This window comes from Haemaphysalis longicornis, unplaced genomic scaffold (genome assembly GCF_048455015.1).
Source record: "Haemaphysalis longicornis isolate Haplotype H1 unplaced genomic scaffold, Haemaphysalis longicornis Haplotype H1 scaffold_1, whole genome shotgun sequence".
Taxonomy (NCBI): domain Eukaryota; kingdom Metazoa; phylum Arthropoda; class Arachnida; order Ixodida; family Ixodidae; genus Haemaphysalis; species Haemaphysalis longicornis.
The window spans coordinates 291,529,169-291,785,743 of record NW_027526203.1 but is presented as its reverse complement, the minus strand read 5'-3'; the positions used below and the strand labels follow the sequence as shown (position 1 = coordinate 291,785,743).

Genomic DNA, 256,575 nt, shown 5'->3' with positions numbered 1-256,575 from the left:
ACAGCGTAAAGCCAAGATGTGGGAAGCGCTTTTTGCGCTGGGTGAACTAGCACAGCGGTCAGCAGCACGACCACACATTTGCGAATAGTTTTCTGCACTCAGTATAGTTGAGATATTTGTGGGAATTTCGGGGACGCTGACTGCACAAGCGTTATTCAAAATATAGTCATCTGAGCCGCTTGAATTGCTAAAACTAAATAAAAATGTAAACAGGCTATACAATCTATACCTTATATCTACACTTCTCACAGCACTGGCCTATGACCGAATGGTCTGGAGCACTCGTGCATTGCTTTGGAATTCGCAAGTTCGAATCCCTGTAAGCGTATATTTTTTTGTTTTTTTCATGATGATGTTTTTTGGGTAATGTGTTCTATACTGAATTCACCCTTTTCCCGCTGTAACGTTCATTGCTCCATGACCGCGAGAACGCAGAACACGTGCAGACTGACACTAACGTGCTCGCGAGTTCTCGTTTGCGTGGTGTTGCCATAAGCACCGACTGCTTGCGGGTACAGTCCCGAATCAGCCGACCCTTGGCCTGGTACGAACACGCCTCTTACATACAGGCACGAGCCAGGCAAGCTACAAAGGTTGGAGAAAAGCACATCGCATTTGAGCGCCTCCGGTGGCGCGCAGGGCGTTCATCCACTGCGCACGCCTGCGCTAATGGTCGTTATGATTACAAACCGTGCTGGTAGGCTTATCTGACGCAAGGAGGTTGTATAAAACTTCTGGAGTGGAGGCCGCCCATAGCGGGCAACGCGGGGAGGTGAAGCCGGGCGAACCGGTCGGCGGCCATATTGCCGTGGGACGCTGAAGTGCGGTCGCGTTTTTTTGGCTTTACAAGGGAGAAAACGATGGTAAGCGAGCTTACCGATTACGATATTTGAGGGCAGACTGAATTTTGCCTTACGCGTAAGGTTTTGACGTAAGATATGGTTCAAGCAGCGAGTTCGCCCTTGTATATCTTACGGTGGTCAACAGAGCTGTCGATGCGGGAAAACGCGCAGCGCTATGCTAAAGGCACCACCCCTGATTTTATTTCAATAAACGTTTATTCGGTATAGCTAAGGCTATAGACCGCCCCCTTAACATTAAAATTACCTCATGTTGCGCGCCATGGCAAGAGATTCCGCGTTATAAGGTTACTATTAGCCGTTATTTCACGCTGGAAGTTCGGGACACGCGAAAGCGCGATGATTTGACGCTTGTTTCTTTTAGCGGCGTTGCTAGGATTAATGAATGCTTATTCAATAATGATTAATAAATAATAACGCAGTAGCGGTTCGAATGGTTTTTAAGCAGTACTGCAAGAATCATATCCATCAGGATATTGCAATCTTTATATGTAGTGCAAATGCACGTTTTCTGGTTTAAACAACATGCCCAGTTTTGCCCTTGCCGAAGAAGACGAAATTAAGCACGAGCTTTTGATTGATTGTTTGATTGGTTGATTGATTGATTCTTTGTCGGGTTTAACGCGCGGCTGCCGCGGCAGGGAATCGAACCCGCGTTCTAGGGATGAGCAGCACAGTGCATTAGCCACTGAGCCAACGCGGCGGGTCTATTTTCAGCTTTTCAATCGTATTTTGCGAAATGGATTTGGCACACACTGAAGCACATTAAAGCAGGTTTTTTTTTTATTTATTCCGTGTGCACTTTACAGAAGGCATGGGACTCGCATTGACTTTATTTTTCAAATCCAGATGGTTACTTAATTGGATGCACGACTACATTAACTGCGCACGTTGGCACGATAGTAGCGTGCTATTGATAAGAAAACTACTCGCAGGAGGTTACTCAATCACATTCACAACCTCGTTGACCGCGCAAGTTCGGACGCGAGCAGCATGCTATTGATAAGAAAATCATGTGAACGAAGAACGCGGAAGAGCATTGCGGTGCATCAAAAACTTCTACGAAACAGCGCTAACGAGAAACGTCAGTGTATTCACGTATGGCCGGATGTAAAGGAAATATATTAAACAAGAGTGTCTTGATTTTTGACGGCAACTGCCTTAGCAATACTCTGCATTTAAAGTAGTGTGGAAAAACAATTTGCGCCCCAAATATTTACAAACATGTGATTTCGCGCAGCCAAGCGACTACAGGACCACCGCAACTACGAGCTAAAACATTCGCATATCTGCGTAAACAAGCGCGTACGGTATGCTCAGTAAACGGACGGCAGGTGCTACGGAAAATTTTCCCTTTGCATCACGCACAAACGGCGGGCAAATGTGCACTCATTACGTTAACTCTAGTAATGCCCTCGAAACCCAAAACAAACAGATACCCTCAGTACTTACAGATGAAAGGTGATCCCCGACGCCTTCTTCGCGCGATTAGCGCAGCCGAACGCGACGCACGAGCAGACCATTTCTGCTTTCTACACCTTTGGAGTATCCATCCGCGAACGAGAATCGAACGAACACGAGTTCTGCTCTTTGGCAAGAGAGAACTCGGAAGAACGACACATGGGGCAGAAAAAAATGTCATTGTGTCTACTGTTTATTTTAGTTGTTAGCGCCCAAGAATGTAAATAATTACCAGATGTGTGCGCTCCCGGGCGCACGCACGGGCGACTTGCGAAGCGCTTAACTAGAAACACGGAGAGGGGAGCATAACCGAAACCACATGCGGCGAAATGAACGCGCGCAAGAAAAGCTCGGTGCACTTGAAGGTAGCCGCATGAGAGAATCAACTTGCAAAACAAAACAAAAGAAAACAAAAAAAGAACGGAAGCAAAAATATAACGTAACCCGCCGCAAAAACAAGTACATTATGCGACTAATGCAATGCGTCTGCTACCGCGGAACGAGTTTTCTACCCACGGCAAGATGGCGGCTGTCAGCGTCAGTTTTCGAGCACCATCTCCACTCCAGAAGTTCTATACAACTTCCTTGATCTGACGCATTTTACAGCCGACAACATGGCAGAAACGCGGTATACCGATTACTGAGGTATCGAAAATTCCCAGGGAAAGATAACGTCGGATGACAAGCATGTTTTTTTTCACAGAACCGAAACCGAAACTGGTCTGAATTCTAATCTTGGACACCGTCCAACCACAGTATACCCGTATCGTATGGACGTCACTGCTTTAGTTGGTGCGGCCGCCGCAGACCTCGCATGGTAGTCTTTCTTCCTTCGGCCTTTATAAAATAAATATCACCTCATCGACCGGATAAACGATGAAAAGTGTGTTTATTTGAGCCAGCCTAAGCAATGCAAGCAAAAACAGAAGTTTGATTGATTGATTGATAAATCTTTATTTGCGAGCATGAGGCGCAGATGTTAGGGCGCCCGCCCGGTGACAAATTAATTTCAGAGTCCCTTTAAGAGGGTGCTTAAACCTTGCTTATTTTTGAGGAACACAAAAACTGTGGCAAGTAGTTCCGGGCATGAAATAATACCATGAAGAAGTTTGTATAAGAAAAGAAGATAAACATTTCTCTGGAGAGGCTCATGTGGAAAACGAGGCATAAATATTGGTACAAATTTGGTTTGTACACGCTCTATACTTTGACAATTGAATCTACAGGTACCATTCCAAACGACAGAGGCATATTCAAGTTGAAAATACAAAGTACTCTGAATACTTTTTTTATAAATGAATGGGGCGACCGGAAGTTTAGGGTATAGCTGCATACAGCACCAAGAGAGCGAAGTGCCCGCCGATTATTATTATTAATCAATCAATCAATCAATCAATCAATCAATCAACCTTTATTTTCGGTGCCCAGGAACAACCCTAGGGTCTTGGTACTGGTACACCATATACAAAACATACATAAAAACAAACTAATATCAAGACAACACAACACCCAAAACCATATGCATGAAAGAAACAATAAAGTAAAGATAGTTACAGTAATCTCAGAAAGCAAAACAGCAAAAAAAAAAAAGAAAAGAAAAGAAACAGGAGACCTAGCGTTGCAAGCCATGACACTCGGACAGCGAAATGTTCAAGGCACGTGAAAAACAGGAAGTACTCACTGAACATGACAGAGATAAGTTATACGCATAAAACGAAGGTTTCATAACAAAATGTTCGGAAGTTTCAACTTTGAAAGAAGCTCAGCATAATAATAATAATAATAATAATAATAATAATAATAATAATAATAATAATAATAATAATAATAATAATAATAATAATAATAATAATAATAATAATAATAATAATAATCAATCGTTTATTAACGTGCCCAGGAACATCCGGGGGGCCTTTGTGCTGGCGCAGGAAGAAAAAAAAACAGGCAATGTAGGATGCCCACACCTCACAAGTAATACAATTAAAGGACAGCGTTACTGAAACACGCACACAAAAATTATACACTGTCGTACACCAGAATATACATGCAACCACAGAAAACACACACACATATACACAAAAACAAGCACAGTGCCTTGCAGTAAGGCATGTGACACCACGCCAGTGGTCGTCATACACAGATAATTTCAAATATATACATAAATGTTAACAAAGTTTAGTAGCACAGAAACGGAGTGAATCAAGGTAGCTTATATGTAAGAAAAGGAGCATGGAAGGAATGTACATGTAGAGAATACCAGGCATTGAATAAGGGGAATATATAAAAAAGAATGCCTTGAGTTGTCATCACTTCATGCTCAAGTGACCATTGTGAACAGAGGATAAAAAAGGTCACTTACATGACAAGCTCACAGACAGTTTGCGGAACTGTGTCGAGCAATTAATAAATATGTCTAAATATTCGTTGTAGTGATTGTACGTACACCGGAGGCGAAACATGGGGCACAAGCCACGCAGACAGCTCGAATTAAAAAATGTGTCGTGTCTTCCGGTGGATTTTTGCGGCACATGGAGTGTAACATGTTGCAGCATTTCACCACAAGACACTGTGCCGTGAATGATTTTGAACAGGAAAAGAAGGTCAGCCTTAATACGTCTGGAGTTTAAGCACTCTAGCATCGGTACAGAGAATGACCCAAAATTGTTATGGTTAGCAAAGCGATGATTGAAGATAGATATAAACTTTTTCTGGACACTTTCAATATGCATACAGAGTGTTTTGCATGTGCTATTCCATACCACAGAAGCATACTCGAGCTGCGGACGACAAATAGCCGTATACAGCTTGAGAAAAGAGCCCGGCTCCTTGAACTCCTTCGATAGACGACATATAACACCAAAAGATCGGAGGGCCCGCCGAGTGACCTCCCGGATGTGCGGGGAGAAGCTCAATTTACTGTCAAAATTAACACCAAGATCCTTAACCTCCACAACACATGGTAGTGCTTCACCGGTAATTTTATAGGAGAACAATAAGCTGTCAGTTTTTCTAGTGTAGGTCATTACCTTAGCTTTTGATGCATTAATAAGGAGTTTGTTGCGTGTGCACCAATCTGAAAAAGACGTGATCACTCGCTGGAGAGCGGAACAGCTTGCGGTGTTTGAAATAGCTTTAAATAGTTTGGCATCATCAGCATATAAGAGAAAGCGACAATCATGAATTACTGAGGAAACGTCATCTATAAAAATTGAAAAAAGAAGTGGCCCCAGAACAGATCCCTGAGGGACACCACTTGTGGCCTCGTAGGAGAGGGAAGACTGCCCGTTTGCATGCACGAAGCATGACCTATCCGATAAATAATTACATAAAAAAGATGTGATGGATGGTTGTAAATCGAGTTGACACAGCTTCCTAAATAATATATCATGGCAGACGACATCAAAAGCCTTGCTCAAATCGAAGTTAGCGACATCGAGTTGTCCTTATTCCCTGCACAGCTTCCGAAGCACGAATCATAAAATTTACAAGGTTAGTAGTGGTCGATCTCCCAGCGAGAAAGCCGTGTTGCTGAGGTAATAATATAGTTTTTACACTGAAAGTGAGTAGTGTATGTAGTACAGTATCAAAGAGTTTTGAAGCAGCGCAGAGAATAGAAATCGGGCGGCAGTTTGTGGGGTCTAGCTTTGACCCTGACTTAAATATACGAACAACCCGCGCAGTCTTCCAACGAGTGGGGAACTTACCGGTATTGAGTGACGTTCGAAATATACTCACCAAGACCGGAACAAGATCCCCAAACGCCTTCAGTACTGCCGAAGGAATTCCATCAGGGCCGCACGAAAATGACGGCTTAACTCGCTTTAGAGCTCTTGATACAAGACTTTCCGAAATAAAACATTCTGAGCTTTTATCATACCCCGGAAACACTTGAGGGGGGCAGGCTACACTTTTCTTGCCGAATACTGAACTGAATTGTTGAGCAAAGGCATTATGAACGTCAGGAATGCTGTCACCCCTCTTGTCAATGAGGTTAATATTTTCTGGGTTGTTTTTGGAAGTTTGTGCACGGGCATGACCCCAGAAAGCTTTAGCATTGCGTGGCGCATCAGCTTCAACCGCGACAATGTTACTGGACCTATCGCGCTTAAGCAGATATTTACAAAGCGACCTGAGTTGACGAAACTCGCTCTGCCACCTCTCTTGGCCAGTTTTATTTGCTTGTTTGTGAGCTCGATTCTTCCTTCCAAGGGCCTTTCTTAGTTTAGATGAAAACCAGTACGAATAATTGCTGCTTTCTTTAGTTTTTTTTTTTTTTTTTGAGGTACAACGCTGCTTAAGCCATCGTGAGGAACTTCAGTGCAAAAATCAGTCATTTCGTCAGCGTCATTGAGGGTGTCCAATGGGGACCAATCCGTCTCACCGAGGAAGTGAAACAAGCCAATATAGTCCCCACGAGAGAATTGTAACCACATACACCTGGTGTGTTGACGGGAGGACTGTGGTGGGCAAGGGATACGTTAGAAATTGAAATGAGTAAGGGGGGGGGGGTGAAACCTGTCAGGTTTTACGAGGTCAATATAACTACGCGACACCTCAATGTGTTCTATGTTAGTAAAAGACAAGTCCAAAACGTTTCCACGCAGATTCCTAATGAAATTGCATTGCTGTAACGAAGTGAAAGAAATAAAATCTAGCAAAATTAATAATAATAATAATAAAAATCAATCAATCAATCAATCAATCAACCTTTATTTTTGGTGCCCAGGAACAACCCTAGGGTCTTGGTACTGGTACACCATATACAAGCATTCATAAAAACAAACTAAAATCAAGACAACACAACACATAAAACCATATATATGAAAGAAACAATAAAGTAAAAATAGTTACAGAGATCCCAGAAAGCAAAACAGCAAAAAAAAAGGAAGCCTAGTGTTAGAAGCCATGACACCCGGCCAGCAAAACGTTGAGGGCACGTGAAAAATTGAAAATACACAAGCAAATACTCAATGAACATGACGGAGATAGATTATACACATAAAACAAAGGCTTTGTAACAAGATCTTAGGAAGTTTTCAAAATGGAAAAACGAAGTTCAGCGTTAATAATAATAATAATAATAATAATAATAATAACAATCAATCAATCAATCAATCAATCATGTTTATTTACGTGCCCAGAAACAGCCAGAGGCCTGAGTGCTGGCGCACGGATAGTTATATGAAAACAAAATACAAGAAACATATTGCAAGAAACAAACAAGCGACAAGACACACACATATTGAAGTAGCGAAAATTACAAAAATAAAGCACAGGCGGAGCCTGGGTACAGGTAAAAAAGAAAAAAGAAGATGCCTTTGTGGCTCAGCTTATTGTAATGAATACACAACAAGCAGAGAACAAAGTTTGACAGTAAATAATAATAATAATAATAATAATAATAATAATAATAATAATAATAATAATAATAATAATAATAATAATAATGCCTTATTATAACAAAATAAAAAATACATATGCGGGCCTGCCAAAGCCCGCGTATGTGGGCTTGTGGGGCAGTGCCCGGCAGCTGAAAAAACCGTACATTGGAGACCTTGCCGCTTTTCAAAGCTATTAGGCATACAATTCAAACAATGCAGGCTTTATTTGTTTACGTCTGTTAAAAAAAAGACTTCATCCGGTAAAAAGTTTAGAAGGCAGGGGAGATAGTACATGCGAAGACGTTCGCCATATCTAGTACGCACCCGAGGTACGTTAGAGCGGGACCGTGGGCGAAGTTCGCGCACAGGAGCATAAGTTGAACAAATCTCCTTTGTCCAAACATATTTAAGCACAACAGTCTGCTTGAAAAGGGTAGGGAAATAGGGCATACGGGAAAAGTGAGAAATGCTTAAACTCGTATCACGTTGCATGTCGTAAATTACAGACTTCAGTATAGATTTGAGGATTGTTTTAACCTCTCGTTGGTCGGAAAATTTCGTGTCGTAAACGAAAAGCCCAGGCAGGACCCAGCAGTTCTCGCCCAAGACGCCGAGCGCATGCGTCAGGCTAATACCCCAGTATTCGTCTAAAGAAAACAAAAACCACAAAACAAGCATCGAAACCGCATGATGGATGATAAGGCGCCGGTGAACAATGGGAACCTCCTCCCCCCTCCACATGTGTTCTGGTAAACATTAGATTTGCAGCTGCTCTCGAAAGGTTAGGGGTTTGACGTCATTCGAGGGTTAGCGCATGTGTCAGGCTAGGCAGGACCCAGCATTTGCCGCCAGAGAAGCCGCGTGCAAGCGACAAGCACGCAGAGACAACGAGGAACATTTCATACCCTTCTCCATCAGCATGTGTAGTGGTTTACAACAGCGTGGCTGGACACCCACTTTCGCAGGGCAGGATGGCGTCCATTTTTTTTTCTTTCCAAAACTAGTGTCACTAGATAAGGTATTACAGTACCGCCACTGAGGCCCGGAAGTCAGCAATGGCTGCCATTTTGGTGTTTATTAGTGTTGCGAGATTGCCGCTTCTACGACCTTGCCGCTAACTTCGACCCGGACGTTTGTTAACAACACTGCCGAAGATGCAACAAAACGGCATCTGCGGGTACACTTTTTCTGCTGCTGAAATGCTGCTACATGCGTAACGCGTTATCTTTGATCCGCATTCGGAACGACGTCAGTCGCGCGCAGCCGCAGAGCAGGGAGGTCAAGCTAATTCTACCAGAGTTGACAGATTTAAAACGCATAAACAACAAAATGGCGGTGCACATGAACCGTCGCAGTGTAAACAAATGTCACGTGACGCGAAATGACCAATGATCATGGTGGAGGCACAGAACAATAGGAGAAAACAGTGCCGATACTCTGTAACCTTATCTAGTGACACTACCCAAAACGATGAGCAAAAATAAAATCAACATATGCCATATCGCAGAACACTAAGCCAACGCGTGAACAATCTGTTCGCGTACATATACCGAGCAGAGGCATTTGACAGAGTATAACAAATAGGGAACTTCTCGAAGCTGTGCACAAACAAATACAGCATAACTGTTCTAGGACAGGTCACAGTCAAAATATACGCCGAAGTACTTCACAATTGATACAGGTGTTATGAGAGAGCAGGCACAGTCTACGCAGTTTGAGCCATGCAGGAAAACAGGGAAATCGTGCGGGATCAGTTTCAGCGGATTGTGAAAATAAACCAACTGTGTCTTTTTAAGATTGACCGCGATTTCATTGTTACTGAAACAATCCATAATTTGATCACTGTCATGCTGTAGCTTTGCGACTGCCGTTTTAAAATCAGAGTGTCGAACCAGTAACAGCGTATCATCTGCGTATTGAAATGCGCGACAATGAGAGGATGCATTTCACAAATCGTTGACATGAATATTAAAGAGAATGGGAGCCAAAATGTAACCCTGAGGGACACCGGTAGTTAAATACTGCGGATTGCTTTTGACTTTATCGATCACAACGACCCGCAAACAACAGTTAGACGGATAATAAGTTAACAAAGTAAAAAAAATTAGCAGTGGCTTAGCTCGGCTATGCCAGGATATACGTAGCGTGAGCTAAGGTTCAGCTGGTTATTCTTAGCTTTCCTGGTTGTCTAGGATTAGCTTGATTACCGTGCTTACTGCTGCTTCAATGACACGCACACGGTATACGCATTATGTGACACATGTATATTTATCAAGCGGCTCCAGCGCAGCGTCACCAATCGCCCCAGAGCTCAGCTGGTTCCACAGGCGCAAACCGGTGTTGCTGCGACGCACGAGCCATCAGTCCACACCCGGCCACCCCTCGCATGATCATCAAGTGGACCGGGCCGCCACGTGCGGAACGGAGGTCGGCGAAGACGCTGGGCGCGTGGGGTGCGTGAGAGACGCCGGGCAGCGAGCAACGTTCTGTGCACCGTGTGACGTCACTGCTCTTCGCGCATGCGCAGCACAGCTCTCCAGGAGCCACGCGAAACTGCCTAACCTCGGCTAGTGTAGCTCACGCTACAAAACGGCCCCTTAAATCCGTAATGAGGTAGTTTGTCGAATAATGCTTGATGATAAACGGAATAAAACGCTTTCGGTACATCCAAAATTCAGGCAAAGGCGAATTCATTTTGATCAATTGTAGAATTGATGAAATCACATAGTTCCCCCGGAGCTTGCTGGTTACCGCGAAATTAGTTGCCGGACTCCTATGTGAAAGGCAAATCCTCCAAATTGTCGTTTCCATGGTCGGTAAACTCTTGCTCTTGACTGCACCTCGTTTCTCTCTGCCAGCGTATAGGTGCGGATTCCTGGACTCGAAATGTACATCCGCCGAAGTTTTTAATAATATCGCGGGAGTGTCGACCGATGGGTGTGTCACGGTAGAAAGCGGCGAAACGAGCGAGAATAGAGCGCCCAGTTCGCATGCACAGAATGGTCGCGCCCAAGCAACTGCCGTCTGCTACCTAGGATATTCCCACAATCACTACACAACCCCTTTCCGCTGATTATCAACCAGCTATCGTAATTTCCGGGTGGTGACAGCGATTTATCGTGCGTTTTGTTCACGGCAATAAAGCAAGGAGGCTGATTACAAGCGGAAAGGGGTTGTGTCGCATTTGCGGGAACACCGTAGCAGACGACGGTTGCGCTGGCGGGACCATTCTGCGCATGCGAACCGTGCGATCTATTCTCGCTCGTTTCGCCGCTTTCTGCCGTGATAAGGAGTTGAGCCGACCCACCCGCCGGCTGACGCTCCCGCGATATTATTAAAAGATTCGGTGGCTGTACCTCCACTATCTGCGGTTTATACCCATTCACACTACTACGAGTGAAAAGCTGGCGACCTTTTCGTACATTTCAATATGTCTATGTCAACAAGTTTTTTTAGTGTTCCTTTTTTATTTTGCTTACTCGCTACCCCTTTTTTAGGGTACTTATTCTATCGAAGTAACACATTTTCCTCTTCTTTTGCAGTGATGTGCACCTATTTTATTTCATTTGGCGTGTGATATATAATTAAATTTCAACACTTTTCTGTTGTATGCACGTGCACCCTCGTGCCACTTTGTACTTCTTAATTGCCTTAACAAAGTCGGCTGCTACGGAAGCAAAAAGCGTGACCTCTCCTGAGCATTGGCAGTCCGCGCTGCGCTGCAGCCAGCTAGAACAGGAAGCCCTGATTCTCCGGGCGGAGACTGCAGCCACAGCCCGCCGTTTACCGGAATTGGATGGCCACCCATTGCCCCACTTTTTAATCCAACTCCCTTTCCCTCTTTTCTCAAAAAACGTTTTCAACAACAACAACTGCTGCCGAAACAAGATTGGCATAGTAGTGTAACTGATGAAAGTTCATGCGTACGAATTACTGCGTTTATGTGTACATTGTGATCCCTTTGTGAATTTGAGACCTATGCTTTGTATAATGCACAAGAAATGTAGTAATGACTTTGCTTTGTGCTATTTCTCTATTACGATTGTGCTATCATGCTTAAATTTGTGAACAGACGTGTTGTTATGCACGCTGTAAATCAGGTGGCTAAGGCCTCTGTCAGGCCACGTTCGCCTTTAGTCTCAGCCTCCCCTTGGTTTTTGCCAAGAAATAAAAAAAAATCAAATCAATTATTCTGGGTTCAATAAACACAGCGGCGTTGTCGCAGACATAACACGTTTGCAGGAAGATGTGTCGCACGAAGCCAATTAAATTCGCCCGGCAAAAAAAGAAAGAAGGTGCCTTCGCAACAGCAACATGCCGATTGTACCCGAGAAGGGCGACTCGCGGGCGTGCGCCGCAGATGGGCCGTTCGGTGCCCTCCTGCTGAGGTCATTCTAGCCGTGTATGTGCGAAGGCGGTGGAGAGAGAGTTGCGGGCGAAATACGCGCATCACCCCCGCGGAGAAAGCGAGACCTGCCCGGCGATGAGTGGCTGCCTGATCAATGGTGGAATAGGTGGGCCGCGGCGCAGCAGCGCGAGCATCTGGTGGGGAGCCAAAAGGGCGGCTGCCCGAGGGAAATTGCGCGTGACACAAGCGATGAGTCGGGCCTTCGCCGCTGACAGCGGCAGCGGCGGCTGCTGACTCGGCTGGCGCTGCGCAAACGTTTGCCCGCTCCTGCCAAAACGGTCCCGTCCGCGGCGCTGCCTCAGTGATGGATACGATGCAAGTGCTCCTCGTGCGAGCACCTGCCCACTTCAGGGGGGACACCGCACGTTCTTCGGGCTATTTTCGCTGTAATGCGCCTAAAAATATGGGGGAAACGGCGGCTTCAAAGTGTCCGAAATTGCACCTGAAGCACGAATACACCACGGCGGAGCGCGTGCGTCCAGCGTTATAAACAGACTGCCATGGTTGGCTTGCAGATGCATTTGTACCAAATCCAAAGGGCATAACCTTATTGCGAAATGTAGTTTCGGAAATAAGCGACCAAACAGCGCAAGCCTAAATATATTAACGCTCACTTAAAGAGCTTTATACCAGGCTGATCCAGAGTCATTGGGGGAAGAAACAGTACACTGGGGCGATCCTTTGAGTATGACGTGACGGAGAGGTGGGGAGAAGGAGCATGGCACGCGACGTAAGTTTGGTAGCGCTACCTTTTCCATACACTTTTCTGCCCGTGTCAACTACAAATAAACCTCCCGAAACTCCACGTGTCTTCGAAGCGCGAGGCGTTCCACAGCACCCGCCTAATCTTGGCAGTAGCGAAAGGTGGCCGTCACGCCAGTACCGTGACCGCAGAGAAGTAAGAAGGGGGGGAGGGGGGGGGGGGGAGAACGTAGCTAAGCGTGCAGCAAAATCCATCATCGTCATCAACCCACCTAATGCGTGGCGGCAGGAACGAGCAGCGTGAAATGCCCATAGCAGACAGACCGCAGCCATTCGAAAGCGTTAAGCAAACGCGGATCGCCAAGCAAATCTTGTCAAGCGGCAAGAGGACGAAGCCCTTCGAGAATGCGGGGTGGGAGCAAGGCTTCTCATGCGTTACATTAGAATTAATGATTGCGCATTCATAACTTTTAAAGGCCAACTGCAACCAAAATTTACCTGCCTAACTTCTGTTTCAACGTGTAGTATACACCACTGAAGTCCTCCACACACGCGCTTTATTTTTGTTAACAGTTCGAAAACACGCCATTTAAGCCGATGCAGCACCTAGCGGAATGTCGCCACAACTGCTTGCCACTGCGGCGAACTTCCGAACGTAACGTTCCAGTCAGGACTCCCGTGCGGCCGTCGCCTCTCTTCAGTAGCCCTTTTAATTGCGGCCTCACGTGAGTGAGCAGCGTAATTCGCGCCTCTTGCATGAATAATTGCTTTCGCGCGCTTCTGTAATGCGAGAAGCTGAAGAGGCTCTGGGTTGTCGAGACAAAAAGGACTAATTCGAAGGGTGCCGGGGCCGGTCGACGCGAGACGATACACTGACGGCGAGCGAGTACGACAGTTGCTCAACGGATGTCTTCGTGGCCGCGACGGCGGCAGTAGGCTCTCGGTCGACTCCACGAGCACGCGAGACGATACGCGGTTGACGCGGCTGGTCGGTACGTGGGCGCACGAACGGGTACGGCGGCTGTGCGGCGCACTGCAAACTCCCGGCCGGGCGTCTCTACGAGTGCGCAATATGCGAGGGCAGCCGACGGGAGACGATACGCTGATGTCGTGGTCGGTCGGGGCGCGAACGAGTACGGCAGCTAGCTGTGCGGCGCACTGCACGATCGCGGCCAGTCGACTCTTTGAGAGCGCGAGTACGGCCGATGCGAGGCGATACGGTGTTGTCACGGGATCGATTCAGTTCAAACAACTTCGTCAAAAAATAAAGAAAAAACTCGCCGCTGTTGGCAACATTTCGCTCACCGGTTATAAAAAGAAATTGTTCCCAATCCACGCTGGGAAGGTGGTTGGAAGGCAAAGCTTTGAACGACGCCCACAACAATTCCACATGATACGTCACTTGAATTCACACACGTGGCTCTAGAAAGAGTGAAACCAGATGTTCTCCCAGCCGTTACCAGGGATTCGCGGGGGCCGCGCACGAACGCAGCAGCGTCGGCCACGGCCGAGCTCGAGCGGCGGAGGCCGCCGCTGCAGCCCGGCCGTGCGTCGGAAGAAAGAAAACGGAGAGGAGCGTGGTTCGAAGGGTGAGACAGCGGAACCTAGCCATCCGGATGAGCTAGCTCGGGCTACCACCGCGCGACACAAGCGCAGACACCGGAACAATCCGGCATGGGAGCTTAGTGATTCCCATTTATACAGATCTAAACTAAATAGTTTCGTAAGTTTGAGAATTGCGAGAAAGCTGACGAAACTTTTATAATCGCTATTTATCAGTACCAGTTGCTCCATTCGTTTTTGTAATACCTGTTAAAACACAGATGAATTGGTATTCAGTAATTTAGAAAACGCAGTCCCATTCGAGATAAGCAGTGTGCAATAGGTAGCGTTTCTCTAGCGTCCAGATGTCTGTAAGTATTCTCTACATTTTGTTTTCCCGCCCTGCAAACTATTAACGTATCTTCGCCGTACGACCACTTAATTCTGTCGGGTCCGAATTACCCAGGAGGTGCTGTTGAACAAGTTAATCAAGACATGCGAAGTAATCACGCAATAGACGCGAAGCTGCGCCAAAACAGGCCCAGCACCATCGCTAAAGCAGACGACAAAGCCAACGGAAGAGTCCCGCCGACGCGCCCGGCGGGGCGAGCACGCGGAACGCTGGGTAATATCGCCCTATCGCCGCGCCATCTACACTGTGCTCCGTGAGTGAGTAGCGCCCTGCGCCTCCCCAGCCGCGTTAGGTGTTTCTTGTCCCGCACGCCACGAAAGAACCGTTGGCTGGTAGAGGTAGAAAGCTTTGCTTTAAAAAAAAAAGATTTACCAAGGGGTGCACATTTGGCAGCATTGAGTCTCGGGAAGGTCACTGCCTCACGACGCCAGCGAAGACACTGCAGTGCTTTTTACGTTGTTGCATGACATCATTATCCAAAGTTTTGGTGCGGGCACCCTGCTAACCGGAAAAAACTACCCGTGCAAACAAAAAATGCGCGCCAATACACCTTGTGAAGGTGTTTGGAAAGCGACGCTGTAAACGACACCCACAGACGATGGGCCCATCTAAGCGCGCTTTCTGAGCATGCGGTTAGCCTCAATCTGTTTGCAACTTGGCTGCGCCATATGGCGCTGACGCAAAGAAAAGTCACCGCTCGGACACTCTAGTTAAAGAGTTGGGCGACTGTACGTCCTGCCAGTTCACGTACGCACAAAATGGACTTTCATGACAAATGCTTTGTGGAATTAATTTTAACTGATTATTTTTATGTTCACATTTGTATAAAAAGGCAGGACACTGGCCAATGTAAAACAAAATTGACACTTCGGGATCAGTACGGGCCCTTCTTCACTTTGTGAACAAAGGATTGCGAACAATTTGCGAGTCAGTGTGAACAAGGATCCGTACGGATCCAAAAACATCAATTTTGTTTTACATTGGTCAGCGTCCTGCCTTTCAGGGGCGAAGCTCCTTAGCGGCTGGGCCTGTCGGCGTTTCATGTCGTCGTATCCGTCTTCTCATGTAGTCACGGTACTAAAACACCGGGACACTCGTTTACGCCTCGCGCTAGAACGCAACGCGTACTAAAAAAAACACCGGGACACTCGTCTGGGCCTTGCGCTGTAACCCTTCGTAACGCGTACTAAAAAAAAACACCGGGGCACTCACTTACGCCTCGCGCTAGAACGCTTCGTGCTACAAAGACACGAGACTTTTACAGCAAAGCTGTATACTTCTACCCCCCAACGATTTCATCTCCATTGGCAAAAACGCCAAGCCACCAAGAATACACTTATACACTGCACACTTCGCCCCTCCCCAGGTTTCTCTTAGTGGAGATCGCCCGGGATTTTTGTACAAATGCCTTTACCCAACCAGACGGTATTCCGTTGAACTATGCTTCCAACTATCCGTCGAATATAGTCGAACTCGACTATGCTTATATATGCAGTAAACTCCCGTTAAGACGAATTCGAAGGGACCGTGAAAATTTGTTCGTATTATCAGAAATTCGTCTTAAGCGGACGTTTTTTGCATTGTGTACGTTACAAGAGAGCAAAAGTGTTCGTCTTAATCATGAAATTCTTCATAACCGAGTTCGTCCTGACGACAGTCTACTGTAGTATTTTTTCGTCGAGGTGGGGACGTTTCGTGCTTTTTTAATTCATATGGCAAACTGTTTCACGACTATAAGCGGTACATTTTGCTCCCCGTACGTTATTAGTGGATTTGAGGTTTAAATTACCAGACACTACGTTTCGGGTGGACCGGGAATAGGTATATAAAAGAGGTAGAGGGAAAGGGGTCAGTGTGTCTTGCGATATTATTTTCGTAGCTCGCCGTCTTGTCGCAATGAATCGAATGGAAATATTTGCTGATTTAGCTGGTACGATTTTGCTTAGTAGGCATCGCTTTTAGGGATTGCTTCTGTAGTTTTTGAATGGGCTCTATCGTTAACACTTGAAAGTCACACACCAGGATTTTAAGCAGTATGTTAAGCATCGTGTATGAATGCGAAGTATAGCGTACGCAAATTGTTCATATCAAAGAAGTTACGGGCCTGTAGCTATATAAGCGCACTACCACCCGGACGCCAGCCTTGCACAGACATCTGTCACGTGGTTTTGCCACTGTATTTGTAAGTGGGTGTATGGAGAAGGAAGCAGTTGTCGACATTAATTTCACACTAAACTTTTTTACACCCTTTTAGCCAAAAATGGTGTAGTATAAGTGGAAAAAGGGTGTTTGGAGGCCTTTACACCCTTTTTCTTGAATCTCAACACCCTTATCCTAGCTCTACACCCTTTTTGTGTGAAAAAAGGGTGTTGATAAACTTCAACACCCTTGGTTTTTCTTAGGGTGTTGAAAGGGTGTGGAAAAGGTGTTCAGCTGTTCATTGAATAAGGCCATGCTTGAATGCATAATAGCACTGTAAAGAACAAGACATCCCCTCATATACTCCTCTACTCGCAAGAAGTTTTCAAACGCAAAACAAATAATTGCTCGTATGCAATGATCGCTCATTTCCATATGCGGTGCACCTCATGCCCCAAGTTTAGCTTTGGCACGTGAAACACCAATTTGCACCTTCAAAATTAAAAAGACTATAGTCGCGTGACGAAAAGGGTGTTTACCGACTGCAACACGCTTGGCTTTCTGTGGGGTGTTGAAACGGTGGGAAATAGGTGTTCAGTTGCCAAAAAAGAACAGCGGAGCTGGGGGTCGGCCTAGTTTCTTCCGGTGTTGCTCAGTTTTGTTATGACCCGCCGCGGTGGCTCAGTGGCTAAGGCGTTGCGCTGCTGAGCACGAGGTCGCGGGGGTTCGATTCCCGGCCGCGGCGGCCGCTTTTCTGATGGAGGCGAAAAGCAAAAACGCCCGTGTGTACGAGATTTCGGCGCACGTTAAAGATCCCCAGGTGGTCAAAATTAATCCGGAGCCCTCCACTACGGCGCGCCTCATCGCCTGCGTTGCGTCGGCGCGTTAAACCCCTCAATCAATCAATCAATCAATCAATCAGTTTTGTTATGTTTGCTAAGCTTTGCAATGTTCTTGCTAAGCTAGGATGACCGCTGAGCGGTGAGGACAAGTTTAACCGTATTTTACAAGGCTGTTCCAGTGTGCACGAGAATACCGAGCGCACGAGAGCGTGCGGCTCGTGAGGAGCGCCCGGCGTCGTCCCGTTCGACCTTTGAGAACACTCTGCCCAGCGTTCGCGGCGTGATCTCTCGCCTGTTGTCCTCCTCGCCAGTTCACTTGCGTTCGCGCCTGAAGCGGGGAGCACAGACGCCGAATTCGCGCTACAAACGCCGATTTCGCGAAGCCGGTTGCCGCGGGTGCTAGTGCGTGCTAACGCGGTCCACTTTGGGAGAGATGTGAAAGCCTGCGGAAAAAACGATCCGGGCCTGCCAGTCATGGAGAACTTTCAGCGGCAAGTTTGGAAATCTATGCGAGGTGCAACATCTGGGTCTCCGACGAAGGGAGAGGGGCTGCCAGCTCTGCTGTTTCTCCAGCCTTGCACCACTATAGTATAATTGCGCCATTTTTTTTTTGTCCGGAATGTCCGATGTCTTGGACACGTCTCTGATTCGCTCAGTGTAATCGACACAAGAGTGTTGTATACCTGTCGGGGTCGGCATGCGTTTGGGTGGGCTTCTCTGAGTTCCTGAAAGGGGCTGTGGACTCCTAAGTCCATATGACGTGCGCATCGGTAGCTTAGTTGAGCGCCACCTTGTACGCCTTTCTTATGATTACTTCTGCCTGTTACTCTTCGTAGAGGTTCATGCCCTGGTAGAATAGACTGTATGTCACCCGGCTCACTACAAAGCTGCGCATTACCTTCAAGGTGCACTATCTTCTCGCATTCGGAAACACCGGTTTGTGACTCACTTTATCATTCGAGTGGCTTGCGTCGTTGTAGTCTTGAGCACATGATTTCCGCAGCAGAATAGAATTACAGCAAGCAATAACAGCAACAGTAGGAATCTGTAATATCTGACGCATCACTTCTCTGTTTTTCTTTTCTTTCTTAATTTTTTCTTGAAGTTTTGGAGGGAGACGGTTGGCAAAACGGCCGGTCACGAGAAAGCCCATGTCTCGTGCCACGCCTTCACCGCCACCATCATCATCATCGTCGTGTTTGGGTTCACTGCAGGGCGAAGGCGTTTCTATCGCGAGTTTGACTATTTCATTATTTACCCCCAATTTTCTTAGTTTGCCCCTCGAGCCCTTCGCCTTCCGTAATGGTTCTGAATGGGTGCTTGGCAACTTTGTCTTGTCGAGTCCTTGGCAGGGTCGCGGGTTCGATTCCCGGCCGCGGCGGCCGCTTTTCTGATGGAGGCGAAAAGCAAAAACGCCCGTGTGTACGAGATTTCGGCGCACGTTAAAGATCCCCAGGTGGTCAAAATTAACCCGGAGCCCTCCACTACGGCGCGCCTCATCGCCTGCGTTGCGTCGGCGCGTTAAACCCTACAATCAATCAATCAATCAAGTCCTTGACAGCCATTTCGTTAAACGGATGACTCACCTCTTAAGTGTCCCTCATCCGCATTACATGACCTGCCCAACCCCATTTCCGCTTTCGCTTAATTTAGATAGAATATCTTATAATGGAGTTTTGGTCCCTAATCCAGGTTGCTGTTTTCTATCTCTGAGCGTTACACCTAGCATTTTTCGTTCCATGGCCTCGTTGTGCCGATCTAAATTTGCTTTCAAGGCACTCACTGAGACCCCAAGTTTCCGCCCCATAAGTCATCACCGGAAGTACACAGTGGTTCAATAACAGACGCGCATCTTACTGCCGAAAATTTGGGAATACTTAACGCATGCAGCTCAGCCCATGTTAATTCTGCCCCTAATTTTCTTCTTGTGATTCAGATCACTACTGAAATTTTCCCAGTATTGTTATAACCGCCTACTCGTTCTTGTATTTGGAAAGGGAGCCTCACTGCACGTCTGTTGAATATCATTTTCGATTTTTTGCGTTTATTTTTAATCCCGCAATTAAGCTACTGAGGTGCAATTGGCAAAGCCTTTTTGCGCATGTTCCAGCGGAACTGACTCAACAAGACAATAGAGAGTTTTAGCAGTACGTATGCTCCGTTCGTTACGTTGCTACCGGGTTTACCGGGACCCGATTGCGCATGCGCCAATTGTTCCGTACGCGGCCGGCGTCTCTCCCGGCGCTCTGCTTCCGTGTTACCGTATCCGGAGCCCGCAACCGGCTTGCTCGGGTGTTGGAAACTTTAGGCTTAGCGTCCTGGCGAATATTTGATCGCCGCTATCTGTGCAACTGCGAATAACACAACGTTTCACCTCACTATCATCCCCTTTCTCGCATGTGAAACTTTATTTGAGCTACAACTGCCGTGAGCGATCGGTGACCGAGACATCTGCGTAGCCTGTTTCGATGCTTCCGAGGCAGGTATCGCCATCTCTCGGCCGTTCGCCGCACCGCGCGCCGCGGCATCCACGGTCGGTCAGCATATTCTTGCATCGCGGCAGATATATCTGATCGCCGCTTTTAAAATAAGCCCTGAGAACAATCCCTAGCACAATTTTTCACCACTCTAACACCTACTTTGTCGCAGGTGGAACTTCGTTTTAGTGATCAGATTGATTCGGAAGAACAGCGACAAGCGGTTGCTACCGTGGTCTGCGCCGGTTCGAGCCGCTGAGTGTGCCGAGCTGGCAGGCGCGACCGGCGTGTGCGCGGACTGTTTCCGATGCAGAAAACGCTTCACGATTGCCTGCTTTATCCATTTCTTGCGTACAAACCCGCGGAATCTACAAATTCAGCTCAGCGATCGTCGTAGTTGACCATGGTGCAAAAACAGTGGGCGGAGCGGCGCCGACGAGGCATCGCACACCCGCATCGGGCCATGTGTCTCAAATTCACGCGTACGACTAGTCGTGGTGACAGCCGTAACGATCAGTCGCATACGAATCGCGTGTACCAATTGTACATGTGTCTAGCGCTTCAATCGGGCAAGGCCAAGGCCATTCCTCCACGTGAACGGCGCGCGACCATGTCGTCACCTGCGCTCGCTCTGGTGCCGTCGCCGCCACCGCAGCCCCTGCCTCACAATGCGTCCGGCCGAGCGCGATTTATTTTAGATTTGCAATGCTTTCGGGGAAACTGCGTTGTTTATTTACGTATTTTTAGCGTGCGGATTTTTGCAACTACTCGGCTAATCAGCCGTCACACGGAACGAACGGTACGACGCTACGGAGTGCTAAAACACGTTTTCCGTCTCACTCTACGGAAAGAACCCGGTACGTACGCGCGCATGCGCAGTCGGGTCCCGGTAAACCCGGTAGCAACGGAACGAACGTAACGAACGTAACGTCAAAGGATGCAGGTGTTCCCATTTAGGTTTTCTAAGTATCACCCTAGGCAGCTTCCAAAAGCGAGACACTTCAGACTGAGTGCCTTTTTTCAGTCAAACCTGTCTAGCTGGTCTTTGCATCAAATAACTTGAGCACTTGAAGCAAAACACGTCACGTGACAGAAAACTATTATATAGACCTCTCTAAGGCCGTTGCACTGTCCTGGGCCTGTGGCGCAACGGATAACGCGTCTGACTACGGATCAGAAGATTCCAGGTTCGAATCCTGGCAGGCTCTTGCTTTTTTGCTGGTAAGGTGGGCCCGTTTTTTTTTTTTTTTAACGGAAGGCTACTGCGTTAAACGCATGCATTGTTTCTTGAAACCAAGGAATTGCGCGGCATGATGTTCTACGCAAAATTGCCAAGTGGTTTTGCGCTTGACAATGCAGTATGACGAATTTGCCTGTTTGGTACTTTGAGCTATCAGGATGTCTTCCTCAGCTGCGCATGGCATATAATCATTGATAAGCACTTATGCTAAATAAAAACACGAAAAAAGCTACGAAAAATTATAAAAAATGCAATGATAACGCAGGAGTAGTCTTACTATTTTAGAGCAGTGTGATATGAATTGACGGTACCAAACACGAAAACTTGTTCATTACAGTTCAAGCTGTTACAGGAATGACGTACTTGGCTCCACAATGCGGCGCAGGAATTAATCCATCGTCTTCATTCAGCAGAGAGGCGTACAATGATTATATCAGAATAAAAACAACCTAGCGTCTCACTAAGCTGCCAATCAGCAGCAATAACGCGGAAGTGTAAATCCGTTTTTTTTTTTTTCTCGTACACCCCATTGGTACCAAGCAAGGTGTACGTTTACACACGAGAAAAACCAGAACAGAAAATACGCTAGGTCACGTTATATTCAATTTACGAGTGATTACCATGATAAATCGAAGATAAAAATCATTCGTACAGCTCGTGGCCGCACATCATAAACAAAGTTTATTATTCCTTTTTTACGGCGGCTCTGTATATGGCTAGGATCCAGCAGATCGTATTTGGCGACAGACCGTAGACCGACAATTTTCAGCGTACAGCGTATGGAAAAAAATTATAAAAAAATAACAGAGTTTCTAGGGCGTCCATATTTCTATATCAGACGGCTTACATTGCACCTAAAGAGATGTCTTCCCAGCAAGGAATTTGGGCTTAGAGGTGAAGCCAATTTTCAGGCAATCGGTGTAGGCTTGGTTTTTGGAGCCTGGCTTTCCCACATTGTTGTGTTGCGCAGTGAAGCATGGCCATCTAGGGAGGGAGTATGGTTACAGCCCCACATCTTCGAGGACTTACCCCTCAGCCGATCTCAAGAAATATTTATCAACAAAGTACTCGCCAACATGGCCACTACACCTCATACCATCCATAAATGGCAGACACTTGCTAACCGAGGGAAGGCCATTGATACCACTGCCCCCCGAGCAAGTACCTTTTGTAACACCGTGTGTGAAGCGACCATGGAGCATCTTATTCTGCACTGCTCCGCTTTCGATATGCATCGGCTGAACCATAGTGTTTTTCAAAATTCGTATATTGAAGCTGTGCATAGGGAACACCACCCAGTTAGGCGTTGCCAGCGGCCTGGCGAGCGTGATTTAACGGGCGCCTACCTCCTTCCCTATTCCCCCTCTTCCTGCATCCTTCGGTCCTCCTCTTCTTAATAAAAGAATTCATCATCATCATTCTCCTCTCCACCGCCGTCGCCTCTTTCCCGAGTCCTCCTCGGCCCGCGCAGCTTCTGCACCCTCCCTCCCCCTCCCCCCCCCCCCCCCCCCCCGCCCCTTCGGAATTGCGCAATGCTGCGCGGCCACCTGTGCGCCGCACTACAGCCTGCGCCGTGGCTGGCATAGCCGAGCTGTAATAAAACGTCATTGTCTCTACCCACCAATCGCCTGCGTCCTTAATCTTTGACTCACAGATCGCTTCACTGTCCTTTTAATTCAACATAGCACACCCCAAATATAGCTAAACACAAGCACAGCAAACTACATCAAAGTGCCAGCTTCGCTGGACTTCCCTCTCCACAGGGTGGAAGGGCGCTGATTTGTTTTGCGCTGACTTCAACATTTTTCAGCGTGAATTTCACTCATTTTTTGTAGTACACGCTTGTATGGTGTAAGTATGCTGTTGGCTAAGCCTGACTCGGTGGAGGAGTTTTTAAGTCGCACTGGCTCACTCTGCTGACCATGATTCTGATGTATAAGCTACCCGCCGCGGTGGCTCACTGGCTAAGGCGTTGCGCTGCTGAGCACGAGGTTGCGGGTTCGGTTCCCGGCCGCGGCGGCCGCTTTTCTGATGGAGGCGAAAAGCAAAAACGCCCGTGTGTATGAGATTTCGGCGCACGTTAAAGATCCCCAGGTGGTAAAATTAACCCGGAGCCCTCCACTACGGCGCGCCTCATCGCCAGCGTTGCGTCGGCGCGTTAAACCCTACAACCAATCAAATCAATGTATAAGCTCTGGATTCTGGTATTTTGGTGCCTTACTTTCTCGAAATTCCGTGTGGTTTGTCGGGTTGTTTTCCCTGCCTTCACTTACTCTATTTTTTGCTGTTGGATAATACAGATTTTCCCTCGTAACGGTGGGTCTGTCTGCATTAATTTCAATTGATGTCTTTCTTTGCCTCGTTTTCCGCGTCTCACTCAGCTCGATCTACGTGCATACTACATGCTAATGCGCGAAGTATGCCGCTTATGTTGCTGTGCTGCGTGACTTGCGCTGATGAAATTTAAAGGGACACTAAAGGGCAGCATATGATCATCACCACTGCAACGCCTGTCGTCATCAGCGCCTATGTTAGCCTCCGCGCTGGTCTCTGGAGAGGCCATGGGCCACGCACGAAGAATAAATCAGGCTTCCGTTGCGGCAACACGTGTATCTCTCTCTTGCCTCTACAGGAATATCACTCTCTCATCATTTCACGTGAAAAAAGCTGATGCCTTACGCCTGACCAACTATGTCACGCCGGCTGGTAGTTATCCATGTGCAAAGCGTTGGTCGTGATGTCTGCGCAGCACGCGTTGCTGCCACCTCGCGTTACGCAGCTCGTGTGAAATCATGTGTAATTGAATCAATTTTATTATGTGCGTTGCTTTCTCCCAGCGGGCGTGTGTGGCCCTGTTGCTCGTGGTGGAGCCATTAGTGAGGGCCTCCTGCTTGACTCGCTGTATCAGAGCACGCTGTTCCTGCAGCAACTGCTCCCACCGCGCCACACTTGTTGTATGTGGGGTGTTAGGGGGGATTTGGAGCATTCCCACGTGACGTAGTATAATGTGGGCGTGTTTACGCACCATGTACATATGTGCTAATACCTGGTTGGGTACTTTGTACTGAGGAGTTACAAATTGGTATGTACGTTCGTTTGGATTTGTCTCCATGCCATCGCCTCTTCTTTGTCGAGTTGTTTGTGCAGTTCCACGTCATGTCGGGTCAAACGCAGGGGCGAATTATTCATGGTTCAAAGCGTTCGAATGAACCGGGCCCACGGGCTTACCCCCCCCTCCCCTCCTTCCACCCCCCCCCCCCCCCCCTGTGGGCTAGAAAAGGATGGCAGACTTCGTGGTTTGGTTGCTGATTTCCCGTGATTTAAACTGAGATATTATCTATTTCAATAATAAATGACTCAAAAATGCTGTTCGTTGCATAATATGCATAACACTGAAGCCATCTCACAGTTCTTCAGTCTGTGGTAAAAACGTTTGTTGCACTCACACAAAACCATGCATCGCGTAGAGCGACGGAGCTGATACAGCTGATGGGTATACAGAGTGCAGCCGGACTGAGATTTGTTGAAGGGTCAATGTTTACGAACCCATCAACAAACTGCCCCAGCAAATACAAGGAAAACGCTTGTAGAAACGTACATATATTCCCTTCTTTTCTGAAAAGATGAATAAACTAAAACCGCTGGGTTCAGGAAGATAGATACTACAGGTCCCTAATGCACGTAATTGGACTGCATGGTTACATGTAGACTCGAAAACTTGTCGGCTTTGGGACTATTTGTGATTTTTGCACCCCTCTCTCCCTCTTGCTTTCCTACTTTCTTTTTCTTCCCATCTTAAAACGTCCTCTCATATGCCGCGTGGCAAGAACACGAAGCGAAAAAAAAAAGAAGAAAAAGAGTTCTGCCAATGCATAACCTATTTTCTACACTGTGATGAAGTGGAAAATTTTTGCAAAAAGATAGATATATTCTGCAATTTAATAGAAGAAAAAGCGTGTGCAATATGAATGTTCCTGCTCTTATATAAGTGGATATTGGCTGCAAGAATTTAAAGGTATTACCTGTTTAAAAGGGAACGATCTGTGCATAGAAGAAAATATGTATAATTGTTTATTCCAGAGTGTTATTAAAAACTTATTTTTGAAGGTCCGGTATCGATCTTGTTTTCTATAGGCCCCACCTTTTCTAGAAGATTTAGCTTCCCGCATGATGAAATCATTTGAATAATGAACCCTTTTCAATTATTTGTTGTGCTCAGTCGGCATATACAATGTTTGTATGGAAACGCTGCCTTAGAATAACTTAAAATTTCGGTTGCTGTATGAAATCGCAAAATAGCTAGACGATTGGTAGCGTATTTACTGTACGGATGCGCGAACAGTTTCTGAAAAAGGCCCGTCTGTCTGCTTCGGCAGTGCTCACACACAGGCGACCAAAGCGTGCGCTGCGAAATTAGTGAAACAGATAGAGGAAGCCATTTTTGACGAATGCGCTTTCTGATTTTTGAGGAAAGATGTCTATTGAAACAAGGGTAAATTGCGTTAAAGGTTAGGACGAATGGAAGAAACACATACGACACTTAGACTGCACTTCTAAGTGCCCTATGTACTAACTTCTCGCGCAGTTTACCGTTCTTTAAGTACGAACCAACTAGCCCGACAAATCTTATTGCTTCCTGCGTCTCTTCGTCTCCCATGGTATAGTTTAATTACGATGACAATCTCTCCACGTGCTCTCCAGAAAGCAGACGCCCACGTGGTGTTCATAAAAAACTTCGCATATTCTTCGAGTAAATATGGCATGTGTTCTTCGTAGTGAATTCGACAAAGCGACAAGTCTCAAGAATGCCAGGAGGGTAAGGTGGGAGGGGCCCCCAAATTGTTTTTTTCGAACCGCGCCCTCAGCACTGTTAATCCGGCCCTGGTCGAACGGGGCATGGCACTGCAGTACCATGCCCCGTTTGACCCGATGTGCCCCTTCTGCCCCGCTCCTGTTGAGCAAGCTACAGTACAGCACGTGGTGTGGAGCTGCCCTGCGAAGCCTATATGGCCGGTATTCAATGGCGTGTGTTACGAATCGGCCAGCGCCGCAGTACTTCTCCGCATCACTCCTCGGCTGTGCGGCGAAGCCACTGTGCGCCTTTGAAAACAGGCGCCACCATGTCAGTGACAAGTTGCGACAAGCTGCGCCAGACGCTTTGCTCTCGGCGCATTTCAAAACTTCGGCGGCTGGCGGCGAGGCTCGTCTCCACGCTCTTCAAGGACACAGAGGCCCCGTCGATCGCAACGGAGTCCTCTCTCCCCTCTCTCGGACTCAACGTGCGAGGAGGCTACCAACGGCTTACGAACTCTGGAAAGAGCGTTGTGTGTGTCTGTGACGTTCGCGGCGTGTTGCCGCTTGTTGCGTTTTGACCGTTACCGCTTCTGGGTATAAATAGACCCCCGCAAGCGTTGTAAACCATTCCTGTTAGAGCAGCGAATCGATGCTGTCGCTCTGCTCGAGTCCTGTATTGTAACCTCGCCCGTCGGGGCATTGTTCTTTGGCTTCGGCTCACCTCTCGCTATGAAGTAAACAGTTACGTTAGCCTACGGCTTCTGGACTTCTTCACGGCTGCAACAGCGGCTGGCCGTTCGCATCATACATGCTACCATTCGTATGTCGGAAGCCACGGAGATCGGATCGGGTGCCCCCACTCGGTCGCAACACGTGGAATGCATGCAGGCAACCATGCTAGTGCGCCGCCATATCTGTGGCCAAGCGTCTGTTGCTAGGCGACGTTGTGCGCACGGCCCCCAGATCAGGCACCCCTCTTCTCCTCCATGCAAGCGTGTGAGTGCGCCGTCACTCGTTACATCGGGCTCCGCGGGATGGCGGTACTTGTCCATGTCCGTGGTGCATCGGCCATGTCTGTGGCCGTTTCCAGTGTTGCCAAGCGAAGAAATTGACCGCTAAACTTTTCAACGAATGCCATCTATACGCCTCGTGCACATCGCCACCTGCGGCCCCCACCCTGGACGTTCGCCAGATTTCGTGGAGTAGATACAAGGTCCGCATCATGGTCCCCTGCTCCGATTTCTTCAGGAATCTGGTGTGTATTTGTACATATGCTGGATAGCAAACTTCCTTAGTTGTACCTTATGCTGGATAGCAAAGTTCCGCAATAAAAAAAATCCATGCTGGGGGCGCCACAGAGGCGGAGAAAAAAGCGGCCGTTGGAGGACGGCGCTGCTCGACCTGCGCCCCTAACAATATTAACGGACTCAAAGTTGACCTGCATAAACTACGTTAACGGTAGAATAGGAAAGTCAGCCGCTAGCTGAAGTTGTCGACAGCATCCCAAAAACGACATTCACAAAGAAACACGCGCTGGTGTAGAATCCAGGACACGCCGGAATAGAACCGAACTGCAGGGTCGACGAGGTGGCGCGAGGGTATACGCACAGAACCGCGCGACCTCGAATAAATGTGCACGTTTTTCTTCTACAAATTCCTGTATTTGTAGTGCGATTATTCTAATCAACATTTTTTTCCCTCCAAAATTTCGTCTCTAAAGCGGTCACATTAGCCCCAATATATCTCCCGATCCTGGCCAATCCCCCAAGTGGGTATGCTCCACGAAAAAAAAGGAACAACTACAACAACAACAAATACGCAAGGTAAATCAGGATCGTTGTCTGAAATGTCTAAAAAGAGATTGGTCACCCGTCGTGGTGGCCTAGTGGCTAAGGCGTTGCGCTGCTGAGCACGAGGTCGCGGGTTCGATTCCCGGCCGCGGCGGCCGCTTTTCTGATGGAAGCGAAAAGCAAAAACGCCCGTGTGTGCGAGATTTCGGCGCACGTTAAAGATCCCCAGGTGGTCAAAATTAATCCGGAGCCCTCCACTACGGCACGCCTCATCGCCTCCGTTGCGTCGGCGCGTTAAACCCTACAATCAATCAATCAATCAATCAAAAAGAGATTGGTCGCGCCAGACCGACGACCACACACATGACCCATATCTACATATGGGAGGCTGATCCCTATAATTGACCTATAAGGGCGCACCCGATATCTCTAAGGACATAGAACCACATCCACACATACATACAGTGAGCATGCCCACGCTCAAACGACATCACGACTGCAAAGCATCTAATTAGCAGCCGGTCAAACGACATCCTGGGAATGCCTAACTCGGGGCAAGAAAATGAGCTTTAGCAGGATATTCCCTCGTTCGTCGGGGTTTTTCGTAAGCCTCTGGGTGCAGGAAGGAGGTGAAAGCGACGAGAATGAACGCGACACCGCCGCTCACGCAAAAAGGGCCCATCTGCCCGCGAGGGGGACTCGAGTAAATGCGTCGCATAGGGGGTGGGTGTATTGCGTTAACGTTTAGTGTTTGGGGAGTTGGTGGTAGTGAATGCGTTGTATCAGCAGCTTCTTGACGTAGTTTGAATGAGTCAAGGATATAAGGCGCGTTCGTAGCCTTTCATTCTGTGTCGGTTTTGTGGCGCAGTGGGAAGAGCACTATGTACATCGCGTTCCGCCCACAGGTAGTGAATGCGTTGTATCAGCAGCTTCTTGACGCAGTTTGAATGAGTCAAGGATATAAGGCGCGTTCGTAGCCTTCCATTCTGTGTCGGCTTTGTGGCGCAGTGGGTAGAGCACCATGTACCTTGCGTTCCGCCCGCAGGGTCGTGGGATCGAAACCAGGCGGCGGTAAGTGTTATTTTTTTATATAGTGTAGGGGGAGGGGTGCGGACCTGTTGTTGAGAGCGAGGAGGGTAGCGTGATGCGGGAGAGGAGGAGTGGGGGAGAGGGCGCACCTGAAACGGCTGTTGCGGACGTCGAGGCACGCCGACAACGCCGGGTGACATCGTGAGTTAAAGAAATGCTCTGCATTTAAAAAACCTCCGTCGCATGCCCCCGCGCGAGGGACACGAGTAAATGCAGAGCATTGGGGGTGGTCACGTGGCGTAGGTTGTGGTAGTTGGCGGTGGTAGTTGTAGTTGTTGTTGTCGTAGGGGTTGGTTAGTTGGGTTGCGAGACGAGAGAGAGAGAGAGAGACGAGAGACGTAAGTTCGTAACGTGTTATTTATTGCCATCGTTTGCACCCCACCCTCTCTGCGGGGCAATCGGTTGGATCTTTATTATTATTCTTTTCTTTCTTATTATCCCTCTCGGGAGGGCAGTGCGCCATCGTCGAAGTTCATAAGCGATGGAAGCTACACCTTCAACCAGTACCGCGACGCGAGCCAACGTCAGCGTTGCAGTACCAGTTCAAGACATCGTGCCATCCTCTTCATCGACGGCGGCAGAAGACAAGGCGGCGAGACGGCGCGCTGCCGACGCCGAACGCAAGCGTCTGAAGCGCGCTGCCGACGCCGAACTTCGTGCACGAGAAGCCGCGGCCAAACGTCAACGCCGGGCCGCGGATCCTTCGCTCGGGTAGAGTGAACTAGAATCTCTAGCTCGGGCAACGAGTATATTCGTAGCGCGCGCAGTAGAGGGAGAGGAGGTAGCACTGGTAGCACCTGCTGCTGCAACGCCTCTTTCAGCGCCGGAGAACGCGCATGCGCGCCCGCACCTGTTGTTGAGAGCGAGGAGGAGCGGGGGAGGGGCGCACGTGCTGGCTGGCTGCCGACGCCGACTTACGGACGCATAACATCGTGAGTTAAAGAAATGCTCTGCATTTAGAAGAGCGAACGCGGCACAGCCACTCACGCGAAGCCTCCCCATTGGGCTGCCGGGAAATTGGGCTGCCGGGCTGCCGGGCTGCCGGGCTGCCCGGGAAATTGGGCTCCCCATTGGGCTGCCGGGCAGTGCCCAAAATTTACAAAGCACAGAGCTTCTTTGACACCACCACTCCCGTTGACCTTATCACTCTGGAAGAACACACTCTCGTTCAAACTGCACAATTCGGTATTAAAGGAGCCATGAAGAGAAAACACGTTTGGTGTTTTCTTATCTAACACTCCTTTAGATAAGAATCCTGAACTCTATTTTTCAAATGAAGGCATTAAATCTGTGAACCGTATCAAATTTCTTGGCGTATATTTTGATGAATTTCTTACGTGGAACGAGCATACTAATCAACTATTACTGAAGCTATCCAAGGTTACTGGCGCACTATGGAAACTCCGTGATAAAATTCCCAAGAGTTTCAGACTAACTGTGTATTATGCAATGTTCCAATCACAATTAAATTACTGCCTTTTAGTCTGGGGCTTAACAAATCGTTCTAATATTTTAAAGCTAACTATAACGCAGAAAAAAGCTATTCGGGCTCTAGAAAATCTAGGTTCCCGACACAGTACCAGACAGTTCAGAGAAGCACATGAAATACTGAATATACAACAGCTACATATGTACAACTTAGCATTATATGTCTACAAGGAAATGCGCATAAATCGTCATGAATTTCAGCAAACATATCTATCAATGAATGATAGTTTTCAATTCAGAAAAATAAACTACAGGTTACCCCGTATTAGAACAAACTATGGCTTAAAGACCGTGCACAATCTCATTCCTAAATTCCTAAATGATAATGCAGATATCGGTGAGATTATCGAAACATGTCCTCCAAATTCCTTTAAACGAATATTACGAGAATACTGTTTTGCAAGATCTCTATTTTGACTTATTTTATAAGTAAATTTAGCTATTGGCATCCTGTGTTGTATATGTACCTCTCTTTTTTTTTGTATAAATAATTCCCTTTGAAGTTCCGTTCTTCGTAAGTTTATATATATGTTATTTTGTGATGATATGTTGTGTTATGCTCACACTGTTACGCGAAGTGTTGCGAGTGCTTGAAAATTTGTTGTTTTTTTGTTTGCTCGGTTACCAGTTGTACTGAATTTTTATTTTTTTTTCTCTCGTCTTGTAACTTTGCGCTGCTGCTGATGTCTCAAAGGGAGCAGGGACCCAGTCAGGTACTTATGTGTACCTTTTGTCCCCGTACCCTTAGTCTTTGTTTATGAAAAATAAAGAGTTTTTACATTGAAAAAAAAAATATTGCCTCGTTAGAATCATACTTACATCACTTTTAAAGTAAACTTCACTCAAATAAGCTACATAATTAGGAAGAGCTGGAATGGCCATGCGACCCACTGGCTCATTACCAGCAACAGAACCTATACCAGCCAGCTCTGCGATTGGCGGAGGGCAGCAAAAGCAAACGCACATGACAGAGCTTATAAGCTTGTCGAAAAAGCTATTTGCGCTTAAATTTAGGGCATATTCTTTTTATATCAGTAAGAATGGTGGGACAAACATTGGAAGTTACGAAAGCACACGTAAACATAGAAGTACCGATGCGTGCTGCTGGTGGTACTGCGCGCACTATGGTTTTAGATGTACAGCGGGGCTTTGGGGTTGTCGCAGACGACACTGGCCGATTGACGCGAGCGACGGTGTCCTACGTGACCGTATTTGTCAAGCGAGAACGATCTTTCAAGAAACGATTGTTTTCTCCGTGAGCAGAAACAAGCCAGGTTTAAATACGGTCAAAAACAAACGAAAGGCCACGGAAAAAGAAACTGTTGATCCGTGCCAAAGGCAGAAAACGGCGTGCTACTTTGTGGTGGCGTCATCTAGGTTCACTAATGGCAAACAAGGACTCCCAATCGGCTGCAGAGCTATGGCCCCTAGAAATATCTTTCTAGGGCCCATAGCACAGCGGTCGGTTCCTGTGATGTCATTGCAGACCACGAAAACGCACGATTTAGCGGGAAAATCAAAATTTTAACTTAGATTCATTAATTTCTTTGTGAATAAAGCATCGTTTGCATTCGGACAAGGGCTGGGGGCACTATAAAACAAGAAATCTTTCAAATAACACAAACCTGTATTTTCTCTTCATGACTGCTGCTTCTACCACGAAGCGGATGCGCTCTTCAAATAAAGTCAAGACTCGCTTCACGGTGCTTAGTACTAAAGAACTCCAAACTTCAATCCCCTCCCTATACCTATCCACTAACCCTCGCAGGCCTGGTGCCTTCCTTTGGGAAATAAAAGGTCTACAACAACACCAACCTCTTTCTGAGACAAAACGTCAATGTGTACGCTGAGACGCCGGCTGACCTGTCCATACTCAATGCCGTCGGAGAGCGGCGAGTCACACCGCGACTTCCCTTCGTGAGCGTTCGCCTTTGCATACGCGGCGGTAGGATTTTTTTAATAAACAGGCGTGTCATTTACGTGCCCGTGAACATCCAAACCAGGGTGCAGACGTTGGCCGCAAAGTCATTCCCGTCCCAGTTAGGACGAAATGACATTCTTCCAATGTGCGTTTCTTTCTGCCAACCGATTTTATTGCTGGGAGATTGTGTACACCCAAAAAGCTTTGCTGGCCATTTACTTCGGTAAGGCAGGATGGCTCCTAGCGTCCTCGATAAACACGCACCGGGATTGCCCCCAGAACCGGTTCGGTGCACAGTGCCCCACGAAGGTGCGCATCGGCACGGAGCGTTGATAGAGGACAAACAGCAACTCATAAAAACGCTCACACGTGGCAATACAGAAGCGCATTGTGACACTTACTACAAAGTGATATTTATCGCAAGCCAATGATTATAAACACAACCCGTATCCGTCACACATGCGTGACAATGTACTTCCGCCGCTTCCGCTAAACAGCTACCTACAGACTGCTTCTCATATTCGTTCTGAGAGCCATAACGCAAGTGCCTGTTATGTTCCGCCCTTCTGCTACAGCAAAGCGTGTAGGTCTTCATGGTCTGGGCACTCCAGAAACTGTTCGTGTTATTCAATCGAACGAAACGAATGCAAATCTCCAACTGGCTGGCCATGCATGCAGCCTTCTTTGCAATACACGAAGTTCGCGTCTTCGGTGAATTCCCAAGCAACTAATCCTTGTCAGGAACAATATACAGCCCGTTCCGCCTTCACACGAGTGCGTCGATGCGCCGTCGCTGCAGCAGACGACGGAGAATAGAAAGCCGCTTTCCCGGCGTTGTTCGCAAAGCATCTTGGGATTTCACCCCGGCGCTCCGTCGACTCTCGGACCTCGGTGCGCGACGGGGCAACCAACCGCGACGGCGTCTCGACATGTAGGTGGCGATAGCGTCGCGCTGCTAGTGTGGATTATGCCAGGTCCTCCCGGGGCGTCTGAGCAGGGACGACCGCAGCCTGCAGCTCCGACTGCGGCTCAACTGCTGCGACGTGGCAGCCAGACTGCACCACCAAGGCCGCTGCTCCTCCCCCTCCTGTGCCCACTGTCCCGAGCCCGAGACGCTGGAGCACCTGCTATGCTCCTGCCCGGAGTTTGCAGCACACCGGGGAGTGCTGCAGACTTCGCTTCAGCGTCTTGGGCTGCCCTACCAGCAGCTCAAGAGTCTACTGTTCCCGACGGGCCCCGCCGGAACCCGCCGCGACGTCTTCCGCCACCTGCTCACCTACCTGGAGGCCGCCGGTCTCAACAAGCGCCTGTAGACGGCCGTCTGCTGTCCGCGCCATTGCTGCTGCTGCTTCGCTTAGCTTTAAGTAGAGGCTCCACGTTTTAATTTCCTAGCTTACCCATCTCTTTCATCACCCCTTTTCTCCTCTAATCTTTCATCCCCCCTCCTCCCCCTCCCCCCCGCACTGGGTTGTATGCAGGTGAGCCCCCAGCTGGGCTCAATAATATCCCCAGTGCATTTCCTTTCCTTTTCTCTTGAACCACTTAGTAGTAGTAGTTCACTCTAGTGTGGATGCTCCGCTGAGCGGCCCGTAAGAATGCACATTGTGGGCGCGCTTCGTGCCTTTTTCCCGCCGTATGTGCCCACGAAAGCCGCAAACAACAGTGGTATGCTGTAGTTCGGTTCTAAACGTTCAATGTATAGCATGTAAGCGGCACTAAGTTTTCATTACTACGCCAAAAAAGCGACGACCCATCGGGAATCTCAGAATGTCCATAATAGTGACAATGAACTTGTACGCCGTGGCTCGTGGCAAGCTCGATCTTTCCACACTATGGCTTTGAGCCTTCTATAAAAGCATAAGCAGAAACAAATCATGAAGCCTCGATCTCTGAAATTCAGTTTACAACGGCAATCTAAATCGCTTTCACTGGTAGCATGACGCATATATTCTTGCATTTGTGGGATGCCCTGAAATGGTAACACCACCCACCTGCCCCGACATTCTTACGATATTTTTTGTGGGTTACGATATTTTTTACGATATTTTTTGTGGGTTCGAAAGGCAACATAAAATTACTGAATTTTGATCAGCGCAGAGATATAAATGTAACCGCTCTAACGGGTCTTTTAAATGAAATTTTAGCGACTCTGAACGAAGGTACGATGAATAACGGTGTCGGATCACTTATTTACGGCTTTCGTCGCAAGTGATTCGTCAACGCACGCAGTACAAGCAACATCTCATGTTTAGCTAGGTTTTCGCAAAGTGACAAGCGGGTTTACAGTGTGCAAACCAAGCTTCTGGGACCTCACAGTGAGCACAAAGTTTCTGTTACGGCTGCTCTGTTGACCATTTGCGCTCCTTTTAAAATCTAACAGGTGCCTGGAACAGCGAGATGTGTTTGCATTCTTGCGTATAAGGTCGCTTACGAACCCTAAAGATGGCAAATGAAGTTGCGCTGTTGCAGATGTAGTAAAACGTTTCCTTTTTATTTCGCGTTGCGAATCAGCGCAACGGGTTCCCGGTAACTACTTTGTTTGTAAACTGAACATCGCGCCTTTGTCTTGGCATTTAATTCTTGAGGATTGGTTAAAAAGATGCAAGGATAAAGTTTTCTGTGCATTTCGTTTTTTTTTTTTTTTTTTTTTTCGGGAGGCGGGGGGGGGGGTCTGCCAACTTGCAAGAGCAGCGAGAAGAGAACGCATGTAACGCGAAAAGCCAAACGTTGGTTGGTTATCAGTATTACTTACAATCGAAAGTACGCTAGGCGTCGTGTTCTGTAGCGGTGAAAAAGCATTTCTTCAACACGTATTTCCAAAACTGATTAACCCCCTTTGGTCCGAGATTGTCCAGGAATTGTGGCTCGCCTTTTTCAAAATTGTATTGAAAGCAATCATTGTGGGAAAAAATTAAAAATAAAACAGCGAGCCATGCCACACACCCCTCACACATGTGGGCAACAACGTGCATTATATATTACGCGATTTTTCCTCTTTCTGACCATATTAGGCATTTGGTTATGCTGAGTGAGACACATTTCTGGACAAGGTGATTCATGTCGGGATTTGAAAATGTTATATATGAAAATGACACACGAAATGCCACATGACAGACGCAAACTCACAACTGCTTACTTTTACCGAGAAATCCCCCCTAAATACTCTTGCGCATCCATAGAAGCGTATTTTTATTTTTTTATTTTAAATACAGTCGAACACGGATATATCGAACTCCAAGGGGATCGCGAAATAGTTCGATATATGAAAAATTCGATATAAAAAATATGGGCTCTGAGACCTCACCTATGGCGGACGATCACTTACCGATCGTCGCATTCAAGAATGACAACTAATTCCGCACTCACGACGCAACAGGACGCTTTATTTCCGTGAAAAAAAATCGCTGATCTTGGCCTGCTTCTTCGGCGTGGAAATGAAATTGAAGACGCTGGTCTCGATCTTCTCGAGGCTGCACAACTAGAAAATTCCAGCAGTACGCCGCGCCTTCGCACACCATGCACTACACGCACGCAAAAGAAGAACAGCGCGCACGTACCACAAGAACTTTGAATGTAACAATTCCAAGGCTCTCTGAACGGACTCCAACAAAGCGCTCGCGATGGTCATCTCCGAGAGAAACAGTGATCTCCGAAAGGCGCGGGACAACTCGCCAAACAGCAGCAACAGCAGCATAATGCAAAAGAAGGAGGAGGCCGCCAGCGCCTTCGTTCCCTCTTCCCTTTCCCGAGACGACATCGGGGGAAGACAGACCCAGAGAGAGAGAAAAAAAACTCTTTTTCGGCAAGCCGGGGAACGTACGCAGCCGCAAAAAAAAGGACGTGCGCAGTCGGGGTATCCCTACCTCGCACTGTCACATTTTCCGAACGTTCGGACTTGTGTGTCTAGAGAGATTTAGCATACCGGGCTCCGTCCGCTAACACTACGGCGGCCGGTAGCGGGGCCCGACTGGGAAAGCGCAAATTCGTTCCGGTAGGGGGGATTAGTTCCGCGAGCCAGTCTTCGCCATGCCCGCGCATTCGTCCATATCCTCCTCAACCTCAATCGGGGGTGCAGCGACCGCCGAAGAGGACCTTCCAGCTCGCGCGGCGTTCGATATACCCAATGTCGGAAAAAATACGGTTCGATATAAACGTACGAATTCCTATACTTTTACACAGAATTTTCAAGGGGATAATTTATGAGTTCGATATAGACAATAATTCGATATACCCGTGTTCGATATATCCGTGTTCGACTGTAATACGTAAAATTAGCAACTCAGTATAAACAACGACTGCCCAAAAATGGTATCTATTTTGGAAAAGGTACGGGAAGAACACGATCACACAGGCGCTTGCGGGTGTAAAATACGTCCCCGGTAATGTATGGGCGATAGCGCACGGGTAGTGGGCAGTGTAATTGTTTTTGTTTGTTTCTTCTTTCTATAAGAAAACAGCGTAATGTTAGAAGAGAGTGGCAAATGCACGGGTATGCACAGGTCTTGTCGCTTCTTACCCGTTTCGCGTACTAAACTTTTATCCTTTAAATAATCACCACGCCACCTCCAAAAAGCACCCTCCGACGTTTCCGAAACGGCAGACGGCTGCACTCAACAATAAAAACAGTGCAATGTGTGGAAGCAATGTTTATAACACCTTTCACACTCAGGCGGTTACCACGGCGAAGATGTTTCGTGGAATTAAACCAGCGCGTTAACCCGCAACAGCCGCTGATTATTGCGTTTCTAGAGGAAATGCGCAAGCAGAGCTAACTATGTTTTATTTATTTATTTATTTCATATTACCCCTAAAGGCCCTCAATTAGGGTATTACATAGGGGGGGGGGGGGGCATACACGCACTGAAACCACATGTTCAAGCAGTATTAGACAAAAATAGAAAAAAGTAGAAAAGAACAAGAAAACCTGGGTTCAAAAAAAGAAGATAGAAATGAATGAGAAGAAAAAAAAGAAGAAAAAGAAAATGAAAATCAAATTTAATTCTACAAAATATGGCAGGAATACAATGTGTTAAAAATAATTTGAACGAATAAACGGATTGCGCTTGCGCAAGACGGTGACATGGAAATTGCTCTACGGAATTAGTTAAGTACAGTTGAATACAGAAAAGCGATGAAGGGCAAAAAAGAGAACAGCTGTGGGGGCACAATAATGCATATCAAAAAACAGTACAATTCAAATCATCACGGTTGGCGAAGCAGTTCTTGAAATTTAGTAATGTCAATTTGAGTTGCTATATGTGAGGGTAAATCGTTCCAGTCAGATATGGTGTGGGGCAGGAATGAGTGTGCATACAAGGACGAGTGACACAGTGGGCGCTTAACTTTGTTGGGATGATCCCTGCGTGGAAAAAATGGCTGATGGAGGCTGAAAGAAATCGCTGTGAAGTGTTAGGTGGAAGTAGATTTTATGGAAAATGGACAGACGAGCATGAGCGCGACGAACGCATAACTTATCAAGTTCAGCTCGCTGTTTTAATGTTGTGACGCTTGAAAATGTAGAATAATCAGAAAAGATGAAGCGAGCAGCATGGTTCTGTAATGACTCGAGGTTATTTGTAAGACATGATTGATGAGGATCCCAGATTGCAGAGGCATATTCTATTTTTGGACGAATAAGGGTGACATATGCAAGTCTTTTTACATGAGATGGGGCTTGTTTTAGATTACGCCTGAGTAGTCCTAAAGAGCGGTTTGCTGAGGCAAGGATAACGTTAATATGGTGGTGCCATGTTAAACCATTGCTGAAGTGAAGACCAAGATATTTATACGTGTTCGTTACTTCTATTGCATTTTGACTTATAGTATAAGAAGTTGCAAAATGGGGGTTCCACCTGAAAACGACATTTGCTTTGTTTTGGATAAATTAAGGGGCATCAACCATCTTAAGCACCAAGAGTTAATAGTATCTAGGTCAGATTGGAGACTGCAACGGTCGGAATCAGAAGAAATGGTACGGTAAATTACAAGGTCATCAGCAAATCGGCGAACACGGGATGATACACACGAGGGAAGGTCGTTAATGTAAACTAGAAACAGATGGGCCTAATACTCTACCTTGAGGGACCCCTGATGTTACATGAGCGAAAGCAGATGAGTGATTGTTGACAAATGTAAACTGAAGTCTAGAAGTGAGGAAATCTTTAATCCAAGCCAGAACGTCGGGATGTAGGTTAAATTTAGATAGCTTGAGGAGTAGTCTATGGTGAGGAACGCGATCAAAGGCTTTAGAAAAATCTAAGAAGACTGCATCGACTTGCAACCCGGAGTCTACTGAAGTATATAAATCGTTAGTAAATCCGGCCAATCCGCCTCTTTCACAACCTCACTGCGCATGCGCAATCCGGCCAAGTCCCTAAGCAGTCCGGTAGGGGCAGCAGACGACATTCCCCACAGCTCCCGCACAAGCGGGAAGGGGTCGTGGTTGTATTTACATCGTTTGATTTTTTGTGTGTGCTCGTTGTGCGCGGAACAATGCCCACAACTTGTGCTGCGTTCCGCTGTAACTCGGAGTGCCGAAACGGGAACGGTGTCGGCTTCTATCGCTTCCCGTCGGCCGCACGCGATCGGCTACGGCGGCTTGCGTCGCTCGCGTCGGCTCGGGTGATGGGAACTTTGGGCTTAGCATCCTGGCGGATATTTGATCGCCGCTATCTGTGCAACTGCGAATGACAATCCGCAACACAACTTTTCACTACACTATCATCCCCTTTCTCGCATGAGGAACTCTATTTAAGCTATAGCTGCCGTTTGAGCGATCGGTGACCGAGACATCTGCGTAGCCTGTTTCGATTATGATGATGATGATGATTAAAGGCCTCCCCTTTGAATCGGGGTGACGGCGTGCGCCATCTAGCCTATCTTAGTAGTTTGAATTTAAATTTAGTCCCTCAACTCGGATTTCTTTTTAATTCTGCTGCCGCTACCCCTGGCTGGGATGTTATTTTATCGACTTCCCTGCTTTTTTTCCACCAATACTCTAGCCGCTGCTTAGTAATACCTACTGCTGACCAGTTAATGCTTACATCAATTGCGAAGCCCAGTGCCCCAGGAAGTAGGACTTTCCCCCCAAATCTATCCGGCTGAATCTTTTGGCATCCTATTACTATGTGGTCGATTGTTTCTTTATCCCTGCCACATACAACACATGTCTCATCCTGGGACGAATATTTGCTCATGTAGGTTCGAGTTCTCAAGCAGCCAGCCCGCGCCTCAAAGAGCAACGCACTACCTTTATTGTTGTCATAAAAGTTCTCTTTCCGGATCTCTTTTTTGCTTGCTTTGTAGATTCCCAGCGATCCCTTCTTTTCCATCCTCTCTTTCCACATGAGCGTCTCTGTTTCCTTCACTTGCTTTTTAACTGCCCCCCCCCCCCCTTGTTTATTTGCCGCGGTCAAGGTATATTTAGTCGCCAGCTTTCGCGTCCTCTTCCGCCATTGGGTGTCCACACTTTTAAGGTACATGTACCTGTGCACTCTGGCTGCCCAGTTCTTCTCATCTAAATGTCTAAGCCGCTCCTCAAAACGTATCTTTGCGCTTCCCTCGCCTCAAATGAAGCCCAACCCATATCGCCTTGTACCGCCTCATTTGTAGTCTTACTGTGAGCTCCCAGTGCTAATCTGCCGACTGCCTTTTGGTTAACCTCCAGTCCCGACAGGATATCGGACTTTAAGCATAATACGGCATTAGAGAACGTGAGCGCCGGCACCATTACCCCTTTCCAGATGCCTCGCACTACCTCGTACTTATTGTATCCCCAAAGTGCTCTATGTTTCATTACTGCTGCATTTCGTCTCCCTTTCAGTTTGAGGTGTTCTTCATGGGCATTCAGGTAGCCTTTTCCTTCATTAAGCCAGATCCCCAAGTATTTGTACTTATTTACTAATGGTATGGCTTCCTGTTGAATTCTTATTGGTGCTGTATGAGCTTCCTCGTTGAACACCATGACTCCAGATTTCTGTGGGTTAAAATGTAGGCCTAGGTACGCTGCCTCATCCCCACAAATGTCGGCCAGTTTTTGAAGGTCTTCCGCATTATCTTGCCAGCAACACTATATCGTCCGCGTACATCAATCCCGGAATCCGTTGCTCCACCAACTCTCCATTGCTTCGGTACGACAAGTCAAAGCCTAATCCACTCTCCTCCAATCGTATTTCCATTCCTCTAATGTACAGTGTGAACAGCAATGGCGAAAGGGGGTACCCCTGTTTTAAACCTCTTCGAATGTACACGGGCTCTGTGCCTGTACGTCCTTCCCATGTAATATGCGCCTTGTTATCCTCATATATTGCCCTTAGCAGCCCCACAAATACTGACCCAATCCCCTCTTCTTCCAGTATATGCCACAGCAATCCCCTATCTACGTTGTCATAGGCTGCCTTTATGTCCAGAAACAGTAGCCATGTTGGTCTGCCCTGTGCTGCCGAAATTTCGATGGTCTGGGTTATTACAAAAATATTGTCTTCTAAGCGTCGACCCGGCCTAAATCCATTTTGCAGTTCCCCTAAAATACCGTTACTTTCCACCCACTTCAACAACTCGGCTTTTATGGCTTGTATAGCTAATCTATAGAGCACTGATCGACGTGACTGTAATCGGCTTGTAAGAGCTCGCCTTGTCCTTCTCTCCCTTGCCTTTATAAATCAAACTTATTCTGCTTTCGCGCCATTGCGTGGGAATCCTCTCGGATTTTATAGCGTGCTCGATGGCTCTATACAAGTGCGTCTTTCCGCTGGTCCCAAATGGTTGATAATCTCTATTGGGATACCATCCGGTCCTGTTGCCGTACTTTTGGGAACACTGTGTTCTGCCTTTTTCCAATCCAAAAATTCGATATTGAATTTTTTTTCTGTCGCTCTTCTATTGGCCACATGTGTCCGGGTAGCCGATATCTCGCGTGTTTGGCCGAAAGTATTTGCTATGACTCCATGTAGGTGCGCCTACATGACTCCATGTAGGCGCAGGTATCGCCATCTCTGGGCCGCTCGGCGCACCGCGCGCCGCTCCGACCGGTCAGCGTAGCTTGCATCGCGGCAGATGTCTGATCGCCGCTTTTAAAATAAGCCCTGACAACAATCCTTAGCACAATTTTTCACCACACTAACACCTACTTTCTCGCATGTGGAACTTGTTTTTAGCAATCAGATTGATTCAGAAGAGCAGCGACAAGCGCGGTTGCTACCGTGGTCTGCGCCGGTTCGAGCCGCTGAGTGTGCCGAGCTGGCAGGCGCGGCCGGCGTGCGCGCGGACTGTTTCCGAAGGCAGAAAACGCTTCACGATTGCTTGCTTTATCCATTTCTTGCGAACAAACGCGCAGAATCTACAAATTCAGCTCAGCGATCATCGTAGAATGGAGCAAAAGCAGTGGGCGGAGCGACGCCGACGACGCATCTCATGCCCGCATCGGGCCGTCTCAAATTCCCACGTACGACTAGTCGGGGCGACAGTCGTAACGATCAGTCGCATGCGAATCGCGTGTACCAATTGTACATGTGTCCAGCGCTTAAAGGCATTTTGCGAACTGCCGGCCTTTGTTGAGCTGGCGATCGCACTTCATGCCAGACGACTCCAAGTACTGCTCGCTCTGCTACTCGGATGGCACACGGATCTGTCCGAGATTTCTCTGCCAGCCCTCATTCAGTGATAAGAAGCCGCCTGGTATTATGTGATGACCAGGGGCTGTCATCTTAAGGCGTTATAACACCAACACAGAAGAAAAACTTCGGCTGCTCCTCGCCGTAATGTGGGATTGCCGTGCATACAACGAGAACGCAGCCGGAGGAAACGCCAGCAAACCCTACCGCCTCAACTTCCGCTAGGCACGCTAGGTGGCAGCACACCGCAATGAAAAAGGGTCTCGTACGAGTAACCTTTGCGGAAACCGTGTTGGAATTTAAAAATGGTGTTATGATCCTCCAGGTACTTAATAACTTGAGAATGTATGATATGCTCGATAATTTTACAAATGGTGCTAGTCAGAGAGATGGGTCGGTAGTTTAGTGGTGAAGAACGATCTCCGGATTTGAAGAAGGGTGCAACAGTCATACGGGACTGAACCCTCAGATAATAGAGAGTTTTAGCAGTACGTTCGTTACGTTCGTTACGTTCGTTCCGTTGCTACCGGGTTTACCGGGACCCGACTGCGCATGCGCGCGTACGTACCGGGTTCTTTCCGTAGAGTGAGACGGAAAACGTGTTTTAGCACTCCGTAGCGTCGTACCGTTCGTTCCGTGTGACGGCTGATTAGCCGAGTAGTTGCAAAAATCCGCACGCTAAAAATACGTAAATAAACAACGCAGTTTCCCCGAAAGCATTGCAAATCTAAAATAAATCGCGCTCGGCCGGACGCATTGTGAGGCAGGGGCTGCGGTGGCGGCGACGGCACCAGAGCGAGCGCAGGTGACGACATGGTCGCGCGCCGTTCACGTGGAGGAATGGCCTTGGCCTTGCCCGATTGAAGCGCTAGACACATGTACAATTGGTACACGCGATTCGTATGCGACTGATCGTTACGGCTGTCACCACGACTAGTCGTACGCGTGAATTTGAGACACATGGCCCGATGCGGGTGTGCGATGCCTCGTCGGCGCCGCTCCGCCCACTGTTTTTGCACCATGGTCAACTGCGACGATCGCTGAGCTGAATTTGTAGATTCCGCGGGTTTGTACGCAAGAAATGGATAAAGCAGGCAATCGTGAAGCGTTTTCTGCATCGGAAACAGTCCGCGCACACGCCGGTCGCGCCTGCCAGCTCGGCACACTCAGCGGCTCGAACCGGCGCAGACCACGGTAGCAACCGCTTGTCGCTGTTCTTCCGAATCAATCTGATCACTAAAACGAAGTTCCACCTGCGACAAAGTAGGTGTTAGAGTGGTGAAAAATTGTGCTAGGGATTGTTCTCAGGGCTTATTTTAAAAGCGGCGATCAGATATATCTGCCGCGATGCAAGAATATGCTGACCGACCGTGGATGCCGCGGCGCGCGGTGCGGCGAACGGCCGAGAGATGGCGATACCTGCCTCGGAAGCATCGAAACAGGCTACGCAGATGTCTCGGTCACCGATCGCTCACGGCAGTTGTAGCTCAAATAAAGTTTCACATGCGAGAAAGGGGATGATAGTGAGGTGAAACGTTGTGTTATTCGCAGTTGCACAGATAGCGGCGATCAAATATTCGCCAGGACGCTAAGCCTAAAGTTTCCAACACCCAAGCAAGCCGGTTGCGGGCTCCGGATACGGTAACACGGAAGCAGAGCGCCGGGAGAGACGCCGGCCGCGTACGGAACAATTGGCGCATGCGCAATCGGGTCCCGGTAAACCCGGTAGCAACGTAACGAACGTAACGAACGGAGCATACGTACTGCTAAAACTCTCTAATCACTGAGTGAAAAGTGCTGCTAGTACTGGAGCAATGCTTAAGGAAGTATTTTTAGTACTGTATTGTTAATGCCCATATGATCACATGTTGATGAAATTTTAAGTTTATTGAGTAAAGATAAGATTCCCCCCTCAGTAATGACGATTTCAGGCATCGTGACCTCCATGAAAGCAGTTGTGATCGGTAATGAAGTAACGTCTTCGCAAGTAAAAACCGACGAAAATGAGTTGTTGTGTATCTGCTTGCATTCAGATTCCGGAACCGTTTGGCCGTTATGATCTACAATTATTATGTCAGGGTAGCTTTTAGGATTAATTACGCGTCAGAATTTCCGAGGGTTGTTAGTTGTCATAGATGTTAGGTCGCGAGAGTAGAAATTGCGACGAGTAGATTTAAGAAGTGATTGGTACTGCTTGTCACACTCTTTATAGCGCAGCCAAGAACCCGAGTGTCTGTTTTTATCTGCTTGCCTGAAAGGGCGCTTTTTCTTATTGTTTAAGCGGCGCAGTGCGCGGGTGAACCAAGGCACTGCGCAACTGTTTTTAATGGTTAAGACCGGAATGCAGGACTCAGTCACATTGATAAATGTTTTTTTAAAAATGAGCCAATTTTCTTCAGTGGAGCGTGAGTGTTCAAGAACTGGTCGGAGAAATGAGACAGTTGAGTATTCGTGGCATCAAATTCGGCTCTGGCGTAGCACCTGATTTTTTTGCTGGTGGTTTTTCTGGAATTCAAGGGACGAGTAATGCTACCAGTTATAATGGAATGATCCGAGAGGCCGTCTAAGATAGTAATATTGGAACAAAGGTCGGGATGGTTGGTAAGTATTAAGTCAAGGATATTTGCAGACGTCGCTGTACAACGAGTTGGGGAGTGAATTAATTGAGTTAACGAGAAGTCAAGGCAGGTCTGAAGAAAAGTGTTTGCCTCGATTTCATTGGATGCTACGGATAGTGAAGGCCAGTTGATGCTCGGGAAATTGAAATCGCCAAAAATGAATAACACTGAATTAGGAAAACGCATGGCAGTTTCATCGAGAATTTTACGAAATTCAGCTGTGAATGAGGGTGACATATCAGGAGGGCGGTAAAAAACTGCAATTATTACACGAAACGCGTCACAATTCATGGAAACAAAAACACATTCAAGAAACGAATTGAATATGATAGGAGCAGCAAAGAATTCTCTTTTAACAGCTATAAGAACACCCCCTCCCCTTCGGTTTAGTCTGTCGCAGCTAAAAAAGCTGAAGTCCGATCCACTGACCAGAATGCTGCTATCAGGAATCGTGTCGTTCAACCAAGTTTCTGTTAATACCAGTATAGCTGCGCATCTGTCAAACGAGCACACATATCGGTTGTCTTGTCGTGTGCAGCACGCGTCTTGCGCCGCGCGCAACGTGAACACGCAGGCTAGGGCAACGTTTATAGAACCAAGGTCAGTTTTAAAACTCTCCGCCTCCGCCATACCAGCAATACGGCGCCCGAGCGACCCACAGCGCCAGGTGGCGTCGCCGTCGCAACCGGCTCCCTTCAGCCGCTGGGGAAGCACGAGCGAAAGCAGCGCGGGCCGCATCTAGCTGTACTGTCGTTGCGAGCGTTATCGCGAAATATGCCGATCACCGTGTTTATAACCTTTTATTTACGCTTGTAAGTGGTAAGTCTAGCCACATGTCACCGGAGCTACGGCGCTCAATCAGCGACAACCATTGCGCAGTAGCCGCTTGCATTTCAAAGGCCGCGCGGCTTTGTGGCTGCACTTCTGCGTTCGTTTAGAGCATCGTCTGCCATTTCACATTACATAATTTACGTTTCTTGTTGAGGCGGCTGAATATTCTAACCCTCTAGGCAGGAAATGTGGCTGGTGCGTTAAGCAGAGACATTAGTGAAGGCTGGCAAACATTGTCATCATTTCGTTAAAAAAGCTTTATCGGTTGAATAAAATAACCAAAAAGTGGATATTTTTTTTAGTTTCAAGGTAAGGAGATATTTTCACAGGATATCCCTCTTGGCGAAAAGAATAGGCTGTCAAGTATCCGCTTCGCGTGGTGATGGCCGAGGAGGGAATCAAGACGAAGACGACGATCGCAGTGCGCCCGGCACAAACCGTATCTCTGTGTCTCCGCTGCAGTGCCTAGTAGCTCTGTAAATAGTGCAAATACCGCTATTATAATCTCCTCTACTTCGTGTCATTCCTTCGTGCCGGTAAATGAGATCATAGTAACTGTATTTACGCTATTGACAGAGCTTCTAGGTACTGCAGCGGAGACAGCAGCTGACCGAAATAGTTACTTCTTCCCCGATTGAAACACTTTTAAACGAAAAGAAGCTATCCCTCCATTTTCTGAACAACAACAACAACAACAACAAAAAAAACAACGTAACTTCTATTGTAATCTCTTCCAACATTCTTTCGCCAGCTCGCCAATGGAAAACGAACTCCTTCAATGTCTCTCAACGAAGGTTTACTGCTCGCTGCCAGCACGTCTAAATTTGCGGCACTTTCTTCGGCTGCACCGTTAGCGCTAGTTTTGGCTTTCTGTGCAGACGATGCATGTTTCGGCGTGGAAATTTCTTTCTATTTGCCGGCGGTTTGGATAGGTAAGGAAGCAGGTTTGGAAATATTTTCGGGACGGCTCCTTCGACGAGGCTCCACTTTCCTCACTCAGTTTCTACTTTTTCACTGTTAATGAAGTGGGTGTAGCTCTTTGCTATGTCCTCAGGGTAAAAAAATCACGCCATATCCACGGAATGAATGAAGTGGGGCGAAGCTCGAGAGGGGGAGATCATCGGTAACCGCGTAACTCTCCCGTGAAAGTTCGCAGACTGTGTGCGTACATTGTACAAATCAACTTTTATTTTCGGAGTCAATGCTCCCAGGCCCAGACCTGGTGAAAGACCCCGCGCCATCGAGGACTACCCCGCACCTCCACCACAATTTGTCACGTAGGATGGGACACAACGGTAAAGAAAGAACTTTTATTTAGGGCGAACTTGTGCCCGAACAAGACGAGAGGAAACGAGCAAAGGTCCTTGCGTCTCGTTCGACCTCCGAGAACGACTGCCTGCGTTCGTGGCGTGATCTCTTGTGTGATCTCCCCCTCGCAGTGCACGTGCGCTCGCGCCTCCGTTGGCGAACACAGACAAGCTCGCGCTCCCGGTGCCGAGTTTGCGCTGCCGGTTGCAGCCGGTTCTTGCGCGTGCAACGCGGCCCACTTTGCGACATCTCCGAAAGCATGCGGCGGTCACGTACCACGAGACACTTGGATGGACAGACCCATGACTTAAGGAGCTTCGCCCCTAAAATTCACGCCACACGCGCGATTTGGCTGAGAGGTTTCGGTCGAGACACGCATTGGCACGGTACCATATATCTACACGAAGGCCGAAGTAACTTGAAGTGCGAGAAAAGCGCCTTGCCTTTGAGTTTGGTTTCCCCTGTAACAACCCATGCAACCGGGAACACAACAGGCCGGCATAGTGCTCGCCTAACCATCTACAACCGGAGTGCGCACGCACGCACGCGCACGCAAGCACGCACGCGCGGAGACGCTAGCCGCACAACGGCAGGTGTAACCCTCAGAACGTGCTGACCTCAGCCTGCCTCAGCCACCCGGTGCTCCGCGCGGGAGCCGGGTGCGACTGCAGCGCCATCAATGCGGCATGGTGCGGCGGCGCCGGGAAACACTTCGAAGTTTTACAACTGACCTTGGTTCTATAAACGTTGGGCTAGGGTGCCTTGATGCTCGCGCGCTCCGCTGAGGGTGAGGACAGCCGCGTCGTCTGCTACGGCATCCGCCATTACGCCTCCCGCCGCAGCTGGGTAGCATGCGAAGCGCGCGACCATTTGCGGTGCACGATACGTTCAGGAACAAGCGCACGTTCGCAAGCTTTTCTATTTTGCGAAGCTTAGCCAGCACTTAGTGCTGTTGTTGCCTAAATGCTAATAAAAGAAACGAAGTATGCCTTGTAAGCTAATGGCCTGTGCCTGTGTTAGGCGTCAGTGGTTGACGTAGACTTCGATGTATTAAAAACGAATCTTCTTCCTTAGGCGGGAAACAACAGACGTTCGAGAAGTATAAACCTTTACCTATTTTCTTTGTAAAAACGTTGATCCAAACACGCTACCCATCGTTTAAAGCACTTATATACATGCTGCCAGCAGCCGTACATGTACCTCAGCGTAAAAAATTCAGTATTGTCGAGCTAGCTAGTGTTTACAATGTTTAGAAACAATTTATTAATTTTCCAAAACTGGCATCATTGCATTGCACGCAGAAGAAGCACTCCCTCCCGTCCCCTCCCCCCTCCCCCTTCACCCAAGGAATAAGGTGCCGAGCGGCAGTACTGTGTAAATATGCTTGTAAGATGAAATGTGAACTACTTTATTAGTATTCTTGCGGAAATGATTTAAATATTTAATTTTTTTGCGGTATATAAACACCTGTTTTGCCCTTGTTATTGGAGAGTTTTAGCTGACCGTTTTTCGCGGTCCGCTCCGCTCCGATAGCAAGCCGGAGCCCCATAGCGCATGCGTGGCGCGCTTGGCTGCGAACGGCATTGGCTCCTGTTGTGCTGAGCGGGCCGCCGATACCGGAGCGGACCGTCGGAAACGGTCAGCTAAAACTCTCCATTATCTGACATTGATACCCATCCCCCGCCTCACTATTTACAGAAGATACTTTACGGGCATACTTGAACACATCACATCCGTACTGTCGCTCTACTTTTACGGAACCCGAAAATTTCAGTGAACACGTGATTTATTCCTGTACACAAATGCTGCGCCTACAGAAGCGATTTCACTAATAAAATCCTACATGGAGAACTTGCTGAGGACTGTCGCTAACTCGCTGTTATCTTCATGACTGCATTCGGTTTCAGCCTTTCCCAACCATCCCGCAGTTTCATTCATTGTATACAGTTTGGTTCAAAGTAAGCCTGCAAAGGAAATTACAATTGGATTTCAGCAGACTGGCAAAATAACGATGAATGTACGTCCTTCTCATTTAACCAAAACCTCATTTATGCACGCTGCATGATCCCCGGCAAGAACGAGCTGTGTGTGTGACAGATAGAAGTATTTATTAATTGGAGAGGTTAGCTCCACGGGAAAATTTTAATAATCTGATTTCACGTGCGTTTTCCCGTGAGCTGTTTCAATGAGCGTGACAATGGGCCTTGCCTGCTGTTAGGGTAATGCTTTAAACCTTTGGACTGAAAATTTATGCAAATAAAAACAATCAGCTGATGAAGAATCAGGTTTGTGGGGAGAGGTTTTATAAAGGGCGTTCCTTGCCTGCTGTTAGGGTAATACGTTAAACCTTTGCACTGAATATGTTTGCTAATAAAAAACAATCAGCTGACGACTGATAAGGCCGTTGGGGCGATACTTTATAGCAGGCATTAAAGATTTAGTTCTATGAAAAGTTTGTAGCCAAGTCGTGATTTCCTACTAGGGCAGAATTTAATTATCTTGTAAGAATGACACAACACTGCACAATAGGCCTGGGCTTGTTTTTACTTGTCATTTAAAAAGCACTGCTTCACAAGAACAAAGACGGCGGTAACCGGCCCGGCATCGTAACGCTGAACATTTTTCGCAGTAACAGGGTAAACTTTTGTGTCCAAACGTTCTCATTTCGGAAGAGGCATGCAAGTTTCGATGAAGTTGTGGAAAGCGTGCACGAATAAATATAAATTCTGAACCCAGGGTGAAACTTTCCCACGCAACGACACTACTCTGAAACCCTCGGTAGTACTTTAGAATGTATCAGAATACTCGGGGCCTGTTAAGCTGCGCCATATATTGCCCACACGGGTGCTTTTGTATTCAAGAAAATAAAAAAAATAGTGGTATGCTAAATATTTCTGGCAGATGAAATAGCTTCGCGCTCAAAAAAAAAATAAATGTTAACTTACGATACAAATAGGCTTTGGTGAAATGCCGCTTGTCGCGCTTGATTTTCGCTGTCCAAAGAAGCCTTCTTTTCGATCCCCTGGGCAAGCGCTAGAGTTTTCAGCCATTCCTAGAATAATTTTTGCCCTGCGGTCCGCAGCACAAGGGCATGGGGATGGAAACGATCGCATAAAACATGCGGGGAACGAGCATCGAGCGAGCAACAACATGCACACCAAGCGCCAGGGCCCGGCCGGAGGAGTCAAAATGGCGGCCACGCTGCCGCCAAGGCCGCCGAGGCGGCACCTGCCCTTTCAAAAGCTGACACCACTCTAAGCGGGGGCGCGCGCATCGAGGCACAGGCGACCCGAGTGCGCCATCCACACTAGGAGCGGTTCGTCCCGCAGCCGCCAGGGGCCGACTGTGTTCGCGTTCCATCGGGCAAGGGGGAAACGTACTCTCTCAAGGAGCGGTCGCGGGGCGCGGGCCGCCTTTCCCCTTCTCTGGAGCGTGCGCGCCGATCACGGCGGGCCTGGCGCGGCTGCTTCTTTGCCTTGACTACGCTTTGTAGGCATCGCGCGTGCGGGTTAACCACTAATTTACGCGTTACTTTATTAAAATGAGCCAGACTAGGAGCTTTTGAATTGCTTGTGTGCTTTAACACGCAAGATTTTAGGCAATTTTGTTCTGCTGACTCTGAGCTCTTTCTGTACACCTACTTTGGAGTAGTTGCAGAAAATTATTCTACATTCTTTCCAAACTAAAATGAGTCACTGAAACTCGCCTCTGCCGCAGATGGTATTAGTAACATCTCCACCGTTGCTACGGTCACATTGCGGTAAACCCAGCTCCAAGTTTTGCGTGAGCTGGCCTTGGCGATTTTCACAGTGACACCTCCCTATGTTGTCCCTTTCCCCAGAAAATCTGAGGGAAAGGGGGAATGGGGCTAGTGAAGGGGATTCTACCACCCTTCTTCCCCCATCCCCGATTCGGGCAAAATAAAGTTGTTCCCTCACTCACTCCAGCCAAGAGGTGCAGTCTGTTACCTAAATGTGATGTCTCTGTCGGCTACATCAAACTATAAGCAACACAAAAGCGAACGCTTGTCTGGTTGCCCAGCGGCGGACGCTTAATATGTCCTTATATGACGCGCTCCGGGAGCTGTGTTGTTTATTTTATTTATGTTGTACATTAGTTGCACGGCTAAATTGTGCTGCAGAGCAGCTCGCAATTCTATATCAAAGAGGAAGTTCTGTTTGCAGCAGTGCACGGTGGCTGAGGGTGAGGTGTTTATATATCGATAAGATTTAATACAAAGTATGTAATGTGCCAAATGCTTACGAAGTTCACCCAAACTACCTGTATTAACTTACCCTGCAGGGATATGTAGCCTGAAGTCTGTTACAATGGCACGCGCTTCTGCTTGTTGCCCATGGGCGCCGAGCGTATCACGGTTAGATAGTTTTATTACTAGTTCACTCTAGTTTTATGAAACGTCAGTTTTTGCAGTAAAGCGATCAAAATACCGCAAGATGGCGGCGCTGCGCACGCAAGATGGCAGCGCCCTCGTTGGAATGGAGTTTTTTGGGTCCGTGAACGACAACTCCCGAAGTTCCACGTGTTTTTGAAGCCCGTTCAAAACATGATTGCGACCTGTGTGCTGAAGAGCTTCGCTTGCCATCATCCACCTTCACAGTGGAATGGCTCATGTTGTTTTTATCGCTTTTAAATTGAAAAAAAAAACTTATTCAGGCAAGAAAAGTAAGAAAACGAAAAATTATGCAGAAATAGGCTATGAAAACAGCAATTCAATGTTTCAATAAACCTGGTGACTGCAATAAAAGGTCGCTGCAGTCGATTGGTTTGTAAAAGAATCACTTCGAGGGGCTGTTCATCCGATAGTTTTCATTGCTGCCGCAGTCAGCGACACACCGTTGTATGAAATTTAATATCGAATTTTTGGACTGGAAAAAGGCAGAACACAATGTTCCCAAAAATACGGCAACAGGACCGGATGGAATCCAAATAGAGATTATCAACCAGTTGGGACCAGCGGGAAAGGCGCACTTGTATAAAGCCATCGCGCGCGCTATAAAATCTGAGAGGATTACAACGCTATGGCGCGAAAGAAGAATGAGTTTGATCTATAAAGGCAAGGGAGAGAAGGACAAGGCGAGGTCATACAGGCTGATTACAGTCACGTTAGCTATTAGATTATGTCACGTTAGCTATTAGATCACGTTAGTTAGATAAGCTATACACGCCATCAAATCCGAGTTGTTGAAGTGAGTGGAAAGTAACGACCGGTATTTTAGGGGAACTGCAAAATGGATTTCGGCCGGATCGGCGCTTAGAAGACAATATTTTCGTGTTAACCCAGGCCATCGAAATTTCGAGACCAACAAGGCTGATGTTTCTGGACATAAAAGTAGCCTATGACAGCGTAGATAGGGGATTGTTGTGGCATGTACAAGAAGAAGAGGGGATTAAATCAGAATTTGTAGGTAGGCATGCTCAGGGCAATATATGAGGATAACAAGGCACACATGGGAAAGGCGTACGGGCACAGAGCCCGTGTACGTTCGAAGAGGTTTAAAAGAGGGGTACCCCATTTCGCCATTGCTGTTCACACTTTACATTAAAGGAATGGAAAGATGATTGGAGGAGAGTGGATATGACTTGTCGCACCGAAGCAATGGAGAGTTGGTGGAGCAACGGATACCGGGATTGATGTACGCGGACGATATAGTGTTGCTGGCAGATAATGCGGAAGACCTACAAAAACTGGCCGACATTAGCGGTGATGAGGCAACGTACTTAGGCCTACAATTTAACCCACAGAAATCTGGAGTCATGTTGTTTAACGAGGACGCTAATACAGCGCCAGTAAGGATTCAACAGGGATATACCATATTAGTAAATCAGTATAAATGGCTTAACGAAGGAAAAGGCTACCTGAATGCCCATGAAGAACACCTCAAACTGAAAGGGAGAAGGAACGCAGCAATAGCGCAATAGGCTTCGGACAGCGAAGTTTGCCGCGCGAGCGCAGCGCCAGCCCCGACAGACACGCGCAACTCCGGGTCGGTCCCGCCGCGCCGACCGCCTTCAGCGCCAGTGAACGCAACTTAGCAAAAAACGTTTGTTATAACGTTATGTGCGCGTATATGTACTACATAGTGCAACAAAGTCATGCAAAATGTTATGCAGTCGGGGGAAGCCTCCAAATAAAACGGGGCACTGATAAAATGCTGTCGCCTCGCTGCCGAGCCGTAGGCTAGCACAACTGGGAAGCATGTGTTCAAGGCTTTGCATTCTCCCGCGGATTCTTCTTCTCTGTTTGTTTGTTTTTTCGCAGATACCGAGCATGGTTACTGAATCTTGAAAGGCCCACATTAAGCGAGCGGATTACATGCTGCCGTGGTGTACGATCAGCTTGTTAGTAGGCTGGTTAGCAGGCGGTCAATACACATAATTGCGCTCTGAATTTGGTAACAAAGAGGGCCCCCAAGCACAGTTATAGCATTGTAGCTTTATCACCCAGCTGTTCTACTCTGCTTCATCTAATATTCCCGTGGTTATACCACCGAATTCAATACATATAACCACATATGGGGCACGGACACTTATAGGCGTTAATGTTCCCAAATGTTTCGCGAGCATTTGGATAGCATAAAATCACCCCCTCTTCTTGCAAAAAAAAAACAATGAAATTGTTGTCTAAGCCACTGAAAAGCAAAGAAAAATAGAGCTAAGACGTGCCGCAATCAAAGTTGGAACAATATGTACACAGGAAAAAAAATTCGCGTTCGGGAAGGAGGAGGAGGAGGACAAACTTTATTTATCCCATCCGTTGTGATTGCGGTCACTCTGGACCAGTGAGGGGTGTACTCAGGGAACTAAATTTTTTCTCCCGTGACTTTTGTTGCAAAAGTGTTGACGGTAATAAAAGCGCTACTATTCCTTCCTAACGGAGGTCTCCTGCCGAACCCGTTGCAGTGGAGAGAAAAAAAATGCCCGAATATGAATATTCCGTAATTTATTCCGATACGCCTATTAGATGTTCTGCTTACCCCTCCCCCATCCCATCCCTGCCCAAAGGAATTTCTTGTGATAGCCTTCTCGTGATGAGATTCTTTTTTGGGGGCGTGTTTACATATATGCAACTAACGTACTGGGCTACAACTGGAAGCCCAAAAGTTTCTCGGCGAAGCGGGCACTTATTAACGTCCGCACTTTCGCTATACCCCAACAAACGTGAATTTCGTACTGTTACATGTATGGAGCATCACATTCGGATCAAAGACCTATATGTAACTCCCGTGTGGTCCAGTTAGTAGTTCTGCAGTCGCATGCAAGTGCACTCACATGGATGGAATACCCCGCGCGGAAACACCGCGCAACGTCTGATATATTTGCAGGCAAAGCCTCCTCTTTTGTGGAGTGAACAATATAAATTACGTTTCTTTTTTTTTTTTTTTGTTTTTTGAAGGGAAACATGCTGATCTTGAGAAAGGTTTGCCCCGCAGGCAGGCTGTACAAGCATTTCTCTTCTGGGCATCACGGCTATGCGGCCTTTATATGCCCTCTCATACGCGAGTTCGACCAAATAAATCCTTCTCCATTCACATGCACTATGTGGCAGGATTACTTTACAATCTCTTACTTCGTTTTAAGCCCAAAAGGGGCGACTAATATGCTTAATCCGCGCTGCAAAAAGAAGAGCGCCCCCGAGCCAGCAGCGTACCGGCTTGCGGGGACCGACCCAGTGTTGCGCATACTGCCGAAGGGGGCGCTGGGTGTCGCGGGCTCCGTGTTGCCCTCTGGCCGCTGTCCGGAGCCTATAATGAAACATACAGAACTTTGGAGATACAAATTAAGTACGAGGTACGTAGTACGAGGCGTTTGGAAAGTGGCAATGGTGCCGGCGCTCACGTTCTCTAATGCCGTATTATGCTTAAAGTCAGATATCCTGCAGGGACTGGAGGTTAACCAAAATGCAGTCAGCCGATTAGCACTGGGAGCTAATAGAGAGCACTGTACGCACTAATACGATCGAATGAGGCGGTACAGGGAGATATGGGTTGGACTTCGTTTGAGGCGATGGAAGCGTAAAGTAAAATACGTTTTGAGAAGCGGCTTAGACATTTAGTTGAGAAGAAGTGGGCAACCAATGGTGGAAGAGGACGCGAAAGCTGGCGACTTGACCGCGGCAAATAAACAATGGGGGCAGTTGAAAAGCAGGCGAATGGACGCTCATGTGGGCGGAGAGGATGGAAAACATGGAACGAATCATTGGGAATTTATAAAGCAAGCAAACAAGAGATCCGGAAAGAGGACTTTTATGACAAAAATAAAACTAGTGCGTTGCATCTAGGCCCGGGCTTGAGAACTCGAACTTACGTGAGCAAATATTCGCCCCATGATGTACATGTGTGGGATGTAGCGAGGATAAAGAAACAATCGGCCACGTAGTAATAGAATGCCAAAATATTCAGCCAGCTAGAATTGTGAGGAAAGTCCTACTTAAACAGCGGCTAGAAAAAGCAGGGAAGAAGTCGATAAGTGTCATCCCAAGATGGGGTAGCGCGGCAGGGAAGAATTAAAAAGAAATACGAGTTGAGGGTTAACCATGGCCTCCGCGATCACCCCAGGCATACCCCAGGGGAATCTCGGAGGCCGTGGGTTCATAGAGTTTCATACAAATAACATGAAACTCTATGCATGGGTTAAACGACTAGGTTAGATGGCGCATGCCGTCACCCCGATTCAAAGAAGAGGCCATTAACATTGTCATCATCAGCATCAAAAAGTGGATTGGACTATTTTGGCGGCAGGCTGTTATTGTTTGATTTTCCACCTGACTTAATTTGCCTCAGTTGAAGAAGTTGCGCGGTTCTGTCGAGTGTCAGTCTGCCCGGCTAAGATGGTGCGTAGGCGATCGCTTCGGCTCGTTGATATTATTGATTATGTCGGCTCAGACAGAGATGTGCTTACGGCTGCTGAAGACTTGCTGAACGACGGACACATGATTTTCTGCTCTGTCAAACCATCTACTCACACAAGCCTTATAGCTCTCTGCAACTCGACCAGGGATCCTTACGGGAAGCCGCATGAAATGAACATCTACCTTCTCGAGTACTCTATTCAGGTGAGTGGTAATGAACGTGACACATCCGTTGTGCCACAGATTAGAACAGGTCACGAAACGACTGCTCAGTAGCAGCATTATTCGTGCTGTGTCATGAATGGAACGTGTCATTCTTCAACGTATCTGCACCGCAGGCGACGTGTTCATGCCAAGATGGATGTACTGCTGGCCGCTCCGCGCGTTGCAAGCATGTAGTGGCAGCATTGCTTCAGGCTAATAGGTAAGTCGGTTGGTTACGTGTCCGGGCTGCAAGCTTGTCTTTCTCTTTTTGTGTGTGTACGTGTTGAAAAGCGAAGGCCGGAGGCATACGCTTGAAATAGTCGGGAAAAAATGCGCGCAAATAGTTCACCCACAAAAAAAAAAAAAAAAAAAAAAACCTGGCAGACGTATTTACATGACCAACGTAGTAGCTACGCAATGCTGGAAGCTTTGCGAATGTTTATTAAATAGTTTGTATTGTCCTTGAAGGCTTCAGCATAGAAGCACATGAACTACATATTCTGTAGTGTTATTCTAGTTCACTGTAGTAGTGTTCAGATAATATTTCAACCATTATGCACTCATATGTGAAAGTCTCACTTTCCCCCATTAACAGGTTTCCCTTAAATCCGCTGGGCCGATCTGTTACAGGCGAGATCAACAAATCCTTGGTGATAGCATGCTTTCATCACTGTAACGCATACTTAATGACTGCATTCTGTCTGGTGAAGTGCGTGAATAACATGCTTAAATCTGGGGTTAGAAATCGGTTTTGCGTGACGCCTACGTGAAATTTCTTCTAACATCATATAGTTATTAAAACAGCCTTTCAAACAATGACAAACAGGCAAAAATCTGTTTTTGAGCTGCCAGTACTGGTGCCTAATAGTAATGTACTTATTGCCTCTATTAACAACTTTTATGTAGCCTTCATCTGCAGCGCTTGTCATTGTTAAACAAGCAGACAGATTAGAACCTTGTGCTTGTTGTGCTGTACAGTGTGAGGTTGCTTAAATGGTGATTCCCTGTCACACTGATAATTGATTCTGGAGCTTTAGACAGCTAGAAACGAACACTTTCTTCTGCAGTGAACCCTCTGTACTTAGGTTTAAATGCAAACATAGGGGACATGGTTTAGACAGGCTCAAAGCATTTATGGTAGCACTCTTGGAAAGTAGCCCCGGCGATGTGGAGTTATTGCTTATTTTTATCAATATCTTTATTTACTACTGCACCCTCTAGTGACTACTAAAGTAGGGTTACCACCTGCCCGGTTTTGGACCGGCCCGACTGGTTTTTTAGACAGTGGGCCGGTTTCTGGTCTGTACCTAAAACCGGCCGTCATTGGCCGGTTTTTTGGCCATTGTGTCACAATTCTTTTTTTTTTTTTGTGCTTTATAAGCATCAATTCAGCAACTACGACGATAAATATGTTGACAAGCTGCACAAAGACACGCGAGCAGAGAAGATGCGTGGGCGAGCGCGCTCCCTGAGATGGAGGGTGACCAAAGGGAGGAACAACAAGATGAAATGCCACCGGTGCAGTGAGCAAGTGCGGTTACTTTTCAGTGCAGCACAATCGGAGCAATAACCAAAATCTACAAACGTTACGTTTATTTCTCTCTACGAAAAGGCTACGGCAAGTGGCATCGCTTGAAACAGAAAGAGGGCACCAAGTAATGAAAAAGAAAAAACTTAAAAGACGTTTGGCTCCCGCACGGCAGCCTTGTTCACAATGAATTTATTGCAGACAAAAACGGCCTTAAGTGAGCTTTAAAACGTGACGTAGGCAGTGTGCATACATTGGGTGCAAGGTTCTGCTTTTGCGATTGAGGGTGTTAGGCGTCTGTATTATTAGATTGTAAACTTAATCTTGCGGCCAAATTCTGCTCCGTAGTGATGATGCGTGCATTTTTCCAGTCTATCTCGTGGCTCATCAGCTCTGCATGTTTGGCGAGGGCATTCGAAGCCACTTTTTTCGTTTTGGCATCATAACAGTGCTGTTTGAGGCACTTTTGAAAGCAGCCTGTTTCACCTATGTACACAGAGTTGCAGTTTGCACAGGGACCTCGTATATTACTCCGGGAAATCTTTCTTTGGGAAGGTTATCCTTCACGTGGGTCAGTGTGTGTCGCAGCTTCTTCGATGGCACGTGTGCCACGTGCTCATCATAGCTGCGCAGAACATGAGCCAGAGCTTCGCTTGTGCCAGGGACGCAAATAATGGCAGCCCATTTCTTTTTACCGGCACTGGGCCTAGTCTGCAGAGCCATCCTTCTTTCCACGGATGAAACAAAGGCAGGTAGCCACAGCGCGAGAGGTCCTGACAAACTCCCTTAATGTCGTTCGCCATGTCTTCTGGTCTTGTGCAAACAGTATGGCTTCGTCGAATCAGAGAAGACGCCACAGAGCACTTGTGTGAGGCAGGTGGAACGGATTTGAAGTGGAGATAATGACCAGTGTGGCTGCTCTTCCGATATACGTCAAATTCGAGGCCCGATCCAGCGCGTTTGACAAGTTCGTCTAAAAACGGCATTTGTCCATTTATCTCCTCTTCAGCAGTGAACTGTATGGCCGCATTCATGCAGTTGAGCTGTGTGGTAAACTGGGGTAGCACGTCTCTACGAATGCTACAAAAACAGTCATCTACATAACAAAGGAAAACCTCAGGCGCTGGAACAAAGGAGGCCAGTGCACAGCGTTCCAGTGATTCCATTGTCAGGTTCGCAGCCGTCACAGACACCGGCGCACCCATCGCTGTGCCGCGAACTTGGAGGTAGAGCACTTGTCTAAACGTAAAATAAGTGTTAGGCAGAACTGTAAAAGTCTGGCCAGGTTGGGCAATTTAATTGGGCACCTCTCTGATAGCAAAGGGTCTTGGCTAAGCGCATCTTGGCACACCTTCACAGCTAAGTCAGTGGGCATGCATGTAAACAAGGAAATTACGTCGAAGGAGACCATAGCGTCACAGTCATCGAGATTGATGGGGCGTACCTGGATCGGTGCCCTCTTTCTCTCTCTCTCAAATGTACCCTCCCGACCAGACGGGTGTCCGTCAAACCCTTGACTTCAAGTGGCATCGCATGTCAAAAAACGTGGTGTCTTTTTTTCAACAGAAATTCAACATTCTATATACCAGCCCCTCCCCTGAAGGGCCGTTTTTTTTTTTTTTTTTCGTGGAAAGGTGGCAACCCTGTACTAAAGTGATAATTTTTTACCTTCTGCCATTCCAGGGTATCCATTGACAAGCTTGAGAAGTTATCTTCGAAGCAGTTGAGTGACTGGGAAACCGCAAAGAAAAATCATAATTGGTACAAGCCTAAACGAATCTGTGACTTGTTTGTTCAAGAACAAGAACAACCACCACCACCGAAGGTGGTCCTTTCTGACGAGGAGAAGTCCGACATATTGGCTAAACTAGTAGCTGCAGCGCCTGACTCTGCTTTGGCAATGATGCTGAGAGCTACAAAGGAGGCAGCAGAGCAAAGCACAGCAACACATCAGGAGGCACAGCAAGACCCTCAGGAGAACGTGGGTGCCCACTGTCACGAGGGTGCAATCCCTCAGTGCGTCCAAAAGAAGGAATGAAAGAAGGAAAGAAAGGAATGAAAGGAAAGGCCCGCACAGATCGAGACGGCCGCAGTGGGCCAAATGCCAAAGCAACCAGCTTCTGCTCGTGCATATTTATTTGCCTGTAATGATAAAGATGTCCGGAGTTATCTGTACAATTATCGGGTGGACCGTACAAATTTTGCAGCTTGCACCAGGGTGCGGCTTGTCTGAGGAACTGTCCAGGACGAGGACAGTTTAGAGGTTGGTGCAACCTATAAAACGCTGAATTCACAGACTGGAAAATGCAGTGATGTGAAATTTTCTCTCTCTTTCCCTTGATTCCCAGGCTATTTTGTTGGGCTCGAGTGCTGTCTAGGACACCTTGAATTGTCCCTGCCCTATTTCCAGCATTAGTTCTTTGTAGTTTTTTTTCCACTCTGTTTCTTACACTGAGGTTGGATCATTGAGGATATGTAATGTCTGTTCATACTGATCAATACCTACTGCATAAAAGTAACCTAGCTTCGGCATTTGTGTTGGAGTTATGTCAGTCAAAACTTGATCTTATGAAACGTGATCTTACGGACAAATTCAGATTTCCCTGCAGGTTCCTATACGGCTCAATGGTTTTATGAACTTTAATTAACAAAATAGATTCAGTGCCATTCCCAATTTAACCAAGTATTTCGAGGCACAGACACATTTACATGAACATTATTGGGCTACAGCATCGTCAACTGATTCAAGGACGCCAGCTTCGTAGCGTCCTTTGCTGTATGGAGTTTCGCAAGCCCTCAACACAAGCAAGAAGAAAAAATCTGCCCAGTTCTCCGAAACAGCTTTGTCGGCTTAACGTGGTGGCACCAGATCTGAGCTTCCACGACTGAGCGCCAACGCAGACGCCAACACGACAAAGGTTTTGAACGATGAAGAAATCATGCAGTTAGTTTCCGGCGTACAAGAGATGTCCGAGGCTGCGGACGGCCCAGAAACTGCTGAAGCTCCTGTGCCCGCTCCAGGCCAGGTGATGACGCTATTGGCTTGCTCAGGCACTTCGCTGATACTCCTCACGAAGGAACCGAGGGCGTGTTGAATGTGCTCGCGTGCTACAAGTCTGCCTGCCCACTGCTAACGAAGCACACGCATGGAAAAATCACAGGCCTTTTTGCCAGGAAATAAATTTGTTTCCCCCAGAACCTGTAGCGTGCTATTGTTATTATTTTCACCGAGGACTTATGTGCATTGGTAAATTATCACCAGGCTGCCGTGGCCGCCGCAATTGCGATGTCATGGTAGCTGCTGGGATGCTCCTCCCTTAAACATTGAATTTGTGAAATCAATGGCTTGTAAAATGACAGTCCCGATTTTACGAAGTTCCCGATTTAACGAAGATAGTCATGACTCCTGTGGCTCCTTAGTGGAGCCACAGCTGTTGCCATGCAAGAGAGCGTGTGTTGCTAGAGCGCAACAGGAGGAGCACTTTTGCTCAGTAACTCAGTTTTGCAGCAACTAAACAGTGAAATTGCAGTGAGGGAAGCCTTGCTGGTGTGGCAGTGCATGAGCCCGACAAAATCAGTTGTGATGGCTCTCCTCAAAATAGTTTCATAGATGAAAAACTACGTGCGCAAAAATGCTCTCGAGACAGAGGAGAAAGGATTTTTTAGTAATTGCCCAAAGTAAAGACACCCAGATACTCTGCTGACAGAACCACAAGGTGTTGCGCAGAGAATGAGATGCCCATTGCAGATGTGGACAAGCAAAGTGGATGTGGGAATTATCACAATAACAATGTCATGTCAACATATTGACATAATTCCATCAAAATGTCACTGCATGCTACCTATGTTGTTGCCAGATGATCGTGCAACTGTACTGAATTTTGGTATAATTAGATTGCCAGATTTTTAGCATTGCTATCACATGGTTCTACAGCATTAATGTTAGGCTTTTTTAACAGTAAAGTTGTTTAGCAGATCGTAATTTTTTGTGTCTGCAGTTAAAAATACCAAGAAATTGACAAGTGCAAGCACGTAAGTGCAGGCCTTGCAGCGGCCGCCCAACAGTTAACAAAACTAAGAAAATGCCTAGTGCTCGTGTGTGCGTGCCTCGCAACGACCATCCAGCATCCCCCACGCATGTTTGTCAAGCCAAGCATACCCACTTAGGGAGATCGGCCAAGATTGCCGCGACCGCCTGGCAGTTAAAAAACCATGAAAGTGGCGAGCGCTCGTGTGTGCATGCCTTGCAATGACCGCCCAGCGTCCCCGGCACATGTTTGACAAGCCAAGCATACCCACTTAGGGAGATTGGCCAAGATTGGCCAAAAAAAAAAAAAAAGAAATCCAGCGTTTGCCGTAATCGTGACAACACTTGCTCAAAACAAAAGACTCCAGCGTTCGCCTCAATCGTGGCAACACTGGCTCATAACGAAAGACACGTCATAGTGTTCGCCCCTCCAACGGGATGGCCAATGATGATTATCATTTCCAAAAACTGAAAGAAGCTCACACTTACAAGTATAGGTTGTTACGGCAGCGAAGAAGAAGCAATCGGCTGCAATCGTGGACTTAAATTTTCGTGATGGCCGTGAAGGTTGCGTACAGCTTTGCTACCTTCAAGTCTTAAGTGTTAGTGTGAGCTTCCTTCATTTTTTTCTTCTGCCATACAAATGCTTTTTTACTTGGCACTGTTGAGCTGTGTTTAAAAAATCTAGGTAGTTATGTGGCATTTGTTTATCATCACTGGAGTTTGTAACACATCGGCTAATTTCCCTAATGCACACCGTGCTGCTTGATGGCCCGGTTTGCTCAAGCTTTACTTATAGAAAACAATATTCTGTGTTTTTTTAAAATCAGAAATGCAGTAGAGCTGTTTTAGCTCATATAGAAATCTTGTTTCATTTTTGTTTTTAAAGTAATTTCTGTAACATGCACATTGCAATGGCCTTCATGCTTTGCTGCGATGCTGAACACAGCATGCAAGCCAGATGCGTCGTTCGAAAACTGGCCGCCTTCTTGGGCAAGAAGCTAACCAATATGATTATGCATTGTTATGAATGTTAAATGCTTATCATAAATTACAACATTGCGAACTTGTAGGAGCCATTAAGACAAAATACAAGTTACTGTTATTCGAAAGATTTCGTGTTTTATAGTGCCCCCAGCGCTTGTCTGAATGCAAACGAGTCTTTATTCACTGAGGAATTAATTGATGTAAGTTAAAATTTAGATTTTCCCGCTAAATCGTGCATTTTCGTGGTCTGCAATGACATCGCAGGAACCGACCGCTCTGCAGACGATTGGGAAGCCTTGTTTATTGTTAGTGAACCTAAGTGGCGCCACCATACCGTGGTAAACCGTTTTCTGCCTTTGGTTTGTTTTTGACCGTATTTCAACCTGGCTTGTTTTTTGTTCAGGGAGAAAATAATAATTTCGTGAAACATAGTGCTCGCTGGACAAATATGGTCACGTAAGACACCGTTGCTTGCTTCAATCGGCCAGTGTCGTCTGAGACAACCCCAAAGCCCCGCAGTCCTGTGCAGCTAAACGAAGCATAGTGCGTGCAGTACCAACAGCACTATGCATCGGTACTTCCATGTTTCCATGTGCTTTCGTAACTTCCACTGTTTGTGCCACCATTCTTACGGCTTTAAAAAGAATGTGCCTTAATTTAAGCGCAAATAGCTTTTTCGGCAAGCTTCGGCAAGCTCTGCCATGTGCGTTTGCTTTTGCTGCCCTCCGCCAATCGCAGAGCTGGCTGGTATAACATCACAGGTTCTGTTGCGGGAATTGATGGGTCGCATGGCCATTTCCTTTTTTCCTTATTATGTAGCTTATTTGAGTGAAGTTTATGTTAAAAGTGGTGTCAGTATGATTCTAACGAGGCAATCTTTTGAATGAACCAAACTTGCGTTTTCTCTTCATGGCTCCTTTAATGGTGAGAAAAAAAAATGTATAGGCCCCAACACTAATGCACAAGGGTAGAAGCAGTGATAGGAAAGTTAGGTGATATCACCATGCATACCTCCCATTCCATGCGGCCACGAAGTGGGTTTGGACCTTGGCTTGCTTTCTTCAAATGCTGCCCTAGTGTCTGGATTGTGCGAATGCTGATGCAAGTGTTTTTGAAAACTCTGTGCCCCTGCTACCAACAGGGCAGCATGATTCTGGTGCAACACCAATTACAATCAGCCTTCAGTAGCTGCTCTAAACGCATATCCTGCTGGTGCTGGCATAGCAACAGGTCAATTTGCACTGCTAAGAACTGCTCCAGAACAGCTTTCTAGCTTATAGAATTTCGATTGCAAGAGCAGTTTTGGACCGCCCGTGAACTGCTCATTACTGTGCTGGACAGGCAAATAAAAGAGACCAGACATCGGTAACCCCCAACTCGTCACATGCGAGGTCCAGAGCTTATACTCTTCAAACCCACCACAGGAGGCTGCAAACATTGCCCAAGCTACACAAAATACAGGCTGCTAGTTGCTGCAGCATTGCAGAAGGGCAGGGGGCCTTTGTGGGGATACTAGGAGATCTCAGGTGCACGAATGGTTTTCATGTTCATGCTACATCATATAGCGAGGCCTCGTATTATCAGCTGCCTCTGCAAAACCAACAGGAAGTTGGAATTCCTGTTCAAGAATCTATACATTGGGTAGAATATACAGGAGGAGGTACCACCTGCAGTTTAGCAACCTTGGGACCTCCTGTATATTCTACCTAATGTATAAATTTATTTGGATTTTTCCGAATAAATTTGAATGTGAGGGCACTTGTCCAGTGCCGCAGGTCATCAGATGATCCTTGCTGTCTGGTGGGAGGTTACTGGTCACACACACGCATGCACAATAATATAGTGTGCGACATATGGAGTACCTAGAAAAATGCATCACACTACAGGCTTTTATAAAATCTTATTATAGCAGCTATGTAGCAATTGTATTTTGCACAGGAAGTTCAGTTTTGATTATGAAATGCAGATATGCCTATCGTGTTTAAGCGTGCAATGTAGACAACATTCCAGTGACAGAGCACCTAGACTTGCGATGTGTTGCATTTTTAACAGGGATAAGTATTTCTTCCAGGCTGTAGTCTAAACATCAGGCTGCAAGTTTGAAGAAAATGAATGCAGAATTTTGGCCAGTGGGTTTATAATTTCATGCAGAAAAGAAGTTTCTGACAAAGCTGTATAGCTTTCCTTTGTAGCCCTACGGCTGCATTTCAAGTGGATGTCAAATATTCCTTCGCATGCAAGACTAAGCCAAGCAACACAGTGCAGGAGCGCATTGCACACTCGTGAAAGCCCAGGTGCAAGTAAAGCAGGGTAATCATCACAGAACAAACTTTATTTACAAGAAAAAAAGCAACAACAGTGCAAACTTTGCACACTGCATCTATACACTTGCACATTGCCAAACTAGAAATCACATTCGACAGGGAAAGAAAAACAGGAACCCACTCCTGAACACTTCAGCAGCTCACCCACCCCTTGAATGTAACCCGAAGCTTCCAATTCATTGAAACAGTTCAGGAAACAACACAGCTGTCAAAAGGCAACTGCCAACGAAAATGCACTCTCCCCGAGATGCTTTTGGACCTCCGTGCAGCACATTGCAGCTGCTTAAGGTAAAGACGCTTCTCCTGAAGCAAGCTCTTTTATTACAAACATCCATACCTGCTCTTTATTTGACTGGCTGGGCCTTGTAGCGTATGCGACTTGTAACGCAGAAATAGAGCCACTGCTGACACAGCAAAGTCCTTGCAGTGCAGAAATAGAGCCACTGCTGGCACAGCAAAGTCAAAGTCCATCGGAAATTCCTGCAGGACAGGTTACTGACTACCCACACCACGCAATCACTAGCCAACAATTGGACAGCATACAACTTTGCTTCACTTACTAACCACTAATACCAAAGCTTCACTTAATTTTGTGTTGCGGCTGGAGGAACACAGTAGTCTCACTTCCCCTCTAAAATTCTCATTTCTCAAAATGAGAATTCATGGATGCACTGCAACTGTAAATGTCAGTTCAAAGTGCAATGCACTATTAAAACTTCATTTTACTTCCTGAATGCTCAAGTGAAGCTGAAGAGACCATTAAGACAACATATATCCATGCTTTATTTAAAAAAAAAAAAAAAAACCTTTTTGCTCCACTTGATTTCAGACCCAATGGATGTTCCAAAAAAAATAAAAATAGTAAGGTTACAATTTCTGGCCGCACAACATCAGACATGACGTCACTAGTGAGATAACAGAAAGAGCTCTTAGCGCATTGACTCTCCAGGATAACATTAGTGACATGTTCGAATTGGATGAAAAGTACCACCACATCGAACCATCATGTTTAATGGCGGTGGCTTTTCCCGGCAGCCGCCGATCGCACAATCTAGTCCCTATGATGACACGAGGACAATGTGAGAAAATGGCAGTTGCTACTGGCAGAAAATTGAAAAATCAGTTACCACTCTTTCATCAGTATTCTTCATCCTGTAGCCTAATTGTGTGCTATCGAGATGTAAAACTCTTTTGCATGAAATGAGTTTGTATGCTGTTTTCATGGTCCTTTTGACAAATTAACAAAGACAGCATGAAAAAGGATGCTGTTACGGCCACTGCTATGGATTGCTTGTGGCACGATGTCCCAATAACTACAGGTTGAGATGGGAAGCACAATGTGTGGCAAACAGATTGATGAGTTTGTTTGCCAAGGAGGCACTTGTAAAACTGGCTTGCTGAGCCCTTGGGTTCAAATGCCCCCTCCATATTGCAAAAAGTGCATGGCAATGAGGCCAGGTAAGAATGAGTGACAATAACAGTACGGTTGCCTCAAATGTAAAAAAAAAAAAAAAAAAAAACACAGTGAAACACCTGAAACTTTGAAACAACTCGGAAGTTTTGTTACTGCCACATTGTTCAATAATGATTGCAAGGCTTCTGCACCACACTGCATCAGGCACCTGCCCACTCGCTCGTAAGCTGCTTGCAGCAAAACCCAAGCTGGGAAGCATGCCAAAGCTACATCCCCACGATGTGTGTAATGATGCCCCAAACAAGTGCCATCATCTACACTTGCTAATAGAAGCAGACTGAAATGAACATTTAAGTTTACTAGCTAATGGTGCTTTGAACAATAACACATTTCGACACACGACATTTTGGCATACTTTCTATTAGATGCTGTAATATACTACTAATAAAATAATAAAAACAGCTTGTGGAACTTTTTTAAAAGAAGAAAGAAAAAAAGAATGCACAAAAATATGTTTGTTCAAAAAAGTGCACTCAGCTATCCTCTAGAAGAAGCACAAACAGCACTCTACGCCCACTGAGAACCCTGCAGAGTTGCAATTGCAGTGCAGCGGCTGCTACTTTTATGTGTCGTTCAATTGTGCCACTTTGCTCACCCCTCATTTGCTGGTGTGGAGAGGCAACGTGTTTCACAAATCTTATCGACGGCCGATGCCAATTTACTGTAGCTTAAAAATGCAGTAGTCTAACATAACTGCCATAAACAATAATCAGCATTTAGGCAGACACTGTAAGCGTACCAACCTCGTAGATACAGTAGATCCCTGTTATACTAACTCCAGATATAGTAGTAAATGCCTCACCATAATAAAACAGGGCCAGTTCCAATAGAGTTCCTATGGCTCCATGGAAAAATGCATCAATATAGTAAACACAGAAACCAGAAAAACTGATTATAGTAAACAAGAGCAGCTTTGGCGATGCTTTTGGCACCAGTAGCACTATGTCTTGTGCCGTTGATCTGGCAGCTGCCATTGCTACTTTGTTTTGAATTTCGTGCTAGCAGTACCTGTGGATGTGATGGAGTTAAAAGAAGGTGCAAAAAAAAAAAAAAAAAGTTTAACACCACAGTTGGCAGAAAATGTGAAAATTTTTGGGGTTTTACGTGCCAAAGCCACACGCAAGACGTAGTGAAAGGCTCTGATTAATTTCTGCCATTCAACCACCAGAGAACATTTAAAACTTGCGCCAAAATCTCGGCACGCGAGCATTTTCATTTTTGCTTTCATCAGAAAAACGGCTGCAGGGATCAAGCCCATGCCCTTGGGAAACACTGAGTTAATAGTGCTCAAAAAAAGTTTGTCAGAAGGCAGGTTCTGAAGAAATGGAAGCAGCCAAAGAGTGCTTGATTATGTCCCAACAAAGTGTGAACTGGCTTTGGATTCTTAGGAGGGCACCAAATGCCATCAATGCTGGCAAAAGGCAATACATTGTATGTGCATGTGAAAGGCTTGCAAAACTTTCTCCGCAGATGCCTGCTTTTATCCCCTACTTCCTCGATGACACGTATAATGTCCTTTCATGTTTGTTCCATAATGTTGATAGAATAACAAATGCCTCACTTTGGTAGTAGCTTAAGTGCTTTGAATGACTCCCCTTAGTAAAAAAAATACTGCCCAAATTCAACTGGTTTATTGCAGCGGGGTTACACGAGATACTAAACACAACGTGGTTGTGCGCTCTGGCAGCAAAATGGAACAGCCCGCCTTAGTGGTGTTTAGCCTCCTCATGGCTGATACGCTTCCACAGTGCTGCAAACTACCAGCGAGACAAGCTGGACTGTGCATATCGTGATGGGTACAGCCCTGCAATTTGACTTGACTGGTGCACAAGTGGCTGGCTTCGAAATAAGATATGTGAGCATGCATCAGAGCTAATTGTGAGTGATTCTATTGATGGTCCTGGCTCCAAGTGCTTTCATCAGCTGTATGGCAATGGAACTGTTGTGAAGAGTTTGTAAGGTTGTGTCTAGCAACCCCGCAGCTTAGCAACATTAAGGAATTGTACCGAGATGTATTTTTGTCATATATACGAATGAGCAGGAAGATCTGGACTACGAAAAAAAAAAAAAAAAAAAAAAAGATGACTCAAACTCAGTCCATGCCCGTTACAACGAATAAAGTGTATATTCAGACGTAATTGATGGGCTGCACCTCTGCAATACCTGTTTAGTCTTGAGCGACCCACCATGATGACAAAAAAATTCGCTGTATTCTTCAGCATTATCACATAGTTCTGTAGGCAATAGGATGCACAGGCATGGTGGAGGGGGAGGCAGTTGTTGCAGAGCAAGACTATGCACTAAGTTGCAACCAGACGTGTGCACGGGGATCAGGTTGTGTGAAACTGCAACCTCAAACCTTATTTATTTAAAACCAAGAGTAAAAATCCTGGGAAGAAAATTAAAAAAACTTATAAGTACCTACTGCACTAAAAAGCAACCATGCCCAGCAACATCAAAAGCTGCAGTTTGCAGCATATTGAGGCTAAGCTGCTGAAGTTCCAAATGCAACACCTTCAGCTCTGTGCCCTTGAGACAAGTGCTTGTGAAGGTCCATTTTGATTCAATCATTAAGGTCAAAGCAACCACAAGAGACTGATTTCTGAAACTCCGGAGGGTGAGGGGTGGGAAAGAGGCGCATAGGTTGGTTGGACAGGGAAATCTGTCAGCCCTTCCGAGTCTTGTTCTTTGGATCAAGGCCTGGGATGAGCAAATGGTGCTCATGACCACACAAAAGAATGAATGGCCCTAGAGTGTGCCAAAGGTGCACTTCTAAAAATGTTTTTGCTCTTGGTGCAAGTTTGTATGTAGACTGTCTTTTCATTTCAGGCAACTAATTATTCTCAAGTGCAAATGATTCCCGAGATTAGCTTAACAAATCTCAGCGAGCACCCTCATAATCCAACAAAGGATGCAAGTACAGACCAAATTTATATATGACATTTCTGAATGATTCTCTACCTTTAGTTAGGATGCCAATAACAAAGTGAGCTTTGACTGCGTTCCTGAATTGACGAGACTGAACAACTTGTTTGCTGCCGCTAAGCTAATTTATAGCCAATAAACTTGCTGGCTAACAAAGGGAATGGGAACACAAAAAGTTTTGTTGCTTGTTGCACATCACTCTTTACTCAGGCACCAAGCTTTTCATTTTTCTTTAAGCATCTTGTGCATTTAGTTGATCACATTTTTTCTGTCAGCAACTAGGGCAGCATTAATTAAAACCCAGAAGTTGCAAACGTGTTTTGAGAATTTTCGTCAAACAGTGGGTAGAGTTGACACTAGCATGGTTTTTTCTGATGTGTAGGCGATGTCCAATCGATATTCGATGCAAGCCTAACATTCGGTGTCTCCACAATAATACCAACAATTTTTGATAAGCACTAGAGGAGGCTCACTCATAATAAACTTGTCAATGTTTTAAAATTGTGCCTAGTGCATAACAGAAAAGAAAAGCAGTAAAAAAAAAAGCACACAAAAGAAGTAAAAGACAAATGCTCAACTAATGCTTAACCAATCAAGTTAAGGACGTAATTCGACTGATTAAGCAGGCACACTATTTGGGATAGAAGTCTGAGGGGCAAACATTCAGCATCAAATTTATTGTTTCTCTGACCAAGCACCTATTGTGCATTTTAAGGTGGTGCTCTAAGACGTGACGCATCACTTGCATGCACAAGCGAGGTGCTGTGCTACAAGGCAGCACAGAAATACCATTTAATAGCTGAAAAGTGCGTCCCGCAGACTTTTTTTCCTGCGATACCAAATTATAGTAGTAACTTACTGCATAAGTTGTATTCCCTTTTTTTTTTTTACTACCCTTGCATTTGTTGGGACACCCTGCGTACATGTTGCAGAATTGGCAACAATGTTTGCTAAGCTGGCAATTGCTAACGACACCAAAAATAAAAATCACCGTCTTCTCACAGAGAGCGTCTAGAAATGACTCCTAGTCTGTGAAGCTAAGTTTTAAAAAGAACCAACTTTAATGTGACTGAACCACACGAGTCTTGTTCATCTCTCTCAATCGCGAGAAAAACCACCAGTCTGCAGTGAAAAATCTTCTAAACTGAAATTCAGGACATCCGTTTGATGCTATAAAAAATGCAGGTATGTAAATGTAAATAGGCTGCAGTCATAAAGCAAGTCTGGTGAACATTTGTAACATCCAATAGTGCTTGGCACCTTTTTAATGCTCTCAAAAAGTTCCACCAGCTGGCATAGCTGCTGGAACAGGCAACACCGGTTCAGACATGCATTCAAACGACTATGTTCAATCACAACCTGCAGAGCTGGTTCTATATAGGCTTCAGTAAGTACAAGAGCCTGTGCTCATTAGCGATGCTTGTACTTTTGCGCGGTCACTCTGAGAGGTCATTTCCCTAGGGACTGCCACATGAAAAGCCCACTAGCTTGGAAAAAGGCCGGACCACCCAACGCAAAACAGAAGGGACAGCATCGCTGCCAAGAGGACACCCTCCCAGAGTAACAACCCTTTGTGGTCATGCTTGTTGAATGGCTATGATCATCCTACGAGCAACTGACTTTTGACTCAAGGCCAGCTTTAGTGTAGGACTACACATCAAGAACATGCAACTCGCATTCCACGTAGGACAGATTTAGGTGACCACGGTAATTAATTCAATGCCAGACATTCAAGATTGAAGCACATGCATAGAGCTTCTGTATTACAGTGCAATCTCGATGATATGATCACGGCTGACACAAATTTTGAGATGATGATACAAATTTGAAAAGTTTTCTGGCCAAAGTGATTGCCTCAGACAGACAAAATTTGGGCTGTTACTAATGCATTCTGGAGTAGCGAGTCCCACTTGGCGAGTGCTTTTCTACAGCAATAATGTGGTCTTGAAAAATGGCTCTTATTCAGTCTAATTCATGTACTGCAAAACAAATACCGCATCTTATGGCTAAGAGGGCTCTGTGGTTATGCAGAGGTCTGCATTATTTACCACTGTAGGTAATTAGCTACAGCAGTTTTGGCATGAATAATGTGAGGCTGTCACTTCCACAGCCATTCAGAGGCTAGAAGGTGCACGAGAAAACAGCTGTAGAACAACTTGTAATGGGAATTGCCTAATAAAACATACTACAATATGTATGCTGTAATGATAAAACGATAACATCAGCAAGTTTCACTGCGCTCACTAGCTCAGGAGTATGCTAATTTTTTTGTCTATTTTTGTTTTACTTTGTTGTTGATGATGAAAATCTTGGATTTGTTGCCACCATGAGAGATCAGTATCACCGAGATTCTACTGTATTTATTTTTGCAAAACACAACAGCATGAACAGGTATGTTGGGAAAAAAAAAAAAAAAAAAACTGAAGGGCACCAAGCTACTGCCTCTAGCAAGTGAAGTTTTGAATGCATAGACTTAGGCATGTATCACACTAAAAATTTGTTTAAAAGCATCAGAAAAGCTTCCTCAACTTCTTCAGAAAGCCATGCGGTCGAAGGTGAAGCGCTCCATGACCTTGTATTAAAATCTCAGAACTCATTAAGGTATGTGGAGCCACACTACAAATGCGGCATGGCATCCTAAGTGACCAGCACTGATAATTGCTACAGACATTAAGGGTCAGCCTGACGTACCAAGTGAAAATTGCACTTTCTATGTCATCACAGAAGCAGAGTCACCACGTTAAAAAAAAAAATCCTTTGTGGCATCTGTGGTGTGGAGTGGAAGGTGTGGAACACAGCTCGCGACATTCAGCAACCTGTGGTGCGAGTTGTGAGCCCGTGCGATGGCACCTGCGGTGACATTGAAGATGGAGGACGTCTTCTTCATCGAGTGGAAGAATGCTGCTTAAGGGCCGTGCGGTGATGTCAGGATGTGTACAGGGGCAGCAGGTGGGCCTCGGTGTTGAAGAGGTACTTGGTGGGAGAGTACCGCTCGAGCACATCGTCCTCGCTGAACAGCAGGTAAAGGTACTTCAGTGTCTCGGCCAGGAAGAAACTCTCCATCATGTCCCGCGGCCCAGTCTGCTTGGTGTTCAGCACGCTCCCGATCGTCGTGTACCCCCCGCCTGGCACCTGGACAACCAAGAGGAGGATGCATCCACCAGGGCAAGGGACAATCCGATTCCCCTCCCAACGTACTCATTCAAAGGGAAGGCTGGACACAATCCACTATTGCAGGAGTCTTCTTATCAAGGCACCTTGCCCACAGTGTCATGCTTTGACCCAAAGCTACGAGCTGCTCGGTATAGTGGGAGGCTTAGTGATTGTTAAAAAAATACTGTGGCTGCATATACATACTAGGGTAATCGACAATGAGGAAACTCCTGTTCTAGGCCAACCCTGGCATCCCAATAAAAAAATACACAACGAAGAACTTTTACTGAAAGTTCTTCCTTGCGAGTGAAAATTACAAACTTAAGTGAATGGTGGTCATAGAATTTTCACTTATGCTTTTTTTCAATGGCGAAGTTTGAAAAAGTTAAAATCAACCTTTATGTGCGACACAGTCCTGCCTCATGAACCACAACAGCTATGCGTGTGCCTTGTGTGTGCAAGTGAAAATTTGAAACTTAAGTGAATAATGGTTGTAGAATTTTCACTTATGCTTTTTTTCAATGGCGAAGTTTGAAAAATTTAAAATCAACCTTTACCATGCAACACAGTCCTGCCTCATGAACCACAACAGCTATGAAGGCACATTTAAATTTCATCTACTGTAGCATTACAGGCATAAGTGATCTCAAAGGGACCATGTAGATAACATACAGCTTTGCTTCGCTTGAAAGATTGGGTCTTCCATACTCCACTAGATTCTTCTTCAATGGGAGGCAATGCTGCCATTGCTGAGGTGACTAAGTTGAAGCATTTTCAGCTTGAATAGCATCACAACCACTATCTCATAATTGTTTAAGGTGTTCTCGCTGTTGGTAGTATGTTGAAGAATTCACTTGAAGACTGTGCTCGTGTAATCAATTGACAGAAAAAAGAAAAAGGCACAACACAAAGCATGGGCACAGACAATTTCAGTTCGCATTTGAAGCACAGGTATTCATTACCAATTTTTGGCCTAGCTGTTGCGAAGGAACGCACACAAACAATCACACCGTGTCTTTGTGCAGTGACCTCATGCATACCTTCTGCACATCAGTGGCACCAACAGCAGCCGGTTCTGATACACCACATGTCCTTTCTAAAGTTTTGCAAAAACATGCTCGCATGCTCACACCTGGGTAACAAAGGCTGCACCACCCGCAGATACTCTGTGTCAACACCAGCGACAGCGATACACTTTATCATCACCATACGTGACAAAGGACGAGAGATGTTTTCGTCTAAAGTAACTTTACCTGACAGGCGTCCCTTCCATTTTTAAACACGGGTATACCCAGCTACTAGCGAGTGCTGTGCACATGCCTCAAGGCCATGCAATTCTGTCAGGCAACAGCAGCAATAGGAGAGTTTACACACCTTGCAATGCCTCTCAAAGCCCTGGAAGATCCGCCAGCCCCAATCTCGGTAAGTCTCGTTGCGCGTAAAATAGTACATGTACCAGAGGCTCTCCAAGGTTTCCGGTCGAAGAAGGTTGTGCGCGTCGTTGCCCTGCACCACACAAGCACACAGTTGCTCTAACCAGCTGTGTTGAGTGCTGCTTAAAATCATTGGCATAAGGCACTTTTGTTCCTTAAAAAATAAATAAATTAAAAGCTCCATGTTCTGCTTGTGGAAATGCACACAATAAACAAGATGCACTAGCCAATAAATTTGTGTCTGAAGAAACTTTGGGGCGCATCTCCAAAACAGCCCTCCGTATCGTCGAAACCAAGGCTCAGCCACCCGAAATATAAATCATCTGGGTACCCGGACACACATCCCTCGCCGGAAATGAGGCGGCCCATGCCGCTGCCCGCGCACACGTACACCGGGCCATTATCTACGAGGGACAAACATCGCCTGCTGCTCGCAAAACAGAACCTCTTGTAAAATATGGAGATATTCTGGCCCACTATTGCCAAAGCAGAAGAATATTCCCGGCTCCACATCCCCAGTTACCGAGACAAGAAGCCACCAGCCTGAGAAGAATACAAACTCCTACCCTCATCACACCCTTCTTCACGCCATCAACCCCACCATATACCCGGCCACCTGTAATTTCTGTCCCTTGCCCGGCACCCTATACCACCAAGTATGGGAGTGTGGACAAACCCCAGGCCTACCCACCAACCCTTCCCCCTCTTACGAGCAGTGGGTGGCCTGCCTGAAAAGTCCGGACTCTGGGACCCAGCGCATACTGAAGAATGCACGAACTGCCAGCCAAGGCCAGGGAATCCCGGACTAGGGACGCCCCCAACAGCACCACCAACGCTCGTGAAATAATTATTTATTCCTCCTCCTCCAGTAAGGTTATTCCAAACCTTTGAAACTGCATAATTACTGGGACATTTTTGCCAGGTCCGAGAAACTGGTTGACAACTGTAACAACGCGTAGTGAAACTATGTGTGAAAAGCAAATGCCCCATGTCTGGAAATAAATGAGGCAAAAGCTACTCTTTGCACGTGTGCTCATGTGCCCGGCGTCTGATCTTTTCTTATGCCCTCAGCAGCACATATCCTAAAAAGTAATGCGCAAATTTTGCCAAACTGCATTAGCATTTAATTGATGCTACCAAAAATAAGTCAAACTCCAGCTCAACAAAAGAAAAAAGAAAATGACCTGCAAGTCTTTCCCATACTCGAGTGGCAATAGTAGCCAACATAAGCCTTCCATAGAACCATTTACGTTACATTCCCAATCCATGTCACCTCTACAAGACAAATGCAATTGTGAAATTAAATGCCTTAAATAGTGTGCTGAAAAATAGCAGCTTCATTGTTAAGACCTAGCCATCAATTTATCCACACAGATTGCAAAGTCTACCATACCTTGTAAGCCTACAGGAAGCGTAGTGCACTGCTTGGGATATTCAGCATTTTGGTATTCAGAAACAATTACCGCAGCAGAAATGCATCAATCTTTTAACACACATTGAAAGAAAGGTACAATGTGTAGGTTTATGCATGACTGATGTCTTAAAAAAAAACTGTCAAAGATTACTCTAAGCCGGCATCATAGTGGATTAACAGAGAAAATATGAGCAACATAAATACTGTGCTTCTATTTTAATTTATTTCTTCGCTGCTAATTTACCTGACTGCAGACCAACTAGCCAAGCTTTTCACTCTCATGGAAGTCTGAGTATTTGATTGCTGCCACTCAACTCAACCATACTTAATTAGGACACAACATAACTTCCATTGCACCCACGACCTAAATCACCCCCCCCCCCCCTTAAGAAAGCAAACACGAACTGGGTAAAGAAAAAAAAAAAAGGAAAAAAGAAAGTGTAGCCTGCAGCATCATGTTAAACCTCGACCATGCTGCACAGCTACTTACCTTAATGAGGATGTCACGGGTACCCTGCGGTTTCATGTTGAAATGGGCAATCTCGGGTGACAGGAATGTCGGATTGATGGAGTACATGCGTATGCAGGTGTCCATCAGTTGCAGGGCCAGTTCCTTGTGAGACCGGGGCATGCCCCCAACAACATGGCCCAGCATCAGGGCACCAGGAAAGTAGCACACCAAGTGGTCCTGCAATTGCCAACACACAACCAACATCACAAAGACTCGTGCACCCTGTTTCCCCCCTCATACGCAAGGAAAATGTCTGAATCCTTGATTGATTGTAGGGTTTAACGCGCCGACGCAATGCAGGCGATGAAGTGCGCCGTAGTGGAGGGCTTCGGATTAATTTTGACCACCTGGGGATCTTTAACGTGCGCTGAAATCTTGTACACACGGGCGTTTTTGCTTTTCGCCTCCATAAATGTCTGAATCCTGGCGAGCAACTTGTGTAAATGTGGCGTGATGCCAAGTTTCTGAACAGCACCAGAAAGCAACAGTTCCGTGAAGAACTTTCAACTTTAAACTTAATGTGGAAAATTTCGGTAAGGAGACAAGCGCTTACAAATGCACTTTGAATCAAACAATGGGTGCAACCATAAGCCACAGCGCTAAGTTTATGCCAATGTTTATACTAAGTTTATACCGAATTATATACTAAGTTTATACCAAATTTATGCCAATGATTCACAAGAGGCAGATGTCCAAGATTCTGGAAATACAAGTTTATGCTAGAAAAAAAAAAAAAAAGAAGATACTGTTAAATCTATTTACATTGGTGATACAAACGTTACCACAAATGCACCATGAATTTTTGGGTGTGCAGAATATGCTACCATACTTAACACAGGGTTCGTACAGGCTTCAAAGGCAAAAATTCAAGGGTTTTCAAGGACTAGAAAACACATTTTCAAGGTCCCCATCTAATGTTTTATCTGGGATTATTATATCACTTTTCCAACACAATGCAAAAGTTTTTTATTGCACAATACCTAAGCAAATTAGTGCCCATTTAGATAGGTGCTAACGGGTTCGTATATGCTCCCCCAGCTTCATTTTTTTATTTCATGGCTGGTATTTAGAGGTTTTTCTTTTTTCTTTGTGTTTTTCTGAGGCTGTTTGATTTCAAAACTTGGTTAATATTGCCTGCATCTCCTGCTTTGTCAGCAAGAGTATCAGCTGAAATTAAATCGAGCAAGTGTTGCTTCAAGGCAGTATGAACTATGTACACGTCCACCATTTGCACGTAAAAGCAAACGTAGATGGAGCGTATGAGGCACAGCAAACATGCAATGAGCAAGCATCCACAGACTAGATGGAAGATGCAAGATAGAGAACAGAAGCTGGCTTTCACTGGATTGTGTCGTGATATGGATTGGATTGACAAGTGCCTGCTCTCAATGTTGCCTTGTAATAATGAAAACCCACCAAACTTGTAATTTCACGCAATACACTGAAACTTGATTGTTACAATGTTTCTCCACATTCGTTAACACCTAAAATCCATGACAAACACTTTAAATTCTAGTGAAAAGACAGGACCATTGATTCTCCCAGGAAAAATCAAGGGTTTTCAAGGACCATTTAAATATTCCAGGACTTTCCAGGCCTTGAAATTGACACTTCTAAATTCAAGGGTTTTCAAGGTTTTCAAGGACCTGTGCGAACCCTGAACACCCCCCCCCCCCCCCCCCCCCACACACACACACATCGCATGTTGAGGGGAAAAAAAAAAAAAAAAAAGTCAGTTCACGAGCGCATTCCACAACCAAAAAATATTTTTCACCTGACCTACAGTGTTTCCTCGCTGGTATCAAAGTCTTCAATAATGCGGCTGTTGCCATCACAGCTGCTGCGGTCCCACAGCATGTCGTCGCCCAGTGTGAGCCCGCACTTTGCAAAAGACCGCTTCACAACATCGCGCAAAATGGCTGGCCATGCGGAAAGCACCCACCCGCATGCAGTAGCCAGGGAGGACCTCTTCACAGTGAGCCCGGCTGGTGCGAGCCCTCAATTGTCCACCGACAGCCACTCATTGTATTCGTGGCGCAAGAGGACCTTTAAAGACTTATTGATGCCCACGTCAAGCGGCTTATGTTGCTCTGTCAGACCACTGGGGATCACTAGCATTACCACCACCACCGGTGACACGACGCTGCTCGTAAGAGCAACCCAAAATGGCCAACGGAAGATGTCACATGTATTACCGTGAGCCCGGTAAGAGCAGGAAAAAAAAGTATTGTGAACGAGCGTTCGGAATACAACTACTATACGCAATAGGTAAAGTTGGCAAGCAAACACACAGTTGCAACTACACCGTTGCGCCCCCGATTTCTCATTTGGCTTGCCATTGCCAGCAGTTCAAGTTTCAGTTTCGATTGTATGTCGAGTCCCCCACTTCAAGATTTTTCAAATCTAAAGAAATGGGTCGACCTACAGCCATGTAAATACGGTAACTTCCAGTGCAAAGGCTAGCTGAAGCAGTGCCTTGCTTAGAATGCAGCATCACACGTTCACAATACACTCGCGTCCTCAGGCACTTGATCTACACAGGGTTCACCTGTAAACATCTGAATTTTCAGAAGCCACAGCTCACACGTTACTGGAGTGATGCTTATTATGCGGTTTAAAATGAACCATGTGCCCTTCATGCAGAGAAAGCATTTTGGATACATTTCCGCGTTGTGGCCTCAATTTCTTACAAATGAGTCCCTAAATACATCAAACATTCAAACTGCTCACTCTGATTACCTGTAAAAACATGCATAATCTGCATGTTAAAACAGTAGGGCCTCGAGTAAGGACCTCTGCCAAATATTCCTCTCTTATCAGGCAGACTAAGAGAAAGTAGGGAAACATTAGGTGAGCTATGGCTTTTTAAAAATTCCGTGTAGTACTGGTGAACCAGGATGGTAGCAGAAGCTGCCATCCTGGCAGGCAGCCTAGTGCTGTGCAAAACCAGCAATCATGCCTCTAATGCACCATTCAACAAGTGGGTCATACCATTTTCGGATAGAACGTGCGACCGCGCACCAGCTCGCCAATGAAAACCAGCTTGTTGGGCTCCGAGCGCCGGACCAAGTGCTTCATGATGCCCTCCACAGCAGCCAAGTAGTCCTCTTTTAGCCTGCGTCAATGTTTGAGATGCTGCTTCAAACACAGAGGTTTATTCGAAAAACGACAGGAGGGGAGGGGCCAGACAGTCAAGTTCAGCCCTATGACGTTGCCAAGTAAAAACAAACAAGCAAATGTAACATTTTACTAAATGAAAAATCAGGTTTTAAAAAATACATACACTCCAACTAACCTGCACATGTTGAAGCATAGAACAGCAGTAAGACCGGCACATTGGGCAACTGCAACAATGCTAATTTACTGCTGGATCTTAGGCTTTCTTTAAATCAAACAATTAGTGGAACAAATTCAGCCTTAGTTGCAAATTTTCAGTACCAGTCATTGTATGGCATTGAACACCTCAAACAGTGCTGAAGACAAATCATCAGATACCAACGGATCAATAGCCTGCCCAGATGACAAATACATCACTCTTGCCGGCCACAGTTTCTCAACAAACATAGAAAAGGCAACACATACAGACAGGTATTCACACCACATTTCTCACACTACACTTTGTAATGGGCAGAGCTTAGGATTAAGAACTTGGGAAACACTTCCAAACACAAGAAGAACACTCGTGGCAATGTTTGCTAAGTTGCTGTATAATACCTGCCAGACTGCACTGCCGCCTTGCCTGCAATATGTGACATCTTACTTGCCATACTAACAACATGGGATGATTGTAAAGTTGACTGCCAATTTGTGAGCTTTGCTTTTTCCTTGGAACAAAAAATCCCCTTTTAGTGCCTTTCCAAATTTTAAGTGCTGTGCCAGTGTAGCCTTGAGATAAAAGCAAAGCAAATGTTCTTCAGGCGCTGTGTTTCTAGGAGAATCGAAACGCTGTGCAGTCCAGTGCCACAAGTTACGATTTTGCCACTCCAGTCACCGGTCACTTGCGCTAGTCTTCTCTGCTGCTCCTACACTTTAGCTATGAAACGGCATTCTTCTGTGGAGAATTGCTTTGTCTAGAGCTTATGCTGTTAAGAAGGTAGTTCAGGTTGGAGATAAGTTCGAAAGGGAAAAAGGCATTCCTCTCGCAGCCCCACATACAGGCGACAATAAGTGCACAACCAGTTCCAAGAACAGTGTTGTTCGCCACCTTGTCGCTTTCACTTTCTTCTCCTTTACCGACAGGCTTCTCTGTCAACACCTCCCCATTTTGTATGCCCCAGCCTCTTGCCTTCTCCTCCCATTTTGGTGCCTCTGTTCTGCTGGCTTGCTTGTAACTCACTTGTTCAGTTATGAGACACATCAACCAGCATGAGATTCTTTAAACCAAATTTGAATGCAAAAGGGGACAATCATTATGTTTTTATACCTAATTGATTTGCACATATGAAAACAAGTTTAACTCTTTTGCTACCGCCGGAAAATTGACCAATTTTAGGGGTCCAAGAAAATTTTTTTTTCCTGCTAAAAATTGGTTAGGCACTAATTGCAGGAACACAAAATGCAGATTATCTAACGGCCTTTCCAATAACACCAGTTTTTAAAAGGTTTTTATATATCATAGCTGTAAAAAAAAATATCAAAATCAAAATTTTTGTCAAGTTGTCGAAAAAAATGATAAAAAAGGAGTTGTGTATATCGAACCACCGGTAGTAGAAAAAAATTAGAATATACATGTTGTAGGAAAACATTTCAAAAACACGCCCTAGAAAAAATGTCGGCTTGCGCGGAACAGTTGTCAGATATAAAAAAAAAAACATTAGCATGCACGGTGCTCATGTCATGTGGTGAAGCCCAACCTCCAATTCAGAATGTGCGATTTCGGGTGGTTTCCTGGAATAAATCTGGCGGTTTGTCATTATCAGAGGCACCCATTTGCCCCCACATAACATAAAAACATCTTGTCAATGGCTGACTTTGCATTTACAGCGAGCACAATATTTGGGACAAGCACGCGATGCGGAAAAAAACATGCATGAAGTTGAAAACGCAACGCCGTGGCTGATGCTTGTTGTCGTTCACGGTCAGTTATCTCTCAAAACATAAAGCTGAGCTTTATTATCTTCTTACTCGCAATTGTAGCCTTGCTCGCAAAAATGAGGTACGATGAGCTAGAATCGTGCCCTGCGATCTTTGGCCGAGTAGCAGTTGCACGATGAAAAAGATCAGCACAACGAGCCTCCTCTATTGCAGCGCCACCTAACATTTTTCAAATGAAAGAGTACAAAAACTTATCGGAGGCTCCGTCTGAATAGACAGTTCAACTAAGCAGCAATATTAGACACCCGGATATACCCTCGCATGGAAACGAAACTGGAAGGCGAACAGCTAGCAGTGTAAGGCCGGTTTGAAGCGCTGTCCTCGGCGGAACAGATATCTGGCGACTGGGTGTGATCTTTTGACTTGCATCTGAAGTTCTTATCGCAGAAATCGGGTTAGGGTTGGGGGAAATCAGGAGCGGCGTGCTTTGTTCGAGGATCAGTCGCGGACGCTCCAGGCGCTATGGCAGGTAGCCTTGAAGTTGGGGTAACTGCGTAGTAGCACTAAATATGAATTTCACGATGCAGAAACGAAACCGAAACTGTTGTAAACTGTTAGCGAATGGTCCTGGGGCAAGTATAACTACCACAGAACTTGGAACAACGTGCGCAAAGGCAATAAAACTGCCTAAAATCATAAAGTACCTTTGCAACCAGGCACTGCTTGACATTTTCAGCCGATTTCTGGGATTATTACCGTCAGAGCGCGAACCTGACGATTGAAAATCGTTTGCTAGTTCCCCATTCACGCCCTAATAGCAAAAACAAGCGCTGGTGCAGAGTAATTACGAGTTGCACGCATTCTTTGTTGGTAGCAGTGACGCGCGATGACCACGCCCCTTTTCCACACCCAGGTGATTCAAAAGCGTGTCAAAAATCACGTTTCCGTTGCAAAAATGAAAACAAAACTGATTTTGAAAGGCCATTTTCTGATCTAACTCCAAACAGCTTTATTTGTTCGAGAAACGCCTGGAACGCTATGACAAGGCGCTCCCAAAAGTATCGATCAAATTGATCGATTTTGATAGGCGCGGTAGCGAAAGAGTTAAGTTGCCTTGTTCTTCAAAGGGAACAGCTACGTAATTTGTGTACATAAAAACATATCTGAACTCCCTTGTGTTTCAAAAGGAATGCCTTTGAAGTGTGTGCATTGCAAGTGTGTAGCTTTTAATACATTTCTTTATATAGATGGCAAGCTCCTGCGATTGAGCTTCAATTTTGCGAAAAGGTACCGTATAAACTGGTATATAGGTCAAGTTTTTTTCCAAAAAAAATCCGCTCGAAAGTCACGCCTCGTCTTATTAATGGTCATTGGGAGAATGTAAATTGTTCTCTGGCAACAATGTGCAAGTGTAGTCCGTCGCCATAGCTCTTTGTGTCGGACCGCTCTCTCTCACTATCAAGCCTTTATTTGCTTTTCTCTAGTTTTTCGTCTTTTACTCGTCTTGTGTGTGTGTGCGCATGCATTTCTGTACGTGTCTGCTCCGAGATGAGCGGCGGAAGTCGACGCCAGTTCACCGCTGCGTTTAAGCGGAAGGCGAATGAGTTGCCGAGCAGAATGGGAATATGGTGGCGCAACGCCAGTTTGGAGTTTCAGAGAAAATTGTGCGGTGCTGGCGGAGCCAGAAAGCTAAGCTGTGTGCGTGCAACCCCCGGAACAGATTGTTCCATGGACGTCAAGCGGTGCACCCTGTGTTGGAGAACAAAGTGGCGGACTTCGTTTGGGAACTTCGCTCACGATCGCTGCCGGTTACAGCAGAGGCCATCCGCGGACCGGCTCTGCGAACTGTACAATGAGTGGATAGCCGGCGACAACGAAAATACATCTACGGGCCGGCTGCAAAGACCATCCCTCGCGACCGTGTCAAGCTGGGTGTCTTCCTCTATCAGCAACGCGCTCCATCAGCAACGCGCTCGACGGCACTGAAGATGACAGTGAGAAGCAGTCATCCTCGGACGACTCTGACAGCTTGGACGAGTGACTTCGGCAGGCATAGTGAGTGGCAGTGACGGACAGGCGTCGAAAATAAATATAGACATTGTGTGCGCGCTTCTGTGCCGAATTATTTTTTTTGTCACCTTTTCCCACCTCAAGGTAGGGGGTCGACCTATATACCAGGTCGGCCTATATTCCAGTTTATACGGTACATGTTTAGAACACGTGACTTGTGCTTTTGAGAATTTCGTTTTTCACTTAACTTGCGATTCTGCCAAACTGAAACTTCCTCTTGGACTTCAGGACTTTGAGTTAACAGGAGATTACTATAGATAGGTACACTCAAAAGTTTTATCAAAATTGAATTGTACAAGAGAGCCCAAAAATAGGCAAGACAAGCCTTTGCTTTGTGCACTTTTAAGCGCTCTCTTGTAGGGCTTACACATAAGTACAATGTTCCTCTAGTATTGAACCCAAATTAAGACGTCTTTGGTAATAACGTTTTCTCAGTTCATATTTTTTAGTAGTGTACTGCTGCACTCAAAACGAGAAGAAGCTAATCAGAAGACAAATGAATCCCAATGTTGTCAGCTGTAACTTTTTGGAAGGTGCAAAGGATTCGAGTGAAACAATTTGAATTTTTCTGGCATGGACACATGTCAACGTGGCTTTGTTGCTGACCTTTAACAAAGGTCACCAACTGTCAATGTGGCTTAGACAACTCAGAAAAAGACAATGTGTGCTTTTACATTTTTTTACAAATCATAATGCAGTTTAGCAACCAGTGGACGAAAAGAATAAAGCAAAAAGGAAGAGGAGAGATGGGTTTCCATGCTGCTTTTAGTGCACATTTCACCCTTTCTCTTTCAACTGCAGGTTGTTAGCATCACGCTCTTTACTTGTCTTGAAAAACTTTTTTGTGTTTACACACAAGCGCTCAATGTCAATTGACTTCATATCATTGGCCTTTCACATAGAGGGTCTGTGGAGTTTCATCCTACTACGCAACAGAGTGAAAAACCGGGATGCACATAGGAATGCAGAGGCACACACAAAATTCTGTGACCAGTACCACAGTATCATTTCCCAATTTAGAAGGACAAACTTGAGAAGTGTGAGAAAGCGTGCAAAAGTAGAACAGAAAGACACGCAATGAGCCGTGCTTTGTCCATGACTACATGAAGCCAATTGGGCAGCCCTCTCACCAAGAGATTGTCTTTCCTGTCTGAAGCCACTGCTTGAGGAGGTATTCGTAGTAGCTATCAGCACGGGCGCCCAAGGTCAGCGTAGAGTCACTGTTGAACCGTCCCGTCTCCGCATTGACAAACATGGGCACCAGGCCTTCCTTCTTTGGCAACTGATGAAGCAGCTCAGAGACTGTGAAGGCCTTTTTCTACAAGAGAAACAACCCATGCTGGAGACAGTACACTATGCCTTTCATGCAGACACAGTCACGAAACGTCAAGAACACAGTGCAACAAAATTAATATGGTTACACCCTGCTACAGAAAACTGAATACAGGAAGAAGTGGTTTCTATGCTGCAGACATTATTTTGCCAGTAGCACGAGTTGGCAATCCTAGCAAGAGAAGAAGTTTTCGGCACCACGTAGGCATCGCAGTGGGTTCGGTTCACCGACACAGCACAGGTAGGCTCCAAGGAGGCAAGAACAATGCAATTGCGTTGTTCACCCAAAGTGTTCACAGGTGTTTACAGCAACAGATGCTATCCCTACAAACGGCAAGTGAAAATTTACCTTTTAGGAAAGGCATCAGACTCTTACAAAAAGACGCGATCTCTCAAAACTATTGCAGCCTGTAAAACTTGTATGCAGTCACACGTAGCCTGGTGACCCTACCAGTACCCGTTACCACTGATTGTGAATGTTGCGTAGTTGTACACGCCATAAAAACATTACACATCCCCTATAACTTTTTTTTCTTTTTTCGGTGTTCTTTTTTCACTTGTTCGGATTCAAGGTTTTGCATAAAGGTCACATAAGTTTCACGCAATAATGTTCTTCACACTTTGGATAATGTATAGGAAACAAATGGCTCCCATCAAATATGGAACAGCCTTGCGCCACCTGTTCGTGCACACTAACACAGAATAGCTTTGGTTGAATTTCCTTAGACCTGGAGTAATCTGAGCTTAGCCACCCGACACTTCCATCCCACCCAGACGTCAGATGCGCTCGTGAGCTGGGTCTGCAAAGGGCTGTGCCAAGCTGTAAAGCAGGCACTCACTTCAAATTCAGGGTCACCACTAGCGCGGCTGAGTGTGCGAAACTCCAGCTGCAGGCTGGCCACTTCGGAAACACTGCTGTCGGGGGCCCAGGCCGGGGCGTGGGCGACTCCCGAGGCCAGGTTGACGTCCGAGTAGGGCACACCTGACGCCGATCGAAATCCGGGCAGCAGCCGACGTCCAAGTTCAAGCTACAAGAAAGCAATGCACACTGCGGATCAGCTATTTCAGTTTAAAAACAAAGACCAAACACCCAAATTTTGTACTGCACGCCATGCCAACAATGAATCTCATCTCACAACGCCAACTGATAGCGATCCCCTTGGCGCAGACCTGTTAATAACCATGTGCAGTGAAGTCGCGTGGAATGTATCTACTCTTACCGCTCACACAACTTTCTTCATCAATAGTGCACACTTTCTAACTACGTAGCTCATTGATATGCAGCAGTCTCGACACAGGATCGGACCTGTTGCTTCGAGGTCAGCGTAACCCGTTTTTTTTCACTCCGGGGAAGTGCTGAGCGCCGGTGCTACCCCGTTACAGCACGCCCTTCAGGTTAACCGCTCCCTCACATGTCCCTTGCTCACTGCTTTGTCCAGGTACAGCTGGTCCTTTGTGAGGGTGTGCATGCTCAGCAGGCCGCCCAGCACACGAATGGTGGTCTCAAAGAGGTTCACATCCCGTTTCTGCGCCAGCTGCAAGCTGTTGGCCACCCACTCTCGGGCTGCTGCAAGCTCTGCAAGGCCAGGACACCAGAAGTGGTCAAACTCTTTATCAGCGAAGCATGCATTCACAGAATAGTCACGAGAGCTGCATCTTTGCAGCAATTATTTGTCAAGCCTAGTCAATCTCGGAACAGGCCCTCTACAATTACGGCTTCTTTGAAACAAGAGGCAAAACATTCGAGATACCATAGGCATAACACAACATATCTTCTATTCTAACCACAGAACCTGAAAGCATTGATAGAGGCCCCTGCTTGCATGAGCATTGCCTCCATTGCACTGTCTAATGTAGGGAATAGATTTTACATGCACACACTGCTATTCTTGGGCTTTTTTGTGTGCAGTGCCCTTTATTAAATTGCAGGGTGTACAGCGCCTGTGTACATCATCACAGCTTTTCTTAGCCTTTTGTTTCAGCTGTGCTGTTTCGAATCAAAGGACAAGTTATGTGGTGCACTTATTTAGAGAGAGGAAAAGAACTAAGCAGATCGATAACAAAACTGGGCAACAAAAATTGGCTCGGCTGACAGAGGAAAAAAGCAAGGGAAAGACATTGAGAGAGGCCCGCACCATGCAGTGCAGATACAATGGCTAATGATGCTGATGGTAATGTGCATTTAGGATTCTTTCATATATAATCTTAGGACCGTGAAAACCTGAAGACAGCCAGAATTGCCCAGAATAGTTGACATGCAGTTGCGAATCTTGGGACCATTGGGCAATAGGACCATGAAAACAACATGCAACTTTGCTTTACTTAATGGGATGGGCCATTCATAACTCAATGTTTTTCAGTGCAAAACAATGTTTCCACTACAGAGGAAACAGCATTTAAAATGACCTTATTAAAACTACTTGCTTCCTCAATAAAGATAGGCTCGTAACATACCCAAATGACTCATGGTGTACTTGGTTGAGCAAACAAAAAAAGTGCAGTCAGCATGCTGACTGCATTCATATGGATGCAGTACAACATGAAGCAAAAATTATGGTATCGCTGTTTAACATGATAAGTATGGTAGAGTGTTTCATCAGTGTAGCAGCATGACAGCAGATTCCATGCGTGCGTCAGACAATAAACCTCAGGCTCAGGTGCACACTTGGCTTGGAATCGACAACGGGAGACACTGAATTCTTAAAGCGGGCACCCCGAGTTCCCAATATTTCTTTAAATTTTGACAGAGCACAGCCAGACTAAAGTCTGTGGTGCTCTCATAACAATGTGTTACAAGTGTGCCATATGGGTTTAGCACCACATCCTTGGCGTGACATTTCAAACCTGCATTTGTTTTCAATAGCCTCAGCCAATCTGTACAAAGCTGGTAGATGATATCACCTGATGAAATCAATCGGCAGGTGCAGAAAAGCCTCGAGAGGCCACTACTGCTTAGCGCTGCCACCCTACATTTGTCACTCCTAATTACCTAGCCAAATTGAATGTAGTAAGAATTAACTTGACATGCATGTCCATACAGCGAAAATGCACTGCAGAAGCTAATGCCCAAGAGTTGACAAGTGCCTATTCCAACACTAATTGATTGATTGTAGGGTTTAACGCGCCGACGCAACGCAGGCGATGAGGCGCGCCGCAGTGGAGGGCTCCGGAATAATTTTGACTACCTGGGGATCTATAACGTGCGCTGAAATCTCGCACACACGGGCGTTTTTGCTTTTCGCCTCCATCAGAAAAGCGGCCGCCGTGGCCGGGAATCGAACCCACGACCTCGTGCTCCTATTCCTACACTAAATGAAAGGCATAACATGAGGGGTGCATTCACGAATGCCCAAAGTTGTAAATGCAGCAGCAGAGGCAGGCAGCAACCCACCTTCATGGAGGCCCATGAGGTACATGGTGTCCATGCCATCGATGATGGTTAGCCCCAGGCCAAACCAGGTGTGCCCTGTGCGTGACATGGGCCGCAGATGGTCCTGGCCCCAGGCGTGGGCCTTGTACCCTTTCCATGCATGGCGGAAGGCCTCCACCACAGCCTCGCGCCGCTCACGCAGGCCCTGCAAGTGTGATCCCTGTCAGCACAGTGCATGCTTTGATGGCACCCATAATGGTGATCGTCGCCCTGCAAGCTACAAACTAAGGGCAGCAACAACTGCTGCTTATCAAAAGCTGTTAAGACTGCCTCCTCACTAACAAGCACTCACACTTTTAGTGCACAGGTGTTATCTTTCTTTGGAAAGTTGGCGAAGAACAGACAGCCATTCCTGATGGGCACACTGACAAAATCCATTAAAATTTTATGCATCCAATAAAATTGAGCATATTAATTAAAAAAAAAAGAACAACTACGCATCCGTGGAAACACAGTAGAGAGATCCAAAGTAAAAGCAGAACACAAAGTCAGCACAGACACAATGGTAGCAATAGGAACTGCTTTGGTGGAACGTTTGCGGGCCACTCGCGTTCAAGGTCAAAAACTTCCGTGGGGTGCAGAAGGTGAAGAATTTTACTCTGCCTCACTTTCGTGTGCTTGCTGACTGTATGCAATGTTCCCATGTCTGTTCTTGTACACTATTGGAAAAATGTGTTACTGCTTTAAGTAGGAAGCATGCAACCTGAGAAAAAATCAACGCACAACGCAGATGTGCTGCCACTCTCAACCAACTTTACCGAAACTGAAGCTTCACTGTGTTCATTTGCAAGTCTCAATGAATGCAATGAAACTGTATGCCAGTGTCTTGTGCCGTGCTGCCTTGTCTACACCGACAAAAGTTGCTTGCTCCAGAACGCTGTGTGCACTCGAGCCCACTTATAACGGCCGCAGTTATACGAATGCTCACTTACAACGAACGAATGTGGCACAACCGTCACAGTATACACTAAGGCAATGGCATTATGTTTCAGATGTAACAACGGGCGTGAGGGGGCAGCTCGGGTACGGCGAACGACCAACCGTTGCCTGATCACTGCGTGCGGTACGAGTTTGTTTGTTTTGTCTTTATTCGCCTCTGGCACAAAGTACACGACGCTAAGGGCGAGCAGTAAAAGCTGTCAGAAATCGACAGCTTGACAGAGCTGCAAGCCCTTAAACACTGGAAAGCATTACAGCAACATCAAATACAACTTGTACCTTAAAAATCAGGAGAAGAAAAGAAAATAGTACAAAATAGCTACCTGTAGAGTAAATACACAGAAACCGTAATGAGTACTTCAGATACCTCATTATTAAACAAACGATACGAACTATCATGCAATATACCAACTATAATACATTCAAAGACGGCTATACAGTGGGAAAAGCAAGGGGGGAATGAATTATAAGGAAATACCATTTTTGTAGGGGAATCAATACAAGGCAGTCGCTAAGGCAAAGAGTTGTCTTTTTGACATTATATGTTGCGATGTGCCGCAAACAATTGACTTGTTCAACACTTCATAAAACACTGTCGCAGTTTTCGGAAAGTCGTTTCGGGAAGTGTAACATTCTGGTGATTGAGTTCATTTAAGAGTCTTGGGAGTTTTTTTTGTAGGGTTTGTAGTCCGTATGTTGTTTTGTACAGTTGGACATGAAAGGGTTCAACATGCCTTGTTCTGTATGCTTTGGTGCTTTCTTGTAGTTTTGCTAATTTAGAAAAAAAAAAAAGGGGGGGGGGGGGGGGTTTGGTAAGTGTAGCCTGCTTAACTGCTTTACACATTAGGTGCACATGTGAAGTATAATTTGCACTGTGCACAATCACCCTCTGTCAACAGAACTGATAGCAGCCAGCAAAAGAAGACAAGCTTGAACGAAAATTTAAACAGAGAAGTGCATGCCGTCCTGGGTTCCAGGTCTCGCTCCGCTCCCCTCTTTTCCTCTGCCTCTTCACGCAGGGAGCTAGCGTCGGGAGAGGGGGGACGAGGGGGTGGGGCAAGATAGGCTGGATGATTGGCTAGACACGCCAAAGCTTAGCTTTGACACTGTGCGAACACCTGCGTAGAGCTCGAGTGCCCCATGTTTCCCCCTTCCAGCCTGGCAGGAGGAGGGAAGTTGTAAAATGAATTAAGTACAACCATTTGATTGGCTACACTGGAGTTTGGGTGTTCTCTTTTCATGTTTGCTCACTCGTTCAAAAGTACAACCGGGAGGGAAGGGTGGACAGAACGTGGTGAGTTTCCGCTTGCAGAAAGCATGTATTACAACGAACTGCAGATATAACGAAAGAATTCATCATGACGATCGAGTTCTTACAAATGGGCAGGACTGTAATAAACTGACCTTGTGTACTGCTCATGCAAAGGCTAATGAACAAATACAGTTGAACCCCTTTATAAGAGACACGTACCGGGGAGCAGTTTCTGTCTCTTATACGAGATGTCTCTTATAAGCAGGGTACCATGTTTTCACTTACTAATCAGACCCTAGTTCAATGTGGGCACCCTATGACTAAAACAAGCTCAAAAGAATGCTACAGCATGTTTCAAAAGATTCATTCTAATTTATGCTTGGCCCCCAGAATTTATGAAACAGTTCTGAATCTTTGTTTGCTTCATGACTGTATTTACACTGTATATTTTACAACCGATTCTGCAAGCTTTTTTTTCTTTCCTCGTTTGTGGAAGATGAATCGTACATGTTGAGTTCACAAGCCTGATGAATAGGCGGAGCGCACAGCTTCTTCCGCTGTGTGCTCAGGCTATTCATTATGCTTGCAGGACTCAACATCTGCGATTCTTTTTGATTGGGAGCTATGCCAGTGGGAGAACCCGCATGTGCGATCGCGCTCCATCCAATGGATGGCAGTAAGCTTCTACCACTTCTGTAAGTTGCATTTCCATTGGCAGGGCTTCTCATCGTCATTTCATAGCTGACTGAACCACTGTGTGTTTGCTGAAGTGATAATAAATAGCGACTGCAGGCGTCTGTCGTCCACCTGTGCTTCCAGGATGGAAGCAACTGCAATTAGTGACTGGTGGCACTGTGTCTGAAGTTAAAATGTCTATTACAAGCGAGATTATTGATTAAAGTTCAAGGATGACTTGTCCCTTATAACCAATCTTCTACATCCGATGTCTGTTATAAAAGAGGTCGATTTAATGGGAAAGATAGGGCAGCCAACCATGTGGGTCAATAGTGTCTCTTATACCCATTTGTCTCTTACATCAGTGTCTCTTATAACGAGGTTCAGCTGTAGCTAGTGCAACACATATCAACCAACATTTTTTTTTAAAGCCTGCTACATTTAAGGGGGACTCACCTGATCACATTCCTATGGGACTTACTAATTCATGACCCGCGGGTTAAAAAAGCATTGTGTACTAATATGGAAAGCTTTACAAATCCATAAAAGTGTTCCTAACGGTATAGTTTGCTCCTTTTAGAAATATTGGTACATCTTTACTGAAATAAAAAACAAACAACAAATGCATTTTAGTTTATCTAGTTTTCATTAGATAGTGCTAGCGGTCTCCCATGCGAGAGTTTAATATTTTATTTTACTACAGAAGTGACATATATCTAAAATAAACAAACTAGGCCGTTGTGCACACTTGTATGTATCTGCAAAAGTTTTCGTATTGGTGCACGATGGTTTTTAAGCCCATGGGTCATGAAGTTGCAAGTCCCATAAGAATGTTAACAGGTGAGTCCCGTTTAAGCCCCTAATTATGCACTGTTTACCTATGCAGGCAAATGCACTGTTACCCACTAAGCCTCATGCCTATAATAAAGTGACCATATTCCTCGGACCCCAAAGCAGGACAAGGGGGAGGGGGGGGGGGAGGTGTAAGGAAGAACGTGGCACATAGCTTGAAGGGAGACTAAGGCTCATTGCAATTTTGTTTTAACTGAAAGATCATATAGTTCTCTCAGCCTTTGTTCGACGAGCAACTATGCGTTATTTGCTGAATAAGTAAATAAGTGCTGAAGCACGTCCACCCACTGTTCGTCAAACGGCGAAGGGTGTGCTGAACGGATTGTTGGTACACTGTAACATAAAGAAAACGGCTCAGACATTGGGACAAAGCAAGGAACAAAACAGTTTCTTGCTTATTCCCATCGTGTGCGCTCTTTTCTTGAAGTTCCTCAAATGGTTTCCTTCGGCTTTTTCATTCCTGAGCTTTTCATTAGTGACACTGAGGTTGATAACCGTTTTCCATATTTCCAGCCAAAAGCGGGACAAAACACTGTCCCACAAGCAGGCTGTGGGACAGCGGGACCACAGCCGCAAAACCGGGACTTGTCCCGCCTAAATCGGGACGTCTGGTCACTTTAGCCTATAAAGTGTGTCCCGTTCACAGTGTCCAGGCCTTACCAAGTTTTTCTGGGCAGCATCAAGAGCCAAGAGCAAGTAGGCAATGTGTCTAAACCACCGCCTAAACGTGAATGAAAAAGCTGTTTTGCCACTGAAATGCATCTTGAGTTGGCACCTTGGCTACTGCCTGCCTAGCACAAGCTAGGCAGGCAGCCTCTAAGCTGCCAGCCTCTAAGCTAAGCTGCCAGCCTCAATTTACTTCAGCCTAATCTAGAGCAATTTAATCAAACTGGTGTCAACTTGACTCAACATGACACAAAGTAGGCTATGTCAGAGTAATCTAAAACACCCTGACCTGTTCCAACTGGACCTACCGTAAGTGATTCCGGCTCAATATGAGAAGAAAAGAGTGCAGTCTAGTGGTGGATCCAGACTGACTTCTCATGGGGGGGCAAGGGGGGGAGGGGGGGGGGGCAGTAAGACGCAAATACCTGCGGGTGATGGCCAGGGGGAGGGAGGGTGATGGTATGATACACACTGTAGGCTTGGCTGTGCCAGTTCAGAGGCCACTTAAGAGGGGCAACCCCCCTCGTCCCTTCCTTTGAACCCACCAGTGTTGAGGTGTGTGTTGGGGGGGGGGGGGAGGCAATTGGTACGGGAACTTGGCATGGCAGCACTAACAGATAAGGATGTTGAAGGAGGGATTACCACAGAATGCACTGTGTTGCTGTCTCTCCTCCAAAGTCCTCGCCTGTTACTGCTGCAATGTTTTCACAGAGAAAGTGTTGGCCAGGCAACACTAATTCAAGAAAGAGTACCTCCCTGCACCAGCAGTGTGGAAGCTAAATGCATGTTTGGAAAATGATGTCGTACGAACTTGAACACTGAGTGGAATGCACCATAAAGCCAACACACCCTACACACTGGACCCACACAAAAAATGTGCCTGCTGGCAGCTTTTGGTGCAGCCCAGAAGGATTTGGCAGAGAGTGTAGAACACGTGGAGAAAGAATGTCAGCCGTCTACCAGGCCAGTATTTCCCTACACACCCTCAGGGGGTGTGTAGACTCCCCTAGTTTTTCTGGACACCCCCCTTGATTCTCTAAATTTTACACATGCCAATTCTTGTATTAAACGTGTGGGCAGTTTGGTCATGCCCCAATAAAAGGAGGAGCGAAATACCACGTTACTTCATTGATTCGGGACCGTTCTTTGTTTAAAATTCTCATCTGTGAAAAATATCTTTCAACATCTACATTTAAAATTGGCAATTTGGTGAGGCAAAGGGCTACAGAAGCTAATCCTGGTGTTTTTAATAAATTGTGAGTGTCAAAAGACAATTGGTGTCCGCTTTATAAGCGCTGCATAATTCGTGTACTCCCTCAACTATGTTTTATAAATTTAAATCTCGTTTTGGCCCTCGCAACAAGTTTGAAAATGTCCTTGTATGTTGAAAAATGGTCAGGCATTTAAATAAAAACTGAATACGGACCTTTTTCGGTAAAAACTGAATTTCTAAAAAATAAAAGTGTTTTTTCAGATCAAATAGAAAACACCGCCTCCCAAATCTATACAGAGAAAAAAGGAACCATACGTCACGGGGATGAGCATTTGGTTAATAGACATCTATTATTTAACTAGTGGACTAAAAAAGAAACAGTTTCTATAGTTTATCTAGCCTCCTCCTCCCCCCCCCCCCCCCCCCCCTTTTGATTCGATTCCTGGGGAAACCCCTGCACCAGGCTGTGCTGGAAAAGCCCTTGCGAGTGGGTTTCTGGCATTTCCCCAGGGGAGACCTGAATGTCCTCGGCGGGAGGGGCTGGCTGGGCCGTGGGCGGTGGCGTGCTCCGCTGGGATGCAGCCTCGGGGGCCTGGGCAATCTCGGGAGCAGGCAGAGGCAGGGTGGGCCCCTGGCTCATGCGCGATGCCACCAGCAGCAGCGCAGCCACGGCCAGCACCAGAAGCAGCGACCGCTGGAGCCGCGACAGCTGCTTCCACACCTGCAGGTAACAGCCCAGCCCCGACAGCTTGGATACGAAGCCAGAACATGAAGAGGTCATTCCATGCACCTGCTCAGGGCCACTCAGTAACTATGCAAGACCATCAGTATGTACAAATTGAGGTTTTGCATCCTGGCTCAAATTAACCAAAAAAATAAAGTGGACACGCGATGTGGAAGACTGTCTGCCAGTGGGCCACCTGAATGCCTACTGAAAGATGGGGTAAGACGACAACAAAACTACGCGCAGAGATGAGTTGAAAAAATGGATTCAAATGACACAGGATAGGAGCAGTCGGACATTTTGAAAGGCCAAGCTAGTGTCATTATATATCAATGCCAAAGCAAGCTCCAAGCCATTAATTAACGGCGCACATAACAAACAAAGTTTGAGCATTCACCGTATCATCATGAAAAGTTCATAGTCTGCAAGTTTTGTTTGCTCAACATGAACTGAACCTCATTGCTCTGAAGCACCAATGTCAACTGGATAATAATATTAAAACATAATGCAACGCTCGCTTCCGACTGCTTAAATGAAGGCACAGTGTAAAAATATAGGCAGTGCATGTAGGCAGTGCTTGGGATCTTGCATCTGCTCAGATTTTATCATTTTCCCCTCTCATGCTGGCCCATGCTAGTCAGATGCACTAGTTGTAACCAATAGTATGCATTACAGCAGTGTGATAAGAGATTAATTCTGTCACCAAACACATGCCCAAGCTTGTGCACTGCCATATCTCATATATTCTTGTTATAAAACCTGTGCTGTTCTGAGTAGAATTGTTTGCATTTTCATACATTTCATGCCCTGGAAGAGACGCTCGCAACAAAAGCTACTCTCCAGCCATAAACGTGACCCCTGACATTTCTGTCAATTCCGTGCCAGGAAAAGAAGGGAGGTCACCATGGCTTCTCCTGCCAAATACAATATCGAAACTTTCGCGTATTCACTGGATTTCATAATGCTCAAAATAGTACTAATGGAAAGAAATATTTCATTGTGGTGCACGGCTAGTTGCCACAACATGCTGCCACACACGCACACTCAGCCTAGGCGCAAAAGCTTTCCAGTACAAAACCACAAGTGCAACACCAGCACGGCCGGTGACTGAAGACAAAGGAAGAACAAAAAAATCCCGACACTCACAGCTGCTCTGCTGCACACTTCCTCGTGGTTTCAGTCACAATACCCACCTCGAAAGATTGATTTCTTTTTATCCTTCATGACCTTATTCTTACTCCGTCTTCAGTAACCTCCGGCTGTGCTGGTGTCAAATCTGTAGACAAGTACCAGCTAACCCAAGTTGTAGCATTACTTTCAATACAGTTCCAGAAAGAAAACCTGTGTCGTCTGCTACATTCAGCCACAAATATTTAACAGTGGTAGCACCGCATTGTGGTGGTTGAGTGCCAGTGCGTAGACTACATAAAAGCAAACCCCTCTAATGTGGTAAAGCAAAGGCGAATTAAGTTTGGGAACATCCTTAAGAGACCCGTGGAAGTTCTGTATTCTCAACTTCATGCACCTTAGCATAAAATTTGCAGTGAATCCTTTAACGCCTGGCCACAAATTTGAACGTCGAGCACACAAAAATACATCTACAACATAATGGTGTCGAACGATATCAGTGGCTCAAACTGGAACCACAAAGGATGCAGGACAAGAAGAAAATGCACACACACTGTGTGTGCCTTCTCTTCTTATCCTGCATCCTTTTCGCTGGTTCCACTGTAAGTACATTATGAACCAACTAGCCCAGCTAAATTAATTTACTCTCTTGAATGATATCAGTGACTGTGTAGAACCAGTTTCAAAATAAAAAATGCCTTCAACGATGGTTTCTCAATACAGGAAGCAACCACGATGGCAACAAAATGTCAGGACGCCACTCTTACAGAGCCGCAGCTGAGTTGAAAACCTAAAAAAAGGTAAAAATAAAACTCCACACGCAGAAGATACGCTATCGCGCAGTGACCTCCGTGCGAAGAGTTGCAAGGGGACCGCGCAGGACCCAGTGTCGCTCAGTGGATCAGTTGCATGCTTTGCTGGCAGTCGCGCACTTATCTAATCGGACGCCGCGGGAGGCCAACTGGCAAAACGTACCCGGCTGCATGCACCGATCACAGGAGCCATGGGCTGCTAACAGCCTTGTAGCAGAATAAATGAAGTCTCCGGTGGAAACAGCTAGGACGATAAAATCGACGTAAACGTCACAGTTGACCATTGTCTTTAGATTCAAACACGACACAGAGAAGACCATTGTGTCACTTGGTTTACGTGGCACATCAGCTGCGGCGCAGCCAGGTTCAAATGCTAAAGTTTATGCAAGTACACGTGCGTCCCACGCAGGTGCCATTTCCTTTTCTCTCATTTTTCTAACCTTCCATGTTCGGACATCGTATGAACAATGGTATGGTTTGTACGTGCACCAGCCGAAATGCACAACAATAGCACACATTTAGCAAATAATAAAAAAATAGCACCTGATTGTCCAATCACAAGAAAAATCTCGAGCGGAGACATCAATACATCGCACGGACAAAGGATGTTATGGGCAGAAGCAGAGGCACTAAGCAGAGAAGAAATAACGCCAAGACGAAGTTGCGGCGACTGACGTGACAGAGACAAGGACGTACGCACCCTCCACAGACTTTTCCTTTGGCCCATCCTCCATGTGAAACTTCCAGCCCACGACGGCGGTGCGCCTGCCAAGTTAATCAGTCCTGTTTCAACATCACCCGGCCGCATGATTCGTTCGTTAGCCGAGCGGACGCCGCTCATCGTAGATCAGGGACGCTGTATCCCGACGATGCCGCGCCACGAAATAACAAAAGTTTTAAGGCAGCCGAATTATCGACATTGTTGCGCCCTACGGACTTGCCACGTTTGCGACGGCAGGAATGTAACAAGGCTCAAGCTGGAGCCCCAACCGCGACCTCGACGGACACACGGCAACCGCCGCATAGCGCATGTTCACGGCGAACCGCAGGAGGAGGAACCGAGTTTCAGCACACCGACCAGATTTTCGGCAAAAGATTGACTTGTCTTTCCCCCATGCTTGGCTACGACGAAAGTTTGACTTCGTGGGACGTAAGAATCATTGACTTGCATAAGTAAGTTTTATAAATACAAAAAAAAATTCTGAAACGCTCAAAACAAACAAAGCAGCTTTAAAAATATTTTTTGGAGGATTTTATTTTACACCATTACGATAAATGTTTCAATCCACTGAAGTCTGATCAACGAGTCAACTCTAGACACTAGTTCGACGCGGCGTATCCAGTTTCTCGTTTCTGTGTGGTTAACGCCACGGAGGAAAGAAAAGGTTGACGCTGTTCGTAGTTTAGTGTCAAAGTTAGCTTCTTTGGTTTGTCTCGCTCTCACCACATGAAGATCTTAGCTTAGTTGGCAACAAGTAGCAAAAATAAATTGTGATTATACGTAGTTGAGCATATCAGCTTAACCTCAAGCTTGGGTACATGTAAAAGTTTTCACAAAATTTTTTTCTGTAGCCACGCTGCTTGAAATTTGGGACCATGGCTGAAGGTGACAGTGCGAATGCGTTTAAGAAATTGGACAAGCACAAGGACGTATTTTCAAGAGCGGCACAGCACGTTCAAGGCCATGCCGGGAGTCTGGCTAGTGACCAACTGCTCTACCTTTACGCCAGATACAAACAGGTGCGTGCTGGCGCAGTCATGCTGAAGAAGCACCGACAGCCTTAAAGCAAGCTGCATGTGCTTGTACTCACTGTTATACGTGGGATTACATGCATTATTATCAGAGCACCCTGGTCGAAAAGGTAACGCTGAATATAGGGACGAACGCAAGAGCAGGTGTTATTTGCAGTTCATTATTCGTGGGAGCAATCAACGCGAGGCCGGAGTGCGTTCGGTAGTCAGAGCAGCTGGCTAAAGAATTCACCTGCACATTGTAAAATATTGACGAGCAGCACATAAAAGTAGAGAGACGGGAAAGAATTGTGTTCAGAAAGCGGGGCGGTGCGTCAAAAATTGGCGGCTTGGTTTGTAAGCAAAAAAAGCAAACAGGAGAGAGACAAATGAACACAAGCGCTTGAGTTCGTTCGTGTCACTCCTGTTTGTCTGCCTTTATGAAGCCATGTCTCAAAAATAGGCATTTTCGAGTCAAAATTTAGACCATCGGCTATATTCTCTCTCTATATATACATGTATATATAAAATGGTGGCACTTTTATCAACATATATAAATTTTGTTTCAGCTGGTCTGAAGTGAGTGTGTGCCTCTCCTGCCTCATTATTGGTTTGCTTCACGCGTGACATTTGCCACCTAGTTTTTCATTACAAGTAGACAGCTGCAATTAGTGCCTGCCCTAGCGCCTCACTTGGTGTAGTCAAGCACTACTCATGGGTGTTCACCAAAAATAGGGGAACGGGGCCTCGTCAGTCTGGAGTGAATTTTTTTTCATCACCAGTGGGTCATTCATTATTCACCGTCTTGTATAGCTCACTGCACTGCCAATCGCTCTATTTGGCTCCAGTGAAAAACTGAATTCAGCCATAATCAACAGTGCTTCCCTTGTCCTATCAGAGAAGATTGTCTCGTGTATTTTATTGATCCGTGCTAAGTTTTATTGATCCGTGCTCCAGACGGAAAATCAAAATTCACCATTGCCGGCCACTTGATCGTCTGTACTATTTAAAAATGCCTTGTAATTATGCAGACTTTTCTCTAGCTTGCTTTTGGCAATTTTTGGAGACAACAGTTTAGTTTCCCTTCCCCAAGTGGTAAAATTTATGTGGACGCCCATGACACTGCCCCGTATGTCTAACATTCTAACTTGTCCTTCCACCCAAAAGTAAAGTGTCATTAGTGTACAGCTTGCTGATGTCGAATAGTATACAGTGGATTGGTGCCGGAAGTTCTGTAAAATAAATTTGCGGTGCAGTTGTAGTCTATTCTTATGTGCTTCACGTACTGTTATTTTTGGTAAATATGTAGTAGGGTGTGTGGAAAGGTTGTTCAGCTTTTAAAAGACGAGATAGTCTCGGTTTTGACTGCCTTTGACCGAACAGCATGATCCAACCTTGTATTCTTTACAGGCTCTTGAAGGACCGTGCAAGGTGCCAAGGCCAGCATTCTATGACCCAAAAGGCCGCCAGAAATGGTGTGTGAACCACAAAAAACTCTAGAAGAATGCTTCACATAGTCTTGATGCCTTCCTGTTATACTTAGATTGCGAACTGAAGATTGTCAGTGTCATTCTTCGTTATGTCATTTTCTTGCCTTAATTGTAAACACAAGAGTGCAAGTACCTCATAGTTAAGGCCAAAATAGAAGACTGAAGAAATTAGTCACTTGTGTGCCTTCTAGGTTTCATGCTAAAATTGTGTGTTGTGAACCTAAATTTGAGTGTTAATGCTCCCACCTCCTTAGCTGTGAGCAGAGTGGTGTTATGGGGCCCTACATTAAGAATACAAAGCGCTTAATGAGAACTGATGCTGCACAAACATTACCTGTTGCTTAACGCCACTTCACCTACCCTTTAATATGACTTTTAACGCTTGAGAGGGAGCTTTTGGTGCACAAAATTCTTGAGCTTGGCCTGAAGAGTAACTGCACAGTTGTTTTGTTTGTGAACTGTTAGATGCAAATGGGCTTGGTTGTAGCTAATTGACAAGGTGAAAATACAGGCAATGCTAGAACTAGGATCCGTAGGATGTTTTATTTTTCTTTGTCCCCCCCCCCCCCCCCCCCCACACACACACACATACAGAATTTAGGAACGTGTGCCAGTTCGAATTTCCAGCCGGTGAAGTTATCGATAAAGGCATTCACACTTTCGCAGGCTTTTGGACTGTATGTTGCAACATTGCATCACATGTGCTACTGCACTTACTGTCATGAGATTGCTCTATTTCAGTTTTCTAGTGTTATGCAGCGTTTTTTTGCACTCAAGAAAACTTCCACAGAAAGAAATGTCCCAAAAGCTGCTGCATTTGACATCATTTTGAATCCTTAAACTTAATATTTTTAAAAAATTGTCATCTTAGCTTAGTAAAGAGGTGATTCTCAAGTAATCCTAATTAATTAGAAAAGTGTTGATTTTTTCCAGAGGAAGACACCTAGTGTATGAAATGTGAAAATAAATCTTTCGAATGAGCTGGCAAGCAAGTCTTCCTAGTCCGATGTGCACAGCTTTTATCCTTTTTAGCTGATCCCAAACATGGTATGGGGCAGGAGCAGATAACTGTGCATGTATATCCAGCTAGGGATTGGCCATGACATTTTTGCCAATTCTTCCTCGTAAAAGTTTGTGTCGTATGAGTACGTGGCAGCAGCAGTATGGTTTTTCGTTTTTTTCCCCCTTACTGTTGCTGTTTTCAGTTGGGACAAAATCTAGATGTCGTGACAAATTTTTCTTCTGCCTCCTGGACCTTGTACTAGCAGGCCATTGAACTGGCACAGAAAACCCTGCAGTTATACTACCTTGGCAGGTTACAGTTGTGGCTTGAGTAGTTATGCTTGCTGCCTTGGAAGCGTGACTGCTTTGATCCTGTCAACTTGGCCACTGGCACCACAAGCATGTCATTATGTAGGTATGAGCGTGGTGACCACATACCCTAAAACCTTTAAGATGGGTAGGATACTGATGAAGGTGAATCATGCTTTTAGGAACTTTGTACAGCACTGTGAAGGGAGAGAGAGAGTAGCCATTTATTGAATTGACAAAAGATGGGCTTGGTTGGAAGGTTTGAGGAGGCGTCCTCAGTCCAAGATGCCTTTAGTGTGGGCGGCATCGACAGCTCTTTGGGTCAGCCAAAGCTGGTCATCTAGGCTGGTGCTCACCAGGGCAAGTTGGGGGTGTCAGTGGGGATGGGTCACACCCGCCTATCATATAGCAAAGCGTTCCAAGTTCCACAAAATTGGCAAAGTGAGGGGTTTTGATGGTTAAATAGATGGAGCCGGGTAGGATTGGGTAATGTATTTTGCTTGGTATGCATGTCTCTCCACCGTGAGAGGTACACATTTGGTGGGTTGGAAGGTAGTGCAGGAACCCAAGGTATTGTTTGGTAATTATCGGCCTTATTTACCTCCTCCCCAACCACACAAAGGAAAGGAAGGTTTTTTTGTTGCATCCATTAGTTTGCTGTAGCAAGATTTTAGTGAAGACATTTTAAAAAATTCTGTTGATGTTCACCACACTTATAAGCTAATAATGCCTTACTCTTTAATCCTGAATAAAGTTTTTGTATGGAAGGCTAAGCTCATGGAATGATTTATGCAGTTTTCCTGCTGCACCCTCCCTGCGTAAAGTGTGCTTCATAGAGCCATGCTCAATTGTGGTTACATATATTCTTAAAGGAGCACTGACACGAAAATTTTATGTTACACTTTTATTGCTTTTATCGATGCTTAATGGTCTGGCGAACCTGAAACAGCACTTCAAATACTTCAGCGCGTGATAGTTAATTACATTGAATGGCCTGAAAATCGTTTGTTTCTAATTCCCGCGCTTTCATCCCGAACGGCGCATATGACAGCCTCCCGGTTTGACCTCACCGCTTTGTGCGGACGTCACCGGCGCCCGCTTGAGAGGGTGTTGCGCCCGCTCGCCGCTCGTGGGGCCGCGCACGTGAAGTGACGTCACGAGTTTTTGGCGAGCGCTGCGCGTCACTTCTTTTTCCTCTCCTGGAGTGATGTCACGCTGATGTCCATTTGCTGAGTGCCGCTCCGCGCGCTGCTCCGTCGGCGCGATAAATGCGATCCAATGGAACTATGTTCTTCGCGTCGCAGGCCGCTCATATTTCAGCCAGGGTATTTGTTGAGTGAAGGAAGCGAACTGTGCAATAATATTAACGCCGAAAATTGGTGTCAGTGCTCCTTTAAATTTCATTAATTTTAAAAACAAGAAGCTTAAAAAACTTGTTCAACTAAAGGGAGGTTGGAATGAAATGGAGCTTGAACAAGCTAAAAAGTAACAATAATGGGATCGTAACTGCAAAAAGCACCAAAATTTGAATTAAGACAGCTTAGTTAGCAAATATTACACTATACTGGTGTTGCTGGTGCCAGTTTTGTATGCTTGGAGCACATGTGGATAGATGTCAATTTTGTCAGTGTATTGGACGTGTGTTGCCTTTAGTGCGTAGTAGCACAACCTGGAATTTCACCCCGAAGCTTACAAAAATCGCGAAATTTAACCTAAAGAGAAAATGTATGCCCACTGTGAGTGAAAGCATGCCGAGAGTGATTACACGACAATTAGTACAGAGTGTACAATACAAATAAATTTTCAGTAATCCTTTTTCGGGGTTAATTTTTGTAAAAATAGGTGGAGCAGTTAGATCATCGTTGGAACTGTGCATTGTTTCCATTCTGCATGCGAAATAACTCACAATTTTCTAGTTTCGAATGCCATAATGGTACTGCAAAAGAGAAATTAATAAGAAGGAAAACATCTTCATAGTTATGCCTGCACGATTGCCCAGATAGTGAGAAAAGTTGCTTGCCTATGGTTGGAGCTGCACCTGCGCAACACTTTGCAGAACTTGTGCTGAACAGTAAATTTGGTTATGGCTGAAATCCTTTATGGACAGGCACCTGTGTACTAGGCTATTAAAAGGTGCATGTTTCCGTGGTAGGGACGCCTGGAGCAAGCTGGGCGATATGGCTGCTTCAGCAGCTATGGACGAATACGTGAAGTTTGTCTGTCAGCTTTTTCCCGACTGGGATCCAGGCCAGGTAAGGCTGCCTTTATGGCACCAAGCATGCCTTGTTGCATTATGTTTTGGGGCAGCCTGAGTGCAGGGTGCTAACAAGCACAGCTGCCGCCTGTTTAGCTCCTGCATGATTTGTTCCCGTCATAACTAGCTAGGTATGGGAGTGGCGGTTGAACTGGAGTGCTCACTGCCCTACCTCAGGGCCACTGGTACTTAGCTAGTGCCTCACTAGGGCACATTAACTAGGTACTCAGCTAGTGCCTCAGTTGGGCACGTTTGAGAATCCTTGTTATCAGGGTGTCTGAACGTGTGGTGAGGGCTGTGCTAATTTGTTGCCATTGCTTGTATCGTTACTGGTAGCACAGAACACTTTTCAACCCTAGATGCATTGCAACACATGCATGTAGGTTCATCCCAGTAATGCAAGGAGGTATGGTTTGTACCCTTTTTTGTTTTGCCTGTTCACAAGCATTTGCAACAGAACTTCCCATTTCATAAAGCCAGCTTGTCTTGAATGCAGTGGTTATCACTGCCTGCAGCCTGTTTGTGGCCTTGTTAGATTGAAAGGGCTGTTTTTTTTCTTTTTTTTTTTCTCCTGTTTGGAGGTATGCACTGGCTGTATACCACTACTTTTAGCAACAAAGGGGACCTATTGTTCATTACTTCCCAAATGCACCTCAGCCCATGCTAATTCTATGCCTGCTTATTTTTCATGCTCTGGATCAACTTCTTTGCGATAATTATATATACCTAGCTCGCCCGATATTTTATTGCCTGTGCGTAACGGTTGAATAGCTGGTTGGGTGTTTATCATTAATTGACATCTCATTTGTCTTTAAGACTACGGTAGAGCTTTCACTAAATAGGTCCTCAATCATTCTTTGCTAATCTGCCCCACATTCTAAACAAGATGATGTCACCCATATCCCTGACTTCTCCCCGTCATGCCTTCTACTTACACGGCAGAAACGGGGTAAATAATTTTGGAGAGATGTGTCTCTTTGTCTGGTACCCTTGCTCATAGGGAGCTTCTCGCTCTTCTTATGGAGTGCCCATACTTTAAGTCCTCCAAGAGCCTTATGTGGATCTCCTCAAACTCTGTTCTCGTAGCGCTTCCATTACTGCAGCGGTTTCCTTTGAAGCAAATGTCCTTTTGTGACTGTGGCCCTGTGCAAGAAGTTTGTTATCTGTATACCTCGTATTTCTCGGTTACCTTGTTGCTGGTTGTCAGCATGAATGTGGTCTATTGTTGAGTAGCCTTTGGTAAATGCAGCTTGTTGGAATGTAAATCTAGGTTGTCACTAATGCAGCCAGGGTGTCTCTCCCTCCTTAGGGTGTCTCCTCCTTTTTTGAACACATCGGCAGTTATTCCTTTGTCTGCTCCGCTGAGTCAGGACTCAAGCACTGAGTGCGATGCTGTCTGTCATATGCACAACAGTGTGAGTGATGATGATGGCTGCTATGGGTGCTATCGGGGGCCAGACACTCCGTAGTCTCTCGCCAGTGGTCTCACAAGTTGCACGCCCATTTCCTTATGCTAGGCGCAGGATCGAGTAGAATGCCGCATTTCCGGGCGTCATGCTGTAGAACACTAGGTGAGTAGGAGTGCCAATGCTGTGGTAGTAGTAATGGCACCTTACACATCTTGTGGGGCTGCCCTTGGTTCACTGAGTATCGAGGAGAGACCTTCAACAGGACCCACATTCCTCCTCCTCCCAGTTCTGCCAGCTGCCCAGGCTGTGAGTGGCACCTACTTTCTGCCCTGAGAGCCTTCCTTGAGGTGTCTGGCCTTGATAATTTGCTGTGAACCCCCTTTCCTTTCCCATACCATGGTGTCTCTCCACTTAATGCTCAATAAGCGAATAGTATCTAGAGTTGGGCAAATATTAGAAACTTTCAATACTTCATGAATAGTGTTTGCTGTTCGATTCGATTTGCAGTGCAGTGTTACCGTTTGAAGTTTACGAATGGTGGAGCAATAAAGGTTGGCTCTGCCACATGGCATCATCCGCATGCGACCCTTTGAGCTTCACCGCACAGCATGACCCCTCAGGTTGGCTTTTTCGCATGTTAGGGTTTTTTTTTTTTTTTTTTTCAAAAGAAGCCTAACATGTGCATATCTTGCGCAAAACAAGTGTATGCTAATGCTGGTTTATGTTAGTTGAAGTGGAATGCTACTTGTGCAAAATTTATAAACCAAAAAGAAGTCTTCTGTCAGTGTAGTGGCATAAAGGCCGTTCTGAATGGTGCGAATTTACCTGCGAATTCGCAGTTGCAGTGCCGCTCGTGTGGCAAAACGATCTATGTATTTTCGTTGCTACCAAAGCTACGAAGGTAGGTCATTTTGCCGTACAAGCAGCGCTGCAGCTGCGAATTCGCAGGTAAATTCGCACCATTCAGGACGGGCGTGAGTGAGGAATCAAGAGTTATTACTTGTTGGCTTGCAGCAAGGTCATACCAGCCACTCGCAAGCTTAGCCTTCTTTCAATGACTGGAAGGGCTAGCCAAATATGTACTCCCTGTATTTACAGTATGTTGCAGAATCCGCATTTCTCCACATCAATTCATGCCAAATTTTTGGTTCACTTCTTTGCCATCTTGTGTTAATTTTTTTCTTTTTAATTTTATGTATACCATTTTCTTATCAATCACTAATGCATAACCAGTGTAGAAATTTGGGCTTGTTGATTCATAACTTTGAAACTGCAGTGCAGAAGACCAGGGATAAAGAATGAGTGGATGTACACAACGCTAAATACATGAACACTCAGATGTGCTAAGTCCTAGCTGCCCAAGTTACCTTTCTTTTTTGTAGCTATGTTTTGGAAGCTCTATACATACTGCTAAAGCAAATATATTTGTATTAAAAATATTCAATTCTCTTTGCAGTCAGTTCTTACTGTTCGCATTTGAAAATATTCCATTCGATTCGCAGTCCCAAATTTGATATTTGCACATCCTTACATTTTACCCGTCCCCACCACTACCGTTAGCTCTCTGGTTTTAACTCTTTTTTTATAGGTTGAGCCGATCACGGGAGCTGTGGAGGCTGGTTAACAGTGAGGTCTAACTGCATCTGGAGGCAGTAGTTGGTGTTGAGAGGGAGTGCGAAGCTTGCTCTGAGTGCACGAAATGTGCACCCACCTTGTCCTCATGCTTCCTTTGCTTCTACTAGTTGTGTGGGAGGGGATCGTGGAAGGAAATTTCAGTCCACACATGTGCACTCATCGCACTTGCATGGTCCTCCTGCTGAGGTCGCACGCTTCCACCATGTTGGGGAGGAAAAGAGCAGGGGTGCATTTTGTTTACGTCCAGAAGGAAGGGTCTTTGTGCTCCCCACTGACGTGCTCTCTCAGTGACGTTTCCCTGCTTACTTTTTAGCTCAGCTTTCATAAGCAGTGCCCTGAGATGCAGGCGACCGTGTGCGAGTTTTTCAAAGTGAGTAATTCGAGTTTTATAAGGTTATGCAGTGGAAGCAAATATTTGATACCGTGTCAATCAAATTATTATGGGGGGAGCCTCATTCTATGTCGGGCATAGCTAGAATAGTTGATTTTTTCTCATTGTCTCTAGCAAAAAAATTATATTAAATATCACTTATTCAGCTTTCTTGAAGAAAAGGAACGTGTTAGTTTCTTCTTTTTTTTTTCTGTGCTGGTCTTTTCGCCTGAAGTACATGGTGGTAAACAAAGAGTGGAGGTCTGCTGTTTTATTTGCAGGGGCTAGGGGGGGGGGGGGGGTGCACTCGCATCCAGAACTACGCCTAGTTGTGTGCCTTTTTTGAAATGCGAGCAGAGGGGGGGGGGGGACAGCTGTGCCATCCTGTGCTGAACTGCCCCTATAGCACCAAACTCGTTTATCAGCGCCGTCCTGCGCCGCAGAGCCCAAATTGAGCCACGAGATACGACCGCCATGATGCTTCGTGCCCGAAAATGCGGATAAAACATTGTATTTCGGTTTCAATGCGATTATGGTTTCAGTTTCATCAAGGCTATGTGCAGCTATGGAAGTTGGCTTTTGCTTAGCTGTAAGGCCGTATGCACTACGTGCCTTCACCGCCTTCACTTTGGATTTATTTGTGTCGCATTTGGACTGTTTTGTTTACCGGTGCCGGCCGCTGTGCCACAATCAATGGAAAATGACCAAAAGGGAGTGAAATGTTTTTGTGTCACAGCGCAAACAGATAAAAAACAATAATATTCGCATGAAAGATTGTAGTTTATTGGAGGTGAATTTCAACTTAGTCAGCCTTTTGTGACAAGCACAGCTGCATGTATTGAACAAACAGGGTCTTGGTTGTTTTGCCCTCGCTTGTTAATTTGGTTCGCCTTTGTACTGAGGTAATTACTGATTTTCGCCTGTGAAATTTGGGGTTGGCTTTGCTTATGTGGAAGATGGTCCAGCATTAATTACACCTTCTAACACGCCCTCATTACATAGTCTACGGTTTGCATTTGTCGACCCTCGCAACCCCGTGACAGGCGAAGAAAAAAAGCTGTGTTCTGCTTCGCGCACACGGAAACCGCTATTTGATAGAAAAAATGCAAGTGAACGCCTTGTTTTGCGGAATGCCGCCATGAGTTCGCTTTACACTGCCGTCTACCGGTCACTAAGCGAGGCCTGTTATGTGATCTCCTTCGACTCTGCGCGTGAGGTTTAAATGGTGATAACGTGGCACACTCGTTGGGGCTGAAGGTAGATAACTCTGCATATTGTAAATTTACAGATATAGTACAAGAACTGCATTCCTGGTTCAGAGTAGGATCTAGTACATGGTAGAACACCTAATATAGTAGATAAAAAGATTAAACTTAAAGGCCAACTGCATTCAAAATTTCAACCTCTTGAAAACATTATTTCTGTATAGTCTGCCTAAAAAGACTGCTAGATACAAAATATGGCAGCTGAAATGCGCATATTCGTGGCACAAATGACCATGAAAAATCGGAGATTTTGAAAGCGAAATTGAGGAGAATGCAGTTATTGGGGCCAGGCTGAAGTGAAGTTTCAGCCGGCCCAGTTGGCGAGCGAGCGGCAGCACATGGCTGGCCGGCGGGGGCAATCCTGCGCGCAACGCTTCACCCTCGCCGCAGTCCTACGAGAAGTGCACTCAGCGGAGCTCGACCGGTTCTCCTGGCTGGCTGTAGGAAAAAGCGCAGGGCCGGCCGCAGTGCCACTTCCACTTCATGGCTGTTTGCGCACTCCACCGGCAGGTGCAGCGTCGCCTGTGACGGAACTATTTCAATCGCTTATAACTAATTAACCACGCATTTCACAGAGCTATCAGTCATTGCCCTGTTGGTTTGGTGGTACGTACTGCATATTCAAAGTAAACATGGCCAAGGTGAGATTGGCAGGGGGCTGGCACAGCAGCCCGTGCGAGCTCCCTGACAAATGGCCTTTCTGGCTGCTCCAAGCCGTCTACAAAGGGCAATTTTGCCTGCTCCCAGGACTGCTTTTAAACCCATGTACCCTGTTCCACCCTTCTGTGGGTGACGGCATCTGTGCCCACATTGCCGTGTGCAGGCTGTGTACAGTGCCCACTTTGTAACGTGCAGGAGGAGACCAGTGGTGCAAGGTCCATGCTGGGAGCAGTAGTGAGCCGACCATGTGGGGTATGTCCTGCCCCAGCTATGCTCTTCGACCAGAGTCAGTGTGCACGCATGCCTCTTCATGGAGCTAAGCTAAGCAGCCAACAGGAATGCCTGGATAACGCATACTTATCTGATAAATGCTTTTATTTCCCAACAGCAGTATTTAGGAGGACAATGGCGCATTTTTGGCATTTGTCAAACACAGAAGGAAAATTTGTATAGTCCTCTTGGAGAACCTGATGCGTTATGCCTGTGGAGCTCATTTTGAAATGACTTCTGCAGTGAATTGTGGAACTGCTTGCTTTGTAAGAATTCGTGCCACTAGAAAGTCCCATTTACTCCTGGCAGCACTTTTGTTTTCATTGTGATGCCTTTGATGTTATTAAAAATTAGACGTTGCTATAAGTGTTTACTGGTGAGGGACCATATGCTTACATTCATAAGGATCTGTATGCTTGAAGACAGGTAAATTTCATAAAGAATGTGCACTAATTGAAACATTTTTCAGTTGCAAAGAATCCTTAAACTACAAAAGTAAAGGTGACAGAACTGTCCACCAAAGCACATGCTTCATAGTACTTAAATTTTAGAGTGAAAATTTCTGAAGAGACATCCATGTCCTTTTGTGTACAAGCCTGTTCTCTACTTTTCCTAGAAAGCTAAAATATTTTAGCAGTTTTCTTGGTCTTTAATGCACTCATCGCAGCATTGCACTGGCTTCAATTTTACGGTACTAAGGTATGTGCATAAGTTCTGAAGTTTTAAAATGCTTGGTTTGAAAAATCAAAGAACATTTTTTTTTTTATGGTATTGTGGCCCCTCTTGCAGCCTATAACTGCTTTACTACTAAACATTGCATTGTTATGTTTTGCCTTGAAAATGCTGGTCCTAGTGCAGTTAATTACGTAAGCATGAACTTCTGTGGTCTAGCACTCACGGAAGGCTGTACTCTTTTGTAGAGCCTGATTTGTGACCATTCAATTTGTTTTAGTGTAAATGTAAGAGTTTTTTTTTTTTTTTCAAAATATGGGTTGCATTTAAACTAACTTGCATTTGAATGGCAGTGTAGCAGCAATACCCTGGGTAACCTTTTTTTTTGCTTCATGTGTAAAAAACAGACGAACTGCTCTTGTTTCAGTCATACTGTACAGTGAAAGTTATTGTCTAGTGAAGTTTCCCTCTTTCTCCTTGTAGGGTGCACACTTGCTTCTGCAAAAGCAGTTCAGATGTTTGTGTTTGCATGCATCTTTACGCGGTGCCTGTTTGACATTTTTTGTAGGAGCCTGTTGTGGCCCCCGAACAGAAGGATGCCTTTGACTGGACCAAAGAAGGCAGCTTGGACAGGCTTCGGGAGTGCCTGAACGATGGCTCTGTTATAGACATGCGGGACACGCAGGTGAGCAGTGCACTAGCACACATAGGGTTTGTGTCCACAGGGGTAGAAAGGGCCTGGAATTGTGGACAATACTAGTTGAGGTGGAGGGGCCGGATGCGCGCAATCTGCCTAACTTGTGTCTAAATCCCCCTCCCACCTTTTGTGGGAGAATATGATAATGGCTCTAAGCAAGAATATGTTTGTGTACGTCACCATGACACATTGTGATTGTCGTGGGCATCGTGACTCGCTCTTGACTAACTGGGGATGACCTGAGGAGGAGAATGAAGAGTAGGATTACGATCCTACGAGCACCTTTTTGTCCACTGAGAGAACTATGGCTTCACCTCATGAAACCAGGGATATAACTGGGTAATTGAATATCTAAATGATTGCACCTGAATATCTAAGCGACTGCAACATCTGTAACATCTGTAACATCTGCAGCAGGCGGATTTTGTCATTGCATTCATTTACAGTCAAGCCAGTTTCTATCAAACATGGACATTTTGAATATTGCTTGATTTTTAAAACCATTTTTTTGTTTTATTTTCTTTTTACTTTTGAAAACTTAGCTGACCTGTGTGGAAGCATTGTGTGCTTATCATCAAGCACCTCCTGGGCATTTGATTCATCAAACACACCCTCACCCCTGATGGGAGCGCTGGGGCTCACCACCGACTGTGTTGTCTCATGCAGTGCTCGCACATAGTCAGCCCTTTGCAAACTGACTCGAATGATGGCCAGCTTATGGTGCAGTGAATTCTACCTACATTCATGCTGTTCGTGAAGCCAAGCATTTCATTAACAAGCATGCATTGCCAGCAATGCTTAGTAACAACCCACACCAGTGCTGGAAAGTTCGAAGTGGCGCAAGAACCGGTCATACATAACAGTTATCAACAGCACATAAACTGAGAGTACTGGTAGTATAAAAATTCTATCACCTGGTGGCATGCTTTTGTCAAGCGATCAGTTAGTGTCAGCCTTTAAAAAAAAATTATTCAGTTTTTCTAAAAACAGGTGTGCTGTTAACCCACAATGCATAAATTCATCATCAACAACAACAGCCTGTTTAGGTCCGCTGCGGGATGAAGGCCCCTCCCGTTGACCTCCACCCGTTTCTGTCCTGCGCTGCCCGAGTCCATCCTTTGCCTCCGAATTTTCTTATTTTGTCTCTCCATCGAGTTAGCGGCCTTCCTCTTCTTCTAGTCCCGTCTCTCGGTATCCACTCTGTTGCCCTCGTGGTCCACCTGTTGTCGGTTTGTCGTACTACATGGCCAGCCCAAGTCCATTTCTTTTTCTTTATTTGAATTATGATTTCTTCTACTCGTGTTTGCTCCCTAATCCAGGTTGCTCGTTTCCTGTCCCTAAGCGGTGCTCCTATCATTGTTGACTCCATGGCACATTGGGCGGATTTAAGCTTGCATTCTAGTTGTTTAGTAAGGTGCCAAGTTTTTACGTCATCAGCAGCAGGATGCATTGGTTGTTTAACTTTCTTTTTAGGGATAGAGGTAGCTTACTTTTCATTAGTAGCGAGTGCTTGCCTAATGTTTGCCTAGCCCCAACCAAATCATATTCTGTGCCGGGTTTTTCCTTGTGGTTGGCGTCAGCACGACCATCTGGCCAAGATAGTTATATTCTTCTACTTGTTGCAGTGTTTAGTTACATATGCTGAAAAGGACGCATTCAGCATGTTTATCATTATTTTAGATTTATTCATATTTATCGTAAGCCCCACGATGGAACTTTCTGAGTGTAGTTCTTCAATCATTTTTTGGAATTGTTCAGCAGATTCACTAAGCAAGACCATGTCGTCTGCAAACCGCAAATGGCTCAAGTATTCCCCGTTTATTCGTAAACCTTAGTTTTCCCAGTCAAGCTTCCTGAATACACTCTCCAGACATGCTATGAACAATTTTGGCGAGATGGTATCTCCTTGTCACACCCCCTTTCGGAGCGGGAATTTTCCGCTTTGCTTATGAAGGATGATCCTGCCCGTGCATTCCTCATATATGTCGTCTAGGGATCGTACGTATGACTCCTGTATTCCTTGGCCCTTTATCAGTGCGGCGGTGTTTACTGAATCAAACGCTTTTTCGTAGTGTTTTTATAAAAATGTCATGTAAAGTGGATTATTATATCCTGCATGCTTTTCTCTTACTTGGTTGATGACATGGATGCGATCCATTGTAGAATACCCATTTCTAAACCCAGCCTGCTCCGTGGGTTGTTGGAAGTCTAGGCTGTCGTTTATGCGATTAACTATTCCCTTGGTAAACAGTTTGTATTCAACCAACAGAATGCTGATGGTTTTGTAGTTTTTAAGATTTTTGTTTTCTCCTTTCTTGTGAATTAAAACTGTGGTGGCGTTTTTCCAGGCTTTGGGTACCTTTAAAGTCCTTAAACATTCTGAGAATAGTTCAGCAAGCTTTTCTGGTATTATATCTCCACCCTTTTTTAGAAGCTCTATGGTTATGCCGTCGTTGCCTGCAGCTTTCCCTTTTTTCATGCCCTTAAAGGGACCCTGCAGCACTTACCATCAACTACTTTGAATGTATTTTGGGGTAAAGTCTATTGTCTTAGCAATCTCGTCCCGTAAGAATTATGAAAATCCATTCACTATCACCGAAACTACGCACGACGAGAAATTGCGCATAATTGGTCCATCTCAACTCGACCGTGGACAACGCGACAAAAGATGTGCGCTCTCTCCCGGAGAGGGGGGCGGCTCACGGCATCCTTCGATATAGTATCACGGGTTTTGGAGTTTTTTCCTTGTCTCCGCAACGTGGAGGGGTCTATTTCCGGTCTGGTGCCACAAAAAAGCAGGCATGGCTGCCTGCTTGCAAGCGCGCGCTCAGGCTGTTAGGGCATTTTTGAAGCAATTAACGTTTGTTGTAGAGTGGTCTCATTGAAAGGGGAGTATTGAGTTTGTCACTCGAACTCCGCACGCACTCACAACACAAAAGAAATGCCAAAACCGTGCATACAGGTTCAGTCATAGAAGAGGTTGGTACACAACGCCGAAGACGGCAGATTGTCACAGGCAGTGTGAGGAATAAGCTGCGAAGTTGACCAGCGACAGCCATGGCCGCAATGACGTTGTTTAGGCCATGCCAGGGGTGCATAATGAGAAAAATAGAAGAGAGCGCGGTTGGTTTTTCCACGTCTTTCACAGCGATTTCGCTCACCGCTTCACCTGCACGTGTAATATTTGGCTCAGGTATTCCTGGTAGTGTAATCTAAACGTCGCGCAGGTTTACTTGCACTGCTCAAAGAATGTTGCAGGGTCCCTTTAAGTGCCTTTTCTACTTCTTCTTTAGTTACTGGCGGAACATTGCAAGCTAAGCTTGTAGGCTCAGCAGTTTCCCCAAGTCCAACAACGCTGGCATATAGCCTGGTGTAAAATCGTTTTGCTATTTTTATTATTTCGTTCATATTGTGCATAATGTTACCCTGTTCATCTCTAAGTGCGCACATTCTGTCTCTGCCAATAGCCAGCTTCCTCTTTGTTGCCTTCAAGCTTCCTCCTTTTTTAACGTTTCATCGATGGCTGCCATCTTGGATGCATGACTGTCACTTATTTTACTTCTGTTCATCCATTTTGACAGCTCCGCTTATTCAATTTGATCCACCGTACTTGACAAAATCATCTTCTTGCGCTTCGAAATAACTTCCTTCATTTGCTAAGTTAGGTAGTCTTCCAGTTTGTTTCCTACATGCTGCTTCTCCAATAGCCACTGCTGACTCTGTGGTGGTGGTTGTTAGGTTGTCATTTAGGGTGTCAACACTGTCCTCGTTCTGCACGTCCAAAAGTGCGAATTTGTTCCGAAGGGTTATTTCAAACTCCTGTGTCCTGCTCTGACTGACTTGATGGTGGATTTATTACTTTTTACGAGTTTCTTTCTTTCCCTTTTGAGATTCAGCCTTATTTTGCCCTAAACATCCTATGATCATTGCACCGAATCTTGCCTGGAACCTCCACATCCTGCACAGTAGTACCTGGGTTGTCAATTAAGGTGAAGTCAATTTCATTTTTGTTCTCCCGTTTGGACTTTTCCATGTCCATTTCCTACGCCTTCGTTTGCGGAAGAATGTGTTCATTAGCCTCAGGTTATTTCTCTCCGCAAATCAAGCCAGTGTTTCTCCTTGACTGTTGTGAATGCCTATTCCAAAACTTCCCACTGATTTTTCTCCTGCTCTGTTTGTGCCTACTTTTGCGTTAAAGTGTCCCATTACAATTGTGAACTGTGTTGTTCCCTTATTCATTGCTGACTTGACTTATTCGTAGAAGCTGGCTACGGCCTCATCATCATAGCTAGCTGTTAGTGCATAGGCTTGTATTATCTTTAACCTGTATAGCTTGTTTAGCTTGATCACGGTGACTCCAACACTTTTGTTAACACTGAAGGATTCTTCCACATTTCCTGCTATCTCCCTGCAGACCCAAAATCCCACACCGTGCTCTTTCTTTTCTTGAGGCCCTCAGTAGCCCAGAATATGCCCGCTACTCAGTTCTGTGAAGCCTTCTCCTATGGCCGGTATTCAATGGCGTGGAATGCATGCAGGCAGCCATGCTAGTGCGCCGCCATATCTGTGGCCAAGCGTCTGTTGCTAGGCGTTGTGCGCACGGCCCCCAGATCAGGCACCCCTCTTCTCCTCCATGCAACCGTGTGAGTGCGCCGTCACTCGTTACATCAGGCTCCGCGGGATGGCGGTACTTGTCCATGTCCGTGGCGCATCGGCCCTGTCTGTGGCCGTTTCCAGTGTTGCCAAGCGAAGAAATTGACCGCTAAACTTTTCAACGAATGCCATCTATTCTTCTGACCTCACCTAGCCCAATAGTGTCCCATAGTACAGCTAAGCCTCCCTTGCTAGACAGAGCTAGTGCGTTGAATGTTGCCAAGTTCAAGTTCCAGAGGCGGCCTGTGCGGACCCAGGGATTGGGATTCTTAGCACCTTCTGCTGTATCACTGGCCTGACTGCTGCCATGGTCAGGGGCTCTACAGCTGCTAGGCACTAAGGGCTGAGAGTTGGGTTGGTCAATCATGGGAGGTGGGGGCCAGTTACTACATCAGGGTGGCCAGAACCTTCTCTGGTGAGGGAGTGCTGTTTGTGTCCCTAAGAGCCTTCCTGACGTGGTTGCACCTATCTAGTTAAGCCTCTCAGGTATCCGGGATGGTTTTTACTTCCAGACTAGGCAGCACTACATACCTGGGATATTCTGACAGCAAAAAAAGAAGAAAAAGTCAGAAAAAAGAGAAAAAAAAGGGGGGGAAAAAAATCTTGCACACCTCCATCTAACAACGATGGTTGAACATGAAGCTTTCTCGTGATGGAGTTTTTGGTTGGCCAATCTCACACTGCAAGTATGTGTTACTCTGGAGGCGTGCACCACTCTTCTAGAATACCAGCAGCAACTCTTGGGTGTGCACTCCATAGGCCTAGCGTTTGGGTTTGGGGTGTACAGCGTAAATCGGTACCTGTTGCTTGGTGTGCGCTTCGACTATGTCGAAATGGAGCAGTCGGATAGACACCGGCTTCGTAACGCGAGAGACCCAGGTTCGATTCCGGCCACGGGAGGCGTTTTTTCTTTCACTTCATACATGATCATTCATACATAATCATCATCATCAGAGAAAGTTAGATTTCCTGCAGGGTGTATTGGCGTACAATGGACACTAAAGCTTCGCTTTAAAAAGAACACCATTGCGCGCGTTTTCATAGTAAATCTGCTGTTTATCTACTGTACCAGAAATTACTGTTTATCTATTGTACAGTTAAACCTGGACATAACGACGTTCGTCAATTCCCCATTGCCACCCCCATTGATGAATATGTGCTTGCGACTTGTATGTAATAACGGCGTTGCGATGGTTAACCTTGATCACGGAGCAAGAATATATAGGAGAGGAAACACCCATTGCGGCCGGCGCGATCGAGCGGCCAGATAATGTCACAATGATAACTACGGCGACCTACGGAGCTCCGCAGCTGCGGGGCGAACAATTTGACAGCGGCACCTGGTTGAATGTATTAAAAGCAATACTGTTGTTTGCAGCATTCGCCACAAGGTGTGAATCGCTATGCGCTGGAGCTGCTGCGCGACGCGGGGACGGAACGCGTTTATCTCGGACGTAGCACGCGCGTGCGCGCGTATAAATTGGCCGGTGCACTTAACTCGCTTCGAGCGCATCGCACGCGAGATAAGGCCGTGCGTTTACAGGTTTTACATTTTTTTGCGTTTACAGGTTTGTATTTTGGGCTTGGTGCTCGCGCAAGATTGCTTACGCATTAAAAGAAAATGCCCCTTTTATTCGCTCGTACCGGCCGGCTTAAATATGATAGAAAATTAATCGCGAAGGTGGGCTCTTCAGCCAACGGAAGTGCAGAAGAGCGCACACACTCTCATTTCGGCCACAGAATGTCTCGGCGGCCCGGCGAAATGCCAACGCGATGCCACGGCCGGGTTGGACTGGGCGAGCGCGAACAGAACGCGCGCCGGCCGTGGCGATGACCGCGCACTTCCTTCGTTTGCTGCCAGATGACGGAAACTTGACGTTCGCCAAGTGCTTGTGACGTTATCAGGCTGCCCCAGGAAGCTCAGTTCCCCCTGCTATTTTATTCTTGCTCCGTGACCTTGGTGTAACGAATTCGCTACGTTGGTGAGTCATTGTTTTTGCCATTTTTCTGAAGAATAGGCTCGAGAATTCCGCCTGCACCGCAAACTACTGTGCGTTCCCACGTGTGACTGCGTTGTCGGTTAGGTGCTAGGGCTGCCTGTTGGCGTGTGATTGCGCGTCGCCGCTGCTACCTGTGGTGTCAATTCTTCTGCCGGAAAACGAAATTTTTTGTGTTGCAAGACAAACTCGAAATTTTAAATGCCGTCTCTGCCGGCGAGAAGGAAGAACGTCGCCGCCCGGTAAAGTATCCCAGCTGGCAACCTCTCAACAATTTTGAGTGCGTAAAAGAGCCTCAAGTTTACAAAAAGGCGGCGCCCTTTCAGAATACGTTTGGTCTGTGAAACGTGTTAAAGCACCGAAAAGTGTCAAAAGGCAGAAGGGATACTTGAGTTACGCTTGCGCATACGGTGGTAGGTGACCTTGCTCCTTTGTAGTGCTGTGTAGTGATTAAGCTTGTGGGAAAGCAGCAGGCGCAAATCATGCTGTTTTTCACTGTGAAATAAATCCTTGAATGGCGAGTTCACCATCACTGATGTTCTAGCATTCTGGTTTCGTTTCTGCTTCATTCACGCAAGCCTTAATTCGAAACCTGCATGCAGTGAAAAATTGCGAATTTTTGTCACCTTCGTTATATCCAGGTTTAACTGTACCTCTAATTTGTCGTTGGTCCCTCTGTTGTGTAATCTTCAAAAATGTCTTCAGCAGCAGGAACTGACATTATAATTCTAAATTCCTAGAAAATACCAAGGAATGCTCCTAAATCATTTTATCGAGACATTTTGAACAATCTTTACTCGCAGGTGTGCTGTCGGACTATACTGGAAAGTAGGGACGGTGGTTCCTATTCGTAAATCTGGTTATCAGTTACTCGTGTCTGACAATCACCCTCTGTTGCTAACTAGCATTGCTTGTAATATCTTTGAACACATATCACCTCAGATAGCTGCTCACCTTGACTTCCATTCATTTTTCACACATCCCAACATGGCTTTTGCAAAAATGACACATGTGAAATGCAGCTTGCATGTTTTTTGTTTTTGTTTTCATTGAGTCCACAACCTTATTGACGGACTTGTGGTTGACTGTGTTTCTTAATTTTTCTAAACAATTTGACAAAGTATCTCAAATCTACTTCTTTATGAGCTGCGTAAATTGTTCTTTATTGGTTGCAAAATTACTCGACTAACTGTCTGTAATTTGTAGCAGCGAATGCTTGCATTTTGCCCCTATCCAAGGTTTGCTCTGAAGTTCCCAAGCGGTCGGTACTTCGACCGTTGTTATTCCTAACCAGAATTAACAATATTTCTTTGCAAGGATATCACACGTAAAACTTTCTGCAAATCGTATTTTATATAGCAGTGAGGTCATAACTGCTAATGATGATTTTAATCTGACCTCGACACTGTTACGGTACTGCTTGGTGCGACGAATGGGATGTGGCCCTTAACATTAACAAATGTAAAATTTGTATGTTTCACATAATGACCCTCCTCTTTGCTCTTACACTTGAGTAAATAGAATTAGTAAGTTATTACATATATCTAGGCATTTACATAAGTGGCCTGTCATATGAACAACACATAAACTACATAGCTTTAATGTCGATCACATGCCTTGTTATTTGAAGCAAATTTTCTCTGCTTTTTCACAAGGTTTTTGTTTCACAATGTCCACCATGATTTGTTTCTATCTGAGCCGACATACACTTCAAGTTGGTTATATTGTCACATAGCCAAGGATGACGCAGGGTCTTTGGTGAAATCAGGTTTATTGGAGCGAACTTGCGCTCCGTAGTGAACTTAAAAAGAAAACACAAACTTCAAGGGAGCAGTCAGCAGAGTGACATGCAGAGATGAGCATCGGTGGATAGAATACCGCAGCGCTTGCCCTGTGAGCATTTATCTCTCTGCATTAATCTTTCTGGAATCATCGAATTACATCGGAAACACTGGCAATCATAGACAAACATTCTGTTCAACAGGGCAAGACAGTGGACACTCTTCCTATCAAATAAGATAGAAACACTGGCAATCAGAGACAAACAATGTGTTCAACAGGGCAAGACACTCTTCCTGTCAAATAAGACAGCTGTGCGGCATACTAAAGAAAAAGAGTTGCGCTTCACTTCGAACACAGATACGACAGTCATGCACGGCCAGATGCTGGCAACAAAACACATAAATAAACGAGACACAAGGTACGGTTCGTGGCAATATCACAGCCAAAAGATTAGACCATTTCTTTGCATTACTGGCTTTATTATTCTTTCTTGTCCAGAACTATAACTAGATGGAATGACCTTCCTGAACCATTAGCAGGCATCCACGACGCTTAAACTGTTTCGATCTGCCTTATTCGCTTACATTGGTGACAAAGTTTCTTTTTTCTTTTTGCTTGTGTTGTTGTCATCTAGCCAACTTTTTTTGTCTTTGTTATCCTTTTTTAAGTTTTCATATATGCGCCACATTCTGCCTTACACACTGTTAAAGTGCTGTTTCATGTTTGTTTCATGTAAAGTTATGCCTTTACACTTGAATACTAGTGTTTCACTATTTTCTATATGCTGCATTGTAATATTCAAGAACTTTCATTTGTGCAGGCCATTCCACTCTGTAATGCCCTACCCATGCCTGTAGGGTAACTAGAATATGAATGAATGAACAAACAAACAAACAAATGAATGAATGACTGTTAATTATTTTCAGGCACTCATTCACACACAAAAGTTTAGGTTACTGTTGAACTATTCGAGGTTCATTCTCACTCCCAAGCGCCGGTGACAAAACTTCTTTTGGCTCACTCGCACTCATGATTGCAAAGTCTCACTCGTGCATGAGCGAGAGTGATTTTACTCACAAGTGAACCTGCTGGCCTAGGCACATAGAGGGGACAAACAGTGCTGCATATAGCTCTATCTTTCACTTGCGTAGTACAGTCAAACCTCGATATATCGAACACGGCTATATCGAATTATTGCCTGTATCGAACACTTTCTATATCACGGGGAAAATCACATGCTATTTTAATTTTTTATTTCGAACTGGGACGGACATGAAATGGGTATATCGAACTCCGCCACCCCAGACTGCCCAGACCGCTCGCGCTTTGTTGACAGGCGGCGAGCTATCCCGCAGTACCCTGGAGGATAGTGGTGGTGCGATGTGCGTTCCCGACTGTTGCGCATCGGTTCCACCGAAGCAGAATTGAACGGTGCAAAAGAAGAATGCGAGCTTGAAGAAATCTGGGGCCAGCTGGAGCGCTTTGTTGGGGCTGAGCCACGAAGCATGATGTGCATTGATGACTTTGTTGGCGCTTGGCGGTCACGACAGCACCGGAACGACGGCGGAGTTGACGGATGTGGAGATCCTAGCGGAGGTTACTACTGAGCGCACAAACGAAGACGCAGCCGAGGTTGTACCCGCAAGCGCTGCTAGTGCCCCGCTTCCGACTTCGACCGACGCTTCAGCGGTTTTGGCCCTACCGCATCGCTACTGCAGCGCTATAGAAGGCACCGGCCTGTCGCTAGTGGAACGTTTGGACTACGTTGAGGAAGTCGTGTATAACACGCCAGGCTACCCTGCTGTAGTACTTTAAGCCAAAAGAATAAATACTTTGAAGCACCAAATAAGTATTTACGGCAAAATTCGTTCATTTATTGATTTGCACCAGTTTATGACTCGTTTTTTACGTGATTTTATATATCGAATTATGGTTATATCGAACTATTTCGCGGGCACCGCGCTGTTCGATATATCGAGGTTTCACTGTAGTCTTGTTCATGTTGTAGGTGGCAGTGGGGGAGTGGGGGACTAGGATTGTGAAGTGAAGTGCCTAATGAAGCGGTCGATTGCAGAAAATGAGCATGCTGCACTGGGCCTGCGACCGTGGCCACCTGGAGGTAGTCCGACTGCTCTTGGACAAAGGTGCTGATCCTGAAGCCAAGGTGGGTTTTGAAAAGCCATAGCACAGGTAAACCATAGCTTAGAGGCCCTACCCATAGGGAGCATATTGTGGGCATATCTACAGGATTGCACTGTGCTGCATGCCTACGGGTGGAAGGTGCCGTGGTCCACATACAATGTGCATGTGCCCATAGTCAAATGTGTCAGTTTGCAGTGTTCGCTCACAAGTCTAGCTTTAGCGGGCAAAATTACAGCTGTTGGCAATTTCCGATTGTTTGTTGCCACAGGTGCTACTTGTGTTGCTGTTATGAAGTATTACGTAATTACGTAATGATAGCCTATTAACAGAGCTGAAGTAGAATGCAAACTTGGGCTAGTTGATACATTGCAAAAACGAAAACTGTGCATAAAACAAGGACACAAGAGAAGGCGACTAGACACACAGGGTCTTCTCTTGTGTTCTCGTTTTATGCGGTTTTCGTTTTTGTAACAGAGCTGAAGTTGTGTGTATTCTGCAGCATGGAATAGAATGTACATAAAAGAGACAAAAAAAACTGCTACGCTGAAAGTTTGTGCCTAGCACCTCCGTGTTTCCCTCTTCATGATATTCCCTCCATTTGGTGCTGTGAAATGTATAAGGTGCAAGTGGGTGTGTGTGGCTGAAAGCGAAATTAATGAAAAAAGTGAGAACAGCAAGTTCTGTTGCCATGGGTGTTTTGTTGCATAATGGTGCATAATGAATATTTACTTTGCACACTTATTTCTAAACAGATTTTTCTTCCTTCCACAGGATGTTGAAGGACAGACACCTTTGCACTACGGTAGGTGGGCTTGTTGATAAACCTGTGCCCCACTGGCAGTGTGGGTATTCCAGAAATGTGTAGTTTGTAGTAGTTTGTACTTGCTGGGAGTGAAAACTGGATAGCAAGCTTTAACTGTAAGCTCACAGTTAGTACAATTTTAATAAGGTCATGCTCAAGTGCAAAAATGACATGTTGCACTGAGCAGAAAAATTTGCTGACTACGGATTAACTTCCACTTTTAAAGGAGTACACGTGCTAAAAAAGCCACTTAAACCACTTTAGAAGCTGGTGTCCCATTGTGATTCATAAATGGACTGTAGAATGCGATCTTCCTGTGAAATTTTAGTTGGACGGAGTGTGCCGTTTTGAACGACTGAAACTCTGTTGAAGAGACTTAATTTCTGATCAGAAAATGTTTGAAATAGAGATTCTTACAAATGTTTACATTTTTTTTTTTTTGTATGCTTTACTGAAATTTGAGCTGGCTAAAATGTTTTGAGGTCATGTGGTGCGCCTACAATTGCAATGATGAGTTTTGGCACTGAACGCCGCCGCATTTCAATTCTCACCGCGTTTGGCGGCCAGTTAAAATTATTTATTTCCTTCAGTTTAATTAGGGTCTCTTTAGATGTTCTCAACTACATTGCATGCTGAGTTTCATATGAGAAATTTCAATTCTCATTTTAAAGCATACGATACAAATTTGACGTTAGGCTTGTTCATAAATAAGTCACATGCCTTTGTGCTTGAGATTTGATGCTACTGTAACTAGATGCTCGGGCTACTTAATAGGTTTTTCATACATTGCATCTAAATAATTTAGGTCGAGTGCGAAAAATCTCAAGGGGATCCACAACTGCTCTTGACACTGCACTGCCTTGAGAATCATTCTAATAGAATGAAGGGGACCTAAAGGGCAGCTGGAGTTGCAAACATTTAATGTTTCTCAGGCATGAATATGGATGCTTTATAAATGTAAAGACAGGGAGAGAGAAATTTTACCCAGTAAAGGGGAAACCCAGAAAGGTCAGCCTGATGATATCAGCTCTGACCAGCTATTCTGTGTGGAAAGGGAGAAAAAGCATGGATTGAAAATGAGAGAGAGAGAGAAAGATAGGGGAGAAATGAAAAAAAAAAAAAAAAGAAACAGGCAAAATACAAAATATGCCTATACTTGTAGTTTATGTGTAATAGTTTTTCAAGCCTGGCCTCAACTGGTCTTGCTGTCAGACCACTGCTTCGTAGAAATGTCCGCACTGCTTTGAATACCTTGTGGGTGCGCTATGGACCCAGCTGTACCTCCTCAGACACAACCCGACAGTCCAAATGGGCATAAACCTAAAACAGATACTTCGCATATGGGTTTCATTCTGCTCGATTATATGCTGCAAGTTATGTAGCTGACATGTTGACACTTATTGTAGTATGCTTGGCAAATAAGTAGCCGGTTATCATCAGTATTTTAGTCCATCATCGGCATCATCCATTATGGTTCTTGCCACATTTTAGGGGCAAAGCCCCTTAGGGGCTTGGGCTGTAGGCGTCTCCTGTCGTCGTCTCGTAGTCACGATACTAAAACTCCGGGACACCCGTTGTCCAACGCCTCGTGCAGAATGTAACGCGTGCTGAAAGAAAAGTCTATAACGGATAAAACCGGTTTAAAATAAGCTAACATAATTTAAACATTTGTGGAACACTCCCTGTTCTTTTGTTTGAGGCAAAAAACAAAAATGCCAAGGTTTTGGCACGCGTTACAGGTCCCCGGATGGTCTAAATAGCTCTGTTGTAGCCATCCCCACTACAGTGCCCGAAAATTCTAGCCTTTCAGCTGGCATATAACATTCAGGTTTGAGCTGAGTGTGCCATGTTCTGGGACTCGCCAGGAATTGTTTGAAGCCGAGGGTTTCCTCTTGCAGCGTCGTCGTGCGGCCATCTACAAGTGGCCGAGCTGCTGCTTGAAAGGGGCGCCCAGAGAAGTACCAAGGACGACGAGGGCCAGACTCCTGCCGAGGTGGCCCTCTCTCCAGAACTGGAGGCCCTCCTCTCTCCTTCATGACATCAGGGGACCCTTCGCCCCATTGCCCATCACTGTGTCTGACTTGGCCAAGTTCGTGAATGTTTCATCCTGAACGTCATAAAAGATGTGCTGCGTACTGAAGGTGTCGTGATTTTTGCATGCGTGCGTGTGCATACATATATTTGAAACCCTCAGCGTGCTCTCCCTTGTGGCACTTAATATTGTCGTGTATTTGCCATTTGGCTGGGGTTTCTGCACTTTTGCAGATTACAAGAAAAGAAGAGGGTCCAATTTCATTGCCAGCGTTCTAGCAGCGTTAGTGTTGTGAACGCTGGCTTGCACATGTGCTGTCTCTCCAGGTGGCATTACCAGAATCACGGCAACAGTGTAACAGTGCATTTTTCTTTGAAGGGGGTTGCACAGTGGCTCTGGGCATCAAGAGCTGGCCACAAAATAAGATTCTGTATTAATTTTACTTCCAGTCTGCATGCACCAAACCATGTGCATACCTTCAAAACATTACAGCTGTATTTTACGTACTTACAAAACTGTCGTACACTAAGTGACCATCTTCGCCTGTTCCTAACCTTGCCTTGATTTCTCAGAACAATTTCTTTTGTGCGAGGTTTCGATGTACTGGTCAGATTCATGTAATCTTTGCTGCATTCTAAAGAATACGAATTGGACAGTGCATTAAAACCACAAAAAATAACATTTGTTGTTGCTAGCATAAAGTTTTGCGGAGGTTATTACTTCCTGGTTTGATATGTAATATAGCTTTTGCAGTAACAATGCTGAAATTACTGCACTTTCTGGTCCTCTTAGAGCGCAGAGCTGTAAAGTATTTCAGTATTTGGTGGGCAAGCTATACAAAATTTTGACTCAAAGAAATTGCAGAATGCAAGATGCAACTTGGGCCACAAAGGCAGAAACAGACTAGTGCATATTTGTGCTCAGGATGGCAAAAAGCACTGAATATCTCTAATGCAGAGGTTAAGTAATCTTAAGACCCGGATGCCGAGTAAGCTGTGAAAAAGAGCTTAAGACCAAGTAGGTCTTGCTTCCTGTTCAGAAGTGTGCTTAATACTGCCTCAAACATTTTATTCCAAATTATGTGGGAATAACTAGCACATTAGTTAATACTATAAAACCACATGAGCCTTGCGAGCACGACGCTATAGACGTCTCTGCTTCTAACAAACCTAGTGCTTAGCGTATAGCAACGTCAAGCACTTGTGGCATCACACCGCTATCCCTGGTAAAAATATAAAAATGTGAGTCATTTCTCTGAACGTCATTTTATTGCAATCTGTTTTATGCTGGAACATGGGAAGGGCGAATGCTACATTCTGGGCATTCTGCAAAATAGGCTAGAGTTCAACGAAACATTGTAAGGCCTGCTTTGGCTTAGAATGTGCCAAGGAGTCAAAAAGGTGCTCCAGGTAGATATCACAAGGGCAGTGAATTCAGACATATGCACTGTCTTCACTTGGCAACAACAACATCAAACAAACAACAAACAAACAAACTTAAATTAAAGCCTTTTCACTTCTCCAGCTGCACCTTGAAGCTGGGTCCATTAGTGACTGTACCGCCTTTTGTGAATAAACAGCAGATGTCGTGCATCTAGGCAGTCTTTGCCCTGTCTGCGTGCTAACGGCGTCATCTTTGTGCTGGCAGTCGCACCCAGACTTTGGTCCTCAGGTCCTGTGAGCGCTAATGATCAGATCTGCCTGCAGTCCAGCTCAGTCATCCTCGTCAATAATGGCCTCGTCCCAGGGGCCATGGATGCTCCTGCACAGACAAAAGATTAACCATACGCATTTGTCCAGCTTGCTTGGGAGCTGTACGCATCTGGCTTGAAGCGGCACAGATGAGGACACAAAACAAAAGACTGGATGCAGTGCACTTGTGATTTGTTTTTCCCCTGTCATTGCAGTCAGGCACTTTTCTGCTAGCATGCTTCACCGATCTACCCAAAAATTTAAACCCTGTGAAAACACTGCTACAAAGCACCAAGGACTGAATAGTTTCATGTTGACATGGCTTGGTTGTGGCTCGAAGGAAAGTGAGGTCCTTTACAAGTTGGTCCTAGCTACATTGTCACTGCCATCAAACAATCTCACCCTCCATGGCAGTAACATACAGCATCGCCTCCTGTATTTTTTCAATGCCAAACGCATCGCCCGCTTCACAATGGAAGTGAGTGGGATGCTTGTTTCGGCCACGTCGTAAGGTGGGGCCCCAAGTTTAACCGGGATCGCGCGACCATAACTGAATTAAAGGGCGGCTCATGCCTGGTGGCCAGCGATAGAAAACCCAGCACCGCGGCGAAGCACGTTTTGCCAACGTTGCCACTTTCCACCACACGTTGCCCCGAGATTAACCGGTCACGTGACTAAAGCACTAGCAAGGCTAGCAATCGGGGGAGAGTGGCACGAGTAGAAGGAAAAGGCTTGGTTCGCCACTCGGGGCTGATGCATTTGGCATTGAAGAAATACAGGAGGTGACAGATATGATTATGTGGCAATGGAAAGTGTTTTATGGGAAGGAAACAAGCGATGATGTTACGATGACTCTGTGCGCGTATTTGCTATGTTACGAATGTGCGTTGTTAACTAACCAAACATAAAAAAAATTCAGATTTTTCCTTCACAAAAATTTTTCTGAAGTGAAATGGTGTAGGGAGTGGTTTGTTGACGAAGGAACTTTTGTGCATCGCTCTAACAAGCAACTGACGGGGAATAGAAAATCCTTTGTTCTAGAGGAAATTTCGTTGAAGTGGAGTTTGTTCTAGCAGGGTTTCACAGTACATTAGTAGGGCTAGAGACACACCCCAAGCTCATTCCTTCTATTCAAGAAATAGTACCCATTTTGCATACTTGGCTTATCTAATTTTCAGGTGCAGGTACTGGCATGCAGCACACAAGCTGGCATGAACAATCCTCTCGTAGCAGAGACTGCACTGTGACTGCAGCCACATAACAACAGTTATAAGCGCTCCATGGACGTACAAATTATGTACACTTCCTTTGTACTGTGCATGACAATGCAAACATCAAAATGCCTGTCTCCAAACCACTGCTGCTGCTCTGCTCGCTACCTCTGCTGCATGTTCATTTCTGCAGTAGGTAACTTCCTTCTACTGCAGTTAAATCTCATTTATCACCACACGGGCGGCAGCAATGCAACTGCGATTTCCCTTAGTTTACATTTACATTACATTACATTCCGTTTGTTTACCATTAACACAATGTTGTAACTAAAGTAGTGGTTACAACAAACAGGGTGTCTACCAAGTTGACATTTTGAAATTCCCTGAGTTTTCCAGGTTTTCCCCGAGTCTTTTTGATAAATTCCCTGAGTGACACAGAACTCTATTTTACGTCAACACGGGCTGACGCCCCTTTACCGGTTGCTGTCACCCTCTAAAATGCGCCTTATAAAATCAAAATATAACATAATAAAGTTGGATTGCGAACCAGTAACATTTATCTCATTCAAAAAGAAAACATAACAGAGTGGTAGTAAAATTCACAGTGAATGAAATATCGAAAAAAATGGTAACACCATGCTGCCATGTTCTCAGCTCGCACTCAATGCCTCGGTGCTGTATTTCACTGTTTCAAAGAGTTTTTTTTTTGGTTTGGATGAGGGACACCTGCATCTTAAACACCGTCACGTTAGGTGTCCTTAAATGCCACCATACTTCTAGCATCAAAGCGCTGCGCAGGATAAGCGGAAGAGTATTTGGGATTCACATTGGAAATCAGAAACACCTCAACTACACCCCACTATTGTGACTGCGCGTAAAGTTCTTTTGGCACGCAGCACGAAGCCGAAACATGCTGTCTTTCTATGCAGCGGAATATAGTGCTGGCTTGCAGTTAAAGGTAACTCTTAAAACAGGGTACAATGTCTATATTTGATACTTAAGAAGTATTTTGAACACAGCTACGATCTTTTAAAGTTGGAAATTAAGAGAAATGTGTTTTTATTATTACGCCAGATTCACATCTCAAAGATTCGCAACGTGCGTCAACTAACTAGAAACCACAGTAGATGGTGTTAGGTGTTCCAGCATAGGATTAAAAGCTACTACTGCCCCTGCCCCTGTAGACTCCCTTACGCTGCCCCAACAAGCTATCGCGGCGTGCAACATTTTCTTCCACCTTTCAGGAGTCTGGAAAACATGCCAGAACACAAGGCGTACAGGGGGTCAGGAGGGGAAGGGGGAGGGGGGGGGGAGGAGTGACTCGCAAGCTGTATGAAGCTAGTTCTCACTGGAACCAAAGACTTCAGACGGCGCCATCAGCGACAGCTCCGGAGAGCTGTCCACTTTTGACGTGCGGTTAATTGAGCCAGCATTACCGTGAATTTCGATTCCTTTATAAAGTACAGCTAATTTTCCCTGATAGAAGGACAAATTCCATGAGTTTTCCCTGAGTTTTTCCAGACTGCTCAAAATCCCTGAGAATTCCAGGTTTTCCCTGTTTTCCAGGTTGGTAGACACCCTGAACAAAGTAACCCCTGCTCTCCTATCAGCTTCCTTATAACAAGGCTTAACTGTAGTTCTACCTGTACTCGCTACATCCTGTTACAGATAGCTATAAGCTTGTAGTAACTGACAAAAAAGGTGCTTCAGTTTGGCACGCTAATAACACGAGAGAGACAAAAAAGTGGGGGGGTGCCTCACTGCCTGTACTGGTGGCAGTAGATGAAGTGGCCTGGCAGAATCACACCCACTACCACCAGAGTGCACACCAAGGAGGCGGCCATAGATGAGCTCAGCTGCCAGCAGCCAACCAGGGCGAGGACTTGATGGGCGATGGTCAGGGTCACGTGCAGCTGCGGCCAGCGGCCCTGCACCATGGTCGGCAGAAGGGCCAAATGTCGGTGATGGGGAAGCTTGCTACCAATTTCTATTGGTACCAAACTTCCAATGTGCTACCAAGCTCTTTATGAAAAATTTGCTCCTTATTTTTTAGAGCTAGAATAACTTCAGAGTACCGACACCAAAGCAACTTAAACACACTGAAGCCTCAAAACAAACCAATGGTTTTTAACGAAATCTGGGAGGTTCTGTGAAACGGCACGGCAAGAACTTACTTGGGCTCATTATCCTCGGTGGAAATTCAGTAGAGAGAATTGCCTGGGGATAAAATGGCAGGACCCTAGGCATTTCCAAAGATAATGTTAACCTAACTGCAAAAATATCAGGAACTTCCTTCCCCAAGACAATGTCTTGGTACGCTCACCAACAGAAAACCTTGCATCTGCCTACGAATAACATGTTTGCCTGACTGTACTTTACATTGTACTTTTTTTTTATGGACCTTCATAAGTACAGATAGCACACCACAATGTTATAATGTTACCAGGCTTTGTAAATTTCTGTGTGTGCACGTTTACACCTGTGAGCAAGCATGTGTGTGTTATACTGGAGACTGGTAGCAGATCATATTGTCACGTAGCCAAGGACGAAGCAGTTGTTTGGAAAAGAAACAAGTTTATTGGAGCGAACTTGTGCTCCCCTAACAACTGAAAAGAATACAGAGGCGGCGAAGCAGTGGTCAACAAAGTGACGTACGTGCGTCGGCGAGCGTCGCAGAATCGAATGCCCCGGCGTCTGCTCTGCAGGCTTTTTATCTTTCGGCGCGCGTGGTTCTGGAACCGTCGATTCGCATCGAGAACATTGTAGATGCAAGAAGATTATTCCGGGATGTTCACGTTAGATCGGAATGCTCTCCCTATCTGAACAGATAACACATGCGGCACAGAAAGAAAGAATGGAACACGCGCTTCCCTTGGCACGGAGATAACACAGACCGGCGCAGCCGGGCGGTAAAAGCAAAACACAAATAAACAAACCCAATGCATGGTTCGCGGCATTACCCCCCTTCTAAGAGTGCATCGACCCGATGCTAACATAAGCGACAGTCCGAAAATGAAAATAAAAGTTCGTCATCGTTCGTAGAAAGGTTTTAAGCGAACCACGTGGACGACTTCGGGCCGCGTACGTCGTCGTGATGTGCCGGAGTCACCATCGGGGATCACTTCGTAGGTAAGTTGGCCAACACGTCGCAGAATCTGGTAGGGTCCGAAATACCGTCGCAGAAGTTTCTCGCTCAGTCCGCGTCGTCGGATGGGAGTCCAAACCCACACACGATCCCCTGGTTGGTACTCGGCGTCTCGGCGTCGGAGGTTGTAGCGGCCGGCATCCACCAGCTGCTGGTCCCTTATACGAACTCGAGCGAGCTGGCGGGCCTCCTCCGCACGTTGAAGGTATCCTTGGACGTCGGCGTTGAGGTCGTCGTCTTCTACATGCGGAAGCATGGCGTCGAGCATCGTAGTCGGTCGTCTTCCGTAAACAAGCTCGAACGGCGTCATCTGCGTAGTTTCCTGCGTCGCTGTATTGTACGCAAACGTGACATACGGGAGGACTTCGTCCCAAGTCTTATGTTCAACGTCGACGTACATGGACAGCATATCCGCAATTGTCTTGTTCAGACGTTCTGTTAGTCCGTTCGTTTGGGGGTGGTACGCCGTCGTTCTTCGGTGATCCGTGTTGCTGTAGCGTAAGATTCCTTGCATCAGCTCCGCGGTAAAAGCCGTTCCGCGGTCCGTGATTAGGACTTCCGGGGCTCCATGTCGCAGCACAACTTGGTTTATAAAGAACTTGGCGACTTCTTGTGCAGTCCCCCGCGGAAGAGCGGCGGTGTCTGCGTAGCGCGTCATGTAGTCTGTCGCTACGACAATCCACTTGTTCTCCGATCGTGACGTCGGGAACGGGCCTAGAAGGTCCATTCCAATTTGTTGAAAGGGCCTCCGCGGGACGGCGATCGGTTGTAGAAGTCCGGCGCGTCTTGTAGGCGGCGTTTTTCGTCGCTGGCAGTCCCGGCAACTCCGAACGTAGTGGGTGACGTCGGATGTAAGGCGGGGCCAGAAGTACTTCGCCTTAATTTTTGCAATAGTGCGAGCTGTGCCGAGATGTCCGGAAGACGGGTCGTCGTGGGACGCTTCCAAAATTTCGTCACGAAGGTCTGCGGGGATGACAAGTAGATAATTCGTTCTTGTTCCGGGGCTGAAATTCTTCTTCACGAGGACGGAGTTTCTGAGGCTGAATGCTGGTAAGTTACGCTTGAACGCTCTAGGCACGGCGACGTTTCGTCCTTCGAGGTAGTCGATCATTACTCGCAAGTCGGGGTCGGCACGCTGCTGGGCGGCTAGGTCGCTCTCCGTAACAACCCCAAAGAACGCGCTGTCTTCGTCGGAGTCTTGTGGTGGTGGGTCGACAGGGGCGCGGGACAGGCAGTCGGCGTCGGAGTGTTTCCCGCCGGATTTGTAGACGATTGTAATGTCGAACTCTTGCAGGCGCAAACTCCACCGCCCAAGACGGCCAGAGGGGTCCTTCAAATTGGCGAGCCAACACAGCGCATGGTGGTCTGTTACAACCTTGAACGGTCTGCCATACACGTATGGGCGAAATTTTGAAATGGCCCATATAATAGCCAGGCACTCTTTTTCGGAGGCAGAGTAGTTTTTCTCCTCCTTCGACAGACCACGGCTGGCATAGGCGATTACGTTTTCGCACCGGCTTTGTTTTTGGACAAGGACGGCACCCAAGCCTATATCACTGGCATCCGTGTGTATTTCCGTTTCGGCGTTGTCGTCGAAATGAGCGAGCACGGGCGGGCTTTGCAGGTGTTTTTGCAGCTCGCAGAATGCCTTTTCTTGGTCGTCTTCCCAGCTGAAAGCGGTGCTATCTTTCGTCAAGCGCGTGAGCGGCTCTGCAATGCGTGCAAAGTTTGCGACGAAGCGCCGGTAGTATGCGCACAGTCCAAGAAATCTGCGCACGCCCTTCTTATCTTTCGGCCTTGGGAAGTTCGCTATGGCTGAAGTTTTCGCCGGGTCAGGCAGGACTCCCGCGGCATTGACGACATGGCCCAAAAACTTCAGTTCCTCGTACGCGAAGCGGCACTTTTCAGGCTTCAGCGTTAACCCCGACGTACGGATGGCCTCGAGTACTGACTGCAACCTTGCGAGGTGTTCGTCGAAAGTCCGGGAGAATACCACAACGTCGTCGAGGTATACGAGGCAGGTGTGCCACTTAAGGCCAGCTAGCACAGTGTCCATGACTCTTTGGAACGTTGCTGGTGCCGTGCATAGCCCAAACGGCATTACCTTGAACTCGTATAGGCCGTCCGGGGTTATGAATGCAGTCTTCTCTCGATCTCTCTCGTCCACTTCAATTTGCCAGTAGCCGGTCTTCAGGTCCATCGATGAAAAGTACTTCGCGTGGCAGAGGTGGTCGAGGGCGTCGTCAATTCGGGGGAGGGGGTACACGTCCTTTTTCGTGATTTTGTTCAGTCGCCGGTAGTCAACACAAAACCTTAATGTGCCGTCTTTTTTCTTTACGAGTACGACGGGCGCAGCCCAGGGGCTTTTCGATGGCTGTATACTGTCGTCGCTGAGCATGTCGTCGACTTGAGTCCGGATGGCTTCCCGTTCGTGTGAAGAGACGCGGTACGGTGACTGTCGGGTAGGTCGGGCTCCATCTTCGGTTATTATTCGGTGCTTCGCTAGAGGGGTCTGACGTAGTTTTGTGCTCGACGAAAAACATTCGCTATAGCGACGTAGCAAAGCCAATAATTTGTTCCGTTGTTCTTGCGGTAGCGCCGGATTCACGTCGAAGGGCTGCGGGAGCTTGAATGTTTCTACGGGTGTGCGTTCAAAGTCGGCGACTGCGATCACATCACTTGCTTCTTGTGTTTCTTCGAGGAACGCAATTGCAGCTCCCTTGTTTAAATGCTGGTACTCTTCGGTGAAATTAGTGACCAAAACGTGAGATTGGCGTCGCTTAAAGTGCGCAATGCCTCTTGCGACGGAGACACCGCGGTCGAGAAGCAACCTTCGATCACTTTCTACGATAGCGTCGATGTCAGAAGCAGCATCCTCACAGTAGACGGCGATCATCAAGCTTGCGCGGGGTGGCAGGGTGATGTGATCGTCGGCGATCCTGACAGCAGCACGGTGATCGGGGTTCGGCTGCGGCGTCGTGGAGTGATTGGAGGAAAATGTTATCCACTTGGTCTGCAGATCAATTATTGCGCCGTTGTCCGTCAAAAAGTCCATTCCGAGAATCACGTCGCGGGAGCAGTTAGGCAGAACGACGAACGCCGCAGGGTACGTTGTGCCGTCTATGGTGACGCGCGATGTGCACGTTCCAATTGGCGTCACGAGGTGGCCTCCTGCTGTGCGTATGTGCGGACCGTCCCATCTGGTCATAACTTTCTTCAGTTTAGACGCAAATGGTCCGCTCATTACCGAATAGTCAGCTCCCGTGTCTACGAGGGCGACTACGTCAAAGCCGTCGATGGACACCTTGACGTCAGATGCAGTCGTCCTCGAGTTCCGGGTTCGTCGGGGCGTCGTATCTCTGCTTGTACGTGTTGATGGTCGGGCACTGTGCGTCGTCGTTGTCCACGTCTTCTCAGCGGACGTCTCGGTCAGGTCGGGTAAGCGTCGCGGCGTATAGCTGTCGTCGTGTTCGGGAGTCTCATCAGGGTTAGGTCGGGTTGTCGGGATGAGGGCATGTCGTGAATCACTGTCTTCGGCGCGTCCTTGCGTCGTTGGAGGGTTTCCGGTTTTTCGCCGTAGAGCAACTTCACCTCCAGAAGTTGCTGCTTTTAGTTTCCCCCCGCGTGGGCTGGGGGACCTTCCACGGGCGAAGTCAGCGTTGCTACGGCGGTTCGGCGATTGGTATGGGTAGGGCGACGGCGAACGGTTGAAACGCGCTGGGCCACGGCTGGTTTCAGATAGATACTCGTCGATCTCACGTGGTCGTTGGCCAGGGAGAGGACGAGGTGCGTCGACGGAGAAACCACGCAGTCCGAGTCTCTTGTATGGGCAGCGACGGTAAATGTGGTCGGCCTCTCCGCAGTGGTAGCACAGAGGACGGTTATCGGGAGTTCGCCATACGTCCGTCTTCCTCGGCGTCTGGTTTCGGGCTACCGGGGGTCGGGCGGGTGACAGTGGGCGGCGGTACGGCGGGGCCTCTTGACGGCGTGTTGGAGCAGGGCGGGGTCGACGAACAGCCGCGGAGTATGTCATAGCTTGTGGCTCTCGGGGTACCTCGGATGGCGTAGAAGTTCCCAACGCTTGTTGCACTTCTTCTCTAATCACGTCGGTGAGGGAAGCGACTTGGGGCTGCGGCGGTGTTGGGAGAAGTTTCCGCAGCTCCTCTCTCACTATTGCGCGGATAATCTCGCGTAAGCTGTCGGCCGGGATCCGCGTGCTGCCAAAGTCGTTCTCATTGGCCGCGCCAACAAGGTTGCGGTCATACTGCTTAGCACGCATTTCGAGGGCTTTTTCAATGGTGCTGGCTTCGGTCACGAATTCGGCGACGGTTTTGGGCGGATTTCGGACAAGTCCAGCAAACAGTTCCTCCTTCACTCCGCGCATTAAGAAGCGCAACTTTTTTTCTTCCGTCATTTCTGGGTCCGCGCGACGAAATAGCTGCTTCATCTCCTCAACGAAGATCACGACACCTTCGTTGGGGTGTTGCGTGCGTGTTTCCAACAAAAGGGCGGCTCTTTCTTTCCGCACGACGGTAGTGAAGGTCTTAGTGAACTCGCTTTTGAACTGAGCCCAGTTTGTCAAGGAGCTCTCGTGGTTCTCGAACCAAGTGCGAGCCGAATCTTCCAAGTAAAAGAAAACGTGCCGGAACGTTTCTGCGTCGTCCCACCTGTTGAATTTCCGGACGCGCTCCAGCTTCTCCAACCATTCTTCTGGGTCTTCTGCGGGGGCTCCTCGGAATGATGGCGGTTCCCGTGGCTGCTGCAGAACGACAGGAGGATTGGCTTGGTTGAGCATGGTGCTGGTTGCGACGTTTTTCTTCTTCGTCTTCTCCGGTAGTAGACCGAACTCGGGTGGTAAATCTTGCACGCGGAGGCTGGCTCTTGTTGGACTGGCTTGGCGGCTTCCAGAGGTTGTAGTGGGCATGAAGGGTGCGTACCCAGCACCTCCACCAGATGTCACGTAGCCAAGGACGAAGCAGTTGTTTGGAAAAGAAACAAGTTTATTGGAGCGAACTTGTGCTCCCCTAACAACTGAAAAGAATACAGAGGCGGCGAAGCAGTGGTCAACAAAGTGACGTACGTGCGTCGGCGAGCGTCGCAGAATCGAATGCCCCGGCGTCTGCTCTGCAGGCTTTTTATCTTTCGGCGCGCGTGGTTCTGGAACCGTCGATTCGCATCGAGAACATTGTAGATGCAAGAAGATTATTCCGGGATGTTCACGTTAGATCGGAATGCTCTCCCTATCTGAACAGATAACACATGCGGCACAGAAAGAAAGAATGGAACACGCGCTTCCCTTGGCACGGAGATAACACAGACCGGCGCAGCCGGGTGGTAAAAGCAAAACACAAATAAACAAACCCAATGCATGGTTCGCGGCAATATTATAGCCCTCTCAAAGCCAAATTGTGCAGTTTCCAACAAATAGAACGCAACTGTGGCCATAATTCCAAATAAGAGTTTCGATGAACAGACATTTCTGGTCACAACAAACAGCTCAGACTACACGGTGCGTGGGCCAACTGGAAATGATTCAAAATATCGGCAATATTCCAACCAAAGCTTTGCTGACAATTAAAGTCCTCCATTCCTAATAAGACCCACAATTGCCCAATACCCCCTCCTCCCCCCGAATGACAGCTATAAAAATGGGTCAAACCCAATTTCTCCTCCCAAATTTATGACAAACAAAAATACTTATAGCCACAAAATGTGCTAAAACCTGATAGCATGGGCGTCCGGAAGGGGGAGCAAGGGGGGGACTGCCCCCCCCCTCCCCCCCCCCCCCCCCTTCTCCTCTGGAGATTCGGATATTTTTATGCACTACAAAAAAGCTGCAAAGCTTGGTTGGCACATAATTACAATAACTTTGCCCTGAAGGACGGAAGAGAGGAGAAAACGACACCGACGTTCCCTCCTTTGTCTCGTCCTTTAGCGCAAAGTTTTTTCAATTATGTACGCGAACCAACTAGCCCAACAATCCATGCTACTCAAATGATTAGCACACTCAGGTCATGCGTATCCGTACGGGACGCCCTTCAGGACTGCGGTAAACATTGCACTTTAGGCACTGACTAATATCGCCGGTCATATGACAGCAGTGAAACAGACTGCCTGTGCTGGCTATTGAAGATAGCGAACAATTCTGAAAGGTTTGACATTGTTTTTGTTGTTTTTTTCTAAACTTTAGATTTATGCAGTCTTACCACAAGAACTTCAGTTTTCAGACAAATTTGCAGCTATATCTAGCAAAAAATCTTCACTGCTACACTTAGTAGGGAGAGTGTAACATCCTCCCGTGCCATCCCATCACCTAGTACACCCTTTCCTTCGAAATAGCGAAATGTCGGCACCACCCAAGCCCCGAAACAAAACCTATAAATCAGCCCCTCAAAACGCTTGTATGCCTGTACTGCATTGAAAGTCAGGGAGGCCAGTAGTATCTTTATTGTGTGAGCCATTTCAACAGACTTCATCCCACATGTCATTTCGCAATTTGCCCAGAAAAACCCGAGGCGTCTCCAGCTGCTATTCAAGGAAGATTGACGGAGTGCAGTTGTGTGTATGTGAACGTATTGTGCTGTGTGCAATTGGCGTGAGTTGAGAACCCTCCCGCAGCGAGACTGACCACTCTCCTTTACAAAGTGACAGTAACTTTTCGCATTTTCTTTATTTATCTATTGCGAATACTGCAAGCCAGATTTTCTGGCCCAAGCAGGAGGGGCAACTGGCAATACACAATCTTTATTTTATTACACAATCTTTATAATACACAATCTTTATTAACTTCATTTCTTTGTTCGGTAATAAAATCCAATGTATATTCTCCAAGTCTGATTCTAATTCGCTGTTTGTAATTTTTGCAACCACAAATAACGCCTTTTTGGTGCTATCCAACCGCACCCCCCCCCCCCCCCCCTTGCTGATGGATGCCCCTCCTTGCAAAAAGTTCTGCGGACGCCCTTGCCTGATAGGAAATTCTTTTGGCAAGGTGAAAATGTGCTGATGACACAAGGCTCAGAAGATATTCTTCACTAAGAGCAAATATTTGTTTATAGTGAACCATTTTATCATCACTGTTCACTTCACCTACACCTGCACGTGCGTTAAGATAATTTTTAAAATGTACCCAAAGATAGTGGAGAAAACTGCCAAAATCAGAGCCCACAGTGAATGCCGCACTGGCAAACTGAAGTAGCTCTCAGTCGTACCATGAACAAAATGGCCTGTCCAGAGCGCAGGCGTTGTACGAGATTGACAACCTCATTTCTCGCACTGTTACCATTTCTCTAGTGCACGTTACCTGCATCACAGCTTTGTGTGACCTAAAGGGCCCACGAGACACATCTTGTGCAATTGTGATGTCGGGTGCTAAGGTCATCCGAGCCGAATACTGTTGTTTTTCCCCAACAGACAACCACTTACTACCGCAGTCTGCCACCTCTTCACCGCACTTATTCTGAAGCTCCATTGTTGGATCATTGTCATGTTTACATGTCACAAAGCAGACATCCATGCTATAGGTCAGCCTTTTTTGAGTATTCCCAGGAACACAAGCGTCGTCCTTGTGTCGGCTGCACCCCATCAATGCAGACCATATAGCAGGCCATTCGGTGCAGCTGTCTTTTCTCCACTTTGTAATCGTGCTTCCTTATGATCACAAAAGGGCTGAATTACACAGGCGGACTTACAAAAACACGAACTGCCTGCTACTGGCAGCCACCACAGCTCGGGAATTTGGAAGCACTGCCCCCACACTGGGAGATGTATGAACTGCTACGACCACGTACACCAGACGGTGCCGGAGCAAAGTACACGGCCACAGAAGTTCGGCCAAAGTGCTTACCATAACTGACGCTGGTTTTTGTTTATGCTAAAAAAGCTCTGCCGAAATGGCTCGCATGCAAAGCCGTGATGACCGCAACTTGTGAGCACCAAACTCAGCAATTTTAGAACTTCATTGAGTGCATAACAGATGGCACCATCATCCTGAGGAGCTTTAGTAAAACAAAGTTGCGAAGTTGTAAGAGTTGCGTATGAAACCAGGCCAGTCGTCATCCCAGCCACTGCGGCAAAACTTTTTGATGCAACACGGAGGAAAAGAACCACTCTTTAGATATGCAATAACTCCATTAATACGGATTGCGTCGCAGGAGGGGATAACTGGAACTGTGCTTCAGGACCCGTTTAAAAGCTATTAATTCTGCCTGGTTTCTCCTCAGTTTACAACTTTCAAAATAGCACTTGTTTCTTTTTTTTTTTTTTGTTCCATTCAACCCTACGAAATCACAAAACCCGAAAACACAGGATGCTAAGTACTTAGCACAATGCGTGCAAGCCTTCACACTTTTTTTCTTCTCTTTGATCACTGAAATTAGCAGAGTTAAAATCTCGGGCGCATTAGAACTGAGTACGTATGGTTGCCGAAAAGTCCACCATCACCATAATAACGCCTCCTCAAAAAGAAAAGAATGCATTGCAGTCCTAAAATATTAGGCACATGCGCAGCAGCTGTCCACCTACCTGCACCCAGGATGCAAGCAGGGGTGCCAGAAGGAAGAGGCCAACCGCCAGGGAAGACAGGGCCATCACTGGCCCAACACCAGAGAGCCGTGAGGCAAGGCACACGGCCCCAAACAGGGCCCCATTGAGTGCGATGGCTTCCCACGGCCCGCTGCACCACAACAGGGGCAGACTGCAGTCCCAAGCCTGAACTTGTGCCGAAATCAGTGCTGCTCAAAAGTGCGGAGTAGAGCTACAGTTGCCCAAACGTCATAGCGAAAAAAATCCTTGTGATCACAGCAGTTGCAAGTATTAGTGCAGTATGGACTTGCCTTTCAGCCCCTAGTAAGTGCTTACAAACTTGCACAAAGGGCATTGACACTAAGTTAAAATTATCAATTTGTAAAGTAACACGGTGATGACAGGGATGATGCTGCCAAGGAACCCGGTAGGGGGTAGGGGGAAGCCCTGCACAGCATCATAAACATCACAACTGTGCCCGCCCTCATCATCATCACTGTCTGTCAGGCATGCACAACTAATGCACAACAATAAACGTGGGAAGCCACACGACAATCGACGGCTGTTCCTACAGCTTGATTTAAACTTGATCATAGAGAAAGGCTCCATAAAAAATGCAGCCTTTCTTTCAGTTACATATTCAACAACCTTGTCGGTCTTTTCGGATCGTGCAACCGGTGATGCATCAGGTGCAAGGGATGGGGTTGGTTAGGCTTGGCAAGCACTGCCCAACTTGGCTAAACGGCTCATGGAGCCACCTGCAGCAGGGAGCAATACGAGACTAGAGTGGTACTAGAACACAAAGTGGTCGGAACACCTATACTGCCAATGCAACAAAATGTGAAATAAAAAAATTGTAGAGCCACTTTGTAAGACTTCAAAACATACTGCAGTGGTCAAAAGCTTGCTTCACGTATCTCAGACCAGGGTTTCATTCCCGGTAGGCGACTTATTCACACTTCTTTTCTGCTATCACATGAATAAATAAAAAAACCTACAGAAACAGCGGTTTTCTCTCAGTCGTTATGCTTCGAAATGGTACTCCCAGGCATTCATCTGCACTCATCACAGTTAAGGGGGCAGACTGGTCTTAGAGCTATCTTTTTATTTATCAACCAATTTTAGTAAAACTGCACCGCATTGTAGAGTTTTTTGTGCTGGTTTCAAATCTACCATTAGATTTTTTGTAAGTTGATTATATTTTGAGTTAATTAATGATTAATTGCCATTATTTTGGGTCAGTTACTAAATAACCACTCCATACAGAATGGCAATTACCACATGGCTAGGCAGACAAATGACTAAAGAATACAACATAGGAAGAACTTTTTTGATTCAGCTATTTTTGGTCGTTTTACAACACAATGAACTTCGCTTCTCCCGCGCTCTGCCAGAAATGGCTTGCAGGTGGTGCCAATTGAACACACTAATAATTTTCCAAAGCCTCCATTTCAAAAATTTGTTTCCAACATTGTATTCTCCACACATTTCGGTATCAGAAGCAAAAAGAATTACAGTTGTACCTGCTCTGGGTGCCATGATATCTGAGGACGAAATGCTAGCTTTGCATTGCAAGAAAAGTGCCGTTTAACTATCAAATTCTGCGCTAATTGAGCTGTAGAGTGCACTTAAAATGCTATTATAATGTAATAACAACAAAATATGGTGCCTTTTGATGAGGAAATTTACAGACTGATAGAAAAAAGGCCGTGGAGGCCGAAAATGCCATTTTTCAGAAAACGCTTTTTTTTACTGTTTTTCGGCCCCAAAGACCCAACTGCCCCCTTAATTGACTGCAGCGAGCTCCAAATAAACTGAAATTTCACACCTTCTACTGCACGGACACAAATAAAACCCAAAGGAAATTTACTTCATTACAGCGAAGCTGTTAGCCTCTCATCGGTTGGGATTCTTCATGACGTATGTGTGCAGAAAGGAGGCAGAAGCGAAACGAATGAACACAGCATGTTCACTCACATGCTTCCCAGGAGCAAGAAAACAAAACCAAACACACTGAGAAGAGAATAAAACGCGACACAGCAGTTCACATGCTGCTCATCACAGAAGCTTCGAACCACGCTATGAACACGCGCACAGCCAGCCACCGATCAAGTGCACACCACTGGTTGGCAAGATGCGGCAAGTTTAGCACAAAGGAAAGGAAGGCAGAGGGCACAGGACCAGCACCTAGGCACCTTACAGCTTTGCTTGCTGGACGTTCACTTCTGTAGGACAAGATCACTGTCCTATTTTCGTTTGAGAAAAATTAACCAACAAGTTCAAAACCATTTTTTGGGGAGAGGAAGAGGGGGGGTACACCAAAAGCGTTTAAAACTCCAAAATTGAACTCTCCCATTCAGTGGAGTTAATAATAACCCATTATTTAAAGCTAATTATTAGTTTTCTCGGCTGTGCTCTTGATACAGAACAAAGGAACTCACTCATCTGAAACTGGCTCCCCATCTTCTGCTTGAGGCCTGCAACAAAGTGGCATTTGTATGCAATTTTTACGAAGCCAAGAATTATTACTACACAAATCTTGCCAGTAGCAATGTTAAGCAAGCAGCTTTGTCATAACAGAGACATCGCATGTTCACTTTTTAAATGTTGCCATTTTAACAACACTGCCTGTTTGGGTGCCCTTCTAGTTTAGGCAATTTGCACTGTAATAGTTGCGTGTAGTAATCAAAGTAGCATGCAAGATGTAGTAAAGGGGCATTGGAGATTTCAGGGGGCTGGGGAGGCATCAGAGGTGTTTGGGGATTAAAGAGACAAACAAGGGCCGAGAAACAAAGTTTGAGCATGACTGAAAACTGAAAACAAGTGTGCAACCTGGCCTAGTTGATGCAGCAGAGGGACGTGCCAACTAAGAAAAATACCATAAAAACCTAAGCATAATGTGAGCTCCTTTTCTAAATCTTACCACATGAAATTCCTGCCTCATATTATATAGATCCAAATGTTTCAGCCTGCAATTTGCAGCTCCGGTTTTGTTGCTGCCTGCTGTTGTTATCATCGAGACTTGTAGCAAAGGAAGTGTCATCTTGCAGTGGTGTCAGTAGTCTGCTTCTTGTTTTAAGGCCAACATTGTAGCTCAATTGCCTCAAGAATCAGCACATTCACCAAAAACGTATCTTGCACATGTCAAGACCACAAATACGGTACCTACTTGCCTTAACCGTGCAGACAAAATGCAAGTTCAGTTTATTCGAAAGACTGCCTTGATAGAATAACACTGACACCCATGCGACGACCCACTAGCTCATTACCTGCACAAGAATGTATGATGTCTTGTGGTCAGCTGTGCGATTGGCTGAGGCCGGCAAAGCAAATGAAAGTTGGGCAGGGCTTATAAGCTTTCAGAACGAGCTATTTTCATATGTAATATGAAAATATGTGATACATATTCATTTTACAGCAGTAAGAATGGCAGGGTAAACAATGGAAGTTACAAAAGGACACATAAACATAGAAGCACCAGTGCATACTGCTGTTGGTACTGCGTGCACTATACTTGTTATGCTACACAGCAGTCCGACGCTTTGGGGTTGTCTCAAACGACACTGGTCGATTGGCGTAAACTGCATTGTCTTATGTGACTCTGTTTGTCGAGCATACCCAATGTTTCACGAAGCGATTACTACCAACTGTAGCAAAAACAAGCCAGGTGCAAATATGGTCAGAAACAAAGCAGGGTGGGCTCAGTAGCTGTGCGTCAGCGCAGACTAATCTACTCTCTCTGGCCATGCAGGTGCACGGTCTTCTCACCGGCATTCTTCTGCCCAAGCTTTTGTCCTTCCCCCAAAACTCGCCGACCGGTCCCAGCAGCCCCAGCACAGGTTCCTTCCCTGTTTCTCCAACAACGAACTCTTCGTAGCCAACAGCGTCGCCGCTACCGCCTTCCGTTCCGGAATGCCCATGGGAAGCACCCTCGACAGCAACATCCTCAACGGAACACCTATAAAACCACCCCTGCCGTCCGCCGCGCTCTGTGGGCTCGGTGGCTGTGCATCAGCGCAGACTAATCCGCTCTCAGCGCAGACTAATCTGCTCTCTCTGGCCGTGCAGGCCAGTGGAATGTATCATTACTTTGGAAAAAAAAATCCAGTAACTATTTCCTATTACAGCTATGCACAGTCCCCAAGCAACGACACTACATTTGATGATTCAAGCTACGAGCTTTATGCAGTAAGTCCTTGTTCCTTGTTGACGTGAAATTCCTTTGTTGACGTGAAAGTCAAGGGAAGGCCTCTAAAAATTTGAAGTCAATACGGGTGCCGCGTGCTCCCTGATCAGCGAGGCTACCTACCGCCAAGCTTGGCCAAAGAATGCCCCGAAGCCTTGACTTGCGCACTTGGTCGGGAGAGGGACTTTACGTTCTAGGTTCTGAACAAGTTCGTGTGTGATTCAAGTCAAAGGACTACTTGCTACCCTTGCTTGTGATAAGAGGAACTGTTTTCAGCTTGACTGGTTTTCAGCACTGCGCATTCATGTGCATGGGATGAACCAGATTGCAGATTAACAGAGTTTGGGTTTGGGCTAGTTGGTAGCGGTAATCAATGACTTCGTGTAGCGGGGAAGAGGGGGTGGGGGGGAGAAAAAAAAAACAGACAAGGATACAGGGAGGCAACAGGCACAAACACTTGTGCCTGTTGTCTCCCTGTGTCCTTGTCCGTTTTTTTTTTTTTTTTTTTTTTTTTGCACTACACGAAGTCACAGATTACAGAGCCAATGCAAGACATCAGGGAGGCTCTCGCACGCAATCCGGATAGTGTTAAAGAAGACATTCATGGATGGCTACATGGGACCACTGGTGCGCCTGGATATGAAGGATGGCGAAACGGCCCCGAAAGCTCTGCCACCAGATTAGAAGAGCCCGACAACACCCTCGAACACAGTTTACGCAGACTTCGCTGGCTCCGTCGAGGGGAGGATGTTGCTAGTTGTCGTAGACACGTACAGCAAGTGGCTTGAAGTACGCTGCATGTGCAACATATAATCACCGATGCTGATTGAAAAACTAAGAAACCTCTTTGCAACTTTCGGCATTCCTGAAAAGCTGGTAACAGACAACGGCTTGTACTTTGTGCTTAATTTGAAGATTTCCTGAAGAAGAACGCGGTAACTTACGCTACCAGTGCGCCCTATCACCCTGCTACGAATGGACAAGCAGAAAGAATGGTCTTTGAGACAAAGCAGGCATTAGCCAAGGATCAATCGGGGGCATTCGCATGCAGGTTAGCTCGATATCTGCTCAAGCAGCACATGACTGTCTCATCGGCAACAGGCAGAACTCCAGCCGTGCTCATGTTCGGTCGCGAACTCTCAATGGCCCTAACACGCATTCAGCCCCCACTGGCTGAAAAAAAGGCATCTGACCACAGTAGTGCAACATCTCCTCGAGAAGTGGCCGTAGGACAATAGGTCTTCTTCCTTAACTTCACTGGAAGCCCTACTTGGGTGGAAGGAACTGTATTGAAGAGACTTGGATCGATCTTGGTTAATCAAGTTCAAAATAGGAATGTTTCGTCAGCACCTGGATCACATTTAAGCCAGGTGCAGAAGCCTGCCCTACGAAAAATTCGCCGCCTCCCAATGAGACAAACAGACCGGTACCAAGCTACCAAGGCACAGTGCCGGCTCCATACGTGATCGACATACCGGCGGAACTCCTCAATCACCGACTCATGATTCTCCAGCAGCACCTTACTCCCAACCTCAAGAAGCAGTGACCCAACAGGACAGTTGTGTGACGCAGCCCAGCGAAGACCAACCTGGCGGGTCCACGCAACACCTGGAAACAGAGTTGAGACCGCAACGACCGCAACGCAAACGGCATCCATTGAAACGATACAGGGACCAGTCTAAGGAGGAAGGGATGTTGCGTATGCCTATGCAGGCGACGCATGGCCGCTCCAGTGGCCTACCACTTCTGCGCTTGCGAGCCAGACAATTCGAATAAGCAGCAACCACGCCTGCCAGCTACGTGCCGTTCGGGCGACGGTTTTCCCCCTTGTTTCCAGCCACCTCATCTTCGCTCTACCCATGCGCTAGTGTGAAATAAACGATTCTGTTCCCAGCACTCGTCTCGAGCGGTTCTCCCTGCCTGGGCTCCCTGGGCCCAGACATAACAGCGTTCTCTTGAAGACCTGTCCTGGTCTCTTCAACATTTGTACTGGTGAATAGCTTGCTAGATACGACAGATATAATTGCGCGTTAATTCGAAAACTAGATACAACTACAAAATTACAAGAGATAAAAGACTTGGCTCAAGTGCCTGCCCACTTGGTTCACTCGCACAGCTCGGCTGTTTTTCAGTCCATCGTGGTCACATACGATTCGCATGCGCCATGCCTAACTGCCGTTTTTAGTTTGGCATGGCCCTTTACACTCCCCCTCTCCTGCGAACATTCACGCGAGATAAATAAAAAAGGTTAAAAAAAATGAAAACAGTACTCTCACATATAAGTTGCACTAAAAACTTTCCTGCACAGCATTGCTGCAGAATTCTGCAGGAAAGCCCTATTTGTTTTATTCAGGTTTATGCTGGTTAAAAAAAAAAACTGTTTTGACTGAAAGTTCTAATGGTTTCTTCAACTGCTTACATCTCTAGCACACACCACTAGGATTTACCAGGTTTAACCGGCAGCAGCACTATTCCCCGTTCTCACTAGATTGTGTTGCTTGCCTTCTGGCATGGAAGTCAGCATAACGACTGCCCATTTCGGGCTGTTCCCAAATCAAAATCACAAAATCACCGTGACAGCAGCGGATAATTGCAAATGCGCCCCTTCATCGCAAATTCCTCACCGATGGTGGCAATGTTCCCAAGACTGAAGCAAGACCTAGCGCGGCCTTTTGAATGAAGCCAAGTGGTTGTCCCCATCGTTCCTTTAAGATGCAAGTAAGCCCTTGCACTGCGTGTTTCTTAACTCACGGCACCATGTGGTTAGCTCGAGCTTTTCACGAAAGGTGCTGCTCATGCCTCAGGCACAACAGCGCTGCACTGGCGATTTTTGGCTGTGGCAGGACGACGCGAGCCACAGAATGCAGCAGAGCCCACCTGAGGCCACGCGAGTAGTCATGGCACGCCAGGTGCAGCAGCAGCGCTCCGGCAGCCATGGCGTACACTGTGTCAGTGCTTATGGTCTCAGTCAGGGTGGCCATGATGGGCGCCAGGGATGACCCAAAGGCCATGAACACAGCAGCTCGATGCAGGTCTTCCACCACTGTGGAGCAGGGGGTTAGGTTTGCAAACTGCCACACACTGGACAAAACACACGGTTTGCCTGAGCTTGACATTGTGAAACGATACGTTTTGCGTGCCATTTCACGAGTGCACAGACAGATTAGGTTCTTGTGAAAATCCACCGGTTTCTTTACAGGGGCCATGAAGACAAAATACAACTTTGTTGAACTAACCTTGGGTAACTCTCTCAGCTTCATTCCAGCCTTGGGAGGTATTTTTTTGTTCGAAAAAGAACAAGAAATATTGAAAACTTCCAACTGACTTAACATGGGTAGTGGTGACATAACATGGGCTAGCACTTTAAACAGTTACAAGTGTGTTAACTGCACGTTAGCATTCAAGTGATATGATCAAGCAAATCGAGAGACACCACCACAATCGCCCAGTCATGCTTCCTGGTGGTGGCCTAGGTCAGCGGCCACCAATAGCACAAGCATGATTCTTTGACGGTATAAATATCTCTAGAAAGCGGCTGGGAAGTTGCTACTGCTTCATCTGTTTTCTTTGATATCTCAATTACTTGTTGTTTCAAGTTTGCGACAAAACTGATACCATTGTAACCGGGACAAAGCTGTCTTTTTAATGAAGCAAACCTGTATTTTGTCTTCATGGCCCCTTTAAAGTATAATATCGACATACTACACAATTAAGCTCACCACAGTGTTTGACTGATATGGGTGGCCTTTTTGCCAATCCCGATGAATAACACCACAGCAACACACATTCACTCACATGGGATTGTGTTTGATGTGGGCTGGCTGGTATTTACTAACCTAGAAAAGAGGGCAAAGATGGGACTAGGTTGGAAGTATCTGGCTTTTGGTGCACAATAAACCCTGCGTGTTAGTTCAACATTGCACATGTCCTTTTTCTCCAGTCGTGTCTGCACACTGTTTTTTTCTAGTTATGACTCACGTGGGGACTCTCTAATAAATAAACTACAAAAACAAGCGACCCGCCTCTTTCCCCAAAAGCACTTGATAGCTACTTTCCCGCTGGCAACACGCAGAAATACAGGGCTAATTAATCCACGTAGTTCAAGTCGAGGTTTTTCGCACCCAAGCTACACGCGGACTATACAAGGCATGCAGTAGCAGAAGGCTACCGGTCCATTCAGGCCAACCGAGGTTATGCACAACGCGGCTAGTGACCAAACCGCAACCTCACAGAGCGCAGCGCAGCACCTTGGGCCACCACGGTGGGTAACAAATGAACCAACTCACTTCAACTGAAAACTTGACTCTCAACTGCTCACCACATTGGTTCCTGCATCGTAGGAACCCCACAGTTGTGACGCCACTTCCCAATCTCTTGGTGGGCTGCTAGCACACTAGCAACATCACAGAGAGAACAGGGAGGGAAGCAACGGCACCTTTTATTGTGAACGCCATAAAGAATTTGGTAGACCGACATGTGTCTGATTCAGGCCAAATAGGTGACAATGTCTCGATGGATTAGAACTTTCAAAGCACTGGTTTGAGATGCGAGAAATGTGTAGCACACGTTGATGTTATATTCTGTGAATCAGACATTTCCACCCCTCACATTATTAAAGGGGCCGTGAAGATAAAATGCAAGTTTGGTTCATTCAAAAGATTGCCTCGTTAGAATCATGCTGACTGTAAACTTCACTCAAATAAGGCAATGAGAATGGCCATGCGAACCACTAGCTCATTTCCCACAACAGAACCTATGATGTCATACGCGTCAGCTCTGCGATTGGCTGAGGCCAGCAAAAGCAAACGCAAATTAGGCAGAGCTTACAAGCTTGTCGAATGAGCTATTTGCGCTTAAATTTAGGGTACGTTCTTTTTATAGCGATAAGAATGGTGGGTTAAACAGTGGAAGTTACGAAAACACACTTAAAAATAAAAGTACCGATGCGTACTGCTGTTGGTACTGCACGCACTATGCTTGTTTTAGCTGCACAGCACTGCAGCTCTATGGGGTTGTCTCAGACGACATGGGCCAATAGGCGTAAGCGACGGTGTCTTACGGGACCATATTTGTTGAGCAAGCACCATGTTTCACGAAATGATTATTTTCTCCCTGAACAAAAACAGGCCAGGCACAAATACGGTCAAAAACAAAGCAAAGGCAGAAAATGGCCCGCTGCGGTATGGTGGCGTCATTTAGGTTGACTAACGGTGAACAATTCTCCGCTTCACACCAAGTCTAGCTTGAAGACCCATTTTTATGATGTCATTGCAGAAGTTGTCAAAACACGATTTGGTGGGAGAATCAAAATTTTAGCTTAAATGGATTAATTTCGCAGTGAATAAAGCATTGTTTGCTTCCAGACAAGCGCTGAGGGCACTGTAGAAAACGAAATCTTTCGAATAAAACAGACTCGTATTTTGTCTGCATGGCCCCTTTAATTAAGGAGTGCGATATGACATATATGGGTGTTCATCGAAATGTGTGGTTGGAAATGCAGTGGTGCCTACATGGTTCTGCTCATAACCAAACCACACCTATGCTACACAGCTGCGTCGCCCAAACGTGTTGCCCATGCAGGTGCCCACGACGAAAGTTCCATCCCTATTATGCTACAGCCTAAAAGTGGCTCACGGGTTAGATGTAGTTAGGCATTCACAGAGACAGAGTTGTACATGCAGGTGCAGATCAGAAACACAATAAGTAACCCAGCAATGCACCCAGCACTATGTTAACTCACTGATATTAGGCACACTGCTCAACAAGCGCCCACAAATCTGAGCTCAAGTTGGGGCTAAGCATGCCAAAGCTGTACTTGGGCTATGAGGAGTGCCGTAGTGATGGGATAGAGATTAATTTAGACTAACTCAGCTTCTTCAGCGTGTGCTGAAATCTCATACGCACCAGCATATTCAAATTTCAACTACAAAATTTGAGACCGATTTCAACCTGGTGTCAGCATTCTCAATGGCTTACTGCGCTCATAGTATAAATGGTTATTCATAGTCGCAGGAATGAAATTAGCACCTCAGCGTTGAGCATTTCCTCTTCCGACAAGGACTAAAAAAACACCAGTGCAAGTACACTCAAACCTCGTTATAACATAACGGGATATAACGAAATAATGAACGTAACAAAGCAAATGAAATTCCCCTTGAAATCTCCATAGAGAACCATGCATTTGAAACCTCGATTTAACGAAGTACAATAGAGAGGTCAATGGATATAACGAACAATTTTAGTCTCCCCTCCCAACAAAAAGATGCGGCGAACTCGAAACTAAAGCGTGGCAAACTGTTCGCATGGTGACGCAGTGAAACATCCCCCTCGCGAAAGGCACGATCAAATGCAGAGCATTTCCGGGGGCGCACGACGTTAAGTAGTTTGCGTTACGTTAATGTTGTTGCACTTGTGGCAACTGCTGACGAGAGAGCGCTTGTCAGCAGTAAAATTGGCAGCCTCGGCGCACGTTGAGTCCGAGAGAGGGGAGAGAGTGTCCTTGAAACGTGCCTGGGCGCGCTATCGAATGTTGATCGCGCCGATAGCGAAACTTCTGAGCCGGGCATGTTGAGGCGAGCGATGCGGACTACTACGGACGCCTAGAACGGGTGACATCATGAGTTAAAGAAATGCTCTGCATTTAAAACCCCATGGCGTTGCGTGAAGTGCTCCGCAAAGTTCCACACTCGTTCGGCGTCGCTGTTTTAAATTTAAAACTCCCGTGTCGACACGTGCGGCCGAGTGAGCCATCCTCCTCGCTCAGTCAGCGGGGCGGAGCAAGGAGCATGGCTCTCTCAATGCTGATGCCGACAAGCTATTGTCGCAGATGTCACCGGACAAACTGACGCAAGCAATGACGAAGACGCTGCGGTCTACCATGCCCACGCATTCAACATGCCGGTGTCGTCACACGCGCTCGATGCAGTTGACCTTCTACGTCGTTTCTTCCGTGCCCATGGCATCAACGCGGTGGCCACCGCTGAAAAGGAAGTCTTTTGCTTGCAATGTCCGAAACAAAGGAGCATCATGGACGTTTTATCCAGCTATGTCTAGCAAAGAATAAACTAGGCAGTGAGTGCATCAAGCAAGCAAGATAATATCTTGTATTCAATTTCCTTCGCATGCGTGGTCGCGTAGCGGTACAATGGGCCGCGAGGCAATTTCCTTCTTTGCATGCTTATACGTATGCATCCAACACAGCATATATTGCCGTAAACTGTTATAATTAATACAACGAAATGATGGATATAACAAAATAATTACGGCTCCCCTTCAACTTCGTTATAACGAGATTTGAGTGTATCTTGAGGGCAAATATTTTGATCTAGGATACAGAAAATTGCTGCTTTACAATCCAATCAAACACAAGTAATGTAATGCATTTCATCACCAGCCCTTCTTCCGCTGCGTTAGCAAAATTACAGGCTCAAGTTGTGTCACCATAGAATGCGTCATGTAGGCAAATAACCGCAAAACACTAGATCATGGCGAGGAGGATGACCACAGCACTGAGTTTACGTTTCTCATGATAGCGTTTCGTGGGCGCTCGCATGCCTAGGCCCCATGCCTTGACATTCAACTGTTCCATCAATCTCTCGGAGCAAACCAATCAGTAAGCCAACACATTTTTTGCCACATATTGACAGGCCCTCAATCACGCTGACTTCTCAGCTGACTTGATTTTACTTACAGCTGCCTGTGCTTTTCAAGGCTACAGAATTTGGCTAACGTAGAGGCTTGGGCAAGTCAGTTCGATGTTAACTAGGGAAACAGTGCAAGGAAGAGGGATGGGGAGCAGCGTTCTGTCTGTGCCAGCACAGCGGTCTCCTGTAGCATATCTGGTGCCCTTTTTCGTACCTAGTGACACAACTTTCCACAAAACCAATTCTGTATGTTAGACAGGCTGTACGAGACAAACCTGGAAGAGAAATTAACATTGTTGGCTGTGGGCATAAAGAAAGGTGCACTGAAACCCTGTGCTCCACGGGCTTTTACCTTGAGCTATCGTCCTTTGCTGCACCACTGAGTACCAACAGTACGCCGGACAGACAAGCACTGCCAGACCGAAGAAAATGTCCCAGGGCTGAAGCAGTCCATCCTGGAGGTGCTCGAACAGTACAGCGAACAGGGCGACGCTGCACTGACACACTTTTTGCTGAAAGCCGTGCATTGCAGGCAAACTACACTTGCACACACCGCAGGCTAGAGCACAGTAAGTCGTTAAAAAAAATTCACTTCAATGCTTATTTAACGTATATTTTTATGGGTTTTTGTACCCTGTAGTAGAGTGATACTACACAGTTAAATAATTATTTTTTGGCGTAGTAACAGCGCCGCTATCCATGGCAAACACTAGGACCTAGATTTGTTTTCAATCTGTGATGATGCTGTGGCGTTACAGTAGCTGGGGTCAGACGCTATGCAAGTGTTTTTTCCTACACCCAAAGCTGCATTTGTGGTGCTTAGGTGGCGACAAAAAATTCACCAAACCTGTGCATTAGTTTTTTTGCAGAATTAAACTCCCTGCACTGCAGAGTATTCCACATTTCGAGTAAAGTGGCAACACGTATGTCTTCCTTGATTTACCAATCCTGGATAGCCTGCAAGCAGTCCAAGGACTGCCTTGAGACTGGAGGACCCATAGGAAATACATAAGAAAATCATACACCAGATTGCATCCCGAACATGTGGGACTGCTATTTGAGAAGGGCCGTAATTTAGACTCACATCAACATGCGAACAGCATGCTATACTTGGATGTGCCCTTCGTTTGTAAATTTACTGCTTACAAAGCAATGGCGAAATGTACTTAAATATAGCACACTAATGGCATCACAGCAAACAAAAGCTGCACACATAGTGCAGGTACCCTTTAGGCTGCAAATTGAGTAAGTCGGAGACGGCGGGTGAACTTGTGAAGAAAAACAAATAACGAAAGCAGACTCTGTCGCACGCGGTCAAGACAATTGTGGCATAATTGACACAGTAAATGAGCCAATAAATATTATAAAAATACATTTCTACGAGATAAAACAAAAATGGCATACCGACAGATTTGCTGCACCAAACCAGTGGCTCCGTAGAAAACATCGCCTGGAGTGAAATGGACTATGTTCACTGCAAAATACGAAAAAGTTCCATGGAGGCACAAAATTCCCGCAAGAAATGCACCAAAGTAGTAAAATGAAAATGAAATAAATACTCAAACCACAGGTTTTAATGAAAGCCTTCAAATCGTTTCGAAGCCTGCTCGGCTGCATTAGGGGGCAACTAGTTTTCGCCAAAAGCATCAGTTATATCGGGATAGATCCTCCCCCCGATGAATAAAAGTTCCAAACGCTTCCATCAAAGCCTTTGGTAGGAGTACTTTATTTTATTTACTTTCACCTGTCTCCATCCAAGAAGGCAGAGTTCTGTCAAAGATGTTCACATTCAAGCAAAAGTTAACATAAACTGCTCAACAATGCTCCCAAGTTTAGGACATCAGCAACAGTCCTTGTATCAATGTTCAGAATGCATAACGCTGACTTGTCAACGCTTACGCAACTTGCCAATGTCACTGAGGAATATTAATTGAGAAATAGATATGCAGGTTTTATTTTCTTGCATAAAGATGTTCTTGGCACCCCAGATGTAAAAAAAAAATCTTTAAAGGGGCCATGCAGACAAAACACAAGTTTGGTTCATTCGAAAGATTGCTTCATTAGAATCATACTGACGCCACTTTTAACGTGCACATTGCTCAATTAAGCTATATATACATTAGGAAAAAAGGGAATGGCCATGCGACCCAGTAGCTCATTTCCCAACAGAACATATGTTATACGTGACCAGCTGTGCGATTGGCTGAGGCCGGCAAAAGCAAACGCAAATTAGGCACGGCTTATAAGCTTGCCGAACGAGCTATTTGCGCTTAAATGTGGTGCATATTCGTTTTACAGCAGTAAGAATGGTGCGGTAAACAGTGAAAGTTATGAAAATACACGTAAGTGTAGAAGTACCGATGTGCACTGCTGTTGGTACTGGGCGCACTATGCATGTTTTAGTTGTACAGTTGTTCGCCGATTTGGAGTTGTCTTACACGACACTGGCCGATTGCAGTAAGCAACGTTGTCTTTCGTGACCCTGTTTGTCAAGCGGGCCCCATGTTTCACGAAACGATTACTTTCTACAGTAGCAAAAACAAGCCAGGTGAAAATAAAGTCAAAAACAAAGCAACGGCAGACAACGGTCCGGGGATGAGTACGGTAGCGCCATCTGGGAGGACTGACAGCAAGCAAGGCTGCAGAGCGGAACGACACAGTGGAAGTTCTTTTGAATTAACGCTCTTATGACTTCATTGCTGATGTTTCAGAAACACACGATTTGGCGGGAGAATCAAAGTTTTAACCTAAATTGATTGATTTCTCAGTGAATACGGCCTCGTTTGCTGCCGGGCAAGTGCTGGGGGCACTATAAAAGACGAAATCTTTTGAATAAAACAAACTTGTATTTTGTCTTCATGGCCCCTTTAAGTTGCATAACTGCACACAGATGAACACCCAGAAATGTTCGCCAAGAAAAAAAAACGCCAAAAGATCCCTGCTTGTGCAATGTAGCACATAACCAGTAATCTCCAGTTATATGAAACAACATTTTGCCACCAGCAAGATTCACTTGCCACCAAGGTGACTGTGAAAACAGAGAGTGAAGATCTGATCCCGCTACTGCAAGTTGCCGGCTAAGTAACGCCCCATAGGCCCGGGTGTTGAGACAAAGTGACCAGCTTTCTGCAGCTCATTCCAAAATGTACTGAAATGTTTTATTTTAAGGAATCCTTTGTCCCCTTCATCTTTCAATTCACACTGGTACTCATACAGGCTTTTGAGTTTTCAGCATTCCGGGAAGGACGTTTGACCCCACCCCCCATGTAAAACACATCCATGAAGCTCTTGCCTATCTTGCAGAGGAGCTAGCTTGGCTCAACTCCCACTGGTTCTCGGGTATATGACACAGTAGGGGATGATTTGATTAATTGATTATGAGGTTTAACGTGCGGACGCTACACAGATGATGAGGCACGCCGTAGTAGAGGGCTCCGGATTAATTTTGACCGCCTGGGGATCTTTAACGTGCGCCGCAATCTCGAACACACGGGCATTTTTCGCTTTTTGCTTCCATCAGAAAAGCGGCCGCCAGGGGATGATTTCCAAACCAGAGCTGAACATTCATGAAAAGCTTTGCACGTGGCAAGAAAACCTTTTCCTTTGCTTAGAAATTATGGTGACAACGTGCAAGCTAAAAGTAAAAAACCAAGTTCTTGTTTTAAAAAAGCTGAGAACATTACAAATCATTGGAATGAAGAAAAAATTAGGAAAAGAAATCCTGTCATACATTTTATAAAATGGCCAGGAATACTACATGAAAACAATTACTGAACTGCACTTGCTTACAATTTCGATTTATGCCATAAGGCAAACTTTGAGGGGGAAAAAACACAACCAAAAGAATAAATTAAAGCTGCACATGATGTTCCACATTGTGCCTCTTCAAATTATTTCATGCCGTACGACAAAAGGTACAACAAAGCAAGATGCGCCTTTGCAACGTCTCAAAGTGGAAGAGGAAAACTAACCGTTTCTGCGCAGCTGGCCGAGAAAGGATTCGTGAACGTAGTTGTCTGGAAACCTCTGGTCAGCGTACAGCACTTTCCTCCAAATTCGCCCTGGCTCCATCGCCTCGGACACTGCACTTGGTAAAACAAGAGGGTACAGCTTAGACCAATTGCATCAGAACCCTGTCAGAATTGAGGGCACAGGATTTACAATTGTCCAATGAGCTTCTTTCACCCTCTGCCTCCTTTTTTGCACTGCAAAGCATGCACCACGAGTTTGAAGGCACCCTTCAAATTACAACTAGTAGCAAGTAAGAAAAATTTTCCTCCATCACAATCTTAAACAGAAAAGTGTGAAGGCACAGCTCCCCAAGTCAATGCTAGCTTGTTTAGCACAGTCAAGGCATTACACAACAAAAATATGAATACTGACATAACCACAGTGCCACTGCGTCTTTCAGACCACCTATTAATTGAGAGATCAAACTAAGTCTACACTATACAGGGTGTTACGACTATAATTGGAACACTTTAAATTTTTTTTCATGAGCGAATTGCTGCTCAGTTCGCGGTCAAACTTCGCGTGAAGGTCGCATTTTGTTGTCTATTTTGTTTGACACCAGGAACAACGACGGTACGTACCTGTTTCTTTCTGAAAATAAATGAAAACAATTTCTGCGTATGGGAAAATGGCAGCCGATTTGGATGTTCAAGCGAGTGCAAGCTGATCTTGGAACGACGGCACCACCTGGGGTATGCAGAGCGAAATGGACGATGGGGATTCACGCTCCTTCCACGGCAGGAAGGGGCCAAGTGGGGTAGCAGACGATCATAAAATGTGAAAACAGGTTTTATGATCGTCTGCTACCTCATTTGGCTCTTTCCATGGTAGGAAGGAGCAGACGATCAGAAAATGTGAAAGCAGGTGAAGAAAAAATCTAATGTTTATTGGCAACGATGAACCGTAGGGATCTTTTATTATTAGTATCAGCTGTTAGGAAACTATTTGTGACCATCATAAACTAGGGAAGAAAGAGATTTTCTAATCGTCTACTACCTCAGTTGGCTCCTTCCTACCGTGAATCCCCATCGTCCGTTTCGCTTTGCATACCCCCCGTGGCGCCATCGTTCCAAGATCAGCTTGCACTGGCTTACACAACGTCCCAATCGGCCACCATTTCCCCATAGGCGAAAGTCATTTTTATTTCTTTTCAGGATAAACAGGCAATTACCGTCGTTGCTCCCAGTGTCAAACAAAATGGACCACAAAATGGACCACAAAATGGACCTTCGTGTGAAGTTTAAGTGCGAACCAAGCAGCGGTTCATTCAGAAAAAAATGTTAAAGTGTTCCAATTATCGTCGTAACCCCATGTATATGTAGGGTTGTTCGTTTTCGGGGAAAACTTGATTTTGCCTGATTTTACGCCTCGAACATGTTTCAGAAGAATCAGGTTAAACCTGATTTCTCACCGAATGGACCCTTTAAAAGTACTGATCTGCACAATTGTGGGCTGATGGTCCACCGTTTGTTCTCAACCGGTACTTGCAGGAAGCAACCCCACAAACACAGCTTCTGAACTCACTGCTACCAGGCTGGCAAATGCTGCACTGACATTGCTGTGCCTAGCTAACAGAGGCTGTGATGTCGACAGAACTTTCTCCCGGCTGAAGTACGTTCAACAATCGGACAGGTCTTGAACGGAGACCGACATGTTGCGACAGCAGACGATAATGTATGTAAACAAGATGTGTAAAAAATCGATGACCACTTTTTTGTAAACAAAATGTTTCATTTCTTAAAAGTTATCAATGCTCTTTACTGTTACCATTACTGGTTTATTTCCAAAGAAACACCAAATTTAGGAGAGTATTTGCTAGTAAACACGATGTCCCCACAACTACCAGCTTGAAGCAAACACACATTTTTAACAAATTAGAGAAGCTCGTGACACCTTCTGATAAAATAAACTGAGTGTATTACATAGCACATCTGTAGATTTAACCCGAAAAATCCCGAATTTCGGAATGCTGTTACAAAAAAAAAAAAACGATTTCTCCCCGATTAAGCACCCCATTTTTTACACCCCGATTTAAAAATACATGAAACCCGAAAAAGATCAACAATGTATATACATATAAGCAATAATTTTGAACTTTCAGTTTTTTTGAACTTTAAGCATCATGCGTGAATCATGATTTACGCATGATACGCACTGTGTTTGAAGAGTTTTGACAGCTTATGAGAGCGAGGGTAACAAGACGCTGCACAACTACTAGTTCGGTTAAGTATGTAAATTACGTAATGCATACTACACTGATTTAAGCATGTCATGCACTGGTTTTGAAGAGTTCGTGAGTTGAGTTAGTCGAAAAGAGAGTGAGGGGAACAACAGCCGTACAAGTACACGGCCCTTTAGCTGGTACTTATCAAACCTGCAAAAAATGGTCCAGTCTGGCAGCCTCCGGTCTAATTACGGGTCTTTGCTCGACGACATCAATGGGTAACAATGGTATGAAACACTGTCAACTTCGCTTTACGCATAAATGTCACGGAGAAAAGCGCGGAAAACGCGGAGCAAGCATTCGCGGTTTGCTAAAAAAAAAAAAAGTCTAACGTGATGATGATGAAGAAAAAAGATTATACAAAAACTTTATTTTTTTTTCTGCCAAAGGTTTAAATAATTTCATACGTGTCATACTAAATTAGTAAAGCTTTTTTAGCAAAAAAAAAGGTTTTTTACTGGATTTTATAATAGTTATTGACCGGCGATGAGCGCGCAAACCCCCGTAAGTCCGTAAACCGGCAACGTTGACCAAACACTCGCGCGTGCGGCCAGCCAGTGCGGCAGTGCAGCAAGTGCAGTAGTTCGGGCAGTTCGGTAAATCCTCCCTGTTCTGTGGTACAGTCGTTCAGTCGTTCATTCCTTGAACGGCGCTGATCTCATTCCTTAGCGTTCAGCATGACACGTGCGAGCGGAACGGCCGTACGTATTTCGATACAATTCATTACCGGTTTACACGTTTGCCTTGCAGCTGTGTTTGTGCCGTTTCAAAGACGATAGGATTACCAAGATCGTACAAGTTTTAGCCATACTTCACAAGTGACAAGACTTTAACACTTGCTCCTCTTCATCCCTTCTTTTTTTTTTTTTTTTTCGTGCCGCAGGAAACTCCGAGAGCCCAGCGAGCGCTGCGACGTCGCACACTTGCAAGCGACATGGAATCTGCCAGACTATCAGATTCAACCCAAAAGCGGAAAGCACCTTCTGAAGACTGCGTGGCGGAAAATAAGCAGGTAGCAAGACTGCCCGAAGACGTTTTGGCCCAGATATCGCAAATTCAAGACTCTGCTGTGACCACAACAGTACCGCCCGCAAAGGCAAAAAAGAAATCTCAAAAAGCTCCTGCTGCAGTATGGGTGAGCGGGTGAGTACGTACACGCAACTGCCGAAATGAAATTTTGTAGCCTTGCCGGTGCCGTCTTCCCTGTGCCTTTCGCGTACCGTCGGATTTTTTTTTTTTCTTCCTTTTCCTCGTTTTTTTCGCTAGCTACTCACGTCTTATGCGCGATTCAAACTAGCCCAACTTTGTGCATTAAATGTATGGAACCCGCTTATATGCATATAATTCATGCAGTTGCAGCGCTATTTGCGTAAGAGCACGACGAACCTTCGAGACGCCTTCAAAATCATCCCTTTGCACAGCAGTACAGAGCTTCTTGCCCCAGCCGAAATGCGTCTTCGAGGGCTATTTATTTATTTCCTGTCGCAATTCGTGTTGCATTTCTTCATCGGTGTCCAAACTATGACCTTTGAGCAGGGTCTTCATTATTGGGAAGAGGGTTGAAGCCCTCGGAGGCAAAATCTGGCAAGTGGAGTGGGTGTGGAGGTGAGACGATGTTGTTTCGGGCGGTGGACTCGCTTGTGAAGAAAGCACTTTTTTTGCATGCCACTGACCAGTTGTGTCGCTTAGGGTCCTCCCTCAGCTGTCTTAAAACCTGGCAGTAGAGCTCACTCCAAGGGACAAATTCACGATGCACGAATGCTGAGAAAGACACTGAGCATGCACTTCGTAGGCATGTGGACTTACCTCACCTCTTTCGGTCACAGAGATGCTCTCGGTCTTCCGCTGTGACAGCTGTCGCTGCGTTGTACCCATATATCCAAGTGTCGTCAACGGTTGTGATCCTTAATGTAGAGCGCGTGCTGTCACCAGCCCGCTGTTGGAGTTCTTGGCAGACTTCGGCATGTCCATTCCAGGGGGGGGGGGGGGGGGGGGGGGCGAACTTGGTAGCAACACGGCCTGTGTTTAAACCAAGTGAGGATTGCCTGGAGTGCTCCACATGACAGATCGGCAGCAGTGTTGTGAATTGTTCTCTGACGATCCCCGTGCACAAGTTGCTGAATGGTTTCAACGTATTCACGGGTTCAGCTTGTTGAAGATCTTCCTGATCTCTCATCACCTTCCAATAATGTTCTGCCTCCCTTGAACCACGCATGACACTCAGAAACCTAGCACGGATCGTCGCAGTGTCGCCGTAGATTTGCATAATCATGCCAAATAGGTTTGTGGCAGATTTGCCCAGTTTAAGCAGAATTTTATGTGCACGCTTTGTTCTCACTTGCTTTTTATGGAATTGCAGACACGGCAATGCATGTGGTCGGAATAGCAATTGTTGTACTGCTACTGATGCACACAGTATGATGCCTTTTGACTTGCTGAGTTATGAAGGTTGGCGCTTCCTGTGACTGTGCATGCTAGGGAGCCTCAATGTACCGTAGACTCGCGATAATTAAAACTCCAAGGGACCCCATGATTTTGTTAGAATTGTCAGACGTTCTCAAAAATATGACTCGGGGCAACATACCAGCTTGTGTTGTAAGGAAACGTTCACGTATATTTAACAATACAGCATCCACATGCAGTACAGAAGTGCCATTCACACTCTGAAGAAAAAATAATGAATGGATGACTGCTTTGTCTGTGTATGAGAGTTTAAAACAAAGTTTTCCATGCCAACAAGGGAAGCCAGTGCATTGCTTTGACACGTGTATGCAGGTAATTGGCTTTATTTGGGACTGTTAGTGATTAGGGGTGCAAATATGCAGCTAGAAGCGGTGAATTAATGAGATATTTTCTGGCAAGGCCAGGCAAAAGGTAGGAATTTACGTAATGAAGTGGTTTGAATTAAGTGGCTTTAAAATATATTGAAAACGAGCGGGCCAACCAAAATTCATGAATTTGTTTGAATTATCGCGAGTCTACTGAACTGCTTTTTTAGCAGCGGTAAATTGAGGCTCCCTAGTGCATGCAGCATTGTGCTGCCCGCTGTTGGCATGTCGCAAAAGTTGTATCAAAACTTTGATACCACCATATACATTTCATTTCTGTAATGGAATTCGATGACTTTTTTTGAGTACAAGGTGCAGCTGACTTAATGTGGCACAAATGCAGGAATGTGCCCTGAGAACGAGGTCTGTTTCAGTTCCCAGCCATGGCTTTTTTTTTTTTCGGTGTCAGTGAAAAACAAAAATGCCTGCGTGTAAGAGATTTCTTCTGCACACATTAAAGAACCCCAAATGGTCTCAACGAAATCATCTCTCTTCACTGTGGTGCACCTGATAAACCAGGCGCAGCATTAACACTTTCAACCCCAGGCAAGGCGTTGAAACTTTTGATTGTTTTTTCTCCCCAAATGCAGCAATGTGCGCCTCCAGGCAGTGGAGCTACCGAAGCATGCACCAATATCTGAAAAGGTTAAGCAGTTCCGCCATGAGAGCTTGTTTGGAGAACGGAATCGCAGAATGCCAGGTGAGCTTGATGAGCTGATAGCCATGCTGTAATTTAAAAAAAAAAAAAAAAAAGTCAATTTAACTGCTGTGATGCTTCTCAAAAACTAAAACCTCAGCTCTCTCCCTATTTTGTAATTAATTCTGTGAATGGGTGAAAAAGTATAAGCCACATTGTTTTTTCTGCTGCATGTTTTGTGATAACTGTTTGCTAAAATATACTCTGCTATGTATGCCTTAGTACAATGCTTTGGTAAGACATTTAGAGCTAATGTGTTCTTGAGCATGTTTTAGCAAACTCTGCAATGGGACATGGACAAAGAAAGAGGAGATGACCGTGGACTGATATCAACGTGGAAGTTCTTTTTTTATACGCCCTGTATATCCATACTCGGGCAGGACCGTAAATGTAAACTAGAGCCACTAAATGAGCTTTGCTTTTACTTTGTGACGGTAATGTAAACCTGGGCGATAGCATTGGGCTTCTGATAGTGGGCAATGTGCGCAAAAACTTGGAACATGTAGTGAACGGCGAATGCCATTAATTTCTTTGAGAATACTGCAGGCCAATATTATCACAGGGAAGGATGACATCAAGCAGTACAGAGTATATTTACAGTAGGAATAGAGGCATAGTCATTGCGAGGGGAGGGAAGATCCCTGCTTGTTCTTCCTCGTCTTCAGCTGGCTGTCATTCGTGCCAGTTGTGTGATGCACTTTCTCGTCTTTAAGCAGCAGGGCTTCAAAGCTTCCTAAGGTCCTGTGACAGTATTTTGTCCCAAGCAAGAGTGGGTATAGCCACTACCAGGAACACGGTACAATTGAAAATGGCAACACAACATGGAATCGTATAAAGAATGAGCATTTTGCTGAAGCTTTAGTCCAGGTAATGTGTGTATAATTTAGCAACAAAATCACTAGACAAAAATAGTTTTGTAGGAGGCAAATTTATATTTGCACTGTCTGAGGGCAGAAATTGTACTTGTAGCTATTTGTTTTTGTGAAGACAGGAGCAAACAAATGTAGATGTCTGTGACAAGTCGTCGTCGTCTCAAGAGATTTGACAGTGTTGGGTAGTTTAATTAAAATCTTTTTCCGGAAGGTAGCTATATGAGAAAGTGATACGGCTATTTTTGGGGGGAGGGGGGCATGTGTGTGGGTTTAAAAGTTCTTCGTATGATTAACTTGCATTAGCTTAGAAGCAGAGCCTTACCTTTTATACTTGCAAAAATATACCTCAGTGCTTTACTATATCCTAATTCTAGTAGCATAATAACCTTTTTGTATAAAGATCTTGTATATATAACTTCCATTTAAAAGCATTAAAAGACCAAATAGAGGAGACCTCTAGACAGCATATATATGGGATATACGGGCTGGATAATGCGGCACAAGTGAAGTGAACAATACCCGATCTGAAAGGGCATACGACGGGGAAGATGCCATCGCACCAAAACTGTTCACAGCATTTCTGGAAGGGTATTCAGGAGGCTTGACTGGGAGAACACAGGATTACAGATAAACGGGGAATACTTGGCCCATTTGAGGTTTGCAGACGATATAGATATAGTCGTGCTAAGGGATTCTGCAGAACACGTGCAAAAAATGCTTGAGGAACTACAATCGGAAATCATGGCCGCGGGCCTAAAAATAAATATGAATAAAACTAAATTAATGATAAATAAACATGCCAAAAGTGCCCTCTTCAGCATATATGTTAAACGCTAGAACAAGTAGAAGATTATAACTACCTCGGACCGTAGGTGTATGCTGGAACACAGGGGAAAGAAAGTAAAAATAAGCAAAACGCAAAAAACAACTAAAAAGCAAAACATTTATTGGGGGTACATTATAGGTTACTGTGTAAAGATTTACTAGTAGAGTATTTTAATTCTTAACGGCATCGCAAAATGGCTGACCGTGTGGAGAGCAGACGTCCAATTTGCACAAGTTTCCGGAAATTTTGGAACCCGGAAATTCTGCAGGGGGCCACAGCCCCCCCTTGCGTACGCCAGTGCCTCGAGCAGGTTGTCAGTGGTGATCCCAACCATGAGAAAGAAATCTGGTGCAGAATAGGTATGGACTGCGGTGCACCTGGCAAGCACTCCCAAATAATGAAAAGTAAGCTACCTCTGTCACTCAAAAGGAGAATATACAACCAATGCGCCCTGCCAGTGATAACATGTGGAGCAGAAACTTCGTGCCTGACTAAGCTACTGGAAAGCAAACTTAGGTCAGTTCAACAGGCCATGTAACAAAGAATACTAGGAGCAAGATTTAGGGACAGGAAACAAGCTTCCTGGATCAGGCAGCAGACCCAAGTGGATGATTTTAACTAAGATTCGAAGACAAAGCTAGTGGGCATGGGCAGGTTTCCTCATCTCTGCTGACAGACTCTAGCGTACTGCCTTGGACACCTGAACATGTGGTGTAAAACTGTAAATCAGTGTAGACATTCTTCTTGTGCTAGGCACTTTGTACACCCTAGTCATGAAGTATTACCTTTACATCACAACTATAGGCAGTCATTTGTGCAAATGCACTAATGTTACATGGGGTTTGAAAATACAGGTTTAGTTCATGCAAAAGAATGTTTAGTCAGAAAAACGGTTATGCGAATTTCAACGCAGTCTCCAAACAATTAAACAGATAATAAGGAACAGTGACAACTCACCAGCTGCTTTGTTGCACTGCCCCTGTGACATCACAGGAACTAGATTGTGTGATTGGCAGCCACCAACAAGGGCCACCTCCCATGTTGCCATTATTTCAGTGTTTTCGGTTCTGTTTGATTGTGTTGATTTGGTGTTAGCATGAAGCTAACACCGGGGTTTGACCTTCGATGGTCGACCCCAGACATGCTTGCCACTGTCTGTCCAACAGACGATCTGGTATTCATTTGCCATGTTCATTCTTAACGTAGGGAGAGTATGGGACTGATAACTGAAGAGTCCCTTCCGTCCCACTGCTTGCCCTGTTATTGGTGCTGCACCAGTGACGTTATTTCTGATGTTGTGTAGCAAAGAACTCGAAAGTACCTCAGTATTTGTGATTTTTTTTTTTTTTCGGTAAAATAGACGTCCTGTTCACACACAGTGAAGTTAGGCGATTTACCAGTCTCAATCTTTCCGACAAAACAAGGATGTGTGTTGTCGTCGTACTGCCTTTAATGTCGCCATGAAGACAAAATACAAGTTCGGTTCACTCAAAAGGCTGCATTGACCCAATAATAATGATGCCAGTTCTAACACACATATCCAACAAATAATCTAGTTATTAAAGGGGCCACGCAACCAGCGCTTGTCCGGCAGCAAACAATGCTTTATTCGCTAAGGAATGAATCAATTTAAGTTAAAATTTTTATTCTCTCGCCAAATTGTGTGTTTCGTGACGTTTGCAATGACATAGCCAGGACAGGTCTTCAAGCGAATGTTAGCATGCCGTTTAGTCTACAGCGGGCTGGGAACGTCTTGTTTACCGTCAGTCCTCCTAGGTGGCACCACCATACTGCGCAGCACCGCTGTCTGCCTTCACTTTGTTTTTGACCGTATTTGCACCTGGCTGGTTTTTATTATGGTTGGAAGTAATTGTTTCGTGAAACATAGGGTATGCTCGACAAACATGGCCACATAAGACGATGTTGCTTACACTAATGGGAGAGTGGTGTGTGAGACAACCCCGGAGTGCCGTGCAGCTATAACAAGCATAGTGTGTGTAGTACCAACAGCATTACACACTGTTGCTTCTTTTGTAACTTCCATTGTTTACCCTGTCATTGTTACTGCTGTAAAATGAATATGCATTACATTTAAGCGGAAATAGCTTGTTCCGCAAGCTTATAAGCCCGGTCTAACTTACTATTTATTTATGACATACTGCGGACACTAGGTCCAAACAGGGTGGGTGATACAAGTGAACACATTTCAACAGTAATACACCACTTTATGACAGCACATTTGTGGTGGCTAGGTCATTCCACTCACTGATGGTGCGTGGAAAAAAAGAAAACTTGAAAAGGTTCGTTTGTGCGAAGTAAGGAGTAAGCGCGTAAGGTTGGCAAAAGCAAACTTGTGTTTGCTTTTGCTGGCCTCAGTTGTGAATATTACATCATAGCTTCTAGTGCGGGAAATGAGCTAGCAAGTCGCATATCTTGATTTTAGAGCCTATTTGAGCGAAGTTTACCTTAAAAGTGGTGTCAGTATGATTCTAACGAGGCAATCATTCGAGTGAACCAAGCTTGTGTTTTCTATGCATGGCCCCTTTACAGGGACATCCAACCGATTTTTGTCGAGTATATGTTCTCCAGCTCGTATGAAAGCCAGTGTTTTAATTAGTGTGGTAACCACAGGCAATTTATAAACAAATTGGCTGAAATATTCTTAATTTGGCGCTAAACTTTCCGAAATGAAAGGTGGCGGTTCGTAGCGTACAAATGTGACACTGCATTACGTGTCCTGACCACACGACCTGGAAACCTTACAACTATTGGAACTGCTGAAACGTTTATTCACTTATTGAAAACCTGAAAGACACGCGGCCCGCTGCCGTATCGCCGCTCGGTTGCTCTTGGTGTGGCTAACTGAACTTCCATGCCCAGTATCAACAGCAGCGTTTAATAAACAGACCCAGTGTAAGAGCTTCCTGCTTGTGTTGTATGTTTGATGATTCTGCCTGAATCAGAGCTGTTTCTTCTGCCGAAATATTCGTTTTAAGTTTCCGAAAGCGCCAACGGCAGCTTACAATAACAGGACGCGCCCGGCGAGAATCGAAGTGCCAACCTCCACAACATGAAGCCAGCATTCTACCTTGTCCATCTTAACAGATAGTGCCTTCGTACAAAATAGTGTCATACTAGGCTATCAATTTCAATGCTTCTAGTAATTCAAAGAAACACATAGAGGAATAAGAAAGCCTGCAATTCCCAATTTTTTAGCTGGGGACGAGTACTTAAATACCGCTTTTCATCTCGCATACAGACAAAAGTATGTTGCCACGCTACTGTATGTCATGATTTCCAGCATTAGTTTTGGGAGGACACGTGCGGCTCGTAGATCTAAAAAGTTCTAGGGTGTTAGCAGCAAAACCGTTTCACATTAAGGTGTTTTAAGGGATGCCCTTTCACTTGTTATAGAGAGCATATACTTAGAAATCGGTTGTCTGTCCCTTTAAGGAAACAGGTGAAGCAGTGGTGATTCATCAGCCACTTTCTCATCGGGTGCTTATGACGTCACAGCGATTGTGCAATAGGCGGCTGCTGACCGAATCCACTGCCAAGAAACATGACTGTGTGGTTGTAGTTGTGCCTGTGGTTTTGTTTGATTGTATTACCCGAAAGCTAAGGTACAGTTAATACACTGGTAACTGTATGCCCCCTATTACGTCTCTGTTAGCATCTTAATGTAAAATTTAAAATGTTTTTCAATATTTCTTGTCTTCTGTCAGTTAAAAAAAAAGTCTTTCGGGGTTGTAATTGAGTTGAGTGAGTTGCCTGAGGCTAGTTTTTCCAAATTAAACAGTTGTACTTTGTCTTCATGACCTCCTTAGCTAAACTAGCCTAGAACTCTATTGGTTTTTTTCCCGTGCTGTTTATTACTAGAGTACATACACATTTTAAAGGTATTTTTCGAATTCAGACATACTGGACAAATGTTATGGTGTGATACTTGATGCAAGCCTGTTTTTTGTTCTCCCACAGTTGCAGCTTTCTTGGGGCTGCAGAAGAAAAAAGCCGCCAAAAAGGGAGCCTGAGGCAGTTGCCCCTTAAAAATGGTAACATGGGCCAAGGATGTGCTGTGTTCTATTTATGTAAAGCCGATGTAAATTGAATAAAGACTTTTCATCATGTGATGCACTGTGATGTTGGTCTAATCGAAATGTAAAATAAAGATGTAAACGCTGTGATTTGTGGTTTCCAAATGATAGAGCCCCGTGGTATGGCGGCAACCGACGGCGTAACAGACATTTCGAAGTATCGCACCCATTTATGTTTCCTCGAAAGAAAAAAAAGGACATCCGGCCCATCTTTACTAACGTGAAACCTGGGGAGGGGTGAAGCATGCAGTGCATAAGTGTATGCAAAAATTACGTCTCTCTTTCCACACGGCGCGCCGGTGGGAGGAGCAATCGCGCGCTTGCTGAGGTGATGGCGCCCTCTCTTGCCAGGCTGGCCGTAAGGTGCCTTCGTGTCACGCGCCGTAGCATGCGTTCTAGCGCGAGGTGTAGGGAAACAAGTGTCCCAGTGTTTTAGTACGTGACTACATGTGACGACAGGAGACTGCGACAGCCCCAGCCCGTAAGGTGATTCACACCTACAAAAACCGCACGCCGAGCTGCGCATGCGATAACCGAGCAAAACACGAAAAGTGACCGTCGTCAACACGAATGGTACCAAAAGTCACGTGACCTCGGCTGCCTCGGCGGCGGGAACTGCGCGGTAGCAGCGGTGGTGGTCTGGGGAGTTTCTCACTAGCGCATGTGAGAAACTATGCACTAGCGTTCTGGGGTTGTGGCGCCATTGCTCGGCGTGCGGGCGTGTTTGTGGTGGCATAAACCATGAGTTTCCATGGCATAAACACTTGGTGAATAAGACATCGTTGCTCGGCTTTCCCATTCCTACACGTAAGCAGGCTGAAGTGTCTCTGTCTTACTTTTTATTTATGTATTATAACCTCGCGCACGAAATTTGGTAATAACCATGGTGGCACCAGCGGGACCGCGGTACTTTGCAGCTAATGGTACTGAACAATGTCTTGATAAAGCATTCACGTATATTGTTTGCATCTACATTTTTATAATATGTTTGGAAACAAATACCGTAGCTTTATTATGAGACGTTTAATTTTTAAATAATTTTTAAGTGATAGTTTTGCAGGCCGTAAGGGCTGCCGCTTGCCAGGAGGCGCTAGCATCTGGCGCATGCGTAGAGAGGAGCACCTTTACGTGGCATGTCGCTGCTGCGAGGATTCTGCTCGCAAAAGCGGCGAAAATATTAGTATTTCACCCTGGTGTAAGTAAGAAAGAACAAAGCAGTCCATCTGGTTCAGCAAGTGAGTCGTCATTCTTGAGTAATATCTGTAACTGTCATGAGAGGTTTGTCACTCGTGGCGTAAGTGATAAGCTGCCGGTTGTGGTGATTGGCACTCCTATGTGCACTAAACGCGACATTGCACCTGATCCAACCCAGCTGATATGTGGTGTAAAGGCTGGTGCGTTAAGTTTCCGATTGGTAGGCGGCGGAAAACAATGTTTTTGCCTGAGCCAGTGTTGTGATTGCTGTTTCTTACGATACGTCTGCCAGTGCTGATTACGTGTTACTTGTGTAGTTGGTGACGTGCCTTGCTTGGCGTATTGAGGACCCTTTTCCTTGTTCAACACCGCTCGGGCCTACCGAAGTAGGTCTGTACGCGCTATTTCGTTTGATGCGCAAGAAACGCATCAAGAGCGTTCACCCGTTTGTAAGTAGGTCGAGTATAATTTCTGCCGAAAGATGTTAGGGGCGGTTGTTGCGGACGCACGCTGACAGATGCGACGTGCTCGGCATAAACCGTCGCTGGCATTGGCTCTTCGTTGACGGTGTGTTGGATATGAGTAGCGTGCCACCTTTCCCCCCGGAAAAGAACGGAAGTTCAATCTTGGAAGTATCGCCTGTCCCGTCCATATTCTTTTCCTTGTGCCCCTGTCAGTTTTTCGCGGTAGGAAATTGTTTCCAAGAAACCAACTTTCCGCTTTAATTACAGTTCCCCATTAATATGCCTTGCTTTAATGGTTTTAAAATTCCCCCTCGCTACCACCATTCAGGTTGATATCTTTGCAAAGTATTGAACAATATTGCGTCCGCTGTGACATGTTTGTTTTGTCTCTGTGTTACCTAAAGTGTGTTGTACAATATGAGGTTATTCTCGCCTGACGCTTTGCCGAACAATATTGCACTCATGAGGCGTTGTGTTTCTGCGTGTGTTGGTACAGCAGGTGTCTCTCAGCTCCTAACTGAAGGACTCAAGGTCGGATACGGTAATGTAATAATAGAGTGATAACAGTGACTCGTGTTGTCCCTGCGGCTTGACACGAGAGCAATTACAGCAAAGTGGGTTGACATGGTGATAAGTAGGCCATATGTGAGGGCTTGTACTGACTCCGTTCACATAATTACAATAACACCAGCTCTCAGATCTCGCTTTAAAGGGCATTTTTCAAGAGAACACGCAAGGTTACTGTGCTCGCAGTGCGAATGTGTACTTGACATCTGAGGGCTACATTAGAGTCCCATACCTGTGTTCCTTGCATCAGTCATGTTCAGCTTTATTCGTCTGTTACAACCACTTTTCTTAATACCTGATTAGTCATGATGGTGTAATCCTGGTTACTTCAGTGCACTTTTTCTGTGCACCTTGATTGAAGGACCTAACTGTTTTTGAATCAAATGTTTTCTGCACATGTTTGGTTTGTATGTTTTTGTTGGCTTTAGTCTAGCTTTTACTTTTAATTTTTTGCCTGCAGGGTTCTCGGAGAGACTTGCGTTAAGCTAATGACGTATTCACCTCGCTGGTGTTTCTTAGACGTCTTAAACCTCATTTCTTTATAATGTGTTCTTAAACATATTTGTTCAGCCTTGGTTTTCTTAAACCTCATTGGTGTCCTAAACTTGTGTGCTTTTCAGCCTTTCATGGAACTATTTGGATAATGGGAAAGTCTGGTTGGCAAGAGAAAGTCGTCTTTGCCTGCAGGCCCTTTTGGACTGTGTTATGTGGGCATTGCTAGGCTGTTCACACTATCCGTTCTGATACCGTGCATTAAGTTAATCGGTGTTCATCCACTTAGCTTTAGTTAAGCTACCCAAACAAAAGCTGTTTGACAGCACAAGGAAAATGATTTCAACCATAAAGTCAGATGCTGTGCCAACCATAAGCACAAGTCAAGCTACTCACCTTTTTTTCACGAGATGAGGTGAATATAAATAAATCAGACTGATGTCAAACAGCCATGCTGATAAGTGGGCTTGGGTACAGGTGATGAGATGTTTGTAAGCTGCGCTTGAGGTTACTAAGGACACACTTTTTTAAGGAAAACAAATGAACGACATGGACAGCACATTCGTTTGTTTTCCTTAAAAAAGTGTGTTTTTAGTAGCCTCAAGCGCAGTTTACAAACATGCAAAACCAACTAGCCCAGTTCCTGACTTTACTGAAGGAATGAGATACTCAAAATAGATGAGCACAACCACCTCTGACAATTATTTGGGAGAACCGAAAGCCAGTGAAAAGAAATTGGCCAAAGAACGAGTAGGGGCTAGAGTGCTTTTGGGAAGCAATCCCAAATAATAATTCATGCTAGTAGTTGGATGTCTACGGGACAGGCCTTCGTCCTGCTCTGGAAATAGGCCGATGATAGTGATGAGATTACCTCTGTCCGAAAAGGGAAGTGCACATTCAAGGCACGCTTCTAGTATTCTGGGGCAGAAGGGAAATTTAATGTCCCATGAAGCACCTTGATAGACTATCCCAAAGTGCCATAGAATGAGAACTTGGGCTTTGCACTTTGGATAAAAACTGCATTGTAGATTAAGGAGCAAACTGAACAGGAGGACATTTTTGGCTCAAACTAAGAAAAATGAGTGAGGTTGGGCGGGGCATGTTATGAAATAGCATGTGGGGTTACCAACGGGCAGGAGGGAACGCTGAGGAAGGGAGAGTGGATGAAGAGGGAAGATAAAACGAAGTGATAGATTGAGCTGGTGCGGTGTAGTAGGGGCAGATAGAGGTCGTTGTCCTGCATTGAACATTCAACTGATAATGCTGATGCAACTCTAGCAAAAGTTTGCTTGGCAATTTTTTTTAATTTGCTGTGTGCTTTCTGGACAAAATTGCAGGCCACATAAGCTGCTTTCATCTGGTCGCATGTTGCAGGCAGTCTGAGCTTTAAAATTGGCTGTTGGTGTCTTTTGTATTTTTTGAAATCTTTGCAGCAGGATGCAAAATGTCTGCTTAGTTTAGTACCCTCAGTTTTATGCCAGCTGGAGTGGGCAAACAGCAAATCCAAGTGGGCGTCTTACTACCATAGGGTATATGCGGCACATTGGGAGATTTGCGGCTAAGGGGTGAAGTGCATTTCACTACTGTATTAAGGCTATTTTTGCGACTTTGGAAAGCCAGCAAGTATCAAGTTGGTACATGTGAGAACACACCAGCGCAAAAAAATAGGACAGTGCAAACAGATTACAGCGCTTGTGTACATCACTTTTTTTCTTCTGTGTCCTGGTTTTGTGCTGTTTTGTTATAAATGGCAATTTTAGTTTTGCGGGCTGAACACTGCATTCTGTGAATGCAGACAGGGGATGGCGAACTTTACACTGAGAGGCGCACAAACAGAATTTGCTAAAAGGAACAATGTAGGAATTGTGAATACCTCTTACTACTCGGAAAGCAGGAAATGAGCCTGGAAGAAGACACAAATTTTGGATGTTTGCACTATGCAGAGGTTCTTTTTAGGCGAAGTGTCAACCACGGATAACTGAGAAGCAGCATTGTTAAAAGTGATATAGTAAAACAAAAAGGTGCTAAGGTCTGGACAGTCAAAAAGCCCTCAATTTTTGCTGAAAAACACAACTTTTTGGAGCTCTGTTTTCTGGTACCATGTCACACAAAGCATAAACTGTCCTTAGAAATACTTTGCAGGGGGGTTGTTTAAGAGGTCAGTTTGGAACAGCAGCTGGCAGCCACCATCTGTGTGTCCTTTCATCCAAATCTGTCTTAAGAAAGCCGTTGCTATCTTTTTATCTCCGGAAACAGAACATGAAACCCCTTTTGCTATGGCTGCTAGCATCAATGGACGATGGGAAAGTTCCGAGCTCTAAAGGCCAATAAAACTGGAAGTGTTGCCAAGGTTTTTATTGAGGAGACAAACATGGACGCATTCAAATAGCATGAACTCTGTGCACATTCATAATAGTAATGCTACATAGGGAATCCTTCAATGAAAATCACTTGCAGGCGTAGCGGTCCAAGAAATTGCAGGAGGCAAGAAACTGCACTGCCAGCTGCAATCAGGGGAAAGATGGAAAGGAAGACGTAACTTTAATGGATTAAGAGACATAAGAGAGGTCACATTTACGAAATTTGCAAATTATGCTTGAAATGCTTATGGCTGGTGACGGTGCTGGGAGCTGGGTAAAATGCCTCCATGATAATCCACGGGAGAAGTAATGTGAGAGCGCAAGAATTACAGGCTTGAGTTTACTGTTGCTTGTATAAAACGTGTTTACCTGAGTAATATTTAAAGGGACCCTGCAACACTCTTTGAACAGTGCAAGTAAACCTGCGCAACGTTTAGATTACACTGCCAGGAATACCTGAGCCAAATATTACACGTGCACGTGAAGCGGTGAGCGCGCAAATCGATGTGAAAGACGCGGAAAAACAAACCGCTCTCTCTTCAGTTGTCCTCATTATGCATGGCCCGAGGGACGTCACATAGGCCATGGCTGCCCGATCGGCTGTCACTGGTCAACTTCGCGGGTAGATTCTCCCATTTCCGCGACGTCATCGCTGTGTACGAACCTCTTCTATGCCTGAACCTGTAGGCACAGTTTTGCCGTTTCTTTTGTGTTTTGAGTGCGCGCGGAGTTTGAGTGATGAGCTCAATACTTCCCTTTCAACGGGACCACTCGACTACAAACGTTTATTGCTTCAAAAACGCCCTACCAGCCCGAGCGCGCACTTGCGAGCAGGCACCCATGCCCGCTTTTTTGTGGCACCAGACCGGAAATAGGTCCCTCCGCGTTGCGGAGAAAAGGAGAAAACTACCCGGCATGGGATATATCGAAGGCCGCCGAAGAGAACGCCGCGAGCCACCCCCCTCTCCGGGAGAGAGCGCGCAGCTTTCGTCGCGTTGCCCGCGGTCGAGTTGAGAGGGAACGATTATGCGCGATTTCTCATCGCGCGTAGTTTCGTTAATTGTGAACGGATTTTCATAATTCTTGCGGGAGGAGATTTCTGGGACAATAGACTTTATCCCAAAATACATTACTAGTAGTCGATGGCAAGTGTTGCAGGGTCCCTTTAATGGAATAAGTAAAGCCTTATTTTCCCATCAACTTGAGAATTTTAGAAAAGGCGATTCGAATTCAAATTGGAATCAAAGCAAGTGATTAGAGTGCAACAAGACCTTCATGCCTGGCCTTCGTAGATGATAAGTGTTTGACCAAGGGGAGACCTTGTCAGAAGCATTGCGAAATGAAGGGAGTTAAAATGGGCATAAGAGTGCTGGAACGTATTCAAAGAAATGTGCGCATACCCTGGAATGTTTTTTAGCCCAGGAGATTGTCCTCGCCGATGCCTTTGGAATGCTTAACTGGCAGGAATGAAGAATGGGAGTTGATTGGGGCTATTGAAACCACTTTGAAGTCCTTAGGTCCTGCATAGAGAAAGATTAACTGTAGGCATGAAGATAAGTATATAGAAATAAAAAGCAATATTCAATAGCTAAGGAGAGAAATTGGAATTCAGCATAATGAGGTAGGCTGAAATATCTGCCACAAAACTATTGTCCTGGGTAAAAAGTCAGTGCAGGCCCAAACCAAAAAACACAAAAAAAAGGTCAGATTAAGTGTGGCGGTGTGCTTTTGGGAAGCACAACCAAAGCGGTTGTCTTCCTCTCAGAGCTGCTCTCAATTGCCACTGGCAATCTGGTTGTGTGGCCCTTCGTTTAACGCATGGTCTTTTTTCCTGGGCGGTGCGTGCAGCATGAACCCGCCACAGCTGGGAGGAGGAGGACCGGTTTATGGGGGGCAGCCCTACGGCGAGCCGCACATGCAGCAGCCTGGCCCCCCTGCTTTCCCCCAGGGGCCACCCTTTATGGGATCCCAAGCCAAGACCTACAATGGGGTTGACGGCTACGGTGCTGGGGCAGCGAGTGTTCCTGGTGAGTATGACGGAAGCTTCTCTCGGACCTCCCGAGGTGGCGTTTCTGGATTCACGGAAAGGGCCTCTCCTAAGCTTTTCTTTCCTCCAGGGTCAGAGGGCGCAAATGGAAGACAGGGCAGCAGCAGGGAGGAGTGTCATAACTAGCTGTGTTCAGTCTCGCTACCATTCGGTTCTCTGCAGGCATCTTTTGCTCGTAATTTTATTCTGTTCTGCAAGTAAATTCATATCAATGAAGTTGCTGTCAATAATACATTGCCTTATTTTTAAAAAAAGGACATGATTGGCGCATAACAGCCTTGCCCTCTTTAAAAAAAAAAAAAATATCCGGCTATGTTGTGTTATTTACAGTTTCGGCGCTCAACATTTTTACATCTTTGAAAAATAAGTTTTCTTTTATCCCACTATCTTATTCCCACTACAGCAGAACGTCTACAAGCCACTAAGTGGCTCAGTGGTTAGGGGGCACTGTGCTACTGAGCACGGGGTCGCGGGATCGGTTTGTGAACGCGGGAGCTGTTTTTGTTATATCATGAAGGTAAAAAATATAATGCTCATGTGTTGGGATTTAGGTGCACATTAAAAGATTATAGAAGTGGTTGAAATTATTTCTTAGCCCTCCAATATGGCATGCCTAAAGGCGTAACCACATGGAGCGATTTTTGCTAGCGACGCGACAAGCGATAGCGACAAGTTGTCGCTGCCGCTTGACTTTTCGCCCGCCGATGCAACCACATGCAGCGACAAGCGACGGGTTGTCGCCCGGCCGTTGGCCACCAAGGGAGCGGGGCGATAATCTTTTTGTTTACAGGTTGGTTACGAATGCGAAAAAGATATATAAATACAATTTACTATTAAATCCCGTAGCTATAATTTAATAAAAACGTAGTCGGTGACGTTTTTTGAACAGTAATTATCAGTTCATTTTACACTCCGCAGTTCCGTACTTCGCGCTTGCGCAGAACGAGCGTGCGCGAGCAAAAAGGCGCCAAAAGGGGTCTTTCCGTCGGTTTTGCCGTTTTATGTCGTTAACAGAGGTGCGTGGATTTCATTTTTCTGGCTATGGAGCGCAGAAATCGTGCTGCCACGCTGAAGGCCCTGCTAAATCCGCAGCAGACAACAAAAATGCGCGCCGGTAGCGGGCCAGTAGCAAGCGGTGGAAGCGCAAAGGCTCACGAGTACATCGTCTGCTCCTGCCGGAGCGCTCCTGGCCTTCCGCCCGCCAGCGGCTTTCACGAGCGTGTGTGCGCGTTGTTTGTCTCTTGCCACTGAAATAAAACGCTCAAACAACGCGCCTTCAACGATAACTACTATGGATGCTACCAGGGGCGTCTCTGAAAGGTAACAACTTTGTGACAAATACACAATACGCACACACGCGCGTGAAAGCCGCCGGCGGACGGGATGCCAGCGCAGAACCGGAAGTCGCGGGAGCAGACGACGTGCCCCGTCAGCCTTTGCGCTTCTCTATCCCTTCCGGGCGACGCGATTTTTTGTTTTGTTTTTTTTTGTCAGGCCAAAACCGAGCGATACGCCAAAAGTTAGCGACAGACGATCGCTGCGACAGCCTGATCTTGCCGCTTGTCGCTGTCGCCGGTCGCATCGCTCGCAAAAAACGCTTCATGTGGTTATGCTGGCGACAAGCGATTTTTCTTTCACCATGTTACAATCACGCGTTGCGACTAAGATTAGCGACGGAGAGTCGCGGCGAAAATCGGATTTTGTCGCTTGTCGCTGTCGCTTGTCGCATCGCTAGCAAAAATCGCTCCATGTGGTTACGCCTTAAAGCTTGGGTGTAAGATTCAGTGTGTAAAGCCCCAATATGAACTTATCAACCTCGTTAAGCCTGCATCTGGCACGAAGGCAACAAATACTGCATGCAAAACAATAGTGCAGTTTAACCAGTCACAATAAAGGGGGAACACTCGCTTGGGGGTCGAACGTAGCCCTGTCTCCCTGAAACGATGGTTTAAGTGGGTACGCACAAACAAAATTCTACTGTGTTCTTGTTTTAAGTCCAAAATTTGTCAACCCAGAAGATGCCTGAATGTGGGAACACCACTGTAATGCCATATAATTGCTTGCAAGCACTGAAGATTGCACATATGATATTGCGGGGGTATTCTGAGCCTTACAGCTAGCAAATTTACAAGATGGGACAATCTGGCAAAGTAATTAACAGGTGGGAAGTGCACAGTTCAGTGGCATGTGTAAAGCATGCCAGCTGGATTTGTCACATGTCTTCTGGGCTTGTGTAAAGTCTGCACACCCCTTCCTTCTCACTTTTGTACCCACCCCCCTTTGTGTTTTTACAATTGGAGTGGGTCTGAATGTGCTGTAGATGAATTGAGAACGACAGTAGGTGGGACATTGTTCTCAGTGTTGTAGAAAAGTTTGCTGTGTTGCAATTGGGTATGACCGCAGGTAGCGTGCGCAAACGTTTTTTTTTTTATTTACGCCCTGGCCTGTATTGTGTTTACACCTATTTAGCGGAGGCTGCCCAGAGTCTGTAACTTGGAGGTTTTTTTTTTAAATCTTAGCAAAAAATACGCGCAATTGAGATAGCAGTATTTTCGGTCCAGACTGAAGGTGCAGTAATATCTTTGTGCTCCCCTACATTTCTCCTGCCTCAAATGGAGTGGGCTTATTATTGTGGTGATGCTGGTTCCACCTCTACTTTGTGCTGAGGTTGCAGCCTTATGTAGCTGGGGGATGTGCATGTGAGCTTTGCATGATCAGAAGCAGTATAACTCTTGCAGACAAAAGCTTCTCTCTTTCTGTTTAGGAACAGGGTGTCTAGCGACCGGGAAAAGTCAGGGAATTTTGCGCCACCGGGAAAAGTCAGGAAATTGTCAGGGAATTTTTCAATCAACTAGTACCAGTCAGGAAAAACCACTTCGGGGCCTGCCCACAGTTTCAGAATAGGGGAAACCAGTGTTGGGGGCCTCCAAGAAGTTACCGAACGCAACACCTATTATACCTCACCCTGTTAACACATAGCTAAATATATTTACCTAGCTCACATTATATGTAATTATTGTAAAAAAATTTGTTTGGATTGTTTTTTCGTTATGGATCCATGACTAGCCATGTCGGCTAAGGATCCAGATGACTTTTCACCCATTTTCTGTACCTGTTTATGTAATAAACATAGTTCTAGTTCTGAAAAAAAAAAAAAAAAAGTTTGCGCGCGACGAAAGCGTGAACCGCATGAAACGTTTTCTGGTTTTTCTGCAAGCAAAAACGCGCCGCGCACGCCTGAGGCGCGCTGACGCCGCCGCGAAAACCACTTGCACGGTGCGTGCCGAGCGGCAGGCGCCGGCAACATGGCGGCTGCACCGGCCGCGGAGTAGTGCGGTAGCTCCAACGACCGCTTCTAACCGCTTTTTAAAATGCTACTCAAGGCAGAAACGCACTTGCTTGTGCAGGAAAGGAGCCACGGCAGGCTCGAAATCGTCGACACGGCCGTGAAAATACCGCGCACGAATCGCGTGCAGAAACTCGCCGTGCGGTTCACGCAGCTCGCAGCTGGCTTAGGTTGCTGGGTGCACTTGCGCAGAGGGGCGATGTAGGTGGTGCCCAAATTGCACGCACAACGCGCTTTTTTTTTCAGCGAATTTTAAAACTTAGTGCTTTTTTGGAGCTAATCTTGAAAGAACTTCTTTCTTGTGACATCAGGAGCCAGAATTACCTAATCAAAAAGGAACATGACATGGTTTGGCGTGAACCGCGTGGGGCGTTTTCTGCGCGCGAAAATGCGCCGCGCATGTCACAGACGCTCTGACGCTGCCGCGGAACCGCCTGCACGCTGCGCGCGGTGCTGCCGGCAGCGGAAACATGGCGGTGGCTTTGACCGCGAACTGGTCACGGGAGCTCAAGTGACCGCTTCTAAGCGCTCTCTAAAATGCCACACAAGGCACGCACGAAGTTGCTTGCGAGGTAAAGGAGCTTATAATGTGGGTGAAAACGGTACTATAAAACATCATCCGCGGTGCTAGTGAAAGCGCCCATGCAATACCTGCCGGGGTGGTAAGCCTAAACATCTCTGGTGAGGCCATCCGGCTGTCTCGAGAGCTTCGAAACTGGCGCCATGAGGCGTGCGGCTCTCCATTGGCGCAAGTCGGCAGGCTCCTCCCACTGCCTCACGCGACGCGCGTCATTTTCTGAGCGAGGCAGAAGCTGCCGCGCGCGCGAATCGTCGACGGGGCGTCAAAAAATCGCACGCGCAACGCCGATGCGCCCGAATCGCGTGCAAAAACGCACCATGCGGTTCACGTTGCATGTCGAGCCAGGACAATAAAAAAAAGCAAAAGGTGCTCGCTGAAGCGCAACTTGAAGCTTCTATCCCGCAAGATGAAATAAACTCTCTGAAGCCGTAACAGCTAGAAGGCAAGCAAACCTCAAACTGAACAAACTGAAGTTAATGTGTTTTTCCTTATGATCTAGAAGGCAAGCAAACCTCAAACTGAACAAACTGAAGTTAATGTGTTTTTCCTTATGATAGAATGTGTTTTGTATATGCTTTTTATATGCTTCACGGACCATTTACACAGAATGGCGCCTGTTGTATAGGTCAGGGAATTTCGTTTAAAATGGTCATGGAAAACATGGAAAAGTCAGGGAAATGGAATTAGGCAATTTGCTAGACACCCTGAGGAATAAACAGCCCTCGGCTGGTTTCTCTCTTTTTTTTTTTTTTTTTTTGCCTCATGTTTGTTAGGGCCTGTAGATGAAGTGTAGCCTTCATGTGAACATTATTGGTAACTATACTTTTTGGTGAAGTTGTTCCTTGTGGCAATCGACCTGCTGTTGACAGTCTTGCCTAAAACGTCTGTTTTTCCTCGCTGTTTGACATTGTGAGCTGAGTGCTGTTGGTCAGTGGTGCATTCCATCTCCTAATTTTTCCCCTTGCCTTTGTATGCTGTGTCCTGTATTCTCATAAGTGGTCTGCCTTGTCGCAGTGGGCCCGCCACCAGGGATGGCTGCTCCCAAAATGGGGCCCCCGCCTGGAGCTTACATGGGGCCACCGCAGCCGGTCCACATGCAGCCGGTAATGCAGCCGCCGACGCATTTGCACCAGCAGCAGCAACAGCAGCCACCACTGCACCACCAGCAGCAGCAGCAGCAGCAGGCGGCGCACCCCATGCATCACCAGCCTCCGCCGCCCCAGCTCCAGCAGCCCCAGCTCCAGCAGCCCCAGCTCCAGCAGCCACCCCCAGGGCACCAGCAGCACCCGATGCAGTTCCAGCAGCAGCAGCAGCAGCAGCAGCCGGGGCCCCCGAAAGGCATGCCTGCTGGGCAGCCGGGCCAGTTTGTGCCCAGGCACCCCGGCCCCCAGGACGGGGCGCCACCCAGCATCCAGAGGCTGCCCATGCAGCCCCCGCCACCCATGACCAACGACCAGGTGAGCAATAGCCCCTCGACAGTCCTGCATCGGGCCCTGCTGTTCCACATCTCCGTGGCACGCACCGACTCCTGGCGATGCCCCTCTTCTGTTCCAGCAGCTGAGCAACCAGATGGGCAACCTGCAGCTGTCTCGGAGGCCCCCGCAGCCCATGGGCCCCAGGCAGCCCATGGGCTCCCAGCCGCCCTACCCGTACGCCCCTCCTCCTCCTCCTCCTGGTGGGGCACCCCCGCAGTTCTACAGCCCCGGTGGTGGTGCACCCCCACAGGTGAGACCCTCCAGGCCACGTCGTGCAACCCCTGTTTGCCAAGCTTGCCGCAACTCGGAAAACTGAACACTGGAACATTGTGCGAAGCAGAATGCTATGATAATGGCTAGTTAATTAGCAGCCTCGAGGCAGGCTTTTGCTCACCATCTGTGTTCCACATCTGAAAGGCCTCGAGTAAGTAGAACTTAGCATTCATTCTTCTCCTCCCGTGATGAATGAGGGGCCACAAAATACAGGCACTGCCTGTTGAGGTTGAGAGAAGTCAAGGAATGTTGTATTTTTTGTTTACAATTACAAGTTACCTGTGGTCATCACTGGACTGACATTTTGGCCATTGTGATGCGCTCTGACAAGAGCCCTTCATTAGTGCAGTTTGGCATTCTGTAGGCCATGGCAGCAGTCTACAAAACCATTTCAGAAAGTGTTTAATAGCACCTGGTTGTGGTGCTTTTCAAAAGAGGGAGATGGCCTTTTTATTGCCTTTGAAGCACCTTTACGGGGTATCGTGTGGAGAAAAACGACATTCAAAATGAATGGGAGGCTATTCTCGGCTGTAGATGCTTTCTTTTGTTAGGCAACCCTGTGGGTCTTAATGTTTTTGGTGCTCTGTTATCGTTGCTGCCCTCCCTCCTGAAAGTGCCAAGCCAAGGCATCTCCATATTGCTGTTGGCACACTTTGAAGTTCATTTGGTACATCTTTGGCACAACATTTGTAGCTGATCATTCCTTATGAATGAAGTGGCATTGTTAAATAAATGAGCACTGCTATGGTTGCCAAATGCACATCGCACGAAGGAGCGATCTAAAGGGCTGCGTACCGCTTTGGGGTCCTTGCACGCTGGGGATGTTGCCTTTTATAGCTGTTGGGCATGGTGTTGAGCCCTCATTTTGGCAAAAACTGTACTGAATGCATTTCGTGTGCTGCACTGAGCACGACTGATTTCCCTGGCAAAGGGCACATATTTTCTAAAATGCCCACCCCCTTTTCGGATAATGCAATGTGCCGGCTAGGCGTTTCCGCTCTCAGTTAAGCCAGCCAAATCTGGCCGCTTGTGAGCCCCGACTGTCGGTCAAGGTTTCAAAATATAAAGGGCACTGGTTCTGGGTTGGTTGATTGGTTAACTGTTAGTGGCGTCTACTTTGTATCAGGGAGGATGTCGTGTGTGATCTCGCCACAGAAGCACCACTCTTTCAATTTTAGTGCCGCTATTAGCGGCAGGGCCAAAAATAAATTTGGTCTGTAACAGATGGTAGGTGTCCTACCCTGCATTCCCCTCTCTGCGTATCCTCTGCGTCGTGCTATAGCATGTGCCTTCCTCATGCCCATTAGCCACACATCACCGGTACTTTGCAGGTAAAGGGTGCAAAAGTATCCAAGGGAATTGCACAGTCTCACAAACATCTGCAACACAGTGCGCTTGTTTGATGGGTTAACTGCTGCAAATTCGAATACATCCCTTGTCAACAGGTAAATGCAGTCTGCTCCTACAGTACTCCTAACACCGTCATTCGGACTGCATCTTCCGTTTCATGTCTGATGGTGATGTCCCACATGGAGTGATGTTGGAGCTCTGCTGAGTTTGATGCCCTTTTTAATATCTGTATGCCTGCCTTGGAGAATACTTTGTGTGCTTCCTCATACAAGTCACTGCCTTTTCAACATCCAGTAGCCCAGTGATGAGGTCATCCATGTGGAAGCCTTCTCCAGCAGTGCTGCAGTTTCCACTGCTGAGGGTTTGATCAACTCACCGGAAGGTGCTAAGAAAGTGCTGAGGGGTGAAGTTGACAGACCACTCTTTAATGCTTGGTCAAAATGTGGAACTCGCATTGGAGCGGTTGTCGCAAGCTTGGGTGGGAGGAGTCTTGTAGTAGTAGTCTTGTTTGGTCGAACTGTCCACTAAGTCCCAAGACACCTTCAAAGGGGACACTGTCTTCTCACTGGGGATGGTGGCAATCCCTTGGGCGACTCCTGGGGTCATGTAGCTGGCTCATCAGACGTGGTACTTGGGAGCCACATCTCTTTCACTGGCGTCTTTTGGGGCAGAACTCGGACGAGGAGCAGCACCACCACCATCTTCCCATCGCCCGCATGCATTCTCGCCAGCTCATCGGTGCACCCCTCTGCACCACTGCTGCACTCTTGCTGTGCCTTCGTCACTTCCTCTGCCTTGCTTCTCCTTTCCCTTCACTGAGGAATTTCTAGGCTGACGGGGCCGGGAGGGCCCCCATCACAGGTGTTGGGTTAGAGGCCCCAATGGCAAGGCACGGCATGGGCCACACGGGGTGCCGCACTGTGTGCAGGGTGTGCAAGCCAACGGGCCGGGTAGCATAGGCCCTCCTCCAGGGGCTGGCTATGGGGTCCCACCGGGAGCGCCCCTGCCCCCTGGCCACCCGTCCGCCCAGCAGCAACAGCAGCAGCGCAAGCTCGACCCGGACCAGATGCCCAGCCCGGTGAGCACACTGGCTGTCCTCCTTTGCCAGGCAGGGCTGTGTCAACTGCTGTCATTCCCTTTCGTGGTTCGGCACATGATCTCTCCTGTTAAGGCGTCTTATTTGGCACAGCAATCGGGCTAGTTGATTGCTCAGCTGACAATATGTGCATGGTGCTCCCTTGAAAATACTCCCAAAGTTTTAAATTGTATTGTGATTTTGCACGTATGGTTGCCACCTCTGAACCATGGTCTTGAAGACCAGCCAGGGCAGCAGCTGCTATTTTCAGCGGGCCTCCGAATGCTCAAAATGAATGAATTTTGGGCCCAGTCTGTTTGGTGATAGGTGGTGCATGAAAAGTGGCTAAAACAAAAGCCGCAGAGGGTGGCGCATGTCACGTCCAACATGCTGGGAGCGTGTTTCTTCCAGATCTACTGGCTGATTCGTAGAGGCATGTTTTGTTTGTGCGCATTTCAGTGTCCTTTTTGTTGCTGTGACATTTAGTAGTCTCATCCTCAACTAGTGTCACGCATAGGACAATGACGTTGATTAGAAAGAGTGCATTTTTATCCGATGTAGAGACCTCTTTGTTCTTCGTTAGCTGTCCTACATACATATTTCAGTAACAGGGGGCAGCTCTCAAGTGTAGTCACTTCCAGAAAGCTTGAAATAGGCCACAGGGTGAGAAATTGTTTGAAGCAAGTTGGACATTTTATTGGACATTAATCCTTTGCAGTCCGTTGTGGGGCCATGCCCGACACTGCCGTACACGGCGACATGGCTGTAGCGGTTGCTGTCGGGGTACACCCGACTTGGTTGTTCAAGGTTAAATTTCGCGGTTTTCCTCACTTTTTTCACACAAGTCCGGACCTCTCACAAAGGTCCGGGCTTTAAAGGGTTAAAACAGCACAAGCAGGCTCCGAAGTTATGGTGAGGAATGTTTCTAAGAATTTGAAATGTGAAGCGTTCTTTCTGTATACCCCACCATTGCTTAAAGGGGCCATGCAGACAAAATACGAGTGTGTTTTATTCGAAAGATTTTGTGTTTTATAGTGCCCCCAGCGCTTGTCCGGCAGCAAACAATCACTTTATTCACTGAGGAATTAATCAACTGAAGTTGAAATTTTTATTATCCCGCCAAATTGAGTGTTTTTTGATGTTTGCAATGACGTAACAAGGACAGGTCTTGATCGAACGTTCGTACACCGTTTAGTCTGCAGTGGGCTGGGAAGGTCTTGTTTACCATCAGATCTCCTAGATGGCGCCACCGTACTGCACAGCAGCACTGTCCCGTACCACCGCTGTAATGCTGCACCGCTGTAATGCTATCACATTACAGTGTAAATTCGGTGTCAGTACTGCCTCTTATGGGTTAAAAAATGAAAAGTATATATATAGGCAAAGATGTTTCCCAACTACTAGCAATGGTGGTGCAGTTAGTATAGGTCGACATTATTTAGCGCATAGGAAAACTTGAGCGAACATGAAGCAAAACACAAATACATAACCTGTGCTGCATTTTGCACGTTCAATTAAAAGTTTACATCCAATCAATTATGAAGGATTAAAATCACCTCATCTAGACTAAAAAACTGGGTCGAAAAGAGGCAGAGTAACTGCACACAAGAATAAGAGGCTTGTGGCATGCCATAGGCAAGTGTGGCCCACACGACCCAGTAAGAACGAAATATGTGGAGGCTGTCCCGCACCGCCAAGGAACCGCACAACTGGCGTCTGTAGTCGGTTTCATACATGGTGTGCAATGCAGTGGAAGTTACAGAAATAGTCCACAGCAAAAAATAAACAGTGTACCACTGCGCCTCGTGTCAAGACTCGGGGAGTATACAATGCGCGCATCAGAGAATAGAACAGATTTGAAGCACCAAGGCTCGAAACGAAGCCTGGCTTTTCAGAAAGGATTCTTTTAAAACAATGATAAAGGCAAGAAAATAAAATAAGCACAGGCAAATTAATGCTGCCTACATAGCTGAAGGGAAAGTCAGGAGTGGCAAATCCAGTTTGCGTTGTCTTCTCCAAGTTCAGACGCTCTTGTCTCGCAGCCATTTCCTCTTGGACATGTGGGGCCACCTGCGAGTTCCTCTTGTAACAGACACTAAAAGCAAAATACTACCAAATATTGCAGCAGCAAACGCACGTAAACCTAATCTGCTGAGATTACTCTAACTAAATCCTGATTATAGTAAATGAGTTAACAGTATTTGTCAGTTTATTTGCTTTGAGCAACCTGCGTGCCTTACTTTTCTCGTAGCAGGAACCACCCAACTGCGCTCTTTAGCCTTGGCAGCGTTGCACGCTATGTCTGAAATGGAGTATAATCATGGCTTGAAAGGCCTGCCTATCTGACGTTCTGGTCTCCTGCCACAACTGGGCTCAAATACATCATAACAGTTGGTGGGAAAAGTGGAGGACACACATGCACAGTCTCCTCGCACTAATTCTCCCTTAGCCAAAAAAATCAGTGTGTTGTGCCGAGCAACATGTTTATTGTGCGATTACTTTAATTCTTGAATAAACGGTGTTCTAATGCTAGCATGAAGTAGAGTAGAATTTTGTGCTTTTAGTTTGTATATCTAAACATTAACATAAATGCTTGTTTGCCATTTTGAAGTGCTACTTGTGGGCATAAATCTTTCTTCTTCTTCTTCTTGCTCTTGTTTGCTTCTCTTAAATCCAGGTTATCGAAGATGACCACTCAGTTGTAAGAAAAGCTTTTATGGCACAATAGTTCAGCATTTATTTAACAGTCTACAGAAGCATAACATGGCATGGCGTTTGTTTGCTCTCATAGATCCAGGTTATAGAAGATGACCGCAAAGCTCATGGTGGCCCATTCTACACAAACAAGAGGGGCCAAGTACCACCACTTGTCACCACCGACTTTGTGGTGCATGATGAAGGTGAGCCACATGGCTAGATTTGTGCAGTAGCAACAATAGCAGTCTTTATTTCCACCCAGGAGTCCTGGCATATCAAAGTTAAAAAAGACACTGAAGTGAATTTGCTTGCATTGCATAAGGGTCCCCCGAATCCACACAAATATCTTATGACTAGTGACCGTGTCCCTTAGGCAGGAAATGTGATTGCAAATGTGTTATCGTGCTTCTGACTGCTGTGCTAGTTCACCCTGCGCAAAAAGTGCTGCCCTTACCTTGGTTTTGCTCGAACTGTACCAGTCATACAGCGTACCAGTTGCACAGGCATATGCAGCTTACAGCTCTAGTGAAGCGAAGTCAGCAAAGTCAGCGAAGCATTGCATGTGCGTTTGTGTGGAGCTACTTTGACTTCATAGGCTTCACTAAGCTTGATACAGTCTACAAACTAACAAACTAAAGTGTCATTCTTCCGGGCACAAACCTTGTCCTGGCTTTGCATTGACTGAGCGAACGAATTGCGGCGACTTGCTGGCAGCCAGCTGACTGACTTTCGGAGGGTCGGCGAACCGTGGAGTTAAGCCGAGCCTGCTAGAGTAAGCGTCACACGAAGGGTCACAGGAAATCGGCAAGAAGGAGGATGCACAAAGGAGGACAGCACTTTCCGGTTGATTTTTTCTGCTAAATAAAGTTGCATAAATGCACTCGGAGTTGTGTAAATGGACCCTAAACATGACCTAGGGACTCAGGACTTCAACTTGCACGAGTAATCCTACAGTGTTTACAAATCACTTCAGTGTCTCTTTCAGGAGACAGGGAGGTGTTTGGGAGTGGTTCACGAAGGGAGGCCCTATGGTCAGCGTGATTGCAGGTGGTGGGCAACTGTGTCATCTGGGCTGGTGGCAGCAGTGTCTCCAAGTGGCACAAGTGGGCGTTGTGCTGGAACAGAACTGCCCAGTTGTGCAAGGCAGAATCGGTGCCAGTTGTGAGCAGCAGATAGACAAGGCCGTCACGGGGAGAATGGCGAGTAAGGACCAGGAGCAGGATGGGGGCCACATATTGACACAAAGGGAGTTTCAGAGGTAGAAGAAGTTTGCCATCCTGCACTGCCTTGTGGAACACAACTTGGGTACGCAAGCTTCATTGGTATGGGCAGTTCTGCCTTTTGCGGCCCTGTACGCCTGACTGTACCTGCCCTGAGTGTGAATAAAAGTTTTGTGGGTGAGTGTCTGACTTGGACGATCCTCCACTATGGAGACAGCGTGCGAGGCAGGCAAGATATAAAGGCAACTGACACTAGCCTCCAAGGGGGTTTATTCCCTAAACCACCCTAGTTCTCCCGCCTTCTATGTCGTCGATGGGTCCCACGTTGCTCAAGCGGCCGGAGTCATTCGACTCCGGCGCTAGCGGTGGGCGAAGGTCGGTCCAGGATGGAGGGGGACGAGCCAAGTCGCTCCGCCGCTGCACACTGTCATCTTCCCGTTCAGCTTTGTTGAGCACCGCGCCTCAAGTCCCTCTCCCCGCGCACGCAACCCCCCGAGCTCCACGCTTGCGGGAGCTGAAGCGGTGGCACCATCTCATGAGGCGCTAGCAAACCCCCCGGTAGTTGCCATCCTATTGCACAAGGTTGTCGCGCCTTCGTCGAAGAGCCACGTGGGTCTCGCTAACCGCGTACCGAGTGAGGATTGCGGGTTTCCACAAATCCCACAAAGTATTATGATTATTATTGTTAATGGTTGCGTTATACCATAGACAATAGTGATGTGTTCAACATGTTGGTAGCTAAGGTTGGCTGGAAGGATAGAGTACGAAGTGCGAAAACCGGCCTGTTGAGAAGGTTTGGAAAGAGTTAAAAACACTTAGTGTGTGTTCACCCTGAGCAAGTTAGGGTCTGTTTGTTATCCCGCCTCGTCTCCAGGAAGGAAAAAAATTATTTTGGGTAGGTCAGATATAACGTAAATGTAAGTTCAGTCTCATATCTAGGCAGTACTTTTTTTGAAAGTTTGTGAACAGGTGCACATAGTACTTCCAACAGCCATAACCCTGCCGTAACACAGAATTTCGATGCATTGTAGACTACTTGCTTCTTCTACTTTACATGAAAGGCAGCAAACCTCAGCATGAGTGTTCCTTTCTGCTGCCCCAGTACTTATCTACGGTGACAAGATCGTAAAGTGGCTTTGCACAATCCGTGTGGTTTAGTCGTAATGCAGTCATTGCCTTGTGAGGTAGGCTGTGCCTGTCCTTCCTTTATTGCTCCTGTTAATAATAATAATAAGGTGCACCGTGGGCAGGGCAGCAAGAGCAGCATTCGAAGTGATCTTGGAAAGAGAACAAACCAGTTAGCTTCTGCTGGCATAGCAGTGGACTGATGGGGGCATCGTTTGCGAATCGCTGGGCCTGTTCGTGCCTCCATAGTTGCGTTGTAAAAGGCGAACTCTGTGCCCTTGAGCAGTGGCTCTGTAGCCTGAGCCTGTTTTGCTGTTCTTTTTCGTGCAGGCATTTGCAGCCCTCGGTTTGTGCGCTCGACCATCTACAGCGTGCCCTGCACACCGGAGATGCTCAGGCAGACAGCCCTGCCCTTTGCCCTCTGCATCAGCCCATTTGCGCGCCAGGCTCCTGGAGAGGTGCGGGGGGCCCAGAGGCGTCCTTTTCACAATCCTGCCTGCTTGGGGCCTCACTACTTTTTCTTTCCAGTATTGTGGAAAAACAACTTTTGGATGCTGTAAAAGCTGTATAGCAGTGGTATGCCTGGGCATGTGTCCTTCTTAAAAGGCCCAGGGGTGAGACAGCTGCGCATATTGCGCAGTTTTGATACAAATTTGTTTTCCTGCGCCAGACTGCTCCAAAAGCTTGAAAATTGCAAAAATTGCGCCAAACTGCTCCGAAACAGTATGAGAGCCAAGGTTTTTAGCGCTCCCGTCAGTTTCAATGCAGAAAAATGCTTACTGATGGCATAATTTTCCAGCACCCCCAAGGTGGTCCTGTTTGTAAAGGTAATTGATTGATAATTCAATAAAAAAGCCCGCATAAAATTGACCCTGAGATAGTTTTTTCGAATGTAGCAATGTCGGGTTAGCAATGTTATATTCTAGAGTTTTTTAAAGTTTTCTCATCGAAAACCATTAAAAATGATTGTAAAAAATACTTATGTGTACTGATGCGCAAGGTACTTGTGCAAGTTGATGAAAAAACGGCAACGACATCACTGGGCGCCGCCATCTTGGTGTGGGGGAGATTGGAATACATGGCCGCCGGACGAAGCAGTTGTTTGTGGTTCAGGCAGAGGGCCCTTCGCCCATTTCTAGCGTGGTTTTGGTTATGGGGGTGACTGGGTTTACGTTTAGTCGTTTGATCTGTTGCGGGAAGTTGCGCGACTCGAAAGGCGGGAGTTCATCAAAAACAAAGGGATGCCCGCGAATTCGTCGTGTTTCGGCCTTGAGTGTGAGGCGCTGTGCGGGCTTGAAGTGAAATTTCTCACTCATTGCGGTGTTATAAAACGCTGAGCTATGGCTGCCTTTGACAGCGAGCTTGCGAGCGGCGGGAATGGGATGATCGACATTGCTGCAGAAGCTGTGGCGAAGGCTACACCACCGCAAAATGTTCAAGCATTGTCCGAAAACGGGACGGGCTATTATTGCACGCCAGCAACAATGATTCATCTATCTGAAGGGAAACTTAATGCCAACAGGGTGGAGGCTAAACATACCAACGTTTCTCAAATTACGATCGTAGTGAATGTGCACCTTGGGGACTGAAATGGGAGGGCTGGTGGGGTACGACTGTCACCTCCCTTTGCGCAACTTTTGCCGTAGCTCTGCATTTGTGCGTAAAGCCCCGTCTGGGAATACAAAAATAATAATTTCGGCATTTACATGGCAATAGAAATGCCTTACAATTGCTTATACCCCTGTCAAACGTGCCTATTTAAGTGCACTTCCGCCGAGTGCACTCGGGCTTCCCAAGTGACACTTAGGCTGCGCGCTGCTAAACGACGAAATAAAGTGCCCTTGACCGTGATGTCAGTGACGATAGCCGGCGTAAATATTACGCAAAATTACTTGAAATCCCCCCTCTTTATCACGTGAGGAATATTGTAAACAATTCGTTGTGTTTGAATTGTTTAAAATCGCAATCGGCGCATCGCACAAGACCACAGAAACAGAGTCGGGACGGCGACTGAACACCGGCGCTTTTATCTTCACTGTTATTCACTGCGCAGTGAATGACAGCTGCATTATTGTTCGGGGGAAATTATCTGAAAGCGTTGAATACAACGGAAATAGGCTGAAACACGAACACAATCACAGGGCCACAAGAAACCACCTACGAGAACGCCGCAGAGAACGGCTGCCATGGAGCAAAACACCCACCAGGCGGCGCTGGCACGTTGTTGAGAGAGAGGTTATTTTCTTATTTTTCGTCGCTGCTTCAATTTTTTTGTAAAGGTAAATAAGCAATATATCTATAATTAACTTTTAACGTTACTTATTATCATCTAAACGCTCGCGGTTTTACGTTAATTTTTCCGATTTTCGGACTTCTGTTCACGAGATTACTCACTCGGCGAGCTGGCCCCGGTAAAGTGTGTTTGGGGACCACACTCAGCTTAAAGTGCGTTCCTTGTAAAGTGTCATTCGCGTTTGCCGTTTAGCTGCTCCCGAATGACATTTTATCCAAGTGCACTCCGTGTAAGTGCACTTAAATAGGCACGTTTGACAGGGGTATTAGTTTTTCAATTCGATATTCTCAACGGCACTCCACGCTATCTAAACATTGAGCCTAAGCATTTAAAAATGGTTTCAAAAAATGTAGTGCAGTTCGTACCCTGTTATACTCCGGCAGAAAAAACTTTATTGAAAGGCGGTTTCAGTGTTAAAACAGATTAAAAAGTGCTCTTTTTGCCAAAAATTTGATTTTTTAGGCTCCTAAGGGGACATAATAAATGTTGTTGTTCTGCTCCAAATCAAGATTCTTCTGCTCCAAAATCGAGATTTCGCTGCTCCGAAAACTGCTCCCAAATCTGATTCGGCTGTCTCACCCCTGAAGGCCACTAAAGCGTAAAATAAGGTTGGCTATATCGGTAGACTATAGTGCCGTGAATACAGATATTCCACTCTCAGAAGCAGCAGTTGCTCATTAATGCAGTAAATGCCACAGCGTGAAGATGGGTGCCACCCCTTACATTCACTCGGCGTACTGCGGCTCGTGACATCACAAGTCTCGATTGGGAAAGCACAGGACTTGTGGAGCTTGCCTGAGCATTTTTCTGCAACAAGCTGGAACATGGAAACGTAAAATAAATTTGTGCGGGAACATTTTCTTGTCATTCCCTCTCTCTAAAAGATACAAACCTCCGCTAGCAGACATAAAAAAGGCCCAGGTGATAGGCTTTGTCTCAGTTTTCATTTCGTTGAAAGGTTTCCCTGTGTACAAGCACAGTCAAAAGGCTTGGGTGACCATGCAGGCCCACCTGCTCCTACTTACGACTAGTGCATATACATATGCAACAGCCAGTGGCAAAATCAGAATATTAGCACAATCGGCTTGAAACGAGATGGCAGTCAAGTTCATTGCTCAGTTGCGCATGTATTTTCTACACCTGCTTCCGAGAGGCAGTTCGGTAAAGCTTCCATCAGGGGGTGGACTGGGGGGTGGGGCTTAGTGATCGACTTTGCCTGCATGTCACCATACCAAGACGGCATCAAAAACCTTTTAATTAGATTCCAGTATTTGCAAGTGCAAGTAAAGGAGAACAAGCACTCGCGTGGTGGCAACATTCAAGTAAAATAATACCCTAGCTTGCTCTGGGCACTTATGATGTGTTCGTTAACGTGAAAAAAATACTAATGAATGGGAGAGAGAGAAACGCCACCTCTAATTATTATTTCTCAGAGAACAAGGCTCTTTTGGCCTTCAAACTAAAGCCAAGAAAGAATATAAAGCCTGTGATCTTTCAGTTAAAACAGCGTTATTCATTCTTTAGTGTTCCTTTAATAAGCATTGTACTGTGGAATTATTGCCATTTTGACATATTTGCCCTTTGAGTCACCATTTCACTTTCGCTCCTGTTACAGCACTAGTAATGTTTAGTTTGACAACACAGATATAGAAAGCATTTTGTGTGTGCATGTGATGTAACCTGATGTATAATGATTTAGAAGGCAGAAAGTAACTTGTAAGGTAGGCTGCCATAATTTTTTTTTTTTAAGCTTGCTGCAATAAGTGAGAGCTCCTAAAAAATGCATTTTTTCCTGCACTTATTGTGTTGGACATGCAGAAATTGGGCATTAATCGGTCTTCATTTTTAAATTGTCTTTCTGCTTCTGCAGTGCACACACTACCAGGGCTTAAGGTCCCGCAGTGCTGCCACACAATGGGGGAACAGCTATAAGGGATTGTGCCTGCTTCACGGTGCCCTTTTCCAATATGTGGGTGCCGGTTGCTGTTATCAGGCATGTCACTGCAGTTGCGTTATAGTTCGGGCAAATTGGAACTAGGTCAAAAGCATCCTGAAAGCAATATGTGGGCTGTGGCATTAATCTCGCTCAGGGCACTGTAACCCTTGCTTCGTTTTGTCATTGCAGCCCATTGCTTTCTGCTGGTCATGTGCAGTTTGTAAACATCTCTCTTTCTCGGTTTGTGCGGGGAGCTGCGATTGATGCCGCGTTCCGAGTGTCTCGGGGCCAGTGGAGGAAGGCCTGCCTGAGTCCCCGGTTCCTCTCTTGTGCAGAGCGCCTTGCCCCTGAGCGACTTTGGAGAAGAGGGCCCCGTGCGGTGTAACCGGTGCAAGGCCTACATGTGCCCCCTGATGCAGTTCATAGACGGAGGGCGTAGATTCCAGTGCGTCTTCTGCAAAGCCACCACTGAGGGTAAGACTTCACTTGGGTCTGACCTTGTCTGAAACTGCCACGTTGGGTAGTTGCAGGGTGCGCGCTATTACCATATTTACTCGCATAATGAACCCTCCCCCCACTTTTCTTCTTGAGAATTTGCTTTTTTGGTCACTTTGAATAAAAAATGCAGCGGGAATATGTTTTTATCTCAGCATAATTGCTGATGCAGTAACTTGATATCACGCCACAGTACACGCAGAAATGCTAAAAACGCATTCCAACAAAAAAATCTCAGTAGTAGCCAGAGACATGAGTGGGAATGCTGTGGCTCACAATTTAAAAATTGCGCGCTTGCAGTGTGCCACCTGCTGAACACAAAACAAACCTCGCGCCATAAAAACGTTGCAGCGTGCGAACAAAGCGCTAAACGTACTCCACACTCCTTTCCTGCTATTTGCCGTTCCCGCTGGTCTTGGTGGCGTGCGAATAAAGCACTAAACGTACTCTGTACTCCCCTGCTCTTGCTGTTTCACGACTTCGCCATGACGCTCCGTGGTGTTGTTGTTCAGCTGTGTTCCAACCTTTTTTTGTGCTCCTGGTGCGCGCCATACGATTGGCCAGTACATGAGCTGCACAGACGGTTTTAAACTGAAGGTGGTGGAGCATGTGTTGATGCACATGGAAACCGTGCGGCTGGGCAGCACTTCAGTGTTGACCCACTGCGTGTACACTACAGGAGAAAACAACGTTTTTGGTTGGTGAACAAGGATTGCCGTGTGTTTCGTGGGCCCAAAAAAGGGAAGTTTCAGGGTGTGAGAAAAGTTTTGCAGTGCTTTGACGGCACGGAAGACTGTGCACTGTGGGCTGACTATGAATGTAAAGCCCCAAGCGACTTCAGTGAGGAGGACAGCTCCATGGCGAGTAGGGGGCCACTGGCATGTTCAGAATAAAACAGAAATTCCATTACATAATCCCCCAGGTGCTTTGACGAAAATGGTAAGGCCCTGACGCGCTTCTCTTAGCAACTTTATTGTGTGGAATTTCAACTTTTAAAAAATCTGTTGCAATTTTTTCCCGCATAATGAACCCTCCCTCCAAATACATGCCGAATTTTCTGGAAAAAAAGTGGGTTCATTACGCAAGTAAATACGGTATTATTATTCCAGCACTCTCAGGAACCTGAGTCACAGGACTTTGTTCAATTATTTCATTTGTTGTCATTCCAGTTGCAGGTATCTCGCATGGCTTGTGAGAAGGTGTGGGAGCTCGTTCCGGACTTGTGTGGAAAAGTTTCTCTTAGACTGCTCCGTTGATATCATTGCTGCCTGCCGTAAAAATTGTTTTGGTCCAAATCAGACCAAACTATATTTTTTTTTCTTTAGCCCTTAGTATGATGCGTTTAGTACCATGAATTGATACAAACCAAGATTCGCCTGCTCTAAAATCCAGATTTCTCTGGTGCAAATGCTTTTTGACATCCCACCTCTGGCGTTCACCAGGGGCAAAATTCTGAGTTGTGTGCCCATCTGAAGTTGCGACATAGCTCTGGTTGTGAGGCCTCTGACGTGCACAGAAACCAGTGCGCTGCCATGTTTGTACCATGACACATCAATGCCATTCGCCTTCAGCCAGTCAGGGCTCGCAAGAAGGGGACACGTTGAAATGGCCAAAACTCAGAATTGCACCCCAGGGATCGAAAATGTTCAGATCAGAACGGCATGGCTTGTGTAAAGTTCCTTCATGTATAGTGTCAGTTGCACCAGTCAGTTGCACCAAGGGAGCGGAACAATGGTAAAAAGTTGCTGCGTGTTGTGCTTTTCTGCGCCCTTCCTTGATGGTGCGTTGAATTTCCTTACATTTCTGAGGCCTTTATGAGCTCCGACAGGGGCCACCTTGCCTTGTCTCCTTGCATGTTGTTGCATTAAATGAAACTTGCACGATTTTTTTTTAATTTTCTGTACAATTTTTGTCAAACCAGTTTTAAGGTGCAAAATATTTGGTTAGCAGAAGCAAAGGAAAAAAGCTCCCCATACATGGACACTGCTACTTTCACCAGTGCCAGTGTCAATCGTTCATTCAAACACAGGGGACTGGCAGTCCTTGCATTGTCAGTAGTGCCACAGTGTGTTATGGTTAACTTTATCTCACATTTTGCCAGGGCACAAAAGCACAAAGGCTGGCAGGGAATTTTTTTGCGAGAGGAAAGCATGCAGTGTCATCATGGGTATCATCGTTAAAATATCTTCTTTCTGAGGGTTGATTTGAACACTGGTCACAGCAAGTCTTCAAAATTTTCGTTTTCTCGTCCTGTGGTGGCTCATCTTCTTTTGTCAGAGTGAACTCGGGCACCTTTATTCATTGGTTTGCTTAGTACCTCCTGCTCTGTGATCTTCTGTTTACCAGCCGTACTTTTTTGTGCTAATCGCATGCCAGAAAGGCTTGAATGGGCTTAGTTGATACTGATTTTATCAAAAGCTTGCAGCCTTCTTTCTAAAGCTTAGAGTTGTCTGCTCTTGTCATGGCCATGTTTTTTAGCTCACTGGTAGTGTGAAATTTTTCTGCCAAAGAGAGTTTTATGCAGCTCATGAATGGGGTGCAGCCATGAGGGTGAGCTGTTCTTTTGTTGCGTCCAGTGCCTCCTTCCTACTTTGCCCACCTTGACCATCTGGGCCAGCGTTCAGACAAGTTCCAGCGGCCTGAGCTCTGCCTTGGCTCCTACGAAATTGTCGCCACCAAGGAGTACTGCAAGGTATTTATGACAGACAGCTTCTCGAGTTGCGTACAAATTTAGAGTAGTTTTATAAAGAGGAAAAAAATTATGTAGCCCTTACTTGTACTACTGCCAGCATATAGTTCGTCATTCTGTGCCATCCTTCCTAAATCACACTTGGGACAACAGTTGGGGGGTGTCATTATCGGAAAAATGTCCCACGAGAAATGCGTATTTTGTGAGGCCCTCCATTCGAACTTGTGTGGATTTTTCTGCAATTTCGAACGGTGTACTCTTATGAAGTTGGTGTCGATTGGCCCTCCTTTTCTCAGTGGCCCATCAACTTTTTTTTTTTAGGCTTAGTTTTTGTTGCCCTTGCATGGCCAAGTGTGCCATTAGCACCATGTTGTTTAATTCTCACTGCTGTGTCTTTTTAGAAATGTTAAGCGTTCTTTAGTTTCAAGGTGGTGCTTTTTTGTACAAGCATAAAAGCTGATATTGTTTTGCAAGGCACAGAGCAGGTGCTTTGTATTTTTGCGATCACAATAAAAGTGCACCTTCAGTGAGTAGTCCATGGCATAGTTTTGTGATAGTTTAGTCATCTGTGTGCAAGTTGACAGCAGAAGAAATCTAAGGACATTTTTTGTAACTGTGACTATGCATGGAATGTTCACTACATGCAGTTTCGTGCATTGTGGAAAGGCGGGATATGCACGGGATGTTGTGGTGCCATATTTCACGGGCTGGGATACGTTCTCACGAGCAGCTCGTTCTTTCAGAACTCCGTGTTTCCTCGGCCTCCAGCCTTTCTGTTCCTGCTAGACGTGTCTTACAATAGCGTCCGGAATGGGCTTGTACGTCTCTTCTGCAGCCATATCCAGACTATCCTTCAAGAACTGCCCAGGTGAGGCATCTGTTTTCAAAAGTTCTTAATGGAACAAGTCAATCTCAAATGTTAGTCAATGCTGCAAAGTTTTGTTGTTGTTTCTAATTCAATGTTTATACGCAGAGCTGATGGGGACCCTGATCTGTCTAAAGTTCGTGTAGGTTTCATCACCTACAGCAGTGTCGTGCACTTCTACAATCTCAACGTGAGTGCTGCACCTGCTTGAACTAGCTGTTATATTTTTGTACTTTATTTTCACGACATTACTCTTTGCACCAAAACTCAACACGAAGCCAAGGCTTTGTGTGAAACTGAAAAATTTGTTATGTTCCTCATTCTGCGAAATCTCCACCTTGTAATTCAGGACGGTGAAAGAATAAGACCAGAAAGTTTTATTTTATCATTGCTTACAGTTTTTAAAAAACCATGTAGGAGCTCAAATCTGTGGTTGAAGGTTTTGGGGGGAAAACATTTTACTTTTGTTAACACTTAATAATAACTAAATTGTTCAATAAACACTTAATGAGTTACTGAATGCATCAAAGCACCATGTGTTTGTTAACCCTTTGAGGGTTCTTGCTGTACGTGTACTGCGGCGGTTTTCCGTCCCGCAAGGTCTTTGCCGTACGGGTACGATTTCGAGCATCCATTTGAAATTTCGCGCCATATTAACGATGCATGCTCCCTGGGAGGTGCTGCCACCTCCTGGGACTGACAAGAAGTGTTTGAAATTTGATTGTGCTACCTTCTTGCGGTGAAAAACAGAACTCTCTGCCTTCGGCGCGTTATGGCGTCTGTACGTGTCAACGCGTTTCGTGGTTTCAGTTTTGCCACGTGATTGCATCGGAGGCGCGCGAAACTTGATCGGCGCTCACTATCAGGGGCAGCGGAAGTTGATTTCGATCTATATTGGCGCTGCTCTTATTTTGTTTATTACCCACGCTCACTAGGTATTCTTGCCCTCCTTGCTTGGAACTGAAGTAACCTAATCGGAGACGCTGTTGCGGGGGCGGCGGAAGTTGATTTCTATCTATATTGGCGCTGCTATTAGCTTGTTTATCGCCGGCGCGCATGAGTTATTCTCGCTCTCCTTGTTTACTGGGTTGCCTTCGAGTTCTTCAAATGCACTGCAAAGCGGCGATATGGCCCAACGAACTGCCCGCTCTGATGACACCGATTGCGATGACTCTTCTGACTCTGAGTTTGCTCCTTTCACCGAGTCTGAATCGGAAGACAGTCTTTCTTCGGAAGAAGACAGCTCATTTTCGGACATGCGCTTTATGCGTGCAGACTGCGATAAGGCACTGTGCGTAGACCGTGTTTCAAGGAATACCTCACTCTGAAATACTATTGAACATTTTTTAGTTCTAAGTGATGCTGACCCCAAAATACTGTTCCTGATAATTTTTTACCATTTAATCCTGACTTTAGACATTTTGTACATTCCAAATCCGCAATAAACTAATTTGACCACCAGGGAAAGTTTTTTTCAAAAAAAATTCGACCCTCAAAGTTAAGTGGGCTGTTATGTTGGAAGGACAGGAAATAAGCAACCCAGTTTCCTGGTTAACTACATTTTTCTCAATCGTTCAGGGCCTTCTGTCTTGAGCTATGATGAGGAAAATGTAAAACGGCCATAACTAAGTTCATGTTTTTGGCCCCCCAAATGGAGATTTCTGTTTCAAAGTAGTACCTGTAGAATTCGGGCTGTATGGGCAAGACAAAAAATGGTAAAAAAAAATAATAGGAGTCTTGAAACGATTTGCAAACCTGTACTCAACTGAACGGGCAATGTCTGACATCTATTCACCTGATCAGTATGGCTGAACTCCCAGCCTACAACATTTGCTGCTAGAGTGGCATCTTTGTTACACCGGCGATCGTACACATGCCAAAGGAACCATGTTTAACATGAACTGTGTTGTTGTAAACCGTTTGCACTGTATCATTCCAGTCTTAGTTGCCGTTCAGCTAGCCGCAGTTAACGTAAATCAAGCTTGCTCAAGCTTACCGACATCAGTTTTATGTATAAGTGACATGGACACTTTTTGACTGAACGTTATCAGCACCTGGTAGCTTAGGGCATGAACACATTTATTGATGTAACTTCCAGTAGTCAGAAATTAACATCAATCTGTTCTTTATTCCCCAAGCGCAAAACCAATGAGAGAGAAGCAGCAATGCTTTGCTCCGTGGAGTTTCACCCCGCCTAATTTAATACTTTCATGCTTTAACTCTTTCGTTACCGCGGGAAATTGACCAATTTTGAAGGGTCTAACAAAACATTTTTTCGTGCTATACATATTGGTTAGGCACACATTGCAGTGACATACAATGCAGATTATTCCACGCGCTTTCCAACGACACCAGTTTTATTAATGTTTTCCTAAATAATGATTCCGAAAAAAATTATCGAATTCGAAATTTTTGTCCGCGCGTCGAAGAAAAAAGAAAAAAAGTAAGTTGTGTATAATAAACCACGTGTAGTAGAAAAAATTTAGAATATACATTTTGTAGGTAGACATTTCGAAAACCCGTCCTAGAAAAAAAAATTGAGTTGCGCAGTACAATTTGTCAAATATAAAAGAAAATGTTAGCCCACGTGGTGCCCATGCCATGTGGTGAAGCCCAACCTCTATTTCAGGTTTTGCTATTTTGGATAGTTCTCTAGAAGAAATCTGGTGGTTTGACATTATTAAAGGCCCAAATTAGCCTCCACGTGATGTAAAAACACCTTGTCAATGATTATGACCGGCACAATATTGAAGGCAAGCAAGCGATGTGAAAAAAATCCGCTTGGAGTTGAGAACCAAACTCTTTGGTGGATGCTTGTTGACGTTCTGATGATCGCTCATCAGTCAGAACTTTCATTTGCGTTTTATTATCATGTTCTGACTCACTATGGTAGCCCTGCTTGCAGGAATAAGGTACGATGCGCTAGAATCATGCCCAGCAAGCTTTCACCAAGCCGCCGTCGGGCTGTGAGGCGAGTTCAGCACTACGAGCCTACTACATTGCAGCGCCACCTAACAATTTTGAAAAGAAACAAATACAAGACTGTTGGAGACTTTGTCAGAATAAACAGTACTACTAAGAAGCGACACTAGACTTCCGGAAATACCCTTGTATGAAACCTAAACTGGCCGGTGAACAGCTGGCGGTGTTCAAGGCCAATTGGAAGCGTTCTCCTCGTCTGAACTGATACCCGACGACTTGGTGTTATCGTTTGACTTTCAGCGGAAGCTCTTATCGCAGAAGCAAGGCGTAGATAAAGTGGAAGCGCGAGCGGCATGCTTGTTTTGAGGAGCAGTAGCGGGCGACGGAGGCGCCATGGCAAATGAGCTTGTAGTTGGGTAACTGCGTAGCAGCGCCAAATATGAATTTCGCAATGCGAAAACGAAACCGAAACTGCTGGAAATTGGTTGAAAATGTCAGGCACACTTGCTAGACATGCGGGGGACCATCAGAAATAAGCTTTGGGAGAATAAAGCTGCCCTTTGTCCGAACCAAAGATCATTAGTGAATAGCTGGGGCCATTTTCAAGTAATTATCACCTCTCAATGCTGTCGGATAACAAAGCTGACCCCATTATTTGGTATTTGACTTGCCAGGAGCCTTTTGACAAAAAAAAAATTATGGTAATGCAGCCTAACCATGACCTGCATCCTTTTTTCTCAAGTGCAGCAGCCACGCCCCCTTCGTCAAAAACACGCACACCTCAGCTCGCAAAAAACGCCGCCAAAAATCTCAGTGTCGCCGGAGCGGGAAAATTTAAACTGATTCTAAAAGGGCAATGCCTAGACTAATCACTGGCTGCATTAGGTGTACGAGAAACGACTACAACATGTCGAAATAGGCAATATAAATCATCGATCACCGGTGATCGATTTGAATAGGCGCGGTAACGAAAGAGTTAAGTAATAGCGTTAACGTTGTTTGGACTGTTGGATATGCTTACTGGTGGCTTACTGCAAAAGCAGTCTAGTTGTTGTGTAAAATTGTGGGTGCGTTAAAAATAAACGAGACTGCAGGGGTGAAGAGAAAATAAAAATTAGACCTGTATGCCCAGTTTTTCAGCCGTGCTTGCTCTTCTTGAGTGTGGTCAAGGGCCAAAATTATCTGCCACTCGACTACAAGGTGCACAAATGGGTTTTTTTTTTATCTCATAAAGCAAAGGGCAGCTTTCACAAAGTATTGGCAAAAGGGCGCTGTTGCCAACCCAGAAGCAGCCAGCAACTCAAAGTGCTGCTACAGTGGTTTCCAGACAACAGAAGCGGCCATGCCACCAGTCATGCAATTGATAAATTTATGGCAACTTAGTAGGCATTATTTTTAAGTATCTGCAGTCAACTGTTTTAATATACTATAACAAACTTGAAGCGTGTTCATCTCCTGAATGTTCAAAATAAGACAGACAACTATTTTTGGGGAGTATATTTTCTCTATCCCAATGAAAGGGCATCTCTTCAAACCAAAATGGCTTTGCTGATAGTGCCCCAGAACTTTTTAAATCAGAATTTTTAGATCTGCCAGCCATATGTGGCCTGCCAAAAGGAATGCTGGCAATCATGACGGTGAGCTGTGCGGCCATGGAGGAAGAAAAATTTTATCAGGGAGCTTGACATCAGGCGGCCCACCTTTCACAAAACCAAACTCCTCTGACACCCCATTCTCCTCCCCTCCCCTTGGTCTCATCCGACGCATTGCATCCTGGGAGTTCGTACACTCGCCCCCCAGGCTCGGGGTAGCATTTAGTGGCTCCGGCTGGCTGCCGGTGGAGGTGGAGTGGCATCGCCGAAGGTGCCGTACGAGATTTGTCGCCAGTGTTGCGCTCCCCGCCTCGATCGGGAAAGTGCTGCCGCTGTCGCCGTTCAAAGCGAGGCGAAAAGTAGATTGCATGCGCAGGAAGCACCTTCACGAAGTGAGAGCCGGATTTGACTTCTGACATTTGATCGCTCGAGATAAGAGGTGGTGCAAAAAGCTTTGGTTTTGCTTGCGTGTGCGTATGCATACGTTTGCCTTATTGGTGGTCCAGCATGGACAGACATGCACATGCACACAGCTCGGGTGAGCAGCCGGGTGAGGCGCTAAGAACTACCGCTTGTCCATCACACGAGGGTGTACTCCCCTCGAGTTTTTCCTTTTTATTTTTATTGCTAGGCTTACCCTTGTCGTGTGATGCTTCCTCGTAAACTTTTTTCCTCCATGCGTGCAGCGACATACTTTTAACTGTACGTGAGATGAAAAGAGGTATTTAAAACCATATCTCTGGCTAAAGCAACAATAATATTCAGTCTTTCTTATTCCTTTATACGGTTTTTGAATCGTGCATTGAAACCAATGGAGTTGTTTGGACACGTACTGTAGTGTCATGTTTTGACACTACATGGTGCTACCTTTCAGAGCTCAGAATGTTCGGTGCCAAATTAAAATTATTGCCGCCTGTTTATTTGGAAATTCCTTGTGGTTACCCCACTATACATAAAATGCTGGCTTTCGTATGAGCTAGAGGACATGCACTCCACAAAAATCGATTAACTGTCCCTGTAACTTGATGTTAGTGCTAGTTGTGCTGCCGGCCGACGGTGTCGCATGAGTGCTTGAGGTGTGCCCCTTCCAAAAAATTAATAAATAAATAAACGAGCATTTCCAAAACGTCTCGTCAAATCTAGGAGCCATGATTTCCTAAAATATTCTCAAAGGGGTTATCCAAGCTGAGAGATTGTCTTCACGACCCCTTGAATACGTTCTTGTCCTGTTCACCTTGCTTTTCAGGCCAGCCTGGCTCAACCCCAGATGCTGGTGGTGCCAGACGTGCATGACATGTTTGTGCCTTTGTTGGATGGCTGCCTCGTCTCTGTGCAAGAGGCCTCCAGCCTCATTGACAGGTGAGCTCTCTCTCTGTCTCTTCCCACCTGGCCACCTTTGGGCTCCCCTGATGCACAGCAACTGCTCTTTCTTTGTGCCTGGGTCTTTGGGACAGCCCTTTGGGCAGCAGAGCTTTGGAAAATGAAGGTGACAGTTTTTGATATTCAAAAGTAGCAGATATTAGTTACATGAGGGTAGAGAGCATGGTTAATAGTGTCCAGTGCACTTTATAGAGAACCCTTTTGTGGTTTGGCCAGGAGAAGGGGACTTTGGAGCATGAAGCTTCTTTTTTTCTGTACAGCCTGAATTTGCCTCAACTACATCAAATTTCATAAAGCTATGCACTTGGCTGATGGGACTGATGTTTTCTAAAGCTAGAGTGCATTGGCATCTGTTTACTATTCATGGTAAATCTTGCATGGGTGCACTACACTGTGTGTGGGGATCCAGGAGCAACAGCTGCATCATGGCAGTGCTGGGTCTTTGTACCTGCCTTGTCTCACCTGTTTTCTTGCATTTTAAATATTTGCCATTTAAGTCCATGAACGTATCACTGTATCACGTTGACTTATGGAAATATTTGACTTCTGGTTGCCACAGAGCTATACAATTGTTAGGTATTTAGGCTAACTACCTGCTTGAGAACTGTGCTGGAAGGAAGGTTGTGCAGGACTTATTCATATCTGTAGCCAATGGGCTACGACATTTGTGCCCCTCACATAATGTACGCTTGGCCAATTTAGATGCAGACTGTCATCCACACGAAAAAAACTTTGCCTCCATTTCAACCAAAGTGCAAATTTGAGCCTCCTCTTTTTCTACCATCCAAATTTGTGTGACCAGTATACAGGTACAAAAGTGCCTTGAAGCCACAACTCTTCAGGGGCACAAGCGTGAGCAAGGAGCCAAGGAAAGATAAAAGGCGTAAAAAGACTGGGTTTTTGTTTGTTTGTTGTATTGCATGCGAAATGATGCCACAGTTGCATTTATTTTACCTATTGGAATACTGAAACCTATGGGTATACCGAGCAACTCATGTACTATGTGGTAGGTTTTTTATTATAATTATAATTTTTTCCCTGTTGTTTTGAGGTCACGTGTCTTTTGGAGACATAAATTAGGTTATAAGGACACATCGGAACATAGTAAGTGCGATTGAGGCAGCGAGCTTTGTTTCACATGTTCATGAGTGAAGGTTTCATCCTTAAAACTATCTGAGGACACGACTGTCATATGGCGGCGTGCTCGTATCGCAACACCTACAGACCCTTGGACAGCGCGTTTTCCAAAGCTGAACTTGGAAGTAACTAAAAGAAAAAAAAATCTTGTCCTAAACGTCAAGCCTAGACTCCATGCTTCTTACTCACGCCCCAACAGAAAAGTTCATTGCTTGCAATGGGTCCTGAACTCCTGAAAAGGAGCTACAGAGGGCACATGGGAAGTAACAGCCAACGGACAGGCACCCAAAATGTGATGAGGCACACAAAACAGTGGCAGTCAAAAGGAGGCAGCCCACCTGTTAAGCTGGAATGCATTGCAAGATCCGAGAGTAGGCAAAAGGGGCAGCAGCTGTGCTCACCACATGACAACAACACACGACCACGAGTGCTGGTGCTCTATAGCAGGTGGCACAGCACGGCTGTGCTGCTCATGTGTACATGCCATGCCTGAAGGAGGCAGTGATGCTGCTTCTCCTGAATGCTTCTTTCTCCATAAACCATGCTGCGGTAGCATATTGTTTCCTTGTACTTCTGAGAAAGCTGTGCTTTGCGTGGGTAAAGGCCATTCGCTAAGTGCCCTACTGTGCTAACAACTCCTCTGTCACTTGGTTTCAGTCTGTTGGAGCAGATTCCTGTACTGTTTGGAGAAACTCGAGAAACTGAAGTGGTTCTGGGTGCAGCTATTCAAGCTGGTTTGGAAGCTCTCAAGGTAATTTCTGCATAATCCCTGTACACTAAATTACAAAGCACGCAGTCTTTTCTGACCTGTTGCCAATTGGAGGAAATTTAGCACTCTGGCACCTTACGTCAATTTCACCATCAGGTCCAGCGTCGTCACTGAGGTGGCCTCGCCTCACTCCCGTCTCAGTACAACCCAAGCCAAAAATTGGACAAACTTGTTTCAATACTGTGTCAATGCCAGTATGGCGTAGTCCAGGTGTAGCTCCAGCATGCAAAGCCCCCTTTTGAGCTTGCCACTAAAGTTAAAAAGTTTGGGCACTTGATTTCATGCCACTCACCCACCACAGAGAAGGCATGAAATTGAACAGGAGCAAAACTGTATGGCACAAACAGCATGATTTCATCTGTATAATTTCATAACAGGTAGGCTGATATCGTGCACATGCTGGTACACACACTGCTTGTTTGGCATTGTGTTTTTTTACACCTGTGGAAGCTTGTACCTCCCCTCCCCCCTCCTTTTTCAGGCATCTCAAAAGATATTTTCTTTTTGAATAACAGTGTATATTTAGTTTTCTCAGTGAACTTATTTCCAACTGCACTGAGCCAAACGGCCACGATTGAGATAGGGATTGTCGCATTGCCACACTTCTGATTCGGATGCTTTAACACTTTCGTTACCACGCCTATTCAAATCGATCGCCGGTGATTGATGATTCATATTGCCTATTTCAACATGTTGTAGTCGTTTCTCGTACACCTAATGTGGCCAGTGATTAGTCTAGGCACTGCGCTTTTAGAATGAGTTTAAATTTTCCTGCTCCGGCGACATTCAGATTTTTGATGGCATTTTTCGCGAGCTGAGGTGCGTGTGTTTTTGAGGAAGGGGGCGTGGCTGCTGCACTTGACAAAAAAACGATGCAGATAGTGGTTAGGCTGCATTACCATACTTTTTTGTCAAAAGGCTCCTTGGCAAATCAAGTACCAAATAATGTTGTCAGCTTTGTAATCTGACAGCGTTGAGACGGGATAATTACTTGAAAATGACAAAATGTATATTCGAAATTTTTTCTACACTGGTGGTTTATTATACACAACTTACTTTTTTTTTTATTTTCTTCGACGCGTGGACAAAAATTTCGAATTCGATAATTTTTTTTTTGCAATCGTTATTTATGAAAACATGATTAAAACTGGTGTCATTGGAAAGCGCGTGGAATCATCTGCATTTTATGTCACCACAAAGTGTGCCTAACCTATAAGTATAGCACCGAAAAAATGTTTTGTTAGACACCTCAAAATTGGTCAATTTCCCACGGTAACGAAAGAGTTAAGTGACTGTTAAACGCAGAATTCTTTTACACTGTTTCTTGTGTGTACGTTTTCACTAACCAAAATCTTGCATACTATGTTCAAATCAGTTAAGTGTTTAGGGTCGATGGGCCCGAAGAATAAATAGGTTTACAACACTGGGCAAAACATTTGTCAAATTGGTGGTGCAAAATGGCGTGTGGAGGGTACAATAGCAACATTGTAAATTTTGCCAGGAAACCTGACCTCGTTCACTTTACCCTACTAGTCGAGCAGGCTGTGGCCCTGACCTCCCCACAAACCTGCCTCGTGTAGTAAGGTCTGCTTGCTGTTTAAATCGTCCGCTTGAGGTTGAAAGTGCATTAGGTTGTTTACCTCTGTTTCTAAATGTCATTGTATAGTAATTGCAGGGGGGTGGAACAGCTGCGCGCGCCATTCGGGCCATTGAGCGCCAAACTTGTTTGCCTACGCCATCCTGTGCCAAAACGGCCGTTGTTGTACCAAACGCGTTTGTCAGCGCCGTCCTGCGCCATAGAACTCCAATTGTGTCGCGAGACACGACTGCCATGATGCCCCGTGCCAGAAAACTTGGCTGAAACATCGTGTTTTTGGTTTCAATGGGATTATAGTTTTGGTTTCATCAAGACTATGAGCGGCTATGGACGTTGGCTTTTGCTTAGCTGCAAGGGTGCAGGCACTACGCGCCTTCTGCGCCTTCACTTTGGATTTCTTTTTGTCGCATTTGCGCAGTTTTCTTTGCCAGTGCCGACCGCTGTGCCGCAATCAATGGGAAATGACCAGAAGTGAGGGAAATGTTTGTGTGCCACATTGCAAACAGATAAAAAACAGAATAATATTCGCATGAGAGATTGTACTTTATTGGAGGTGAATTTCAATTTAGTCAGCCTTTCTTGATGAGCGTAGCTGCATGTATTGAACAAACAGAGTCTTCGTTGTTTTGCCCTCGCTTGTTATTTGGTTTGCCTTTGTTGTGAGGTAGTTACTCATTTTTGCTGTGAACTTTGGGGTTAGCTTTGCTTATGTGGAGGATGGTCCAGCATTAATTATGCCTTCGAACACGCTCTCATTACGTAGTCGACGACGTACGTTCGTCGAGTCTCGCAAATTTGTGACGGATGAGGACAAAGTCATGTTCTGCTTCGCACACACTGAAACCGCTGTTCGATAGAAAAAAATGCAAGGAAATTCCTTGTTTGACAGAATGGCGCCGCGAGTTCGCTTAACGCTGCTGTCCACACCGGGCACGAATGAGGCCTGTTATCTGATACCCTTCGACTATGCTCGTGAGGTTTACCCTTTGAACAGTGCTAACGCTGCAAGGTTGCTGGGGCCGATGGTAGATAACTCCGCATATTGTAAAGTTCCAGGTATTGTACAAGAACTGCTTTCCTGGTTCGGAGTAGGTTCTAGTGCACAGTAGAATGCCAACTATAGGCTCCGTGCGCTGGTATGGTAGCGACACCAGCGCCTGAACAACTAGCGCCATCTACGGCCACTGGAGGCATTTATCGGATGTCATCGCTTGCGCCCTTCCCCGTACTGCCCGCGCTACGCTGCGATGGCTGATTGCTCAAACCAGCGCGCTCGTTTTAACGGTTTTAGAGAGATGGGGGATATTGGCTCGTTTTCTTTTTTATATAAGAAAACCTCAAAACGTGGTCGCCAGCTACACGCCGCAAACGATGTTTACTGCGTCCGGGAGGAGCTAGCGAACGACACGGACCCGTCCGACGGCACATAACAGGTGTGATCCTGGGCTGCGACTTTTAGTTAGAGGCGGGTACAGTGAATGGTTGTGAGTTCTGTTGTAAACACGCGGCTCACGCATCTCTGCACTTTATTATGAGTTCAGTGAGTAAGCGAGGTAGGTGGGGGAAGCTGCACGCGCAAGGCCGGGTGCCACGGCTCGCGTAAACATGCCGATGCAGTTGCTATGTTCGTCAACTCATATAACTGTGAGCACTGGGCAGCTATTGCCAAATTTTAGCGCCGGTATCAACGCCGGTGTTCCAGTTCTGTCCGAATCAACGAAATGTTAGTCGTATGGAGTGGGCCGCGATATCTGCGTCAAAGCAGCCGCCGAGGCCGCACGGGCAGAACCTCCGCGCGTACACCTAGGAAGGGGTAGGCAGCGATGAGCACCATAATACGGAAGAGGAATAACCGATACAGATTAGTAAAGCATAAGCAACACGTAATGCTAAAATGTCGGGCAGGCATAAGCTCAGCGACAAAAAGAAAAAAGAAAACGACCGACACCGTCACTGCTTCACGATGATTGACACGCACATTAATGGCCCATTCGTTCAGCTGCTGTGGTTGCCTGTGGGATCACTGCAGTTTCGTGTCAACCGTTACTGTGCGTCATATTGCGTAGCACTCGGGTAAGATTGGTGGGGTGTATGCTGACGCGCTGTTTTTGTTCCCGATGAAGCTCGCGTTGCCTATGCAAGTTCCTCCGTGCCCCGGCTGTCGCAGATCCCCCCGAAGTTGATAGCGGGTGTGCACAGAAACAAGGTCCCCCCGGAGTACAAACCACATTCACACAAAACAGCAAAACGAACGCTTATGGCCAGAAGTCGATCGGCGTTGTTTACATTGCCCGTCGCACTGTGCGGGTTCATCGCTGTCGCCTTTCCGCTTCATTTCAAGGGAACCGAGATAAACTTTTTTCGTCAGCCTCCTCGCGATCTTTTTAAAATGTTGCGGGAGACGTAGACCCAGCAATACATACAGAAATGCGCACTACTAGCTCGACTTTTTCACAACGACTGCGGAATCTCCGCCCGGTAAGCCGCTCTTTCGGGGTGACCAACATCTGATTTTCGACGGCGCCGCTCTTTGGCGGCGCTGCGGTTGCGCTCGAAACACCAGTGCACGGAGCCTATAGTAGATAGATTACACTTACTTGGCAGTGGGCTGGCACAGCTGCCTGTGCCAGGCCCCCGCCAGACAGCCTTTCTGGCTGCTCCAAGCCTGCTGCAGAAGGCAGGTTTGCCTGCTCCCAGGGCTGCTCCCAAACCCATGTACCCTGTTCCACCCCTGTAATTGCATAACCAAAGGGGGTGTCTCAGTATTTCTGGTACGTAAAAGGCAAAGCCACCTGTCTGTGGGTATATTTGGGACACGTTTCAGAATGCCAAGGTGGTCTTAATTGGTGCCGCATTGTCCACTTACACTACTAAGTGTCGCTACAGCTGTGAACAGGGTTGATTACAAATTCAATTGTACATAAGCCATTTATTTTTAGGAGTTCATTTATTGAACTATTTTTTTAAAGAATGCATTAGCAAACATTATCTAATTATAGGTCACTTGTAATTGTGTGTCGACCATTGGAACACTGTATGGTTTATTTTTTAATCGCAAGTAAATGCCTTATTCAATGTCTCCGGCCTAAAATGTCTGGCAAACGGGGAAATGTTTTGGTGTTAACTACCTCGTTGTATAAACAGTGTTGGCAAGGAAAAATGCGCAGTCCCACACAAGAATCAAGTAATGGCAGATTGCAGCCTGACTTGGCTCAGCCAAGGTCATTGTGGTGCCTGCTAACATTGAAAACTACTCTTCTGTCCTCCTCTGCTCCCTCTTTCTTAATATCACAAATGTGGATGTTTTGTGCAGCAAATTTCATTAGTGGATCTCTTGTTTAATGGATTGGTTCCCAAAATCGCAGCATTACTAGCTCAATGACCACGTAAACGTGACTTTGCACAGGTAGCTAAGTGGGCTCACTCGGGGCAAAAAACCTTGCTTTGTGTAAAAACTTGCGCTTTCAAACTGCTGCCGTTCATTCCTATATGATTCAAGCTATTACCATGCGTTGTCGCACACAGGCAGCCGAGTGTGCTGGCAAACTTTTTGTGATGCATACGAGCCTGCCAATCGCGGACGCTCCTGGGAAACTGAAGAATCGTGACGACCGCAAGCTCCTGGGGACAGACAAAGAAAAGGTGGGTCTGTGCTGCGATTTCATTTTTCATTTTATTTCCTTAAACACCCCTTGCGGGGTACTACATAAGGGGCGGGTACATAAAAAAAACTGAGCAGAAAACTATCGCTTGTCCTACGGGGAAAGGGGATTAGTGATACTGCTTGTGAAGGTGGAAGTACAAGTAATGGCAGGAATGTCGCCTGAAAGCCCATTCCAGGCAGCTGCTGTGCGAAGAAAGAATGATGTAGAAAAAGTAACAGTGCGTGCACTGTTACTATATAGTGCCACGGAGGTGCAGTGCTACGCTAAAAGCGGCTGCTTCTTCTTGGGTTTTAATGCCGTAAGCCTTTCATTAATACAGCTACGAGAAATAGCGTGTAAAAACTTCGATGAGGTGAAATATTGGGCATGTTTTCTAGAAGTGTAAAATTTGTTTAAAGTCCTCCCTAGCAGAGATGCAGACCACAGGGTCTTTGTTTCAAGTTGGCCCGCAACGCTTCAGGCACTGAAGGAAAAGAAGTGCGTGGTATATACCTGGCATACCACCATGTTTGCTCTGCTGCTGCTGCGAGTGGGGGTATTTGCTGGTGGAGGAGAACTGATCTGTGCTGTTTGTCCTCCGTGGACGTGCAGTCGGTGCTGACGCCACAGTCGCCCTTCTACAACCAGCTGGGGCAGGAGTGTGTGGCGGCTGGCTGCTGTGTGGACCTGTTTCTGTTCCACAATGCCTACGTGGATGTGGCCACGGTGGGCCAGGTGGCCAAAATGACCGGAGGCCAGGTGTACAAGTACACCTACTTCCAGGTGAGGGGCCAACAGTGTTGCCACTTCGTTCTCATGTGTGGCTGGGGTGGTTTGACCAGTTGCCGTCGTGCTGTGCATTGGAGTTTGTTCTTTGTCGACACAGAATTGCTAGCTAATAATTACCTGCTGGTCAGCCATTTGACTTGGAGTCTGTATGAAAAAAAAGCGTAGTGAAATTTTCCTGCACTTATGTATTACTTGCACAGCTCCTCACTTAGCACAAAAACAGGTTTAGCACACAGTGAGCAACACACTTGTCTATAACTGCCTGTCCTTCTTCTGCTGGCTATATCTAAAAAAATGCTGATGCTAAACTCCAAAGAAGTGTCCGGATCTGAAGGAACGGACTTAGATTACCTCAACAGAAGGCTTGAAGTGGGAAAAGCTCCATTATAGACAAGTGTTGGCCTCTCTGCACAATGTCAGTGACACATTTGACAAAATGTGTATGAACATCAAATTTGGTACTGCAAACCAAATACAAATAGTAAAAACTGACTGCAGATCAAATTTAATATTTTTGATTACAAATGCCATTGCTTCATTCATCTAAAATAAAGCAAAAAATGTGAAATAATAATTGGTACCTAATCCAAATAAATCTAAAGTACATTAATGAAGCATGGCTACAAAAAAATACTTTGGCAGCCAGGATTTAGCACATCTGAGTGTCCATGCACTGGTAAGAAAATGGTACGAAAAATTCTCGTTATAATGAAATTGCTTTATTCAAATTCTGGCTTTGTTCAAAATTGTTTATGTCTCAACTTCAGTGAAGAGAGAGCGAATATTCTTCACTTTTAACAAAGTCAATTTGCTGTCTTGAGGGCTTCGTTATAACAAGGGTTTATAGTACAAGATCAAGACAAGCTGCCAAAGGAGTGGAACAAAAATGTAACCTGCATTAGTGTAAAGAAAGCAAGTTCTTTGACATGGTGTGAAGTATATTTAGCCAGTCCCGCCCGCCGTTGGAAAGAGGTTAGGCATGCTAGCGGCTCGTGTGACTTTATTGCAAGCCAGCGAGTAATAATTCTTGATTCCTCACTTGTGTCGCTATATAGACAGGAAACTCTTTTTCAGCATAGAAATTTCACACAAGGAGCGTTCCACTTCATTTCACACACAACAGTGTTAGCGAAAACTTGTGGATCTCTGCTGTACAAAGAGCCTACCCAAAAGGGTGTGTCATGGTGTGAAGCTTAAACGTTTGCATGTCGTGCGGCAGAGCCAACCATTATTGCACTGATAAGCGAAGCTGTTCTTGGTCAAGGCTCCTGTAGGAGGAGATGGGGTAACACACAGTTCCAGAAATGGGGAGAGGGCGTAGCAAATCTTGTGGCAATGTTTATACTTGTCTAAATTGTTGAGCAAAAGGAAAATATTAAACATACGTGGGGTGAGACATAAATGCATAAGTAATATTTGCATTGTTCGTTTAATTAAAAATGTATGGCTGCTTGAATTTTGCGATGTCAAATAAAAAAAATACACTGTGGAAAAACAAAAAGTGCTTATGGCGCTCTCATGTGGCAGAGTTCCAAGTTCAAAATTAACAAAAGGTTCCAGTAGATGGCGCAAGCAGTGGAACACAGCAAAAGTGAATTGGCACGGACGGGAATCGATCTGCTGGCTTTGAGGAGTTCCCTAAAGCTTAGCCTTGCGAGTAGGGAAAGCCAGGCCGCTTTGCTGTTAACATCAGCGCTCGCGACGTTAAGTCAGTAAAGCTGGGCTAATTTTTTGTAAATGTCGAATATTCAAAAACTTTGAATTCTTCAAATGGTAAAGCTGCATTATGAAGTGAATTTAACCGCAGGCGTGATTCAAATATTTTAAGTTTCAAATATTTATTGACTTCAAAAATGCTAGTTTTGTCATTGGTGACCAAAGTTCTGGAAACCATAGCAGGTGGAAGCCAAAGTTGTTTATGATTAAATTCATCTGTCTAAGAATGAGCAGATGTATTGCGGTTTTAGTATGCCTACCAGTGAGCCATAACTTTAGCTGAGACACTGTTTTCAACACCAGTGATTGCTACAGTATAGAGGGACTAATATTGATGCCACTGTGGCCATTGTGCCACTGCTTTTGAGGACAGCTACACATTACTCCTGCCTTTCTGTCTGAAGGGACTAAAAAGGTGGTCTTAATTGGAGTACTGATAGTTTCACCACAATGTGAAGTACACACTGCCCTCGTGGTTTGTTCCGGATTGGCTGTGATTGTTGGGAGGGCTGAACTTGGGGTCCAGTACAATGCCCATGTGGTGTGGGCTTTAATGGGCTTCTTTTCTGGGCACACATTCACGATGTATTCTTAAGTACTGTGCTCGAATCGAACCAGAGGGCGAACCAACACAAAGGTGCAAAACATGTCCGAGTAGCAAGAGCAGTTTTGCCCTGATGGGGCTCACCTGTGAGCGTCTCCTTTGTGTGGCAATGCAAACCGAGCGCAGTGCACTTGTGCCTCTCCCAAGCAGTGGCCCGAACACTTTCTTGCAGAGCACAGCCGACAAAGCGCTAGTCCAAAGGGAGAGTAACGTCCAGGGCCTGCAGGTAGGCCCCGCACGATGGGTGATTCACACACACATTGCGCCAGCTTGGGCTCAGGGGCACTCTGTGGTGGTGGCAGGCTGGGTTCCTGGCTGGGCACAGCTCCTTCCTTTGCCCGCGGTCAGGGCACTTCCGCCAGCCGCTACGAATTCGGGGGCGGCACTGGGCGGCCAGCTGGCTTGGTTGTAGTTTGCAGGGCTTCGCACGACCTAGCGTAGGTCAAGGAATGGGGCATTCCCTGTGCGTTGGCAGTGCATTATGCTTGGCATGCTTGCTGTTGTATATGTCTGCATGTATCTAATGAAATGATTTGGTATGATCTCCAGCTCGTCATGTGCATGGCAATTTCTTTTTTCTGCTAGTGTAGATGTCTGCCTCATTCTACTGTGTTAGCGTCTGCTGTGTGTAAGAAGGCAGGCGTGTCTGCCTTTTGCTTGCTTGTTAAAAGCGGGGTCGTTTAAAGCTACAGCATGATTTTAGAAAAAGCACATCATCGGCATGGGCATGCAAGTTTCCTTATGTAATGCATGAGGATATTGTGTTCCGCCTGTGAATGAAGCTTTGGTTTATTCAATAAACCTAATCTGTTTGTATCAACCCTGTTAAGTAGATTGCTTCGTACTTTTGTTGTTGCAACTGCACGCAGTTTGACTGTAGTTGTTCCATTGCTTTGTAGAAAAATGTTTTAGCCCAGTAAATGTTGCACAGCCAGGAAGCAGCAAACGCAATTTGAAAGGACACTAAAGTGTAAAAGCAAGCTGGCCTATGTCGGGCGATTAGAGTGCAATGAATACAAGTATACCACTACAAGCAGCAGCAGTTGGTAATTAACGCAGAAAATGCCAAAATCTTGGAAAAGGTTTTACTGCCTATAGGCCTTCTTACACTGCATTTTGTGACGTCACAAATCTTGAAGTGAAGTGTGGGATTGGTGGAGCTTACCGAAATGTTTTTCTGAAGTACTGAGGCAGCAGGGGACACGTAAATGTACAGTGGAGTAACTTTTGCTTGAGTGTTTGAGAAAAATGTACAATGGAGGAGGAAATGGAGAATGTATGGAGGAACTTTGCCCGTCGTGTGCTTTTTAATAGAGTGCCCAGTCCAGTTGTTTCAGTTTCAATTTCGTTGAAATATTTCGCCTTGCGTACAAGCACATTCAAAAGATGCATGCATGCAGGTGAATGCAAGAGCCCACCGTACCCACTTCCCTGGCAAGCGCATACGTAGTAAAATAGCCAGTGGCAAAATTAGGTATTAGCACAATTGACTTGAAGCGAGAAGGCTCACAACTGCCTTAGGCCTTAGAAATTAGGCATGTATTTTCGACATCTGCTCCCAGTTGGGAGCACATCCTTGGAAAGCGGCACCAGGGTCATCAAGTCCTGCCTATATAGGGCGGGACTTTGTGACCAACTTTGTGTGCGCACCGCTATGCAAAGATGACATTGAAAAACAACAACCCCTATCAGATTGGCTGCCGAACTTTGCAATGAAAGTGACAGCCAATTAGAACAGCATTCAGGATGATGGTGACAATAGACTAAAATTGAAAATAGGGCCCCGGCTTACTCTGAGCACTTGTGACATGCTCTTTGACGTCTTGAAAAAAAATGCAAGGGAAGTGGGAGAGAAATGCCCGCTTTAATTATTTATTTGCAAACAAGGCATCATTGGAAGTTGAACAAAAGCTGAAAGCTGCGAAACGTGCTCTTTCAGTTAAGACAAAAAGTTATTCAGGTTTTAGTGTCCCTTTAAGATTTGCACTTTGGTTAGCAATTGTCTCCCTTTGCAGATAGTGCATGATTTGTATTTTGAGGGAGCTAAGAGAATGCATGACTAGCAGTGACAGTGAGTTTGTTCAAATGAGTGCTTGTTTACAACTGCAAACGTGCTTACACCAGGAGCTAGGTGGATGATTGGTAACAAATGTGTTACTGGCAGTCTCCTCTGTGCTTGGCATGCACTGCCGCAGGCAGGAAATATACAGTGAACGAGTGCGGAGGATGAACATGTACCTGGCCAATCAACTGGTGGGAGGCTAGTTTTGGTCCGTGTCTTGTGATAGCTACTGAATTCTGCAGTCAATTTGGTTCTTCTAATACTGGGAAGTATTCAATGGTTAAAATAGAACATGGTGACATTTTTGCATGTAAGATAGGTAAACGTTTTTTCTGGCTGGATTAGAGTGCATTGTGCTCATATAGCAGCTAGCATCATCATAACATACTCCCGTTGCAATGATAAGTGTACATCCTGGCTTTGTGTCCAATTTTTTCTGCTTTGGGGTAGCAGTAGATGTGTTCAGCATATAGCAGCTGCCCAAGTTCACTCCAGGTTGGCAGAAGGCACTAGTAGCAGTAACAGGGCCTATGTAAAAGTAAAAAAACATGGTATTTCATGGAAGGTGGCAGTGTTTACTTGTAGTACAATTTCTCAACATAAATCATTTAGGTTTGACATTGTTCTGGAGTTGTAAGGGGGGTATTTCATTTTGTAAGTAATAATATTGCTCAGTCATGTAGTTGGGTACAGGCTTTGCGTAGAAGCAGACAATTTCACAGTGACGATTAGGAGAGAAAGGTACTGCACAAGTTTCTTTCTTACTATGTGCTGTTGACAAAACAAGACAACATGTCTTGAAATCCAGTTTTTCAGCCTGTGGGCAGATTCCTTTCCTGGGAAAAGAAAATAAGAAATGTCAATTGACAGGTTTACTGAATGGAGTGGTAGCAAGCGAGCCTTTATAACCGTTAGCGTTGCATAGGAGATCCTTGTTGGTGGTAGTCTTGGCAGTAGGGCTATCGTAATGTTGGCCCACTGACTTTTGAAACTTTGCTTGAACAATTTTGTCTCCTCCTTCTATACATCACAAAAAGGCAAAGGCAGGGGCAAGAAACAGACGAATTCCAAGTTTTGATATCTAAGAAAATCCACTTACCATGAGAAATAACTTATAGAAAAATACAGTACCTGCTAAATGAGTTAACTAGGAGGGGAACAGCAGGCAAAGAGGGTTGCATAGCAAGCTAAATGAGTTGTTTGAAGTTGTGGGAAAGTTCCAAAATGGCAACAGCATGTTTTTGTTATAAAACATGACCGCATTCTCGTGTGACTGGTTTCATCTTCAAGTGGGGACTATACATGCCATGCCACGCTGCAGCTGTTCTAAAATCTGCTGCCAGCAAAGCAAGCCACTGTTTCCAAGGTTTTCCTCCCCTACAGATTATGTTGATGACCACTCACCAAAGGTCCCTTAACTCTTTCGGGACCGCCGGAAAAAGTGATAAAAAAGGGAGGTCGCGGTACAAATTTTTTATTACATAAAGCAAAGGCACCATCCTGCCTTAGCATATACCAAAATGCAGCTAATTATATGCTCTTTGACATGCAATACCAAGTTTTACTTCAACACTGACGATATAACCATGAAAAAATCTGAAAGTAAGAACTTCGTAAAAAAACTACAGAAAAAGATAGAAAAAAGCGTAAATATCAAAATATTAAAACATAATAAAATTATTTCAGGATATACAAAATCTAACACAATGCTTTGTTTCTTCATCGCAAAAGTTTGATGCGGCTAGGTGTAACTGGTTTTTTGTTTTGTGTGTGATCTTTTTGGCACTAAGGCCATGGCTACGTCGTCGCCCAGGTACACGGCGGGCTCTCGTCTCGGCGAAAACTTCATCCGTTTCTGCACTGGTGGCAGGAGATCACCACCATAGGTAGTTAACACCCTAGCAAACAAATATAAACCAGCCAGAACATATTTCGAGCGCACATATTTACTCCAGAGCCAATTGAAACCGAAACCAACACCCACCTCTGAGCGCGATTTGATGTTCCAGGCTGATCGACACCCGAATCCTCACTCGAGCTGAAATCCAATCTCTAAAGCCACATTCCGACTCTTCACTGCCTCTCTCATCATTAAAATCCACAGTAGAAGGCGAAGATATGCGAGACGAGACGAGGCGGATTTCTTATCGCGCTCGCGCGAGTATGACGCCATGTTTGTTTACATTTGAAACCACTGCCCGTCAGAATAAAATATCTGACGCGTTGCCGCCTGGCGATAAAAAAAGAAACTTCACAAAAGAGAAAACTCCAGTTTTCAAACTATCTCCTAGATGTCGCTAGGTGTTCCATCGAGCGAAAATTTGTATTCTGCAGGCTCGCGAAACCATCGATCATATGTGATCGAAGGCCTATGGAGCGGTCCCGAAAGAGTTAACAAGCTTCTATCCCTCTCCTACCCAGTATGGTTGTATCAATGTGGGCCTTGTGCACATTGCTCGTTAGTTTCCTCCCTGCCAAGCCGAGCCTTTCTCTACCTTTGGTACCAAATGCATGGGAGAAGTTGCCCAGCACCTGGCTGCTGCCAGAGAGGTCCTTTCCTAGAGGAAGCAATTAGCAACTCGTGTCGATGCTAAATTTCTTCATGGATGTATATTTTGGGTTCTGTCAATTTGCAACTGGGCGTGTTTGCCCCATTTACTTCGCTGTTCTCACTTCATGTTGCACAAATGGCCTTTCACCACAGTGGTCGCGTGCGTCGGGGACACCTTTTTTTCCTTCCAGGCTGTCTGACTTTTTCTGGCTAGTGGAAACTGCCCGAGAAACTAGCTCCGGGAGAGTGTTGAGAACGATGGGCCCTTGCGTTTTTCAGGAGGATGTCGAAGGGGCCCGGTTCCTGGAGGATCTCCGGCGGGACATCTCACAGCCCACAGCTTTCGATGCGGTCATGCGAGTGCGCACAAGCACGGGGATTCGGCCGACGGACTTCTATGGCAACTACTACATGGCCAACACCACGGATGTTGAGCTGGCTGCTCTGGACTGCAACAAGTGCATTGCAGTGGAGGTACTCCTTGCTTGCCTGGGCCTCTTCTTTTCTACGGGGCAAGCAAGGCTGCCAAGGCCACTTCTGGGGCGGCAAGACTTTGGGTATAATGGGCATAAAGAAAGTGCCCACTGCAACAGTGAAATTTCACATAGGTATGATATCAGAAATGTAAGAAAAAAAAAAACAGGAGGACAGCCGTTACCTTAAAGATGTAGGCACTTACTGAGCACAGTTACTTGATGCTGGCTTTGGTGCTTCCCTGACTTCAGAACTGCAGCAATGGGCTTCTGCCACTGGTGTCAGGGTGAGGGTAGAGCCACTAAATAAGCTACACGAGTAACAGGACTGATGCATGCTGGCAGCCATTTTTGTGCCTGTCACCATAGTGGCCAGCTTTATGCGCCCAATTGTGGCTAACCGGGTCCGGGCGCCGCTTGGCAACCATTACAGCTGTGTTTACTTCTCGAGGATTTCGATACAGCGCGCCGGTGTGACAAGGTCAGGCTCGGTAACGCTACCATAACTTATTTAGTGGCTCTAGGGTGCGCTAGAGCCACTAAATATGCTACGCTTTTCTTGTGGCTGTAGGTTACGTTAGGCCACCGTCATTCTTTCCCAGTGGGATGGTTGAAACAGCTCAGTACAGAGAAATCCCACTTATTCTGAGAGGAGAAGGAAAGAAGGGGAAAGAACATGTGGTGAGGTGTCAGGAAATCATTATGATGCCAGGTATTCAGTGCTCTTTTCCCCACACTTCCAGATCAAGTACGATGACAAGCTCTCCGAAGAAGAAGGCGCCTTCGTCCAGGTGGCTCTGCTGTACACCACGTGTGGGGGTCAGCGCCGGCTTCGCCTTCACAACCTGGCCCTGGCCACCTGCTCCCAGATGGCCGACATGTACCGCAACTGTGACCTGGACACCATTGTCAACGTCTTGTCCAAACAAGGTGAATTCCCTTCCAGAATAGTTTTACGCACACACGTGCGCACCTTGCAGCTTGCTTGCGGAGTGAACGGAGGCACCATGATGCATTGTTGATGAAAGAGGTACGCTGGGTAAATTTTTTTGCATTTTCATGTTTGTGCTTTCAATTCATACGCTAGTGTTGTCAAAAGATTTTGTCTTGCGTGCAGTTTTGTCACTGGCATACTATTAGCTGCTGTTTCATTTTATTGTATGGCTGTGGGCTTCTTGACTATTGTATATTGTGGGGGAGCTTGAGCATGGTGCCTGTTCAAGGGTAAAAGGGGAGCTAGCTTGCGAGTGAGCTCTGGGACGAGCATCTTAGGGGGCACTAAGTGTTTTGACTGGAAGGCACCCGTAGTGTTGCGTGTGCTGACCCATAGTCCTGGTGCAGCTGTGCGCCAGTTGCTGGAGCAGAGCCCGCGACAAGTGCGCGACGGCTGCATTGGCCGAGGTGCCCAGATGCTGGCGGCCTACCGGAAGCACTGTGCCAGCCCCTCTTCGTCTGGCCAGCTCATTCTGCCCGAGTGCATGAAGCTGCTGCCCCTCTACCTCAACTGCCTGCTCAAGAGTGATGCCCTGGCCGGAGGTAGGATGGCTCCGCTTCTGTTCCTACCATGCACAACACAGTTTTTCAGATCCTGTATTGCTGGCATCAAAGTGAAGCTGGAAGTGCTCACAATAAACTGCCACATGCCATAGTGGCTCACTGGCTAAGACGTGCTGCCGAATCCAAGGATAAGGGTTTTTATCCCAGCTGTGTCGGCCGTTTTCCTCGTGGAAACAGAAAATGAAGATGCCAGTGTGTCGATATTTGGCGCGTGTCAGAGATCCACAGGTGGACTAAATTATTGTGGAGCCCTCCACTATGCCGCGCCTCATCACTCAGGTTTAACTTCGGCGCATTAAACCCCCGAAATTTGAAAAGTAATTGTTTTTTGTTCCCCCAGAATAGCTGGCTCGTGAGTGAACACTTCCAGTGCCATCTTTTTTTCTTCCAATATTTATTTATTTATTTTTTTTTCCCCCAAATGAAGTGTCACCACATCAGTGCGACATTGTTTTAACAGTTGTTTACGATACTCTACTTCGGTGTGCGGCATAAAGTAAACTGGTATTGTAACCATTCAATTCAAACTTTTACTAATAGCACTGCTTGCCGGAATTTCAATTAGCACTTGAACTTCAGTCACTTGCCATGCCTACCTTGTTTTCGATTGGTGTGGTGTTATCGCAAAAGATTTCTGCACCTTCTAATTTGTGACAGTTCTTGCACCTCTCCTCTGCTGCCATTGGCATTATGTTTATTTCAGCCCCTGAGGTACTGCGAAATTTTATCGCTGTTGCATCACTATGCGGGGTGTGCATCACTTGTTGAGTACTCGTAAGCTTGCCCTTTCAGATGCAAAATCGGTGGCACTGTCCAGAGTTTAAACTGCAGTGGGTCAGGCTTGCTATGTCTGTGTCATTCTTTCGGTGTATGCAGGACCTGAACTGACCACCGACGATCGGAGCTTTGCCATGCTGTCTCTGTGTAGCATGGACGTGGCCAGCACAGTGGCTTACTTCTACCCACGCCTCTTGCCTTTGGTGAGCACTCCTCTCCCTCCTGCTATGAAGCTCTTTTTTTGTTTTGCCATCATGACCGTGCCAGGCCTGTTATCCGGGGCTCTCCTGGTTGCTAGGCCTTGCTTGCCCAGAATTTCTAGATGCACAGCCCTGTGTGTGACACCATGCTTTTTCCCACAGCACGACCTGGATGTGGACTCTGTGGAGCTGCCAGTTGCACTGCGGTGTACTGCAGAAAAAATTCGGGAGGATGGCTGCTACCTCCTGGGTGAGAGAGAAAAGCTTTGCTGGTTTTTGCGCCTGAACAACATGCATTCAGCTAGCAACCCACGTACCGTAAAAAAAATTACACCATGTTCCTGTAGGGGAACCCTGAGTAGTATGCGAAGCAGCCGTGGGGTCGACTGAAGTTCTCGTTAGTTTTCAGTTTGTCGTTTCCGTTGACGTTCAGCTTCGCGTGCCTTCGTTGTATCAGTAGCTTCTTGACGTAGTTTGAATGAGTGAAGGACATAAGGCACATTTGTAGCACATGCTCCCGTCTCGGTTTGTAGCGCAGTGGGAAGAGTGCCACGTACCTCCCGTTGCGGCCAGAGAGTCGTGGGACCGAAACCGGGCGCCGCCTAACTATTTCTTTTTATAGTGGACTGTGCTGACGTCAGCCCAAACGCTGACGGGGCTGAAGAGACGCGCATGCGCAGTAGAGTGTGGACCGCAGACAACGACAACGAGGGAGGGAGGGACACAGCCTCGAGCATGAGATGCTTCGCATCTAAAACGCATTTAATACGAGGTTCTTTTTCCTAATTTTACTGTGTGAAATTTCTGCTGCATAGTATGTATAGATCCTGAAGTTTCCAGCCTGAAATTGGCAGTTCTGGTTTTGTTGTCACATAGTGCTATTGTCATGGAGACTTGTAGTGAAGGAAACGTCATTTTGTGGTGGCATCGGTAGGCTGCTTACTGTTTCAACTGGTGCAATTTCGACCACGCGACGCTGATGCATCATAAATAGGTATATTCTCTAAAAGTGTATCTCGCACAGGATTGGAACCACGAAGGCAGTGACCAGTTGCATTTAAAAATGGAAAATCAATATGGCAGCAGTCAACCAGGAATTCCACCGCAGGGTGGCAGTTAAGCGTCACTGAGGGAAGCGTTCAGCTGGAGAAAACAGGAGGAGGCAGTTTTTTCAGGCAATGGCCTGGAGAAGTTTCTTGGGGCTAAAGAACAGTCTTTCCCAAGACTGAATGACAGCAAGGTCAGCAAAAAAAGGGTGTTGCATTATACGTGCTGCACTGTATTTTTTCAGCAGTTGCCAATATCACAAACTCTTCAAAAGCTGGTTAGTGGGAATGAGAAGATGTGGGTCACTGCAGTGTTGTCCTATATGGTGAATGACCGTAACATTGCACCCTACGTAGTGTTGAAGTGAAAGACACTGCCGAAAAATGAAATGTTTTTAAAAAATGTGCAATGCCGGGACAAAGGGTAGGAGCACTGCTGGGGTTTCCATTACTGTTTGTGTGGGATACTTTTTGCTGTCACCTGGCCGACTCCTTGAAAAAACTGCTGCATGAACCTCACACTGCACTCATTGTCATTCCTAGAGGAGGGACATTCCAGCTGCAACTGCTAGATGTTTGCATTAACAAGTCTCTTATAGACCGGATGAAGCACTGCTACATAGTGCGGATGAGGTTAATATCAAGGGGGGGACGCTGGTCTTGAGGACCAACAATTTGCCAAAAAATCAATTTTCTGTATTTTATTTGCAGTCTACGGGTCCCAAAGAATGAACATGCAAAATATTATAGCTGTACCATAGGTATTTACAAAGCTGTCACCATTTGAAGTTGGCTAAATGGCCATTTTCCCCTGTATTTCCGAACTTTGTGCCTTGTTTTCTCAAAACCAGTTTTTTTCCCATGAGGTCAACTGTTTGGTACAATATCTTGGGGTGTATTGGTCAGATTTGCGTCATTCTTGCTGCATTTGAAAGCTTAAGAACTGAACAGTGCAGTAAAACCAGAAAAATATAAAATTTCTTTGTACTAGTACAATTTTTTATGCATTTTGTTTTATGAAAACATTGATAATTGATGGCCTGACATTTCATAAGTTCAGAGCAATTGCAGAAACGGGGATAAAATTACTGCTGTGGTATAGTTGCACTCCCTGGTCCTTCGAGAGCACAAAGGAACAAGAATTATTCAAGTGCTATATCATAAGCAGATAATTAAAAAATTGCCCGAAATGGAATGACATAACATGTTGCAAAACTCTGAGCTTAGACTATATAGATGAAAACTGACTGCATATTTGTGCTCAGGATGTTAAAACACACTTAATGTGCAAATTTCAAGGAGATGGTTCAAAAATAACAAAAATGTCTTCAAGACCAGTGTCCCCCCTTAAATAAACGGAAGTAACAGCACCGGATGGCTGAAACGGGCCTCACTAGCGGTGCTTTGTAGCTGGATCACGGATGCTTGGGCTAGCATCCCAGATGAGCTCGTCAGTTGCTCTGTGAAGAAATGCAGCATCTCAAACACACTTGACGGCAACAAAGATGACTTTCTGTGAGAAGAGATCACCGACGAAGGACTTTCTGAAGGCAGTACAAGGGATACAGACGACTACTAACGTGAACTGCAATGTAAATAGTAAATGCTTTTTTGAGCTTTTCTCACTCGTATTACATGCAGGTGTGTTTTTTTGCTCCTCATATTACAGCCTGTATTTTGCGCTGGTTTTACGGTATGTTTATAATATGCCATATGGGCAAAATGCCAGAATGAAGGCTGTTTCAGTGACTGTGTGTGTTCTGTGCATGGTCCTCTTCAAAGCAGCAGGCTGCTTCTCATGCTTTGGAAGCAGTGCACCAGGAACTCAGAATAAACGCTTTTCTCTCTTGAGCACAATTTTTTTTTTTTTCATTGTTTAGTTACTGATAGTCACTGCGCAAACAGCATGGCAGGTTGTGCACAATGCACATTTCATTCCTAGAAACTTAAATACAAATTTCTGTCGTCTTTCAGAGAACGGTATTCACATGTTTCTGTGGATTGGAATGGCTGTGGACCCAGACTTCCTACAAAACGTGTTCGCACAGCCTGTTGCAGCCCGGATAGACATAGACAAGGTATGAGAAATGTCACATTCGAGATAGGCCTGCCTAGGAGTGTTTTGTGAAATGAACAGGTTGCACTCTTGTCTGAGCCATTTGTTGTTAAGGGAACCAGGGACGGTTAGTGAGCACAATTTGGCAACTAATAAAATCTTCCTCAAACATACATCCTAGTGGATTTATTAAAAACGCTCGGCAGCAGCCCAACTCATCAGCAGCTAGCTGTGCTTTTGTCCTTAGCAGAGGAAAGTTGGGGTAAGGGGACTTACTTATGTACTTGCATGGACAAATGTTTCACGGCAGCCAGGGCTATGTCACGTTCTGCAATAAGAACTGGGCTCAAGTGTGTTACCATGCCCAGGCATATAAAGAAGCCCCATTTGCTTGCCATGTTCAGGAGAGGGTGTGATACGCTCGTGCACATTTTGTGGGCATGTCGACTTCAAGATTGAGCAAACCCCCCAGCAATAAACATAACTACGCCAGAGCAGTGGGAGGATGTACTGCTCAGTTGCGACCCGTAGTCCAGGTGACCGAAGACACCGCCAGAGCCCAAGGACTCCTGGCTGCCGTCTGACAGGGGAGGGTTGAAGAGGACACCCACCTCCCGCCTTCCCTAACCCAATCTTGGGCAAAATATAGCTGTTCATTCATTTGTGAGGGGGCGGGAGCCCATCGGCAGATCAGCAGCGGCATCGCGATCAAGCGGAGGGAGCCCACGGGAGATCGGAGCGGCAGGGAGATCAACAGAGTATGGCGGAGTGCGATGGTGGTGTAGACGGGTGCTGGGTGCTGTGTGCGGGTCGACGGGACCAACGGGACTGGGTTGTTGGTGCTGCGGGAACTGTGATGCGCGAACTTGGTGGACAGTGAAGTGCTAGATCTAAATCGCTGCTGAACAATAAACCATTTCACAACAAGTGGGGGCTCGTCCGGTCGCCGGCCACCATGAATAACATCGACGGCTCGGAAGCAACGCCACCAGCGCCGTTAATTCCACCCGAATTACTACAGCAGCTACGGGACAGCACGTCGGGCACACCGATAGAACTGGAGCGCCTTGCCGCGCAAATTCGCAACTTGCTACTCGCGGCCCCGTCAGCGGACGATGCCACCGCCACCATCACAGGAGTGCCTGCGCCAGCTAGGCCTCTCAGCCACGCTGGCCACGACTCTCTGAACCTCAAAGGTGCTCCCATCGCACTCCCCAGATTCGTTGGCTATGAGGACGGACAGTCGCCAAGAGAATTCCTTGAGCGCTACAAAGAATACTGCGACGTGTGCGGCATCCCCACGGAGAGCCGGGTGCAGCTGCTGCCAGCGGCGTTGGACGGCACGGCCAAACAATGGTGGCGCTTTGTTGGGGGATTCTCGGAATGGAGCGCGTTCACGGCGGCGTTCGAGGCCGAGTTCGCGGGTGTGGACTACAAGTCCAAACTAAAGGCTGAGCTCGACCAGCGAACGCAGCACCCTTCCGAAAATTTAAAGCGTTTCATCCACGTGATCGCGGAATACTATGACCGCATCGGCGAATCCGTCCCGGAAGCGGACAAGGTGGAGAGGGTCCGCCGACAAATGCACCCTACATTCCAGGATTTGACAGCGGGGATGACTTTCGCTAGTCTGAAGGACATGGCTGCGGCGGCAGGGCCCATCATGGAACGGGCGTGGCATCGCCTCCGCTATGCACCGCCGCCGCCAAGAAGCACGCAGGCAGCCGCTGACCTTGCGTTTGCTGGCTGTGCGCCCTGCACTAACGTGGCGGCCATTCCAATTGTCTCGACGCCGTACATGTGGTCGCTCCAGCCGACTGCAGTGATGGCCTCTGGTGTCTCGACGCCGTACATGTGGTCGCTCCAGCCGACTGCAGTGATGGCCTCTGGTCAGACACCGGAGCCGCATCTTTCGCTGCCAACAGCCAGCGGACTGCAAAGCCTCCCACCACAGCAGGCACCCGGAGGAAGACCGCGTCGCCTGGCCCCGCCGGGGCCACAGGGCTACTACCACGGCGGCACACCTCCTAGGCAACCAGGACCTCCACCCCGAGGCAACCCAGGAGCAGGCGAGGTGAAATGCCACCGGTGTGGCGGATGGGGCCACATGGCCCGGGCCTGTGCAACTCGTTCGCGGTGCTTCAGCTGCAACCGCCCAGGCCACAGGCAAGCGGATTGCCCGGGAAACGGGCAGGCGTAGCTGCCCCTCCGGCAAGCAGCTACGCATCGTCCCTCCAAGTACTGGCGACAGCTGGGGGCAGAGAACCGTTGCTGGAGATTCTGGTTGGGCAAACTGCCTTTTATGCGCTGCTAGACACAGGGGCTAGTGTCAGCCTGATGAGTGCGCGGGCCTTAAGTGCTGCCAAGCTATCGGGGGCTACCATCAGGGAGGAAAAGCGCATGCTTCGCCTGGCAAAAGGATGGTCGGAGACGGCTCAAGCAGTGCGGTGCCGCATTAAGTGGGAAGGCGGTTCGAGGAAACAGCATTTTCTGTTCATGCCAGAGTTATGCCACGACGTTGTGCTTGGACGAGACTTTCTGGCAGTTGCCAACATTTCCTTGCACATGGGCTTAGGGGGCTGGACCCTGGGCATTGACCCACAGCCAGTTGTAAAGTTTGACAAACCACCACAGGCCCGACAAATTGCTACAGAGCCCATGCCCGTGGTCACTTCGCGGGGCCGCAGCAGTGAAATGGATCGTGAAGACGACCTAGACCTGACAGAACCATTCGCGATACTGTTTGCCACACAGCAAGAGGATACTGAACTGCAAGAGTCCCACAGTGCAGCTGATGGTGACGTGGCAGATGAGGCACAACTGCAGAAGCTCCTACATGATTTTGGGCATCTGTTCACTGCACAACCAGGTTGTACAACACTAATGGTGCACAACATCGACACTGGGTCACATTCCCCCGTACGCTGCAAGCTACGCCCTGCCAATGGCCGCAAAAGAGAGATTCTTGATCAGGGTGTGGATGAATTGTTGAGCCAAGATCTCATCGAACCATGCACGGGGCCGTGGGCTAGCGCGCCTGTTCTGGTGGGCAAGAAAACAGGTGGCTACAGGGTGGCTGTTGACTACAGGGCACTAAATGCAAGAACCAAAGTGCCCGTGCACCCTATGCCCCGTACTGACTGGGTGCTCGCACAGCTAGGTCAAGCCAAGTGGTTCACGAGCCTGGACCTGTCCCAGGGATTCTTTCAGGTTCCCATTGCTCTTGAAGATCGGCCTAAGACTGCTTTTATATGCCACAAGGGCATGTTCCAGTTTAAAAGGATGCCTTTTGGCGTTGCAGGTGGTCCAGCAACATTTCAGGCCTTAATGGACAAGGTCTTGGAGGGCATTAAGCACCACTATTGTATGGCATTCCTGGATGATGTACTGGTCTACTCCAACACATTTGCAGAGCACCTCGAGCACATCTCAGAGGTGCTACGCAGGATTGAAGCAGCAAATCTTACGATCAATCCAGCTAAGGTGTCCCTCTGTAAGCAGTCACTGAAGTTCCTGGGTCACGTTATTTCTCCTGGGAACTGCCGTCCAGATCCAGACAAAGTACAGGCTGTTTCAGACTTCCCAGAGCCCAAAACAGTCAAGGAACTCCAGAGGTTCCTAGGACTTGTGGGTTACTACAGGAACTTCATACCCCACTTCTCAGACAAAGCAAGGCCTCTCACAACGCTCCTCAAAAAAGGTACGCGCTGGAGCTGGGGGCATTCACAAGTGCAGTCCTTTCAGGAGTTGAGGGAAACGCTGGCCAGTGATGTTGTTGTAGCCCTGCCAGATCTGAACCGGCCTTTCATCATTGAGACTGATGCCAGCGGCACAGGAATCGCAGCAGTCTTGCTGCAGGAGGTGAATGGCCAACTCAGACCAGTGTCCTTCATTAGCAGGACTCTCACCACGGCAGAGAGGAACTACACTGTTCAGGAGTGGGAATGTTTGGCCGTGGTGTGGGCAGTTGATAAATTCCGGCCTTACATAGAGTTCTCCTCCTTTGAGGTTCACTGCGACCATGCATCCTTGGCATGGATGTTCAGCACGGAGCAAACATCATGCAGAGTACGGAGGTGGGTCCTGAGACTACAGGGTCTTAATTGCGTGATCAGGCACCGTAGAGGCCGTGCCAACATACCGGCCGACGCGCTGAGCCGGGTCCCGACCGGCTCTCCTGACCCAACGCCGCCTGGCATAGCCGAGGACTGGTTCCCCATTGAAACACCAGAGCCACCGCCGACCATCATCTTGGAAGAGGCTGCCCTGGTAAGCTCGACTGACACCTCTGTGCTTTCCGAGCCGGACAAACTTGTGGCAGAACAGCAGAAAGACCCATTGCTGCAGCTCTTGCTAGTGTATCTTCAGACGGGGTGCTTGCCTGATGACACCAAGGAGGCGAAACGCATCCGAGATTTAGCTCAGGACAGCTCTGTATCACCGGAGGGACTTCTCTACTACACAGCAGGTCTGAAGCGGGTTGTCTGGCTGCCACAACACTTGAGGGCCCTAGTTCTCCAAATGGAACATGACCACCCACTTAGCGCCCATCCAGGGTTGTTCAAAACCCTGAGGCGGATCCGGAGCCGTTTTATGTGGTTAGGCCTCCGCTCGGACACATCTCGCTATGTCAGAGCCTGCCAGCAGTGTCAGAGGTTCAAGCCGGACCGACAGAAGCCAAAGGGCCTCATGGACAGCACTTGGGCGACACAACCCATGCAGCAACTCAGCGTGGACCTCATTGGGCCACTGCCTTCAACGCCTCGGCAGCACAAGTACATCTTGGTTGTGCTCGACACATTCACAAAATTTGTCGAGCTATTCCCTCTCCGAGCACCAACCTCCAAGGCTATCATTGACAAAATGGTCGAAGTTTTCTGTCGTCATGGTACACCCAGTGCCATCTCCAGCGACAACGGCAAGCCATTTGTCAGCAAACTCTGGAAAGGAGTCCTCAAGCATTGGGGCATTGGCGAGAGACACACTGTGCCCTACAGACCAGCAGGCCAGCCAGTGGAGCGGCACAATGCCATGGTCAAGCAATCCATCGTCAACTACTGTGCATCTCACCGAGACTGGGACAAGAGACTGCCAGAAGTAGCTTTTGCTATGCGCACCACAGAGAGCGTGGTCACAGGCTTCACTCCTGCATTCCTCTGCTATGGACGGGAGCTGCGAACACCTTGGGCTGAGCGCCAGCAGCTGAGCAGTGAGCACACCTCGCCATCCGCTTCTCATGCACTGGCAGCGGAGCTGGAGATCTACCTACAAGATGCTCTTGAAATGGCCAAACAGCATCAAGACCACGCTAGGGAGCTCCAGCAGCGACAGTACAACAGGACACGTAGACCGTTTGCCTTCAGGGCAGGAGACCTCGTGCTTCGCACTGCTCACCCTTTGAGCAATGCACGGACAGGCTTCACCGCAAAGCTTGCACCCAGACGGCTAGGCCCCTTCGTGGTGACTGCCCGTGTAGGGCAAAACACGTATGCCCTCAAAGATCCCCTCACAGGGAAACAGAAAGGGTTGGCAAACGCAGACCAACTTGCCACGTACCACCCCCCGTGGAAGCCCTCATGCACGGATTAAGGGGGGGGAGAATTGTGAGGGGGCGGGAGCCCATCGGCAGATCAGCAGCGGCATCGCGATCAAGCGGAGGGAGCCCACGGGAGATCGGAGCGGCAGGGAGATCAACAGAGTATGGCGGAGTGCGATGGTGGTGTAGACGGGTGCTGGGTGCTGTGTGCGGGTCGACGGGACCAACGGGACTGGGTTGTTGGTGCTGCGGGAACTGTGATGCGCGAACTTGGTGGACAGTGAAGTGCTAGATCTAAATCGCTGCTGAACAATAAACCATTTCACAACACATTCATTCATTGCCATGTTCAGCACATTAGAAACAAATTATTGTAGCATTGCAGGATGCTGGTTGAGTTATCTGACTTTGTTTCTTTACTTTTTGCACGAAAGTGCTACCTTCCGAATGCATAGCGGGCGCACCTGCTGTGGTGGCCCAGTGGCTAAGGAGGTGGTGTGCTGCTAGGCCCAATGGTGCAGGTTCCATCCCCGCTGCAGCTGCTGCTTTTCAGATGGAGGCAAAAAAACAAGATTGCCTGTGTATTGAGGTTTCAGCGCAGACCTTGTAGTAGCCCAGAAGTAGCTTCGGCACATGAAACCCCCAAAACTTTGGGGGGGGGGGAATGAAATTTGTATAGCTGGCACAGCGGAGAAATTCGTTCCGACGGCTGTGCTGGCATCTGCTGGGATCTAGCATCTGGGGTCTAGCTTGTACTCAACATAATACATGTAAATCTGTCAGACCTGCATTTTTAGGGACATCAAAAGTCTATAAATTCTCTGTTGCATCTTGAGGTTCTTGAACAAAACCCTTTAGCAAGCCATTGAAACGGTATGCTAGCTCAATCTTTTTTGTATCGGCAACTGCTTTAATTCAGGGACACATGTTTTGCAGGACACTGGTCTGTTGTGGAAGGTGCTGTTATGCTTTCTGTGAAAGCAGTTGTTTGTTCTCCTTCAGCCCCTTTGTCACGCACTGCCATGTCTAACCTTTGATTGGAAATTGTGTCTGTAACAATGCACTGTGGCATTGAAAGACTTTGGTGCTTCATGTGTGAAATATTTTCTCAAAGAACAACGGAGAGTCGGAGATGTTCACAATAATGAAGGGACTTGCTGTGATGGACCAGTGGCTAGGTTGTAGTGCTACTGTGCATGGGGCTGTGGATTGACTTCCCGGTTTTCTGATTGCAGCAAGAAACATTAACACGTGTGTCACAAACTCGCTGCACATTCTCCAAGTGGTTAATTAAATTAACTAGCAACCATTAACTATGGTGCACTTCTTATCCCAGGTGCAGCTTTTGCACATTAAATGCAAATTTGATTTCCAATAATTGACGTGCTTGTATATGGGAAGCTGCTGCATCGTAGTTGCATTTGCGGGGCTGCATATAGTGGCAATACTTATGGTGCATGAGCTGCACCAGAATGATATCATGCGAAAAATTTAGCGTTGACTTCCCCCATTAATGAAAACCTCTTTAATGTGTGTGTCCATCCCCTGGGAAGGAGACACTGCAAGGGTAGCAGTGGCCCTTTTGGGGTAGCACTCTTGAAATGGGGCAGCACACTTGGAATGGTTCAGTACAGTCTACTTGTAATGCTGGGTTAGTTATTGTAACTACATCAATTTTTGCAGCATCTACTGCTGTTGCAGCGCTTGACGAAAATGCATGTGCAGCAGCACTGTTGTATAACACTTATTCTATTGAAAATCATCCAACTAGAGTCAGCATTCACTTCAAGCTTGACACCTCATTCGCCTAGCACAGTCTGCAGTGTGCCTAAATCCCTTAGTTTAGGATGATGCTGACTGGTTGGTACATACTGATCAGAACAGTGTGCAGTGTGTTCTCTTCTGTTGTCCTGTTGAAAAGCGCCGTTTTTATTAATTTCCAGAAGTAAACCTTAAATGGGCGGCTTTGCAGTGTTCCTTTAATAAGAGTGTTTTAAGGACTTGATATGCAACCACAAAATACTCACGGCACCAAATGCACCAATGACAACCTGACAAAGCTGCCACGCGTCGGTTCTTGTCTGTGATGAATACTTTCTCGTTGGCGTTTGTGTGTGCAGACATCCCTGCTGGAACTGAACACACCCATCTCCAGGCGTGTGCGGGATGTCATCGCCCGGGTGCGCATGGAAAGGCAGCGCTGCATGCGGGTGAGCCTGCTTGGCTGATTTCATCGCAGTTGCCAGTGGAGGGGGCCATGTTTGAGAGTTTAACACATTGTAGGGGCGAAGCACCGTACGGGCTCGGGCTGATGGCGTCTCCTGTTGTCGGCGCCTCATGTCAAAAAACAAGTGAATAATGGATAAAACCGGTTCAGAATAAACTAGCATGATTGAAACTAATTGAAAATACAGGAATAATCAGGATTTGGTGTCATAACAGAAATTTGTTAAATTCCGTCTTTAAATTGCATTCAAACGCCATGTTTTCTCCTGTAAAGCATACTACTTAGCATGCTGCGGCGTGTGACACACAGACAACTTATGGCCAGTCTGTCTCCAACTTAATTGGATAAGTCCGGGTCAACGCAAGAGAGGTGTCCACCGCCTCAGCAAGCACGCAATTGCTCCTCCCACCGGCGCTTCTCCGGCGCCCAATCAGGCCGTACTGTGTGGCAAGAGAGAGGCAACGGCGTGCATTGGCTCCAGAAACGCTCTTTTCTGCAATGGGCACTTGTCCATTAGCAGTTTTTGCTGTGGGAAACACCGACGTACACTGCATTGTTCACCCCTCCCCAGGTTTCACCTTAGTGGATATAGCCCGGGACTTTTTTGTGAAGTCTTTGGACAAGCCTTGTTTGTTGCTCGTTCTAAAGCTTGCACATTCTAAAGCCAGTGATATAATGCTTCTGTTTTTCAACTTGCAGTTGCCAGAACAGTTAGCAAAGACTGTGGTCAGCAAGACCATATCAGATGTCATTAGTGTGCAGTGACAAATTGCACACTGGGACAAGGTCTGTTTTCGTTGCAGAGGGATGACAAAGGGATTGCAACGTTTGCTGAATTCTGCAGACTTTTGCGAATGGGCAGTGCATGCTAGTGGTGTGTGCTGCTGGCATGTCTGGACTCCTGGTCAATTGTTCACGGTGGGCTTCAGGCTTTGTGGCACTGAATCCAGATAACTTACTTGGATTTAATTTTAATTTTGCTTTACCTACGTAGTTCTGACAGTCTTTCTTCTAGGAGCCTCAAGAAAGCACTCAAAGGTCTTTGAAAGTCATCCTATTAAGCAAAAAAAAAAAAAAAACCCTGCTCGTGCCACAAAAATAGCTCGCTTAAAAAGAGGTTGAAACATTCAGGAAACGTAAAGTGGAATGCCATTGATGTGTGCTAAGGAAGGGCGAAAAGAAATCCCAGCACGAGTGTGCGTGCGCAGCTGACCCTGGTGCGCCAGGGAGACAAGATGGAGCTGGTGTTCCGGCAGTTCCTGGTTGAAGATCGGCACGGAGACCTGGGGCCCTCGTACGTCGACTTCCTCTGCCACCTGCACAAGGAGATCCGCAGCCTGCTCAGCTGAGGGGGCTGCCGCCCAGCCCCGGTGCCGCCTCAGCTGGCCCCGCCCTCTTGCAGCACCACTCCGCCCCCCGCCCGGGGCGGGCCTGGCGCCTCTCTCCAACGACAGCTGGCTTTGTGGGCACGGCTGCAGTGCCTGGCAACGAACACTGCTGTACCATGGTGCCAGCCGCTAAGAGAAAAAAAATGGGAAAAGTGATTTGGACGTGTTCTGCTTGTCAAAATCCGGGAAATGCTCTCCTTGGCCCCTCTGTTTTTGCGCTGCAGTTGACAGCAAAAGGGCTGAAAAAGGGCTGAGTTGCCAAGTCCCATGGCCTCTCTCTTTTTTTTTTTTTTTTTTTCCTGCATATTATTCTTAGGTGATGAATGCCTTCGAAAAAGCTGCTTTCCTAAAAAAAAATCCACGGGCTATCTGCTTGCATTGATCAACGAGTCAGAGGCAGTATAATATGTAAGTAAAGAAAACGTCTTTGTTTAAGAGTGCTGCTGGAAATTATATTCTTATTTTTTAGTTTTCTCGCAAGCATCTTTGCTAAATTATTGCAGCATCCTGTGTGCCAGCAGGCTGTCTGTACATTCAGCACTAGTACCATGGACCATTTTGCTCTGGCCAGTGCAACAGTGTTCAAGCATCGTACCTTTGGTGTTGTGTCAGCAGGCCATTTATAAATTGAGTGCAAGAACAGAGGACTGCTTTGTTCTGACCAGTGGAGAAAAATGCCTTGTTTGTTCGGGTACACACCTTGCTTCTGCACAAAGTGTTGGAACGTAATTACTGCGGGCTTTTCTTTTGCACTACACATCTCCAAGAGCAGTGTGCGAGAAAGGCAAGCATTGTAGAATGCCATTCTTAAATTGTGCGTAATTCGTTGCTTCTGGAGTGGGGCAAATTAGTAACTGGCTCAGCCCATGTAACAAGACTCATCTCTAGATTTCAATTGTGCGAGGTATAAGAAAATTAAAATGGCAGCAGGCTAGCGTTTTCAGTCGCCCATGGCTTAATGTGCTACCTGTGGTCTGATAGAGATGGCCATGTGAGAGGGCAGGTTTGAAAGAGCTAGAATGCTAATAAAGATTTTTCATCTATTCTTGGTTGTGCATGTTTCTTGCTTCATCTGCTGCGTGGCTTGTGGCTATTAAGTTGGAGGAGATGAGAGCGAAGGCAGAAAGAGCAGGTGTATGTAACAGACATTTCAGGCACTTGCAAAGCAGTTGCTCACGCCGAATGCAATTGGGAAGTGCACCAATGATGTTCATTCAACACACTTGCGTCGTCATGTATTAGAGCAAGCGCACCTGGTAAAGAGGGGACCCGTAGCATGGTTCCATTGCCACACTAACACTGCAGATCTATCACTGATGCATTTGTAGCAGTAGCACAGACCCCGCAGTATTTGTAGAGTCTGGGGTGAACAGGTGGCTGTGTAAACAAAACCCACGACTGCATGAACTGGTCAATCTTCACTCCCCAAAAGCATGGAACATACTCATTCTATAAAAGTCTTGGAGGGACAAAAGCGGCCCAGTCGCCAGTCGTGTGTGTTCACTGTTCTGCCAAATTGCTTTGCTTGGGTGTATGTTGTGTGCATTTGTGAACAACTCGTAGCTATTCTGCAGCAGTAGTGTGTAGTCGAACTTTTTCTCACTTGAGTGCCTCTGAATTCCTTAGGTACGTTAAGCGATGAAAGAGGGTTAAGGGAGGGGGTCATACGAACTACATGCTTTAAAAATCCCAGAATAGATTTAAATGCAACAGCAGTCGTGCATGATGGAGTGTGAGCACTTTGGCAACTCTGAAGGCACTCTCTGAGAAGACGGTGGAGATGAAAAATGCGTTAATGAGGAGGATTAGATTTTGCGAACCTGTTCACTAAAGCTTTGAACATAGTTTTTAAAGACTTTGTAAAACCGCAGGAAAAGAGTATTGAAATTTTTCAGACCAGCTTAAAACATTTTTTAAAATCTGTATTTGATAGCTTTGGACTTCCCCAGGGTTGGTCTGTTTTTTTGTTGCAAGGACAAAAGATGGGGGTTTGCTAAGTGTACGAATACATGGGGTGATTTATTCTAACTTACCACTACCATTGTACATGACAACAGTTAAGGGGGGAGGTGGGTCTTTGGACAATTTTTTTTATTTTTAGTGCCAGCTTGATGAAAATTGGCAGTCTTGAGCAGTTTTTTATGCTGATTTCAAATATGTAATTGGTTTTAACATAGCAGAATAGGTTGAAGAAATACAGTGCGTTGAAATTCATTTATTGAGGCATTTCTTACGGGGGTTTAGGGCAATTTCGCTTTATCAAACTCAGAGATGAATTATATGGCCATAATGCCAAAGGTCTACTCTGCCAGGCTATGCTATTTTTATTCACTTCAAAAGCTTTTGCAAAGTATGCAAAAAGTGAACATTTTGTACTAACAATTTCTATAAAATTATTTCATCATTACTCAGTTTTGCTTATAGGTGAACAGCGACAGAGTGATAAAAATAGCATAGCCTGCTAGATCAATTCAATACGAATACAATGATACCAGTCTTGTCATCCTAGCTCAAGAGCAACATAACAAAACCCCCCGTAAGGCGGAGCACGGTCTCGCAAAAAACGAAACTGAGAAAAACGCATTTGAAGTTTCCGATCATGGTAACTTTTGTTACAGAGCAGCTACAGTAATAAAAATAGCATCACTGTGTAGCTCAGTCTTTTGTGAAGAAAAGCACACTAAGTATGTGTCTGTACCACAAAAATAAGCGTAAAAAATTCAGCGTAAACCAAGCATAATCTCTGAAAATAGTTGAGAAAAAGTAAATTTTCTAATAATAAACTTCAGAAACCAGATGTACACTTTCCCAGTTTATTCCAGTGCATCTGAAAACTACATACAAGCACACACATCACATACTGCAGCCTTTTCCGCTACCTGTAATGCTAAAGCACAGCAGCCAATGAAAAAGTGACATTATTCCGTCATTCTTTTCAATACTAAAGCAAAGACTTGGGTAAATTGAAATTTTCTAATCAACGCTAGGGTTGTACAAATAGCATCACCTGCTAGAGCAATTCAATACGAATTGAATGATACCAGTCTTATCATCATAGCTCAACTGCAAGATAAAAAAAGACCCCGTAAGAGGGAGAGGCATCCCTCAAAACTAAAAACTGCAGGGCCGTGGCTGGATATTGCAATTTTTTGATCAACACTAGGGTTGTACCAATAGCATCACCTGCTAGAGCAATTCAATACGAATGCAATGATACCAGTCTTATCATCATAGCTCAACTGCAAGATAAAAAAAGACCCCGTAAGGGGGAGAGGGATCCCTCAAAACTAAAAACTGCAGGGCCGTGGCTGGATATGCTTCAGTGATGCTTCAGTGATGCAAATAGCATCAGCTGCTAGACCAATTCAATACAAATGAAACTATACCAGTCTTGTTATCCTGGCTCAAGAGTAAGATAAGGAAACACCCCGCAAGGAAAAGCGTGACCTCACAAAATAAACTAGAGCTGCAAGTGGACTTCAATTTGGCGATGGATACCAGAGTGATAAAAACAGCATCACCTGCTAGACAATTTGGCGATAGATACCAGAGTGATAAAAAGAGCATCACCTGCTAGATCTAATAATTAAATGATACCAGTCTTATCACCCTAGGGCAAAAGCCTGATAGTGAAACACTCAGGCAGAGCATGACATCGCAAAATAAGAGAGAAATGCATCTTTAGTTTCTAACTCTTGCTACAGCATGGCCCAATATAAAAACCGCCGTGTCACTCTGTTCCTCAAGAAAAACAAAAAACAAATATGCGACCGTACCACAAAAATAATCAGGAAGGCTCTATGCAAGTAATGAAAAACTTTTGTAAACAGCGCTGGAAAACTGCACTTCTTGCTGAACTTCAAGTACGGTAGTTCCTACTTTGCACTTCCTTCAATGTCTATGCAAACTAAAGAAAAGCACAAACATATTGTGCTGCCAACTTTGTTTTTCACAAATGAGACCAAAGCACAACAGCTAACTAAATCCGGACGTTTTCACGCGGCGCTTTTCGGACCAGATTCGTACGTGACAGGCGATCTCGGCACCGCCGTCTACGGCGTCTTCCATCGTGTTTCCGTACGCTTGCAGCGCGTAGTTCCTTGAGGTAAAAGTCTCCAGGCATTGCGGCACGAGACGTAAAGACGTTGTGACAGAATTGCAGTCACTAACGGCAAAGAAAACACACCTGAATTGAAAATACTGCGGCGCCGAACGCGCGCCTGCAAAAACAAAACGAAAAAAAAATGGCGGCTCAACGGCGCCGGCCAATCAGAGACGCGGAACGGGGGGCTCGACTCGAGCGCGCCTGCTCCTGCCAATCAGCGGCTCCGAAACGACCTTCGGTAAATCGGCGGTACCGCTCGTTCTCCTCATGCGACGCCATTTTGAGTTGGCGCAAAATACGCACAAAGAAATCAGCTACAAAGCGAGCCCAAGATGGCCGCCGCCGGCAGTCTGCTTCGAGTGTGGCGCGCGCGCGAAGTTCAAGCTTTTTTAGCCCGTTTTTCGGCGTTTTGCGGCTCCCGCTGCGTTTTCAAAGTCGTTTTTGAGATTATTCCCGATCAAATTCAGCGGTGAAACTTTTAGAGTAGGTGCTTGAAGGTACAAAGACTTCAAAAATGTGTTTTTCCCAAAATGCGTATTTTCGCGATTTTGGACCATTCTAAGACCCGCGTCCCCCCTTAACAAAGGACATTTTTTGCAGATAGATTTTGTGGCCCGTGCAGACATTATTCGTGACTGAAAATAGAACTTCCCAATTTATTAAAAGCCAACTGCAAAACATTTTTTGTCTCTTAAATACTGTTTCCTGACACTGTTAATTTAAAAAGTGGGAAGTGCAAAATATGGAGGGCCAATTGGGCGACTGCATTGCAAGTGAAGATCAAAAACTGCTCTCTTCCATTCTGAAACTAAAAATTGCAGCCATTGCGCTCAACCGGGAGTAATACTGGAGAAATAAAGTGAGGGAGGGAGTGCACTGTCAGCGGAGTCGCTTACAGATGCCTGCTAGTAGACGACATTAATTCTTGAAGTTTAAGGTAATCTCTTCCTTATGAAACTAGAAACGGGCGAAAAGGGGTTGGGGAGCTGGTACAACCCTGAATGCTTCATGAAAAGTGGCTTAGATGCACCTCTTAAATGTACTAACCCCGTAATCATCTAGTAAAAAGGCTAACAGGCATTTCGAGGTGTTACTTTGTGGCTAAGGCATTTGGCTGCCAAGCTTGAGAATGCCGGGTTTGATTCTGCCAACAAACGAAAACGACACGTGTTGCCATGTTGGCGCAAATTAAATAGCACCAGGGGGCTTAAATTAATCCGTGGCCCCCCACCCCCCTCGTCCTTATTACGGTGCCCCTTTGGCACGGAAAACATCCAATATTTGGTTGTTTTTTAATACGTCACCTCCAGATTTCACTAGTGGCTCCCTTATACCAAAGAGCAGGTTCCTTGACTTCATTGGCTTTTCAAAATGTGGGCAGACGAACCTGTTGCCATCAACATATTTCATGCTGGTCTTGCTGCTGACAAAAGCTATTCCCAGTGTAAATGTGGTCATGCGACTGTAGTAGTGCCTGGGGTTTCAGCTTCTCGGCTAAAGTTGACAGAGTTGTTTAATGAGACGTTTATACAGTCAAAACTCGATCTAGTGAAACCCGATCTAACGAACAAGTTCAGATTCCTTCGCAGGTGCCTAAATGGCTCAGTGCTTTTATGAACCCGAACTAACAAAATAGATTCAACACCATTCGCAATTTAACAAAATATTTTGAGAAACAGACACATTTAAAGGTGTAGTGACGCGAAATTTCAAAGCTGAGATAACTATGTAAAACGCTTCCTTTTTATCAGGAGATATCTCCCAGCAAGTTTCAACAGTAAACGTTGGATGGTAACAGAACACCTACCATCCGACTTGGCTTCCTACTCTTACCTACTTCCCACACCCGGAAAAGGGCCCACCACAAGGATCGGTTATCTCGCCCCCTTCTCTTTAATGTAGCTCTCATTCCCCTCCCCGCCAAACTAGAAGCCATTCCAGGCCTCCGCCACGCATTCTACGCTGACAATCTGACTCTCTGGCCCACCCAAGGCTCTAGCGACGAGCTACAGGAAATCCTTCAACTAGCAGTTGACACCCACTGCCTACTTTCACCCTAAGGGACTGACCTGCGAGTCATCTCAGTCTACCCTGCTGGTCCTTCGTGCCTGCACACAAGCTCCTCCCGGCCTCACCCACTCCAGACCCACAAGTCACCATAAGTGGCTTTTCTACCCCCCAAGTCACCACGCTCAGGATACTAGGTGCTCCCTTCTAGTGAGATGGCTCAGGCTCTGCCCTTCTCCCCCAATTGCACCGCATAGTCTCCCAGCTCACTATCCTTATAGATCAAATCTGGGGCTCCGCATACGGTCTGAAAGAGCCTGACACCTGCCATCTAGTCCAAGCCCTCATAGTCAGCCGTCTCACCTACGAAACCCCGTCCCTGGATCTCAAACCTCAAGAGACCAACAAACTCGACGCCCTAATGCGCGAAGCGTACAAAGCTACCTTGGGTTTTCCTACATTTACTTCCAATGACCGCCTGCTTCAACTTCTGCATAACTCCCTCAGTGAACTTCTCGAAGCCCAGCGAAGGTTACAGCTCCAATGTTTGGCCCTTACTCCCACTGGCAGCAACGTCCTTCGCAACATCGACCGGTCCACCCTCTCCGCAACTCGCGAACATCAACGCATGCCTCTTCATTTCGCCAGTGGCTTAGGGCCATGCCCCCATCCCAAAACATATGCACCCAATGTTCAGTATGGGGAGACGAGAAGCTCGCGTCAAAACGCTCGAGGCGATATGGAACCGGTGCCCAAATGCGCTACATGGATATCGCCCGTACTCCACACCACCACGCTCACACACCACACGTCACCCTAAACTCTACTGGCCACTGCAGCCACCTACAAGCAATCAACTATTGGCACAGTAGAGGCCGTCGCTCATGCCACCACCACCAACCAAAGGCAGCCCTGCTGACCAGCATCACTGATTTCCAGCAAGCATGCCTATGGTATCAAGCTGGCCTGGCACCCCCACAAGCTCTTCCCATTCTTCAGCGTCTTCCTGAAGAAGCTGAACGAACAATCCTCTGAGCCCCTGGCAACTCTGGCCTTGCTGGGAACGCAACAGCCAACACCGTAGCCCGCGCTCTCCACAACCGGGCACTCTCCTTTGCAAGGCTAGACACCACAAGACGCCCGGACTCCGCTGCACCACTTTGAAACCGCTCGACTCTACCTACAGCTCCATCCTTCCCCGCTACACAAACAGAAGAATATACGCTCCTCCCCACCCATCTTTCCCGGTCAAAACGGGACGTCTGCTCACCCTGACTAGAAAGAAAATACAACCATCATATTGTTACTGTGAAATCAGGGTGCTGTTGGCGAGAAACGCATTTATTCACCAAAGGATGGCAAAACAAGACGGTGGATCGGAGCTACCGGCCAGCTTAGTCCTCTTCCTCCTTGTCCAGCGCTCACTATTGTGAAGCGGCGACTTCTTCCTAAGCTGGTGTCAAAGCCCAAGGCGGCCAATATCGCAAGGCTGTGTGGACTAACAATATTGCCGCAAACCATGCATTAGGTTCGTTTGTTTATGTTTTGTTTTTACTAACCGGCCGCGCCCGACTGTGTTATCTGTGTCCCAAGCGAAGCGCATGTTCCATTCTTTATTTTTATGCCGCACGGGTTATTTCGTTCTGATACGGAGAGTGTTTCGCCCTAACATCACTAGTCTAGAATAATCTTGTTTGATCTAAAATGTTCTGGATGTAAATCGACGGTTTGAGAAACACTCGCGCTGAAAGATAAAAGCCTGCAGAGCAGACGCTGCGGTATTCGACTCGCCGACGCTCGCTTGCGCACGTCACTTTGGTGACTGCTGCTTCGCCGCCTGTGTATTCTTTCAGTTGTTAGGGGAGCACAAGTTCGCTCCAATAAACTTGTTTTCCTTGAAGACAACTGCGTCGTCTTTGGCTTCGTGACAATATACATAAATGCCGAACTTCGATTACAAAAAACGCTAACTTTACAAGCTCAGTAACATGCGGTGGAGAACGGAATAAACCTTCTGGGTCCCCGCTGTTGCGACGTTGTCATCCTACCACTGACAACCCGTTGCTGTGTACGGGAAGGCCGACCCGAGCCGAGCTTTGTCGCCTCTGACATACGTTTGGTAGCGTGGTTTGAAGCAAGCGGCCTGCCATGGTTGCAGCCGTGAAGAAGTCCAGAAGCCGTAGGCAAAACGTAACTTGTTTACTTCATAGCGAGAGATGAGCCGAAGCCAAAGAACAATGCCCTGACGGGCGAGGTTACAGTACAGAACTCGAGCAGAGTGACAGCATTGATTCATTGCTCAAACAGGAATGAACTACAGCGCTTGGGGGGTCTTATTTATACCCAAAGCGCCAACGGTCATAACAAGCGTTCCCTTTAGATTGTGCACACGTCACGGACGGCACACACACAACACTCCCTCCGGAGTTCGTGAGCAGTCGGTAGTAGCGGCGCACGCTGAGTCCGGGAGAGGGGAGAGAGGAGGTCTCTGCGGCGGCTTCTGCGTCCTTCGGGCACGTTGAAGCCTGCCTCGTCTGCAACCGCCGAAGTTTGAAACATGCCGATAGCAAGGCGCCAATGACCCAGACATGTATAGACCTGATAGGTTCCGTCGGTTACAACGATGAGTCAACCACAAAGGGGGCCTGCTTGAAAGGCGCACGTAGTGGAGGCTTCGCCGCACAGCCGAGGAGTATTACAAAGAAAGCACTGCGGCGGGCCTATTCGCAACGCCACACAACCATAACCGCATCCCCGATCTCCCCAATATCCCCGATTCCACCACAGTGACATCGGGGATATCGGGGTCAAATACAACTTTATTAAAACAAAAAGGGATGTAAATCGGGTGACTTCTTTTACCGAAAATGGTAAAATATAAGTCGACTTCATTTACCAAAATTGGGGGTAGGACAAATCTTTCATTGTGACGTACGGACCTTACTTGAATGTTAATTACCTTGAATGAACCTGTGATTTAATGACATCAGAAATGAACTGCTGGCGCGCAAACAAACAACAATGCATAACTGATAACAGATCGTAATCATGGTATCGCGTGCCGTATGTATACGGGTAACGGCAGTTTTATTCGGCAATCGATTTATAGCGTTTAATTTGTAAGGTGAGGCAGAACCATAAACAGTCAAACCGTATTCGATAATAGATCCCCCTAGACATTTTCCTAACAGAAAAATCACAGCATGACCTTACAGAATACAATAAATACAAACCAAACGCAATCGTTTAGCCACCTCCACAATTTAGAAATTCCGCGATAATGTTTCGTTACAAATTCAAACCAAGATATTTCACATTGTGTACATGTTCAAGTTCGGGACATGCACAACCGAACTATTGATTGCCATGGAGAGAAAGAGGTAAGGCGGCGCTGGGACTTTATACGGGCTATGCAAACATAATAACTTTGCTTTTGATGTGTTAACAAAAATACTGTGTATATATATTAAACCAGTAAACCAAAACACGGATGTCTCCCTGGATAATACAAGCCCCGTCATTGCACGCTTCGCAAGGAAGCGTTAAGCGTTGTATCATCCGCATTAAGAAAATAATTTGATTTCAAGGGAAGATCGGATAGTTGGTTGATATAAATATTTCCTGGCCAACAGAGACCCTTGTGGTGCGCCATGGTTTTTGGGAAACATATTGCTAATGTAATTTGAAATTCGGACACACTGAGCGTGATCGGAAAAGCAGTTACTAAAGACGGTTTATACGGTCCTCTGAAACCAAAGGTTCCAAGTCTGTTTAGCAAAGATTGGTGGTTAATTGTGTCAGATGCTTTCTTGAATCGACGGGAAGCCAATGTTTCATTTTGTTACTGCCAAAGCTGTTGCAAATATAATCGTTAAAATCTTCCAATAAACGTGTACGGCTGAGTCGTCTGCTGAATTGTCATGGACTTGTCAACAATTTTCTCTAGAATACCCGACAAGGAGCGTAGAATAGCTATCGGAAGGTATAGTTATCAGACAATTGTTTAGAATCTTTCTTATGAAGTCGATAATAGCTGCAGAGCCGGGAGAGTGGAAGAATCCTTCACAGCCTGCGGAAAAAATGCGTGGATAAGGGTGTTCTCCTTAGTCCATTTGAAGACGTATCTCGTCCAGTATGGGGAGGCGGTACTTCGCACGACTATTAACGCCACGAAAAATGCGCCATAGTCGAGATAGTCCGGTCTCGTGCTCAATTTCCTGGCGGGAATTACGCCAGTTTGCACTTAGAAGCGTAAGCTGATATTGCCGAAATGATGTTTGAACTGCATGAAATTGTGGTGACGCTTGCCTTTTGTTCTATAACACTTCGTAAGGCATTCAGCCTTGCGAAGAAGTTGAACCATATGCGAATCCAGTCGGTCACCTTCATCGTTTCAGTAGCGAGCGAACGGGTCGTGTTTGAAGGAGCCATGAAGAGAAAATGCAAATTGGGTTTATTATAAAGACTGCTTAGTCCCGATAACAATGATACCAATATCATCGCAATCTTCGAACAAATAACGGATATATGAAAGAAAGCCCCCTAGCTAGTTTCCCGCAACTTTTCTATGACGTCACGGAACCTTGTTTGTGCGATTGGCGGCCGCCTAACTGACCTGTCGCGACGACATATGACTGGACGTCTGTAATGGGGCCTCTAGTTCCATTTGACCGCATCACTTGAATGCTAACGTGCAGTTAACGCGCTGAAAATTATGTTTTATTGTTGGCCCGTATGACGTCATTCTTGCTCATAACATGTCCCTGTGGCGCAAAATTTGAAAGTTTTTAAATACTTCTTGATTTTTTTTTTCGTTAAAAAACATATTTTGTGGCTGTAATGGAGCTGAGTGAGATACTGAATCTTAGTTCTTTCAAATTAAACGAAGTTGTATTTTCTCTTCATGGCTCCTTTAAAGACGGAGGACGAGTGCTGGCCGAATGGGATCAACTAAAATGTGGTCCTAGTCAAACAAACTTTCCGCCACCCATTCCTCCATGTGAGCGACCTTCGATCGGCATCCCGCGCGCGGACCAATTCGGAGGAGCCATCAAAACAACCCGAGAGCAATATTATAGCAATATGTTTGCGCCCTCGTCGATGGCCGACGTTGCGGTTGATGGGACAAGGGCGGCCATAGCCTGAACCTATGCGGATCTCCCGCGAATGAATGGCATTTTGGGAGCGATCCTGCAGCACCGATCAGTCCTCCACTCTCTCCATCAAGAAGTTCAGAAATAGTCACTGACTCCCACGTCGCGCTTCCGGAGTTGAACCGTGTATCTCATTAGGAGACCGGCATGTTGACTTCGTTACGCGACCTGCTTCACAATCCGCATCGCCTGGACACCGGGTCGCACCATGGGTGCACATGCATAGCAACCGTCTGGCACACGCTGCTGCCAGGGAGCGACTTCAAGCACCTCCCGTGATTTCTGCTGCCCCAACCCCCTCTCTCCGGTAGGATTGGAAACTTCGGCTTCGGCATCTGACTGAAGATACAAAGCGGACAACGTATGCAAGATACTGCCCCGGATGAAGTCTTCGACCTTCTCAAGCCTCTTTCACGCTCGACGGAAATATTCACAAAATGTATACGCTAATGCCGCCTAGCTATACCTTTCATGTTCACTACAAATGGGTCGCCCCGCAGGGTTCGAGCTTTGCCGTTGCGGTTGCGACGGCACACCAAATTTATTTCATTTCATCTGGCTCGGTCCTGCCTTCGACAGGGGCCGCGCGCAGCTTTTAGCCATTGGCCACATACCTACATCCGAATCCGAACACAGACATTGTGTGCGGAAGATGCACCAACCCTCGATATGATTATCCAATGCGCTCTTGAGAATGGCCTCTTCAGACTGGTGTAGCAGTCGCTCCGATCCCCGAGAGTGCACCATGCACGCGCCACCTGTAACCTCAAGTGTTAAGTGAAGCATTGAGTGAACTGTGAACTTATGAACAGCGAGCCTTCGCCTGAACAGAGAACCTTGTTTGCCTGAACAGAGAACTTTGTGTGAACAGTGAACACCTACCGAACAGCTGTTTTCCCTACCTTTCTACCCCCTACCTTTTACACCGCTCGCCCCAGGGCATTTGGCCTCCTTACCTAAAAAAAAATTCACTCGCACTTCCCCGAGGGGGAGAGTGTGTAAGTGCGAATGCACGGTTGTTGATTGCGCGATTACGGTGGATATCGTGATCTTGGAGTGGAGAGGAGGCGCCCAACACCCGCAGTCACTGAGCGGAGAGAGGAGGAGGAGAGTAGCGCCCGCCGTTACGGCGAGGGCTACACGAGCGCCCTCACGCGTCGGAATGCGGAGCGCCCGCTACGCGAGCGAGAGCTCTCCCGCCCGAAGTGGAGAGGAGGCGCCCAACACCCGCAGTCACTGAGCGGAGAGAGGAGGATGAGAGTAGCGCGCGCCCATCTCCCCCCGTTGCTAGGGAAGACGAGGAGGAAGACGAGGAGCGCGCGCACCCGCAGCTGTTGCTATGCGGACGACGGCGGCGGACGATTCAGGCTCGCTTAAGAAGTGCATTCGCACTTAAAAACTCTCTCTCTCTCTCTCTTATGAAGGGGCCTTTTCACACTCACTTTCATTTTATTGGGTATTTCAGAAGTAGCGAAGTTTGATACATCATATAGAGCAAAATATTTTTATAATTTTCTCAGTTACAAAAGATATCTCGAATTCTGGTTACATCATATCCAACTGATATAGTAATAACCCATGATTCAGACTCCCTGACAGTTGGAAAATATGCTGATTTTATATTTGATGGCGAAGTACAATAATTAAAGTAAAGTACAGTACGTCATGGAAAAATGAAACGCGATCACGAAAATATGACCCACAACGTACAAATTGCGCGATTTCCTTCCGTGCACAGTAACAAAGTTCGGAAACATGGCTTTTCAAACGTACCAATAGCGAGCCATTATTAAGCCTCCACATGCATTACTTTTCAATTTTTCGTGTTCTGGCTCATATTTTCGTGTTCGCATTTCATTCGTCCATGACTGTACGTTTATGCGGTTTGTAAGTTGGCTGATCGATGAGCACGAGGTCGCGGGTTCGATTCCCGGCCGCGACGGCCGCTTTTCTGATGGAGGCGAAAAGCAAAAACGCCCGTGTGTTCGAGATTTCGGCGCACGTTAAAGATCCCCAGGTGGTCAAAATTAATCCGGAGCCCTCCACTACGGCGCGCCTCATCGCCTGCGTTGCGTCGGCGCGTTAAACCCAATCAATCAAGTTGGCTGATCGACTGGGCAAAGTGGCTGCTGAAGGGACTCTGCAACACTTCCGATAAACACTTCCACTCTGTCTTCACGCCTGGAAACATTAGAAAGCTATAGTTATCGCCAGCACGGAGCAGCAGTGCGTGATTTGCTCTTTGAAACAGATATGCCTCCTTCCGTTCCTGCTTCGCTTTTGCGGATTTCTATTTAAAGTGGCTATCCAATGCGTACGTTGCTGTAACTGAAGGAAAGCCGACCAATAGCCGCTAAACCAATGTAATGACGTAATTCCAGTGGTCAAAGGACGCCAAGACAGAGAAAGAGAGAGAAAAATCTTTTTAGCAAATTTCCAAGTTATCTGATGGAAACGGAGCAGTAATTTTTGGCAGAGGTACTTTGCTACGCCCGAAGTTAAGAACTGGACGCGTTGGTTCACTACGTTGCAGGGTCCCTTTAAGCTCATTCGCGACCGTTCAAGGAGGTATTCCAGAAAATATTTCTTGAAGCATATCTGTTTCTCTGTTTTTTTTTTTTTTTTTTTTGCGGTCTATTAACCCCACCAATTTTTTTTCCATATGGCTTTTCTGGGGTAAATTTCTGGGGTAAACTTATTTTTGCTGTTATTTTGTTTTTTATTTACCGAAGCTGGTCATTTAATGCGGTCTTGTGAGGATTTTTTTTTCTACTTTCTTTTGCAGAATACTTTTATCTTTACAAAGTGAAATTATTTCTGCATTCATCCAGATATACGTACGTTTACAGCAGCCCTACTCTTTGTTAACCAAGAAAAGATATTTTGTGCGAGCAGTCAGGTTTCCGTTCACGTATATCTTTTCCTTCCTCAGGAAAGTCCTTTGCTCGAGCCATATTCCCAAGTTTGAAGCTTAGTTAAATGCGCTAAAATTCATGTTCTTGCAATAGTTTACATAAACTTACGTAATTTACATAAACTTACGTACTTATTTGTAGGCTATAAACTGTTGCTTTCCCGCACCATAACAAATGAATAACGCTCGTCATCGAGTTTGCACTTCTCAGAATTTTCGCCTTTTTTGCCGCCAAGGCCATCGAAAAGTAATGGCTAATACCGCCTTATTAAAATGGCGATTTTTGTGGCTTCTTTTCAAACGTCCAGTTAAAGGTGGCGAATTTTGGGGGCTACAACTTTTTTTTTGCGAGGACATGGCAATGCAGCAGAAAGACACTCGTTGATTTTTTTTTTATGGTCTTCTGTCCAATAAAAACTGCAACTAACTACCTTGATACTTGTATCACTCTGAATAAGAAAAAACATATGGGCACTGAAAAGAAAAAAAACATGGGCACTGAAGTCTGCTTATACGCACATCGCGTAAGCACACTTAGTTCCTGCAGAATTTTTGCGAAAGCCATCGATTATGAGACTTGATTCTTCCCTGCTTTACCGTGTTTTCGTCTATTTCTTCCACTGCATCGAACCGAAAAAATACCGGTTAGGTTACGGTTCGGATTCGGGTGAATTCATTTCGCTCCGGCTCACTTTCGGTTAGAATCACACCCGAACCGGTTCGCGAACCGTTTCGCAAGCTTGAACCGTCGGCGAACCGGTTCGGACAGTTCAATTATCAGCGAAGTGCAAATAAATGCTTCGTAGTTTAAAGCGACCATTAGAACTAAATACAATTCTGGTGAATTCAAAATACTGCTTTTTCCCCGTAAAAGTTGTGCAATTATAAATGCAGCAGTAACCAATTAGGTCAGATATTAAAAAAAAAAAAAAACAGATGAAGCGGTGACGATTTGCCTACTACTTTCCGGTCGACTTAAAGCAACCCCCAAGGGTCACGACTGCCTGGGGGATACACTATCTCCCGCTTCCTTTTGTGTTTGTTGTTGTTGAAATTGCAATCCTCTCACTGTAACCGCCCATCACCTTGAACGTTAAACCCTTAGAGTTAGGGCTGCGTATAGGCGGGTCACCTCCGTACATTAGCAGAGGATATTCTCAAATACCAGTGGTGTATTTTTTTTCATCATGTAGCATGAGAAAAATCTTGCAGCAGCCACGTAAATGCTACCTATAAATTCGATTGTTTAGTCACCCAGGATAGTTTGTTAGCAGTCACTTTCTCAAAAACGTGAGCGAAATTTTTGTTAAAAGTGAGCTTTAATTAACGCTCAGTCATCATTGCTCTGATCACAGGAATGAATTTTCAGATTGGTTTTATGAATGTGTGCGTCAACATGAATACGTCTCCGTTCCGGCTGGCCACCTCCCGCGTTCCTTCCGCTACGTTGCGGAATCTTATAACAGATTATGCGATTACAAACTGAAAGGGTGATTTGACTCGTTAAGCACGAGACGGGACTCTTTTGGGAAGACGTTTATTTTTTCACCATCACGACTCCTTCTATGGTACTAGTAGCCGCCACCGCAGAGTAGCGAGTCAAACTTCGGTCTGTCTCCGGCGACAGACCGAAAGTACCGTAATTACCCGATTCTAACGCGCACTTTTTTTCAGGAAAAATAGGCCGGAAAATCGCATGCGCGTTACAATCGGATACGAAACCGAAACTGCCAAAACAGCGGAAATTTCGTCCCACCCATCGCCATCGCCATCTCAAGATGGCGCCAAAGCTTCTAGAAACAAGCGATTTTTCTGATGCCGGAAGCATAGGCGCCGAGGCTTTTCTGTCGGCTATCTCACAAATAGTCAAATCGTTCCAATGATGTTTATTTTCTTAATTCTGGGCAGGTTGCCGTCATTGCCTTTACTTTCGATGTAAAGAATCTGCTCGTCGAGGCGTCACTACGCTGTTGTTGGCTGCATCAACATGGAGTAAAGTGGCAAGCTGCCAACCGGTACCACCTGCCAACCGGTACCGATACAGCAATGTCAGCAGCGGCTCTCACGCGTTCGAAACGAGCGGTCGGCTGAAGCGTGCACCTCTGTAGAAACTCGCGGGATGGGCGTGCGAGGTGTGGGCCATGATCCCATCGACCATGGCTGAACAATTAACGTTCGTTCAGAAGTGGCATCGCGAACGCGCTTGACGGCACAGAGGACGAGGTGTTGTGGTCAGCGGAGAGCGACAAGGAGTGAGATGAGTGAGATTACTTCGGGAAATAAATCGCCCGTTTCTCTCGCATTCGTTATTGTTGCTCAAGTTCCGTCCGCGTTACAATCGGAGGTGCAAGTTTTTTCAGTTTTTTAGACAGGAAAATCGGGTGCGCGTAAGAATCGGGGGCGCGTTAGAATCGGGTAAGTACGGTACACCAATTTTCCTCGTATAAAAAAAAATTCGTTGAAAGGAAAGCACAGTCTTATATTTCCATGTAAGATGCCCTGTCTCGCCCCTAAAAAAATGCCTTCCCAACGACGCATATTTGTTTAAAGGTGAAGCCGACTTTAGGAGGATCGATGTAAGCCAGCTGTTCTTGTAAGCTGGCTTTCCTACATTGTGTGTAGCACAGAGGAGCATGACCAACTACGGAGGGAGAACGGTTACAGCACCTCTTTATGCTCCTTTCAACCGCCGCTGCCTTTTTCCCGAATCGCGTATACTCCTCGCCACGCGCGACGAGGAGTATAGACAAGAATTTCCACTGTGCAGTGGGCGCCGCCATTTTTTTAACGACCGGTGCGCCATCTGGCGGGCATTTCTTAGGGACTGCGCCGCGAGCAGACGACGCCGCAGTCACACGCTGTTGTTCCGTGCCGCGCGTGCATATCAGACGTCCCAGCGGCATCAAAAATTGGTAAGTGCCATTTATTCAGTATGTCAGCAGCGCGAAGTTTAACAGTGCTTTAAGGAGAACGTTCAAAACGTCCGAGAGCTGTCAGGTTTGCCCATAAATTCCGTTCTCAACCCACTAAGTCGGCGTGCCACCCTACGCACGCTTTCCTCGCGGGGGTTGCTTATGAGGCTACGTTTCGCCGCGCCAGCAGGACGCCCGACATTTTATTCCCAATGATGTTTATTTTCTTAATTCTGGGCAGGTTGCCGTCATTGCCTTTACTTTCGATGTAAAAAATCTGCTCGTCGAGGCGTCACTACGCTGTTGTTGGCTGCATCAACATGGAGTAAAGTGGCAAGCTGCCAACCGGTACCACCTGCCAACCGGTACCGATACAACCGGTAATCAGCGTAAGCGCAAAGTGCTCATACAAGAAACGTGCGAAGTGCACCACGACAAAAGAAGTGTTTGCATGAGCGGAATCTATTCGCTGCACAAATTTTCTGCGTCCCTTGAGTGCCGCCGCGAATGAGTCGTCACGCTGAATCAGAAAGATTTCGAACCTAGCAAATTTGCGAGGGCAAGTACGGTATAACGCTGATTTTGGAAGCGCTGTTTATTCACCCTCATGCTCAATCCTTATCGCACATCTCTGCGCTCTGGAGGCATTCTCTGTTCATTTTATTGTTCATTCTGTTCATTCCAGCGCGAAACTCTCGCAGCATTCCGTGAAGCCCCTACCTCCCCCCTATAAACGTGGCCACTGCCTTCCCCTCCTCATTCGCTTAGCAGTCTGCGAGGCGTTCGGGTGCCAGTCACTGTTGGTCCAATTGGAGCAGGGGTTGCTCGCGCCCGGCAAGAACATGAAACAGCCAAAGCTCATTGCCTTTTTTGCACCTGAGTAATGTTTTGCTTTACTCAATGCATTGAGTTTTTATTCTTCGCAGTTGTAGTGCAACTGAATCTCAACTACTTTAGCTTTTCTCGTGTGGTCGCTTATATCGAAATACCGTTTATAACAAAATTTTTCGCCGTCCAGCTGATTTCGTTATAACGAGGGATTACTGTATATGCAAAAGAAGAGAGTCTGAATAAGTTGAAAGCGCGAACTGTACGTCGGCCTTTAACGAGTGGTGCTGATGAAAATTTGTTTATAAAAAACAGAAGTAACTTTAACGATATTTCCTGTTACAGTTACTGCGTAAAAAAGCAACTGTGTCACAGATACATGTTCCTCTAACTTAAAAGTAACTAGTTAAAAGTTACCGTAAAAAGTAACCCTTCACCGGTAACGCGTTACTAGTAACCAGTTACTGCCAAAGAATGCCCTGAACCTACCTGTAGCCACATCTACACTCCTGCAACTTGGGCTATAGATAACACGGTCGCTGAACTCGTCGAGTGCCACCACGCAGACGCGTATTTCCAAGCGCTTGTACAACCACCCCACGTGACATGTCTTCGCTCGATGCAGAACGTTAAATTAACGTGGTCATAGGCTGCACTTCGAACCTAAAGTGATGTAAAACATACAAAATCACCCTAGTTTTAAAAAAAAACACGCAACATTGAGTTTATAAGAAAAATTTGCAATAAAAATTAAATGTTTGACCCGCTGGGGCTCAAATCCAGGCCGTGTTGCGAATTGTAGATGAAGCTCCTGGCACATACCGCCACACTATCATCGTGATTGTAAATTAGGCAGTCATCGTCATTAAAAGCGTTCCATCAGGGTGTCTGACGGCTCCGTTCACCGACGGCTCAACCGCAACGAGGTGGTCGCTCCGTGACAAGCCGTCACCCAGAACTCTAGCTCGAGACCACAGAGCCCGCACGACAGGCTCTTTTCTGCAGGAGTTAAATAGCGCGTGCAGTGACATCACGCATGTCACGTGGGACGCTGTGCAGCGAAGCGTTTGGGAACCCGCCCCCCGGACGCCATCTAGCACCGCTTTACTCAAAGCCCTGAGTATCCCGATCCCTGGCCGCCTCCTGCCCATCCCTTCCTGACTCCTGGAGACGCCACATCCGCGTCCACTCGATCCCCAAAGGCAAGCACGCAGACCTACACCCAGGTGTACGCGTCAGGGAAGCCACGAGCAGGAACGCATCTCAGGCGCTCAGGCAGGCGCTTGAGGATGGCAGGCTCTTAGACGTCGCTTACACGGATGTCAGCACCTATCCTGCATGCGGCTAGGGCATGGTGGCCATGTTCACAACCAGGGAAGCGATTGTCGCTTGTGCCTCAATCAAATCTTCCTTCAGGTGGGTAGCTGAAAAGCTAGCCACTGCCCTGGCCATTATCCACTCCCACTTATTGACCATGATCACGGACTCCCAAGCTTCATGTCGAAATTTCTTGGCGGGGAAGGAGACTAAAACAGCTCCTCATGCGACATCAACCCAAACAGGTTGTTGACCTTTTTTACCGGCGTTCTTCCCACTGGTAACGTTCCAATAAAACACGCAGTAATATAGATTGACTCGGCAAAATTACCCCGCCGCACATCCAACACTTCCCAAAGAAGACGAAACAACCGTCCGCCTGCTTCAAACCAACATTTTCCTTCACCCAACCCGGCTCCATTCTATGAACCCTAACCGATACTCACCAGAATACCCGTATTGCTACCAACCAGGCACCCTACCTCACATCATCCTAGAATGTGCACAAAACCCAAACCTTCCCCTCTACTCGCCCTCTCTCTGAGCTTTAAGACAGCCTGTCCACCAGCGGTCAACTGGAAGCCCGGCTTCTTTTGGCGTCCAGAGGGAAGAGCGCCCGATCGTCCCATGGATCTTTAGACTGAGGGACCCCTGTTACATACATGCTTCCATACATGCTTCCACCACCCAAAAACGGCCACTTGCGCACGCACACAATGAACCGCACTGTCCCAAAGCCTGCCTTCTCGCCGTCACGTGACAGGATGTACTGTGGGCTGGCGCGCCGTGTACAACGGCAATTCGTGTGGCCCATACGGTTCATGCATACCTATATTGACTCCTGGATTATGTGCCCTCGCATACGCCAAGGCATTTCATAAATGTAGTACCTCTGAGCTTCGTGCCAAAAATTCTAAATTCAAATTTTCACATTTTAAATAACTATTACATCAAAGTGTAACTTTAGCTAGCAATACATTTTCAGGATGGAAGAGTACTAGGTCACACTGAAAAACAACCAGCGCGAGAAAGACAAGGACGAGAAAGCACTACGTACCAGGTCACTGATAAATAATTTCTGGCGCTCAATTGCACCGCAACATGCACTCTTAGGCAAAAAGGACTAAAAGTTCGTCCTTTCGGGGACTAACCGCCTCTGCCACAATCATTAGTCCCTTTGGGGACTAACTGCGAGGGGACGAACGGTTAGTCCCCCACCCGGATGGTCCAATCCGATACTCCCCAAGGACGAACTGCGTAGAGTGCAGAAAAAGAAAAAAACTCCGACACCGGCAGGGATCGAACCCCCGACGCCCGGAAATGTACACAAGGAACCCGACGCGCTATCCGCTGGACCATGCCGCCGGATGTTTTTTTTTTTTTTTTTTTGATAAACAAAAAACTTTATATATACAGAGATAAATACAGGATCACATCAGATGAATGCAGGGTATTCGTCGTACACAATAGCAGCTCTACGCATGCAGAAAAATAGGCGCTTACGGCCTTTACGCTAGCATGGCGTAAGCATGTTCTGCCGGCGAGTGTAAGCTAGTGGCATCGTAATGCTGGCACAGCCGCAGAGTTTGAGCGGTAATTACACTAGCACGAACGTTGTCGAATGGGTGCACCGCTTGAAGGGAGTGGGATGGGAGCGGAAGGAGGGTAAGGGGGTTCTGGGCAAGGAGAGGTGAGCAGGAGTGTTTCCCGGTTCTAGCCATCAAATTGAGTCCCATCTCCTCCGCTCCTTTACCTTAAATTCTGAAAGGACACGCGAACCCTGCGCCAGTGCATCACGCAGCTCGGTGTCCGAGTCAGGCCCGTCAAGGGCGGCCACTGCCCACTGCGCCTTCTGAACAAAATGCCTCCACGCCGGCCGAGGGTGTTCAGCGCATTCAACAGCATCCACCCTTGCCCTCCAAAGTGAGTGGAGTCCCATGACGTGGATGCAATCTCGAAGGTGTGGGAGTTCCGTGTCTGCATCCAAGAACCTTAGGTTGGTCCACGTGAGCTGCCATTGTGTGCCAAAGGAGCACTGCAGCTCGTCCCAGAAATACGATGCCGTATTGCACTCTAAGAATACATGCTCGCCCGTCTCCCGCCTTCCGCACAGCGGACAGTTGGCCCCTCCAGGGAGGAAGAAACCCCGCTCTTCCTGCCTTGCCTTAGTTGTGAGTATCCCTGCGTGCAGACGGAAAAAGAAGTCCTTCGAGCTTGTTGGAACGGGGAGTTTCCGCACACGCCGTAAGACGTCACTTTTAAGGCGGCCTAAAGGTGGGGAGCGGTACAAGGGGGGTGGGAGGGTCTGTTCTACCAAATCCCAGTAGAGCTTCCTCGGCTTCACTGCGCACAAATACTCCCAGGAGAAGAGTTCCTGCAAGAGGGCCAGTGCCCCCGCCACTTCCCTGTAAAAGCCTGTTGCACGGGTGCCGTGTGCAAGGTCTGCTGTTGTTACGAGCCAAGGGGCCAGGTGTAGGGCGCCTACACTTTGGAGAACCGCCTGGAGGAAGCCATCACTGCGATCTCGGAAGTACACAAATCTCTGTACAATCAGTTTGAGTTCCATGTTAACGAGTCCAAGACCCCCGGCTTCGGCGCTCCAGAAAATGTTAGTGCGGCGCATGGGTTCATACGTGGATCTCCAGACGAAAACCGCAAACAACCGGTGTAGCTTGGACACTGAGCCTGCATCAATAGTCGAGACGCGGGCCGCGTACAAGATGGCCGGATATGCCACGGCGTTGCAAACATGTGCCCTAGAAAAGAGGGCAATATGTCGCGCTCTCCAGGGCTCCAAATTCCTTCCAGCCGCTGCCAGTTTTGTCTGCCACCGGGGGGCGATGGCTGCGCCGGTATCTAGGTTTACCCCAAGGTAGCGGGTGATGGCCCCCCTCCATCGAACTCCGTAGAGTTGTTGGGGTTTGGTGAGCCATTCGCCGAGCCATGCTCCCTCCGACTTCAAAAGGTTGAGCTGAGCCCCGGAGAATCGACAGAATTCATCGGCCAGTGCAACAACCTCCCCCGCCTGCTCTCTCGATGTGCACACAAAGGCAACATCGTCCGCATAGGCCAGGACCTTTAGTTCTTCGTCTCCAAGGACGACGCCTCGGATCGACTTGGACGCTATTGCCATCCTGCAGAGAGGTTCTATGTACAGTGCGAAAAGAATAGGGGACATGGGGCAGCCCTGCCTGACCGACCGTCCGATGTTGATTGGCGGCCCCACTTCCCCATTCGTGATGATGCTTGTAGTTATTTCTGTGTAGCAGGTCTTTATCCAATCTACCATTGCATCTCCGATCCCACATTGACTAAGGAGCATGAACAGAAAGGTGTGGTCTACCTGGTCGAAGGCCTTTTTAAGGTCGAGTTGAAGGACAGCTAAGGGGTAAGTGCCTGACTCTGCCACCTCCCAGACCGTCCGCATGCGATGCAAATTGGTGTTAATGGAGCGGCCCCTAAATCCGCATGTCTGATGTGGGCCCACCACACCACTGAGGGCCATCTCGAGTCGTCGGGCCAGGATACGTGCTAGGATTTTATAGTCTGTCGACAGTAAACTGATGGGCCTGAAATCTTCCACATTCGGTACCGTATCTTGGACGGATTTTTTGGGTATGAGGCACAAATTACTGTTCCGCATTGAAGGTGGCAGCACTTTTGTGTTTTGGATGTTGTCGAAGACAGATACCAGAACAGGGCTTATCTCTTCACGGAATACCTGGTAGAATTCAAAAACAATCCCGTCAGGCCCCGGTGACTTCTTTTTTGACAGTTTTTTTATCGCGTGTTTTACCTCTTCGACCGTTATCGGGCTGTTTATTATGACTCTAACGTCATCTGGCACCGTTGGCAGCTCACCAAGGACGTCCGGTGGGGGATCGTCAAGCTTCGAGCGCAAGGAAAACAGCTTGCCGTAGTACTCACAGAAGGCAGTCGCCACCTCCCCGCTCCCAGTAGCAATGCTACCACAGTGGTTCACCTCGGAAATTGTTTTAGCGGCGGTCCTTGCTCTCTCGAAAGCACCGAAAAGCTTCGATGGCTGTGCCTCGGACACTACTCGCTGCTCCCTGCTCCGCACAAGAGCTCCCCAATATCGTTTCTCGAGCTCAGACCGGATTTCTTCCTTGACGCTGCGAATATCCCCAGAGAACTCTCCCAGCCTCTCCTCATCCGCCTCTAGCTGTGGTGGATAATATTCGAGTGTACAGCGTGTAGTTCTGTGCATAACGCAACACATCCATTGCAACTGGTGCCCGAATTTCTATATGTGCAAGCGAACGTGACCGCGTTTTCCGCCTTGCGCTTAGCGCTTTGCTAGGTTTAGGGGCTATTGCTCAGTTCGATCCGAAGTAGAGCCTCACAACCGTAGTTTTTCTGGTAAATAACAATCAACTCGTCGTCGCCTAGTTGAGATAGGTAGCTGGGCGATCAGACGACTCATTTGTTTCCGCACAAATTAGCGCAAGCTAAGTGCTTTCTTAGTGTTCGATACATATGCTAAGTGCTCTATGTAACGTATGTGAAAGGTGTCGTCTGTGTGAGTGTCAGAATAAGGAAACATGCCATATTTTCCTGCATCGACGAAAGCAAATTCGGTGTTCCTTAGCCTGAATTCTTCAAATTCGCGTCGCTAGACGACTGCGACTTGGAAATGCAAGCGGGTTTTACAGCAGTTGCAGCATTGTCATAGCTTTGGTGCCCAAGGCAATTATGTACCGAGTGTAAAAGATAACTTCGAGTCGCTTACCTGTAGCGAGCATTTTTGTTTTGCAGTTGTCATCAGCAACATGCGTTTTTTCTCGTCTGTTAAACATATACATATTCATTACGCTCAGGAATCTACTTTTGCTATTGTCACTAATTTTTGCGTTACTGTTAGGGCGCTTGAAAGCTTTCATTGGCCGTTATTACCTCGCACGAATCGTATGCAACACAGCGTATCAACATAACCTCGCCGAGAAGCGTATGGCAATCGCGCTTCGCCATTCCTTGCCATTACCCGCCGCTCTACTAACCCTAGGCGATTTTCTTATAACTAACATCAATATTTTCTCCCGTGGCACCATCTAAAGCACCCAGTGACTGCAATGGCTTGTGTTTTGGAAATATAAAACTGTTCGCAGACATATACGCGAAAGGGCAACGACGACGCCATTAGGGGATTAACGACGCAACAAAGAGACTAACTGCATGTGTTTCGTCTTCCCGTAACTCCTTATAGATCGGCGGGGACGAACAGTTAGTCCGCATTTATGCACACGGCACGTACTCTGCCGCAGATACTCCCCCTTGAAGATGAACGGTCGCCCGCGAAGACTAACGGCTGTATTTTAGTCCCTATTTTAGTCCTTTTTGCCTAAGAGTGCTGCAGATTTATTACGCCCAGATGAAAATGGACTGCATATTCTTGCTGGAAATGAGGATTTCCAGCCACATTTCTAGCGTAATTTTCCAGTGCCAGCTGTGAACTATCAACTTCCCGCTGGAAACGTAACCAATTCCCAGCGAGAAATATTGATTTCCAGCCAGAACACATTTTTTTTCTCTCTGGAAAGTTGTGACCCGGCCGGAAAGGTTTCGAGCTGGAGGCGGAATTCTTAATTCTGGCTGGAAAAGATATTTCCAGCCCCAGCCGGAGGTGCTCCTGGAAATGAACGTTGTAGCACTTTTCGCTTTTAAAATGCATAACAACGTAAAAAGTGTGCTAATCGCTTTATTACGTGAGTAAAACACTTCAACAATAAGCGATCCCAAACTAAAAAGCAACAACCTCTTCAAAATTGACTAAATTTTCACGCGCCTGTGCGGCGCCATTTCACACACCTAAAACGTGTTCGACCACTCCATGTTGTGTTTGTTGGCGTACGTGCAGAGGCCCGCACGTGGTTGCAGCGCGTTTTACGTCCTCTTTTGGGCTAAACTTTTGACAGTGTATTCAATTCTTTTCTTTGCAGCGGTTTTGTGCGTGCTTGTGCTGTTCGTGGAAGACGTTGACAGGATCGCTCTCGCGTTATTCGTGTCGCTTGTCGATAACAAAGTGAAATGCCCAAAAAACGATGTGGTGCAACAATGGACTGCGTACCGTTCAACACTGATACTACCAAATATAGGTAAGTGCACGTTCGTATTGATTTGCTCAAATCTATATTTCTTCAGTATGGGAAGCGGAATAAAAATGCGTGCACCCTTATAGCCCTAACGCAGTCTTGATCATTGCAGCGACTTAGTACCGTGTGTGGCGCTCTCGTAAAAACACTGCATTGGGCCTCGCTAAAGTTCGACTGGGTCATTGGTTATTCTATTCCGGTGGCATGTGTACAGTGAGAGAGTAGCTGTCGAAGGTCTTAGTGCGTTTCAGACGTCGGCGTGTATTTTAACAAACACGGTGTAATTAATGCATGAGCGGTGCGGCGCCGTCAACAATTTAAGGGCAGCAGACAGTCACATGTGATATTATGTTACAAGGTGAACCAATCTATAATAAATCGCTTTTTCTTATGTTTTTTCGGTGAGGGAGCGTCTACGTTGCAGAATGTGGTACACGAGGCTTGCAACCTAGAAGACTGCGGTTGGAAGGACCAAGAAGTGGCATCGAGAACGCTGGTAAGCACATAAAAAGATGGAAATGGTTTGATTGGCAGTTATGCAAAGGTCACAAAATCACTTGACATCGCGGTTTCTCATGATTCTTTATTTTTCATAGGCTACCTGAACCACTGGGAGGACCATTTACCCAAAGAAGCTGGAGATTCCGGCCCCTGCGGATGTTCTGGGTACACAAGTGACAAGGCCGAAAATGTGTAATATACGGAACGACAATATAGTTTCAAATTTTTAATCTGGCCTCTGTGTTACTGCTTCGGGGCACAAAAGCCCACACAGAAGAGTTCTTTTATTCGGAAATGCTGAAAGTGTTTTGGTGTCTGCTACAAAGGACTTCAGGTGAGAATGCTGTTCATAAAAATTAAATTTGGTATGTGTTACTGCAAAACGTGGCAAAAAAAAAAGTGATTTCTGGCTGGGAATGGAGAAGAATCCAGCATGAAAGAAATGATTTCTCGCTGGAAAGTGGGGCAGAATCCAGCCCCCCCCCCAAAAAAAAAAACATTTCTGGCTGGGAAGTGGTGCACTATCCAGCAAGAAAACAATCAATTTCCAGCCAGAAAGGTTGTAGAACCAGCAAGAATAAAGCAATTTCCAGCTGGTAAGCTACACCATTCTGGCTGGAAATAATGGTATTTCCAGAAAGAAAAGGGTGATTTCCAGTTAGAAGTGGCATTTTTCCTGCTGGGAATGGTGCGATTTCCAGCCAGCAGACGTGACATTTCTGGCTGGAGACAAGCCTGGAAATTTTGATTTCCAGCCAGTGGTGCCAGCTCCAGTCCAGGCTGGAAACGATTTCAGGCTGGAAGACTGTTTTATAACACAGCCGGGACTGGAAATCATTTCCATCTGGGCCGGCTATCACGGGTAATGAAACCAGGCTTGAAAAATCGTAATTTGACGTAGTACCATGAGCATATCTTCAGCAGAACTGCAGAAACTAATCATTAATGTCTCTCATCGATGTATTTCCACTTTGTGAAGACAAACTGCATATATGCAGTTTGGCTTCACAACATGTGTGTATACACATGCTTGCAAAGGTGCGAGACACTTATAACAGAGACTGGTTAATTCTTTGCTTTCTGTTTTGATGACAGCGTGGCGCATTTTGAGGAATCAGAAGGCGATGGCTTGCAGCAGCACAATGGTCT

General features: G+C 46.4%; 5 protein-coding genes, 1 long non-coding RNA gene and 1 other non-coding gene across 12 annotated transcripts; 5 read left to right on the top strand and 2 right to left on the bottom strand.

Annotated features, from left to right (window-relative positions):
- Nucleotides 1-21,359: 21,359 nt before the first annotated feature.
- Trnar-acg (transfer RNA arginine (anticodon ACG)) lies at nucleotides 21,360-21,432 on the top strand. The gene has a single exon. It is a non-coding gene; the product is annotated as a tRNA-Arg (tRNA).
- A 34,262-nt stretch (nucleotides 21,433-55,694) lies between these two features.
- Nucleotides 55,695-59,580, top strand: LOC144148065 (uncharacterized). The gene is made up of 3 exons (XR_013317958.1): nucleotides 55,695-55,987; nucleotides 56,122-56,207; nucleotides 59,199-59,580. It is a non-coding gene; the product is annotated as an uncharacterized LOC144148065 (long non-coding RNA).
- Nucleotides 59,581-64,843: 5,263 nt separating this feature from the next.
- Nucleotides 64,844-96,996, bottom strand: Alpha-man-ib (alpha-Mannosidase class I b). 2 transcript variants are annotated; one of them, XR_013317953.1, is made up of 11 exons: nucleotides 96,591-96,996; nucleotides 93,744-93,947; nucleotides 87,591-87,774; nucleotides 85,627-85,775; nucleotides 85,039-85,227; nucleotides 83,998-84,185; nucleotides 78,755-78,878; nucleotides 75,743-75,940; nucleotides 73,780-73,911; nucleotides 71,642-72,384; nucleotides 64,844-71,424 (listed from the first exon to the last, which is right to left on the bottom strand). XR_013317953.1 is itself a non-coding variant. In XM_077679653.1 (10 exons), the coding sequence occupies exons 1-10, from the start codon at nucleotides 96,729-96,731 to the stop codon at nucleotides 72,178-72,180; spliced, it is 1,716 nt and encodes a 571-aa protein (XP_077535779.1). In that variant the 5' UTR covers nucleotides 96,732-96,996; the 3' UTR covers nucleotides 64,844-72,177. The 2 variants fall into 2 exon arrangements, 1 of the variants encoding a protein (XP_077535779.1); XM_077679653.1 differs by having other exon boundaries at nucleotides 64,844-72,384.
- A 209-nt stretch (nucleotides 96,997-97,205) lies between these two features.
- On the top strand, nucleotides 97,206-124,545 carry LOC144148031 (acyl-CoA-binding domain-containing protein 6-like). Of its 2 annotated transcripts, none has more exons than XM_077679634.1 (8): nucleotides 97,206-97,630; nucleotides 99,032-99,096; nucleotides 102,575-102,674; nucleotides 108,211-108,267; nucleotides 109,526-109,642; nucleotides 120,161-120,250; nucleotides 121,000-121,030; nucleotides 122,929-124,545. In XM_077679634.1, the coding sequence occupies exons 1-8, from the start codon at nucleotides 97,487-97,489 to the stop codon at nucleotides 123,066-123,068; spliced, it is 744 nt and encodes a 247-aa protein (XP_077535760.1). In that variant the 5' UTR covers nucleotides 97,206-97,486; the 3' UTR covers nucleotides 123,069-124,545. The 2 variants fall into 2 exon arrangements, with proteins under 2 accessions (XP_077535760.1, XP_077535766.1); XM_077679640.1 differs by having other exon boundaries at nucleotides 97,621-97,752.
- Nucleotides 124,312-155,992, bottom strand: Pig-c (phosphatidylinositol glycan anchor biosynthesis class C). Of its 2 annotated transcripts, none has more exons than XM_077679623.1 (9): nucleotides 155,847-155,992; nucleotides 153,433-153,548; nucleotides 150,866-150,935; nucleotides 149,814-149,953; nucleotides 144,696-144,861; nucleotides 140,074-140,109; nucleotides 137,633-137,783; nucleotides 127,726-127,892; nucleotides 124,312-124,823 (listed from the first exon to the last, which is right to left on the bottom strand). In XM_077679623.1, exons 2-9 carry the CDS (start codon nucleotides 153,530-153,532, stop codon nucleotides 124,775-124,777), a joined length of 879 nt encoding a protein of 292 aa, XP_077535749.1. In that variant the 5' UTR covers nucleotides 153,533-153,548; nucleotides 155,847-155,992; the 3' UTR covers nucleotides 124,312-124,774. The 2 variants fall into 2 exon arrangements, with proteins under 2 accessions (XP_077535749.1, XP_077535744.1); XM_077679618.1 differs by having other exon boundaries at nucleotides 153,433-153,543.
- A 240-nt stretch (nucleotides 155,993-156,232) lies between these two features.
- LOC144147990 (uncharacterized) lies at nucleotides 156,233-165,049 on the top strand. Its single transcript, XM_077679602.1, has 4 exons — nucleotides 156,233-156,397; nucleotides 156,580-156,839; nucleotides 159,115-159,224; nucleotides 164,898-165,049. The coding sequence occupies exons 1-4, from the start codon at nucleotides 156,374-156,376 to the stop codon at nucleotides 164,948-164,950; spliced, it is 447 nt and encodes a 148-aa protein (XP_077535728.1). The 5' UTR covers nucleotides 156,233-156,373; the 3' UTR covers nucleotides 164,951-165,049.
- Nucleotides 165,050-166,375: 1,326 nt separating this feature from the next.
- On the top strand, nucleotides 166,376-230,624 carry Sec24cd (COPII coat complex component secretory 24CD). 3 transcript variants are annotated; one of them, XM_077679600.1, is made up of 24 exons: nucleotides 166,376-166,407; nucleotides 171,939-172,117; nucleotides 177,078-177,520; nucleotides 177,621-177,788; nucleotides 180,090-180,239; nucleotides 183,028-183,136; nucleotides 185,609-185,736; nucleotides 189,843-189,981; nucleotides 192,579-192,694; nucleotides 193,435-193,559; nucleotides 193,665-193,746; nucleotides 199,317-199,429; nucleotides 201,245-201,338; nucleotides 206,479-206,595; nucleotides 207,210-207,380; nucleotides 209,879-209,932; nucleotides 214,599-214,793; nucleotides 215,536-215,722; nucleotides 216,134-216,328; nucleotides 217,226-217,329; nucleotides 217,489-217,576; nucleotides 220,347-220,450; nucleotides 228,085-228,174; nucleotides 229,400-230,624. In XM_077679600.1, the coding sequence occupies exons 1-24, from the start codon at nucleotides 166,391-166,393 to the stop codon at nucleotides 229,538-229,540; spliced, it is 3,309 nt and encodes a 1,102-aa protein (XP_077535726.1). In that variant the 5' UTR covers nucleotides 166,376-166,390; the 3' UTR covers nucleotides 229,541-230,624. The 3 variants fall into 3 exon arrangements, with proteins under 3 accessions (XP_077535726.1, XP_077535725.1, XP_077535727.1); XM_077679599.1 differs by having other exon boundaries at nucleotides 177,618-177,788; XM_077679601.1 differs by lacking the exon at nucleotides 209,879-209,932 and having other exon boundaries at nucleotides 177,618-177,788.
- The last annotated feature ends 25,951 nt before the right edge of the window (nucleotides 230,625-256,575 follow it).

Excerpts from the sequence above, each read along its gene's own strand:
- Pig-c (XM_077679623.1), bottom strand. The coding sequence starts at position 153,532 with ATGGAGCCAGGGCGAATTTGGAGGAAAGTGCTGTACGCTGACCAGAGG. Across the intron at positions 140,110-144,695 it reads GACTACTCGCGTGGCCTCAG|GCCTCAAGCAGAAGATGGGG; the intron begins GTGGGCTCTGCT and ends ACTTTGTTGCAG. Across the intron at positions 137,784-140,073 it reads GGGGAGCCAGTTTCAGATGA|CGGGCCGTGGGAAGCCATCG; the intron begins GTGAGTTCCTTT and ends GTTGTGGTGCAG.
- Alpha-man-ib (XM_077679653.1), bottom strand. The coding sequence starts at position 96,731 with ATGAGCGGCGTCCGCTCGGCTAACGAACGAATCATGCGGCCGGGTGAT. Across the intron at positions 93,948-96,590 it reads AAAGGAAAAGTCTGTGGAGG|GTGTGGAAGCAGCTGTCGCG; the intron begins GTGCGTACGTCC and ends TGTTACCTGCAG. Across the intron at positions 72,385-73,779 it reads GCTTTGAGAGGCATTGCAAG|GTGCCAGGCGGGGGGTACAC; the intron begins GTGTGTAAACTC and ends TTGGTTGTCCAG.
- Sec24cd (XM_077679599.1), top strand. Across the intron at positions 172,118-177,077 it reads TGGGGCAGCGAGTGTTCCTG|TGGGCCCGCCACCAGGGATG; the intron begins GTGAGTATGACG and ends GCCTTGTCGCAG. Across the intron at positions 180,240-183,027 it reads CGGACCAGATGCCCAGCCCG|ATCCAGGTTATAGAAGATGA; the intron begins GTGAGCACACTG and ends TTGCTCTCATAG.
- LOC144147990 (XM_077679602.1), top strand. The coding sequence starts at position 156,374 with ATGACACGTGCGAGCGGAACGGCC. Across the intron at positions 156,398-156,579 it reads CACGTGCGAGCGGAACGGCC|GAAACTCCGAGAGCCCAGCG; the intron begins GTACGTATTTCG and ends TTCGTGCCGCAG. Across the intron at positions 159,225-164,897 it reads ACGGAATCGCAGAATGCCAG|TTGCAGCTTTCTTGGGGCTG; the intron begins GTGAGCTTGATG and ends GTTCTCCCACAG.
- LOC144148031 (XM_077679634.1), top strand. The coding sequence starts at position 97,487 with ATGGCTGAAGGTGACAGTGCGAATGCGTTTAAGAAATTGGACAAGCAC. Across the intron at positions 109,643-120,160 it reads TAGACATGCGGGACACGCAG|AAAATGAGCATGCTGCACTG; the intron begins GTGAGCAGTGCA and ends GGTCGATTGCAG. Across the intron at positions 121,031-122,928 it reads ACAGACACCTTTGCACTACG|CGTCGTCGTGCGGCCATCTA; the intron begins GTAGGTGGGCTT and ends TTCCTCTTGCAG.